This window comes from Leucoraja erinacea, chromosome 14 (genome assembly GCF_028641065.1).
Source record: "Leucoraja erinacea ecotype New England chromosome 14, Leri_hhj_1, whole genome shotgun sequence".
NCBI classification, from domain to species: domain Eukaryota; kingdom Metazoa; phylum Chordata; class Chondrichthyes; order Rajiformes; family Rajidae; genus Leucoraja; species Leucoraja erinaceus.
Window position 1 is genome coordinate 38,029,166 of NC_073390.1, and position 288,358 is coordinate 38,317,523.

The 288,358-nt window shown below is 41.9% G+C and overlaps 3 protein-coding genes across 7 annotated transcripts; 2 read left to right on the plus strand and 1 right to left on the minus strand.

The window, feature by feature from the left end:
* The first annotated feature begins 45,133 nt into the window (after window positions 1-45,133).
* LOC129703593 (cytoplasmic protein NCK1-like) lies at window positions 45,134-188,807 on the plus strand. 4 transcript variants are annotated; one of them, XM_055646186.1, is made up of 5 exons: window positions 45,140-45,425; window positions 110,467-110,516; window positions 141,908-142,151; window positions 185,098-185,810; window positions 186,791-188,807. In XM_055646186.1, exons 3-5 carry the CDS (start codon window positions 141,926-141,928, stop codon window positions 186,983-186,985), a joined length of 1,134 nt encoding a protein of 377 aa, XP_055502161.1. In that variant the 5' UTR covers window positions 45,140-45,425; window positions 110,467-110,516; window positions 141,908-141,925; the 3' UTR covers window positions 186,986-188,807. The 4 variants fall into 4 exon arrangements, with proteins under 4 accessions (XP_055502163.1, XP_055502161.1, XP_055502162.1 ...); XM_055646187.1 differs by lacking the exon at window positions 45,140-45,425 and adding an exon at window positions 83,894-83,995; XM_055646188.1 differs by lacking the exon at window positions 110,467-110,516 and having other exon boundaries at window positions 45,134-45,425.
* Window positions 188,808-236,330: 47,523 nt separating this feature from the next.
* On the minus strand, window positions 236,331-241,319 carry LOC129703797 (uncharacterized). Its single transcript, XM_055646507.1, has 5 exons — window positions 240,809-241,319; window positions 240,374-240,730; window positions 239,636-239,902; window positions 238,860-238,937; window positions 236,331-237,045 (listed from the first exon to the last, which is right to left on the minus strand). Exons 1-5 carry the CDS (start codon window positions 240,831-240,833, stop codon window positions 236,906-236,908), a joined length of 867 nt encoding a protein of 288 aa, XP_055502482.1. The 5' UTR covers window positions 240,834-241,319; the 3' UTR covers window positions 236,331-236,905.
* A 23,742-nt stretch (window positions 241,320-265,061) lies between these two features.
* Window positions 265,062-283,186, plus strand: LOC129703594 (hepatocyte cell adhesion molecule-like). 2 transcript variants are annotated; one of them, XM_055646191.1, is made up of 6 exons: window positions 265,062-266,094; window positions 267,278-267,356; window positions 279,523-279,885; window positions 280,812-281,093; window positions 281,520-281,603; window positions 283,021-283,186. In XM_055646191.1, the coding sequence occupies exons 2-6, from the start codon at window positions 267,308-267,310 to the stop codon at window positions 283,029-283,031; spliced, it is 789 nt and encodes a 262-aa protein (XP_055502166.1). In that variant the 5' UTR covers window positions 265,062-266,094; window positions 267,278-267,307; the 3' UTR covers window positions 283,032-283,186. The 2 variants fall into 2 exon arrangements, with proteins under 2 accessions (XP_055502166.1, XP_055502165.1); XM_055646190.1 differs by lacking the exon at window positions 265,062-266,094 and adding an exon at window positions 266,137-266,615.
* The last annotated feature ends 5,172 nt before the right edge of the window (window positions 283,187-288,358 follow it).

The window sequence follows — 288,358 nt, forward strand, 5'->3', positions numbered from 1 at the left end:
GAAGATAAAATATTTTGTGATGAAGATCAGGGATGAATTGCTATCTTCTTTCATAAGATTCCTTTACAATTATGAAATTCAATAACCTGAGATGTAATGAATTGATCTAAAAAAATGTCCCGAACAATTTTTTTAGGTGACTCTGGTGAGGTATTAAATTGGTGAGGTACGTACTTTTATTCATGAGAAAAATAAGATGCAGGTGGAAATTTGAAGCTCCAAAAATGTGCGATTATCTTAAATGTTGTGTTTTTATTATAGTCTGGCAAGGGGTCTACACAGTTAATGACATTTCCAATGTGTATTTATTTTTAGTTTAGATTTAGAGATACAGTGCAGAAACAGGCCACCATGTCTGCACAGACCAACAATCACCTGTACATTGGTTCTATCCTACATACTATGGACAATTTGCAGGAGCCAATTAACCTACAATCCTTCTATGTCTTTGGAATGTGTGAGGAAACCGGAGCACCCGGAGAAAACCGATGTGGTCACAGGGTGTAAGTACAAACACCGTACAGATAGAAGATCAAACCTGGGTCTCTGGCGCTGTAAGGCTGCAATTCTACAGCTGCGCCACTGTGCTGCCTCATTTTTAAATAAATTCAACAAGGTTTGAGCCGTGAAGGTGGTACTTTTGTTGGATCCTGTGCCGTGTCTGCTGATGGATAATCCCCCAGCCTGATTATAAAGGCTGGGTGATTGAATAAAATGGCATTAGGTTGGGAATGCCAAAATAAATCTAGTGCTGCTTCTGAATGCTATTAGTTTCTGTGGCAATGTATATTTCAGATAAAAATGAGATCAGATTGCCTGCATAGCATAATAGCCACAGAATGTGCATTGTTAAGTTCAGCATATGAATTACAGTCATCAAAGAGAGGTGTCAGTTAGAAAATTGTTCTTACCGAATGGTATTTAGTTCTCATTATCTTCAGGATTGATAAGGGGGGGGGGGGGGGGAGGAGTGGAGAAATTGATCTGAAAAAATGGACAGAAATTTAGATTTAAATAACTTTGTTCAAGATTCTAAATAATAACTATTTGGTTATCCTAAACATGGGGAAGACTGCATAATTCCATCAATATTTTTCGGGATGGAAATAATTTAAATACTTTATATAATAATGATAATGTCATTTGAATAAATAGCACAGAGATTTTATATAACAATAGGTTGGAAAACCCTTAGTAATTTAATAATAAGATTGGTTTGATTGAGCCCTTTTCTAATTGTTTACCTTTCTGCTAATTCTATGATGTGAATTGGTTAGTGAGGTTCATAATTCACATTGCTTCTTTATATTTATAATGCCCTTGGTAACGAACTGTAAAATGACAAGTTTAAATCCATCTCAAGGTGATAGAACTTCCATTTACAAAGCTCAAATCCGAGCCCTGAAGAAAACAGTAGCCTTGTAAATTAACTCTCAAAATTCACTGGTTTGATTTTAACCCTGTTTTGATCAAGTTTTTTCCTTGTACATGGAATTAATCTTTTTTATTTAAAGCATGGAGACTATAAATTCATACCAAAGGCCGTGTCAAGTGTTAATATACATACATCTGTTTTTGGAGTTTAGCTTTTTGTCTATGTTTGCACCAACTCAGCAATCTGGTCCAGATTCTGCCATCCAGCAATGTAAGTCATGGTGGCGCAGTGGTAGAGTTGCTGCCTTACAGCGAATGCAGCGCCGGAGACACGGGTTCAATCCTGAGTATAGGTGCTGTCTGTACAGAGTTTGTACGTTCTCCCTGTGACCTGTGTGGGTTTTCTCCGAGATCTTCGGTTTCCTCCCACACTCAAAAGGCTGAGACAGGTTAATTGGCTTGGAAAATGTAGAAATTGTCCCTAGTGGGTGTAGGATAGTGTTAATGTGTGGGGATCGTTAGTCGGCACAGACCTGATGGGTCGAATGGCCTGTTTCCTTGCTGTATCTCTAAAAGTTCCTGATCAACTCGTCCCTTCCAACTCAAACCACCCCCCTCCCCAAGTACTTTCTCCTGCAACCGAAGGAGATGCAACACCTGTCCCTTTACTTCACACTTCGACTCCATCCGAGTACCCCGACAGTCTTTTCAGGTGAGGCAGAGGTTCACTTGCACTTCCTCCATCCTCATCTACTGTATCCGCTGTTCCAGGTGTCAACTCCTGTACGTCGGCGAGACCAAGCGCAGGGTCGGCGATCGTTTCGCTGAACACCTCCGCTCAGTCCCCTTAACCAACCTGATCTCCCGGTTGCTCAGCACTTTAACTCCCCCTCCCATTCCCAATCTGCCCTTCCTGTCCTGGGCCTCCTCCATTGTCAGAGTGAGGCCCAGCGCAAATTGGAGGAACAGCACATCATAATTCACTTGGGTAGTTTACACCCCAGCGGTATGAACATTGACTTCTCTAAATTCAAATAGCCTTTGCTTTCCCTCTCTCTCCATCCCCTCCCCCTTCCTAGTTCTCCCACTAGTCTTCCTATCTCCGACTACATTCTATCTCTGTCCCACCCACTCCCCTGATATGAGTCTGAAGAAGGGTTTCAACCCGAAACGTCGCTCATTCCTTCTCTTCAGATATGCTGCCTGTCCCGCTGAGTTACTCCAGCATTTTGTGTCTCCCCACCCAGAAAACTATTTTTGCCCTTGAGGGAATCGATGCTTCTTCGATTCATCAACAGAGTGAGGATGGTGGTTGCAGAGAACATGAATTATGATGAGCAAACTACTCAGAAATGCACAGACAACAAACATCATTTTTTATTCTGAGAGAAGTGGAAAATCAAGCAGTTCTTGTTTAACAACTGTTAAATCTTGATTAAGAAAAAAAACCTAACCTCAGCTGTTGTCTTTGAGGGATGGGTTAACATTTATGTTGGGCAAAGGGATGAGGGAAATAACCGAGCAGAAAAGATCTTCTATCAAAAGTAATTTTCTGTCCGGAATGGAAAATATCAGTATATTAAGTGATATTAGAGTATAATTCCACTAAGAGTGAAAAGGCCATATACTGCATATTTCCAAGTTACTGTGCAATGTAACGCAGAGGGGAATGTGCAGCTGCTGCTCTTTCCATGTGCTTGTGCTGTTTGTCATTTGCTGGACGATTTAAAGGATCACAGTCTTGCAAAAAATGGCTCATCTAACTGTTACTTTGTATTTGCATGCAATTTCCAGACAAGCAAGAATACCACGTGTATTATTAATAATTGGCCCTTTCAAATTTGCTTAAACTCATTGGTTTGTCTTTACAAGTGCTTTCAGTGAGCTTGCCATGTTTATATCTGATTGTCATAACTATTACAACATATACATTTTCCTACTTGAAGGTTGGTTTTAGCACTTATTTTTGAGACAAATCCAGGAGACCCGACGGTAAGGAACAACTGACCATGTTACACTATACTCTAATAGCCATTAATTGTACTGGAAAATTATACTGTTTAGCAGTTTGAATTTCAGAGCCAAAAGGTTTCCTCCTTTACAATGTAATGAATCATCAATCAAATGTTCAATATATTCATAGATTTGATCGGATTAATTTTAACATTCCTATTTAAAGAGAAAATTTAGCTCAAACATTTTAAATAGAAAATCAAAACTGGATAAAACTGATAAAAACATATTAACAGTAACAGAGAATGATGACCTTATTGTTTCCAAGCCATCATTTGGCATCATAATTCCTATTGATAATCCTCTGCCTTGAATGATTTGGTTCCTCTACAGGGCTTCTTAAAATCAGACCACCGTGAAAGCAGAAACCAAATCTATGCTGACGATTTTTGAGACAGGTCTAATGCGTAACCATGGTATCATTGCACATTACAAAGTGGGAAATCTTTTAAATTATCTGCTGTAATCGTGAGATGTGTTTTTCATCAAGTGAATTACGTAAGTAGCTTACAATAATTATAAGATTATATTTGGGAAGATTTTTTAAGATAAACAAATATTTAAACTCTGATTGGAAAATGTGAACTTCTGAATAATAGTGCGAGATACTCTTGAAAATACTAAACCTCAAAGATTATACTCAAAGCAACCTCAAAGGTAACTATGAAAGTAAGAAAAATGAAAGTTTACTGTAGAGAATACAGTATCACAATATAGAGAACTATATATACGCACGCATATAGTGAATAACTAGTTGGAAATGAAGATATTAGCATAGCTGGCATTGGTTCAAGCAGACAAGCAAAATAAATCTCTGAATCATTCTATAAATTCTGTTTGCTATAATTAACTAACAATGCCTTTGTGTATGCTGTTGTCTGGTAAATAAAGCTGAAACTATATCTATATACTATTAAAAGTCTTGTCTTGTTAGTCTGTCTGTCTGTGAGATCAAGGATCTATGCCAAAACGGCACACAATAGCGTGAAAATGTTTGCAGAATCTTACTCGGCTTTTTCCCATGGCCGTTAGTATCAAGTTGCTTCACATTTGGAGTTATATTTCACGTTATTGATATTTAAAGTTTTAAAAAAGCCAACTTTGGGAATAATAACTGACCGTGAGAGTAAGACTTTTCTTGCAACTTCGTGGCGATGTCACAATGGGATCTGACAGTCGTCCAATCACAATGGGATCTCATTTACACAAGCTGCCGAGAAGATACCGAAAATGGAAAATGACATCACAATGTGAATTCTCCTGCCAATACAGAAGCTATGAGAGGTGACGGAGTAAGGGATGGGAGGAGAAGAAATCCTTATCACTGTAAAAAACTTGTGTGTGTGTGTGTGTGTGTGTGTGTGTGTGTGTGTGTGTGTGTGTGTGTGTGTGTGTGTGTGTGTGTGTGTGTGTGTGTGTGTGTGTGTGTGTGTGTGTGTGTGTGTGTGTGTGTGTGTGTGTGTGTGTGTGTGTGTGTGTGTGTGTGTGTGTGTGTGTGTGTGTGTGTGTCTACTCACATCTAAAAAAAACGACACGCGAACATGAACATTTTTACACATTCCTGTAGAGTTTTATCCTGTGGAGTCCAAAATTGTCTTATCTGAAAAATTCGTGCCTTATTTCTCGAGTTATTTATGAAAAATGTTCACAAATCTGAAAAGAAACCGAGCGGCTTTGGCTGATGACGTCACAATAGCTCTTTGATGCTATCTGCGCTGCGAGGAAGACCTCCCCCCCACCCTGACTCCCTCTCTCCCCCCCTCTCTCTCTCTCCCCCCCTCTCCCCCCCCCTCTCTCTCTCCCCCCCCCTCTCCTCCTCCCCCCCTCTCCCTCCCCCTCTCTCCCCCCCCCCCCCCCCCCTCTCTCTCCCCCTCTCCCCTCTCTCTCCCCCTCTCTCTCTCTCCCCCCTCTCTCTCTCCCCCCTCTCTCCTCTCTCTCCCCCTCTCTCCCCCTCCCTCCTCCTCTCTCCCCCCCCCTCTCCTCCCCCCCCCTCTCTCCCTCCCCCCCTCCCCCCCCTCCCCCCCTCCCCCCCCCCCTCCCCCCCCCTCTCCCCCCCCCCCCCCTCTCTCCCCCCCCCTCCCCCCCCCTCTCCCCCCCTCTCCCCTCCCCCCCCTCCCCCCCCCCCCCCTCTCCCCCCCTCTCTCCCCCTCCCCCTCTCTCTCCCCCCCCCCCTCTCTCCCCCCCCCCCTCTCTCTCCCCCTCTCTCTCCCCCCCCTCTCTCCCCCCCCCCCTCTCTCCCCCCCTCTCTCTCTCTCTCCCCCCTCTCTCCCTCCCCCCCCCCCTCTCTCCCCCTCCCTCCTTCTCCCCCCCCCCTCTCTCCCCCCCTCTCTCTATGCGTTAGTGGATAGGGTGGGTATGGGGTAAATGCAGCCAATAAATAATATTAACATAATATCAAGGGGGGTGGTTAGTGTGTGTGGGGATAGTTTGTGTGTGTGTGGGGGAGGTGGTTAGTGCATGTGTGACGCCGCAGGCCGGCCACCCACCCCTCCCCCCGCAACCGCGCGTTGAGGGGATGGGACCCGACGGGTCCCACTTAGTTTACTGTTATTTAAACATTGTCTTTCATGGGGGAGTGCGAAAGGGGATAGGTGAGGGAGGGAGTGACTGAGGGTAGGGAAAAGGAGAGGGAAGAAAAGGTACAGAGAGACAATGGGATCAGCAGCTTCAAGGGGAGTAAGGAGAGAGTGAGATTTTTGCCCCCCCCTCCCCACAGGTGGGAAGGATTGATTGGCTCATGGGAGTGCCTACGACAAACCAAAAGTCAAGTGACTGAGGGTAGTAGTGAGTGACTGAGGGTTGTAGGGAGTGACTGAGGGTAGGGGAAAGGAGAGGGAGGGAGAGGTGAAGGAGGGAGTGGAGGATTGAGAGGAGAGAAGAGGGAGGGTGAAGAGGAGGGGGAGGGTGTGTTGGGGGGTGAGGGGAAATGAGCCGTGCCTGTGCATTTGGGGGCTATGAGTGAGTGGTGGAATATTGTGTTGGGCGAATGGGTTATGTTGGGGGGATGGGTGATGGGTGTGATTGGCTCCGGGGGGCGACTGTCTCCGGAGTGAGCGCCGACGCTGTGTTTGAGGACCAGCCCTCCCATGCGACGCTGCGCCCCTCCCCCACATTGGGGGATGGGGCTCAACGGGTCCCACTTGGTCTCGTGACTACTAAAATTCACGTCAAAGATCAAAACTATTGTTATGCTTCTTAGATGCAGTTTGTTGTATTCTGTGCTAATTGCTTTTACAGATCTTATTATTAATTTATAAATTGGAAATAAATCTTTGCAATTGTCAATCTTTGATTTTTTTCCATGTCAGATTTAGAATTCCGTGAGGTCATCACGAATTACTTTGGGCACTGAGACCTACTTGTACAAAAGGTTCTTCTCAACTGAAGAGAAAAATAAACAGATTTTGATCAGGCGATTCACTTTTTTTCCTAAATTCTGATGATTACTCATAGGACAACAGATGTGGAATAGGACATTGTAAATTTAGACATAATTATATTCCCACCACATTTCCTTTGTCCTACATCAGCCATGATCATATTGAATGGCGGTGCAGGCTCGAAGGGCCGAATGGCCTACTCCTGCACCTAATTTCTATGTTTCTATCTATGTTTCTATTAAACCCTATTTCAGTTGTTTAATATCATGAGGCAATGTTGTGTTTAATTGATCTGTAAGATTATTCATCCACCACATCTCTACAGTTTAGCACTAACTTTCATTGTCTACAGGCAAACTCCCAACTCCAGCAGCACAGGAATGATTACATCTCAACGTATACATGTCCCTGCAATCTCCCAGTCTCCCTGTGAGTCATTCACAATACTTCCATTTCAGAGCAGTTAATCCACCCAGCTAAAAGTCTGCTCCATATATCAAGTGGCTCATCGGACATTCTACTTCCAAACAATCTCACATGAAGTTTGCAAATTACGAAGCTGGATGAAGATCCAAATCTAAGACTCATAAATTCTATTAAAAGGGCCTGTCCCACTTTCACGACCTAATTCACAACCTTTTTTACTCATGGGCATTTTTCATCAGGCTAGAAACACACCCCGACCTACTTGATGCCACGAGTACATATGACTAGCATCACAACCTACCTACGACCTACCTACGACCTCATGACGACCATGCTGCGAGTATGAGTCAAGGACACACTCGGCAGAGGTCGTGAATTAGGTTGTGAAAGTTGGACAGGCCCTTTACCCTTCATGGTTCTAAAGGCAGGCTTACATCATGTACTTTTAAATATATAATGGATAAGATAAAGATTGTTGTCATTCAAATGATTAATTCTACAGATTTCTTCTTTTATTAACAATACCTGGAAATTTTCAGCCAAATGTATTACCTTTGTCTATAAGGAATATATTTGATACTAGTCTTCACAAGTGGACACGGACAATAATTGCAAAGTTGCATTTCTTTGGGGAACACCATGGGGAGAGTCTAAAGCCAGGGATCCAACCCATTGGTCTTGCAGGAACATGTTTCCAACACGTATACAGCATGGAACATAATCAGAGGTAGTTCCAAGGTGCTTCAGAGAATGTGATTAAACATAACTTCACATCAAGCCACACATGGAGAGAGAGGCCAGATACACCAGGATTTTTTTCGCTGGAACATAGGAGGTTGCACGTTGACCCTAGCGAGGTTTCACCATTGATAGACACAAAAAGCTGAAGAAATGGGTGATGTTTCGGGTCAAGACCCTTCTTGAGTCATAAGGGAAATGAGCAATATAGACGGTGATGTGGAGAGATAAAGAACAATGAATGAAAGATATGCAAAAAAGTGACGATGATAAAGAAACAGGACATTATTAGCTGTTTGTAGGGTGAAAACGAGAAGCTAGTGCAACTTGGGTGGGGGAGGGATAGAGAGAGAGGGAATGATGGGGCTACCTGAAGTGAGAGAAATCAATATTCATACCACTGGGCTGTAAGCTGCCCAAGCAAAATATGAGATGATGTTCCTCCAATTTGCGTTTAGCCTCACTCTGACAATGGAGGAGACCGTGGACAGAAAGGTCTGTGTAGGAATGGGAAGGAGAATTAAAGTGTCCAGCAACCGGGATATCAGGTTGGTTCAGGTGGGCTGAGCGAAGGTGTTCCGCGAAATGATCGCCCAGTCTGCTGCGTTTGGTCGATCGCCGATCGAGTCAACATCTTGAACAACGGATACTGTAGATGAGGTTAGAGGAGGTGTAAGTGAACCTCTGCCTAACCTGAAAGGACAGTGGGGGTCCCTGGACAGAGTCGAGGAAGGAGGTATAGCAACAGGTGTTGCATCTTCTGTGGTTACAGGGGAAGGTACCTGGGGAAGGGGTGGTTTGGGTGGGAAGGGATGACTTAACCAGGGAGTTGCAGAGGGAATGGTCTCCGCGGAAGGTGGAAAGGGGTGGAGATGGGAAAATGTGATGAGATGGGAAAGATTTGGTAAGGACTGAGGGGCAAGTTGTTCACTCAGTGAGTGATGGAATGAGCTGCCAGAGGAAGTGGTGGAGGCAACTACAATTACAACATTGTAAAAGACACTTGGACAGATAGGAAAGGTTTGGAGGGTTGCAAGCCAGGCATGGACGAGTGAGATTAGCTCAGTTATGCAACTTTCCCGGAGACGCACCCGAGGCTTCAGCAGCGGGCGCAGCGTAGACTTTCGTCGCGGAGCGGGCGAGCCCTCGCCGGGGGTCGCCGGAGGGGAGCGCTTCGTTCGTTGGCCCACGGCAGCTTGAAGCCGGGGTATGCAGAGCTCCAGCTGGCACAGCGTCCACAGCCTGGGATCCCTTGTTGGGGATCCCTGGAGAGGAGCTCTGACCGCCGGCCCTGCGGTCTGCTTCTGGCTGAGGCACGGCGGGAAGTTTAAATCTTCGACCACCGGCCTGCGGCCTTCACCAACCTGAAGCTGCGGTCTCCGGTGGGGAGGCACCGATTCAGGACGTACCTGAACTTTTACCTTGACGAATCATCTGGACGCCCGCCCTCATGGAATACTGATTAATCCTGACTTTCCCCACCCCCCCCTCCCATCTCTAATAGACATTTCACCACCCGCTGCTTAAGAGTTGAAAATCAATTTCAGTAAAGCAAGGTCAATTACTATAGGCAACAGAATAAATGGGGGAAACTGCTCGGAAACAACAAACACTAGACTAGAACTATGAAATCATTGCAAAGGGAAAAACTTATTGCAGCCCCAAGTGAGTTTAACAAGGAGGTTGCAGGCTGCTCTGACTCATTGCATACCAGGAATTTGGAGCTGTGTTCTGGAAACTTAATCTACAATCAAGTACACACTTAGAAGTCCCAAAGGAATGAAAATTGTACAAGGACATTACAAAGTGCATGAATGTGTTTTTCATCTAAGTAATTAGTACTAAAATATTCCCTTCCGTGTTTTCAACTCTATTCTGAATTAATCGACCCCATTAACTGAAATAAAGTGTTAAAATGATGGTCTTATTCATTAGTACATTTATATCATGCTAAAAATAAATCACTAGTCATGTTAAAACTTGATGTGAAACAAGTGCTTAGTCAAAACTAATAGCAACTAATGACTACAGGAGAGCATTGAATAACTTTTAAAATCCTCTGAATTCATTTTGTTAACCGTTGGTCAGCCTCTGACATTTAACTTCTGCTAAAGATTTATTCCAACTGTGTGGAATCACAATTTAAAAAAATCTCATCAGAAAACAAAACTGAGCATGCCCCCCCCCCCCCTCCCCCACCCTCACATCAGTCTGAAGACGGGTCTTGACCCGAAACGTCGCCTATTTCCTTTGCTCCGTAGATGCTGTCTCACCCGCTCAGTTTCTCCAGCATTGTTGTCTAACTATGATTAACAGCAAATTGCTTACGAGGGCCCAACCGATCAGTTTTTGAAGACTTTAGACTTCAGAGATGTTGGATCATTGGATCGAAGGGTCATGGATTGAAGTTGGATCGATTTGTATTCAATGTCCCACCTGAGAGGGAGACAATTAAATCAGCCTGGATCATATCACAGATCAGCGCGATCTTTATATCTCTACATCGGTGAGACCAAGCACAGGCTCAGCAATCGTTTTGCTGAACACTTCCGCTGAACACTTTCCGCTCAGTCTGTCTTAACCAATCTGATTCCCCGGTGGCCCAGCACTTCAGCCCCTTCCCATTCCCAATCTGACCTTTCTATCCTGGGTCTCCTCCATTGTCAGAGTGAGGCCCAGCGCAAATTGGAGGAACAGCGTCTCATAGTTCGCTTGGGTAGCTTACACCCCAGCGGTATGAACATTGACCTCTAACTTCAGACCTCTAACTTGCTTTCTGACTTCTTCTCCTTCCCCTTCCCAGTTCTCCCACTAGTATTACTGTCTCCGCCTACATTCTTTGTCCTGCCCCTCCCCTGACATCAGTCTGAAGAAAGGTCTTGACCCTAAATGGCGCCCATTCCTTCTCTCCGTAGATGCTGCCTCACCCGCTGAGTTACTCCAGCATTTTGCGTCTATCTTCATATAACGGATCCATGCACTAGTTATTTCCAATCAAATGTTCTCCAATTTGCTTTGATTTTGCAGAACTGTGAGTGTGAATTGAAGTTTGTGAGATTGCAATTAAGAGTATCTACACACATTTTTTAAATGCTGTGTAAAATTCTTTTAAAGAGACAATTGAATTTGTTGGTTCAATCCTAGTATTGAATTATTTCAAACTGAATAAAAAGTCTTCTCAAAGCTGGTCTGTGTACTTTTTTAATTAGAAGTATAAGAAAGTTGAACTAATGCAGGACTAATTTCTAGATGTATCAACCTGTGTCATATTTATGGTACTTACTTCTCTCACATGTATGTTTTTAACTTTCAGTCATATGGTGTGGGAAATAACTTGTTCATGGAATAGTTAATTGCAATACACTGAACTGGAAGCTGATTTGAGCACTGCTGCTTAATTAGATCCCCCCATCCTACCACCTCCTCACCCCAGTTGGCTCGACCTGCCCATTATCCTTCACTTTTCATTGCTCTACCTATCATTTACTGGCTTCCTGTCTCACTTCTCCCCTTCTGTTCTTTATATTGCTAGCATTCTTCTCCACTCTCATTCCTGATACAGTATATAGTCTTGACCAAAAATGTAATTACTTGCCTCCCACAGATGTTGTTTGGTCCACTGAGCTCATCCAGCAGTTTGTATTTTACTCCAGGTTCCAACTTCTGCAGCCTCTTGTGTATCCAACAAACCGTTTAATCATTTGTTATATTATTTTTATAACATTTGATCTCACGGTTTATACAAGGGTTAGATCATTACAAGGGCTTGAAAGCAAACTTAAGAAATATCGGAAAAGAGCAGCACGGTGACGCAACATTAACGTTGCTGCCTTACAGCACCAGAGACCTGGGTTCGATCCTGACCACGGGTGCTGTCTGTACGGACTTTGTACGTTCTCCCTGTGACTGTGAGGGTTTTCTCCGGGAGCGCTGGTTTCCTCCCACAATCCAAAGATGTACAGGTTTGTGGATTAATTGGCTTCGGAATAAATTGTAAATTGTCCCTGCCCCACTTAGGAAACCTGAACGGAAACCTCTGGAGACTTTGCGCCCCACCCAAGGTTTCCGTGCGGTTCCCGGAGGTTGCAGGTGGTTGCTGGAGGTTGCAGGTAGTGGAAGCAGGTAAGGAGACTGACAAAAACCTCCGGGAACCTCCGGGAACCGCACGGAAACCTTGGGTGGGGCGCAAAGTCTCCAGACGTTTCCGTTCAGGTTTCCTCAGTGGGACAGGGGCATTAGTGTACAGGGATCGCTGGTCGGCACAAACTTGTTGTGCCAAAGGGCCGGTTTCAATGCTGCATCTCTAAACTAAATTAAACTAAACTAAAAAGATTGCAGCTTGGATTTCCATTGTGGCTTGTGACTAGAGCATTTCACTAAATGGTTTATATTCTGAACTTAATTTTACAATGAATGGTCTCATTACTTATTAGACTGAAAATTTCTCAACCATGCAATTTCATTTTCTTTGTATTTTTAGCAAATTTCGAGGTCTGCACAAAATTGTATCTGTCCCACTGGAATATTTTTGCAGCGATTAATGTTATTATATCATTTTACATCTGTTTTGATGCACATGTACCTTTCAGTTCTATTTTAATATTCCAAATTCCCCCAGTAATGGAAGCTGGTGCCATTTCATATCACTGTAAAAAAACCTCAGAACAGAATGAACTTTTGTGTTCAATGAGCCGTCCTCATGAATTAGATTAAATGTGTTCTCCAGTGTATGCTGTACCAAAGCAAATCCCCAGATGGTGCTACAGTTGTACTTTGTGAGCTATTAACAGTCACAAGCCAAACCTTGCGTGACTGAAAAAATGAAATGGCCAAAAATATCTCAACTCAATTTGACCCAAGTGATGTGTAAGAAGGAACTGCAGATGCTGGTTTAAACCGAAGATAGACACAAAAAGCTGGAGTAACTCAGTGGGACAGGCAGCATCTCTGGAGAGAAGGAATGGGTGACGATTCAGGTCAAGACCCTTCTTCAGACACAAGTGATCTTGATATATATATATATATATATATATATATATATATATATAAAATAGGCAAATATAATGGCAAATATAAGGCAAATAATACACAAGTTTAAAAAATACAGAGGACATTTTTTTAAAATTATTTTTTGCATTATACATTAAATCTTGATATTAAAATCTAAGTTTAGGTTTTGGCAAATGGGGATCATTATTTTTGGGTATCAACAAATGAACTTCAGAACCTTGTATAATCCTGCCCTTTTTGATATCATGTTAATAAGCAGCAAATTATTTCTTGATTTAACCACTTTCAGTGCAAAACAAACCGGGGTTTGAATAAAGAACCAAGTGTGGGTGATTATCATTGGTGTTGCTTTATTATTGTCAAGTATACCAAGGTGCAGTGAAGAACATTATTTTAGGTGCTGTAGTGGCAAATCATACCAATGACACAAAAGGATTAAAAAATTGCCAAAAGACCGCCAATTAGCAGTCATAAAATAACTTTTCTTGTTCAGATATACGCCTATTTAGATTAGTTTAGTTTGGAGATACAGCACGGAAACAGGCCCCTTGGCCCACTGAATCTGTGCTGACCAGTGATCCCCTTACACTAACACTATCCTAAACTCATTAGGGACAATTTACAATTTTTACTCCTATACATTTTTGGAGTGTGGGAGGAAACCGGAGTACCTAGAAAAAACCCACGCAGGTCACGGGGAGAATATACAACCTCCGTACAGACAAGCACCTATAGTCACGATCGAACCTGGCTCTCTGGTGCTGAAAGGCAGCAACATTACCGCTGTGCCACCATACCGCCCTGAGCCCCACAAATGCTTGGTCATAAAATCTACCCCTTCATGGCTACAATGCCATTTCGTTTGTCAAAGGATAAGTATGTTGTTTAACCAAATCTTTTTTTTTGTAGTCATCTCTGCAACATACATCTCAAATTTAAAAAAAACCAAGGAGGCCATTCAGCCCATCATGTCCACGCCAGCTCTCAGGGAAGTAAACCCATTACCTTCTGTCATTGCACTATTACCTTGCAATTTAATTTCTCTCATTCCAGAAATTCCAAAAAACAAAGTTGTAACTGTGGTTTCAATTATTAATTTATCCTGATGCAGTTTCTTCACTTTAAGATATTTATTCATCAAATCGGAACACTTTAGTGATTTATGAAACATAAAGGGCCTGTCCCACTTAGTCAATTTTTTATGCGACTACAGGCGACTAGGCTGTAGCCACATGGTCGCCTGTATGGTCGCGAGTCGTCTCCTCAGTTGCCCAAAGAGTCGTCGCGTCTTTCTGGTCGCCGCTGGATTTTCAACATGTTGAACATTTTTCAGAGACAGTCGGTGACAGTGAGTTTGACGCCAATGAGCGAAGTTTGACTTCTCCTGACATAGGTGCTGTCATAGTTGTTGCCAGGTTAGCGTTGCTTGTCGCCAGATTAATGTAGGTTGTCGCCAGGTGACGTACGTTGTCGACAGTGATCACTTCTTTTTTTTTGTTGGTAAAATAATGATTCCATTTCAGATTTTATGTCGAAGGGGGGTCCAGTCGCCGTTCTCTCGGCGAACTGCTACAACTATGCCAGTCGCCGGCAGTCGCCTATAAATAGCCTAAGTGGGACAGGCCCTTAAGTAAAAATTAGTAAAGGAAGTCAGGCCTCAATTATACAGGTATTTGCACATTTAAATAAACAGACGTCATCCAATGTATTGAAAGTGGAAGATGGGTTCTCCCTCTTTCATTGTACCTTTGGCGAAGGTAATGGTTCTTTAATGATTCATAAGTTCATAAGTCATCAAGAGTGAGTCACCAGATAGAACAATGGAATTCTTATTAGCAACAGCACAACAGAATATGTAAACATAGGAGCAGAATTAGGCCATTCATCCCATCAAGTCTACTCTGCTGTTCAAACATAGCTGATCTATCATTCCATCTCAACCCCATTCTCCTGCCTAATGCCCATAACCTTTGACACCCTTATTAATCAAGTACCTGTCAATCTCCATTTTAAAAACCCAGATTTTATTTGAATTCTTCATCAAAAATAAAATCAGATATATGTCCATGTCAATTCCAGTTGTGTACATATACTAAATGTTTTAAAGACTATCAAATCACTGCCTGTCCCATTCCTGACTTCTTGAGTTTGCTGGTCAGTCGCCCTCAGTGTCTGGGCTTTCATCAGGAAAGGCCACAGGGTACAGTCTTCAGCCAGCCCCAATGATCAGCTCCCAGAATTGCCTGGTGAGGACATGTTATCAAACATAGTGACTGACAAGGTGCTTCAGAGATTGAATTAAGTGAAGTTTGCACATTCACTTACAGAATGCTCTAAAACAAATTTAAAATATAAATATCACAGAAATATTCTGATATGTTGAACTTTCTTAAAATAGCACAATTAAGATCAATTAAATACAATGAAAGAAAATAATTAAGCACAATTAAAGGAAATTACATTGTGTGCAGAGGTTCAATGAAACAATGGTGCTTACATGTGTAAATGCACAGTGAAATTATTTTCTTACACATAGTCCAGTACATTATTCCAATACCTAAGCACATCCTCGACTAGCAAGTGGAAAGAAATAGTCTCCTGAGCCTGCATGCAAGAGTGGGCCGGTGGTCATGTTTTCTATTGGAATCATTGGGCTCTCTGGACCCTAGCACCAGTTCTTTTATCATATTTTCCTGCATTAATGCTGGAAAACCTCTGGAGGTTTGCATTCCATGCGGTTTTCAATGGCACACTGCAAGTGTCCCAAGAGCGGCAATCAGCTGAACAGAAAATGGGAATTCCATCTCCAGTCTGAAGTCCCAAACCTCCAAGCAGTTAATTAGATAAAAGCCAGCAGGTCTGAGTCCAACCGAAAGCTTTTAAGGGGAAGATACACACCATCTATTTTTTAAATCTTTCCTTTTTTCTCAGTGGAATATATTTATATTTTTGAACAGTGCTTGTGGGAAGTGGAGTTCATTGAAACAACTTTTTTTTGTACACGTCTTTGTTTGTACTTGGAGTGGCACAGGTCTGGATTTGAGGCACTTTTCTGGTCCTTGACTTCTGGGACTCAACCATATGGTTGAGGAAACCAGTGAACAGATATTTTGAGGTTGTTTTGTATTTGGTCACTGGAAATCTTTGTGCAAAGGAAGAGTGGAATGTTTTGCTTATTGTCCCTCCACTACCTGCTTCTTTGAACTTTCCAAGAGTCAAGAGGAATTTCACATTGATGCTTGTTGCAACGATGATCTAACTGCAAAACATTAAGTCAGCAGCTCTCCCCACTGACAGACACGTTCCGGTGAATTCATTTCAAATCTGTGGCACCTGCAGTTTTAGTGTAGCATTTTATTAACTCAGAACTGGGTCCTCCTGAAGTGTAAGTCCAACCATGGCTCCTTTGCCCTGTTGAGTAGCTGTCATGTCTGGGCATGATTTTTTTTTAAGTGTAGATTTGTGTCCTTCTGACTCTGAGATTCCAGCACTTACAGTAATTACTTTTTAAGCGCAATTAAAATTAATGGATTGCACCGCAGTGCCTTGCAGGAAGTTCTGCAGAGCACTGCCAGTGAACTGCAGTGTGCAGATATGGATTGGTTGAGGAAGCATCTGATTTCCCATTCTGCACAGATTCCTGTAACCCACTGATCCGTGGAGTAGGGTGACTTCATATCTATCACCACAGCTCTACGCAGCTTATTTGATGATGCCCCATTTAATTGTGTATGATCCTTGAGTTTCACGATTGGGTTTTTTTGCTTTATTTTGATTAAGGTTAATGTTTTCAATTATCTAATGTGCATTGAATGTGGTTTAAAAAGAACATTTATTTTAGAGATACAGCATGGAGACAGATGCTTTGGCCCATCTATACCAAACATCAATCATCTATTTACACTAGTTCTATGATATCCCACTTTCTCATCCATGCTCTGCACACTTGGGGCAATTTACAGATGCCAATGAACCTGCAAACACGCACGTTTACGGAACCGGGGCTGGAGGAAACCCACACAGGCACAGGGAGAACATGCAAACTCCATACAGACAGCACCCAAAGTCAGGATTGAACCCTGGTCTATGGTGCTGTGAGGCTGCAGCACTGTGCCACCCTAATTTATATATTTCATTAAATTGTAATTGTCAAATATAGAATTCATATGTACTTTGTCTGATGACAAAAGGCATTTGGAAGCAGTAGAAATATGCTCCGACAGCAGGAGCTATCACAAGCCTTGGCTTTCACTGACTGCATCTCCGTAGCCACTTGTGGCCTGTTCCAACTACAGAACAGTCCAAGCATAAAGGCTGGCAGGATGTTGAGAGCCATGCAGCTGCCGAAGGTAAGTGCATTCCATGAGAGGCAAATGGAAGGCACAGGCCAGGTCCAGCAATGACCAGGCCCGATGTGTGGTGTTGGGTGTCAGGAGCTCCACCAAAAAATAATTTCTACATCTATTATAAATCGCACAGAACTCCATATTTATAGGCAACATGTAACAACTCATAGGTGTCATTCATATTATATTTGATAACCTTACAATATTTATGAATGATACCAACTGACTCTTATTATTGTACCACCAGTTCTATGATTCATAACCAAACCAAACCCAGAACTTGCAATATAAAGAAAAGTATAAATCTCTTTTATAAAATTATAAACTTGTCGTTTTACAGTCAGTGCAAACATTTTTGTCAATAGATTTACAGACGTATGTAACATTTTGAGTAGATAGGGTGGATGTTCAGATGTTTCTCCCTGGGTGGAAATGTCAAGGACTAGAGGACAGAGCTTCAAGGTGAGGAGGGCAAGGACAAGTACAGGACTGGACAAGAATGTTGGCTGCCAGGAACCCACTGCCAGGGGTGATGTTGGAGGCTGGTACGATACTGGCATTTAAGAGGCTTTTAAATAGGCACATGGTTTTGCAGAAGCTGGAGAGATATGAATTACGTGTGGGCTGAGGAGATTTATTGAATGCATGACATCATGTTCAGCGCAGATATGTTGGGCTGAGTGGCTTGTTCCCATGTGTATACTGTTCTATGTTTTATGTTCTATTGTCATCCCATGAGAAGAAGACATTGCAGTCATATACTAATACAATACACAAAGACTTTAATTAATATTATTCGTACATGGTGTCGATGCACAAATGAGTAATATTAATCAGAGTATTTTCTAAATGCCGGGTGTGTTGTAGGTGAAAGCATATATTTAATAGTTGTGTGGGCCGTGATTGTACCAGTCATTGATATTAGATTAACATTTACTGACTTCAAAATGGATGTTCTGCTTGTCGCTTAAACTTTGTGGTTTGCCTTTGCAAGAAGCAACACCCAGGAACCTGTAAGCTTTACACCTGGTGGTGATTGCTGCTTGAGAGAAGAATAAGACACTGATCTAGTTCATATAATGTTGAGGACTGTCTGCATGCATGTATACATCCTCCCTGCGACTGCATGGCTTTCGCTCAGGGTGTTTCAGTTTTCTCCTACCTCCCAAACATTTGCGGATAGAGCGATTTTCTGCTGTCATTTACTCCAAGTGCAGGAGGGGGCAGGGGTGGGGAGGGTGTGGGGGGGAGGGGGATGGGGGGGTGTTAGAACGGTCAGAAATAAGTTGATGGAGATGAGAGACAATAGCTTCCATGGAAATAAATTCAGAAATGGGATTTATGGGGGTTGTCCTGTCACCCAACATAGATTCCATGGCTGAAGAGCTTCCTGCTGTCATTAGGAAATATGAGGATGTAGCGGCACCTGCGGTCGGAATCCACGTGCACGTGACTCTGGGAGGGGTCGTGTTTCCTTCAGTCATTGAGAGACCACCGTTGTGGCCAATTGGATTTCTGTGGCTTTGTCAAGACCGTCATTTGTTAATCAGATTAAGAATAATTTGATTTGAACAAACCCTCTTTGTCTTGATCTGCCAAATTGGTGACCCCGACGGGTCTAAACGGGGTTAGATGGCAAAGAACATGCAGGATAATTACCTTCCCGCGGGCGATGAGGGCGTTCAGCAATAGACGGTCAACCTCAGGCTGCCCCCGTTTTGGCCAGATCATTCCCAGATATGGTTTGCGCACATGGAGGCGCAATTCCATTTGCATCACGTCGTCATGGATGAGACGAGATACTTGCACGTGGTGGGAACCCTGCCGCAGGAGTCTGCCTCCCGTTTGCTGCCTTACCTGCGAGACCCACCTGCAACGGCCAAGTACGAGGACCTCAAGGCCCTGTTGCTGCACACATCCGGGCTCAGTCATCGTGATCGAGCCACAAGGATCCTTCACATGGATGACATGGGTGATCGAAGACCCTCCGCCCTGATGGCCCGCATGCTGGCCTTGATGGATGGGCACAGCCCCTGCCTGCTTTTCCAACAGGCTTTCCTGGAACAGATGCCCGATGATGTCCGCCTGATGCTCGCCGGCGCCGATTTTAACGATCCTCAACAGCTGGCGGAGAGGGCCGACGAGCAGTGGATGACCAGGAGGTCTGTGCTGTCAACATGTTAGATCATGACAGGCATCTTCACCCTGTTCTGTTGGCTGTAACCCAAGGTTCCTAAAATGTCCACTGTCTTAAATTTTTATCCTTCAGATTTCTCCAAATGTCTGGCAGAATCATCAGGATGCGCCGGATGACAGCCCACAAATGTGTAAAACAGGTATCTGAGGTTTGCAATTACACCTACTGTAATGGCCAGCAACTGTACCAACTTTTGCTGTACAGGTATTGAACAGAATGAATGGGCAACCTGGGTTTGCATATCTGGTTGGAAGTCCACAGGAATACACATATGGCAATGCAAGGTCAATGGGCAACATCAATGCTTGATGTGGCATCACAAAGATGTATTTCAACTGAAATGCATAGGAGTGGGGGGACAGAATGTGGTCCAAGATACCTGAAGTCTGAGAGAAACAGTTGCTTCAGCTCACCATGTCTATGCCAACCATCAATTACCTATCTACACCAACACTTTATCTGGAACTTTCTGAATTCAGGAAAAACATAGAAGACAAGCTGTTGGAAGACAAGAAACGCCCACTTCAAACTGACTGCGCAAAGACAGCCAAAACAAAACAGAGAATTGCTACGAGATGTGAAACTGAACAAGACATTGGCTTGTTGAGTTTACATTGCATTGACATGGCAAATCTGGAGGCCTTCAGGACAAGCCAGACTGTGTCTAGAATAATTATTGTGTACTTTCCTCTGGCCAACATTTCAGGTTAGCAGATTTAGTTGAATTTAATTTAGTTTACTGTCACGTGTACCAAGGCACAGTAAAAAGCAAGGAGCAGATTCTCTTCTCGACATGCACATAGAATAACATACAGACTCTAAAGCATCTTTGGATACTTTCTGGGTGAAGATGGAGAGTGAAGTGAGCTGCTTCATTAACTACACACATCATTGCCTGTGAGAGGCAGATGTCTTTATTGTCTGGAGAAGGGTCTACTCTCCAGAGATGCTGCTTGCCCCGCTGAGTTATTCCAGCATTTTGTGTCTATCTGCCTTTATTCGTGCATGGTTGGCATAGGTTGTGTCACTGATTGATATATAGTGATGCACACAAAGGACTTTCTTTCTATCCTTACACAGTTATTTCCATTGTTAATGGCACAGGACAATTCTGCAATCAAACAGCACCCCTTCAACATCCTATCAATTCATGTCTTTCCATGTGTCAAATTCAAAGGCATCTTGAGATTAGGCAAAGTTTCATAATGATGCAAAATAATTAGACATTAATAATGGAATCTTACAGCATTGCATGTCATCAGCCATACAGCTGAAAACGATTCTGCTTTCACATCCTGCCTCTCCTGCATGGTGCAATATTATGGTTTCGTGAAGAGTAGATGCAGACAACTCATATCCCTACCCAGTGGCAGACTGGGTCTAAAAATATTGGTTGCCAGGAGACAAAGGGGGCCCACCCACAACTACAATGCTATAATTTAACAGGGGCCCACTTGCCATCACTTGCTATCACTTCATCAGGGGCTCACTTGCTATCGGCATGCTGACACCCTGGCTAGTCCGCCACTGTCCCTACCCTCTGATCCCTGCCACCATTACAGAAGAAGGGGGAAGCATAGACTTCGTCTCCTCCTGAAATGTGGGTAGACTTTAGGAATCATGAAGAGAAGCACTTCCTTATTCCTGATCAACACATTTATCCCTCAGCCATTAGGGCTTACTTATTTAATGCACTTCCTTCCTCAATGTGAATTTTTGCCTTGTTTCCCTTGATGCAACCATGACTAAACGTTAAAGATGTATTATAAGACAATAGGGCGTGGGAGCAGGATTGTGGGTGGCACAGTGGCGCAACGGTAGAGTTGAAGCCTTACAGCACCAGAGACCCGGGTTCAATCCTGACACCGGGATCTTGGCTGTACAGAGTTTGCACGTTCTCTCTGGGACCTGCGTGGGTTTTCTCTGTTAGCTCCGGTTTCCTTCCACACTCCAAGACATACAGGGTTGTAGACTAATTGGTTCAGTACAATTGTAAATTGTCCCTATAACGTGCAGGATTATGTTAGTGTACGGGGATCGCTGATCGGCGGAGAGTCATTGCGCCCAAGGGCTGTATCTCTAAACTAAATTTTAAAAAGTAATTAGCCCATTCAGCCCATTGAGTCTATTCCGCCATTCAATCATGACCCTCTCAACCCCATTCTCCTGCCTTCTTCTCATTAGATTGGCTAAAAAACCTTTTGGGCAAATTCTCAGAACACAAAAGGTGTTAATTGAGGTTATGTTTTTAAATAGTATTTTCCCCTCAAAAAGTTTTTTTTTAAACAATAAAGCTGTACAACAAACTGCTCTGTTTAAGATTATATATATTTTAATGTGCACACTTCCTGTGGTCAGTTTACACATATTAGTCACAAGGTTTGACCTAGTAATATTGTGGTGTAAGTTGTCTGAAAGATAGACAAGGCAGGAGCAAAATTAGTTTCTATTTTGCACTAACTGCTCTTGCAGAATGCTTTACTTGGAAACAGATGGAGTTGACTAAAAACATGTTGAGTGCAATTGAGAGTTTCCGATGATGTCATAAACATTAAGCAAACCCAGCTTGGTCGCCTTTAACCATTTGAAACCTTTACTGATTTCTTTATACTTATCATTGCAACACTCATCTGGGAGTAATACGCAGAAATCCCACTGACAATTCATGAATTGAATTCAATTTTAAGATACATAGCTGTTAAAACCTAGTACAGGTAAAAGCTGTCAAATTGATGTAGAAACAAATGAACATTCATATCTTTATGATTGAGTCAACAGTATTGTCTGCAGCACATATTTCTCAATCTCCTGCTCCTTTTTCGGGCTTTGTCAAGGTTATAAAGTTGTGAGCATCATCAGAGCCCTGGTCCAAACAGGAACCAGAGTTCTAGAGCTGAGGTAAGAATGACCGATTTTAATGTCAGGCAGCTTTTGCTTAACGGCGGCATCATAGAAGGAAACATTTCAATTGTTCAAGTCAAACGACACAATGAGGAATATAAATGAAGTAACTCTTTCCAACCCTATGACGTCACTGCAGTTGCTCCTGGAAATGTCGGACCAACCAACATTTACTTTATCAATTACTTTACGCATCAAAAGATCAGTAGTTGGGATGTTTGCTGATGTTAGTTCAAATCCATTAACAATTTCTGCCCAAGTAAAGCAGGTTGTGTCAACATAGAGTAACACCATGACTACTTTCAGACCTGGGCTGGTAAATGGCAAGTTACATTCAAAGCAGAAACATATCCGGCAAGAGAGAAGCTAAGTGCTCACCCTTGAAATCCAGTAATATTAGCATGAAAAAGTCATAGTCATGGAGCACAGCACAGGCACAGGTGCCTCTGTCATCATGTCCATGCAAACCATCAAGTATCGATCTAAACTAATCCCACTTACCTGCATTTGGGCTGTAGCTTGCAATGCTTTGACGATTTAAGTGATTTTTCCAAAAGCTTCCAAAGTCAGCCACCATTAACAACTGTGGGATTAGAGATTGGGTGTACTTTATTGACCTCGACATCCCAAACATTTTCCACATCTACAAGGCAAACTATAATTCAGTCTGAAGAAGGGTTTCGGCCAAAAACGTTGCCTATTCCCTTCGCTCCATAGATGTTGCCACACCCGCTGAGTTTCTCCAGCACTTTTGTCTAGCTTCGATTTTCCAGCATCTGCAGTTCCTTCTTGAATAATTTGTCACTAGTGTGCAGGGTAGTGCAGATATGTGAGTGCTGGTTGGCAACTCAGTGGGCTGAAGGACCTGTTTCCATGCTGTATCCCTAAAGTCTAAAGTAAAAGACTCCCTCTGTCTGTCTGAAACCAATGCCCCTTGTATAGTCTAACATCTAGCCAATTCCACAGCCAGATCTGATGGATGGAACTGAGTCCAGTCATGCAGTCCTAGAACATAGAACGCGCGTGTGTGTGTGTGTGTGAGTGTGTGCGTATGTGTGGGTATGTGTGTGTGCGCATGCACGTGTGAATGTGTGTATGCGTGTGCATGCATTCGTGCATGTGTGCATGCATGTGTGCCCATGAGTGTGTCTGTACGTATGTGAGTGAGAGAACATGATGTTCCTTGGAAGGGAATCTTGGAGCACAGGTGAGGATGCTTGTACTAATCAGGAAACTCACTCCTGGCACTGAATTATGTTGCCAGAACACCCATTAGGTACTTTATCTTCCCATTAACGAATTTCCCAGGACCCTTGTGTGAAGCATTTACTTTAGGCTCAGACAGGAAGTCTCTGCAGAGGGTAGTGAGGGGAGCAGAGAGGATCATTGGCGTCTCGCTACCCTCGGTACAAGAACTGTTCCAGAGCTGCTGCCTGAAAAAAGCACTGAGCATAGCAAAGGACAGGCTGCACCTCCTCCACACACATCTAGATCTCCTGCCATCAGGAAAGAGATACCGTAGCATCAAAGCCCGGACAACCAGACTGCTAAATAGCTTCCTTCCACAGGCTGTGAGGCTGCTAAACAGTCACTCCACCTGATTCTGCTGCTTTTGCACTGACAATTTAATGACTGGCACTGAGTAATAACTCAGGCACTGGCTCTGGCCACTTAAATCAGCTGCCCTGGACATTGTATGACTGTTTTTACTTGTATTTTAATGTTGCTGTTTTACCTGCACTTTTTAAAACTATTTGTACTGTTTTATCAGGAACTGGATTGTTTTTTTTATTGTTTTTTATTTTTATGCGTGAAATGTTTAAGTTTTATGTGCGATGCTCCTGTATTCCCTGGGAAACGTCTTCTCATTTTGCACTGTACAACTGTTGCTTTGCAAGATGACAATAAAGGATGACGATGATGATGATGATGATGATCTCTTCTGTCTGAAAAGCTGGGATATGCTCCCTGCACCATGCCACACCCCTAGGTGCTAACTATGATGCAGCAATAAATCCAGTGTAATGACTTCCAGCACTGTTGTGGAAGTGCTGGCTGCTCTAATATAAAAGCTGGAGCCATGACCTTACCTCACGTCGAGATTCATAGATGTGTGGTATTGTTGCTATGACAAGCGCTTGTTAGACACCAACAGTGAATCAATGTACCATATGGTTATAAACAGTGGCACGGGAACCATGGGCATTAAAGTCACCTTCCATAGACTGAGGCAAACAGACCAGATTCTCCAGTGCAGCTGAAATTCGGCACTCAATTTTATGGCAACAAGAATTCGATTTCTTTCTTTCTTTATTTCAAAATTCTTTACTCTAATCCTTGCTACAGCAAAGTGCCTCCCTACAAAACTCCCAGGTTACAACTTCTGTGTAAAATCATTCTAACTCTCACCACAGGAAATCTGCTGAAATCTTTTTTTTTAAATCACTCTGGGAAAAGAAGACAAAAATAACTGGCAAGCAAACAAAAAGCCTGTGGCTTCTTGGAATCAGGAAGATGATCATATAATAAATATGCTGAGAGATATGCTAACTACAGCTATTTATAATCATGAAAAAAGTCATCTGTGGATAGAGCAAATCATATTGCCTATAAAATTGCCTTTGTTTCCCTATACTTTATTGGCACACTCGGGCACACCCTTACATGTATTTTAAATTTCTCAGAAAAAAACAGGGCAAATAACCTGACAATAGAATCTAGCAGCTGTCCGGCTGTTTGTGTTGCATTTGGTACTCAAACGCTTTGAAGTAAAACGGCACAATTATCAGTATTAAAGATCTCGTTCCAAGGATTCAAGATTTTTGCTGCACAATGTTTTTTTTCCCCATAAGGACGTCGTACTAGTTTTCCATTGTCACCAATTATGTAAGCATTTAAGAATAACAGAAAGAACATTGTTTTTTCCTCTCAAAGCCAGTGAGAGGAAAGGTACAGTTTTCAACGGTCCTGTGATTCATTCGCTGAGCAGACATTGTCCAAGGCCCAGCTTTAAGAGAACTTCTGAGTGCTGTTTAACTACATAAGGCATCCCAATATAATCTGTGCTCTCATGGCCTGAATCTTATTAATGTGCACTTCTTTATGGTTATCATTGAAACAATTAGATGTATACATTTAGGCCAATCTGTCCTGTTACTTACAGTGCACAATGTTTACATATTCTGTTGTGCTGCTGCAAGTAAGAATTTCATTGTTCTGTCTGGGACACATGACAATCAAACTCTCTTGATTCTCAACGTTTTGCACAGCTAAAATCATTAGATTAAACTCAGAACAAGAACCTAAATTAGCAACCTAAAGAAACAACTGACCATACTTCTTCAGAAAACATACATGAAAGATTAATTATTATGATCAATAATTTGTGAGTGTAAATATAAATTGAGCATTTTGGAATTTATTTTCTACATAATTACCCAATGAGAGCTCTTTTATTGTATCATGTAAGAAACACTTAAATAATGATTATACCTTGTGAATACCCCCTTTGAATTGATTACTGAGAGCTTGGCTCTTTGGAAATTAATTGAATCTGCATTTATCTACCCAGCTGCAGCTTGAAGTAGCATAAAGACAGTGTCAGGTGGTCTGTGCCATTTTCTAAGAATCCCAGTTGCACAATCAAACAGCATTGAAAGATGTAGGAAGGAACTGCAGATGCTGGTTTAAACCGAAGATAAACACAAAATGCTGGAGTAATTTAGCGGGACATGAAGCATCTCTGGAGAGGAGGAATGGGTGACGTTTCAGGTCGAGACCCATCTGATTACTCCAGCATTTTGTGTCTAGCATTGAAAGACATTAAAATATGTAAATATCCTCTGCTGATATAAAGAAGCTCTATCACTTTTCCACTTCAGGAAATCGGTAGCATTTGGCAATAATAATGATATCTGACATCAGCAACTACAAAAACTGAGCAAAAGAAAGTACAATATAGATACACATCATAAAGGCATAGACCAAATAAGAATAAAGCAGATAAATCAAAATATTTGCACATTGGTTCGAAGAAACAAAGACTTGCAGTTTATAGTGTCTTTCGTGACTGCAGGATGTCCAAAATTCAATCACAGCCAATTAAATATCTTTGAACGGCAGCCACGTGGGAAATCCAACAGCCAATTTTTCAGTCAGCATATTACCCAAAGCAGCAGTATGATAATGACCAAATAACTGTTTTAATATAATTGGCTGAGAGATGACTATTGATTGAACGATGGGAAGAGCTTGTGGTCTTGTCTTTGAAGTCTTTTCTTCATCTTTGAAAAGATCCCTGGAATATTTTACATTCATTTGAGAGGCAATATAAAAGCTCCATTTCAACAACAAACAACAACAACAATCAGTTTTATTCGTCACTTGCACATAAAGTGCAAGTGAAATGAATTTGTCAGCAGGGGTACAATGATAAAGAACACACAAACACAATAAGCATTTAACACAAACATCCACCACAGCATTAATCACTGTGGTGGAAGGCACAGAAATTGGCCAGTCCTCCATTTTCCCCCGTGGTCGGGACCTCAACCCTCCGCAGCCATCGCTGCGGGCGTCCAGATGGCAAAAGGACAAGGTAAAAGTCAAGGTAAGTCCAGGATCGGCTCTTCCCCGCCGGAGACCGCGGCTTCAGGCTGGTGTAGGCCGCAGGCCGGCGGTCGAAGATTTAAAGTTCGCGCCGCAGCCAGAAGCACCGCAGACCGCAGGGCCGACAGACGAAGCTCCCCTCCAGGGATCCCTGGCGATGGTAAGCCGCCACCGCGCCCGCGGTAGAAGTTGGCCGCGGGCCGGCGGTGGAAACTTCTTCTACTCCCCGGATCCCCAACGTGAGATCCCGGGCTGTAGACGCCGCGCCATCTGGGGCTGTGCAGACCGCGGCTTCAGGCTGCCGGCTGTCACGAGCCAGCGAAACGGAGCATTTGGCTTCCCATCAACAGGATAGTATTTCTGACAGCATTGCATTCCTTCATTGCACCAAGATGTCAGTTTAGAGGACATGTTCTGGAGTCGTACTTGGGCACACAACATTATTTTGTCCATAGTGCTGGTATAATAGAAACATAGAAACATAGAAATTAGGTGCAGGAGTAGGCCATTCGGCCCTTCGAGCCTGCACCGCCATTCAATATGATCATGGCTGATCATCCAACTCAGTATCCCGTACCTGCCTTCTCTCCATACCCTCTGATCCCCTTGGCCACAAGGGCCACATCTAACTCCCTCTTAAATATAGCCAATGAACTGGCCTCAACTACCCTCTGTGGCAGAGAGTTCCAGAGATTCACCACTCTCTGTGTGGTGAATCTTATCCAGACAAAATAACATGTTTGCACAACAAGATGACTGAGGACATTCCTAAACAAAAAGCTGGACATTAATTTCCAAGTAAGCATTGTACTCATTATTTAATTAACAAACATTGTGAATATTAATAGTTACAACTGGGAAGATCACAGTTAACATCACCCATTAATGTTGAGAATCATCACAGCCAGAGACTCTGCTATTGAAATATGTTTCTTTTAATTCATTGACATGCTGGTGGCATGGATGACAAGGACCAATATTTACTCCCCTTTACTGACACAAATCACTTGAAGCACTGTCATTGAGGTAGGAATAATTGCAATATCGAAAAGATCGGCCTGGATGAGTTAAAACATCATCTCATTATTATGATAATCTACAACTGTTTTGGAGGAAACAATGATTGAGAGGCTTTGCAATGCAACAACTCATCATGGGGGAAATGGTTAAATTGCCACTATTTTGAATCCAAGAGTGGAATTTTCTATTGGGATTTTTTATCTTGTATAAAGAAGCCATAGAAAATTGAGGCTTCGTGAATGACAGCAAAAGTTCCAATCTGAATTCCGAGCCGGGAAATGAAGCGGTTTGCAAATTCATATTGGGCAGAAGTATGACCACAAGCAAGTTGCTTCTTCTTCAAAGGGATCTATAAAATGGTTAAATTTCCTTAACAGGTTGGAAATTACCTCCGTTGAACATCCCATCAAGAAAACCCAAACATTTCCTTTAAAAAGCACACCTGCAACAAAGAAAATAAATAAAGAAGAATGCAGTGTGGTTCACTTTCTACATACCATGAAAATATCCACCAATGTTTTTATTTTATTTCCAGTCCAAATAATTAGCTGAACCCTGCCACCATGCCAGTGGTTGGAGGACATTGCCCCTAAAATATTCCCCACATGAAAATTCAGTTGTATTTTCTTCCACTCTTACCATACACAACTCTGCTAATGTTTAAGTGCAGAATGAGCAAATTGGAAGGTCCCTAGGCAAACTTCAAAGAGGGTTTCTCAGAAAATATCACAGCTTGTTTTTTTGTTTTCAGTTATGAGACTTTAGAGACTTGGTTCTATTTTAAGTGACAACTGGAAAACTTTACATTTTGGACAGGAAATCCCAATAGAATTTTCTTTCTTCCTGTTTTGTGAATTTAAATGTAACTGTAAATGACTATTTGAATGCAAAATACTAAAGATTTCATTAGATAAGGTATTTTTTGTTACTGTTTCTGCAAATAGATATCCAGGAACATATTCTGTCATTTCAAGAAGAGCATTCTATTCTTTAAATTACTGTTTGAGCTCATAGACATTGTATGACAGGATACTGCTGAAAGGAAAAGTCTTATAAATATCCCTTCTAGATTTAAAAGTTGTATTGCTAAATCTGATTAATTACAAAAATATGAACATTATCAATTATTGTTTCAACCCAAATCACTCTGGGTTACTTAGTTTTAAATGACTGAATTAAAAAAACATAATTTGTTAGTTAGCCGTCTCAGATAACTAGATAATGATTTTTTTTTTTAAGCATTTTCAATCGTATGTTCTGAAAATAATCATTCTCATTGGTATCCTTTTGTTCAGGATAATCTGCTTACTTTTACAGCCTCATCAAAACCTGGAAACATATGGAATTAGCAGAAACACCTTGTAGTAATTAAATTATCTGGGTCTGACATCAAGCACAATAATTCCTAGATTTTTGCAAAAGATTTTGTAAAGCAATCTGCATTCAAACACCCTGGCTCTTTTACATTGGGTAGGTTATGATAATTTTGGGTGAATGGTACTGAAAACAGTGTGACTTAACAGCCATTCAACCCATAACATTTGTAAATAAAAATAATTGCATGTACTCAACAAAAATGGAGGAATCCTATTGAATTACAAAACAAAAGCAAGCAATTTCACAAGGAAGATTTTGCTGAACGTTTGAGTGAAGGTGTATCATCTATTTGCCTCATTCAGTAGTCAGGATGGGACTGGAATTTTGCAGATTTTAGAAGATCTGATTAAAGCCAAGGCAAACATATTCATGAGACTGAACTGAGAATATTATTGTTTAACAGCCCCCAATTTTTAAAGAGCCACAGTTTCATTCTGTAAAACAGAATATAGTAATATTGCAACGCCCAGAATTGAACAAAGCATCGCTGTCATTGCAATTTGCAAGGTGGAATTGACACAAGCCCTTTTGTGCTGTCCAGGATTTCAGATAATGAAATAATAATCATTCTGTCAGATCATAGTAAATGAAAATGTGAATTTGCTGAAACTTGCAGTATTCGAGAAGAATGCATAACTGCGTTTGAAAAAATAGATAGATAAATACGAGGGAGTGAAGAGTGGAGGGTGTGTTAGTAGGTGAGATGGAATATGGTGCGGAGAAGGCTGATGGGATCGAAAGAACAGGAATAAATGTTCTGAATTGAATTACCTCTTTCTGTGCTGTAAGGTCTATGTGATTCTGCAGCTGCATTTAAGTATACTGTATCCGTATCTGAATCTGCTGTATTTAAAATAATAATAAAGAGCATAGATTTTACCCCCTAATGTGTGAGCTGAATACAACAATAAAGTAAGCTCAGGTCTATCTTTTCAGTGAACGTTTCCAAATCGCCTTCACTTCCACTATTAATAATGTTTTCCTCTATGTCAGTGGGCTTGTTAGTTGATGATTGCCTTGTGTTTAATACAATTCCTATCTCATTCAGTTATTTCAACAACTTGTGCCTTCATCAGCAGGGCCCAGGCAGCCTTCAGGCTGCGGCTGATAAATAACATTCATGATGAATATGTGCCAGGGAATGACCATTCTATATAGGTGCATCTAACAACCTCCCCTTGACATTCAAAGGGGGCGCTATTAAACATAGAAACATAGAAAATAGGTGCTGGAGGAGGCCATTTGGCCCTTCGAGCCAGCACCGCCATTCATTGGGATCATGGCTGATCGTCCCCAATCAATAACCCGTGCCTGCCTTCTTCCCATATCCCTTGATTCCACTAGCCCCTAGAGCTCTATCTGACTCTCTCTTAAATCCATCCAGTGACTTGGCCTCCACTGCCTTCTGTGGCAGGGAATTCCACAAATTCACAACTCTCTGGGTGAAAAAGTTTTTTCTCACCTCAGTCTTAAATGGCTTCCCCTATATTCTAAGTCTGTGACCCCTGGTTCTGGACTCGCCCAACATTGGGAACATTTTTCCTGCATCTAGCTTGTCCAGTCCTTTTATAATCTATATTACTAAAGGTCTGATATTGACCACTTCCTGTTGTTCTGTATATTTTAGAAAAAACACTACCACTCACAGCTGTGATTTCTGGCCATCTTACTCAGAGTCCTCCTCTGCTGTGCAGGACAAGAGGATTTTTTCCATCGATTAAAAAAATAAAAGAGTTATTAGTGTTTAAAAAATGTTGAACTACACCTGAATTTGGTGGCCTTGCACCCTGCTTGAAGTGGTATGAAACTGCATATGAATTTGGTGGCCTTGCACCCTGCTTGAAGTCGTAAGAAGCTGCACTTGAATTTGGTGGCCTTGCACCCTGCTTGAAAAGGTAGGAAACTGCATTTGAATTTGGTGGCCTTGCACCCTGCTTGAAATGGAATTTCAATGAATAGCCGCGAGTCAACTGCCAGCCCACCAGCCGTGAGTGAGCTGCCAGCACATCAGGCTTGAGTGACTGAGCTGCCACCCCAAGAATCCATTTGGCCCACAATGTCCATACTAGTCGTCTGGAAACCAGTCCCTTCAGCCCACAACACACATACTAGCGCTCCAGAACCCCCCTGCCCCCCACCCCACTGGCCACCAATATTGGAATTGACGGAGAGGTGGAATATTGTATTGGGGACCAGCCCTCCCGTGTGAAAATGGGATCCAACTGGTCACACTTAGTTATATGTGTTTCTATAAGATCCCCCTCATCCTTCTAAACTCCAGTGTATTGTTGAATCTCCCACCAGCAATATCCTGCTGGTCACCATTGACCATAAACATTGGATGGGCAACAATATAAAACTGTTGCTTAGGCAGCACATCAAAACCCGGGTATCCTGCAGTGAGTAAATCTCTCAATCCCTCACACTGTTTCCAACGTCAATATAAAATGGAGTAACGTGGCACATTACGGAATACTCCCTCCCACCTTGTCTTGATGAATGCAGTTATAGACATGAAGAAGCTCAGCACCATCAAGGACAAGTACTATGAGTACAATAGACTTACCGCAAGATCCCGTTGTACATCAATGCTCCTAAGGGTACTGCCATTTAAGTTTATGTTTAGATTTAGGTTTATTATTATACAGCGAAAATATTTATTTTTTATTCTATCCTAATCGATCAGATGTACCGTACATAAATACAATCGTCCAACTCAAGTACAATAGAAAGAGCGAAGGGGAAGACACACAGCGCAGAATAGCTTTGTAGCACATTGTAGTGCATCAGTTCCACAGACAAATTCCAACATCAGTGGGGTAGATGTGAATCAGATAATACCCTAGCTTGTGGAAGGACCATTCAGAAGCCTGATAAAAGAGGGGAAGAAACTGTTCCTGGGTCTGGTTTATCCGCACTTTCGCTTTCTCTACCTTCTGCCAGATGGGAGGGGGGAGAAGAAGGAATGACCGATGTAGGACAAGTTTTTGATTATGTAAGCTGCTTTTCCAAGGCAGCGTGCAGTGTAGATGGAGTCAATGTTGGGAAAACTGGTTTGTGTAATGGACTGGGCTATATCTACAACTCTGTGTAATTTCTGGCGGTATTGGGCAGAGCTGTTCCCAAACCAAGTTGTGATGCAACCCGACATATGCTTTCGATGGTGCAACTGTAGAAGTTATAGGTATAGTATAAGTTCAATATAACATCATAAATTTCATCAGCTCCTTGGAAAGTGGAGATGTTTGTGTGTCTTTCTGGCAGTCTCATCAATGTTGGTATACAACAGATTATTGGGAATATTAATGCCAAGGTACCTGAAGTTCTCAACTATTTCCACCTCTGCACCAATGATGTTGATTGGATCATGTATTTGCTGACATTGAGGGTGAGGGTATTGTCCTGACATCATGTCACTAAGTTCTCTATCTCTTTCCTGTACTATGTCTCATCTTTGTTTGTGATTCAGCCCATCACACTAGTGCTACTGCAAACTTTTAGATGGATTTACAGCCGAATTTGGCCGTACATTTGTAATTGTATAGGGACTGTGAACCAATCCTTGTGGGGCACCAGTGTTGGGAACTATTGTGGAGGAGGTGTTGTTATCTATCCTCACTGATTGTGGTCTTGTGGGTCAGTATGCCGATGATCCAATGGCAGAAGGGCTCCTCATACATTTGACCCTGGTTTCTTCGTTTCTTGGATTTCTTGGTCCTCCAAAATATTCCAAATGGAAATTAAACTGGAGGTGATGGAGGGAGGACTTAAGCCAGAAAAGGTTATTGGGAAGAAAGAGCTACTTTAAATTTAGTTGCATCTGGTTGGGTAACTATAGTAGGGTGGAGATTATTCCATGCTTTAATTGTGCGGGGGAAGAACGAATTGCTGTACACATCTGTCTTTGTAGCTGGGATCACAAATTGGATCGAATGCCCTCGTCTGCTCCTAATTGGTTTGGGTTTGGTGTAGGTCTTGTGATCTATGTCAAGCTGACCATTTAACATTTTGTAAAAACAGGTCAAACGGTGAGCTTCACGTCTGTCTTGGAGAGGGTTCCACCCCAGAGAATTCAGAAGTTTGGTGACACTCGCTTCTCTCTCATAGGTGTTAGTAACAAATCGAGCTGCCTGTCTTTGGACACGTTCAATGGAAGAAATGTTTTTATTTGTGTATGGGTCCCATGCTGCAACTGCGTCGTCCAAATGAGGTCTAACAAGGGTGAAGTATCGCTTCTCGTTGACCGAAGTTGAACAATGATGAAAGTTGCGCCTCAGAAAGTTTAGGACACCTGTTGCTTTCACTGTTGCATGATGAGTCTGACCATTCCAATGCAGATCATTCCAAGATACTTGGTTTGCTTGGATTCTTCAAGGGTGGCACCAAGTATATTGTAAGATGTTTCGCCTGGATTCCTCTTTCTGGTGACAAGCATGGTTTCACATTTGGAAGGGTTGAACTGCATGCCCCATTGTTGTAACCACTCAACCATAGAATCGAGATCCTTTTGGAGAGCATCTTCATCATCAGCTGACTTAATTGGATGGTACAGCAAACAATCATCAGCGAATAGTCTGGTTGTACTTGCGACTTTTTCATGGGTGTCATTTATGTAAAGCAAAAATAGATGTGGGCCAAGTACTGTGCCCTGAGGTGTACCACTCAACACTGGATGCCAATTGGAGCTCTTTCCGTTCACACACACACGCTGAAGACGTTTTGTCGGGAAACTGGAAATGCATTGTTTCGTGTTGGAACGAATACCATAGAAGTCAAGCTTCCGAAGCAGTCTCTGGTGTGGGATGCCATCAAATGCTTTAGAAATGTCCAGCACAACTAAATCCGTGATGACGTTACTATCAAGGTGCTTGGCCAGGTCATTTGTCATCAGGATAAGCTGAGACTCACATGATCTATGCCTCCTAAATGCATGTTGGTTGTCAGCAAGAATGTTATGTTTGCTCACGTATCGCATCAGATTACTATCAATTAATTTCTCCAGCAATTTGCAGCAAGTACTTGTTAATGAAACAGGACGATAATTCGCTCGGTTGGTGGTTGAACCCTTCTTAAAAAGAGGAGTGATGTTAGCCTTCCTCCAATCCAGCGGAACATCACCTGAGTCAAGCGATTGTTGGAAAATGAACTGCAAAACTGGAGCCAGTTCTTCGGCTGCGATCTTGAGGGCTTGATTCTGTATCTGATCTGGTCCAATTGCTTTTGTGCTATTGATGTTGAGCAATAACTTCTTGACACCTTCAACCTCAATTTTAATAGCAGGCATATCAGCATACGGGCTGGGCGATAGGACTGAAAATGATGAAGGTTCCACATCTTCCCGGGTGAAAACGTGTTGAAATTGGTTTGCAAGAGCTTCTGCTTTTGCCTGGTCCTCAGTGATCAGACAGTTGTTCACTTTAAGCATCTGGACACCAGCGTTGTCTGTCTGTCTGGATTTCACATATCTCCAAAAAGCCTTGGATTGCTCTCCCTCAAGAATAGAAGAAACATGTTGTCTATGAGCACTCCTAATTGCACGATCGACTTGCTTTCGCACCCTAGTAAAATTGTCCCAGTCCAGTTTTGTACCCCTTTTTTTGGCACGGATATAAAACTTCTCTTTCTTACTGCAGAGACGTTTCAGTTTTGCCAAAAACCAAGGAGGACGCATACATCCCTTAATGAGTTTTTGAGGAACATGATTTGTAACAATATTATTTAAAGAGTTTCTCAGCCACACCCAGTTGTCTTTTACGGATCTTTTATCTGGTTGCAGGTTGAAGAAATCTTTTCCCAGTTTTTTTGCTAAGACTTTAAATTCCTCGCTGTTCACTTTTTTCCAGAGGGAAATTTTATGCGGTGGTTTCGAAGGAACTTTAAGCTTTAAGTGCAGTTTTGCTTGGATAATATAATGATCGCTAATTCCAGCACACGGTGAAACTTCCGAGATTAAATCTGGGTGTGAAGTGAACAATAAATCTAAAGTATTTTCGGTGTCACTTGTCTCACCTGGTAGGGAAAGTGACTTTTTGGGACAGGTGATTTTCCAGAGTAAGGTCAGCTAGGGCTTCCTGGAGAGCCCCTTTTGGTTCGCTTTGTATGCCTCCGTCAGACCAATCTACACCCGGGACATTGAAATCGCCCCCCAGGATGATAAGTGGAGAGCGTGACGAGGCGTTAATTTTGGAGATGTTTGATCCAAGATCTAAAAGAGGCTCCGTTTTCATGTCAGGTGGTCGGTAAAAGCTTCCGATCTGTAACGACTGACCCTCGAGTGTAGCTTGACACCAGATTTGCTCAGAGTCGCTGTCTAAGTCTGTTCTTTCAAAACAAGGAATGGTATTGTTAACTCCGATGAAGACACCGCCTCCATGCGTGTTTCTGTCCTTTCTAAAAATTTGGAGGTGAGGAGGGAAAATCTCAGCAGATTTGATTGATGGGTCCAGCCAAGATTCAGACCCGATAAGGATATCAGGGTTTTCAGTTTCAATAAATGAATTGATCACAGCACATTTTCCTCTTATACTGCGGCAATTTATAATAGCGATTTTGATCCCATGTTCATTGCTGACATCATTGCGATCAATATCTTTGTTGGTACCTCTTAAATTACAACACCTCACTTCTGTCTAGATTAAACTTCACCTGCCATTTTGGGCCATATTTCAAATGATCTGTATCCTGCTGAATCCTTTGACAACCTTATTCACTATCTACAAATCCACCAATTCTTATGTTGTCTTCAAACTTACTGATCATCCCACTTACATTTTTGTCCAAATCAAATGACAGAGGTCCCAGCAATGATCTTTGCACCATTAGTCGCAGACTTCTAGCCAAATTAATATCCCTCCACCACTATCCGTTTTCTATGGCCAAGTCAATTTTGAAGGTAATTGACTAAGTCACCTTAGATCCTATGGATCTGTCTTAACCTTCTAGATCTCTCTTCCATGTGGGACCTTGTTGAAATTATTACTGAATTCAATGTATACGACATTTATTGCCCTACCCTCAACAATCATTTTTGTCACATCCTCAAAAAGCTCGATCAATTTTGTAAGGTATGACCTCCCCTGCTCAAATCCATGCTGACTATCTCTAATATCTACTCGTTTCCAGATGAAAATAAATCTTATCCCTGAGAGTTTTCCCCAATAATTTTCCTACCATTGATGTAAGGCTCACTGGCCTATAATTTCCTGGTTTCACCAAATTGCCCTTCTTAAATAGAGGAACAACATTGGCTTTTCTCCGATCATCTTGAATTTTGCCTGTGGTTTTAATGGATACAAAGATCTCTGAGCAATTTCCTCTCTTGCCTCTCTCAGACCCTGGGGATCCGTTCAACCCGGGGGATTTTTCCACTTTAATATTCTTCTTGGGACCCAACAATTCCTCCTTTTCGATATCAACATGCCTTAGAATATCAAGATACCCCATCCTGATCTCACAATCCTCTATTTCCTTCTCGTTGGTGAATACCAATGTGAAGTACTTGTTTAGTACCTCACCCACTTCCTCTAGTTCTGGGCTCTTGTCCATGTGGTCCTACTCATTCTTCAGATATTCTCTTGTTTATAATGAATGCATAAAATGCGTTGGGATTCCCCTTAATCCAACTTGTGAAGGGCATTTCATGGCCCCTTTTAGCCGTCCTGATTCCCTGTTTTAATTTATTTCCTGCTTCCTTTATATTCTTTAAAGGCCCTGTCTGGTTCTGGTACCCTAAATTATACATCTGCTTCCTTTTTATTTTTGATCAAATTTTAAATATTTCCCAAGTCTCCAGAAAATTGCCATCCTTGTCTTTGTTCCAAATGCTTGGTGCTAAGAACCTACCCCAATAATCTTGCTGAGACACCACCAAGGATTTATTAAGGCTAACCAAACGTTCTTTACTCTGGTACTGGTTTGGTCAGAAGAATCATGGGAGAAACCAGGTAAGAGTAATAGGTTTCCTTCCTTGCAACAATATGTAGATTCAAGTCAAGAATCAAGAATGTTTTATTGTCATATTTCCCAAAATGACACAATGAAAGTCCTACTTGCAGTAGCACAACAGTGTATTGGTTAATAGCCTGGTGGTTGTAAGGAAGAAGCTGCTCCTGAACCTGGACATTTTTCAGGCTCCTATACCTTTTTCCTGATGGCAGGAATGAAATGACAGTGTGGCCAGTGTAGTGTGGGTCTCTGATGTTGCTGGCTGTCCTTTTGAGGCAGTGACTCTTGTAGATCTCTTTGGTGGTGGGGAGTACCCCTGATGGACTGGGCAATGTTCACCACATTTTTAAATCTTCTTTGTTCCTGGGTGTTTGAATTGCCAACCCAGGCTGTGGTGCAACTAGTCAATACTAGCTCTCTACAGTACAACTGTGGAAGTACAAGAGAGTATTTATTGACACACTGAATCTCCTCAACCTTCTAAGGAAGTAGTCAAGAGTCAAGAGTGTTTTATTGTCATGTGTCCCAGATGGGACAATGAAATTCGTACATGCTGCAGCACAACAGAGTATGTGAATATGTAAACATAGTACATAATGGGGGAAAAGAAAAAAAAAAAAAAAAAAAAAAATAAAATATAATGCAAATAACAAGTAATAATATAGTCTTTTGCAGTTTAGAGCTCATAGCTTATTCATTGTTGTGTTTAATAGCCTGATGACTGTAGGGAAGAAGCTGTTCCTGAACCTGGACGTTACAGTTTTCAGGCTCCTGTACCTTCTTCCTGGTGGCAGTGGTGAGATGAGTATGTGGCCAGGATGGTGTGGGTCCTTGATGATTTTGGCTGCCTTTTTGAGGCAACCACTATGATAGATCCCTTCGACGGTGGGGAGGTCAAAGCCGGTGATGGACTGGGCAGTGATCACAACTTTTTGTAGTTTTTTTCGCTCCTGGACGTTCAAGTTGCCGAACCAACCCACGATGCAACCAGTCAGAATGCTCTCCACCGTGCACCTGTAGAAGTTTAGGAGAATCCTTTTCAACATGCCGAATCTCCGTAATCTTCTCAGGAACTAGAGTCGCTGATGTGCCTTCTTCATAATTACAACGATGTGCTGGGTCCAGGAAAGATCTTCGGAAATATGCACGCCTAGGAATTTGAAGTTATTCACCCTCTCCACCATTGTCCCATTGATATGAACAGGGTTATGGGTCCTCATCCTTCCCCTACCAAAGTCCACAATCAGTTCCTTGGTCTTACTGATGTTGAGAGCCAGGTTGTTGTGCTGGCACCATTTGGTCAGTTGGTCGATCTCATTTCTATACTGTGACTCGTCCCCATCTGTGATTCGTCCAACCACAGTGGTGGCGTCGGCGAACTTGATGATGGAGTTCGCATTATGTCTGGCTGTGTATTGATGGGCTTTCCTTATGATTGCCTCAATGTGCTGGGTCCAGGGCAGATCTTCAGAGATACGCATGCCCAGGAATTTGAAGTTTTTGACTCTCTCCACCATTGTCCAGTGGATGAAGACAGGTTTGTGGATCCTAATCCTTCCACTTCCAAAGTCAACAAAGTCATCAGTTCCTTGCTTTTACTGATGTTGAGAGCCAGGTTGTTCTGGTGCTGAGCTCCTCCAGCATTTTGTGTCTATCTTGTTCTGGCACTGTTCCCTCGATTGATCTCCCATCTATATAACAGCACTATGATCATTTTGTACATTGTCAAAATGTATGAAGCTGATTTTGTTTAAAATAGGAAACAAATTTACTAGCACTGCTGGAATTCTGAGGATTGAACACTGGATTATGGTGTGACATATTTTGTGATATTTTGTCAGCTTTTGAGATAGCTACGTCGACAAGTGATCATTATCCTGCCTGTGGATTCAATCGAGTGGAAGGTCTCTCAGATGCTAATTTTATTTTAGCGGGAATGCGAAAACAATGTCACTTTAGGCATTGTCTCTGGGTATGGTAGAGCAAGCAGCTCCTAAAAAACGAGTCACTTCCAGATGCTTGTATTTGCATTCAGCCATTTTCGCGTTAGCTGATCCGTTCAGGAGAACAATCATGGGCATAATTACTCGGGCAACTGGCTGGAGTTGATAGAAGCTGAATGTTGATAGAAGCTGAATATAGGTAAAACTGAATATTGTGCCTTTCTTATCCTCAGATAATATTTACATTTTGCTTTCAGTTAAGACGATCAGACGTTAAGGTAGTAAGGTGCTTTGCGAAGAGTGAGGAATGAATACTTCCATAGTGCTTCCAAAACACTTCGAAGTTTCCTCTTTATGTAACCTCGGAGCGGTAGGTTAGTTGTGTGGAGTGAGCGTTTTCAGTTCAGTTGTAGGTCGAGAACAGGCATCTCGACCAAAGTCCGTGATTGAACACATAATGAAATTCTACACTGTGCAATGTGGAAGTTGTTATTCCAATCAACTTGAATTACGGTTTAGCACACAGGCTGTTAAATTTAGGACACAAAGTGCTGGACATAAAACTCAACCGGTCAGGCAGCATCTCCAGAACGAAGAAGGGCACCAAGCCGACACATTACCTATCCATGTTCTCCAGAGATGAACACAAAATGCTGGAGTAACCCAATAGGTCGGGCAGCATCTCTGGAGAACGCACAGGTGATATTTTGGGTCGAAACCCATCTTAAGAAGTCTGAAGAAGGGTCTCGACCCGAAACGTCACCTGTTCATGCTCTCCAGAGATGCTGTCTGACATGCTGGGTACTCCAGCAGGTTGTGTTCTTATGTGTATTAACCAGCATCTACAGTTCTTTGTTTCTCCAGAGATCCTGTCTGACTCTCTGAGTTACTCCAGCACATTGTGTCCTTTTTTTTATAAACCAACGTCTGCAGTTCCTTGATTCTGCTGTTAAATGTTAATGAATGTTTAGCTTGTTTTTATTCACCCCATCCTTGATCTGCCTACCTTCAGGCAAAGGAAGTAAAAATATTATTCACTGCACCACAGCGCCTAATAAGCGTTCTGTGTGTTTTTGTACTGTTAAATTCCTTAATTAAAAATGCTTATTGTACTACTTTCGAAATGTTTCGTGTTTCTCAAAAAACTGGACTTAACAGAACGAGTTAGCCAGTAGAATGCTAAGCATACTTTCAGTTCTCTGTTTGATTTCCTCAGTACCCCTCTCCATTCTTACTGTGCTTCATCAGTATTGTGTGGGCTCATACCGCCGTTAATGCTACCCGTGGCTTTGTAAGACCGTTTTCTATCGAGATGTGAGGTGCCCAGTTGAGTCCGTCAGAACCAATTAACGATGCAATCTTTTCGAACAAGACCACCAGGTCATGTATGATGGACGCATCTATTCGTTTATTGCATTAGTAGTCAGTCAATCTTAATTATAAGTGGCAGTTTGACCATAGCGCTGCTAACTTCATGATTTAGGTAATTGCTGGGAATTAGCCGTCAGAGAGTACAAGAAATATAAACCAGAGGTCTATGGTATCATTATATTTGATCATTATTTGTCATACTGGGCATTGCATTTGTAAGGCTGAAATCAATTCAGTACTGAATAATTGATGCGGGATATTGCAATACAACATGGCAATACAATGTAAAGTGGATAGGATTAATGTGAGGATAGTGAAAATAGGTGGTTCAAGCTCAGCACGGACTCAATTGGCTAAAGGGCCTGTTTCAAAGCTGTATAATTCCATCACAAAATTCCACTTGAAAATTGGTTTCCAGTTTTTAAGCTGGATATTAAGGAAGGATACTGGTTCGTCAGAACTATACTATGTCGCAAAGGACTGAATTATGCAGACATATTACATAAACTGACATAAAGGTGTGGACGATCAGGCTAATTTCCTCTGTCGAGAGAAACCAAAAGAGATAATCATAGAATTAAACAGTTACTTTGGGATGGGATCGGGTTTGTTTTTAAACACACAGCAAATATTTTAATTTCTTTCTCCCCAATATCCTGGAGATGATGCCACATTTAAAATTTTCAGGATTGAACTGCATAGCTCTATTTTAATTAACTAACATCGTCAAAGGCCAGTAAATCAAGTGAGATGCAGATAATTAGTCATTTTATGGGGTGGTGGAACAAACTTGAGTGGCTAATTGACCTGCTCCCATTCTGAATGTTCTTGTCTCTGCTGAAGAGGCTATGGGTTCTGAATATTGAAGACACCTTAATTGCATATCTGATCATTACCTCTTTGGCACTTTCTTCAAAATTAACCAAGCAACATTGCCTTCATAATCACAATATTGTATGACTAAGATGATTGCCCTTAAACCATCATAATTTATTTTGATAATATTCAGCTCACATAAGTTTTATAATAGAGAAACTAATGTCATTTTTAATTAAATGTTCTAGCTGTGTATTATCCATTATAAATTCCTTTTGTAGTTAAATATATTTTTCAGACTGCCTGGTGGTGGAAACTAAGTGGGGATGGAAATGTGCAACTGTACTGCCCATCTCTGGTGCCCATAATGATCATGGCATGGAAAAAATGAAAACAATTAGGAAGGCAATAAGGTACATATGGGTCAGCATGGGTTTACGAAGGGAAAAGCATGCTTGACTAATCTTCTGGAATTTTTTGAGGATGTAATTTGGAAAATGGACAAGGGAGAGCCAGTAGATGTAGTGTACCTGGACTTTCAGAAAGCATTTGATAATGTCCCACATAGGAGATTAGTGGGCAGAATGAGAGCACATGGTATTAGGGGTAGGGTACTGACATGGATATAAATTTGATTGGCAGACAGGAAACAAAGAGTAGGGATTTAAGAAGGAACTGCAGATGCTGGAAAATCGAAGGCACAAAAAAATACTGGAGAGCAGTAGCATCTTTGGAGTGAAGGTAATAGGCAACGTTTTGGGCCAGCATTTGTGTACCTACTGAAAGTAAGCATGCAGGTACAGCAGGCAGTGAAGAAAGCGAATGGCATGTTGGCCATCATAACAAGAGGAGTTGAGTATAGAAGCAAAGAGGTCCTTCTGCAGTTGTACATGGCCCTAGTGAGACCACACCTGGAGTATCATGTGCAGTTTTGGTTTCCAAATTTGAGGAAGGACATTCTTGCTATTGCGGGAGTGCAGCGTCGGTTCACAAGGTTAATTCCTGGGATGGCGGGACTGTCATATGTTGATAGAATGGAGTGGCTGGGCATGTATACTCTGGAATTTAGAAGGATGAGAGGAAATCTTATTCAAACACTTAAGATTAATAAGGGTTTAGACACGATAGAGGCAAGAACCTTGTTCCCGATTTTGCGGGAGTCCAGAACCAGGGGCCACCCTTTAAGTATAAGGGGTAAGCCATTTAAAACGGAGATGAGGAAAAACTTTTTCACACAGAGGGTTATGAATCTGTGGAATTCCCTGCCTCAGAAGGCAGTGGAGGCCAATTATCTGGATGCTTTCAAGAGAGAGTTAGATAGAGCTCTTAAAGATTTCGGAGTCACAGGATATGGGGAGAAGGCAGGAACGGGGTACTGATTGTGGATGATCAGCCATGATCACAGTGAATGGTGGTACTGGCTCGAATGGCCTACTCCTGCACCTATTGTCTATATGCTTACTTATTGAACTGCAAAGATTGCTTATTAAAAAATGCATTGGTGACAGGTTGCATCAATGATGGGTATATATGGATAGTTAAAAAGCAGCAGTTTGAAACATTAGAAGATAGACACAAAAGGCTGGAGTAACTCAGCGGGACAGGCAGCATCTCTGAAGAAAGGGAATAAGTGACGCTTCGGATCGAGGCTAGGGTTGCCAACTTTCTCACACCCAAATAAGGACCAAAAGGTGAAAATACTGGACAAATTCCCGACGGCAATTCGTTGACGGACTCGGCGTGGCTGGATGAATGATGAGTTGGCCCGGGTGCTGGACTGCACACAAAGCCCAGCCGGCGGGCCAGCTCAGGAGTTTTGGCCCGCGTGACGTCGTGCGCAAAGTCCAGCACCCCATCCAACGATGATCAGCCATGAGAAGGAGGGGTGGTGGTGGTGTCGGCGGAAGCGAAGGTCGGACAGCTGGCCGGGCTGCCGACCGATGGGGCCACGGGCGAGGCGCTGCTGCTGCACTCCATGGGCTGCACTACGTCGGGACGGGTGAGGCGGGGCCAGACATGGTGCTCTGACCCGACAGTCCCCCTGACCCGAGTTGTAGCAGTTAAATACGGGAGGGAACAAACCAATTTAGCCTAAAAAAACGGATGGCCCGGCTAATATGGGCCAGTTGGCAACCCTAGTCGAGACCCTATGATGTAAACCAGCATTTGCAGTGCCTCCTTTTACAGAGGTTGAAACATTATTGTCATACATATGGCACCGTTTTACACACCTTACAAAATGAACACGCCCGAAGTATGGCATATGCTTTATACGGTTGGCAGTGTGTCGACAATTTTGTGCTTGCTAATAGACATTCACGCATCGAAAGGACTTTAGACGATGTGCTTGGCGAGACGTTCGGGAATCTGAACGGTCGCGTCCTTCATTTGATTAAGAGGGCGTTTGCAAGGATCTCCTGGAGGCGAGGTAGACATTGCCATGCACACGTGTGAACAGCAGGACAGGAAACAGACAAGAAACTGCTGACGGCTACATTCATTCGTTCATCGTACAACGTGACAGAAGATGATCGCATCGAAAAACAATCAGCTTAGTTGCGGCTTTTGCAATCTCCACCTATACATCGTCGCACCAAGATCCCTTTCCCCGTACCGTGTCTTTGTTTTATTTTGCCCATAGAGTTGCAAATTACCTTTGTTGCTATCATAACTGGGGGAAAAAGAATCCGCATTTGACATACGAATGTGATATGATGTGGCTTAACCCGCAAGAAATATAAAGCGTTTAACTGCGTTTGGACAGCTGTATTGGCGACCTCGGGGTATGGATCAACAGATGATAACGTCATCTCTCTGAGCAACATGATAAAATCATGACAACATTTGTTAAAATGGGAATTATCGTGATCATTGACAACAATGAAACATTCATTTCCTACAGAAATAATTAGGATATAGGATACTCGGTAAAGGTATGAGGAAGGGTCTCGACCTATTCCTTCTCTTCAGAGATGCTGCCTGTCCCGCTGAGTTACTCCAGTTTTTTGTGTCTATCTTAAGAAGCTTATAGATGCAGATATAAATTCATCTTATCTGCTCTTTGACCGTCACATCACAAACATCCCACTCATGTGCAAAGAATGGTTTCGAATTTTTTTTTACGGTCGTTGTGTTGGACAATGTAATCATGACAATGCATTTTTAAAAAAAGAACAAAGCAAAAGAGTCCAAATATTTAAGATAAACATTGCACTGCAATGTTCTTTAAAGTACATGCCAGAGAAAAGCCCTCCTCCCTCCCATCAGAGCGATGTTGCTAGTATATGGAACTTCTGCACGGCCCATTGTGTTGAGTAGAGACGAGGATGTTCTTATTTCCCGGGACAATGTCACGGACTGTATTTTCACAATTTTGCCTTCCGCGATTGCGGATGACTATCGCAATGACGTCACCGCAAAGTTCGAACTTTCCTCGTTCAGCCTAAAATAAAATCCACCAAAAAAAAAAGCACGATTCGAGGAGTGGAATAATCGCAGAGACGGTCGTGCATGTATTTGAGACGGTGCAAATTCCCTGCAGAGCGAGCGAGGGAGGGAGTGGGCGAGGGGATGATGCCACACACTGAACCATTGTAGCCTGCCTGCACTTTTGTTACAATTGTGGCGAGCGAGCGAGCTCAAGTCCAGGCGAGAAGAGATAAGCTGGCGATGGGCGGGAGCCGCAGCCAGTCAGTGAGGTTGCAGCGCGACAAGCAGCGCAATGGGAAAGGGTGAGGGCGGGACTTCCTCAAGTAAAACTCGCGGTCGTGAGGGCATTCATGCGCACTGAGGCTTTCGCAGAGCTCAGGGAGGCGAGAGGAGAGTTTAACTGGAGAAAGGGAGAAGGAAAAGAAGAAGAAAAAATAAAGGATTCACTTTGTTACTGGTTTGTTAGATTCAGTGGATGTTATCTTATTGGTTTTGGCACCAGGTTTTCAAGACTGCGGGTCTTTTGTTCCCGGTAAGTCCCCCCTAATGTTTTTATTGTTTGAGTCTAATTGTTTGCTGGTCGGAAAGTAGCAGTGAGTGAATGGAACTGATCGCCTCAGTTGGTCACCGCTGCCGGTTAGTCAGTGAGCGGAGGGCCCGGAGAGGGGACGGAGAGGGGCGGCTGGATGTGGAATTGGATCTAGGAGGGTCCACACTTTGGTTGCGGGGCGACGAACGACGGTATCCGTTAACGTATCCGTGCCTGAATCCTCCAACGTTTGGAGAGAAATAGTTACAGACTGAATAGTAGCAGAAAAAGAAACTTTTGTTCACTCTCCCCCTTTCGTATCTCTGTTGAACCACTGAACAAGGTTGTTCTCTGCGTTCAGAACGGTTCGGCCACCTCCCTTCACTATTTCACATTTAACGCGAACCTTTTGTTCTTCTCCACATTGTGGGTTTTTTTTACACACGTCGGAAACTTCATCTTTGTTTAAAAGCCCATTTCCCTTCTGAGAACACGAATATCTGAATTAGCAGCATCCACCCATAGATGGAAAGACAGATATTTCGCCTGTAAATGCACAGAAAACGCGGCTTGAAGCAGCGTTTGAAAATAATCGAAGGAAACTCGGGTCTTGTCAACGCTTTTACAGATCTGGTGGTCGATTGATCAAACAAAAATATTTGAAGTTAGTTTGCTCGCTCCCACTATTTAGGGAGGGGAATGGTCAGAATCATAACTTTTATGGTGCGTCTCCTCCTTTCTTGCATTGTCTCCAGTTCCGCGAGTTACCAAGCAGAAAAACGTTGTTTTAACAACGACAGTTAAATCAACTATTAAATGATAATGTACTATCACGCGAGACCTCATTATCATTCTACCACATTTTCTACATAGAATCACAGCACTTTCTAAAGCGCTCAGGGGTGTTGTGAAATCACCAGAGCCGCTATCCAAAAGCAAATCTTTCTTTCACCTTAACATTCTTTGATTTTTCTTCTCCTTTCCACAACGGATGGGTGTTAATATTCCTCGTGGCACTTTTCGACTCCGTTACTCGTTGTATACATTGGTGGACGATTGCTTCTGTGAAATCGCCATTCTCGTCCTTGTATCGCTCCTGCCAAATTTAGAAATTACTATCATGCAAGTCACAGCCTGGAAACTGGGTTATTCAACCAGCTAATTGCAGGCTTTTCCCTTCTATGCAGGCAAGGAATCTAAATCGAGCATTTGCCTAGTCTCTTTGTGAATCACTTCATCCACCTCCCAAATCTAACCATAAACATTTGCATAGTTTCTGCAGCAACCACGAAAGTAAACTCCACCACCCCTCAAATCTCTGCTGTGGCTCCTGCTCAGATCTCCCTCTTTTGCATATAATCTTTCATCAAATCCTTTAATTTTATACCAGATGTTACAGGACACAGAATGCTTCCATGTATCATTCATGTTTCTACATTTCAAACTGTTTCCTTTCTGCCTATTTCAATGAACCCCCCTCCGTTTTGGAGAAATAAAAACCATTCAGATACAAGAAATCTGAAATAAAAACAAAAAATGATGGAAAGTATTACTTCATGCTCAATGATATTCCAATAAAACATTTATGCTCTAAAACCTCAATGACCTTCTTAAGCTGATTGCCCAGTAAATTACAAACACAACTTCCAAAGCTTGATACAGATTTTTAATTATCTTCAGATTTTTCATGAGATAAGCGTCGATTTCCTATAGCTTTAACTGAATTGGTGAAGCTGTTTGTTGAAACCTCTCTCTTTTCCCAATTGCTGTTTCACGGAACTAGGTATCTCAAATTTTTTTAATACCAATATGCTTCAACTAACTGACATCAATTTTTTTTCCTTTCTCTTATCCCTTTGTATTTTGTTGTTTTTAGTGTGTGTTTCCTCAAAATGAATTTGAGATGTGTAAAGTATGATCATTTTTGGAAATTCTTCTTGGTGACTAAATTATTCTTTCCATGGTAAGAAATTTGGTAACTGGATCTTTAATCGAAGATTCTCAGTTTTTACTTCTATAGCTGTTGCATTAACTGGCCTGTAATTGACATGAGAAGATAAGTAGCAGGAGAGGTAATTCTGTTCCTTAGAACTGTTCAATATGGTCATAACTGATGGAAGTGCTGTAGATGCTGGAATGTTGAGTAAAGGTAGCACGGATATGTATGGTATGCATGTGGGGGGTGGGGGGGGGGGAGAGGAGAGAGGGGGAATTGGGACCAGTGATACTTAAAATTGGATAATTCAATCTGCATACTGTTGGTTTGTAAGGTACCCAAGTGGAATATGAGGTGATGTTCTTCCAGTTTGCATGTGGCCTCGCCATAGTACTGGAGAAGGCCCAGGACAGAAAGATCAGTACGTAAAGGGAGTTAAAATGTTTATTTGTGGGGAGATGCAACAGGTCTTGGGAGACCGAGCTCAAACCTTCGATGAGTTGGTTGCCCAGTCTATGCCCGGTCTTACTGATGTAAAGAAGGCAGCATCAGGAACATCAAATGCAATATACAAGGATGGAAGAGGTATGTGTGAACCTCTGTAATTATGTCTGATATTTTACCTTGGTGTGACACTCCTGCATTATCTCTACATCCTTTGATGTCAACATATACAAATTTATTAGTCTCTGTTTTGAAAATGTTCAGTAATTGAGTTTTCACAGCCATCTTGGATAGAGAATTCCAACGGTTCAGTGTTCTCAGCAGGAAAATGTTTCTTATCTTTGTCCTGAATGGCTGGCCAGGGCTCTCACTTAACTTTTTTTCCCTGTTGCCAGCCGGGCAACCTAGGCAGCTTTTCAGGCTGCCAAATGACAGTTTAGGTGGTCATTTACGACGGCTCACATGACGCGTGCGATCTTCTTTTTTTTTTCTTCTTCGGGTCCGTTGTAATCTCAGATGTCGTTCTGCCAGTATCTGGCGCAGGTCACAGCTGGTCGGGTCGGTTCAGCCAGGTCCTGGGGGCTGCACTGGGGGGCGTCGTCACACTCCAGTAGGTGGGACATTGTCTGTACTGCTCCACAGCTGCATGTGTCTTCTGCCTGGTAGTTCCATGCTTTCATAAGTGCTTTGCACCTCCCCTGCTCCACTCGTAATCTGTTGAGGGTCTTCCAGGTTGGCCATGGGAGGTCGTGCCCGCTGGCGAGGCATTCAGTCGGAGTGATTCCTCTCTCCATCCAGTCGTGGGCTCGTGTGTTGAGCTGGTTCCATTCATCTTTCCAGATGTTGGTCCTTGCTGTTTCTTTGGTTGTCTGGAGAGGTGGGACTGTCTGCAAGAAACTGGCTCTAGATTTCAGTCGGGGTGGAGGTGCTGTGTGTCTGGTATCGATCTCCTGTGCTCTCCGCTCGTCTTGGGCGACGATGGATCCTCTGATATGGGGGGGGGCAATACCAGCTAGGGCGTAGAGGCACGGCACTGGCGTTGTCTTTATGCATCCCGTGATAATGCGGCAGGTGTCATTGAGGGCTGTGTCAACCAGTTTGGTGTGGTGGGAGCGGCTCCAGCTTGAGCACGCGTATTCAGCTGTGGAGAAGCACAGGGCTAGGGCAGTTGCACGGATGGTTGGTGGATCAGCGCCCCACTTTGAGTTTACCAGTTTGCGCAGGGCGTTGTTGCGAGTGTTGACCTTGGCTTTGGTGTTCTGAAGGTGGGTTTTGAAAGAGAGTGTCCTGTCGAGTGTGACTCCGAGGTACACGGGGTGGAAGTGGTTGGAGAGTTGGCCATCCCATGAGACGCTCAGTTGTTTTCCTGCATCTCGATTTTTAAGATGGAAGCTGCATAGTTGGGTTTTTGATGTGTTGGGTTTCAGGTGGTTGTTATTGTAGTAGGTTGTCATCTCTTGGAGGGCGCTTTCCAGGACAGACTCGATCTTCTGGAAGTTCTCCTGTTGGGTGGTGATGCAGAGGTCATCAGCATAGATGAAGCAGTGGCATTGTGGGGGAAGTGGTTGGTCGTTGGTGTAGATGTTGAAGAGGAGGGGGGCCAGTACGCTGCCTTGTGGTAGGCCATTCATTTGGGTTTTCAATTTGCTCTCCTTGTCGTTTAGTTGAACGAAGAAGTGCCTGTTGTTGAGAAGGCTTTTGATGACTTGGCACAGGTCGAGGTCACCGGTCATGTCAAAAAGTTTCCTGATCATGGTGCGGTGCTGGACAGTGTCGTAGGCAGCGGTGAGATCTATGAAAGCTGCTCCGGTGATGAGTTTGCACTCAAAACCGTCCTCAATGTGTTGGGTGAGGTTCAGTAGCTGCCCGGCATAGGAGCGGCCAGGGCAGAAGCCAGCTTGATCTTTAGTAAGCTTGGAGTCTATAAGTGGCATAAGGCGTTGGAGTAGTAGCCTTTCGTAGAGCTTGTAGGTGATGCAGAGGAGGGAAATAGGTCTGTAGCTCTTTGGGGATGATTATCGCGTGCGATAATGTGCTCGGACGAAGTGCGTAGTTACCAGTCGGAAATTATGCACCTATCAAGACATGATATATACCGCAATGACATGCAGCAAAATTATAATACAGTACCTCAACTCTTTTTACACATTGCAATTAATGCAATTTCTATTAGTTCTTTCCACTTCCAATCAAAAATGTGGTTGGATTATGCAAGCATGTTTACTGTGAAGGACCGAAAATTATCATGACATGGCCATAGCATGGGTCGTTATTGCTATTGGCACAGAAACACTCTCGCTTCCCACATAATTTATTAATAACAAAATATACAGGTTGCAAGGAAATTTCTAAAGGCATTTTATGATAATAGCTGTTAAAACCCACTATACCCATCTGACAGGTTAAACATTACACTAACTGACAACAGATGGGCAAAGGACATAACTGCAGCAAATGTTCTTTTGGTAATATGTTTACAAGTGTCAAAACACCACATTACCAGACATTCCGATTAGATATAACCATATAACAATTACAGCACGGAAACAGGCCATCTCGTGCCGATCAATTTTTTTTTCCCTTAGTCCCACCTGCCTGCACTCGTACCATAACCCTCCATTCCCTTCTCATCCATATGCCTATCCAATTTATTTTTAAATGATACCAACGAACCTGCCTCCACCACTTCCACTGGAAGCTCATTCCACACCGCTACTACTCTCTGTGTAAAGAAGTTCCCCCTCATATTACCCCTAAACTTCTGTCCCTTAATTCTGAAGTCATGTCCTCTTGTTTGAATCTTCCCTATTCTCAAAGGGAAAAGCTGATCCACATCAACTCTGTCTATCCCTCTCATCATTTTAAAGACCTCTATCAAGTCCCCTCCCCCCCCCTTAACCTTCTGTGCTCCAGAGAATAAAGACCTAACTTATTCAACCTTTCTCTGTAACTTAGTTGTTGAAACCCAGGCAACATTCTAGTAAATCTCCTCTGTACTCTCTCTATTTTGTTGACATCCTTCCTATAATTGGGCGACCAAAATTGTACACCATACTCCAGATTTGGTCTCACCAATGCTGATGTACGTGTTGTAAACAGCAATGAAGATACCCAGTTTATACACTACAGATTTAAAAAAAAAATAATTGTTTCCATCATTCCCACTTCAGAATTAACGTTAAAATTTCAACTGAAATGTCTCCTGGCCAAATTTGTGATGTTTATGACCGACTGTAGAAGTAAAACCTGGATAAATGCAACGCATAGTTGTCAGTGGTGGTTGAATAGGGGGGGGATCTGTGGATGGGGGGGGGGGGATCAGTACAGGATGAATGGGGGCAGGCAAAAATGCTGGAGAAACTCAGCGGGTGAGGCGGCATCTATGGAGCGAAGGAAATAGGCAAAGTTTCGGGTCAAGACCCTTCTTCAGACTGTTTTCCCCCCCCCCCCCCCCATTCTTCTTGAATGGGGGGGAGTCAGTACAAGATGGATGGGGGAATCAGTAAAAGATGAATGGGAAGATCACTACAGGATGGGGGGGTGGGGATGAGTAAAAGATGAATGGGGAGATCAGTACAGGATGAATGGGGGGTTCAGTACAGGATGAATGGGGGGATCAGTACAGGATGAATGGGGGGGTAGATGGGGAGGGAGCACAGGGGATATCAGTGAGGACTGAATAGATGCGGGAATGGGGATCAGTGCGGGATGGAGAGGAGGGGTCTCAGGATAAGGGGGGTGGAGGGGGACGTTAGAGAGAGAGGGGAGGTGGGGAGGAAGAAAGGTCAGTGCTCATCGGACAACATTGCCCCGCTGCCTTGGCCGTCCCTGTCCACTGCCAAGTGCCGCCACCAAAGGGGGAGGCAATTGGGATCTCCTCACCACCTCCGCCAGCCAACAAGAAGGTGTGGGGCCGAGCGGTGCAGCTGTTTCAGACTAGTAAATTCTTCCTTTGGCCCAGACAGGAAAAGGCAGAGCAAAGATGGCACCAAAGTCGGGCGACTCTTTGTGTGCAGGTCCCAGAGGTGTTCTGCTATCATACGTTATCGCTCCGTTCTTTTAAATCTTTATTTTAACAACAGCACATTTGTAAAATACTCTACCGTTCTATTTTTTCTATTAAAATTGTTGACTTTTTACTGCAATCTGTCCCATCATTCCTGTTAATTGTTAGAAACATAGAAAATAGGTGCAGGAGGAAGCCATTCGGTCCTTCGAGCCAGCACTGCCATTCATTGTGATCATGGCTGATCATCCCCAATCAATAACCCGTGCCTGCCTTCTCCCCATATCCCATGATTCCACTAGCCCCTAGAGCTCTATCTAAATGACAATACATTGTATTGTATTGTAACTCTATAGAAACATAGACTGGCCATATTGCCCTTGCAGACCACATTGGTAACCTGTTTAGTTTCATGACCCAGTATTGATACATTACTTCAGACGTTGATGGCCAAATCATTGAAGTGAATTGAGAAAAGCTATGGCACTTCCACCAATCCCTTTATCGCGCCTTTAGTTGAGGCCTCTGAACTTAAAAATGACCCATTTATTCCTGTCTATGAAGAAGAGTGCTGTTTTAGGCATTTTTTAGTCCCTTTGTACATCAACGCAAGTCTTTAGTTTAGTTTATTGTCATGTGTACCGAGGTACAGTGAAAAGCTTTTGTTGAGTGCTAATTCTGTAATCTGAGTTTACTTTCCTGGGCTGCTGTGATTTTCTTTCCCTGCATCTGAAATGGTTTCTTTCCAGTCAGTGTTTTGTTTTCCCACTGCTTTGCCTGCTGGTCCACTTCTGTATATCCATTAAAATATTGCCTGTCTGAGGATTCATCTCAAAAAATCTATGTTGAATACCTTTAACTGCTCACTACACATGTGATGTTTTGATTATCCTTTGCTAATTGACAACCCTCGCCAAGTGGATGCCCAAGTTTATCGATTTCACTCAAAACATTTTACTGTGCTTAGTTTAATATAACACATCTTGAATTTACTTTTTTTCTTCGCACCATTTGAAATAATTTCCTTCCTTGCATTCACCTGCAACATTCTGTTCCCTTTATGAAACTAATATTTATACCATGTGGAAACGGTCCCTTTTGCCCAATTCATCCATGCCAACTAAAATGCCCCATCTAAGCTAATCCCATTTTCCTGCGTTTGGTCCATATCCCTATACAACCTTTTCTATCCATGTACCTGTCCCTTTTAAATGTTATTTTGTTCCTGCCTCAACCAGCAACACTGGCAGCTCATTCCATATGCTCACCACCTTGTGAGTGAGAACGTTTCCGCTCTGGTTCAGATCAAATCTTTCCCATCTCACCATAAACCTATGACCACTTGTTCTTGATTCTACCCAATCCTGGGTAAAAGCTCTACACACTCGCCCTATCTATTCCCCTTGTGATTCAACACACCTCTATAAAATCACCCCTTGGGCTAATTAATTTGCCATTTAGGCTGGTACTCCATCCCAAAATTTCATGGGATTCTTCCATTACCATTGGAATGTTCTTGTTCTTCAGTTTTTTTTTGAAAAGTTATTATTGTGTTTGTATGTGATTGGCTTTGGGAGTTATCAAGGGTTTCAAACATATTAAGCATTGGTACCTCTCATTTATCCACATTGGATTTTTGCAGAAAAAGTCATTGCTGCAGAGGGGTGGTTGGTGAAAACTCAACTTTATCTTTAATAAAAATCTGCACGCGTTCCCTTTTTCTTCCTTTCTTTTCTAGGGTCTATTTCTTAATTCTTTTCTCTAACCAATGGGTCTCTGTTTTTTTTCTCATTGATCGCTCTTTTACGCAAACACACCTTTCTTTCTCTCACTTTCTCTACTTTCTTTATCTATATCTTTCCTTAAAGCTTAAAAAATGAAGGGGTACAATAAATGTAATAAGATATATCTGGATTGTACTATTGTAATTTACTGTACTTCTAATAAATAAAAATATTTTAAAAAATGTAAAAATCTGCACGTGTTGTGCTCTTGTGCATTTTCCCCCCAATCGTATGTTTTGCTGTATTGCCCCACAGGTGTAAGCTAAAACTAATTGTTGCACCGGAATGTGGTTAACAATTTTTTTTCATGAGGAAACACTGAATGCAAGTGCAGAGACTTGTACAGCTGGGAAGGAGCCCATTCATGCTTTTGTGGGTTCTTTGGTAAAGCCATGCAATTGCATTGTGTAATTCCACGTTTCTAATCTTTCTAGTTTTGCCTTTCAAGTCTTTGCTCATTTTAGTTTTTAAGCTGTGGCTCTGTGGGTGCTCCAACACTTATTCATAGACTGCATTCCAGGTTACGCAGGTGATGCTGTGTATGCTTTAAATATTGTAAAAACTTTTATGGTTCATTTAACAGTCACTTAATCTGTGCATTCTGGTTATCAATTGTAAGCGGGCAGGCTTCCCCTCTTTAGAGTGAAAACTATCTGTCATTTTAAGTGCCTCCCTCGAATGTCCTTTGAACCTTGTCAATGCCAAGGAAAACAGACAAAGCTGCAAGTTATTCTACATAACAAATGCTTCATGTGTCGTATCTTCTGGTATATTTCTTCTGTATTTTTTTTAAGTTAAGTGGTACCCAGAAACCACCAACTGGTATTTTAGAAAAAAAATGTACTGTATTCATCCATAATGCCAAGCATGTCATATGGTTTTGTTTTTTTTAGAAACTGCTTTCTTCTCCTACAAGGCTTTGTGTACCTATATCCCCAAGACTTGCTGCTCTTGCACCAATTTTAAACACATAAATTTAAATTGAGTGTCTGTACATAAATTTGATATGTAGTCTTTCTCCCACGATGGAACAAAAATCAAATACTAGTATAAGATCAGAGGGGCAAAGTTTAGAGGAGATGTGTGCAGGTAGAGCACAAGAAGGCCCGCTATGAACTCCGCAAAGCCATCAAGGATGCCCAGAGACAATGCCGGGACAAACTTGAGTCCCAGTATAATCACTCGGACTCACGGAGATCATGGCATGGTCTGAATAGCAAAGCACGGTCAGGCAACATCATTGGTGATAGTGTGACCCTACTGGATGAACTGAATGCTTTTTATGCCTGCTTCGAGTTGAAGGCCAACAGGGCAGTGACACCTGGCTCTTCAGACTCCAGTATGCCTCTCCACAGGGTGACTAGCAAAAGTTAAATCAGCCTTTCTGGGGGTAAATCCACGAAAAGCAGCTGGACCAGACGGAGTTCCTGGCAGTGTCCTTAGTAGCTGTGTGGACCAGGTAGCAGGAGTGTTAGTGGACATCTTCAACCTCTCTCTGCTCCGTTCTGAAGAACCCATCTGCTTCAAGAAGACCACCATCATCCCTGTGCTGAAGAAAAGCAAGACCTCGTACCTAAACGACTACCATCCAATGGCCTTGACATCCACCATCATGAGATGTTTTGAGAGACTAGTTACGGAACACATTAAATCCAGTCTACCCAGCAGCCTTGACCACTGCAGTTCGCCTTCTGCCACAACAGGTGCATGGACTATGCCATCGTCCTAACCCTAAACTTATCCCTGGAAGACCTTGAGAAGAGAGTGCGTCCGACTCCTATTCATAGACTATAGCTCTGCCTTTAATACCATTATATCATCCAAGCTTATCAGCAAACTTGCAGGACTTGGGGGCAGCACTCATCTCTGCAACTGGATCCTCGACTTCCTGACCAACAGGCCCCAATCAGTGATGAGAGGGGCCAAATCATCCTTCACAATAATCCTCAACATGGGGGCTCCACAAGGATGTGTTCTCAGCCCCCTCCTTGTACACCCATGGCTGTGCAAGTTTTAAATCTTCAAATTCTTCAGAGTCAATATCACCAGCAACTTCTCTTGGACCACTCATATTGAAGCAACGAACAAGAAGGCACACCAACACCTCTACTTCCTTAGGAGTTTGGTATGTCCCCTCCAACTCTCACCCACATCTACAGATGCACCACTGAAAGTATTTTATCAGGGTGCATCACAGCTTGGTTTCGGAACAGATCCATGCAGGACTTTAAGAAATTGCAGCGAATTGTAAATGCAGTCCTGGATATCACACAAAACAACCTCCATTCTATTGATGCCATTTACACCTGCCTGGCCACTCTCTCTTCTCCCCTCTCCCATCAGGCAAAAGGTACAGAAGTGTGAAAATGCACACCACCAGATTCAGGCACAGGTTCTTCCCAGCTGTTATCAGGCAACTGAATCATCCTACCACAACCAGAGAGCAATGCTGAACTACTATCTACCTCTTTGATATCCCTTGGATTATCCTTGATGAGACTTTGCTGGCTTCACCTTGCACTAAACGTTATTCCCTTATGTACCTATACACTGTAAATGGATTGATTGTAATCATGTATTGTCTTTCTGCTGACTGGTAAAGCTTTTCACTACCTCGGTACTCATGACGATAAACTAGACAGAACTAAATACTAAATTAAATAAGTGAATTACATTGTACTTCCCCATTCTTCTTCTCCATTTAAATTAATGGGAAATGTTCCTATGCCCATTTTAAGTTCAGCATGGTTTCTTTGGGCAAGTTCCAGTATGAACTCCTCATGAATTTCAAGAGTTTCTTGCTGTAGTGTTGGATGTTACTGGCAAGGCTCCAGTGAACATCCGTTAGGAAGTTCAGGATTTTGGGTGTTTATGAGGTACTGGCCTCCTTAATGTTTACCTGGGGAAATTTTAGTAGTTCCATGTGGAAAATTCTCGGGAAAATATGGCCCTGGTCTATCCTGACAGTGCAATACAGAGATGCTTGTGCTACTTTGGAAGAGGTTTTACTTTTAGATGATTTTGTAAATTTACTGCCCTGCTATATTCTTAGTTGATCATAAATCTCAAGTCTAGCAGACTTATTCCAGGTATCCTCTCTATTGTTTAATTCAGTCACACAGCATGGAAACGGGCCTTCAGCTCAGCTTTCCTATGATGACCAAGATGCTCCATCTATACTAGTCCCACCTGCCATATCCCTCTTAAACCCTCCCTATACTAAATGTTATAGTACTTGCTTCATCTACTTCCTCTCGCAGCTTGCTCCGTATACCCATTGTCCTTCGTGGAAAAAGTTGTCCCTTGGGTTCCTATTAAATCTTTCCCCTTTCACCTTAAACCTATATCCTCTGGTTATTGACTCCCCTATTCTGGGTAAAAGACTCTGCATCCACCTTATCTATTGCCCTCATGACCTTATGGACCCTGTAGGATCACCCTTTATCTTCCTGTGCTCCAACGAATACAGTCCTAGCTTTTCCAACCTCTCCCTGTAGCTCAGGTCCTCGAGTCCAGGCAACATCCTCGTAAATCATCTCTACACTGAAAATTTATTACCTGATGATCTTTTATTAAAATATCTGGAAGAGTACCTGCTGTCTTTCCTGCATCACATAAGCAGACACTTTTCAGTTTACTTAATTATTAAAATGTTTGGGTTCATGGAGTCTTGGATGGCGTCGTGCATATTGGTCTTTGTTATTTAGTACTCTGTCAGGTGCTGAAAGGGACACTTTGGGGGGCAATCATTTTAACTTAAACCGACTGGAAAAACAAGGCAGCCTCTGGAGAAGATGGTATCTACTAAAGCTCAGACTGGGTGGGGAAGAAACCCCACCTTGCTTGAATTCACATCCTCAATTTTCTCAGTTGTCCAGAGAAGGGCATGCTACTGTACCTTGGAAGTTGGGCCATCTTCGAAAAGTGAGGCAAATCTGATTGTGTTGATCATTGCATAGTCCCTCTGCTGCTTCATTCGAGGAACACCAATAAACAGGTCTTCCTGAGCTGCCTTCAAGTTGCCAAAGCTTCTGCGCAGGTTGCAATGCAGATTTCAAAAATACAATGGATATGATTTTCATATGATCAAGTTGCATCAGTTTTTGCATTTCCTTTTGGGCTCGAGGGAAAACCCTCAACTTTGTCAACTGAAACATATTGCCATGAGCCCATCTCAAATTTGTCTTGCTTCAGTAATGTGTCTCTCTTCTATATTTGCTATTCTAAACAGGAGGTTCACCCTAGACCCATTGCATTGCAGTCCAAGGTCAGGCAAAGATGAATCAAAATCAGAGCTGAAGTCTTAGCATCATGGACATGTAGAAAGTGGCTCCCAGTATTAAGTTCCCAGTGGGCTTTTGATCCCACAGTTGTGTTGGAGTGAGGAAACATGTCTGCATTTCTTGTAGTTTTTGCTCTTCCTATAGGTAAACTATTTTTTGTGAAGAGGCATTTTTGATAGTTATATAATGAGGTAGTGCATATTATGCTTTGTTTGAAGGTCTGAATCTATTTGTAATCTATGAATTTAATGTTTTTAATTTTGATTATGGTGATGAAGCCTGGTTAAGTTTCAGTGCAGTTAATAAAAGGAGTGTTTTATTCATCATATCAGAATTTGGTACATGGTTAGGAAGTGATTGACTTTGGTTACTTGTTGCTCTGTGAAAAATGAAAAGCTATGATTTGTTATAAGGAAAGAGAAAATATCTATAATCTCACCTTAATAAAACCTGTTATAAATAAGCAAATAAAACTAAAGGGAATTTTTGTGTAAGAAGGAAGTCTGAAGAAGGGTCTTGGCCCAAAACATCATCCATTCCTTCTCTCCAGAGTTGCTGCCTGTCCCGCTGAGTTACTCCAACTTTTCGTCTATCATTGGTTTAAAGGAATTTTTTATGATTCTGTAATATTTTACCTATCAATTCCTTTATGTACATAGCTCAATTGCAAGAGGGCTGATCAGTGCAGACCATGACTCAATGAACTGCAGATGCTGGTTTAGAAAAAAGACACAAAGTGCTGGAGTAACTCAGTGTGTGAGGCAGCATATGTGGAGAATGTTTTTGGTCCTGACCCAAAATGTCAAATCGCCTATCAATTCAAACCCGAGCTGTACAGTGATAATCTTTTATGTAAAATGCTGCACTCTTGTGCAAACATCCTACTTTTCACAGTGGAGTGAGGACCTGCTATTACATTTCTGCTGAGATATAAATGTTACACACGTATTTGATTGAGCCTTTGATCGTATAGATGCTATCGCCATTGTCCTGTGTGACACAGTGTGGTCAGGTTTGACGGAAGCAGCGGAAGTATTCGTAGATAATTTACAAAAAAAACTCCTATTGTAATATCTACACTGAGCCACAAGTTTGTACACCTTTTGATTCTTAGTGGGATATCTGTCTTTAAAGATCTGATTCTAATTAAATGGGCTACAATTTCAATGTAGACTTAATTGTAATTTTTGTTTTGCACTTACTGGAGCAAGAGATATTGACCTCTGCTTGCAGGTCCACATTTCCTTTTCTCTGATCAGTGTTTTGAGGGCTGCACTAGTAGCTTTCTGGTATGCTGGTAACAAGATTACTGCACAGATTATCGCATTGCTGGTGGGTTTGGTTTAACGTGTATTTTCAGTTGGGGTTTCAGGAAATCTCAAAGGCTTTGTCAGTAAAAGCTGAATCTCTTCTCTGCATTATGCCTACCAACCCCTCTCGCCCATTTCACAAGAATTAAGAGCATATTATTATCCTCCTACAAAATGTATGCATTTGCTGAATGAGCAAATGTATGGCAGGCACACTATTATGTTGTAGCAAAGGTAATTCTGTCAATAGCAAGAAGGTTTTAAACAAAACAAAAAAAAACTCATAGCTGACAGTCTGAGCAAGAAGTTTTCATTACTGTGGAAGAAGTAATGTTATTATCAGTTAGATTTGATTTTTGCTTATGATTACTGGGACCTGATATTAGAGAGATACAAAGAGAGAGAATGCAGTCTAAATAGCAGCATTGGTTAAGGGAATTCTCAGTGTTGGAATGCAGAACATGCTTCAGGGACCACAAACAGAATCTATTGGAGTGGTTTTGACAAACAATGAGGTTGGTATCTGCTATTTGAATTAGTTGAAAAGCTAATAAATATGCAAATGACCAGACTTTAGCATAATAGGAGATGGAGTAGGCCACTTGATTCTTTAACCTTTTATGCCATTCATCAATTATTATTCTTGTACCTCGGCAGCATTATTCAGCACTGCACCATATCTAAAATTAACAAAAAAAAATCTAATTAATGGAGATACCATAGGTAGACAAAAATGCTGGAGAAACTTAGCGGGTGAGGCAGCATCTATGGAGCCTCACCCTGAGTTTCTCCAGCATTTTTGTCTACCTTAATTTTCCAGCATCTGCAGTTTCTTAAACAATGGGGATACCATGTCTGACATCATCTGTTGGAAGTGAAATGGAGCTAATGTTTACGGGTGCACACCCTTCTGTCTGATTGCCAGCATTTTATTTATTTTAGTTTTTAAATTTCCAGCATCTGCACCACCATTTTAATGACACCATTATTATATCCCTAGATTTCCTTTAATATCCAGACATTTATCAAACTCGGGTGAGCTCAATGGCTGGGCCCACATAACCCTCTGAGTGGAGAAGTGTCTGCACATTCTGCATAAAGAAATTACTCCTCATTTTAGACCGAAACATCAAACTATCTTCTGAGTGGATTTCTTAGCAGTGAATCTTCCCTGCGTCTGTTCTGAGGCCTTCAACAGTTTTAATTATTGAGACATCCTACATTTCGCTGAACTGTAGAGCAACCTACCATCCACAGAACCAGCATAGTGAATCTCAGTTACACTTGCTTTTGGGCAAATACATACTTCCTTTCTTGGGTAAAAAAAATCAGAACTGTACAAAATACTCTACTGCGGTTGCACAATGCCCAATACAATTGCAGTAATCCTTCCTTAGTCTGTAATCAAACATGCCCCCGTTGTATAATTTATTTGTTTGTACCTCCAACTCTCTTGAAAATGCAGATAAACCACGCTAACCTTTCCCCCTCAAGACCCTCTGATTTATAAATGGTATCTACGATGAATTCTAACAGGTTGGTCTAATAAATCTTTCAGAAATTTATGTTGATTCTGCTTGGTCCTATTCTTTTAATGGTGCTTAAATGTCGTTACGATTTTCCGATCCTGCAGTGCCTTTTCCCTACCAAGCCCAGTCGACTCTCTTGTGCCTTGTTCAATTTAAGGATCATAATTTTACAATTGGACTATACCTCTTCCAAAATAATTGCATTGTACTTGAACTTCCTTTGCCTCCTGACAATGTTTTAGCTACCTAGTTATTTCACTTGCATTTTTTCCAACTACCCCATTCCATATTTTTATTTTCTGCCTTAATTTTCTTCTGAAATATCCATGCATTTGCCATGCTAGTTTAAATTATTAAAATATGCAAAAGCAGATATGTACCATTCGATGAGTTCAACTTCCTCCCTATATCAGCACATTTGATTAGTCTGTGTATAGATTAGATCCCCCATAGTTGTTTTATTGGATGGATTTTAAGTACCCAAAGAATAAACGGGATTGTGTTAAAGGAAGTGATGGAGAGGGATTTGAGAGCATTGTGGGGAGAATATTCAGAATTGTTTTTCCTGTATAATTGGAGTTGTTCTTGGACATGAAATGGGTAAAACAAAACAAAAAAAAAAAAAACGCCTGGCCCATGGTCATGGAATGCGTCAAATATGTGTAGAAATGACTTCTGATGCACTGACAACAATGCACAGGCTGTAAGCAGCAACTATGATCCAGCTGGTAACATCGGAGAGTCTTTCCTTACTTGCACCAACTGATTTGTTCTGTCAGTTGAAGGGATCTGGAGGCTGAAACTGCGTATGCAGTGAATGTCAAGTGAATGTGCTGCCTACGTAGTGAATGTCAATGTCAGTTTTTGATGTTGTTTGTTAATGGGGCTGCTCTGTGGCTGACGTAAAACTGAAGGGTCAGATATAAAATATATTGCCCCCCCCCCCCCCCCCCCCCCAAAGACAAACGTGCATCTCACCATTTACTGGCAAAGGGCACGTTATGTTTTAGTGTTGAAATCGCCTTGAACAAGGTTCAGTTACAGGAGTTGCCATTTAAAACTGAGCAATTTCTTCTTGCAGGTGATGAAATTCTAGAATTCTTCACCCCAGAGGCCTGTGGAAGCAGTATCAGTGAAAATATTTCAGGTGGAAGTACATAAATGTTTAAAAAAGGAATTGAGGCTGATCAGACATGATACTGAATGGCAGAGCTGGCTTGAGGGGCCTGGTGAATAATCCTTTTCCAATTTTCTGCTTTTTGTATGCTTAGAAAAGGGAGGTCAAATAGTGACAAAAGACAGAGCATTGAAAATTTGACAAATTCCTGACTGCTATCTTCTGGTGTGAAATTGTGCAAGGTCTAAATTGCACTTGATACCTTTATTCAAAAAAGTAGAACCATAGAAATCTATAACACAGGATAAGATATCCCTATGAGTCAGAATAATTTCCAGACAGTCTACTCTTTGGGTTGCAGTGACCTCTCCTCTATCCTATCCAATGCTGTTATGATATCTCAGCCAATGAACCTAGCAAATGCGGGCCAATCGTTGAGATGTTTTGGTAGGAGGATACCTTTTCAGATATTGCATACATTAACAGCTACTTCAACAATCACAAGTTAATGAAGGAATGATGGCAGATATCTGAAGAAGGGTTTCGACCCGAAACATTGCCTATTTCCTTTGCTCCTTAGATGCTGCCTCACTCGTTGAGTTTCTCCAGCATTTTTGTCTACCTTCGATTTTCCAGCATCTGCAGTTGCAGCATCTTCTTAAACAGATATTTTTGAGTTTGAGTAGTGCATGACTATCCTTTTTAAGAGAGTCAAGTCAAGTCAAGTCGAGTTTATTTGTCACATACACATACGAGATGTGCAGTGAAATGAAAGTGGCAATGCTCGCGGACTTTTGTGCAAAAGACAAAACAACCAAACAACCAAACAAATTATTAACACAATCATAACACACATATTATTTTACATAATTAATAATTTTAGAGAGGTAGTAGCATTGTCTATATAGGTTTTGATTAGGAACAAATTAATTGGACAGTGAGGAAAATTGAAGCTGATGCGATCAGTGGCAGCAATTCATTTTTGATTCAAAATGAATGTACTGAAATGGTCTTTAATTTTGGATGTGACGAATGTAGTCAATAGTACTTCTGGAACCATTTGTTAGTCTTAGTTTCCGTTAATGGCTTGAATTGAGATTTAGAGCACAATATTGACTTTTGTGGGCGGCATATGGTTAGGAGCCAACAGGCAAGATCCTGGAAATTCTCATGGTTTGTCGAGCAGAAATGCCTCTGGACATGCCTATCTCAAGACATTTCACTAACAAAATTCTGAAATCATTTTTTTGTGTCACTAAAGTAGAAACTGCTTTGAGGCAAAAATAGCAATAGCTATATTTGAATGTCGTGTGGAATTGCATCATATGCCACTTCAGTGCATTACCAAATGCATTTGACTTTTACACAGGTGATATGGGGATAGTTGCCCAATTGCTTTGTCAAATAATTGGGGTTTGAGCATTTGTAAAGGATAAAAGGTCGAGACATTTAGACGACCTTTAGCACATTTAACGGCTCTTTGTTAGGGAGATAAAGGCATGTGGTTTGCATAAAGAATTTGCATAAAGGCACTTTAAAGTTTGCTTAAAGAATTAGATCTCTGCAATAGTCAAGAGTGTTTTATTGTCACATGGCCTAGATAGGACAATGACAATCTTACTTTCTGCAGCACAACAGAATATGTAAACATAGTACATAACGGGAGAAAGGAAAAAAACGTTCTGTGAGTGTGTGTATATACACATACCCAATAAATAGTTCAATAATAATAATAGTCTGTTGTAGTTCAGAGCTTATTTGTTGTTGTGTTTAATAGCCTGATGGCTGTAGGGAAGAAGCTGTTCCTGAACCTGGACGTTACAGTTTTCAGGCCCCTGTACCTTCTTCCCAATGGCAGTGGTGAGATGAGTGTGTGGCCAGGATGATGTTGACAGCCTTTTTGAGGCAGCGATTTGGATAGATCCCTTCGATGGTGGGGAGGTCCAAGCCGGTGGTGGACTGGGCAGTTACAACTTTTTGCAGTTAAGGGGCTGTCCCACTGCGGCGACCTAATCCGTGAGTTCTGAAGAGTTTGCCCTCGACTCGTACTCGCAGCATGGTTGACATGAGGTCCTAGGAGGTCTTTAACTCTCCTTCATGCTCGAGAGTAGTCCCCGTCCCCCTCGTACTCGAGGCCTCGGCTAGGTCACGGCGTATTTTTCAACATGCTGAAAAATGCCTGCGAGTAAAAGGTCGCCATGGAAAAAATCAATACTTTTTTTACTCGTAGGTTTAGTCGAAGTAGGTTGTAGTAGGTCGGCATGTTATTTGTAGGTAATCAAGGGTAGTCGAAGGTAATCCAAGGTAGTCATAGACGGTCTTCAACAGTCGAAGCGAGGTAGAAGGAGATCGAAGGAAGTTGTCTTCACTCTCCACAATTCGGTGTCCAATTTTCCCGAAGCTATTCGAAGCTAGTCTTCTACATGGTTGAAGGAGGTCTTCAACATGAAAAAAATTTTCAGACTCGTCAATTAGGTCGCTGCAGTGGGGCAGCCCCTTAGCTTGCTGCCAAATATGTTGTATTTTTGTCTAGGTCCAATTTTTGGCTTTGGTTTTAGCTCTATCGTTGCAATACGATGCATTATTGGGTGATATGGAAATCTCTGCTGATGCTATGCTCATACAAGCACAAAAACACACGTCAAAATGAAGTTTGATTTGTCTGATTTAAAAATAAATGTGGAAAGCTCAATTTATGTGTTCATTCGTATAGATCAGTAAATATGATTTTAAATTGGGTAAACCATGTCCTTGTCACTGTGTCCTTTGTGCAGAGAGTATGACAGGCCTGTCTTTTGGCATTTGTTTATTTAACTCTGCTTCCAGTCTCCAGGTAGCTTTCATCGCCTGTTTAAATCCTGGTTTGTAAATTGCTCCTTTGTCCTTTTGCATTCCACATTATTTTTCCCTGGGAATTCTCCAACTTTTTTTTTACTGTTGCTCATGAATGGACAAATGTATTTACTTTAAAACAAATTTAGCTTAAATATTTTTAAACCCATTGTATCTAACTGATGTTTACTTGTTATTTTGTACAATATCTAAATATTTGTGCTGTTCATTCAATGGCTCAGCTTGAAGGAATGAAAATTACTTGGCTTGATTGATTTTTAATTATCCCACGAGCTAGCCTAGCTTACATCAATTATGGGGGTGGTACTCTGTTAATTTTCTCAAAATTCAGGCATTTAACATCAATTGTCAGACTGGTGGCTGAGTCTGCACTCCATTTTGTTTGAAGTAGCCTTTCAGTAGAGCAGATATTATTGTTTGCACACATTCTGAAGATGCTAACTGCATTTTAAAGATGTTTGTGTCGACAGTTGACATAAATTTGTAGAATCTGACAAAAAATTAAGGCAGTCTTCAATTTGTACATCCCGTGACCCTCATTTTAATCAAATCAAATAATTGGACAAGAGTAATGGGAATTCATTTGTAGTTCTGGTAAAAATAATTTGGGGAGTAACGTTGGAGAATGCACATGTGGAGATGATCAAAAATCCTCAGTTAAACTATTAATTGAACACATTGCTTACTAAATGTAATTTGACAGAGCAACTCACTTTACTGAAAGTAGACAAATGCTGGAGAAACTCAGCGTGCAAGGCAGCATCTATGGAGCGCTTTCATTTTACTGAAAGCCTGCTTGAACAAAAAACAATATTTATTTTATTTAAAGTCAAAGATTAATTTTAGAAGGTACCTATTGAAATATATTTTGAGACTAATATTACAGTCATGATGTTCTTTGTGTAACGTTATGTGAAGCGCCAGAGGGGACGGGCAAGATCTTGAATGAATACTTGTCGTCATCTGTATTCACTAAGGAGAAGAACTTGATAGTTGGGGAATTTGGGGAGGGGATTGATGCATTTCAAGGTAGATTAATTTCCTCAGGCCTGATGAAATTCCAGCCTGCTGTTGGAGAAGAAAGATTACGGCAGTTCTGACAGTCAAATTAAATATTAGCTAGCCCTGGCTGAGATGTCAGATGATTGGAGAACAGTAAATGTGATCAAATTAGTTTGAAGGTGGGTCTGAAGAAGGGTCTCGACCTAAAACATCACCCATTCCTCCTCTCTCTAGATGCTGCCTGTCCCGCTGAGTTACTCCAACAATTTGTATTACGATCGTCAACGACCTGAATGAGTTTTATTGCAGGTTTGAAAATCAGAAATGTAACCCTGGTCCCCCTCCCCAACCAATGATGGTTACAGCCAGACCCCAGTCTGCAAAGAATGGACACTGCATCCTCTCCTTCCCATTCACCACTTCACACCAACTTAAGGCAAGACTCCAGTATGAAAATACTGGAGTTCCCACCGCAACCAATACTTCACACCCACTCGCGGCCAAACCTCAGTCTGCAAAGACTGGGCACATCTACACCCACCCCCCCTCCCCTCCAATCACCACTTCATACCCAATTACCCACACCCTCCTTGCTAAACAACATCACTTCATCAACAATAAAAATAGAGGAGGTGGAGAGGCTTTTCAGAAGACAGAAAAGCTGGAAATCTCCAGGACCTGACAATGTTTCCCCCTCTACTCTCAAGCTCTGTGCCAAACAGCTGGCACCGGTCTACACAGACATTTTTAACCAGTCCCTGCAAACATGTACTATCCCTGCCTGCTTCCAAGTCTCCACTAGTGTCCCTGTACCCAAAAAGGCAAGGATTACTTGTCTTAATGACTACAGGCGTGCCGCACTGACCTCTGTAGTCATGAAGACACTTGAAAGGCTTGTGCTGACAAGCTGAAAAATATCACAAACTCTCTGCTGGACCCTCTGTAGTTTGCATATTGGCCAATAGATCTGTTGATAATGCAGCCAACCTGGGCCTGCACTTCATCCTACAGCACCTAGACTGCCAGGGGACCTATGCGAGGATCCTGTTTGTTGATTTTAACTCTGCATTCAACACCATTGTGCCAGAGCTACTACACTCCAAACTTTCCGAGTTGACTGTGCCTCAACTCCTCTATCAGTGGATCACCAGCTTCCTGACAGACAGGAAGCAGCATGTGAGGCTGGGAAAGCACAACTCAGACCTGCAAACTCTCAGCATAGGAACACCGCAAGGCTGTCTACTCTCTCCTCTTCTCTCTACACCAACGACTGCACCTCCACAGACACCTCTGTCAAGCTTCTCAAGTTTGCAGACGATACAACCCTGATTGCCTGATCCAGGATGGGGAGGAATCTGCCTACAGACAGGAAGTGTCACAGCTGGCGTCCTGGTGCCATTGCAGCAACCAAGAGCTCAATGCTCTTAAGAAAGTGGAATTGATTGTAGACTTTAGGAGAGCTCCCCCTCCCCTCACCCCACTCACCATCAACAACACCACAGTCACATCTGTGGAGTCTTTTAAATTCCTGGGAACCATCATCTCCAAGGACCTTAAGTGGGGGGCTACCATCGACTCCACAGTCAAAAGGGCACAACAGAGGATGTATTTCCTACGGCAGCTGAAGAAGCACAATCTGCCACAGGCAATGATGGTCCAATTCTACACAGCCATCGTAGTCTGTCCTCACCTTCTCCATCATTGTCTGGTTCGGCTCAGCCACCAAGCACGACACCTGGAGGCTACAGCGAATCGTCCGATCAGCTGAGAAGGTTATAGGCTGCAACCTTCCCTCCATTGATGAACTGTACACTGCAAGGGCCAGGAGGCGAGCGGGCAAGATCATCTCTGACCCCTCTTACCCTGGCCACAAACTTTTCGAATCATTTCCCTCTGGAAGGCGACTCCGGACTGTCAAAGCTGCCACAGCCAGACATAAAAACAGTTTTTATCCGCTAGTTGCTCTACTCAACAGCCAAAAATCTGTAGCCTCCCTTTGATCTGGTATTTTGTTGGTTCAATCAATCAATCAATCAATCAATCAACCTTTATTGTCATCTTGCAAGCAACAAGTACAGTGCAAAATGAAAAGACGTTTCCCAGTGAATAGCGGAGCCTCGCACATGAAATTTAAAACACTTCTCACATAATAACACTAAAAAAAAACAATCCAGTCCCTGATGGAACAGAATAAATAGTTAAAATCAGGTAAAAAAACACAATGTTAAAATACAGTAAACCAATCATAAAAAAAAAATGTCCAGGGCCGCTGATTTAAGTGGCCAGTGCCAGTTATTAAAGTGTCCGTGCCAGCCGCAGAGTCAAGTCAAGTGATGATCAATGGTGTTTTATCATTAATGTTTTATTATTAATGTTTAGTGTTTTCTGAGTCATTCGTAACTGTCACTGTATGTCATGTTGTTACTTGTGGGTGGAGCACCAAGGCAAATTCCTTCTATGTGAATACTTGTCCAATAAACTTCCTTACTTATTGTTATATTCCCAAGGATTCAATGAAATTCCTCCTTAACATGAAGTTGAGAGTATGTGGTATACAAGATAATGATGGTTACAGCCGTAAAATCATCGACATGTATGTAATACATAATCGGACAACCAAATGAAGTCGAATAGAGTGATGCAGTACCCTCTGATAATCCACTGTCTTGTTTGACAATCCAAACAATTCGGCATCTGATTTGCCGGGTGATGTTTCCAGTGGTCCCTTTAAATTTGCAGAAGTCACTGGAGAATTTATTATGCTCCTGAACAACATCTTAGAATAAAAAATGTAATTTGAAAGCGTGTTATGGCATTATTAGGAAATGTGTCAAGTAGTCTGCAAAAACTTCCAGTCCTGCACCACAAGTTCGAAGCGTTCTGGATTATTAATTTTAAAGGACCTTCATTCGGAAGGGATGGCAGTGATAAACCAAGTTATTACAGACTGTAGTGGTAGGGAGGTAGGGCAAATGCAATTGACAGGATCAATTCCGACTTGAAATGGCAGTGATTATCAAAGGCAGTCAGCATGGTACAATCTAGTCCAAATAATTAGATTGTATTTTTGAAGAGGTGAGGAAGTGCATTAATGAAGACAGTTGATGTGGTCAATGTGGACTTCAGTAAGGTCTTTCCACTGGTCCCACATGGAAGAGTGGCCCAAAATTTGAATATTTGCACAAAAGATTAATTTCTAAAATATTGTGTATATTTCTTTTGCGGATCTGCTTTGCTTATTAGGAGAACTTCCAACTGCTGCTATGCTTTGTTAGTATAAGTATTTTAAGTAATGACAGGAAGTCGGTAATCAAGAATAAATTATTGGTACTGAACAATTCCTTTCAGGATCTTAATGAACTGAAGGAAAAAGAGTTAACTTTTTTATTCAATACACAAATTCCTCGATGTGAAAAACAAATGATCTTGGCCTTCAAATGCATGGTGATTGAACATCCTCAATTCCTCTGTTTCACAAATCTCAGTGAAGACATTTTATTTCCCGTTCATTTTACTGGGCTGAGCTCTTATTAATTTGTAGAGCTTATACACAAAGAGCTGGTGTAACTCTTTTCTCTTTTCTAAAGCAATTAAATCTTGGTCGTGAATTCCAAAACAACACAGTTTTGGAGATGTCATGTCAGTAAAACATTTGGAGTAAGTATTGATTAAACTCCAACAATAGTGCAATATAAGAGTGCATAGCATTTATGATAGACACAAAAGCTGGAGTAACTCAGCGGGACAGGCAGCATCTCTGGAGAGAAAGAATGGGTGACGTTTCAGGTTGAGACCCTTCTTCATTCCTTCTTTCCAGAGATACTGCGTGTCCCCCTGAGTTACTTCAGCTTTTTGTGTCTATCTTCGGTTTAAACCAGCATCTGCAGTTCCTTCCTACACGTAATATATATGATGCTTTCTGGACCTGCCTATTTATTTTGTTTCACTAGCCAGCACACCAAGGTTTCTTTATGCACTCACTTCTACTAACTCTCCATTTAAAACACCTTTTTCTGATCTTCCTGCCAAAGTGACGTTTCATATCATAACTACATTTTCCCACATTACGCTTTGGCTGCTGTCGGGGAAAGAAAATTACATTCCTCTTGAAGCGCTTGCCTCATTCAATTTTGGATCCACTACAGTCAAAGAGAGTTTTCCAATTTGATCTTCTGTACTCCCCTGGTATAGAGAGGTGTTATTTTGATTAAAAAGTATCTCCCGATGTTGCATTTATAAGGATGTAAAACCATTTCAGGCAACTGTCACAGATGTAGGCAATGAAAGCAGGCAGTAAATCTGATGCCAATTTAAAAGTGCCTAGGTTTAGCTCAAGTTCAGGAAACATGACTCATTGCCAGGTTTGCTTTATTTTGCTAAATCTAGTATCCTTTTCCTGGTAACAGGATTGGGTTGTCATTAACAATGCTGATAAAAGGGCAGTTTGTGAAATGACTACTAATTAGTGTTTTCCATTGAACTCTTTTGAGGTGTGAATGTAAACATTTTCATTCCCGTCACAAGAAGAACTGCATTGTTACAATGATTGTTGACATATTTTATGTTCTCATTTGTTTTTGGTTGTGCATAAGCAAGATGTCTCATGACATTTGTCTCATTCCCTAAAGTGAATCGACTGATAAACAACTTCAATTTATGCATTTCTACTTAAATGGAAATGTATAAAGTAATATATTGATACTACTTTGGATTGGCTGGATTTGGGTTGTTTATAAGCTACTTGGTTCAGGGAGATGATTGTGTGCTACCATCTTGAATTATTAAAATCCTTAAGATGTTCTGATGAAGGGTCTTAACTCGAAACATCACAAATTCATTTTCTCCAGTTTTGCTGCCTGACCCACTGAGTTACTCCTCATGTTGTGTTTTTGGTGTAAACCAGTATTTGCAGGGTTTTTTTAATGGGGAATTCTGCCAATTAAAGTGAAAGGATGGTAATGTGTGTCCAAGTTCATGAGTGGGTATGTTTTATGAGGGGAACTTACTGAGGTTTCTGTGCTCCTTGCCTTTCCACTAGTGGAGTTTGAAGGAGTGGTGCAAGTTCTTGGCGAATTGCTGCAATAAATTTTACATATGGTCATTTCTTTTTGGTCAAATATTTGGTTTATCTTAGTAACATAGAAAATAGGTGCAAGTGTAGGCCATTCAGCCCTTTGAGCCTGCACCGCCATTCAATATGATCATGGCTGATCATCCAACTCGGTACCCTGTACCTGCCTTCTCTCCATACCCCCTGATCCCTTTAGCCACAAGGGCCACATCTAATTCCCTCTTAAATATAGCCAATGAACTGGCCTCAACTACCTTCTGTGGCAGAGAATTCCAGAGATTCACCACTCTCTGTGTGAAAAATGTTTTTCTCATCTCGGTCCTAAAAGATTTCCCCCTTATCCTTAAACTGTGACCCCTTGTTCTGGACTTCCCCAACATCGGGAACAATTTTCCTGCATCTAGCCTGTCCAACCTTAAGAATTTTGTAAGTTTCTATAAGATATCCCCTCAATCTTCTAAATTCTAGCGAGTACAAGCTGAGTCTATCCAGTCTTTCTTCATATGAAAGTCCTGACATCCCAGGAAAGGTCTGGTGAACCTTCTCTGTACTCCCTCTATGGCAGGAATGTCTTTTCTCAGATTAGGAGACCAAAACTGTACACAATACACCAGGTGTGGTACCACCAAGACCTTGTACAACTGCAGTAGAACCTCCCTGTTCCAATACTCTTCTGTGTCCCTCACCATCTTCCTGTCCCGCCTCAAGACCCATCTCTTCACCTCTGCATATCCTTAGTCCCATGTCCCCCTCCCCTTTGCATCTCTGTCTTACTGCTCTATTTTGTTTTATTCTTGACTCACCATGTAAAGCGACGTTGAGTCCTTGAGAAGCGCTATACAAATAAAATATATTATTATTATACTCAAATCCTTTTGCCATGAATCTTGGATAACTTTTATTGTTTTTAGAGGGGTGGGAAATACTCATTTGGGAATGTAGAGTATTGCAGTACACTTGATATTGTAAACAACAGAAACGTTTTGAAAATGGGAAGAGCAGAAAACATATGGCTGGCTTTTTGACACTACAAAGCCGTTCTATTGCCTTGTGGCACACGTCAGGGGTGTGCTATTCTCCGAATGACTCTAGCTCCATCACAGCAAAGAAACTCAACACCAGCCAGAATAAATGATTATCTTAACTGGTCCTTTCAAAGCATTAATTCCTTCGGTAACTGTTATAATTTGGATGCTGTGCGTTTGTTCTACAATATGCACTGCAGTTACTCAGCTTGGTTTCTTTGCTGTCATTTGTAGCCTTGTTATCTTTACCACCAAGAAGGACAAAGATAGCAAGTGCATGATACCATTGTCACTTTTGGGTTCTCCTCCAAATAGCGGCCAATCCTGACTTGAAAAATGTAATGTACGATTTTGACTCTCCTTATCATGCCATTTATGGATGGGTAATAAAATATAGATCTGGTCTATACTATCTGCATGTGGGTTGAAATATATCTGTAAAATGTACCTTGTTGCTGAATAACCAATTAACAACCTGTTCCTTCAGCGATACTATTGCTCTTTGTTTCTAGACTGCAGTATTTTCTGTGGTGATGCTGAGGAATTCAAAAAATAAATTGCTTTAATTGGCAAATATGGATACAAATGCTCTTTCATCCTAGATGCACTGTACTTGCCTCTTGTGTGGTGTGTATGTTGGTTTTGCCCGGGGCTGAATGATGTCTAGGTCTCCTAGCTTTGTTTTACTCCAATGGATTGAAGATCACTGAGGGAGTTGAAGATTGCTGATCTGGCAGATTGTCCTAAGGAATGATGCTGGCGCATATTTTTCCAGGCTTCTGTCCCTTCTGTTCCATTGCTTCCATGGATTTATTTTTGTACTATGGAAATTGGAACTTTATTGTAGCCTGGAACTGTACCACAAACAGAATGGCAGGAAATTGGGAAATTAGCTCATCAGCAATGGAATATCGAATATTGAACATTTATTACATGTCATTTGAACCTCAGTGAGGCTCAAATGAAACTTGGTTTCCACAGCCATACAACCAGAGACAATTCTTACAAGATATACAAACAATTCAATTTACACAAACATCCATCACAGTGTATCTCCTCCTCACTGTGATCGAAGGCAAAGTCTTTTCTCTCCCCTGCACCATTTTCCCCCAATGACAAGGTTGGCCTCACTCCGGGTCGTTCCAACCCCGCGACACGGGCTGGAGAAGTCGCGTTGCGGGAGCACCGGAAAGCGGTCTCTCACCCAGACCCGGGAGCTCCCGATGTCCCAGTCCACCGGACCTGCAGCTGCAGCTAGAGCTTCCGGGGTTGGGCTGCAGCAGCGAGCCACCACCGCTCCCCACGCTCCAAGGACGGCCAGCCCCACGATGGTAAGTCCACAGCTCCGCAGGCTCCGCGACTGAAGCCCCCAGGTTGTTCCGGTTGGAGGCCGCTCCACGGTGCTAGGCCCCAACGACAACGTAGACCCGACAGGAGAAAGGTCGGGTCCTCCCTCGGGTCCTCCCGTGCAGGAAAGAGGTTTTTAACAGTTTCAATATCAAGCTCTGTTCAATTTGGATGGGAGCAAAGTAAGATCAAAGGTCATAAGGGACAGTAGTAGAATTAGTCCATTTGGCCCATCAAGTCTACTCCACCATTCAATCATGGCTGATCTATCTCTCCTCCTAACTCTATTCTCCTGCTCCCCATAACTTCTGACACCTGTACAATGTTTGCCAAAGTAATGCCGAAACATCGTAGAAATGGCTGAACTTGAAATTTAACTGTGCTAATGGATGAAGTTATAGCATGTGCAGTTTTTCTCTGCAAAAACACTGATTTAGCAGAGTGCTTGAGAAGTGAATCTGTCGCAAACATGCAGCGATTTATTGAGGCTTGTAAAGATTAACATGCATAATATTTGCTATTAATTTCTATTTTGCCTGGTTAGGTTTCCTTTAACCGATGTAAAACCCGAGCAAATAGATCAAACCTGTTGTGGCTCAGAATATGGGAACAAAGAACGGCAGATGCTAGATAATACATGAAAGGACACAAAGTACTAGAGTTGGAAGAATCTCAACCCGAAGCATCACCTATCCATGTTCTCCAGAGATGTTGCCTGACCTGCTGAGTTACTCCAGCACTTTGTCCTTTTTCTCTTCTGGTTCAACATCTATTGATAAAAGCAGAAGTGACTTTCAGTCTCTTTCAGTCATTTTGATTCAAGGGTGATTTGGGGAAAACAAGGTAATGTGTTTGTAGGTTGAAGATGCCTGGGTGTGTGGTTTTATTTTGAATTGTAATGCCGAAGTTACACCCCAGCCCGCTCACTGAGCTAAATGAGAAAGGATGTCAACTTGATCCATCATCTAGGCACTGGGAGGGTGGGGTTAGAGGTTCAAGATTGGAGACCAAGCTCTGTATCTTTGCATTTCGAAGCCACTTAGGAATGGGTGTCTGAACAGAAGACGGACACAAAATGGTGGAGTAATTCAGCGGGACAGGCAGCATCTCTGGAGAGAAGGAAATGGGTCGACATCCTTCTTCAGACCAAAGATCTTATAGCGGAGCAAGATGGGTTACTCTCACGCAAACGCGTAGTACGCTCATGGGCGGATTCATGGGTGATTATAGGACCCATTTTAGCGACCAGTCCCCGCTATCTTGTTCCGCCATCTTGCTTCCGGCCAAAGATCGGATCTTTGTTTCCACAGCGGGGAGAAGGAGTGAACGGCCCGGGGCAGCCGGGAGAGGAAGTGTGGGGTACGGGACAGCGGGGAGAGGGAGTGTGGGGCCCGGGGCAGCGGGGAGAGGGAGTGCGCGGCCCGGGGAGAGAGATTGTGCGGCCCGGGGCAGCGGGGAGAGGGGCACAGGAGTGGGGGAGACATTGTAGTGTGGGGGCAGGCGAGGGAGTGCCGGGGGGGGGGGGGGGGGGGGGGGGGGTGGATAAGGCCTAATGTGTGTGAAGTTACGGGGAGGTTTACAATATTTCTTATTTAATGTCCCTTGTCTAGTCTGAAATAAAGTTCATCATTGGATCAGAAAAAATATAATTGTGTGTGTTATATGATTATATACATTTATATCACATTCATGTATGTGTGTTTATAAACATTTTATTCTTTAACAAGAATTAACAGAATTATGAACTAACAGAATTATGAATCTAACCCTATATCACACACAAAATCTTCCCCCGCAATGTCAATTACCCTGCGAGTTGGGTAGGTTCCGGTTACTACAAAATCAACTCAAACACTGCTTGTGAGCCATTTAAAAATAAATGATTTAAAAAACATTAAAAAAGACAATTACCAGTCAAATTTTATTCTTGACAAGAAGTATGAACTGACAGAATTATGAATCTAACCCTATATCACACACACACACAAACTGTTGCCCCGCAACATTGATTACACTGCGAGTTGGGTCGAGTCAGGTAGGTGCCGGTTACTAAAATGGGCGGGGAAAAATGCCCAGGATCCCCTCCGTAGCGTACTACACGTCAGCCCATTGTATTTCGCAGGAGTAGCCCATCTTGGTCTGCTTTAAGATCTTTGCTTCAGACTGAAAGCAGTACGTGGATTCCACAGCCCCTTGCTGCCTCCTTTGTCCTTGGTCAATGTCCTCTTTCCTCTAGGCACCCTGTACCTTCCTCCTCGCCTTGATGTCTATTGGACTGCTTGGTCCTAAGTTACACATTTTTTTAAATGTCCCCTCACTCGTGCCCGAGTGAATCCATGGATAGTGATTGTGAAGTTATGGTATAATTATTAAGCCAACAATGTTCCAAACAGCAGTGCCTCATGGTAACTTGAGTTGACTCAAAAGTCTATAAAGTATTGTGGAATCAAGCCAGGTTCATAGTTTATTTTGGAAAGAACTGCCTGGAGATAAGTTTAATGTGTGGAATTTCCTCAATGTGTTTGAAATCTTAGATCTAAGAGGACTTTGACAAGTACTTGTGAGCACATGCAGATTTCTTTGAGCAGGAAAACTGTAATAAGTAAAATGAACAGGGAGACCAAGAACGTGACTAATTTGTGCGTAACATTCCACGCTAAAATACACATTGGTCCTTCTCAGAGGCTAACTTCAAATTATCTGCGATTGTTTGCGCTTTTTTTCCTTAAGATGCTTTCTGGCAATTGTATGCATTCTTGATGTTTGAGTTGTGTTTTACTGGCTGGGAACAGTTGCAAAGATGAAACACGAAATGACTGGTTCAAATATTTCTGTGGGTGAACACATTCCTGATGTGAATTCTGTTTTGCACAACAAAACAAACATTTAAATCTAATAGCTCCTTTTTGAAATGTGTGTTTTGTTGCAAATATTTAGAATGGAAACATTTGGACAGAAATTGTTTATGTGTATTTTGTTGCTTCTCCGCTCAACATCAAAGCATATGTGTGTTGGCTGCCTCGCGCCAAAACCAAAGTGGTGGATTAGGATGCTTTAATTACACAATCTTTGATTTTTAATAACCCCTTTTCCTACTTTTTTTAAACTGTCATTCCAATTAAGTTACAAGTAGTAACAGGACTGCCACGCATCGTAACAAGAAAGAAACATAAGACTTTAAGGAAAGGAGAAATATGAGATGGGTGCTAAATCATGGAATGATACTGGAACAGTATTTCCTGCAATGTAACTTTCATATTGAGAGGTTTAAGAAACAGTCTAAAGGATGAAAGAGGCAGTGAAAACGCAAGAGTTAAAGAAGATTTGGGATATAGGTCTGAGAATAGATTGCAACAGATTGGGTCAGAAAGATTTAGGAATTTAATTTGTGGAGCATGGGTCTCTTTTCTCCTGGAATAAAGCACAGTGAATGGAACAATGCAATGAAGCAGCCAGGTTAAATTGATTCATGGTCTGTGTGGGCAGAAGAGACTTCATACTGCTTCTCTATACTAAATGTCAGGTGTGACGTAAGGAAATGCGCAGTTACGTTACAAACAGTGGTTATAATGTTTATATCCTGATATTTTAAAATGAATGTATTGCTGTTTAAATGTACTTGGCTTCTGAATTTAAGCTGAGTTTCCAAAATGGGAGATGGTGTGAGGCAATATCAGGTTCAGATTGGGGTGAATCAAACAGTATTATATAGTATTAAACTGGGCAAGTTCCAAAAGATCGGTTTATTTGAACAAATCAGTTTATGTCCTGCCTGAATCTCTTGCTATCTTTGATCATCTAGTGTTCTCCATAATGTTTGGGACAAAGGCAAGTCATTTATTTATTTGCCTCTGTACTCCATAATTTGAGATTTGTAATAGAAAAAAAAATGACATGTGGTTAAAGTGCACATTGTCAGATTTTAATAAAGGCCACTTTTATATATTTTGTTTTCGCCATGTAGAAATTACAGCAGTGTTTATACACAGTCCCCCATTTCAGGGCACCATAATGTTTGGGACACAGCAATGTCATGTAAATGAAAGTAGTCATGTTGAGTATTTTGTTGCATATCTTTTGCATTCAATGACTGCTTGAAGTCTGTGATTAATGGGCATCAAATGTTGCTGGGTGTCTTCTCTGGTGATGCTCTGCCAGGCCTGTATTGCAGCCATCTTTAGCTATTGCTTGTTTTGTGGGTTAGTCCGCTTCAGTTTATCTCTTCAGCATATAAAAGGTATGCTCAATTGTGTTCAGATTGGGTGATTGACTTGGCCACTCAAACATTGACCAATCTTTAGTTTTGAAAATTTCCTTCGTAGCTGTAGCAGTATGTTTGGGATCATTGTCTTGCTGCAGAATGAACCGCCGGTCAATGAGTTTTGAGGCATTTGTTTCAATTTGAGCAGATAGGATGTATCTATACACTTCAGAATTCATTATGCTACTACCATCAGCAGTTGTATCATTAATGAAGGTAAGTGAGCCAGTATCTTCAGCAGCCATAGATGCCCAGGCCATAACATTGTATTGTAGTTGGGATCGAACCCACACAGTATGAACTGCATGCGCTGTAAGTTAGCAACTCTACCGCTGCTCCACCGTGCCACCCTTCTTGAATCATGGATAATGGGAAGAGCGCCCCGATCTTTACCCTGTCATGATCTTGTACATCTATCAAATATCTTCAACCTCATTGCTCCAAGGGGAACAATTCAATTTCTGATCCCAATCTCAGAACAGAGAACCCGCATACCTAAACCATTCTAATGAATCTATGCTGGTTCCTTTCTAAGACTTTTGTAACATCTGCTAGCTATTAAAGCGAGTCCAATTCTGATTGTGGCCTAACCATTTTTTCTACATGTTCAACAGAACCTCACTGCTTTTGTACCCTGGTCATCCATTTCCCCAGATCACATGCACTTTACAAGCCACCATCTGAGCATGGCCTTCTGCTTTCAAGGAAAAGTGCAGAAGCATACATTGTATGTTATTTCACACCTTTTCAAATCTTCCTTTAGTCCATATTGTTATTCTCAATTCATTTTTGTTAAAGTGTATCATTTAGCACATTTCTGCATGAAATGTAATCTGCCACGTGTCTGCTCATTCTGCCAACTTGTGTCACCAGGCTGTCTATTGTTGATCTCATTTCAATTTGACATTATCTCCAGATATGGACATTTTAAATCATTTTAAGATTAACATTATTATGTATAATGTATTTACATGCATATACCCTTCAGTTCCCATTTTCTAGATTTTTGCACCAAGCCCGATCATTTGTTGTCCCTCTGTTTCAAAAAAAATTCGAACCACTACTTGCTCTGCCTCATTAACAATGACCAGTTAAGTAGTATTTTGGGTTACACAAAAAAGCAAACTCAGCGGGTGCAGCAGCATCTATGGAGCGAAGGAAATAGGCAACGTTTCGGGCCGAAACCCTTCTTCAAGGGAATAGGCAACGTTTCGGGCCGAAACGTTGCTGCTGCACCCGCTGAGTTTCTCCAGCTTTTTTGTGTAACCTTCGATTCTCCAGCATCTGAGTTCCCTCTTAAACACAAGTAGTATTTCCTTCCTGATTGGAAATGAGCAAAGTGCAAAAATATCCTTTCCTTGCATTTTTACTATCCTGTTGTAAGTTAGGGTACTGCAGATTTTGTGATTTTCCTTGCTCTTTCCTTCTGAAATGCTTATTGGCAGATGTAATGACTCTGAACTATGTACAGCTGCATTTTAGACAGCTTCAGGAAAGCTTTTCTAAATTGGTCCGTGATCCTAGTTTTAAAAAAAAGGTTTGTAATCTGGTTTGTGTTTTCTCTATTTGTGCTATTTCTGCAGTTGTTTAATCTTTCTCAAACCTGCTCCATCTTATTTCCTGTGCTCCAAGCTAAATATCCTTTTGGATGGTTTATTTATTTTTCTACTGCCGTGTTTAAAAATAGTCTGTCCCTTTGCTCTTGTTAACTTCCTCATGATTTTTTTAAATGTTTGACTCTGAATCATATTTACAGGAGCTGCACTCTATTCATCTTGGACCTTGTATTGGGAAGTGAGCTTGGTCAGATGATTGGAGTTACGGTGGAAGAGCATTTTGGAGTCGGTGATCATTTTTATTCGTATGGCTGTATGGTGACTACACATTTCACTGTACCAATTGGTACATGTGACAACTAAATGTATCTTGTATCTCCATACGCTTTGAGATTGAGTGGATAGAGCCCTGGATGTTGGGGGAAGATGCTTAATTGGGGCAAAGCAGATTACAATGACATTACGCAGGGGCTAGAGCGGGTAGATTGGGGGCAGTTGTTTTTGGGTAAGTCGACAGCTGACATGTGAGAGTTGTTTAAAGGCCAGCTGATCAAAGTGAAAGATCAGCATGTTCCAGTAAGGAGGGAGAAGGACAGCAAGGCAAGGGAACCGTGAATAACCAAGGAGGTTGTCAATTTGATCAGGAAGAAAATGGAAGCATATGTCAGGTTTAAGGTGTCATTAGTTGGGGCTTTTGGGAAATGTAACGAATCGGGAAGAAGGGACAAAAGGGGCCAGGAAATGTCATTGGTAAATCGAATTAAGGAAAATCCCAATGCTTTATTTATGTTGAACATAAGAGGGTGACCAGGGAGAAGGTCAGACTGCAAGGATAACTTGAATGATCTTTGCTTGCTGAAGGGTGTAGGCGAGGTGCTAAATGAGTACCTTGAATCTGTATTCATCAAAGAGCAAGTCTTTGGAGATAGTGAGATTAGTGTGGAGAATATGCATATGGGGGGGGGGCAGTTTGAGATGCAACTTTATAGGACTTTGGTTATGCTGCATTTGGAGTTTTGTGTGCAAGTCTGGTTGCTCTATTACAGGAACGATTTAGAGGTTTTGGAGAGGGTGCAGAAGTGGTTTATCGAGAGCTGCCTGGATTAGAGGGTTTCTGCTGCTAGGAAAGGTTGGGCAGACTTGGATTGTTTCTGGAACCTCAAAGATTGAGGGAAGATGATAGAGATATATAATTATGGGAGACGTAGACAAGGTGGACCGAACCTCTTTCTCTCTTCACAACTTAATTCAATTTTATGCAAGAGTCTTCCTCATTTTGCACAATGTCTGCCACGTGTAACTTTGCAGTAACACCCTTGGATGTTTGGCCTCATTTGTACAGTTAGTAGTAAATTGCACTTTATACTTTATCCATACTTTATTTAACACCTTCTCCAAGCATATTCCATTTGTACCTTCCCTTGTCTCCTTCCTCAAACATTTTTGTAAATTGCTCTTTTAACCAGACTTCCCTGTAATTTTCACGACTTGCATCTCTTCTATAAATATCTGTGGGTGCTACTGAATGTAAAGTATCTTTGAGTGGCAACATCTTCAATTGGATAGAATTATAATCTCAACTTTCTCCTGCCCTCGCAGCATGGACGTTTCAAAGATGTTATCTATTTGATATATGAAAAGCAGACCTAAAGATGTGGCCACAATCTGCATTGTAAGGTTCCAACTAAAAGTGCTGGAATTGTTAAAACAGGTGCACAACCTTTTATCCGGTGTTCCAGAAACCGAAAAGCTCCGAAAACCGGCCATTTTTTTCCAGTGTCGTCTGCGCACCAAAGCTCGCGTTTGGCGCCAAACTTGACCCAAAACGACCCACGGTCAACCCAGGTCTGTACTACTGTAGCGGCTGCCTCCTCCCTGGAGACCGGGAGACGCTTAAACATCTGTAAATCATTGCTTAAATGTTAGTCAGTTAGTTTGGAGGGCTTTTATGTGAAGGGGGGTGAAGGGGTAAACTTTAATTCTTAGTCCCCTACCTGGTCGGAGAGGCGGGGAGCGGTCAATGCCTTACCGGGTCGCCGTGCAGTAAGCTCCGCAGCGCTGTGGCCGTTGGGCTGCGGGCGGCGCCAGTTGTAGCTCCGACCCCGGCAATTACCCTGGCTGCGAGGCGCTCCAAATCCAGCGCGGCCCGCGGTGTGCAAGCAAATGTATCGGGAGTCGGCAGCGTGCAGCGCTGGACCAGCGGGGAGCGGGCAATGCCTTACCGGGTCGCCGTGCGGCAAGCTCCGGAGCGCTGTGGCCGCCGACACACAACATCGCGGAGCGTCGCTGGTTTGGAGCCGCTGGACTAGAGTTGCCAGGGTTAATCCAACCGGCGCCGCCCGGACACGGAGCCCCCAGCTTCCAGCGACGCTCCGCGATGTTGTGTGTCGGCGGCCACAGCGTTCCGGAGCTTACCCGGTAAGGCACTTCCCCGCTGGTATCCCAGCGCTTCGACTCCCGACATTAAGCTGTTACCCGAAGTTCGCTGGATTTGGAGCGCCTCGCAGCCAGGGGTAGAGTTGCTTCGCAGCCTCTTGTTGGCTCCGCGAGGTTGGGAGTCGCCGCCAGGTAGGTAGGGGACTAAAATTAAAGTTTCCCCCTTCACCCCGACTCCACCACCACCACATAAAATCCCTCCAAACTAACTGACTAACATTTATGCAATGAGTCTCCCGGTCACCCGGGAGGAGGCAGTCGCTCCAGACTTTTCAAGCCGCCCGCGCTACCTACCTAATCTACGCTAAAAATCTTCCATTCTGAAATCCGAAAATGTCCGAAATCCGACAAGTGTCTGGTCCCAAGGCTTTCGGATAAAAGGTTGTGCACCTGTACCACTTGTTGCTTTGCAGCTCGTGAGATATTAGTGCAGCAAAAATGATTTTTGCAATAATTTGCTTCAAACAAAATTGATATTTATTCGAGGCAGTAAGCATCTCTTCAAAGACCCTATGGAATTTATATAAACTGCTATTTATAAACATTGTGGGTGGGATATAATTATTAATAAGGCAAATGTGCAAGGAAATATTGATTGTGACTGTCATTAGAATGTCCTACATATAATAAATGTGTTTCTGGACTAATTTAATAACAGGACATTTTGATATTGAATTTATAATGACTTGTTACTAGGCTTTTGAGGTTAATTGTTAGAAGTTCATCTATGTGCAATCGACTTTGTTTGCAGCCTCTTGTTGGCTGAAAGAGAAACTGCTATAGAGCTGAAAAATAATCTACCCCATAACAATATGTTCCAACAACAGGTGAAAGATATCGGCAGCAACATTTAATTAACAATCACCTTTTGAGAAATGATTTTTGCTTTTTGTTATGAAATGTTTATCATAGTCTTTAAGGATAAAAATGTTAATCTAGGGAAAAAGTAATCCAGTAAACCACACCTACAATTATAGCTGTTTTGAGGCCTAATTGGCATGTTTTGTTAAAATACTCAAATTGCATGAGTACATTAAATGGAAACAATGGGTCTGTATAGAATGGCAGCAAATTGCAATTGTATCCGAAAGATATTGTCAAAGAATATGTTCTTTGTTTTCAACAAAAAACGCTTGAGACTTGTGGGGGAAGAGAAAAAGACTGAGTGATAATAAATTGCAGATAACAGACCGTATAGACAGTTTCGCAAGTCTTAACAGCCCCATCTTGACATATTTTGCTTTGGAGTGTTTTGAGCATTTTCAACATTTAAACTCTTTTCCAGAATCTCTTGTATTTGTCTCTTCAATTGTGTTTTTTTGTGCTGCTGCTGCCTCTTCCACATTTTGCTGTCCTGATTCTCTGCCAGCAAGTCCCATTCTTCATATTGCATAAATGTTATGTCACCCAGAGTCCTGCTGACCGATAGCAGTACTTGCCCACCATTATCTGTTCAATCAGAATGGGCACTATTAAAAAGAAAACATTGAAAAGAGTCAACCCTTCTCTCTCTAGCCTTCTCTTGCCTCAAAGCATTTGCTGTTGTCCTCCAGCAACCCTCTTGAATACTCTTCCAAGCTCTGCAGTCTGTGTATAAATTATCTCCTTAAATCCCCCATCTCTCCACTTCTCAACCCCTCCACTTTTAACACCATCCATCGCATTTATATTTTCTTTATGTATCGCATTATATACCAACTTCCAAATGTTTTAATCGGTGTCGAGCGTTATTGCTCAATGGTCTGTTTGGACTAAATTATGTGCTGTTTTATAGGCGCATTTAAATTGAGGTTTCCTGTATTAATTTTCTAAAATGTTTCACTGAAATAAACTTGCTCAGTTTACCCTCTGTTTGGTCTGACCCACATTTCTCTGTTGCGATCCTGTTATTAATTTGATTTCATGATCAAATTCTGCAGGAACAGTGTTTGCATTGGTCAGCCCACTCACTCCCTTGCTGCTTGTAAGGTTAATTCTGCATCCCCATTCACATCATTGCTGCACAAGGCAAGTTGTGAGATTTTGTATTTGGTAGCACATTGTTTCCACGAAGTTGGTGCGATTTGTCCAATTCGCATGAGGAAATTTAATGTCTCCAGCTGCCTACTTGCTATAGCTAATTACATTGGGGAAGTCACAGTATTGGAAGCTACTGCTTGTTGTATCTTTGTTAATCCAAACTATTTAGAGGGAAAAGATTAAAAATGAAGTTGAGTTCTCAAGTCTCTGGTATGTTTACTGATGTGTGGCTAGCTGCTTCCTTCACCAAGGCTTCTGAACAGTAGCAGGCAACAACAGCCTCACTTCCACTTTGAGGTTGGTTGCAACTGTACCCAGAACAATTGAAGATGCAAATTTAAATGTTATTGTATTCCATCAGCCTTAATTTTATGCACCTGTAAAATGCACATGCCAATTTCTTCCTTGCCTCATTATTTTCCCTATCCATAGGTTTTCAATTTAAGGTGGCTCGGCATTTTCAGCAAAAGCTAGTTGTGGGTGTTAAAGCCAGCAGTTGTACCGTTGTTAAAATGTTGGGCTGTATGGTAGCTTCCTGTGCAGAAGGTTCATTGATGTAAAGCGGTGACGTTCTAGCACTTGCTTCTTGAGTAGGTAAGCAGTAATTTTTATTTTTTTATTTGCATGGATTCTGTGAAATGTTTGCCATTTAAGTCTATTGTAATCCATTCTCAATTTGATGTTGAATTATTATTAAGTCTTTTAGAAAAAATAATTTTAAAGAATCACCTGGTTTTGTGTCTTGGGAGTTCCTTTGCACTATAAACGTATTTTCTCCCCCCCCCCCCCCCCAACAACCTTGCTCTTGCTGTTTCGTGTTCTAACACATTGTTTCAGTTGTAAGGTACCTTTGAGCTATTTCATGTGCAATTGCTTTTATAGGAAAGTAACTTTCCTATCTTACATGCCATGGGTAAATTAACGAGTCTCGTAAGCATTCTTCATCGAGCTGTAAATCATTTTTACTGCTGATTCCAAACTACCTCATGGCGGGTGGGCGAGATATCCCAAAATCGATTTATAGCCAAGGGCACTTTTTTTGAAGTGCAGTCACATGTTTTGTAGGCAGCTATCCATTTGAACTTGTTTTTTTTAAAGGCTCTGATTTTGTTTGTATTGATCAAGGGCTAATTGTTGGTCTCGAAATCCAAAGAGCCTTTGTGCTCAAATGTTTTTCGTTATCTCTTCCCAGCTACAGAAATGAAGCATCACTGATTTAATCCTTTGAACAATGATAGTTGTACAACATGGGAACAGTCCCTATGGCCCAACCTGTCCATGCTGACCAACATGCCCCATCTAAGAAAGCACTTTGCCCATATCCTTCTAAACCTTTCCTATCCATATATTTCCAAATGCCTTTTTAAAATTTTATAGTATCTGCCTCAACTACTTCCAACAGCTTGTTCCGTATATATGCCACACTCTGCGTGAAAAAAGTTATCCCTCGGGTTCCTATTAGATCTTTTTCCTCTCACCGTAAGCCAATGCCCTCTAATTATTGATTTTGCCCTAACCTGGGACCAACACCTTTACCTCCTTAAAAGGCTTAGTATGTTCGGCATGTTCCCAACAACCCTTGATAATTTCTACCGATGTGCCTTCGAAAGCATCTTATCGGAAAACATCACAGCAAAGTTTGGGAACAGCTCTGTCCAAGACCACATGAAATTGTGGAATGTTGTGGGCATAGCCAAGACCATCTCATAAACTAGCCTCCCTTCCATTGACTCCCATCTACAGATCACGCTGCCCTGGCAACGCTGCCAACGGAAGCAAGGACCAGTCTCACCCCAGTCAATCCCTCTTCTCCCCTCTCCCATCGGGGAACATGTACAGAAGTTTGAAAATGCTTACCTTCAGATTCAGGAACAGTTTCTTCCCAGCTGTTATCGGGGAAACTCAGCAGTTCTCTTGTCAGCTAGAGTGGGATGCCACTTCCTCCACAAGTCTCAATAGGATCCTCTACAACGATGAAACCAAGCATAGACTTAGCGACCGCTTTGCCGAACACTTGCATTCGGTCCACCAAGGCCTGCTGGATCGCCCCGGTTACGAACCGTTTTAACTCTTGTTCTGATTCCCATACTCTGAGTTCTGCAGCATCCTCTCTCGCTGCTCCCCCTCTGATTCCTCCTGCTCTCTGACTATCTTTCATTCATTGTTATTTATCTCTTTACATCATCATCTATCTCTTGTTTCCCTTTTCCCTGACTAGTCTGAAGAAGGGCTCGACCCAAAACGTCACCCATTCCTTCTCTACAAAGATGTTGACTGTCCTGCCTAGTCTCTCTCCAGTGTTTTGTGTCTATCTTTGATTTACACCAGCATCTGCAGTTCCTTCCTACCCATTCCCATACTAATCTTTGTTCTTTGCAGAGCGAGGTCACATGCAAACTGGAAGAATAACACCTCATATTCCACTTGGGTAGTTTACAGCCCAACAGCATGAGCATCCCCCCCCCCCCCCCCCCCCCCCCCCCCCCCCCACCCCATTTGGACTGGCACAATTTTTACCTTCCCACTCCACTTCTACCTACATTCCTTCATTTAGCATCACAGTTTGCAACTCTTCAAATCCTCTTGTCACACACCTGCCTTTTCAGCTTTGGCCTTTGTCCAACCAGCTGCTGATCACCCCACCTGGATCCATCTATCCGTTGCTAGTCCTTGTTCTGCTCCTTGTATTCCAGCTTTCTTCTTTCTCTCCTGCCTCTCAACACGGCCAATCAATCTGAAGGGTCCCGGCCAAAATATCACCTATCCATGTTCTCCAGCGATGCAGGCTTACTCCTACACTTTGTCCTTTTTTTTGGCGAAACTGCATCTGCAATTCCTTGTTTCTAGGTGTATCTTTGTGTAATTTTCTGCAAGTCTACTGGTAAAAGGTTGTATAAAGGTTGTTGGATAACATTCTTTTGAGGAATGAAAAAGGTTGAAGGATCCTCAGAAGCAGTGTTAATGGTGCAGGAATGAGACCATTCAATTATTTGCGATGTTTGTGACCCGTTGAATGTGATAAATCTAAGCTGTGCCATGTTGGAGAGAAATAGCATGAAACAGTTGTGTAAGATTCTAAAATTGGCCGAATGATGACTAAACTTTGATATATTGGTTGCATGTCACCTGAATGCGGTTTTGTTTTGCTTTTTAAAAATAGGAAACTGTTGTATAAATATCCTGTGGAAGTTTAGTGAATAGTATTTTAACTGTGGGCCTGTTTGAAAACTATGTTGGATATTTTTAATCAACTAGTACCTTGTAGTGAGGGAAGAATTTAACATTTTGAAACCGACAAACATTTAAAAAAAAAGTAACTTTTGGTAATGAATGTTTACATGTCAGGTGCATTCAATCAAAATGTGCCTGAACAGTCAATTAATTTTAACGTGGATTTTGATCTACGATGCATTCAAACAAAAATGTGGATAATTTTCTGCTGATTTTGAATCATTGAGTTTCTATAGGCCTTGGAGTACTGGAGCCCCTTGCAACTATTCCATCATCCATTGTTAACCCTTGCCACTCCATTTGGTTCTATGTCTCTTCTCCATCAGGAAGCTAAACCTTGTTTTTATGAATGGGTGCAGTCCCATTGCCTTCAATGTCAGCACTGAAATAGTTTCTCTTTACCATATTCTTTTCAAAGTCCTAAAAATGTAAATCAAATCAATCCTTAAGTTTCCATCTGAAGGAAGTGATCGAATTTATTGAATGTCTCCATGTATTAAAACTCCATGCCCAACGGTAGAGTTGCTGCCTTAGTGCCAGAGATCCTGACTACGGGTGCTGTCTGTACGGAGTTTGTACGTTCTGCCCGAAATCTTCGGTTTCCTCCCACCCTCCAAGGACATAGGTTAATTGGCTTGATGTAATTGTAAATTGACCCGAATGTGTGTAGGATAGTGTTACTGTCCAGGGACCGCTGGTCGGTGCAGACACTGGGCTCGTGGGCCTGTTTCCGTGCTGTAACTCTAAGACAATGTTTTCTTTCCGTTGCAATTGCTTTGCATGCCTAATATATACTTGTTTATTCTGCAGCGATAAGGGCCTTTCATATTAGTCTTTAATCTTGACTTGGCTAACTTGTTTCCTTTTTTATTCTAGAGCACTAGTTATAAAAGGTAGTAACCCTTGAGGCTTGATTTGTGACAATTTTGAATGACTGGAACATTTACTGTGACCAATGGAATATTTCCCTGCTTGGTCCTTGTTTGTGGCCTTGATGTTACAAATAAACAACATATATGGAGCCTTTGAATGACAGCCCAGTTTCACATTGAAACTGGCAATCAAGAACCTAAATCTCCCTCATCCACTTCCATAAATCAGAAGCCGAGAAACTATTTGTAAAACCACCTGTCATTGCTCCAGCACAAATCCACTTTAGACATCATTTAGAAGATTCTGCCTAAACTACTGAATAGCTAAGCACATTAATCTTCCTGGCTGAGCTGGCTGCCCATGGCTTTGTAAGGAGGATTAACAAGCAAATGTTAGCACATTGACTTGAAACATCAAAGCTATGCAATACTGTATTTTAGTTGTATATTGCCCTCTTGGCACTTGTAGAATTGATTTAGCTGGAATGAGCCTCCCTCAGCTGCACAGAAACATCACATAAATAGTGCAAGGCTCTGGCATACTGATAACAATGGGTCTCTTTTCCTGCATATCTCTCAAAGATTGAGCAAAAGATTAGAACAACACCATGTCTGTTGGGTATTTATTTGCTTCACTTCTCTTAATGGAAATTTAAATGTATGTATTAAAATCATTAAGTTAAATGATTTGCTGCTTGAGTGACAATTAGTTTTGTCAGTAAGTGATAGGAGCAGAATTGGGCCATTCTGCCCATCAAGTCTACTCTATCATTCAATCATGGCTGATCTATCTTTCCCCCTTAACCCCATTGTCCTGACTTCTCCCCCTAACCCCCCGACACTTGCACTAATCAAGAATCGGTTACCGGTGGGTGGAACGACTCGCGTCGCAGCCGTCTGTATTTTTATTTTTTTTTTGTCTCGTTTGAATCTAGTTTTTATTTTATTTTTTGTGTATGTGTGTGGGGGGAGGGGGGTGGGGGAAACTTTAAAAAATCTATCCCCTGCACGGAGAACCCGACCTTTTCTTGTTCGGTCTCCATTGTCGTTGGGGCCGAGCACCATGGGGCGGCCTCCAGCAGGAACGACCTAGGGCTCCAGTCGTGGAGCCTGCGGACCTACTCACCATCGCGGAGCTGGCCGAGTTCGGAGCGGGAGGAGCGGTGGTGGCGTGCTGCTGCGACCTGACCCCGGAGATTCGGAGGCTTACCGCAGGTCTGGCAGACAGGAACACCGGGAGCCCGCGGGTCCCTGCTGGGAGACCGCTTTTCAGGGCTTCCGCAACAGTGACTTCACCCGCCCGAGTTAGAAGAGTACCTGGAGCGGGGCCTTACATCACCGCCCCGCGCGGCTTGGAATGGCTAGCGCCCGCCGGGGGCTCTAACAGCAGGACCCGGAGCGTGGCCTTGCATCACCCGGCGCGGCGTAAATGGCCGCGGGACAATTACCATCGCCCGCCGGGGGCTTTGACTTTGACTCTGACATCGGGAGGGGAATGGGAAGTGCAGGGGAGAGAAGTCTTTGCCTTCCATCACAGCGAGGAGGAGATGCGCTGTGATGGATGTTTGTGTAAATTGTGTTGTGTCTTGGTTCTTTTTTGTGTGTATGACTGCAGAAACAACATTTCGTTTGAACACCAATGGGGTTCAAATTACAAATAAATTTTATTGTATTGAATCTATCTATCTCTGCCATTAAAAAATATCCATTGACAGCCTCCACAGATGTATGTGGCAATAAATTTCACAGATTCACCATCCTCTGACTGAAGAAATTCCTCCCTATTACCTTCCTAAAGGAATGCCTTTTAATTCTGAGGCTATGGCCTTTGGTCCTAGACTCTCCCAGTTGTGGAAATGTTCTCTCCACATCCGTTCCAGCCAGGCCTTTCACTATTCGGTAAGTTTCAATGGGGTCCCACCTCATCCAAAACTCCTTCTATACTCCTCATAAACTGTCATAAACAGAAGTTCTCCAGGGTGGTGCGAGGAAAAATACAAAGCAGCTACCTGCGTTCCCTTCAGGAGATGGGAGAACTACTGAGAAAGAGACTGGACACAGTCTGTCATAGCTAGAGGCCCTTGTTCGATCCCGACTGCTGGTGATGTCTGTATGGAATTTGTACGTTCTCCCCGTGACCTGCGAGGGTTTTTCCCCAGGTGCTCCGGTGTCCTCCCACGCTCCAAAGACGCAAAGGTTTGTAGGGTAACTGGCTCATTAAAAATTGACCTTGGTGTGCAGGATCGTTCTAATCTGTGGGGACCGCTGGTCGGTGTGGACTTGGTGGGCCGAAGTGCCTCGGTCTGCACTACATCTCTAAACTAAAACTAAAATTAACTCTGCAACTCTCACGCCTCTTGATGGTGACAAGAAACCAGAAGATCTTTAAGAAACTCGCATAGGCTCAAAATGAAATTGCTAAGTCCACACAGTCAGCACCTGGTATAAGAATTGAACATGCTTATCTGGTGGGGCAAAGCCACAGCTCTAATAACTAGACAAGGGTTCTGATATGCAAAGCTGTAAGAGTATGAAATTTATCAGAAACCAATTGGTCATTTTTTTTTCTTACTGAAATAATAGTAAACCAACAGAATAACTCTTGTACATGTCGGTTTAGAATCGAAACATACAAAGGTTGGTTCAGTAAAGGGATCAGAATTAATAACATACAAATAGGGGTAGATGGTTTGTCCAATGAGGCTCTTCAGCAGTTCATGAAGATCATGGTTAATGTTATTTTTGGCCTCTACTCTAAACTCGTGCTTCCTGTATCTGTCTTGGTCGTAAATATAATTAATTTGCCAAATTGGATTAGAAGGAGCTAGGAGAATAGAACTCCCAAGTAAGTATTGGATTTGCATGAGCCTTCAAGGCTGCAACTTGCAGTGAGACACAAAGTTGGAATAACTCAGCGAGGCAGGCAGCATCTCTGGAGAGAAGGAACGAGGAGTGATTTTTCAGCTCGAGACCCTTCTGACCTGAAACGTCACCTGTTCCTTCTCTCTAGAGATGCTGCTTGTCCCGCTGAGTTACTCCAACTTTTTGTGTTGATCTTCGGTTTAAACCAGCATCTGCAGCTCCTGCCTACACACTTGCAGGAGTTGTTGTTGGAGTAAAATGTCAAAGCTCAGTATTGATAGGATAGTCTGACATTCCAGTGGGATATCTGTCCCTTTAATTCTATACAGCTCGGACCTGATATAGGATGGTTACTATTGGGGTTTTATGTTATAGAAAATGTGTTTCTTAAAAATGATTTTGCTTGAATGTTTTTATTGGTTTTGTTTTCATGTGTTTTAATTTTCAATTAAAGTACTGTAAATAATTGCATTTATTAGTGGTTCTGAATATTAGAACATTTTGGTTTCCAGCAGTGCCTCTTGAACTTTGAAGCAAGGCTCCATTCCTAGTTTTATCTTCTATCGAATGCTAGCAGTGCATTCTTGTGTATGGGTTCAGTAAAAGCCACATATCTGGTTCCTGAATCAATTGCCTTTGTCATGCCTCATTCACAGAAGCCCTGCCCCCTTACTCTTAACTCTACCTAATTCAATTATTGTTCTTTTAGGTAGACAAAAGTGCTAGAGAAACTCAGCGGGTGAGGCAGCATATATGGAGACCCTTTTAGTATTCTTTTGCACCTCTTGGTTTTGCACTTGAATCGTGCACTGCTTTGTTTTGCAGTTGTGTATTTATTGGTGCATTTATCATTGCTATGTGTATTCTGTTTATTCTGAGAGCTTTGTGTGGTGTACGTGACAATAAGTTAATAAGTGAATCGAATGCTTGACAGACATGAGTGGAGATACTGGAATCTTGAGCAAAAGCCAAACTTCTACTGGGTCAGGCAGCTTTTGTGACTGGAAGTTTCTCTGGCATTGAGGTCTTGCTGTTCGATTCCTGGATGTTGAAGGAGCAGTGAGATCAGTAAATGCAGACAAATAGGGACTGTGGGCAGCAGGCCAAGACTATGACTCCATGCAAATCTAACTGCGGCAGAGATGCCTCGAGATTCACAAGCTGAGCAGGACATGAATTTCAAATCTGTAGGTGACCAAACAACTCATTCTCCACTTAACACGAGAAACTATGCTCACAGAATCTACCCTTACGAAAGCCCTCGTGTGTTTAAGTCAGATGGGTTGACAGTCCTCTTCAGTTTAGTTTATTGCCCCACATACAGAGGTCAGTTAAAAGCTTTTGGTTGCGTGCTAACCAGTCAGTGGGAAGACTATGCAGATTACAATCAAGCCACTCATGTGGCCCATTGCCGTGGAATCCCTTCCCTTATTTTGAGGGATGTCTCCACCACACCCTGTACTTAGAAATACAACGAAATTAGGAGAGCTACTCCTGATCAGTGCAACCAAAACATGTTAAAACAAGATAAAAACACAACCAATTACATCCAATACGTTATTTAACTGCTTGAAATAGTAGATAAATTATATTTATCACACCCAGGTAGAACATTGCACTTTAAAATGTAATAAATACTTTAAAATAATTAACTAATGAGAAATATTAGCTGAGTGGTCTGTTTATAGTGGAATGGATGACAGCATCTCTTCATGTCATGTGGATATTTGAGCAATTTGGATGGCCCAGGGAAAGAAACTGTTCTTGAGTCTGTTTGTCTGGCTTTTGATGCACCTGTACCACCTACCAGAGGGCAGGAGGTTGAACAGGAACTGTCCAGGATGGGAGGGGTCCTTGATTATTTTCCTGGTTCTGCAGAGGCACCGAGAGCTGGAGATGTCTTCCAGGGAAGGCAGAGGGCAGCCGATGATTTTCTGGGCAGTTTTGATCACTCTCTGCAGGGCTCTCCTGTCTGCTGCTGAGCAGCAGGCAAACCACACCGTGATACAATATGCCAGCACACTCTCAATGGTGGAGCGGTAGAAGGCCACCAGTAGCTTCTCCTCTAAACTGTTCTTCCTTAGCACTCTCAGCAGACCGGGAGAGGTCCTCCGCGATGTGCGTTCCCAGGAATTTGAAGGTGGAAACCCTCACGACACAGTCCCCGTTGATGTAGAGCAGGGCATGGTCCGCTCTGTGCCTTCCTCTGTAGTCGATTACCATTTCCTTTGTTTTGCTGATGTTAAGTGCCAGGTTGTTTGCAGAACACCACTCTGACAGATTCAGGATCTCATCTCTGTACGCTGCCTCATCTCCTCCTGATATGAGTCCGATCACCTGCAAATTTAATAATGGAGTTTGTGGAGTGGATGTGAGTGCAGTCATAAGTATATGGAGCGTAGAGGAGTGGACTGAGCACACATGCCTGTGGAGAACCAGTGCTGAGTGTAAGGGTGGAGGAGCAGTGGGAACCAGTCACATTGTTGTTCAGGCAGTGCAGATGTTTGTTGCCTAATATTTGTGTGTTGCAAAGTGAAGTCTTATTCTCAGGCTGTCATTTTAAAAACAGCATCTCTGCATTCTTTGTTCAAAAATAACTCTTGGCCACCAAGGCAATTTCTTTTCTGACGAAATGAATTCCCCATGGGGGAAATGGACCATGTGAGATAGTGATGGCAGGAATGCATTTGCTTTTCGGGTTCGTCAACATGTTGGGAAGATCAGCTGGAAAAAAAAATGGTAAAGATCTTTTAAGAGTACACTTTATTTCAAGGGAATTGTAGCACATGTTACAAAACAGCAATTTTGAATTGCTTCATGAGTAGTTTTTTTTTGTAACTTGATAAATTCTCAGTTTAAGTGTTGAATCTTCACATCCTCCGTCTGTTGAGACTAATGGTTTTTTGGATGATTTCAAGTTTACACTTGTAGGTGTTTTTAGCATGTCTGGGTTGGTGAAAAGTAACTGGTTTGTCTTGGGTGGCCTAGAAATATGAAGACATCTTTAAAGTTTCTCCAATGAATAAATAATAAGATGCGTTGCTGTTTAAACATGAAATAAATAAACCAGCTGTATACAGAAAGTTCTTAATTATTCTGTCAACTTGTAGTGAGAATTTATGGTATTTTTTATTACGTTAAACTACAATGTAAGATGTTGATGTTATTTTTATGATTACAGGTTTTAAGCTTTTAGCAAGACATGCAGTTTTCTGCTGCATTTGTTATATGTTATTGACAGCTGTGGCAGGGTTTACATGGTATCACTTCGTCCAAGGTAAAACAGGGCACATAATTTCCAGATAAGTTCAATGCTTTCTTTATGCATGCCATGAAAGAGAGATGAATGATGCACCTACACAAGCCCTCATAACTCCTGACGTTGTGATCTTGGTCCCTGAATCTCGGAGCATCCTTCAAGAGGGTGAATGTCTGCAAAGCATCCAGCTGAGATGGTGTACCTGGCTGACTGCTGGGGACCTGTGCAGACCAACTCTCTCAAATATTCAAGGACACCATCACCCCCCCCCCCGCCCCCCACAGTCTGATGTTCCCATCCACTTCAATCAGTTTTGTTTGGTGGAAAGAAGAGCAGTGAGCTGCCTCTGACTATGAGGGCTTGTGTAGCACTTTCATCCAGCATAATAAAATGTGTTCATCGAAAGATGCAGCATGGAAAAGGCCCCTTCAGCCACAAGTCACGCTGGGCATTGATCATACATTCACATTTGTTTTGTTGTCCCACTCTCTGCATTGTGGGGGCATTTTACATCCTTGCATGTGTTTGGGATGTGGGAGCAGAGCACCCGGTGGAAACCTATGCTATCACAGGGAGAATGTGCAAACAGACAGCACCCAAGGCCGGATTGAACCTGGCTCTCTAGTGCTTCAGCAGCAACTATACTCGCGTCGTTCCCGCCCTACCTGCTTTAGGAGGCTGAATCAATTCTTGCCTTGGAAAAGACATGGTTCTGCTTCATTTTGTCTATCAGCACATCGGGTTAAAAGCCGATGCTATCTCTGCTCTAGATCATTAGAATAATGCAGAAAATGTGTCGGGCCGCAGTTAAACGACTACAGCTTGGCGTTTAACACATTATTCTCAACTCATCACAACAATCATTACCAAGGCCTCTGTGCCACCCGTTGCAACTGGATCCTTGGCTTCCTCAACAGTAAACCTCAATCTGTGTGGATCGCTAACATTTTTTCCTTGCTGTCCATCAGCACAGGTGCACCGTAAGGTCATGTGCTTAGCCCCCTGCTCTACCCGTTACACCCAGGTCTGGCTAAGGTCAGCTCCAATGCCGTTTAGTTTATCTTGAAGCACTGCTTAAGGAGGTGGCATCTTTCATCAAGGATCCCTACCATCAGGCCATGTCCTCTTCTCATTGCTACTGTCGTGCAGGAGGCACTGAGGTCTTTGGTTTTGGGGACAACTGTTTTTATATAACCATCAGGTCCTTGAGTATATGTGCACAACCATAATACTACATCAGCAAAGGAACACTAATACCCACCTCTTACACTAAATTGACTTGTTTCTAATTGTGCTTTTGCACTAATGTCTTGTTTTGCAGTTTTTGGTGCCTTGTTCAATTTTTATTTTATTTTTTTATTTTTGTGTGCTTAACTGTGCCTATGATGCTGCTGCAAGCAAGATATTCATTTTACCAGTACTTTACTGGACTTGCACAAATGACAATGAACTCAATCTGACAACTTGGAAAAATACATTTTTCCAGCAGTGCAAGAGGGAAGCTTCGGGGTGGGGGGGAGAAGGGAGGCGGCGGTGGCGACAAGAGGGAGGCAACGGTGAATGTGTTTGTCAATGGGCAGTGACCTGATGGGCCACATGGTAGAGTTATGATTACATTTTCAAATTTGACACTATTCTAAAGAAATCGAGAGCAGCACTTTTGTAAATAAGATTTTTAAAGTGGTAATTTCAGATGAAGACTTTGCATGATTGTCAGTTCTAGGGGAGATATTGGATTGAGTTGGACTAAATTACTGAATATAAGGTATGTACACAATGTGCTCTCGCCAACTGAGGCTATTGGTTTGGTTGTGTTCCTTGGTGCTCCAATTGTGACCCAAGCTAGATTAAGTAGTGAAAGGCATAGATGGGGTGTATGTGGAGAGGATATTTCTCCTAGTGGGATAGTCTAGTACCAGAGGTTTTTGGGATCCAAAATCTGTATGACTATATTTCTTGCCCAATATCCATCACCCAACAGGAACTTATCTAAACCTACCATTATTTGTATATTTCTGCTCTACCTTACTTTGCTTTAGTTAAACAAGTTAAGTTTCTCAAACTTAACCTTGTAGCCAATTTTCCCAATTGAGTTATCAATGAAGAACAGAGCAATTCAACATGGGGAGCAGTATGCACATCAGATACTTTGAATATAATTTTTTCCCTCGTTCTGCTGACTGCTCAGCAATATTGCTGCAAGTGAGAATCTATTACAAAAAGTGGTGGTCACTGCCTTGAACATGGGTATCTTCCCACCAAAGGGATCTAAAGGAGGCACTGCCTCAAAAACACTGCCAACAAAGGCCCACACCACCTGGACACACTCTCATTTCACACCTACTATTGAGGTGGTGGCACAGGTGTCTGGAAACTATGACCTCCAGGTTCAATAACAGCTTCTTACCGACAACCATCAGGCTCATGAACACCACAACACTAACTAGCCTATGAACCATGAACAGTTTCACTGAGTGCTTTTCACATTAATATTGGAGTTTTTTTAAATTATTGAATGTGTTGTTTATTATTCTATCTACAAGTACTGTATTTACCTTTGTATCTTTGCATAGGTCTGTTTTTCTGCTGCAAGATATTCATTGCTCCACTGTCGGTACATTTGACAGTAAAACACTCCTGATAAGTGTATTAGACTTATGGACAATTTGGTGAGATTCGAGAAGATGTCAAAAAGATGACCATTTGATACATCTTAATTTAACTAAGTCAGAGCTTCAGCAGGAGAGAGCCAAAGTCGGTTAATATGCTGAGGAGCCATAAATAATTCATTTCTGTGGTGAATAATAGATGGAATAATAGGCACAACTTTGCTTAAAGTTAATAGCTAAGAAATTTAGGTGCAGTCCAAGTGTTACTGAAGGAATAAATGAATGGAATAAGTGGCAAAACTACAAGAGTTAAACAGCACAGCTGAATGATGGCCTAGATATTCAGTCCTAGTGGGAGATGCTAAACATGATATTAGTATGGTACGAATCAGTTCCACTGCCACGAGAAATGAATTTCCAGTCAACTTTGATCTTTAATGAATTGAGGCAAATATCTGCAATTTATGAATTTTATAATTAAACGGCATTTATTCAAAGTCAGATTTCATCTAAATAAAGTTGTTTCCTTCTCATTGATTCCATTAGGAGTATCTTCCAATGACAAAAGGAGTTTACAAATTTGTCCAGTATTTTTTCTGCACAGCCACAGGAGTTCCTGAATGGGTGTGACCAGGCTTCCCTGTCCATAGGGCCAATGCCCAAATACCTCGGAGTAGACATTGAGGGCACAGGAGGCCAGACTCCAGTTTCCCTCTCTTCTCCTACCGGCTTCGCTCCCCGTCACCGGCTCCATCATCCCAGTCGCATGCATTGATTCTGCTCGGCACGCTCCCCCTTCCAGGCTGCGGTCTAACAGCAGCTAAATTGTATTTCAAACAAACATTCCAACTTCGTTAGAACTTGAGGGGCTAGGTTACTATATAATTATGCTTGAGCTTTGCACTCTTTAATTTGGTAAATTGCATGTTGCCTCAATGCAACCAACCTCACACCCACTGCAAGTTTTATTTGGCTCCCCTCTTAACCCAGATGTTTGTATTATTCCTGCCCCAAGGCTTCTGTGTTCCAAGTTGGTCATAATGCCACGTGCTGACTTTTAATGAGATCATCTTGTGAAGTTGATAATTTTCCTTCTAACTATGTGAGACAATGTAACTATTGATGGCTATCACTTTTCTAAAGAAATATGCTTGACGCCGTTTGTTAGATGACAATTTATCTTTGATATGTCCTTATCAGTCACTACATTTGGGGTTAGCTACCAGTTAATTTCTGGCCACAATGACCACATTGATTTGACCTCCTATAACATAACTGTGCTCTTCTTAAATCAATGGGAACCCGAGAGGTAACTTCACGCAAAGGGTGGTAGGTATATGGAGCAAGCTGCCGGAGGTGGTAGTTGGGGCAGGTACTATTGCAACGTTTAAGAACCATTTGGACAGGTATAAGGATGGGGCAGGTTTGGAGGGATATTCACAATTTGCAGGCTGGTGGGACTAGTGTAGATGGGACATGTTGGCCGGTGTGGGCAAGTTGGGCTGTAGGGCCTGTTTCCATGCTGTAAGACTATGGCTCTAAGCTAGGATACTGTCCGATTCACCCCTACCCCACTGAGAACATTGGACTATGTCTATGGAGCTGATGCTCAACAATGTGCTACAATGCGGAGAACTATATTCTGCAGCTCCTTCTGTATGTACCATCCTCTTGTGCGGTAAAGTTGCCCCATGAAACCCTTTTTTAAAATATTAACGGCAAGCAGAATAATTCTTGTTTTTTTTTTTCAGACTTCAGCACACAGCCAGCGATGCTGGATCTCTGGTGATCCAGTCTGCATTTGTGGTGAAAATCAATCCCTATCATAGTTTGTAGATTACTACTTGCTGATCAAAGTCAACATCAGCCTCTGGGATTAGCAAGGCTTGGAAGTTGGCAAAATATTAAGTAAATAAGTTATTATTGACCTTCACAAACAGTAATTCCTTTCTACCAGGAGACCAAAGATAAGAAAACTTGGACTGGTCTGCTTATAAGCAACACTCAAAGTGCATGTCAGTCACTTTCCTACTCTATGTATTTCTTTTCATTGCAGATTTCTTGGCAGATTTTCTTGCAGTGACAAATTAGATACTTTTTTTGTTTTGTGATATTGTTAATTGTACCCACATCTGAAATGCGTTTGTGTGATCTTTTGAGAAGCTTGGATTTATTCCAGATGGAGAGAGAACTGAAATATATCAATAATTATTGAGCAAATTTACAGTGGAGTAAAAGCTCAAATGTTTAGATCTATGGATTTGAGTGAGCCCTTCAATAAATGGCTCTTTAAAAATTGTTCTAGAGCTTGGCAGCTTTCGTGCAAGTTATCCTAGACACACGCAAGCATGCAAAGATCCATTTCCCTGGGCCAAGTTTTTCCCAAGCCATAATTGAGCTGACAGCTGCGCAAGGCTACATTTTTGTATAGTCCCAAACACAAATGCCAAAGGTTTAAAAAAAATTTTTTTTAAAGTGACTGTTTACCCTGGGGATTTGATAATAATAACGAAACCTTGAGATTTTTTTGTCGGAGGCAAAAACTAAGATCATATAGGTTTTTGCGTAAAACCACAGTTTCTAGTTATGTACGTGGGGCAATTTTTTTTTTTTCCTTGGGATATTCTAAACATGCACATTCAAAGTGCAAGCTGATGATTATTTTCCCCCATTATTTCCCCTATTAACTGGGGAGAAAGAATGAGATGAGGAGGAGCAAAGAAGCTCTTTCTCTGGATTATGTTAATGTTACCCAATGTTAATGTTACCCAAGTGTGACATGCACTTCCACTTTGTCCCATTTTTATTTTGAAGGATTTGCCAATGTCAGAATATAGTGAATGGGGCCACTAGCTGGTGAGCCCTTGGACCACATTTCCACAATATTTTCAAATGTGCCACATTAAAACAAAGTTTATGGAGTAAATATACTGGTAAATTCATAAAAAGAAAGATCCATCAATTGAGAACAGTTGAAATGCCTTAGCATGTAGGTACCATGTGTATGTTCAGACCCACAAAGACCTTCACCACTGAGCCTGCTCCTGCTGCTACCATCGGGAGAAGGTGCAGGAATCTGAGAACCATGACCTTCAGGGACAAGGCTAGTTTCTTCCCTTCAAGCATCAGAATCTTGAACCACGTGGCACAACCCAGCCTTAGCCACAATCAACTGAACTTTGTTTTGGTTCCACTATGTACTTCAGCTTGCACTACAATGGTCTGGTTACCTAACATTGCTGATTGGTGTATTGATTGTTGTACAGGTGCACAACCTTTTATCCGAAAGCCTTGGGACCAGACACTTTTCGTAATTCAGAATTTTTCGGCTTTCGGAATGGAAGATTTTTAGCGTAGATTTTAACGGCTGGCGTAGTGGTAGAGTGCTCGGCTCATATCCGCAAGGTCGTGAGTTTGCGCCTCGATCCCGGCAGTTACTCGATCGCGAGTTTGAGTCTTCAATGTAGTTTTTTCTTGCAGAATAGGAGAGAATAGGGAGGGTTAGGCTGGGATCATTCTCTGCGAGATAATCTTAGTGCAGGAGACAAGTGTAGGAGAGGTGTACTGACTGTGTGGGCAGAACTTTGGAAGTGATTGCCCACCATTCCCAAAAGCCGCTGTGTCTCCCTGTCCCTCCAACTCCAGAGGAATCCACTCCCCGATGGGCCACTACGGCGACAAGTGGCACTTCGCCCACAGCCCGAGCTGCGCCCCCTCATCCGCAACCCGGGTTCCTCTGGAGTTGGAGCGGGGCTGGGCTAGAGTTGTTGCTGGCTGTGAGTCTCTGGGATCTCCGTGCTTGCAGTGGGCCTGGGGGTCGGTGTCCCAATGAGGGGGCGCAGCTCGGGCTGTGGGCGAACTGCCACTTGTCGCTGTAGCGGCGCATCGGGGAGCGGCTTCTGGTGGTCCTGACGTCTCTCAGCTCCTGTCCAGGGGGACAGCCGGAGACGTCAGGACCAACAGGAACCCGCTCCCCGATGCGCCGCTACAGCGACAAGTGGCAGTTCGCCCACAGCCCGAGCTGCGCCCCCTCATCCGCAACCCGGGTTCCTCTGGAGTTGGAGCGGGGCTAGGCTAGAGTTGCTGCTGGCTGTGAGTCTCTGGGATCTCTGTGCTTGCAGTCCTGACGTCTCCAGTCACCCCTCTGGACTGGAGCTGAGACTGGGAACTGTACCGCCCTTGCCCCCTCCCTCTGCAACTGCAAACAACTCCACAGTTCCCAGTCTCAGCTCCTGTGGCCGGAGACGTCACATCCCGAGCTGCGCCCCCTCATCCGCAACCTCAAGACCAAGACGCACCTTGCACACCATCAGCTTCGGTCCCTACGGGGAGCGTGTCCCTCTGGAATTGGAACGGGGCTGGGCTGCTGCTGGCTGTGGGTCTCTGGGATCTCCGTGCTTGCAGTGGGCCTTGGGGTCCGTGTCCCGTTGGTCCTGACGTCTCCGGTGATTGGCACTGACTCCGACGTGAAGACAGTGCAAAACCCCCGCGCCGGTGCAATGGGCGGGGAGCTGGAGAGGGGAGGGAAGGGGTCACACACATGGCCTGGAAGCAGAGGGGTGTAGGTGGGGTGAAACTTAAGGGAGCGACAATTTGCTGCTGCCTGCCCGCTGAGTTAAAAAGTTCTCATGCTGTGTATCGTGAGTCTACCGTGGGAACTTTTTAACAGCGGGCAGGCAGCAGCAAATTGTCAATTATTAACCATCCCGCACACTATACCCTCACCTTCTCTTTTATGAATGGGGATTTAGTTCCCCTTTCTTCGAGGACCGACCGGAGGTTCCGCTGTCACCTCTGCGGGCCGCCCTCGGTGAACGTTTTCAAGGACCTTTCTATAAGGACTGAAAAATGTCGCTATTCGGAGGTTTTCGTTATTTGGATCTTCGGATAAAAGGTTGTGCACCTGTATATTTGTTATTCCATTATGGGCCTCGAGCTGCAGCACGTAAGAATTTAATTGTTCTGCTCCTGGTGCATGTGATAATTAAACACTACTGACTTCTCTTGATGTGACACAGTGAATGAGTGTGCTTTTTGCACACTGCAGTGGTAATTGTAATAGTAACTCCAGCTCAAACCATTTTGGCCAGCTGGCATCTCTGACTTTTATTGTTTGAAATGATGCAGATAAATAATTCATGAATCAAGCCATGTTGTACTGTTACTTCTTGTCAGCAGGGAAATTTTCACTGGGGAAATGAAGTTTTATAAATTTAATTTTGATAAAGTCACTTAAAAATAGATAGTTTTGATAAAGTTCTCTTAAAATTATTTTGGTGTCTCCTTTTTAAAGTTCTTGATGTCGAATTATCTTGTTCTGCATTATCATTAACAAATTTGCATTTGTAAATGTTCCAGTTTAAGTGGAGATTTGGGAGCATAAAATCCAAATTTAGCAGGCTGTCTCAATATAGGGAGGTTTCCCGGCAGTCGGGTCACGACCCATGACCCGTACTGTTGCTACGCTACTCCAAATGGATTACACGCAATGAACTGCAGGTAGGCACTTACCATTGTTTCCAGCATAGCGGGCCCATTAAAACCCGCTGAAATTGTCAATTTTTGCGCTTATAAATAATTATGGAAATCGGGATAAGCGTGAGAGACATTTAGCCTACTTCAGAATTCCAAAAGTGAGGAGAAATGACGGTAGATAGATCAAGAGCTGAAGGGACAACAACAGCCAGAGTGCTTGGTGAACATTGGCCATTTGCTCACTGCATTTCATCAACTAAAGCATTATTTGTGTTTTTTCTTGATTCCTTTGGCATCTAAAAAGTTTCAGAAGTGATAAATCTGGTTGTAATTTTTTTAAATCGCCCATGGTTCTCGTGGGTTTTTACATACAAAATGAAAACGCATCTGAAGAAAAATTTACAGCCAGATTGATCACTTCTGAGAATTTTTAGATGACAAAGGAATCAAGAAAAAACACAAATAATGCCTTACTTGATGAAATGCAGTGAGCAAACGCAATAATTCCCAATATTTTCAATGTTTAGCTGCTGTAGTCCCTTCAGTTCTCGCTTCTCTATACCTTCATTTCGCTTCACGTTTGGAATTCTGAAGTTGGGTACATGTCTCTCACACTTACCCCGACTCCCACAATTTTTTTCAGCGCAAAAATTCAACATTTTGGCGGTTTTTAACAGGTAGGAAAGTATGCGTTTCTAGCATTAATAACATATACCGGAAGTGACGGATGTCTTCCACTTGGATTTAGCGGCTCCGTGCGTCGAGCCCTATGACCCAGTGACCTTTCGTGCAATCACCCTATAACATGTCTATCCATTTCCTTCCATCAATGCTGCCTGTCCCACTAAGTTTTTTTTGTTTTTGTCCTAGCTCGGGTTGCGCGAATAGGTTGTTAGAACATGTATGGAAAGTGCAAATCGAATGCTCTTTTGCATTTTTCTCTGCAACATAATTACAGCTTGCCTCCTCCATGAGTCATTTATGACTAGATTCATAATCTGCGGTACTTGGAATCCGTCCGATCTCTAGTTTGGGAAGGATGGTTTAAAAGTAAAGGAAAACAAATCTGAATCATTTCAGATTAACCCTTAAGCAAGTTACACCTATGGTTTTGTTATCAATGAATGGCAAAGCCAATTTAAAAAAAAAATTGCTCTGAACAAATTTAAATAGTGGCATTCTGCATACATGATACAGTGGTTGCAATCTGTGTAATTTACATGAATGTCACTTTTATTCAACAAACTATTTGACGGATAATACAGGATTTTTGAAACTGCAGGCTACTTGCAATGTAAAGGTTCTTTCGAAAGGTCTGAAGCTTTTGTGTTGATATCCATGCATGTATGTCTCCCTCTGGATCCATTCCCATGGTTGTTTGATGTGTTATAGTTTTGTCAGTGTATTGCCTCACTGGAAATACTGTTTGAAAAAAAAATGTTTTGAAGAAACTAAATGGGTCGACCGGCATCAGTGGGTGCAAAGGCATGGTCGACATTTCAGGTCGAAACCCTGCACCACTTGTCAGAAGCTGGACCATTCATTACCACCGACAGCTGCTGCTTGAGCCGCTGAGTTCTCCAACATATTGTTTGTTACTTCAGATTCTAGTCTCTGCAAGGTCTTGGCCCCTTGTTTGAAAGGCTGACTTGGGAAATAGATGCTTAGTGGTCTGTTGACACAACCCATTATTTGAATACCAAATGGTGAATCTCGAAATTTTATTTTTATTTTTGGAATCTTGCACGTTATTTGAAGTTTCTTGCTAAAATGAGCAGTTTATTTGTCTGCCTGCGAGTCATTTCTATGATCTCAAGGGAATTACAAGGGTGAATCTAAAGTTTACAGCTGTATTTAAACTACTAAAGACCGAGTTGGTACTCTTTGGAAACACCAGCTAGGTTAATATTTCTAAGGTTAACCAAAGGTCAAGGTCGTATTCTTGTAAAGCATTCACTGATCAGTATTCTTGCAACCATAGTTTTCATTTAACCACTGTCTTCTATCAAAACATTCCCAAAGCACAAAATATAGTCTGCCGAGGCCAACATATAATTGCGAAGAAATGGTTTTTACTTCATTCAAATCGTATTGAAAAATGTGTAATGACTTGAATATAAAGAAACCAGAAGTTCCCATCAGCTTCTAATGGTTCATGAGACGAGGTTTAGATCTTTTCACCCACAGAATATGACTGTATTTATACTTGCATTAAATATAAATGCAAAGTGGTTCAAAGTCTAAATTTAAGCAAGAAGTCTTCAAAGCAGTAAAGCAATTTTAGTCGCATGAATCTTTCATCAGCTTTACTGCTGTTAATCCAACCACCTTGTACTGTCTAAACACCGTGAATTTTACATTTTGCAAGTCGTACAACACGGGAAGAAAACAGACCTGAATTTTAGAATCTTGAGATCCTCAAACATTTATAGCCAATTTAGTGTTTATCATGTACACGATAACCTGGTGTAGGAAATGGAGCTGCACAGGAAACTCCAAAGAAGTGTGATCATCAGCAGATGTGCATTGATGCTCACTGACTTGGAGCACGTTATAACGAGCGGGCAGATTAGTTTGTGTTGAAATTTTATTCTTGACCTGCAGGATTAGTTGTAGATAGAGGGACACGAGGAGAAAACTCATGTTGCACCCACACGTTGAGTGTGTCCACTTTAATATATTGTGTTGGAAGGAACTGCTGATGCTGGTTTATACCAAAGAGAGACCCAAAATGCTGGTGCAACCGAGTGGACCAGGCAACATCTCTGGAGAAAAGGAATAGGTGATGTTTTGGGTTGGAGTTCTTCTTCAGACTGAAAGATAGACGTTGGGGGAGGAAAGTGGAGGAGAGACAAGTCCAGAACAAAACTGGCCCGGCAACAGATTATCTCAGCAAGGGTGGAGTCCACAATGGCCCATTGTTGGCTGGGGAAGTTGTGCTAACAGGGATACAAGGATGAGGGCCTGCTGGTGCCGGCACATGGCAGCCAGTGTGGAACACGGGGCACAGAAGGAGAGCTTTAGTTGTGGGAAGCGGTGGGTTGACTGTCGGTGCCTGTCATCTGAGTTGGGTCCGAACTGGGAGCGTTGGAACCAGAGTTACAAGCCCTGAGGCACAAGATGGAGGCAGTAGCAAGCAGCAAGGATACACGTGCACAAGATGGAGGTGCATTTGTGTGCAGTTATCAAACTATGAACCCATTGTAATTTTCAAGATATTCAAACATAACCTACATTTTCTTGTCCAATTCTAATTCTTGAGGCATCAATATGCAAGGTCTTGGATTTCAAATTCTGTTCCCTTGACTTGACATTTCTCTTCTGATACCATGTTTGTTGGCTGAAGGACATGATGTGACTGCTGGAAATGCCAATTTTACACCAACAAAAATATTTACTGTTTCCTAATGTTGAATGAGGAAGCTTTTTTCCTTCTGTATTATTGTTAGGGGATGAAACTAGGCAGGGTTTTTAAAAATGTCTTTGTTCCTACCACAAGTGTTGGACTCATGCCAGTAATTAATTCTCCTTCCCTGGCCAATATAATTTTTTTTAAACAAAATGCTTGTAATCTCTGGTGTATTATGGCTGAACTTTATGCTCTCAATTACATGTACAGTGATATTAAGTAAGCTGCTTTTTGTTTATGGAAGAGTGATAAATTTCAATTCCAGTTATTGTTCACAATGTGAACTTTTCTGCACTGGGGAAAACAAATGCAGATTAGGTGACTGGTTTGCGCACCGCCCGTACTTGGCCTGCAGCCCATTGACTGCTGCTTTAATTCTCTATCCCATTCTCGCTGACTTGGTTATCCGTGATTTCCTGTACTGTCATAATGAGCATCGATGCAAGCTTGAGAAATAGCAGTCTAGGCACACTGCTGCCTTCCAGACCTTGCATTCAATTCCTCTACTTCAGATCACCTGCGTTCTCTGCATAGTTTAGTTTAGATTTTCATTCGTTTTGAGATAGTGTGGAAACGGGCCCTTTGGCCCCACGAGTCCGCAGGTGCCAGCGATCCCCGCATATTAACGCTATCCTACACATACCAGGGACATTGTTTACATTTACCAAGCCAATTTACCTCCATACCTGTACATCATTGGAGTGTGGGAGGAAACCGAAGATCTCGGAGAAAATGGTAACGGGTGAACGTACAAACTCCGTAGACAGCACCCATAGTCTGGATCGAACCCAGGTCTGCAGTGCTGTAAGGCAGCAACTCTAGTGCTACGCCACTGTGCCACACCGGCATTGGGACTGACTATTTCTGCTCTAAGTCATCCATCTCTGATATTGCATTTGTATTTTTCCTGTCCTTTTTATTGCAGTCTGAACAGCTGGTTACGTTGTGGAGACCTGTTATTTGCAATATATGGCATTTAGTTTATATTATCACCCTCTAAATGCCCTCATTAACTCAGTTGATCAGAGGACCTCTGCTGTTTATCCCTGTGGCAATCCTAGTTAACGTCACAAATAAGTCCTTTGACCATTTATCGTTTGTTCCACCTTCTCTGAAACTTAAAATTAACTTGTTCTTCTTCCTTTTTCCCCAGTTCTGATAGCGTTCTTGAACTGAAACATTAATTGTTTCTCTTTCCACAGATGCAGTCTGATATATTTGTTCCAATATTTTATTTTTAATCTTCAACAACCTCATCAACATCACTTTCATGTTTCCCCTGTGGTCCTGACACTTGTCCTTCCTCATGTTCATCAATTCATCTTTGATTATTTTGCTACTTCCCTTCACCTAGGACTTATGTAGAGTAGTTAATTAATTAATGGAGAGTTTTTTTCCATGGGGTCATGGCAAGGCCAACATTTATAGCTGATCCCAAAATGACTCTTGAGAATGACTCTTTGTTGCCACCTTGAACTGTAGATCATCTAGTGAGGGAGAGAACCTTTGAGGATTTTGACCCAACAATAATGAAGACCTAGAAACATAGTTAAAAATCAGGGTGGACTTCAAGTAAATGTAGGCCATTGTATTTTCTCCTTTGTATTCAAGCCCCTAGATTACCCAAATAATCGATTTGAAAATCACCCTCATGAGCTTTTAGATTACACCATTGTCTCGGAGTCAAAATAATGCAGCACAAAAACAGAGGCCCTTCGGTCCAACTTGCTCAGGCTGATCATATTGCCTAACTGAGTTCCATTTTATCCGTGCCTGGACCATATCCCTCCAAATCTTTCCTATCCATGTATCTGTCCAAATGTTTTTTAAATGTATTTCACTGCTGAAGACTCATTTAGAAAGGTACATTGATAGGTTAGATTTGGTATCTGGGCTTAAAGCAGGCATTGGACTAGTTTAGATGGGGCATGTTGATCAGCATGGGAAAGTTGGGCCGAAGGGTCTGTTTCCTTGCCGTATGACTCTAAGCTAGGGTATTGTCCGATTCGCCTCTTGCCCACTAAGGGCAGGACTTGGTCTATGGAGCGGATGCGCTACAATGCTGAGAACTATACCCTGCAGCTCTTTCTGTATGCACCATCCTTTGTGTGGTAAAGTTGCCCCTTGGGACCCTTTGTAAATTTTCCCCTTTTCATGAAATTGAAAGTTGCTTTTTGCCATTCTCTGTTCATGCAACATGAACTTGCAATTCCGAAATGAGTGATGAACGCTTGATGCTCAGTTCTCAGAATAATGTACAGTAATCACTGAGGCCAGAACTTTATCTTTTTATTCTGAAATCCAGACCTGAAAAATGAATACATTAAAGTATCTCGAAGGACAATTAAAGTAGCATTAAAAGTATCTCGACTGAACACAAAAGCCCAAAACTTTCAGAGATTGAACCAAAAGTCTGATTAAGAAAAAATTAAGGGGAAAGACTTTGATTCAAGGGATGGTAACCTGAAGCAGATGTCAAGCATGATGGAGGCAGATTTCACCTCCTTGCCCACCAGGCACAATACCTCAGCTGAATGTCAACTTTCTTTCCTGAGATTTGTTTTCATGTGTTTTCTAATTAGCTTTGGGAATGGTGAGACTCGTATGTTGAAGCAGGCCAGCAGTCGTTATGTAGTTGAGCCACATTGAATGGAACAAATGGTATATTTTGTACCGATTTTGGGTGAGAAAAAAAAAATGCTTTTGCTACATCCCACCCCAACCCATTTCTTTGCCCCATGAACATTGCATGTTACATATAAGAATGCGAGGTGATATGACATTTTTTTTTTTTTAATTACTCTACAATGTGGGAAATGGAAATGGAAAATTCTTACTTTGTAAAGAGACTAGATCTAAATAATCCCAATTTCATTTTCCCGTGCATGTTTGTAAATTTTAGTAGGCCTCTTGGCATTTATCTTTTTCAGAAGTTCAGATGCAATCGTTCCCTTTGACATTTGAAAATTCATGTCACTTATTCCAGTGAGATTTTGTTTTGAAAACTTAAACACTTCTCGTCTTGCTGTTAGCAATAGCACAATTTTAAATGCTCCATAACATGAATGTAAGTGAGCTTCAGGTATTCGTGCAGTCTTTTTATTCAGCTGGATTTGGCAGGTCATGCTTGTGTGCCATTTGTTATTGAAGGAACATTGGCTCCCGTCTACCATCAGTGCGTTAAGATAATTACATTGTGCTTTTCGATTGTGCTCATGCACATAAAGATGGTAAAAGTTTACTTTGTTATTCTGCTGGACCAGTGCATAAGTTTATATTAAAGGTCAATGCTGAGAGGTCGTTCAACTTTATAAAATAACTTCATTAAATTTCCTTGAAACATGGTTATTGGTTGACTGCTTTGCACAGTGTGACAAGCACATTTGTTGTCTTTTTCCCAGCGCTGAAAGCAATTTTTGGAAAGCAGCCATCTATTCCAGCAATTTATCCTTGCGATTAGAGAAGTGGGTAAAATTTCACTGCTAATAGGCAAATCATCGAGTTAGACAGCATGGATATAAGGCTTTAGGTCCAATTTGTATCGACCAAGTTGGCATTTTGCGCTAGTCCCATTTGCCTGCATTTGGCCCATGTCCCTCTAAACTGTTATCCATATGTCTTTCCAAATGCCTTTATAAAAATAAAAAATTAAAAAACATTGCTTGAATGTACATGCTAAATGCAAAGATAAACAATATTGAAAAGACATCAATTTTTTTTAAATTCTATTTTACATGGTGGCTGTAACCCAATTGAATATTGATCTAACCTTATGGGTAGACAAAAATGCTGGAGAGACTCAGCGGGTGAGGCAGCATCTATGGTGAGAAGGAATAGGCGACGTTTCGGGTCGAGACCCTTCGGACTGATGTCGGGGGGGTAAAAAAAAAGGAAGAGGCGGAGACAGTAGGCTTGTGGGAGAGCTGGGAAGGGTGAGGGGAAGCAGGGAGAAAGCAAGAACTATCTGAAAATGGAGAAGTCAATGTTCATACCGCTGGGGTGTAAGCTACACAAGCGAAATATGAGATGCTGTTCCTCCAGTTTGCACTGGGCCTCACTCTGGCAATGGAGGAGGCCCATCGCCAAGCCTGCGCTTGGTCCCTTATGGGAGTCACTTTAAATTCAATCTGTTCAATGCATGTGTCAGCCTCTGTTAATGATGACTCCCCCTGGATTTGAGGGAATTTGGATGAGGATATCCCTTTCATCCATGTAATATAAATATTTGTATGGCAATGATGCCCAGCAGTTGAGATAGCCTACAGACTGGTCACAAGTTTAGTTATTAATTCCACCAAGGTGTTAATTTCCCAAAATGTATGGTGTAAAGAAGTTGATTTGGGATGGAACTGTGGAAAAGCTTCTTCAAACAGAACAGTCGTCCTTGTTTAGCTACCAGGTATTTTAGATTTACGCAATCACTTCAAACTATCCAGTTTAAATAGGTTCTACATCTCAAATTAGAAAACAATTGATCCAAGGATATTTGCTGTAGAATGCTTAAGTTTAGGGAGAATAGCTCCTGAGCAATATTTTTCACACATTTCGCAACATGAATTAAGTGCTTAGGATTTTGGGAACAAATTGGAAAATAAAAAATTTACTGCTGAAGAACTTTCTGAGACTCGTATTGAGAATAGAAACATAGAAAATGGGTGCAAGAGTAGGCCATTCGGCCCTTCGAGCTTGCACCGCCATTCAATATGATCATGGCTGATCACCCAGTAGGCTTGTGGAAACAACATAATGTGCAAACAACATAAATTGCACAGACTGGGAACAGGATCGAACGTGGATCTCTCGAGCTGTGGTGCAGTGGTGACTGCTGTGCCACCGTGCTGCCTTTATTATAACTGATAATGTTGACTAAGAACTGTGCGGCACAGTGGGGCTGTGGTAGAGTTGTTGCCTTAGAGTTGCAGAGACCTGGATTAGATCCTGACTACGGGTGCTTGCTTGTACGTTCTCCCCGTGACCTGTGTTGGTTTTCCACAGCAGCTCCAGTTTCCTCCCACACTCAATATGTACAGGTTTGTATGTTGAAGATAGACATAAAATGCTGGAGTAACTCAGCTGGACAGGCAGCGTCTCTGGAGAGAAGAAATGGGTGCCGTTTTGGGTCGAGACCATTCTTCAGACTTGTATGTTAATGGGTTTGTAAAATGGTAAATTGCCCCTAGTATATCCTGGACAGTGTTAATGTTTGGGGATTATTGGTCGGTACGGACTCAGTGGGCCAAAGCATCTGTTTCTATGCTGCATCGCTAAACTAAACTAAAACTGTAAGCGAAAAGCCTGGTGATAATGCAATACATGTAAATGTTTTTTGTTTTTTTGCTTAATTTCAGCTCGTCATTGAACAAGATACTCTGAGGCTGGCTGTTTTAATGTGGCACAGGTAGATTTTTCTTTTCTGTTTACTGGGCAGTATTGTAACTTTAAAAATAATTGATTTGGCTATAAATTGATTGCCCTCGATGTATAATTTTCATTGCAAATGGGAATAAGGTCTCTGCGAAGGTTTCATTTCATGGGTTCAAATGTGATTAAAATGCTTAATTTAAATCTTTAGTCTTAATGTTGAAATGTTTAATAGTATTGAAAAGGATCTAACAAAGGGTCTGGGCAGAGAAATTGAAAGCTCGACTGATCTCGGTTCAATAGTATCATATCCTGGAAAAGTAGCAATGCTGTTTTAAGGCCATTGTAGTCTTTTCTCGGGTGCGATGACCAGAACTATAAACAATGCCTCAGATGTGGTCTAACCAAGGCTTTGTTATAAGGATGGCTAAACTTCATCTCTTTTGTATTCTAACCTCAAAGGCTAGCATTCCACTGGCCTTTTTGATTTTTCTTTTGTAACTAATCCAAATCTTTGTCGACTTTTGTTCCGAGCTTTTGGCACTAGAAAAATGCTCTGTATTTCTGTTCAGCCCAGAGTGCTTGATCGTAGCCCTGATCTGGGTTGAAATTACCCTGCTTCTACGTTTAACTATTTACCCAATCAATCAATGTCTTTTTGCGATTTCATGGTTGCATCTAATTCTGGAACATAACGATTTGACGGTGCTGATAAATGATGTTCGTTTGTTTTGTAAATGATAGATAGCACTGACAAAACGCAGGTTCTCGAGGGGTAAGCAGTGCACTTGTTAGAGGCAAAAGTAGTTATGAAATTGAGTGCAGCAGCATTTTGAGTTTAACAATGGGTATAGCACACACTAAAGAGTGAAGAAACTTGTATAAATTAATGGTTAGGCCACCATCCAAGTCACAACATGACACTAATCATTAAAAACGATAGTGTACGTCGATCAAAATAATACAAAGTTACAGAGTAACTAATAAAAGGGGAAACCTCTGCTGGGACCAGTTATTCTACAGCATAGAAAAGTAAGAGGGGGACAAAATTGGTGGTCAACAAATATTTTCTAGATTTTGTGTCCATTCATTATTGTCCATTTCAAATGTTCATGATACAAATACAGAGGGATCATTGTTTGCTTTGAATGGAAGCACGATTAATTTAGAAGCACAGGGTGAGACCAGACCAACTAGGTTTGTTTAATTGTTTTATCAAACCAATCATGTCAATATGTCAGCTCTATAGTGTTACCTGTAGCATCACCAATGCCGTTGTTCAACTGTCCTCGGTCTTGTTTGTTGGAGATCCTTTCGCTATCATGTTTATTGTGCTAAAGCTCATTGTCAACACTGTGCTTATGTCACAATGTTACTAAACAGGTGAGAAGCTTGCGAATCTCAAGGGCATTGTTTATTGCACTGTAAATATTTTCATTTGGGATTATTGAACAATTACTAACTTCCTCTTGTGAAGCTCAATATTTTGACGGTATTTAACTGTTGATGTCTCTGAATTCATGCAAGAATATGCATTGACATGCGTCATAAAAGAGGGCTATTGTTATTAAACAACATTAACACTTTTTTGAAGAGGCTTTTAGCTAAACAATTGTCTGTTGAATACAAACTAGTAAGCAACAGAGGAGAAGATCCCTTAGCTGACTCAATATAACCAATGCAGTAGTACTGGAAGAGGAAATTCATCCTCTGACAATTAGAAGTGGTCTTTGGAAGTTGCATTTACACATTATAAAAGGTTTCTAATAATATTTAACAGATTTTTTTTAAATCCTCATTTTGTTCATATTGTTGCTTTTTTATGCATCTAGGTTTCCTTGGGGAAATTACAAAAGGCTTGTCTGGTTGGGAATATGTGTTCTGCACAAATGTCCATCCCCTTCTTCCCCTGAGCAGCTTGTTGAATGCATATGTAGAAACGGCGGCATGGTGGTGCAGCGGTAGAGTTGCTGCCTTGGAGCGCCAGAGACCTGGGTTCGATACTGACCACGGGTGCTATCTGTACGGAGTTTGTAAGTTCTCCCCGTGACCTGCTTGTGATTTCTCAGAGATGCCCATATAAGCGAGTTCGGTATTCCGCAAAATCAAGAAATCATTGGATTTGTCAAAGGTCATTCACCATAAAGAAAAAGCGAATGAAGCGCTGGCTGAAGAAACAGTGTATAAATTCTTATCTTTATTCATAATTTATGTGTAAAATTATATTTAATCTGAGGAACGGAGGTGCCGTGTGGTCACATTATAGGACAATTAATGTATTCCAGACTGGACCACAAAGATGATAGTGTCTGTCAAGTTTCATTATCCTGCAAACTTCAAGGCAATGGAATTCTTCAACTCCAGCCAGGCCAACCGACAGCCCCGGGCCGGTGACACCAGCGGCCCCAGGCCCACAGCCAGCGCGGAGAAAAAGCGGCAACCTCGCTCCCCGATGGGCCGGGGACTGCCAGCCAAACACCACCCCCCACCAGTCCCGGGCCCAATGTCACTCACTCACAAAAGCATGAAGCAATAAAAAAGACAAAATCTTAGCATTTAACAAAGGAACAATAAATACAACTATTTCTTAATTTGAAAGCAGTATTTACATACCTAGAAGAATCAAAGCTGGAAAAAAACGGAAGAAATGAAGGTGTATGTACAGAGCTCCACTGCTTTCCAGCAATGTTTATGCATAGTGACCTTTGACCTGGGCATGCGCAGTCTGAATACCGAACTCGCTTATTAGTGCAGAGACCACACGTAAATTGAAGGAATCGTGTGTCATACTTCACTTGGATGGCTTACAACTCAGCGGTTTGAACATTGAGCTCTTTAACTACTATTTACTACTATTACACTACTCCCGCCGCCCTCCCTCCCTTCTTCCTTGTTTTACTAATTCCACAGTTCTCGAGATCGTTTCTCCCAAGAACGCCTTCCTGAGCCAATAATGGACCTGCCAGGCACTGTCCTGCCTGAGGTCATTTATGACTGGACCTGTCATAATGTCATATATAGCTCTCCTTTCCCTTTCCCGTGACTTTCAGTCTGAAGAGGGTCTCGACCCGAAACCTTTCCCAAAGCTTTCTCTCCAGAGATTCTGCCTGTCCTGCTGGTTACTCCAACATTTTGTGGCTATCTTCAGTTTAAACAAGCATCTGCATTTCCTTCCTCCACATGCTCCTGGTCTTTTTTTTCACCTCAGCTCTTCACTCCTTCACCACCCCTTATTTTCAGACTGAAGAATGGCCCCGACCCAAACGTCACCCATCCTTTATCTCCAGAGATGCTGTGTGACCCGCTGAGTTACTCCAGCACTTTGTCCCTGCACAGACAGACATCCTCATTATCTGACAAGAAGTCATTCTTACTATCCCATCCTCATTTACTTGCTAGGTTCCCTTAAATACATTTGCTTTTCACATCAACTGTTGTATTTGTCAATGGTTCTCTTTTCAAACAGCTCTGATTTTCAATAATTTTTCTGATTTAATGCAACCAAAAGTATTTTATTCCAGTCAGTACTTTGGCAAACCCCGAGGTTGTGAAAGGCTTAATGGAATTCATGCTTTCCACAATGGATTTTTTTTCACAAAAGTTGGTGAAATTACATGAATCACTGGGGTATAATGGCAGCAAATACATATCAAGTTGATTTGGAATTTCCCAAATAACACGAAGTCTGCACAACAATCTTGGGTTATCAGTTGGCTTGGTGTACTTTTTTAGTCTCTAACTCTCATAGTTAAAAAAATAATATGTCTTGTTCAGTTCTAATAATTGTTGCTATTATTCAACTAACAGTCACTTTCATTCAAGAAAGATGTTATTTATTTTGCCCACAAGCCAAACCTCGAATCTCTTCAATCTTTCTCCGCCAGGTGATCCATGCCTTTGGTCACACCTGGGCAGTTCATTTCGGAACTGGAAAGGTTCTCCTGCATCGTTCCTCCTTTCACCTGGAGGAAACGTGTCTGCCAATCACTTGGAAGAAAATTCTTCCCCAGTACCATGAATTGAACGAAAGAAACATAACTTCACTTTATAAGATGCATTTTCAGTGTAAATAGGTAATTAATTTTGAACTGGGTTATATTTCAGTGTAGCAACTAGATACTTCAAAAGGTTTTGTTTCCACAAGCTCATGACAGAACCATGAAACTCAGTTGCCCAACATGTGAATTTTGTCATGGGCAGCTAAACCGTGATCTTCCAATATGTAAATTCATTCAATTGAACTAAATTGCATAGTTTCCATCCCGACGATTAGTGCGATGAGGTACCTACCGCCTGAACAGGGTCTGCCTACTGCACTCTAAAATAACTGAAGAAGCATTGTGGAAACTGCGTGGCTTTTAGAAGCGATTAAACCTGGTGTATGCAGTGGCAGATGAGAAGATAACCTGCCAGAATGCATCTATTATGCTAACTGTTATCAGTGAAGTGATCTTTTTAGTTCAAGGGCTAAACTTTCTTTGACAATCTAAGAGTAGTTAAGGTGCTGTCCCACTGTGGCGACCTAATCCGCGAATTCTGGCGAGTTTGTCCTCGACATACTCGCAGCATGGTCGACACGAGGTCGTGGGAGGTATTTGTAACTCTCCTTCATGCTTGAGAGTAGTCCCCGTGTACTCGAGGCCTCAGCTAGGTCACGGTGTATTTTTTAACATATTGAAAAATGCCCGCGAGTAAAAAACGGCCTCCATCGAAAAAATTGGCCTTTTTTTCCCCTCGTAGGTTTAGTCGTAGTAGGTCGGCATGTTAGTCGTAGGTAATCGAGGGTAGTCGAAGGTAGTTGTAGATAGTGTTCAGCATAGTCGAAGGGAGATGGAAGGAGGTCGGCTTCACTCTCCACTATTCGGTGTCCAATTTTCCCGAAGTTAGTCATAGCTAGTCTTCAACATAGTCGGAGGAGGTCTTCTACATAGTCGAAGGAGGTCTTCAACATGACATTTTTTTTCAAACTCTCCTAAACTCTTCTAAACTCGCCAATTATGTCACCCAAGTGGGACAGCCGCTTTACTGTTTCCTCGCACTCTGATATACTTCAAGTTCATAGCCAATGAATAACTGCCTGACCTGTATTCGCTTTCTTTTTGCTTGGAAGTCTCCACTTTCAAAAAATTACATTGTACAGTTCATGGGGGTGGGGGGCACTCAGCAGGGCCGGTTCAGAGCAGAGCATCTGGGGATGAAGCTGTTCCTGAGTCTGGAGGTGCGGGCGTAGAATGCCATGTAACGTCTGCCGGAAGGTAGGAGTTCGAACAGACTATTACAAGGGTGTGAGGAGTCTTTGTGGATGCTGACGGCCTTCCTGAGGCACCGTGTGTAGTAGATGCCCTCCAAGGCTGGTAGCTGTATCCCAATAATCTTCGGCGCCCTGTGGACGACGCGCTGATGAGCTCTCCTCTTCGCCTCCGTGCAGCTGAGATACCACACAGAGATGCCATGTGTTAGTATGCTCTCTGTGGTGCTGCGGTAGAAGGTTGTCAGCAGCTGTTGGGGCAGACCAGTCTTTTTCAATGTTCTTAGGAAGAACAGTCGTTGCTGTGCCTTCTTGCGGTGTTGGTGGACCATGTGAGGTCCTCCGAAATGTGTGTGCCCAGACGCTCTCTCCACACTGTCCCCATAGATAGAGATTGAGGTGTGAGGGCAGTGGTAAATCTACTGCCTTGCACATTAATATAATGGAGTTTTTTATATACAGTAGGTCATACCCAGCGGCTTGTTTACATTGACCATGTACTGTTTTATTTCTGCATTGCACTAGGCATAGTTGAATCAAATAATGATTACGATGAAAGAAAGACTCAGAGTCGGGCAGCATCTCTGAAGAACATGGATTGGTGACACTTTGTTATCCGGAGAGCCCACCTGACCACCGAGTTACTCCAGTATTGGTGCCTTTCTTTGCAATAAACCAGCATCTGGATTTCCTTGTTATATAATTTGATGGAGTTATCAGGCATCATCCTTTAACACTTGCCCTCATTTATCCCACATTTATTTGACTGCTTTGTCCTTCCGTTGCCAAATGTAGACAGTACATATAAAGTAAAAGCTGTTCAATGTTTTTTTTTGTGTCTTAAGCTTTGCCCATCTGCACCTTCCTGTTCTAAATTATCAACAGTTGGAACATTTACATTTTCTAAGCTCTACTTTGTAAAACCTCGTGAGGCAATCTCATTGAGATGTACACATTTTTTCAGCAGCTTCATGGGGTAGGTGCAAGGATGGCATTTCCCATGTTCAGAACAAGGAATGCAGAATCTGAGCAAAGGTTTTGTTGTTCGGGACTGAGATGAGAAAACATTTCTACATCAAGAGACTGGTGAATATTTGAAATTCCCAGAGGGCTGAGGCAGCATGGTCATTGAATATGTTGAAGACTTTTGATAAGCTTTTTGAATTTTAAGGGAAAGAGGGATATGGGTTTTGTGCAGGAAAGTAATATTGTAATAAAAGCACAGGCACCATAATTTTTAGTGGAAATGGGTAAAATAACCTGTTCTTGGCTCGGCCTGCTCTCATTCACTTGCTTCTCTGAGCCTTTAATTCCTGTCCTCATTTACTTGTCTTGTCTCTCTGCCCTTCCCCCATATTTAAATTTTAAAACCTTTGTCACTTAACCTGATTGCTTTGTACTGTCTGCAACTGAATGCAGCTTTTAATCATGTGCACTGTGCCTGGAATGTAAAAGTTCATCAACTCTTAACGCATCATGTATTCAGAATGAAGGTACACAAAAATGCTGGAGAAACTCAGCGGGTGCAGCAACATCTATGGAGCGAAGGAAATGGGCGACGTTTCGGGCCGAAACCCTTCTTCAGACTGTATTCAGAATGGTTTAGTGAAGTCTTGAACCAGTCAAGGCAACACACACCTGCAACAGCAGCCGGAAGCTTGTGAACTGCACACAGTGGGAGCATCTGAGTAACAGGAAGGGCACCAACAGAAATATTCAACTACACGCTTGTTACATTATAATGAAAGTGAATGTTAATTTGTTAGATGATTCTCTGTGAAATCAGGTCAGTGCATTTTGCAGTGTTTTCAAACCAACCTGTGCATCAAGCCTAATTTCACAACTTTTTGCTGAGAGTCACTGGTAGTTTCAGTTTGGAGGTAAATCGTGGAAACTGGCTCTTCGACCCACTGTCCACACCGATCAATCATCAACCACACATTAGTTCTATTCCACCTACTAGGGCCAATTTACAGAAGACAATTAACTTACAAACCTACATGTCTTTAGAATGGTGGAGGAACCCCACAAGTTGCAGGGGGAACTACAAACTACATACAGGCAGCACCTGTAGTCAGGCTCGAACCCTGCTCTCAGGCACTGAGGCAGCAATTCTACTGCTGCGTCACTACTACCTTCTGCTGTGCAACTGTGCTGTTATTTACAGGTTACGAAAGCTTCATTAAAACCACTCACGATTGTTGTGCAATAGATTAGGCTTGTGGAAATTGCAACAAATTAAGCCAATTGGATAATTGTGTGTTGTGCAAAATTTGACACGGGATGAGATTAACTTTCAAAACTGGGTAACGGTAATAATAGTATTTAATGTCTTTGGTGTTTTAAATTGTATTTACTTAGTCCAGGCTAGGATCTCGGAGTCAAATCAAGAATGTTTAATTATCATATGAACTAAAAGGGAAAATGAATTTCATACTTGCAGCAGCATAAGAGGTTTATAAACACAGCACCTAATTGATAACATAAGAAAGCACACAAAGTTCAATATATAAAAATAAACAATAGTTCAAAGCCCAAAGTTCCTAGTACAACACAGATGGTTCATAGTTCAAAGTTTAGTTGGTACCTGACTGGTTAATAACATGATGGTTATTGGGAAGAAGCTGTTCCTGAATCTGGAGGTCATCTGCTATACTTTCTGCAGGAATGAAATGAGAGTGTGGCCAGGGTCATCATTGATAATGCTCACTGCCTTTCTAAGGCAGTGCCTTTTATATATCCCTTTGATGGTGGTGAGGTCTGTACCCGTGATACTAGGCTGTGTCCACCCCTATTTGTAAATTTCTCTGCTCCTGAAGAATGTATTTGCATGTATTCCCAGATGAATATTTTCTTTTCCGCGGTATTGTTGCCTTTTCCAAATAAATGGAGAATTGTTCTCTTGACTTAATAATAAAAAATATTCAATCTTTTACATTAATATGCTGATGAACATTCCATTTGTATGGCTGAAGGGATTACATTGTTAAACCCATCTAGCCTTGCATTTTCTTTGACAATTTCCCTTTAATTATGTTGGAGTCTTGTGGTCATTATGTATTATGATATTGATCTTTAGATGTTAATTATTCATTCCCTTTCCTTGGTGTTGTTGAGCTTTACCAAAATATTGCATTCATGCACAATTTTGAAAGAGCTTAGTGTCATAATAGGATCGTAATCTATTCCAAACTTTGGCTGTTGTCACCAACATCATCGAGGAAAAAAAAGTAGTATCACTGGATTCTTAATGCATGTATTCTTTCCCTGCAGTTGTAGAATGGTAGTGAGGGAAGAATGGGGATAGGACAATCATCTACTCTTTTTGCATTCCCAGGATAAAAAGGAATCTTAAAATACCTGTTGCTCGTTACAACATGAGGCTTGCTCAATTTTATGACTGTCAATAACATGAACTAAAATAACCACGATGATATAATAAGAAATGACAGCGCAGCACATTCAACCAGCAATCTGAAGAATACTGCTTTATATGTTGGACCTGGATTTTCAAAAGATATTTCCAGTTCTAATAATAACCAGATACCAAAGAGAATAGCTGTGCTTTATTAAATAGCAAAAACACTGGTTTGAGAAGGACTAAATGGTGCCAATTATGTAATCCTGCCCTGGGTGATTCCTAAATATCGTGAACAAAAATGCCGTGTATGAATAAAACAATGAAAAGATAGTGCCAGTGCTTATTTGCAAAGAGAAATAATATTGAACGTGCATTCTGCTTGATTAAATGGACATTATAAAATCACTCTATTTATAGGTTGTTTCACCTTGCTTCAGGGACATTATGTTTATCTCAAAGTTCTCAGATCCAACTTCATCTTTAACTCTTTGTGAATTAACTCTCTTCTGGATCAGGATTCCATTTTGCACCATGTTTAGCATGCAGAGACTGACTGTTCTGGAGAGAACCTATCCATCAAATTCAGAGATGTTTTTATAAACTAACGAACAGGGGAAGCTTTGTTAAGATTTTTATTTTACAGATACAATGCGGAAACAGGACCATCGGCCCATAGCGCCCATGCCGACCAGTGTTCCCCGTGCACTAGTACAATCCACCTCACTTGTGAAAAGGTTAAATGCTTTTAAATATATAAAAGATACATAGTGGAATACTTGACTTGGTTGTAGCTTGTATTTCGTCTCGAGCAGGCCTGCTCCAGTGGATTAATTAGAGGGATGGACAAGCCCAGGCTTGTTTCAGGTTGGTGTATTGAGACAATGATCGGTGCCATTGAAATGTGTCTACCAATTGACAAGCTCAGATTCGTCGTGTAGTGATGTGTATTGACCTCTTTGGAATGTGATTAACTCCTGTGACCATGAATAACCTCTTTGGGATATGATTAAGTGACACACTGTGCCAAGCTTTGTTCATTGAAGTGGTGGCGTGGGGAAGTTGAGTGTAGCTTACTTGACTGGCGCAACCCTGTCGCTTCCGCCGGCAGATGATCAGTAAAGCTTGAGTTGGACTACCTAACGTTTTTTCGAGTTGTCTGTTTATTAAGAAGTGAACCTTATCAGGAGGAGCAATTTACCATTTTATAGAAGCCAATTAACCTACAAACCTGATTTTTGGCTACAATTTACCAAACTTGAAATAGATATTCCAATATTTGAACAGGTATTGTTTGTGGAACTTTGTGGTTCGTTCACTCGTGTGTCAGACGACGATCTGCTATCGTTTTGCCACAGCCAGCGCCACATCTTTGCCTCTGCGGAGATCGTCCGCAGTGCATGCCTCTCCGCCGCAAGTCAGTAGGTGGGCCATTGTTTGTATCTCTCTACAGTTGCACTTGTCAGAGTCCGAGAAGCCCCACTTCTTCAGGCTAAGTCCGCAACGTCCCACAGCATCTGAGATGCGGCTTTGATCCTGAACTCTGTTGGTGTCTTTATGGAGTTTGCACGTTCTACTGTGACTTCGTGGGTGTTCCAGTTTCCTTTCCACATCCCAAAGACATGCAGGTGTTTAGATTAATTGGCCTCCATAAAATTGCCCCTAATGTACAGGAGGAGGTTGAGAAAGTGAAATGTACAACTAATGTGAACAGGTGATCGATTGCAGGTGTGGTCTCGGAGGGCCGAGGGGCCTGTTTCCATGCCGCATGTTTTAAACTAATCTTAAACCCTAGTTAAAATATATGCAGGTAATGTTTGCCTGACCTTTGCACTGAGCAGGTAGGAGGAGAAGCACTAAACAAATTGGTGCATGGAATGAGAAGGTTCCCCATTTGTTTTTCTCAATATTCACAATCACAAAATGGAATCAATGGAAAAAATAGATTGTCGAAACTTGAATAACAGACATCAATGAGCTAGAGGAAATGCTCAAGTAAGTATGGAAAGGACTACAGAATTAATGTTTCAAGTTAAAGACTCTTCCTCTTTGATTTCAAAGATTAACCCTGCCCTTTTTCATAGAAGCTCCCAGACCTGCTGGGTTTCCGGCACTTTATATTTTGTCAGATTAACACGTCACAGTTTTTCATTTAAACGCGTTTTGCCAATTATTGACTTTAACAACAATAGGTTCCTAAATAAGGAACTGACATTGCCATGGAATTGTCTCAAACGTGTTCTTCTTGTATTTGTTGTTAAATGATTTATAGTCGTACTCTGCTAACAGTTTTCACTATTTGTGGTTGGAGAGCTTGTGGTATGGAAATGTCAGTCCCATTGTTCATTCTAATGCCATTCATTGTTCTATGTTCCAAGTTTCTGACAATGCCGTACATGAACAAACCCTTTTGCCCACACTGTCTGTGTCTTAAACATTAATCTCCCCTGCCTGTGTGTGTGATCCATGTCCATCCCTTCCTTGCTTATTCATGTGCCTATCTAAAAGCCTCAAGTATCCCTGTTATTCTCCTCGCCTTAAATCGTGCTTCTCGTCTTAAATAAAGATCGCAGCAGAGTTCTTGGCAACTTGTTTTCTGCCCAAATGTAACAATATTATGTTCACATTAGAGGGATTGATGGACAGTTTACTTTTCCCCTTCTCCATTGAATCGGCATGCATGCAGTTTGATTCCAAATTAGGTATTGTCCAAAAGATTGAAATTTTCCATGAGAAATTAGCTTTTTGATTTTACATGAAAAAGTGCAGTGGAAAATGTTGTTCAGTGAGGCTGCAATGTAGTTTCTTATCTGATTTGTGTTTTGCCAATATTTCATACTGATGTGAGAAGTTTTGTTTAATTTTCCACCATTAGATTCATGGTCTCTTTTTTTAGTTTGCAGAAAATGCTTTGGCAGTACAGATAGTTAAGGGTGGCATTTGGAAAGAAATAATGCACAGATTGATATATCACATCAATTTCTTATACTTCCCAAAACGGAGTAGTGGAGACTTTGGGCGTTGTTGTGGAGGAAATAATATTTTTCTGACATGCGAGTCCGAGCCTCCATGTTCCGATAACTGTGAACGAAAATGATGGCATGATTAGGGCATCTTTGATGATCCAGATTATCGAGGGTAGACACTAAGCTGGAGTAACTCAGCAGGTCAGACAGCTATTCTGGAGAAAAGGAATAGGTGACGCTTCGGGTCGAAACGTCATCTATTTTTGTGTCTACCTCCAGATTTGGCAACAAGTTCTTCCCAGCTATAATCACACAACTGAACTATCCTCTCCCCATTTTGAGTGTGGTCTTATCCTCCCACTGACTGACCTCATTGGAGATCTTTAATAGGACTTAATTGGATTTTAATGCATTTTTACCCTGTATCAGTACCCTGTGGACAGCTTGATTGTAATCATGTGAAGTCTTTTCGTTAACTGGTTAGCATGCAACAAAAAACAGTTTCCTGTACTTTGGTACATATGACAATAATAAACTAAGCTAAACATTTATGGAAAGAGAAATGGGCAATGATTTGGGGTGAATAATTTTTGGGGGGGTTTTAGATAGAATGAGAGTATCAAGTAGTCCAATACTAGTTGGGAACAGACTGCTGTGGTCTGGAGAAGGCAAAGATCTGGAATGCGCATCGATAAAGCACAGTGCGATGAATGTAGTTGATGATCTCTGGGCACAGGTAGTTGTACATGAGATAGAGTATCAATAACTGAAAAATGATTGGATAAAGGATGCAAGCAGACATTAAGTTTCCTGGAAAAGATAACAAATAAGAGAAGGTGACACTCTTGATTTGGAATATAGAGCTGCTGAGTGGATATTGATACTTGGCATAATAAATCATTGAATAATAAATCCTTGAATAATGTTAAAAAAAAAATCAACAGGGAATTTATGAAAATGTGTAAGATCTGTTCAGCCACGATATTTGAGACGTATTATCTTCATATTGGATGGGGTAATAAAATAGAAGACAAAAAAGAGGTATGCTCAAGATAAATTGATCAGTCCTTTTATGCTGGCCACTGGTATCACTGGAGAATGAAATGGATTAAGATTTGTTAATGCCAATCGTGTTTTACTAGCCTTTTGATTTTGGAGATAGAGTTGAAGGGAATGCAATAAATTCCTTTTAATGAATAGTTGGTTCCACTCAAAACAAATCTTTATTTGATTTGAATTTTAGAGTCGATGATAACATGGATAAGAAAGTAAAACAATGTGTTGAGATAATTTGTTATTCAAGGTGGCAGATTAGTGTCAGTGAAGCTCCCAGTTGCACCACCATCATAAAATATGTGCGATTGTGGGGAAGAAAGCTTTATTGTTTGCAAATGATATCAAACTAGGAAACAAACTTGAAGAAGGTAGAAATGAACTGCAGGGGGCGTAGTCAGCATATAGGGCAATCGTTTGAGAGGTAAAATTGAATAAAGCAGTGTGAAGTGATACATTTTCTGAGGGGATGAGAGCAAAAATAGTCAAATTATGGTTCTAAGGGATATGCAGATATAAAAGGCACCAGTATGTATCTTCATAAATGTAACCCAAGTGTATAAAGGTTGTGGTGTCTGTCTTATAGCACTGTCTGGCGATTTATTGAACTAGTGCATTCACTTATGGGCAGCACAACACAACATTCATTTTTAAGGCTTCGAGGTACAGAAAATATTTAATGGAATGCTTCCAGGATAAACGGACTCGGCTACTAAGTGGGACGGGAGAAGTAGTTGTTGGAATAAAAAGGTTAGATTCAATAGAGTGGTGCACAAAGGTGCAATTGTTTTAAGTTGGCTTTAGGTCAATGTCCCTATTGGTGGATGATTCAAATATTACATATTATATTATATCTGGACACAGATTTAACATGATGGGCAAAAAATACAAGGGAATGTGAAGTTGTTCCAATCCTAAACTCCGTGCCAGCAAGAGTTGCAACAACAAACGTCTATAAGAACGTTCAAAAGGGAAGTAATTGGCTGGGCCAAAGTGAAGGAACAAGGTAACAGAACTGACTGAAAGAGCTGGTGCAAACTAATTGAGCTGGCTGCCCTTTTTCAGTGCCATAAAATGTCTTTGTCATTTATTTTGCCATGTTGGCTCTTCATAGTACAGGTGCACAACCTTTTATCCGTAGTTCCGGAAACCGAAAAACTCCGAAAACCGGCCATTTTTACCAGGATGTCGTCTGCACACCAAAGCTCGCGTTTGGCGCCAAACTTGACCCGACACGACCCACGGTCAACCCAGGTCTGTATTACTGTAGCGGTGCCTCCTCCCCGAGACTGGGGAGACACTTAAACATCTGTAAATCATTGCTTAAATGTTAGTCAGTTATTTTGGAGGGCTTCTAAGTGAGTGGGGGGGGGGGTGGGGGTGAAGGGGGAAACTTTAATTCTTAGTCCCCTACCTAGTCGGAGAGGCGGGGAGCGGTCAATGCCTTACCGGGTCGACGTGCAGTAAGCTCCGCAGCGCTGTGGCCGCCAACTCCCAGCTGGGGCTGCGGGCGTCCGGCCGCGCCAACTCTACCCCTGGCTGCGCGGTGCTCCAAATCCAGCGCGGCCCGCGGCCGGACGCCCGCAGTCCCAGCACCGTGATGTTGTGTGTCGGCAGCCACAGCGCTCCGGAGCTTACCGCACGGCGACCCTGTAAGGCATTGCCCGCTCCCCGCTGGTATCCCAGCGCTGCAACGCCGCGACTCCCAACATCGCGGAGCTGGGGCTGCGGGCGTCTGGCCACGCTGGATTTGGAGCGCCGCGCAGCCAGGAGTAGAGTTGCCGGGGTCGGAGCTCCAACCGGCGCCGCCGGACGCCCAAAGCCCCCAGCTGCTAAGTTGGTTTTGCACAGCGCTGCGGAGCTTACTGCACGGCGACCCGGTAAGGCATTGACCACTCCCCGCCTTCCGACCAGGTAGGGGACTTAGAATTAAAGTTTCCCCCTTCACCCCACCCCCCCCCCCCACCACCCACATAACATCCCTCCAAACTAAGTGACTAACATTTATGCATATTGATTCATTGGGGAGGAGGCAGCCGCTCCAGACTTTTCAAGCCGCCCGCGCTACCTACCTGATCTACACTAAAAATCTTCCATTCAGAAATCGGAAAATGTCCGAAATCCGACAAGTGTCTTGTCCCAAGGCTTTCGGATAAAAGGTGCACCTGTACTGTAAAACTAAAAGGGTTGTCACACTTGGGCGACCTAATCCGCGAGTTCTGGCGAGTTTGCCCTCGACTCATACTTGCAGCATGGTCGACACGAGGTCGTAGGAGGTCTTTGTAACTCTCCTTCATGCTCTAGAGTAGGCCCCGTGTACTCGAGAACTCAGCTAAGTCGCGGAGTATTTTTCAACATGTTGAAAAATGCCCGCGAGTAAAAAAAGGTCGCCATGGAAAAAATCTCTACTTTTTTTACTCGTGGGACAGGCCCTTTGTCTGTTATGCAATTCAGAAACTCTCAATAGTTCAGCATCTGGCTCCTTTATTACTAACTATCAGCCATTTTCTGTGCTCCTGATCACAAAGTGAACTGCTAATATTTGTTTTGCACAATGTCTGCATACACAACAGTTTAAATGATTTTAGATAAATTCCGCACTCATCTTGTCACAGATAGCTTCCCAAGTCACCTCTAGCATATTGATTCATTAAATATTGTATTTAAGTTTATTGCTTTACTGAAGCCAGACAGTATTGAAATATTATGAATGTTTTTTTTTTCACGCAGAGAGTGGTGAATCTCTGGAACTCTCTGCCACAGAGGGTAGTTGAGGCCACTTCATTGGCTATATTTAAGAGGGAGTTAGATGTGGCCCTTGTGGCTAAGGGGATCAGGGGGTATGGAGAGAAGGCAGGTACGGGATACTGAGTTGGATGATCAGCCATGATCATATTGAATGGCGATGCAGGCTCGAAGGGCCGAATGGCCTACTCCTGCACCTAATTTCTATGTTTCTATGTTCAGTATAGTTCATATTTACTGTATTTAAAGTAAAAATAAAATAGCATTTGGTTATTAATAGGAGCAATGTCTGATGGACTGGATAATCTGCTAATTTAGTGCCACCCGAAATCGGAGTGCTGAATTGTCAGTTTTATTGTATTTGTGTGTTACGATAAGAATACCCTCTACCGTAAGAAATCCAAAATATTTTTTTATTACTTCATATAGAAATATTTCTCTGCTAGTTTTTTCTTGCATATTCGTGCAAAATCTACTGAAAAATTGAAGGTAATTGTTGCAAGTATTGTTAGTTCAAGTAACAAAGCTGCCTTGGGTTAACAATGCTGATTTGCCGAAATACCGCATTGTCACTAGACAGGAAAAACTGCCAGTTTCAGATCGGACATGAGCATCCTGTATAAAACCAACCAAGCAGCTTGCTCTATTCAAAGCTGTAACAAGCATTTATAACAGAATTACATAAGACAATTGTTCAGAATTTTTGAATTGCATTAGTTCTATCCAAACGCACACCATAATATCCAATCTAAGACCCAACAAAGTTATTACTTTTTATACTGGTTCTTTAAATTGTAATCCCAGTCTGACCTAAACAGCCTGAGTTGTAATGTGCAATCTTGTACTTAAATTTCTATTTTTACTTCTGCAAATCACTTGGTTGAATATCACATATCTGTTGATATTCTGAAGCTGATTTGATTACAAACTTTATCGATCATACTTCAAATCTGGTCTTATTACACATTATTTCCTTTGGAACAGTCTTGAGGTGTGGTAAATTGTTGGTGTATGTGTGCAAACAGGGCGCTAAACTGGAGCACTTATTTCCATGGACTGAATTATTGTTGATTGTGGTAGTCTAATGCTAGACTGCTGTGATTCATATTTTCTTGCGTCTGAATGCATAATACTCTGCTAATTTAGCTCAAGTTCCCTAGCTGTGGCCAAACCACCTTCTCATGACATAAAATAGCTTGTACATGAAAATTTAACTGTCTGGTTGCCTTGTGTGAAGTAATGATTTTGTGAATTAATCTTGTTACTCTGTGAAAAAAGCTTGAAAGATTTGTAGAATAAAATACCGCTCTCCTATTTAGTGGGATAAACTGATTTAAATTCCACTACTGCTCTCAGTTTCACAAGTTTCTTGTGATATAAAATGAAATGCATGAAGGCTTATCTATCTTAATCAACAGTCTTCAATTCATTTTTACCCCCCTTTATCCAATCAAGATCAAGATTCAATTTAATTGTCATTTGGACCCCTTGAGGTCCAAACGAAATGCCGTTTCTGCAGCCATACATTACAAACAAATAGACCCAAGACGCAACATAATTTACATAAACATCCATCACATCGCTGTGATGGAAGGCCAAAAAAAATTGTCTCTCCACTGCACTCTCCCCCCCCGATGTCAAAGTCAAAGCCCCCGGATGGTGATTGTCCCGCGGCCATTAAAGCCACGCCGGGTGGTGCGAGGTCGCACACCAGGTTCTTGATGTTAGAGCCCCCGGCGTGCGCTCGCAGAGTCCCGCGGCCATTCCAAGCCGCGCGGGGCGGTGATGTCAGGCCCCGCTCCAGGAGCTCTTCAACCCCGCAACTCGGGCGGGAGAAGTCGCCGTTGCAGGAGCCCTGAAAAGCGGTCTCCCTCCAGGGACCCGCGGGCTCCCGGTGCCGCCGTCCACCAGACCCGCAGTTGCAGCCTCCGAATCTCCGGAGGTCGGGCCGCAGCAGCAGTAGCGCTCCACCACCGCTCCACCCGCTCCGGACTCGGCCAGCTCCGCGACGGTGACGGTGAGTCGTCGGCACCAGAGTCCCCGGTCTTCTCCTGTTGGAGGCCGCTCCTCGTTGCAGCCCCAACGACAACGGAGACCCGACAGAAAAGGTCGGGTCTCCCGTGCAGGGAGAGATTTAAAAGTTACCCCCTCCCTCCCACCCCACCCCACCCCCCCCCACACACACACACCCCAACAACAAATAACAAAAACTACATAGAAACATAGACAAAAAATAATAAAAATGCGGACGGGCTGCAGAGGCCGCTGCAGACGAGAGTCGCGCCGCCTACCGGACAATGACTCCAATGCTGTCTTCAGCATTTAGTCACCCCTCCAGATAATTTCAGATATGCATGAAAGCATAGACATTTCCTTTCATGCTAATCCTGCACAAAAATTAAATAATAAATTGTCAACCATTAAGTCACCAAATGGCTACTTCTCAATGTTGTTAGTTGCTTGCTGAAGTTGTCCAGCTGGCCAATATTCTGCTGCCAAAACAGTTTTGACTTGGTTTCACAAGCTCTGAATTGAAGACACTAGAAATAAACTTGGCACTAGCACAGAAATGTTGCAGATCCAAATTTGGTTGGTTGAAAGAGGACCTATCTGCAATTTGATTTATATTGTAATATATTGTCTCAGAATTACTTGTTAAAATTTGACACTCAATTTAATGTGAGCCCATCATTTTGGCTCTTGCAAAAGAAAATATAGAAAGCCGGCTTAATAGTATAAAATGCTATGGGATTTACACTGGCTTTTTCCCTTGCCAATGTTACTGCCTACCATATTGGCCAGCAGTCATCTGCAAATGTCCATTAAATGTGGAAGAATTATTATGCTCATTTAATTTTATTTTTAAAATTGTGTCTCAGCTCCTGACCCATCATGTGATGAATTGAGTCATTATTTCCTGGCACTGGCAGTTGGCTGGATCCTTTCAGCAGTGCTGTGCTAAAGGGTTTATTCAGGTCATTGCTGCTTCTTTATTCTTGTTTACAAGTGGTGAGTATCTGTAGGTTTGGTGCACTTCTCTTGAATTGCAACTTCAGCCATCAGCAACTGGATATTTCATTGATGTCCTGGATAGTCCTCTCGGTTTGTCTCTGGGGCAGAGCAGGGCTCCTGTCACCAATGATGACACTCAGCAGACCTTTGTACTCAAGTAGCTTTTCCACAGCTCAGGTAGAGCTATTGAAACACATTCCCAACTGCATGTCTAAATTTGGCATTGAGCGCTGCATTTTGCTTCACTTTTTTACCAAGAGGGGCAGACTCTGACTGCCACTTAAACAAGAAAGAGATGCACTGGAGGTAGTTTTAAATAAATGGACTATCTCTTGTTTAGTTGCAGGAATTCCTCACAGAACAGTTCATCTATAAGAGAAAAATACAAAATACTAGAAATACATAACAGGCCCATTGCATTTGAGTTAAAAGGAACAAATATTATTTCCAATAGGACTACCAACAGTCCAAAATATAGTTTTATTTTAGATTATATAGTTATATTTTAGAGGGGAAATTGCTTATTCGACATGGCATTTATATGTGGTTCATAATTGCCTTGATTTTCCTGGCGTGCACCGAGTTCAAGGTCACAAATCCAATTCCGGGATTTTGTAGTTAGCAAAGTGAGGTCTGTGGGGCACAATGGGCAAAGATGAAATGGCAAGAAAGGATTATGATGCAATTAAAGGTGGCAGGGTGAGTTAACAAAAGAAGCAGAAGATGAATTTAGAAGAACAGAAAATGCAAATGGGATTTTCATTGCCTGTAATTGCTTCTTTCCAAACTGAAGGAAGCAACCACAAATTTTGTGATTGACAAATTTTCAAACAATCAAGAGTGTGTGTGAACTATTTCAGTTTTCCTAACACAACAGTCTGAATGACAATAAAGGCTACTTTGACTTTGACTTTGACTATTGTCCTTATCACTGTTGTCCATTGCTTTCTTTGTCCTTGTCCTCAGTTCATTGGGGAAAATTAGCACCACCAACACAATATGCAGAACATACTGTTTAAGAAGGAACTGCAGATGCTGGAGAATCGAAGGTTACAGAAAAAAGCTGGAGAAACTCAGCGGGTGCAGCAGCATCTATGGAGCGAAGGAAATAGGCAACGTTTCGGGCCGAAACCCTTCTTCAGTCTGAAGAAGGGTTTCGGCCCGAAACGTTGCCTATTTCCTTCGCTCCATTGATGCTGCTGCACCCGCTGAGTTTCTCCAGCTTTTTTGTGTAACCATGCAGAACATACTGTCAGGTTGCTAATTAAAATTGGCGATGCTGAGGTAAATGTTTTGGCCATTGAGGACCCACCCCGAATCAGAGTCTGGTAGTCGACAATGTGCTTAGGCTATCTTTTAATTTGTCATCTTTACAGCAATCTTGCAAGAGATTGCACGTTCTTATTTTCAGTTAGTGACCGCACTGGGTAAACATGGAGCTGGAGAATCGAGAACCAGTGGACATGGGTTTAAGGTGAAGATGGAAAGATTTAATGAGAAAAAGACGGATAACATTTTTACACAAAGGGTGGTGGGTATATGGAACAAGTTGCGGAGGAGATAGCTGAGGCAGGTACGATTGCAATTTTTAAGAAACATTCAGCCCCGGTACATGGATAAGGTAGGTTTAGAGGTATATAGGCCAAAAGCATGCGTGGAACTAGTTTAGATGGGGCATGTTGGTTGGCATGGGCTTGGTGGGCTGAAGAATCTCTTTCCACGCTGTTTGACTCTTGGACTCCAAGAAACCAAATCTGCAGTTCATTTTTTCATTTAATCCCCGATGGATTGAGATTTGGTCTATGTGCTTTGCATTTAACTTTGTGTTGTAGCAGTGTCAAGTATTATCTCAGTCCCTGGGAAATTTTAGATATTTTAACCTTGAGTTTAGATTTTCCCTATTGATGTGTTGGACACATGCTGTCCTGTTGGTAATGCCAAAGTCAAATCTCCACAAAAGCTCAAACTAGTAAAGAAAATCAAATGTAAGCAACTACGCTTGTTTGTAAAATGGAAAAATGCCCAAGAACTGGAGTTAATTCCTAGTGGGACCATGCCTAATTTAGCACATTTGGAAATGCTCAGCTCTGCTGCAATCAGGAGGCATTGGCCTTAAAGACACACCAGGCAGCATCAACACATGGCTCCAATTCGCATCACTGAGGAAGGAAGTGCGCAGTGTGCTATCATTAAGTATGCAGCTCGTACTGGAAAATGTCAGACATACTTGGGTGAATTGCGCACGGAAAGACCCGGCCAATTTCGATTTTTACCCAGAGATGATTGCTAATGCGATCAGTCTCTGTTAAATTTTCTGTTTTGTGTGATTTGAGCATGCATTTAATTCCTATTTAATCCAGGCGAGAGTTCTAATAATATTGGAAAGAAATAATATTTAATCTTGCTGATGAAGTCCTTCATAATATGATCACCAGTTTGTGCATGAACCAACACGCTCAGTAGCTAGCTATTCATTTTTCTTGAATTTAGAGTTCATTCATTAAATTACCAAATTAATGATACTGACAGAGACTGTCATCTCGACGTTTAAAATGTTTTAATTTGATTGTTCCACAAATAATTTTTAATAATGCAACTAATTATTGCTGTGAAATGGAGTACGACATTAAGTTAATACTCTACATGGCCACACATGTTGCTTATTGATAAGAACCGTGTGCGTACCTCACCACTGGCGTTTAAGCATAATCTGAGAAACAAAAAGAAAATCCGTCTAATTTGTAATTTCACAGGGCCTGTTTTGGCAACGAAGGGATTAGATTTGGTCAGAGAGGTTGTCTGTCTGACTGCCTTCTGAGTTTGTAATGTGGTGGGTACATTTTTTATTTCAAGCAACCTTGAAGGCCAGCATTAAGACGACAAAAACGTGGATGAAAAGTTAATTGCTGATAGTTTATGCTGATATGTGAAGGTATTTAGAGAAATTGGATATAGGAATTTTTTTTGTTGCAAATCTGCACTTCAAATATTTGCAATTTTCCCTCAACTTGCATAGGTAAGAAAAGTAAGTTAAACAATCTAGTGAAAATAATGCTGTTATGGTTTTGCAAATCATTTTAGAAAATGAAAAATATCTGCTACTGATTTTTTTTTATTCATAGTCTATGCATACCATTATTCTATCATAGAGCACCATGATTAATACATGACCTATTGCAGTCTGAATTTTAATGACTTTAAGTCTATAAACTTGTACTTTTAAGATAATAACATGCAAAATACCTGCTTCCAGCTACACTGCAGAGTATTTGGAGTATTTTTTGCTCATATTTCGGGCATCAAGTATTTTGCATCTGTGTCAAAGTTTTTGTTTTTAAGTCTTGTTGCAGTGTGGCAGATTTATTTGCAATTAATCTCTCCTACATGGAGTAATCTGTGGCATCGGGGAGGCATTTGATCAAAATATGATCAGATTAAGATTTGTCGTCCTCCACTGCATAAGTAGAACAAGAGGGCAGCAAAGTGCACTGTTTTTCAATGAACAACATTGGACAAGGAACAAAAGTGAGTTATTAGAGGTTAATCTTGTGTTTTACATTGGCCAATCCTAATGCAAAATGGAAATGTTGGTTATCTGAAACTGTTGAAATCAATCCCAAATTCTAAGAGTTGGGGCGTACCGAGTCAGAAAACGAAAGGCTGTTCTTTGAGCTAGCAATACAGGAGCTTAATGATCGAGATTAGAATGGGATTGGAGTGGACTGTAGATTGGAGAGGACAGAAGCAGCAGTTATGGATAGGAACGGTTTGAGAGATTTGGGCCAAATGCAGACAAATGGGACAAGTCCAGAACAGCAACAGGGTTGGCATGGAGATGGGCCAATGGGCCTATTTTCATGCTGTATAGCTCTGACCATGGTTGCATAATAAGTGCACATGCTGACAATCAAGGTAAAGAGAAATTTAAGTTTTGATTCCTAATGATTTTTTTAAAAGTGGAACATTAAGAGGTCTGCCAGTTAAGACTGGGGATTAGGCAAGATGTATAGTTCTTTTGGAATATTCCAGCATATCCAGAAGAATTTTAACCTATCTTGTTGAAACATGTAAAATCCTGTGAGATGATCTGATGGCATTCCCCCAGTAGTGAAGTGCAGCACCAAGTAGCACAGGCTTGGGATAAGAAGTCTGCCAGTTAAGACTGGGGTAAGAAATTTGGTGAGTGTGAAATCTTGGAATACAATTTGAAGCGCATGTAAGCCTGAGATCCATATTTTGAAAACCACAGAATCAAAAGGTTGTGGAGAGTGTATGGAATAATGAAATCAATATCAAAGATCAGAACTTCCATAATCTTATTTGATGGAAGGATAGGATGGACAAATTGTTTGATTTACTCCTTTTTTCATTGAGTGGGTTTTGGAGTACAGGTAGCCAGGGCAACTGTCAAGCATTGCAGAGGTATTGTAGTGGGTGTCATTTAGATTAGATATTTTTCAGTGATGTAGCAGGGATAGAAACTAGACTTGGAGAAATTCAGATATACTGTTCTGGCATGGATTTGGAGGTTTGAAGGGATTTGGAGAAATTGCAGGTGAAGTGGTAGTTTCCCAGTCAATGTGTTCAGAGGTTGGTATTTTGAAGAGCCCAATCAAAAGGGAGAAAGGAGCAATTGATAAGATAAAGTCACATTTTACCTATCACTGACTGCAAGTAGGATGCATGAGAGAGAAATGTTCACGTCAAATGCAGTAATAAAAGCTAAAGCTAGGGTTGTGTGGGGATGGAAAGCACAGTATGGACCCTCATTCCTGAACAGATGTTGTTTAATGTCCTGTACATTTCCAGTATTTTGGGTTGATCAATTCTTAATTTTATCATAGCCTTGCAAAATGTTCATTTATATTTTTAATAGATTTGAATAACATGTTTAATTCTGGAAATTGTAAGTGGAGTTGCTTTCATGGGATTTCTTTACCCAGATAAGGATGGTGGTGCAAGACTTGCCACAGAGCACAGTGCAGTGCATATTATAACAAACTGTCCATTGACACAGCACAATATTAAATGATAATGCATTATCAAAAAGCTATTGATCACGAGAAAAAAAGCATAGCTGTGAACCATGATAAACACAGGTCACATTGAAACTGCAACATTTTCTCTTGGCAAGAATAATGTGATTTTCCCCCCCCCCCCCCCCCCCCCCCCCCCCCCCCCCCCAGAGAATGCAGTGGGTGTGAGATATTAGTGCACAGATTGCATGGATAAAAGTAATCCCCCTACCCTGACAGCTGTAATGGAGTCGGGAATCATCTCATCAATTCCACTTTGACAGAATATAGATCTCACAATATACAGTTGTTTGTAATTATTTAGCTGACGGAGCCTTCAATATCCACCTCTTGCAGTGCTCTATTGGTCAGACTTCAGTAATACAATGAGCTTGCAGTGTACGATAAAATTTAGAAATACCGAATGTCAATTTAAAATCTTAAGTTTCCATTTCCATCTTTATTGCTTGGACTGTAGGCTTGAGTCACTGCATTTTGTTTTTTGAAAAGCCAGACCATTTGATCTTTATTTTTCACTGCATCTATAACATTTTATTTTCCATGTATTTAACTACATAGACAATAGGTGCAGGAGTATGTCGTTCGGCCCTTCGAGCCAGCACCGCCATTCAATGTGATCATGGCTGATCATCCCCAATCAGTACCCCATTCCTGCCTTCTCCCCATATCCCCTGACTCCGCTATTTTTAAGTCCTATCTAGCTCTCTCTTGAAAGCATCCAGAGAACCCGCCTCCACTGCCCTCTGAGGCAGAGAATTCTACAGACTCGCCACTCTCTGAGAAAAAGTGTTTCCTCGTCTCCGTTCTAAATGGCTTACTCCTTATTCTTAAATTGTGGCCCCTGGTTCTGGACTCCCCCAACATCGGGAACATGTTTCCTGCCTCTAGCATGTCCAAACCCTTAACAATCTTATATGTTTCAATGAGATCCCCTCTACTTGTGGTATAATTGTGTGTTCTTCCCTGCCAGCTTTTAGCGATGTTCCATTTCTGTATATGTTACTCATCTGTATACTGTAGTTTTTTTTGGCAATTGTAAATATACTCTGTAGTTGGTATCATATTGTTCAATGGGAACAGTATGCTGCAGTTTGTCTTAAAGCAACCACATTCATTTTGAGGACGAGAAATTGCAGATGTGGTGAGCTAGAATGTAAATGGAGAACTAGAAGAACTCGGATGCAAAACTGGAGTAACTCATCAGGTCAGGCAGTATCTCCGGGGAAGGGGGATGACGTTTTGGTTTGAGACCCTTTAAACTGAGAGTCAGGGGAGATGGAACTGAAAGATACGATAAAGTACATGGAGCAAATTAATGCAGCGAGAGAGGGTGTTGCAGAACTCTCGTTGGAGAGAGGAAGAGAGCTACTTCCTAGAGAACAATACCCGGAGGTGACCTGCTCTCTCTGACACTTCTGCACTTCCTCCACTAGAAGAACTCAGCCGGTCAAACAGCATAGCAACATAGAAGGTCCAGAACCAGGGCCACAGTCTTGGAATAAAGGGGTGGCCATTTAAGACTGAGGTGAGAAGAAACATTTTCACCCAGTGAGTTGTGAATTCGTGGAATTCCCTGCCACAGAGGGCAGTGGAGGCCAAATCACTGGATGGATTTAACAGAGAGTTAGATAGAACTCTACGGGCTGGTGGAATCGAGGGACATGGGGAGAAGGCAGGCACGGGTTATTGATTGGGGCTGATCAGCCATGATCACAATGAATGGCGGTGCTGGCTCGAAGAGCTGAATGGCCTCCCCTGCACATATTTCTATGTTTCTATGAAAATAGGTGCAGGAGTAGGCTATTCGGCCCTTTGAGCCAGCACCGCCGTTCAATATGATCCTGGCTGATCATCCAAAATCAGTACCCCGTTCTGGCTTTTCCCCCATATCCCTTGATTCCCTTAACCCTGAGAACTAAATCTAACTTTCTCCTGAACACACCCAGTGAATTAGCCTCCACTGCCTTCTGTGGCAGAGAATTTCACAGATTCACAACTCTCTGGGTGAAAAGGTTTTTCCTCTTCTCAGTCCTAAATGGCTTACTACTTATTCTTAAACTGTGACCCCCTGGTTCTGAACTCCAACATCGGGACCATTTTTCTTGCAGTTTTGGACTCCCCCAGCATCGGCAACATTTTTCCTGCATCTACCCTGTCCAATCCTCTAAGAATTTTACGTGTTTCTATATGATCCCCTCTTATCCTAAATTCCAGTGAAAACAAGCCCAGTCGACCCATTCTTTCACCATACGTCAGGAATTGACCTGGTGAACCTACGCTGCACTCCCTCAATAGCAGTAATGTCGTTTCCTCAAATTAGGAGACCAAAATTGCATACAATACGCCAGGTGCGGTCTCACCAGGGCCCTGTAATACTGCAGTAGGACCTTGCTCCTAAACTCAAATCCTCTCGCAATGAAGGCCATCATGCTATTGGCTTTCTTCACTGCCTGCTTACGGAGCACCTCCCTCTCGTTGCACCTCCCTTCTCCTAATCTGACACCATTCAGATAATAATCTGACCCTGTTCTTGCCACCAAAATGGATGACCTCACAGCCACATTATACTCCATCAGCCATGCTTCTGCCCACTCACCCAACCTATCCAAGTCACCCTAAAGCCTCATAGTATCCTCCTCGCAGCTCACACTGCCACCCAGCTTTGTGTCATCCGCAAACTTAGAGATGTTGCATTTAATTCCCTCATCTAAATCGTTAATATATATTGTAAACGACTGTAGTCCCAGCACCAAGCCTTGCAACACCCCACTAATCACTGCCTGTCATTCTGAAAAGGACCCGTTAATCCTACTCTTTACTTCCTGTCTGCCAACCATCTCTCTATCCATATCAATACCCTACCCTCAATACCATGTGCTTTAATTTTGCACACTAATCTCTTGTGTGGGACCTTGCCAAAGGCTCTTTGAAAGTCCAGATACACCCCATCCACTGGCTCTCCCTTATCCATTATACTTGTTACTTCCTCAAAATATTCCAAAAGATTAGTCAAGCATGATTTTCCCTTCATAAATCCATGTTGACTTTGACTGATCCTGTCACTGTTTTCCAGATGCGTTCACATCTTTAATAATCGACTACAGCATCCTCCCCACTACTGATGTAAGGCTAACTGGTCTATAATTCCCTGCTTTCTCTCTCTCTCTCCTTTCTTAAAAAGTGGAGAGACATTGGCTACCCTCCAGCCCACATGAACTGATTTCTAGGGCCACCTACTTGAGTACTCTGGGATGCAGACCATCAGGCCCTGGGGATGTATCTGCCTTCAGTCCAAACAGTTTACCTAACACAATTTTCTGACTAATGTGGATTCCCTTCAGTTCCTCTCTCCCACTAGATCCTTGGTCTCCTAGTATTTCCGGGTGATTGTTTGTGTCTTCCTTAGTGAAGACAGAACCAAAAGTACTCATTTAACTATTCTGCCATTTCCTTGTTTCCCAATATAAATTCGCCTGACTCTGACTGGACCTACATTCATCTTCACTCATCCTTTCCTTTTTACATACCTAAAGAAGCTTTTAGTCAGTTTTTATATTCCCCACAAGCTTTCTTTCATATTCTTTTTCCCCCCACTTAATTAACCCCTTAGTCCTCTATTGTTTGACGCTTCTTCTGGCCAATTTATATGCCTCTTCCTCGGCTTTAACACTGTCCTTGACTTCCCTCGTCAGCCACTATTGAGCTGCCTTCGCCTTTATTTTTTCGCTGGACAGGGATGAACTATTTCTGGAATTCATCCATGTGGTCTTTAAATCTTTGTCATTTCATCTTCACTGTCAACCCTTTAAGTATAATTTGTCAGTCTATTCTAGCCAATTCCCATCTCATACCTTCAAAGTCTCCTTTCTTCAAGTTCAGGACCCTAGTCTCTGAATTAATGTAACTCTCCATCTACCATATTATGGTCACTGTTGCCCAAGGGGCCTTGCACAACAAGATCACTAACTAATCCTTCCTCATTACATAATACCCAGTCTAGGATGTTCTGCCCTCTAGTCGGTTCCTCTAGTTGGTTTAAAAACCCATCCTGTATGCATTCCATGAAAACCTCCTCAGCACTGCTACCAATTTGATTGCCCAATCTATATGTAGACTAAAGTCACCGATGATAACCACTGTACCTTTGCTGCACGCGTCCCTAATTTCATGCCGGATGCTATCCCTAACCTCCCCACTCTTGTTTGCTGGTCTGTTTTCCACTCCAACAAGCATTTTCTGCCCATGGCCATTTCGCAGTTCCACCCTTACTGATTCTACAGCATCCAAGCTAATTTTTCTCCTTGCTATTGCATTAATCTCCTCTTTAACCAGCAATGCCACCCCACCTCCTCTTCCTTTCCATCAATCCTTCCTGAATACTGAATGTTTAGCTTGCAGCCTTGGTCACCCTGGAGCCATGTCCCCATAATTCCAACTATATCATATCCCTAAGCTACGAACTGCACATTCAATTCAACCACCTTATTTTGAATGCTCCTTGCATTAAGGCACAAAGCTTTTCGGTTAGTTTTTCTTATCTACCTTCTACCTTTTGCTTCTGTCCTCCTTTTGTGGCCCTCGTCTCCTTGCATTGGATCCCCCCCCCCCCCCCCCCCCCCCCCCCCCCCCCCCCCCCGCCCTGTTAGTTTAAACATGACCTTTCCTGCACTCTCTTTCCCGTTAGCTGCATGGATACGCGTCCACGTTGTTGACTCCACCCACCAACTTTTTGGATTATGGAGCATCTATAAATGTTTTCCTGTTTTGGGTCAGAGGCCTTTTGCCTTCACAGATGCTGTGTGACCTACTGGGTTCATGCTGCATGTTAATTTGGCATAATTCAGAACCTTTTCTTTTGTAAAAGATTATCAGTAGCCGTGCCCTGTTTTTTTTGGCACTTCCCATTATTTTTACTGTTGCTCTTTCCCTTCTATGGTTTACAGCGAAGTGGTGACCACACTTGAATGATTTACACGAGGATTCTTTATTCAGGTTTAAAACTTTTTTTTTAATGTCACTTTTCTTGATTGTGTTCAAGCTTTCAAAGAGCGTCAAGAGAATTTGCAGTTCATAATGGGAATTTATTTGTGCTGAACCAGTATTGAAATTTGAGGTCAAGCATTTTTACACTTGCGGAAAAAAAAGCATTCCTCAATGTAAATTCATTGCACAATTTCCAGTCACTTAATTGTCAACAGTATTGACAATTATCGACTTATTGCATTAGCCAGTATCTTGTCAAAAGTACTGGAGAGAATACTGCTAACAAAGCTAGAAATGTATGTCCTTACTACTGACAATCAGTTTGGGTTCAAAAGAAAACATGGAACTGACCAGTGTATCTATGCTCTTAAATAGATTGTGTTCAGGTACACAAGCCTGAATTCATCTGTATTCCTTTGTTTTATTGATGCGTCCAAGGCATTTGATAGAATTAATCATGAACAATTGTTCGTAAAATTGCTAGATGGAGGTGCCCCTAAATTTTTTGTGAGAATTTTAGTGTTTTGGTGTGCCCATCAAACGTTTCAGGTTAAATGGGACAATGTTGTATCTGCTCCATTCTGTGTTAGTAACGGAGTGCGGCAAGGAGGAATTTTGTCTCCTATTTTATTTAATGTTTATATGGATGAATTATCAAATCAGTTAAATAGGCTAAAAACTGGCTGTCTTGTGGGCAACACTATTGTTAATCATCTTATGTATGCAGACGACCTGGTCCTGCTCTGTCCATATAGTACTGGGCTGCAGCAGATGTTGAAGGTGTGCTCTCAGTGTGGCCTTGATTATGACATAAAGTATAACGCTAAGAAAAGCCGCATAATGATAGTTAGAAACGCTGAGGACAGGAAATCAACTTTTCCGACCTTTTATTTGTCAGACAGTCCTCTAACTGTGTGTGAGGAAATTAAATACCTAGGTCCTGTCATATCCGATGACTGGACGGATGACAAAGACCTTTACCGACAGCGCTGTAAAATTTATTTCCAAGCTAACATACTTATAAGGAAGTTTTCTATGTGCTCTGACTCTGAAGTGTTCCTTGTTCAGAACCTATATCACACCGTTATATACTGCTCAATTGTGGTCTAACTATAAGAAAAAGAGTATGCAGAGGCTCAAGGTAGCATACAATGATGTAATGAGGTTGCTACTTCGTGTCCCTAGGTGGCATAGTGCCAGTCAATTGTTTGTGTCCACTAGAGTGCCAACCTGTGAGGCACTCTTAAGACGGCTGATGTTTAGTTTTATGTGTCGCCTGGACAAGTCCGAGAACCACATAATTGAAGCCTTAGTCAGCCCTCTGAAAAGCTGCTATAGATTCACTTCTAGGCTAAGATGGCATTGGTGCAATAGCTTGTATATCTTATAGGCAAATATGCAATTTTTTATGTATTTTTTGTATCTCCTTATACTGTATGATGTGTTATATGGACCTGTGTCTGAAATAAAGCTTTATTATTAACTTGCTTGGGGATGGTAGACAAAAATGCTGGAGAAACTCAGCGGGTGAGACAGCATCTATGGAGAGAAGATATAGGTGGTGTTTCGGGTCGAGACCCTTCTTCAGACCTGAAACGTTGCCCATTCCTTCTCTCCATAGATGCTGCCTCACCTGCTGAGTTTCTCCAGCATTTTTGTCTGCCTTCGATTTTTCCAGCATCTGCAGTTCTTTCTTAATAATTTGCTTGGATTTGTCATCATGTCTGGGAGAAAAAATATTTCTGCTGGCAAATGAAGCAGGCTTTATTTGTATTGTCGGTGAGTTGAAGATATAATTGAGGAATTTTGTGGGTATCTTGAGTGTTTCATGGTGGAAGCATTAAAATTCCCGTTTCCCATGAGTGCCTATGAAACCTGGGGAGCTCACAGAAATTGTGAGATTCTTAATCAATGAGTAGGCTCTTCCTTTAATTCTCCATCTCATTTCTAATTAGACATCTACCTTTGGCCTTGTATATCATTTGTTCAAGGAATAGTATTTTATTTTCCAACTTGCACATGGCAGCCCTTAGAACATCATTGATTTCAACAGGTTCTTCCATCTTGCATGAGAATTGACCAGTGCTCATTAGATACCAACAACCTATAACAATAACTCTGTTCTCTCTTCACAAAATGCTTAATTGATGGATATTTCCTGCACTTTAAAAACCATTTCTGCTGTTGGGCTCTGCATTCCGCACTGCCACCATTTTAATTCTCTCCACTCTGATCCTTATTGCGCCATCTTCTCCGGGGAGAACTGCTAGCCTTCTCTACTGGTACCAATGCATTTGGTGCCTCATGGTCTCCAATCTGTCACAGGATACTATCTATACTGTCTTTGGTCTTGCATGTAGTCTCTCTCATGGTAATGTCAATCTTTGCATTGTGGCAAAATGAAACAATCAATTAATGATTATTACAGACATTTGTTTTGAGATGGTGTTTGGAGATAAAATAGCAGCTTGGATTCCATTTAATTTCTTTGGAATAGCTCCAGGGAATCACACACTCAAAAAGAGAATTAAGGCTTCAGTTGTAAAACTTCTGTTCACAATGGTACTTATTAAATTGTAGTTTTTGAATTGCTTGTGTTTCTTGTGCTATAAATCTTCTGATTCGGGGGCAAGAGTGTGAGCACATAGATAAGGCTGTCAATGTTCAAAATATTCATGGCTCAAACGAGAAGTCACTGCTGTGGTGTATTAAGAATTGAGTGAATGGGAAATAATGCCTGGTTGTTGTGACTTGATTTTTTTCATCATATCCGCAAAGTTTATTCTTGAAGGCATTGTTTTTTTTCTACAAGAAAATGTATCTAATGGGATATTAACTTGACAAAATGTATATAATCGTTATTTTTAGTTTATTCATACTTGAGGTTTTATCAGATTGTTTTAAAAAAAACCAAAACAACCATGTAAACAAGTTCATTTCGTTGAACAATATTTGACTTTCATGCCAAAAAACATTTGGCTTTTATGCAGTACTTTGTTAACATTTTAAAATATCTCTTTAACTTAGTGCTGATCCCACGGGAAGATGACGGAAGAGGTGATAGTAATTGCCAAGTTTGACTATGTGGCCCAGCAGGAGCAAGAGCTGGACATAAAGAAGAACGAGCGATTGTGGCTGTTGGATGACTCCAAATCATGGTGGCGAGTTCGCAACTCCACAAACAAAACTGGCTTCGTACCTTCAAATTATGTGGAAAGGAAAAACAGTGCCAGGAAAGCTTCTATTGTGAAAAACCTGAAGGATACATTGGGTAAGTTACTTGTTCAAAATGCATGCTTCATGATTGTAACATTTATTTTTTCATATTACTATTCGAGACCTGATAAGAACTGTGTCTTTATTGAAGATTTATCACAGACAGCATACAACATCAATTGTGACGGTCAACAGACTTCATTCTGAGGAAAAAACATTGCAGCACTCGGTTCATTGGAAGCCTTTAGTGGGTATTACAATGATTAAACTAGGCAGATCGTTGTATAGCATATAATGAAGATATTATCCTGCTGCATTAATGTTCATGTAATCGCCAGTTGTTTAACAATTTTTCAAATACACTTGTATTTGCAACAGTTGGTGCTGCTGTCTCACAGCTCCAGTGGCCTGCACTGGTTAAATATTATTATTGACCATTTGATAAGTGTAAAATTTCACATTCTAGCAGGTACGTTTCTCATAAGTAGAACATGTTATACCTCTTATTAATAGTGTGTTTATTAATAGGGTATTAAATTATTAAAACATTAGCTTAGAGCCTTTTTCGTAACAGAACTGATAATTGTAGAAACAAAGTCTTTTTGGAAATTAATTTTGCCTCAAAGCATGGTGTCGATGCGCTTTGCGAATTGTAAATATTTATTTCCGATTTGATTGTTATACAGTGTGAATCGCCAGTTGTATATTGAAATGAATTCTCAAGCTATTAGTTAAATCTGTTGATCATTGCTAGTAAATAATTGAAGGTGGTTCAAGGATCTGTGAAGTGTTTTGAGGAATCACTGTAAAGATCAGCTTTATCTTTCACGTTACTATGATTTAGTTATGATCAATCATGTTTGCTCGCCATCAAGTGAGAAATGGAAGTAAAATAATGTAAATCAGAAATAACAAGTATCACTTACCCCACCAAGCAGAGACCAGAGACTAATGGGAAAGTACTTGTGGCTGCGTGGGTTTTGTTTTTTCTATAGCAGGCCAGCCCTTTCTATAGGTACTTTGAAGGATTAGTACAGAGAAGCATCTGTTACTTTCCCTTTTTTTCCTTCCTCAATGAGTACAAATTCCAAACACAAATTTTGAAATTTAATGTTTCTAGTTCAGAATTTTCATTCTGAATTGCTATAGGAAGGCTAGTGTTAAATGACACGGTTGCCTTTAGAACCTCCGAGCTAACTCCACAATTACACACAGATTATACCAGATAGGAACACTAATGTCTCTTAAAGAGAAACCTCATTTAATCCTGGATGTGACAGAGATAAATGAAAGAGATCAACATCAGACAGGTTTAGGCTGAAATAGCAAAAGACAGTTTGTATGATGGATGGTTCCGCATGAGGAAGCTTGTCTATCGATGCAAAGACAAAGAATAGGCTGGTGTAACCTGAAGCAGTAACCAGATAGGGATGTGAGGTTAGTGGTAAGCATGTTGAATTTACCACCAGCCGTCAAATTATTACTTTCTCTCTTGTGTTTAAATGAAGGAAGTTCATGTAAGACTGAGGATGACAGCGCAATGGCAATAGAGAATGTGGTCCAAATACATTTTTATGTATTGTGGTAGACGGAAAAAAATAGCTTTGTACCATATATTTTAAATGAATATACCTATAGTTTTGATGGAATGTAGAATAATAAGCTTTTTTTTTTTTTAAACTGGCGTTTACCAAAATTGTGTGACAAGCAAATAAATTAGGAACTGTCTGGCTTATGGTAGTATCCCATCAAGAAGTTGTTTTAAGGACAATAGTCTCTGGAGCCAATATTGAAATTTTACCTGTCATTGGTTTCTTGCACAAACGATCCAATCCTAATTTTCACATTTTGGTGTGTTTTGCATACTTTTGTTCTGGATTTCTAAAGTTGTAGTGAGAACCAGTTTGATAAAAGTGTTAATGCTACTTTTCTCAGTGTCCATATGTTCATGTTCTTACCCCATGATTGTGAGCGTGGGCTTGGTGGATCAAAGCCTTCCATGCTGTATAACTCCACTGGTAAAGACACTCAAAATCATTGTCCAATTCTCTTGCCGCTTATTAATTGCACATTCATTGTACATTCTGGAAGTCACATTACAATTTTTTTTTTCAGTTAAGTGGATCGAATGGCTATAGTGCAAGTTACATTTTCAATTGAACTAGACTAGTTTTGGGTATGATTTTTGTGCCACTAGGCATGTGACTGACCAACAATGAGAACAGTCTTGACAATGCTATTATCGACAGAGGAATAGTATTACAGGATAATATTTTTGCATTATTGTGCACTAAGTTTGGAAGTATAAATAGTATTATTTTCAAAGAAGTAATTAATCCTCCCAATACCTAATTTTGCTGATGTTGGCCATTATTTCTGTTGCCCTACAACTGATCAATATGTCATCTCAACGACTCAAAACAGAAACACTTTCTTCTTTCAATCATTTTTAAGAAAATCCTTTTTAGTTCAGCAAATGGAGATCAGTTCTGTTTCATTGAGTAATACAGAATTTCTTTGCATTGATTAACAGGCAGATTCGATCCCATTCCTCTTCTCTGTGTAAGTGAAAACATTAACCACTTACTAATGAAAGCAATCTTGATGTAACACCTTGTGACCTTGAATGAAATGGCTATGAGCTGCTTGCATCATTGCATTCTCTGAGTTCTGGAGTGGGACTGGCATTTAACTTTATATTCCTGGCCAAATCTTGACATTAAAAGTATTGGTTATAAACACAACCATGCGGCATTCAGGCACAGCAGGTAGAGCTGCTGCATCGCAGCACGGGTGACTCTGGTTCGATCCTGACCTCGGGTGCTGTATGTGTGGAGGATGCATGTTCTCTCTGACTTGCATGAGTTTTCCACAAGATCTTCGGTTTCATCCCACACTCAGGATGTACAGAGGTTTGTAGGTTAATTGGCTTGGTATAAATGTAAAGTTGTCATTAGTGTGTGTAGGGTAGTGTTAATGTGTGGGGATCGCAGGTCAGTGGGACAAAGGGCCTGTTTCCGTTCTGTATTTCTAAACTAAACTAAGCAGATCAGAAATGCAATTAAAAGGACAACGGGCTGGCTTTTGTAACATTTAAAAAGATTTGAGACTCTACTCAATGTTTTAAAGACTCATTCCTTTTCTATGACCTTTGTTGCTGGATTAGTGAAGAGGACTGTATATATGCTGGCTTAATGTTTACTACTTTCACCAGTATGACACGGATCATGTATCTGAGTCTTGACAAATGTTATTGAAGATAGTGAGATTCATGTTTCCCTATTGCCTATCCAGTCAGCCCTATAGAGTGGCCTAATCACTGACTTATGTCCACGCACCTATATTACGTTGGAAGTCTAATAAGCCAGAGGGGAGGTTGAACTGGTGTAGTTGCCGATGCAGAACTGAATATCTTGAGACATCGCCTTCTGAGTATGACTGGATACATATGTCATAAGTAGTGATGTAGTAGTGGTAATGTTTGAGATAAGTAGCTGTGGAAATACTGGTATTGGTTCATTATTAACTCTTGCACAAAGTTGCAGTGAAATACTGTTGTGTGCTATCCAGGCAAATCATACCATGCCCGTGTATATTAGATAGTGCAGATGTAAAAAAAAAAAGTGCAAGAGCCACAATGAGGTAGATTGGGAATTCATCTTTAGAATATACTCGGCATAAACCCTAGATTCTTGCGAAATCTTACGACGCCAGTTCAAATGGGTGAAATAAAACTTGTTTACTATGACCTGGTCACTCTCAGCTAATGATTGGTCTTTCTCTTGTGCTGGGGAGTAATTCGAAAGAGGTCTTGAGTGCAGAAGGGATACAAAATATGCTCTGGCTCTGAGACTTGAATGTCTGCTACATGGTGGATTTACTATTGGCGAGTCCTGTGCAACATGACCGCCACAATGGACCTGCAGCAGCCAGTGAGAGCCTATACGAGGAAGAAATTCTCTTTCAGTTCATCCTACTAACCCATCAGTTACTTCCACCAATATTTTATGAATAGATAAACTTGCATCAGAAGCCCACAACATGTGTAAATTCACTGGGGCCTCCCTCCACACTGTTGTGAACCATGCCACTATTCTAAATGGAGAAGATTCAAAACCTGGGCATCCATCATTTGCTGTTGACTACATCAGCAGCCATTGAACTGTAGTCCATCATTGTCTGTAACTTTGATTGTATCTCCCACTCTGCCGTTATTACTAAATCAATATTGGAATATGAGTATAATTTGTGCTCAAGGACATGTCAGAGAAAATTCTGTAGGTACCTGATAATTATTTGCGAACATGAGGTCGCAGAACCAATTGTGTGTTAAACAGCAGAGATGCCATATTGTAAGAAATACAAATGGATTGAGCCAAAGCTTTTTGGAGACAACTTGTCATAAATGATAGACTGTAAATGGCGATAAAACAGTGATTTTCAACTGGGTGTTATTTGAGTTATCCATCTTGTCGTTCTTCAACATCACAAGCTATTCATCATTCAAGTTAATTTGCACCATGTAAAACCAAGAAGTGGTTGAATAGATGCAGCAAAAAGCCAGTGATTCACAGCATCTGTCCTCTGGTAGTAAATGCATGCACTCAAACAAGTCAAACGTCAAACCTTACCCTTCAAATAGAGCTAAGGAAATAGGCAACTTTTCGGGCCGAAACCCTTCTTCAGACTGATCGGGGGTTGGGGGGCGGGGAGAAGAAAGGAAAAAGGAGGAGGAGCCCGAAGGCTAGGGGATGGGAGGAGACAGCAGGAGGGCTGAGGAAGGGGAGGAGATAGCAAAGACTAACAGAATTGGGAGAATTCAATGTTCATGCCCCCGGGATGCAGACTCCCCAAGCGGAATATGAGTTGCTGTTCCTCCAATTTCCGGTGCTGCTCGCTCTGGCCATGGAGGAGACCCAGGATAGAGAGGTCGGAGACGGAGTGGGAGGGGGAGTTGAAGTGCTGAGCCACCGGGAGGACAGGTTGGTTATTGCGGACCGAGCGGAGGTGTTCGGCGAAACGATCGCCCAACCTCCGCTTGGTCTCACCGATATAGATCTGCTGACATCTAGAGCAGCGGATGCAATAGATGAGGTTGGAGGAGATGCAGGTAAACCTCTGTCGCACCTGGAACGACTGCTTGGGTCCTTGAATGGAGTCGAGGGGGGAGGTAAAGGGACAAGTGTTGCATCTCTTGCGGTTGCAAGGGAAAGTGCCCGGGGAGGGGGTGGTACGGGAGGGAAGGAAGAATTGACAAGGGAGTTATGAAGGGAGCGATCTTTGCGGAAGGCAGATATGGGGGAGATGGGAAGATGTGGCGAGTGGTGGGGTCACGTTGGAGGTGGTGAAGCTGACGGAGGATTACTTGTTGTATGTGACAGCTGGTGGGATGAAAGGTGAGGACTAGGGGGACTGCCCTTGTTGCGAGTGGGGGGGATGGTGAGAGAGAGCAGTGTTGCGGGGTATGGAAGAGACCCTGGTGCGAGCCTCATCTATGTGGAGGAGGGGAACCCCAGTTCCCTGAAGAATGAGGACATTTCAGATGCCCTGGTGTGGAACACCTCATCCTGGGAGCAGATGCGGCGACCATTTCGCCAAACACCTCCGCTCGGTCCGCAATAACCAACCTGGTGGCTCAGCACTTCAACTCCCCCTCCCACTCCGTATCCGACCTCTCTGCCTGGGTCTCCTCCACGGCCAGAGCGAGCAACACCGGAAATTGGAGGAACAGCACCTCATATTCCACTTGGGGAGTCTGCATCCTGGGGGCATGAACATTGAATTCTCCCAATTCTGTTAGTCCTTGCTGTCTCCTCCCCTTCCTCTGCCCTCCTGCTGTCTCCTCCCATCCCCCACCCGCTGCCTTCGGGCTCCTCCTCCTTTTTCCTTGCTGTCTCTTCGATAGCCCCCCCCATCAGTCTGAAGAAGGTTTTTGGTCCGAAACGTTGCCTATAAACGCTACATAGATGCTGCTGCACCCGCTGAGTTTCTCCAGCTTTTTTGTGTACCTTCGATTTTCCAGCAACTGCAGTTCCTTCTTAAACTCTTCAAATAGAGTTTTAGCACTTGCACTTCAAATCACCTGACGTTCCGTCACTGGAAGGCCAAGGATTGATGCAATGGAATATCATTAAGTTCCCCTCCAAGTCGTATAGCATACTGCCTTGAAATTATTTTCTCATTCCTTTACCTATTTCTGGATGCAAATTTTGAAATTCATTTCCTGAAGTACTTTGAGATCACCTTTTCGTCGATGGAATTGAGTGGTTCAAGAAAGTGGCAGCATTCAACATGTGCATTTGGGAATTTGTACTAAATGCCAACCTGTTCTGCCAACCAACAATGCCACACCTCGTGAGTTAATGGAAATAAACTGGCCTGCTTGGAAGCAAACAATTTTCTAATGGATTTGCAATGCAGAAAATAAAATCCTTTCATTTCCTTGCCTGTCATTTTTACTTTATTTCTACATTGAACGTAACATTATCAAATAAATAAAAGCAATTTTTTTGACATTGTAAAGAAATGTTACTGCAGGGCAACAAGCAAACCCTGCAGATCCTGTAAATCTGCTGCAAAACAGAAAATGTTGGAAACGGGGAGGAAATCTGGCAACCTGCAGAATGAAAACGTTTCAAGTCAATTAGCCTTCATCAGAATTGGAAAAGTGAGAAAACTAAAATATTACACTAGATTCGGTGCTAGAATTATAATGAAACCCAGCTTGGTTTTATATAACAAATTAAAGACAATCTTCCTGCATATTGGTGAGTATAGTTATAGTTTTGAGCTGAAAAGTGCTGAAAGAACAAGAATTATTTGGATTGTGGTTGAAAAATGTTGAGTTTAATATCTGAAGTAAAATGTTTTAATCAAATATATATGTATATGTGTGTGTATATATATATATATATATATATATATAATGCTAATAAAGTAAATATGATATTAGAAATATCATTTTCCCATTGATTGGCTTTGTCTTTCTGGAAAAAATGTTTCTGCATGTCCAAATCTATTTGATGGCAAAAAGATGTGCTGGGGATATTCAGCGGTCAGGCAGCATCTGTGGAGAGACTGTTTGGGTTGGGACTCTTCTAACGATATTGGCTAGGTTTTAGTCATGATGACATCTATTATTGATATTGGTTATGACAATATTTTATAGAAATGGACTTTCACTTCAAAATGGTGACATTTGCAAAAATGCAAATCTTTTCAATGTTAAAGGTTCATAAATATTGAAGCAAATGAGGTAGGACTGTTTAGTGTTTCAAGCAAGTGAGAAGATTGTTAATGTGGTTAGGGTTTTCCCTTTTGCTTTATGCTCTTTGTTGATTTCAGGGCTGCCCGCTCTCACGCATTGAGCTTGAGAATCATGTATTTGGCCAAATTCTCACGCTCTCACGCTGATCACAAATTTCTCACTGTCTTTCGTGAGAAATTTTGTGATCAACGAAAATTTCAAAACTCATATCAAGTGCATGGGCCGTGGGTGTTGGAGAGCCAGTGCTGAAGGAGGGATGGAAGCAGAAGCAGCAGCGTGGACATTTGTGGACGGGGAGCCGGGGCTGGCGAGTGTTTGCCAGACTGGCGAGTGTTTGCCGGGCTCGTGAGTCGTTCGCTGCAACTCCGGTCATGGAGCCACCTCAGGGCTGTCGGAGGCTTGCACTCCAGCCATGGAGCAGCCTCAGGGGTGTCGGAGGCGTTGCGCCGCTGCTGTGAGAATCTCTGTGCCGAATTCGCCCTGGTGACCGGCATGGGCCAGGCTGCAGCTTGGTGCATTCTCGAGGACAACCAATGGCTGCTGGAAGTAGGTACCAAGCACTGGGTAGAAACGTGGAAGATAGTGGCCTTTAAATGGGGGTGCCTGCTTGCCTGTGAGATTTTCACTTGCTGTAACTGCAGGAAAAATGGTCCCGATGTTGGAGTTCAGAACCAGGGGGTCTCGGTTTAAGAATAAAGGGTAGGCCAGTTAGGACTGAGATGAGGACAAACTTTCTTCGCGCAGAGAGATGTGAATCTGTGGAATTCTCTGCCACAGAAGGCAGTGGAGGCCAATTCACTGGATGTTTTCAAGAGAGAGTTACATTTAGCTCTTGTGAAATCAAGGGAAATGGGGGGGGAAACAGGAGGGTACTGATTTTAGATCAACAGCCATGATCATATTAAATGGCAGTGCTGGCTCGAAGGGCCGAATGGCCTATTCCTGCACCTATTCTATGTTTCTATGCTTGAGTATATAAAACTCAACAACTTGATTTTGAAGCATTGATGCATGGTGGGGGTATAATGTAGTCAAGAATGATACATTGTGAAAACTGGCCCTTCGGCGCAACTTGCCCACACCCGCCAACATGTATCTGCTTTTGGTCCACATCCCTCCAAACCAGTCTTATTCATGTATCAGTCTAACTGTTTCTTAAATGTTGGGATAATCCCTGCCTCAACTACCTCCTCTGGCAGCTTGTTCCATACACCCTTCACCCCTTGTGTGAAAAAAGTTACCCCTTAAAAAGTTATCTCTTAAAAATACTTTAAACAAAAAACATTGTAATCATACTTCTACAATGCACTAAAACATGACTTTAATACATCAAATTTCAAAAAGTCCCTACCAAATACCAACCTCCAAATACGCTCTGAACTATATAGACTTGAGGGTGTTGATTTGTCTCTGCACTATTATTATGTATTTAGTTTAGAGATACAGTGCAGAACCATGGCCTTCAACCCACTGAGTTCATGCCAACCAACGTTCACTAACACTGTCCCACACACACTAGGGACAATTTACAATTTTACCAAGCCAATCAACAAATCTGTACATCTTTGGAGTGTGGGAGGAAACCGGAGTTCCCGGAGGAAAGTCGCGCAGGTCACGGGGAGAACGTACAAACTCTGCACTGCACACATTGTCAGGATCAAACCCGGGTCTTTGGCGCTGTTAGGCAGCAACTATACTGCTGTGTGTGTTGTAAGAAATTAACAATTTCTTTGTTCCATTTAGGATATATGACAACAAACCACTCTTGACATGTGACAAACCACCCCTATCCAACGTGTGAATATATATTTAAGTAGTTGTCTGCTGCTTCAACCTGAAGTCAATGTCCTTTCTTTTCCTCAAATACAGTCTCTGGTAACATTGAGCAATTATTTTTACATTCTTCCACTTGAGTTTCCTGGATACGACCCACCCCACAACTGAACCTATAGGGTACTCGTTACCTTGCCTTCGCAATCCAACCCTTAACTATAAGAAATAAAGCTGCTACTCTGTCACAACGTCTCCGTAGAGCGCTATGCCCGCTAGCACACATTCAACACTAGAGGGCATAGCTGTCAAGTGAAAGGAGGAAAATAATGGAGATGTGCAGTGCAAGTTTGTTTTTAGTCACTCGTCAGGGGCTGGAACACGTTATCAGGGGTGGTGGTAGAAGTAGATACAATTGTGTTGTTTAAGAGGCTTTTAGATAGGCACATGGAAGTGCAGGAATAGAGGGATATGGATCGTGTACAGTTGATGTGATCAGTTTAACTTTGTGTCGTGTTCAGCGCAAACATTGTGGGCTGAGGGGCCTATTCCTGTGCTGTGCGGTTCAATGTTCTATCTTTTGCGGTGTCTTTAACTTAAGTGACAAGCTCATCAATCAGACAAACGTCTTGCTGTGAAACCTACCATAACTTGTGTGACATTTCTGGTTGCCCTATTCCATTTGAAAATCTCACCCCAGTAAATAAGAAGGCTGATGCGGCTAACCTTGGGTTTACTGACAGCCATGATGCTAGACCTTGTGGCTTCTGATCGCTGCCTGACTAGATTGGAATGTGTTTTATGTCGGCATTCTTCAACCCCGCCTTCCATGTGTGATTAAGTAATTGTGGGTTCAAGTTGCAGTGTTGCTCAGAGTCATTGAGCCTGTAATCCAGGCTGACAATTTATTATGTGCATTTCTGAGGGACCACTGTGCTATCAATAATTCCCTTGTTGGAAATTGGCTGTTAAAGCGAGGCATTATGCTGCTCTCAATGGTTGTAAATATCTGTGATTTTGAATAATAACACAGCAGTTTCAATATATATCCTTTACTGGCCAAAATCCCATTGTTATTGGTGTGTGTAAATTGGCTGCAGCATTTGTGATGTTAGTAATATCTGCTTATCAGAAAATACGTTTGAAGTGCGTTCTTCAAGTGGTCATACAATCTGGAGGTAGTGAAAGTTATGGTATAATGCAATTTATATTTGTTTTGTGGTTAAGTTTGGTATCTGTTGGATAGTAACTTGTGCTCCAGAAAATTCACCAGTAAGAGTTAATGCCTTTGGAAACAAAAGCTGAACAGAAAATATTCAGTTTCTGGTAATGCACTTGACATCCGTGAGTTGTCCATGATTCAGTTACTGTGATTTAGATACAACAACTAGTAACCCCTTGTCCTTTATACAGCCTGAATTTCCGATACCAACCTTTTTGCTAGGGAAGCTCATTTTATTCTGAGAGGTTGTGTTACTGTGATTTTCTCCGGCTGCTGATCAAGAAACATTATGCAAAATGTACAATCAAAATCAAAAGGTTGCTTACATCAAGTTTGGTGTTCATGAGAATCCATTTCCTGCTATTCTTCTTGGTTGACCTTTACTAATGTATATTTTCTTATCTGACTGTTTTGCTCTCTATCTTAGCATTTCATGAGTGACTTGATAGATTTTTCTTTAAATGTTCATTGTTCAAAACTGATGATTTCTCTTTAGCATTAACAATGTGGTACTTCAAAATAAATGTAGCAGAATAGATTTGAAAAGGCAGAGAAACAATGTTTTGGTTTCATCTATTCACCTTGCCTGCAAAAGAACACCATTTTCTTGAGCTGGATTGGACAATATAAGCAAATGGTAGATAGACACAGTGGGAATTACTCAGTGGGTCAGGCATCATCTCTGGAGAAAAAGAATAGGTGACGTTTCGGGTCGAGACCTTTCAGGCTGAGATTTGGGAAAGGGAAACGAGAGATATAGATAGTGATATAGAGAGATGTAGCATGAATGAATTAAATATAAAAAGCACATGCTGCTTTTTGCATATATTTCATTCATTTGTTCAGTATCTCCCTAAAATCACCATCTATATCTCTTAATTTCCATTATCCCTTGCTCCCCTGACCCAAGAAGGGTCTTGACCCGAAACGTCACCTATTCCTTTCCTCCAGAGATGCTGCCTGACCCACTGAGTAATTCCAGCTTTTGGTGTCTAACCAGTTTAAACCAACACCTGCCGTTCAATTCAATTTAGTTTTATGTGTCATATCTAGGTTAACGCAGACAAGACAACGGGTCACCTCAACAATAATATTACAAGGATAAAATAAGATAAAAATGACATTGGTAAGGTAAAAAGACAATAATAAAATAATCAACATATGTGATGTGAAATGTGTTTTTGAGTTCAGAAGCCTGATGGTAAATACTGTTCTTAAGTCTGGTGGTATGTGCAGTCATGCTCCTGTATCGTCTGCCTGACTGTAACAAGGAGACCAGTCTGCGTGCTGGGTGGCTGTGGTCATTGATGATACTGTTTGGCTTCCGCAGGCACCGCCAGTGGAAAATGTCCTGAATGGCTGGGAGACAGTTGCCAGGGATGTGCTGTGCCATCTTCACCATTCTGTAGTGGTTTGCGGCTGTGGGCAGAACGGTTCCCGTACCTCCCTACACATAAACTAATGGAATATTGGTTGTCAATGTTAAATTGCCCTCTCCCCTCCCTGATCCTGAACCTCCCGCTGCCTTAGAGGCAGAAGATCACCAAAGACAGCTCCCATCCTGCGTTTGGACTGTTCGACCTGCTGCCCTCTGGAAGGCGCTATAGGTGCATCAAATCCAGGACAAACAGACTCGGGAATAGCTGCTTCCCGAGAATTATATCTACCATAAATTCAAATCCACACATGCACTGACTACACCGCCCAACACGGACTTCCATCTGTATATATGTATATATGTATGTAGCGCCGTAGAATTTGTGCACCTATTCCCCCCCCCCCCCATCTCCCTTCTGGTTGTAAAATTGTGTTCAGTTTCACTGTACATGTATAGTGACAATAAATGGCATATCATATCATATCAAGATGATTAAATGTAAGGGGGGGGGGGCAATGGGAATTATGCTTCAACAACAATTAAACCTCCAATGCAGTACCATGAGCAGCATTGGCCTTGGAATGAGTACAATGCAATTTTACCAGAACAATACTCGGCAAACTCAATGGTTCAATTTCAAGGAGGATTTGCACAGACCAGGTTTTGCTTTCATGGAATTTCAAAGATTGTATCACAAACATCTTCATCAAATCTCAGTAAAAGGAAACCGTTTACTATTTATTTACCCTATTTCAACTAGTTGAGGAGTCAAGGATAAGATATGAATTACAATTGTGATTTAAAAAAAAAACCAACTGCATCTTTAAGTGTGAAGTTGGGAAACACTAACACAAAAAATGATAGAAAATGTATCTGAACAACAGCTGATTTGAGCTTCATTGTTAGTCTTAAATAATAATTTTTGTCAGTCAATGGTTGAGGAATATGGAACAAAAACAATGACATGGACTTGGGTTGTAGATTCATTGCAATTTATTTACTTTTCAATGGAAAAACCTCGCAATAAATTGACATGTTCCACCCTTTCCAGGAGGTAGTATTGTTCACATCTCTGCATGCACCTAAACATTTCAACGTTCCAAAATGGTACTTTAAATGTTCCCTTCTCAACTGCTCCTTTAAAATATTGATCATTTAGCATGCAGTCCAGTGAATAATGTAGCTACCAATCGAAAGTAAGATGATTTGCCACAGACGAGGAATAAAAGTATTTCCTGGACACGGTGATTCATCTGTTTACTAGATGAAAATTGTCTATTGTCTATGAACAAGTCAGACCAGACAATACAAGATTCAATGTTTCGAGACTGGAAGTGAACCAGTCTACAAAAGTCCCAATAATGTCAGTACAATTGAGTAATTAATTGAGGGATTGCAGCAACACTGGACGAGTTAGTTTTGCAAATACTTGTTTTTAGTAGTCTTGATGTTTTGACACTTTAATAGAAAAATCTGTCGCACAATTTGAAGTAACTGATAACATAACCTGTTTACTAGCTAAACAAATGTCACTATTGTACAGCTTTTTCAAGCAACATTTTTAAGGTTGGTAGTTGGGAGACCAAGTGTGATTGAACAATATTGAATAGAATAAAATCTTTGCTGAATTATGTAATGGAGGGTTTTATTTTGGAAGGAAATTAATTGGAAGCAAAAAAGAGGAAATGGAAGTTGAAAGATTGCAGCAGTTTCTTCTGGTCACAGATTCTGTTGGAATCATTCCTGTAACTTTTCTGAAGTGATGTAATCACTGTTACCATAACGACATGATTCATTTGTAAGACTGGTTTTGTGAGGCTTCAAATTCTTTACAATGAGTGGTTGTGAGTTATCTAAAATCCTGTGGATTGATTTGCTGCCTGGTCACATGCTCTGGAATTGGGGTGTGTCTAGGCTGATGATTGTGGAATGATTGCTGAGTTTCATTTGTGCTTCATTTACCCGAGTTGAACGCGAGCAAGTATGGAATCGGTTAATATTATCAAACAACTTTTCAGTAAGTCATTTTTTCTTTGATAAATTGATAACCAATTGTCCACTGTTCAGTCAATTTAGTGAAACTCAAGTTGAAATGAGTCGACACAGCAAGTGTTACATTTTACTGAGTTTTCAGGATTCTGATCAGTGATCTAGATTTTCATGGCAAATGTTGTGGTTAAAATCTTTCTCCAAGAGACTTTATTGTGGCGCACAAATCTGCAAACTGAATTTATAAATGTTGCTACAGCCAAATAATTACTTTTGCCTTTATCTGATGTTCATTGTAGAAGTGACAACTCATTTGAAAATGGTGGGTTGCTATTTCTAAAAATACTTTTCAACTTCATGTCAGTACTGAAGTTGCAGGACTGTAACATTCACAGCCTCAAATACATAGCTGGAGCCTTGAAATTATATAGATCCAACTTCTCCAATCTTTTGATTTTGACTACAAACTCTCTTCGCTTATTTAAACCTGATATTTTAAGAAAGCAAACTTTAAAAAAGCTGACTTGGCGTTGGCACAAGACTGCATCTGGGAAATGTACAATGGAATTATTTGATACTTTTTGGATGTCCGTATTCTTTACCCAAATGTCATGAAAAACAACTTGAGATTTGTAGTTTAATTTATTTACATAAAAACAGAAAACCATGGAAAAATAGGTGCCGGACAAGGCCATTCAGCCCTTCGAGCCAGCACCACCATTCAATATGATCACGGCTGATCAACTAAAATCAGTACCCCGTTCCTGCTTTTTCCCCAGATCCCTTGATTCCTTTAGCCCTAAGAGCTAAATCTAACTTTCTTTTGAAAACATCCAATGAAATGGCCTCCACTGCCTTCTGTGGCAGAGAATTCCACAGATTTGTAACTCTGGGTGAAGAAGTTTTTCCTCATCTCAGTCCTAAATGGCCTACTTGTTATTCTTAAACCGTGACCCCTGGTTCTGGAATCTCCCAACATCAGAAACAAATTTCCTGCATCTAGCCTGTCCAATCATTTAAGAATTGTATATGTTTCTATAAGATCTGAGATCATGGAATTGAACCAGGGGCAGAATAAAGTCTTTTGAGCCGAAATAAAGTAACCAGGTTTATTATCCTGCCAACTCTGCATTTATCTACTGATTAAGTGAACAGTACTAACCAAATTTTAATCATGCCAATCTCCAAAACTTGGGTATGCTCTCCTGAACATTTAGTGCCTCTTTCTCATTGCTGTGCCTTTTAATCTCCTTGCATGGTTTGTAGCCAAATTGTGTTTATTTAGTCTCCTGCAAAGCAATTTAGAACATTTTATAAGTACAGTATTAAAGGTGCAGTACAAACTCTGTTTTATCATCTGAGTCAACTGGGATGGGGAGGTAAAACTGGCTCCAAGCCAGGGATACCTGTGAATGCCTGTATAAATATTCTGAGTTGCCATGCTCTTGTGGAAAAAAAAAACCCACATTCTATTGATAATTGCTGTTTAGTTACAAGTTGAATAAGGGGGAGAGGTAGCAGAAACATTGATCTTTATATTAACAAGGTTCTTGGAGTTCTTGTCTCTATGAATTTAAGCCAAGACTAATTATTTGTTGTTTCCATTTCTTGGCGGTAGTCGGCCATTTTGAGAGACTGGGCGGCTGACAGGTGGTTATGATTGAAGACAGACACAAAAAACAGAGTAACTCAGTGGGTCAGCCAGCATCTCAGGAAAAAAGGAATGGGTGACGTTTTGGGTCGAGATACTTATCCAGACCAAGCAGGGTCTCAACCCAAATTGTCACCTAAATGATACCAGCATCTGCAGTTTCTTCCTACACAGGTGGTTATGATTATCATTTGAAACAACGGGTACAAGCAGTAGGGGATGGGGCACATTAGTTTGGTTATTGAAGGCCAAGGGAGGAGATTGCAAGGGCATTGACAAATATTTTTGTACCTTCTCTAGCTACAGGCAATAGCCTGGGGGACTGAAGAGCAGCCAATGTTGTTAATTTGTTTAAGGGTAGAAAGAATCTAGACTATTTTTGTGATAAAGATTTACACTAATTTGGTAGAGAATGGGATAACTAGGGTCCATAAACATGGCTTAGTCTTCAGCTGATTGACTAAGCTTTTCGAGGTGGTGACAACGAGACTGATGAGGGTATTCAATAGATGTTGTCCACATGGATTTTAGTAAGGCATTCAATAAAGTGTCTGTCAGCTGATCCAGAAAATTAAGATGAGATCCACGGTGCTGAAAATTGGACATGGTTACCGTAAAGATAAGTTAGATTTGGGTTTGAATATTTTAATATGATTACATCCCATCTGGCCTAAATTTGTAATTTTGAGGAACTTGCCCACCACCATCTCCTTCATGTCTTGAGAGACATGAAGGAGATGGCAAGAGATGGGATGATGGAAAGAGCAAAGGCAGCAGGTGGGGGTTGGGAGTGAAAACTAGAGGAAAATAATTCCACTCCCATTTTGAATCCTAACATAACTGTGTTAATAAATATGAAATGAAGCCACCTTATCAGATTATCCATGGCTTGTGTTGATTATCTGAATATGACTGATGGCTGCACTCCTTGGGCCAGGAAGTGCTGGTAATCTCCTTATTTTACATAGCCCACTGCGGAAAATGTACATTTGTTAGTATTGAACCTACTTATGAAAGTTAAATAGTGCATCTTGGTCCCTGTTTACAAAGGCAGAGAATGCATTCTGGAGAATGCGGTGAATTGGAATATCACATTTTGTATGTGTATTTGTTTCGTGAATACATTGTCATTCAAAAGTCGTCTTTCTCTATACTAGCATGTTTATAGTAATGTGAACAATGTACAAGGGAGGATGTTGTGCAAGCTCTTCCTCGTGTGCTGACTTGCTTCAAATTACAGGCCTGTCAGTTTAAGAAGGTGAAACAGCACAGTCTTTCGTCATTTTGAGCTGAAAACCTGTTCACTGTTACAGAGAGATATATAGCTGTATAGATCAATATAATTTTGACTTACTAAACCAATAAACCAGAAGTGAAACTCAATTCAGTGAAGAGGTCCCTTGGCAATCAACAGAATTCAAAATAAGACTCCCTGATTTTAATTATAAAGTAATGATACAAATTACTCATTGAAGTGAAGGGTGTTGGTTGCAAACAGTCATCACTTTTACCATTGGGTTACAACTTGTGCGGCGTATCCATCATTAGCAACAGGAGTTGGTGTATTGAATTGGTTGCAGTTATTGTGCCAGATATATTGTTGTACAGTTGCTTGTCTCCCTGCATTGATCTGTATTTCATTGATTTACTTTTCCGTTTAACTTTCAACATAGCAGGGAAAGTTACACCCCAATGTTTCTCTGGAACAAAATATTAGCAAAAACATGCTGATTACGTTCTTGGTTTTACATATTTTTCATTCCGATAAAATGCAATTCAATAAATATCAGCACCAAATCTCAATAAATAAAGGTCCTGACCCAAATCACACTTGTCCATTTCCCTCCTAGATGCTATCTACTACTGAGTTCCTCTAGCAGTTTTTCTTATTCAGGATTTCAGAGTCTGTTCCTTTTGTGTCTCCATCTTACAGCAAATCAGGGTTTATCAGCATGTATTCCAGGATATAATAATAAAAAATTGGTGCGAACATAACCATTACCTTTCATGATCAAGGAATAAGGGCTATTAGCAATAAATTTTGAGGCAAAGAAATGAAACCAAATAATATGTTAATTATGTCAAAGCACTTTGAATTTACATATTCAAAACAACAAAGTTGTGACCACTGCCCAGTCCATCACCGGTTCTGACCTCCCCACCATCGAAGGGATTTATCGCAGTCGCTGTCTGAAAGGCAGCTAACATCCGAGACCTACACCATCCTGGCCTCACACTCATCTCATCACTGCCATCGGGAAGAAGGTACAGAAGCCTGAAAACTAACGTTCGGGTTCAGGAACAGCTCCTTCCCTACAGTCATCGCGTAATTAAACACGACAACGTATAAGCTCTGAACTACAACAGACTTATTATTATTGCACTATAATTGTTTGTTTATTGTGTGTGTGTGTATATAAACTGAACTTGTTTTCCCTCTCATTTATGTACTATGTTTATGTTTACATATTCTGTTGTGCTGCAGCAAGTAAGAATTTCATTGTTCTGTCTGGGACATACGACAATAAAACACACTTGACTTGACTTTTAAAAATGAATCTTTAGTGCTCTTATGCTCTCCCATACCTATTTTGGCTTCCTTTGTGTCCAGTCTGTACCACATAGCTTAAAAGTGCATAATTTCCTGTAAACTGATTGAACTTTATGTAACATCAGAAGTACAAACAGAAAATATTTTAGTTATCAGCTATTATTGATTATTTGCATAAAAGCTTTTTTAGATTATCAACACTGTATCAGGACTTCATACGATCTGCACATATTTAAAAATCACGAGACAGTATCCGGGGATTCTGTTGTGGTGACAGATTGGGAACAGAAACCGTAGAATATTACAGTCAGCATTGGTAGTCTTGAGTATTTTGCAGAGTGCACAACTTAGGGTTTTGGCAAATGCTCTTTGGACATGAGAAATTGTTCAGTGTAGGTTAGTAGATGAACACTGGTTTATTTCATAATTCATGAGATGTCATTTGAGAAATAAAAATGCTAAAAATGGATGATTCATTTGTGACTAAAGAAAATTAGAACTAATGTTATATTGAAAGAAATACATCAAACAACGTGGAGATCATTGATAGGCCAGAACATTGGAAACATTTCAGAAATCAACAGCTGGTGACTAAATTAAGGGAGTTGGTTTAATAAAAAAATGTATTGGAAGAACTTCAAGCACAGAAAAAAGGAAAATAACAAACATTGTTCCCTTTGAGGATTAGACTGTTAAAATGAATGGCTACTGAGATGGGGTAGTGGAAGCATTGGTTGTGATCATTCAGCATCATCTTGATTCTCAAAGGTCCCAGCAGATTGTAAATATGGCATAACCCTATTCAAGAAAGGAGGTGGACGCAAGTGGGAAAATGTTGGCCTGTTAACCTAATGTGCTTATAAAAATTCTAAAATCCATTTAAGTTGCTAATAGTTTATTTGTCCATAAATCATAATACCATCAAAGAGAATCTGAGGTTTAATCAAGAGGAGTGGCATTTGACACATTAGTGTTCCTCGAGGAAGTAATGAGTAAAGTACATAAAGGGAAAACTGTTGATAGAATATATTTTGATTGCCAGGCACTGGAGAAGGTGGCACATGAAAGACAGATAGAAATGCAGACATCAGAGAAAATTAAATAAATAATAAATTAGTATTGAGCTAAACCAGAGACTGAATATTTCTAGTAATCACAGTAAAAAGGTGTTTTGAAAGGAAATTGTGCCATCAGTGCAGGTTTCTTGGTCCTTCCATTGGCTGATGGTGTTATTACTGTGTTTGGCGAGTGGTTACAGTAGGATTAGCAATTAGACTCTCAAGCCCACAAAATGAGCACTCCCAGTCTGGATCAAGCGTTGATCAGAAAACTAAATCTTGCCCAAATTCTGATTTGCTGACTTTCACCATAAAACTGTGCCCTCAGGTCTTTGACATTTCCACTCTGGGAAAATGGATCTGACAGTCTATCCTATCTACCCCCTTCATAATTTTATATATTTCTATAAGATTTCCCTTCAAAATTGCGATGATCCAGAGAAAGCAGTCCGGTCTATACAACCTCTCCTTATACAGTGCCCTCCATAATGTTTGGGACAAAATTTATTTATTTATTTGCCTCTGTACGACACAATTTGAGATTGTAATAGGAAAAAAAAAAATCACATGTGGTTAAAGTGCACATTGTCAGATTTTAATAATGGCCATTTTTAACATTTTGGTTTCACCATGTAGAAATTACAGCAGCGTTTATACATAGTCCCCCCCCCCCCCCCCCCCCCCCCCCCCCCCCCCCATTTCAGGGCATTTGGGACACAGCAATGTCATGTAAATGAAAGTAGTCGTGTTGAGTATTTTGTTGCATATCTTTTGCATACAATCACTGCTTGATGTCTGCGATTCATGGACATCACCAGTTGCTGGGTGTCTTCTCTGGTGATGCTCTGCCAGGCCTGTATTGCCAGCCATTTTTAGCTCAGAGTCCAATTTAATTGTCATTTGGAAATGCCGTTTTTGCAGCCATACATTACACACAAATAGACCCCAGCATAAACAATCCATCACATAACTGTGATGGAAGGCCAAAAAAACTTATCTCTCTCACTGCACTCCCCCCCCCCCCCCCCCCCCCCCCCCCCCCCCCCCGATGTCAAATTCAAAGCCCCCGGCTGGCGATGGCATTGTCCCGTGGCCATTGAAGCCACGCCGGGTGGAGCGAGGTCGCCCACCGGGTCTTGGTGTTGGAGCCCCCGGTGTGCGCTCGTAAAGTCCCGCAGCCGTTCCAGCCGCGCGGGGCAATGGTGTTAGGCCCCGCTCCAGGAGTTCTTCGACCCCGCAACACGGGCGGGAGAATTCGCCGTTGCAGCAGCCCGAAAAGCGGTCTCACAAGCTTATGCTTGTTTTGGGAGCTAGTCTCCTTCAGTTTTCTCTTCAGCATATAAAAGGCATGCTCAATTGGGTTCAGATCGGGTGATTGACTTGGCCACTCAAGATTTGACCATTTTTTAGCTTTGACAAAAACTCCTTTGTTTTTGCAGCGGTATGTTTGAGATCATTGTCTTGCTGTAGAATGAATCGCCGGCCATTGAGTTTTGAGGCATTTGTTTGAACTTGAGCAGATAGGATGTGTCTATACACTTCAGAATTCATTATGCTGTGGCAACTGCAGTTGTTTAAAGTGTTTTATAAATAAAGTTATTATTATTATTATTATTATTATGCTACTACCATCAGCAGTTGTATCATCAATGAAGATAAGTGAGCCAGTACCTCCAGCAGCCATCCATGCCATACACCCCCACCACCGTGTTTCACAGATTAGGTGGTAAGCTTTGGATCTTGGGCAGTTCCTTTTCTCCTCCATGCTTTGCTCTTCCCATCACTCTGATATAAGTTAATCATCATCTCATCTGTCCACAAGACCTTTTTCCAGAACTGCAGTTGCTCTTTTAAATACTTCTTGGCAAACTGTAACCTAGCCATCCTATTTTTACAGCTAACTAGTGGTTTGCATCTTGCAATGTAGCCTCTGTATTTCTCTTCATGAAGTATTCTGCAGACAGTGGGCATTGACACCTGACTCCACATCTGACTCCTGAAGAGTGTTTCTGATCTGTCGGACAGGTGTTTGGGGATTTTTCTTTATTGTAGAGAAAATTCTTCTGTCATCAGCTGTGGAGGTCTTCCTTGGCCTGCCAGTCCTTTTGCGATTAATAAGCTCACCAGTGCTCTCTTTCTTCTTAATGATGTTCCAAACAGTTGATTTTGGTAAGCCTAAAGTTTAGCTGATGTCTCTAACAGTTTTATTCTTGTTTCTCAGTCCCATAACAGCTTCTTTGACTTTCATTGGCACAACTTTGGTGCTCATGTTGATAAAAAGCAAAAAAAGTTTCCAAAGGTGATGGAAAGACTGGGGGAAAGACTAGGTTCTGAGAGCTCTCTTATACCTGCATTAAGGAGGCACCTGAGCAATTACAAACACCTGTGATGCCATGTATCCCAAACATGGTGCCCTGAAATGGGGGGACAATGTACAGTGGCTTGCAAAAGTTTTCATACCCCTTGAACTTTTCCACATTTTGTCACGTTACAACCACAAACGTAAATGGATTTTATTGGGATTTTATGTGATAGACCAACACAAAGTGGCACATAATTGGGAAGTGGAAGGAAAATGATACATGGTTCTCAAATTTTTTTACAAATTATAAACTGAAAAGTGTGGCGTGCAAAAGTATTCAGCCCCCTTTACTCAGATACCCCTAAATAAAATCCAGTGCAACCAATTGCCTTCAGAAGTCGCCTAATTAGTAAATAGAGTCCACTTGCGTGTAATCTAATCTCAGTATGAATATAGCTGTTCTGTGAAGGCCCCGGAGGTTTGTTAGAGAACATTAGTGAACAAACAGCATCATGAAGCCCAAGTAACACACCAGACAGGTCAGGGATAAAGTTGTGGACAAGTTTAAAGCATGTTAAAGACAAGGTTATAAAAAAAATATCCCAAGCTTTGAACATCTCACGGAGCACTGTTCAATCCATCATCCGAAAATGGAAAGAGTATGGCACAACTGCAAACCTACCAAGACATGGACGTCCACCTAAACTGACAGGCCGGGCAAGGAGAGCATTGATCAGAGAAGCAGCCAAGAGGCCCATGGTAACTCTGGAGGAGCTGCAGAGATTCACAGCTCAGATGGGAGAATCTGTCCATAGGGCAATTATTAGTCGTGCACTCCACAAATTGGGCATTTATGGAAGAGTTTGCCACAAGCCATGTGGGGGGGTCAGCAAACATGTGGAGGAAGGTGCTCAGGTCAGATGATACCAAAATTGAAGTTTTTGGCCTAAATGCAAAACGCTATGTGTGGCGGAAAACTAACACTGCACATCACCCTGAACACACCATTCCCACTGTGAAACATGGTGGTGGCAGCATCATGCTGTGGGGATGCTTTTCTTCAGCAGGGACAGGGAAGCTGGTCAGAGTTGATGGGAAGATAGATGGAGCCAAATACAGGGCAATCTTGGAAGAAAACCTGTTAGTCTGCAAAAGACTTGAGACTGGGGCAGAGGTTCACCTTCCAGCAGGACAACGACCCTATACATACAACCAGAGCTACAATGGAATGGTTTAGATCAAAGCATATTCATGTGTTAGAATGGCCCAGTCAAAGTCCAGACCTAAATCCAATTGAGAATCTCTGGCAAGACTTGAAAATTGCTGTTCTCTGACACTCTCCATCCAATCTGACTGAGTTTGAGCTATTTTGCAAAGAAGAATGGGCAAAAATTTCAGTCTCTAGATGTGCAAAGCTGGTAGAGACATACCCCAAAAGACTTGCAGCTGTAATTGCAGCGAAAGGTGGTTCTACAAAGTATTGACTCGGGGGGCTGAATATTTTTGCACGCCACACTTTTCAGTTTTTTATTTGTAAAAAAATTTGAAAACCATGTATAATTTTTCTTCCACCACAATTATGCACCACTTTGTGTTGGTCTATCACATAAAATCCCAATAAAATACATTTACGTTTGTGGTTGTAACGTGACAAAATGAGGAAAAGTTCAAGGGGTATGAAAACTTTTACAAGCCACTGTATAAACACTGCTGTAATTTCTACATGGTGAAACCAAAATGTGTCAAAATGGCCTTAAATAAAATCTGACAATGTCCACTTTAACCACATGTGGTCTTTTCTATTACAAATCTCAAATTTTGGAGTACAGTGGTAAATAAATAAATGATGGGTCTTTGTCCCAAACATTTATGGAGGGCACTGTTGCTAATAGTGTCCCTGTTTATTTTGGCCTGTTCACACATGGCACAACTCTTCTGTAGTGCGTTTTTGAGGAATTCCGTGCCGAGTTTAATCAAGGAGAGTGGTGATTGCCATTTATTTGCCACAGAGCAGCTTTTCAGTACGATTGAATAATTGACCTTGTAATCTCCAAGATAGTAAAATAATACTTTTACCAAAATATAAACTGGATATTTTACATGGGGCTGCAGCAACCACGCAGGATGAAATGCTTTGGTGCATGATGCCTTGACCATTTACAAAGTGCCAACGTTGATTCCTTAATCGTAGAGCGTAACTAATCTGATAGCCATGCAATTTCCATTCAGTGTCCGTTGAATGCTAATTACACCCCTTGTGGCATGCAGGAAACTTTAATACACTTTTCAATGAATTCTCGTAAGCATGAATGTTTTGTGATGGGTTGAATGCGTTTTAATTGTTTCTGTTGTACTGTTGCGTGGAATCTAACTATGAGCATTTGCCTTTTTCTGTAAGCCCTGTTGAAAAAAGCCCACAACAATGTTTATTGTCATATCCCATGTGTGTGTTTCCAATACCCAGCTCGGTATCATCCCCATCTCTATTGATCTTGTCATCATGTTTTAATTCTTACACGGTTCGCTCAACAAAGAGCACGAGATGCTCAAGAATTGTGACCAGGGAAAAATTGGAAAGATCAAACCTAAGGCTTTTGGTTCTCTCTACAATTCTCTCCTCTCAGCCTTCACTGCTCTATGGAAACAAACCCAACCCATCCAATCTTTCCTCACAGCTGATGCAGCCCTTCCTGCAATATCCTGGTGAATTTCCTTTTCATCCCTCCAGTGCCCTTTCTATAATTGAGATCTTGTGTTTTAATGAGAATGAATGTGATAATTTGGCACGAGCTTTGAGAACACATTGCCCCCAGTTATTGAATGTTTGAAACGTTAGTTATAATCCTAATGTATGACATGTTTATGCATATACAGTATGTGATGAAATGACCTGCTGCAAATGGTGATGGCTGAGGCTTGTTAAAGACCCTTTTATATTTACCCACAAACAAAGTTATTTGAATTAAATTCCAAAGTGACATTTTTAGACATCAAAGGTTATTGAAAATGGGTGTTAATCTTGTCTTCATGGAGGATTTCAAGTTTTGTTTGGGGGAGGGGGGGAGATGAAAGTGTTGTGATTCATAATAAACATATAACAGATTTATATAAGAAGATATAACTGCATGTGCAGTTCTTTCCTATTTATCTCTTGTTACTTCCGGTGGTGCTGGTGCCAGCAGCCTCCACCTACAGCCCGGTATCCTTTTTGTTTTTTTGTTTATTTAGTTATGTTAAAAGTGTGTTTTTTTGTGTTTTTTGGTGTTTTTATGTGGGGGAAGAGGGCACGGTGCGGGGGATACCGTACTTCAGCCGCTTCCTGGTGAGGACGTGACTATTATTCGAGTCGCGTCCTCCCCCCCCCCCCCCCACAGCGGCCTACCTACCTGGATTGGCGCGGCCTTTCCTGCCGGGATCGACCGGAGCTCCAGCAGCGGCGGGACAGCGCTGGAACATCGCGGGGCTGGGGATGCCTTACCGGAGGTCGCCGTCTGGAGCCCGGAGTGCTGGACCTGCTGCACCAACATCATGGAGCTGCGGTTTGCGGAGCTCCCAACGCGGGCGGCGCTGATGGACAGCGCGGGGTCCTGCGACTCTGCCCAGCTCGGCCTGTGGACTCAGGAGCTGCAGACTCCGGCAGCGGGAGGCGGCTGATCAGAAGGTCCGGGCCGCTGAGGAGGAGGATGCTCACCGTCGGGGTTCGGCGTCAGCGTTCCACCAGCCCGGCGTGAGGGCCTGAACATCGGGCCACCCGGGGCGGCGACTGCGGGTGCTCGGAAGGCCCCGACCACGGATGGACACGGAGGGGAGGCTGGCTGGACTATGGTGCCTTCCTCACCTGGGTGCCATTTATGTTATGTTGTGTTGTGGACTTTCTGTGTTTGTGCTTTTTTAAAATTTTTAATTCAATTTCAATTTTATTTTTAATATGTTTTATTATTTATTTATTATTTATTTTTATTATTTTTCTTGTGATTTTTTTTAACGATACTGCCTGTACGGGAAATTCATTTCGTTGTCTCAAAGTGAGGCAATGACAATAAAATTTGAATACAAGAATACAAGATTTTTATGGTTGCTATCATATACAAACATAGAAAATAGGTGCAGGAGTCGGCCGTTCGGCCCGTTGAGCCGGCACCACCATTCAATATGATCATCCAGAATCAGTATCGCATTCCTGCTTTTCTCCCCATATCCCTTGATTCCATTTTTCCTATCTCAGTCCTAAATAGCTTGCCCCTTATTCTTAAATTGTGACCCCTGGTTCTGGACTTTCCCACATGGGAACATTTTTCCTGCATCTATCCCTTAAGAATTTTATGTGTTTCTATAAGATCCCCTTTAATCCTAAATTCCAGTGAATACAAGCCCAGTCGACCCATTTGTTGATCATATGTCAGTCCTGCCATCCTGGGAATTAACCTGGTGAACTACGCTGCACTCCCTCAATAGCAAGAATGTTCTTCATCAAATTAGGAGATCAAAACTGCACACAATACTCCCCAGGTATGGTCTCATCAGGATCCTGTATAACTGTAGTAGGACCTCCTTGCTCCTAAACTCTCATCCTCTCGCATTAAAGGCCATCATGCCATTGGCTTTCCACTGCCTGCTGTACCTGCATGCTTACTTTCAGTGACTGATGTACAAGTACACGCAGGTCTCGTTGCACATCTCCTTTTCCTAATCTGACACCATTCATATAATAATCTGTCGCCTTGTTCTTGCAACCAAAGTGGGTAACCTCACATTATATTGCATCTGCCCACTCACCCAATTTATCCAAGGTCACCCTGCAGCCACATAGCATCCTCCTCGCAGCTCACTCTTTCACCCGGCTTTGTGTCATCCGCAAACTTGGAGATGTTACATTTAATTCCCTCGTCTAAATCGTTAATATATTATAAATAACTGGGGTCCCAGCACTGAACCTTGCAGCACCCCACTAGTCACTTGGATTTTGCTGTGGGTCAGACATAAATTTTGCAAAGCTTTCCATGAAGTACTAGCCGATTGGAATGGCATCTTCAGAGGAAATGGGGCCAAAATTTTGAGATGACTTGCAAAGCAACTATGCAATTAATTTGGAATAGACCGGAAATAATATACTGACTGCAAACTGACTGTTTACATTTTCAAGATAAACCATAAGTTTTAGTTCCTTAAGACACCCAGAGAAATCCACTTTTTTTTCCCCCACAAAGTTTGATACTGGGGACTTTTATAGTTGAAACGAGATTTTCTAACTAAAATTGCAACATTCAGAATATGAAAAAATGTGTGTGGTCATAAGTGCTGACAGTGGGAAGTTTGGCCTACTTTTTCCAGTAAATGTGTTTTTGAAAAGTTCTTTGGGGAAATTAATATAAAAAGATTGTCGTGTAGATTTGGATGACATGAGAAGTTTGTGAAGGAATATTTATTTGATCTATGAACCGGCCAAAACTATTGTGCTCTGTTAATTTGTGAGTGACTCGAGCCTTTGTATCTCATTTAGAATTTAATTCAACTTTAAGAACTTGTGTGAGAACTTTGCGAAAGTTTATAATAAAAGCAAAAGATGTTGGAGAAATGCGTGTTAATTTCAGCACCTTCATTTTCACATCCATTGAACTATTTATTTCATAAAGCACAGTCGAAGGCTGAATGTTACCGTAAGCCAATGCATTGGTCCCTTAGAAATCTACGCTCGCCTGCCTGTAACTAGTATTAAATGCTTTGTTCACTTTTTTTAATCCCCGTTGGTAAATTCCACCAGATGTATTATAGAAACATAGAAAATAGGTGCAGGCGGAGGCCCTTCAAGCCAGCACCGCCATTCATTGTGATCATGGCTGATCGTCCCCTGTCAATAACCCGTGCCTGCCTTCTCCCCATATCCCTTGATTCCACTAGCCCCTAGAGCTCCATCTAACTTTCTTAAATCCATCCAGTGACTTGGTCTCCACTGCCCTCTGTGGCAGGGAATTCCATAAATTCACAACTCTCTGGGTGAAAAAGTTTTTTCTTACCTCAGTCTTAAATGGCTTCCCCCTTTATTCTAAGACTGTGGCCCCTGGTTCTGGACTCGCCCAACATTGGGAACATTGTCTGAAGAAGGGTTTTGGCCCGAAACGTTGTCTATTTCCTTCGCTTCATAGATGCTGCTGCACCCGCTGAGTTTCTCCAGCTTTTTTGTTTACCTTCGATTTTCCAGCATCTGCAGTCCCTTCTTAAACACATTAGGAAAATTTTTCCTGCATCTAGCTTGTCCATATTTCCTGCGATTGCAGGGGAAAATACCTGGGGTGGGGATGAGGGAACCTAGGAGTTGCGGAGGGAGCAGCCTCTGGAAGGCGGAAAGGGTGAGGATGGGAAGATTTGACTGGTGGAGGGATCACATTGGAGGTGACAAATGTCAGAGGATGGTGTGATGAAAGGTGAGGACTCTATCCTTGTTCTGTTTTGGGGGTGGGAGAGGCACGAGAGCAGAACTATGGGACGTGGGTCAAATGACTCGACTTGTTAGAGTGATAAATTCTTATCTGGACTTTTAAGTACAATATGTAAATACCATTGAAAACTGAGTTCAACTAATCAAAGTGCCCATTTTGTGTCGTGTCCTAATTAGCAAGATAAACTAAGATTTAGATGAAGCCTACATTTGTTGAATGTTTTTAATTCTCTCATTTTATGCAAAATATTCAGTGTGGTGGAAATGATTTGGTATAAGTAGTGAGTCAAATATATAGCAAAGCAGCGCTCTGAAACTGAAGTAAAAACTTGTGTTTGTAAGCCATCTGTTAAATAACCATTTTTGGAATATCAATGTTCCACATTTATAAATATTGAATCTGCCAGATCTTTCCATCTGGCCAGCTTTTGATTTATTACTGTCACTTCCATTAATGCAGTGGATGAAACAAGCTCTGTTCACTCTTTCCTTCCTGGAAGATGTGCTGCCTTTGTTTGTTGTGTGTGCTGAGGAAAAATAAGAGGAAAGAGTGAGAATGACTGACTTAAGGCTTTGCTGAAGTCATCGATTGGCAAGTTCTTAGTGATTTAATGAAGTCACCTCCTTGGTTGGAGGTTATTATTCATGGTTTTGCATTCTGCCAACCCACCCTTTCGGCCAAATTCGTCTCTGAGATGCACTTGACAAATTTGTGGCTAATTAGCAAGCACAAATTCTATGGCATGTATAAGTAAAAATGACCCCACTGGCTCCAAATATCTTCTGATGTGGTTCCTTTCAAAAATTGAACAGCTTGGCAGAGTGACCAAAATAATTGAATCTTCCGAGCACACAACTTGGACGACATTTGTACAATATTACTGCAGTTGCAAGTGACCTTATTCCCAGTCCTTGCATAATTTATTTTGATTGGTAAGTATTTTTAAAATAATTCACTGAACACTTTTTACAAAATAGTTGCCAGTTGAAAGTTGTGAAATTGACTTGGGGAATATTGATCTTTGGTCTTCATATAAGAACATATAACAGTACAACAAAGCAGGAGCCCCTTCGGCCAACAATGTTTGTGCCGAATATCATGCCATATCCCTCCGTATGTGTGTGTGTGTCTCTTTAATTCCATGATTTTGTAATATAGATGATGAAAGTAATTACGCTTTGGAGCCCAACTTATTCTGTGCTCTGGGCAATGTCTGTCATGCAGAAATGTGTATAAAACTTTTTTCGTGACATATGGAAATGCACAAAGATTCAGTGTATTCGTCTCCCAGTCATGTCATTACTTGTTTCATCAGAAGCCTTGGAATATGTTGTCATTTTAACAGCTAACAAAGTAAGTCTTTGTTTCATCCCCCCCCCCCCCCCCCCCCCCCCCCCCCCATCCATGAACAGATTATTCCCCATTGTATGTTTGTATCTCTTGGTGGTGTTTATTTGGCTGATTAATGGTACTTTAATTGTCACATGTACTGAGGTACAGTGAAATTCATTTTTGTATACAATTCAGTACAAGTAACACCATACATAAGCATCTAGATGCATCTTAGATAAGCATAATAGATATGGTACAGGTGTATAGTAGTAGAAGCACACTGAGATGGTATACAGAGTAGCAGATTTGGCACCATTTTCAAATCCCAGTAGATGTAGGGGCAGAATTCTTATTCCGACCATTGTCCTGGGGACATTACAAGGTCAAATTTGAGCCGGCAGAGCCCCCCAACCACACCTCGCTCGTAGCTGTGCCCTCTGGCAAAATGGATAATTCAGCAAGCCTCTGGAACCAAGGGTGCTGGAAAATCGGTGGTAGACCTATAATAAGTCAATCTAAAGTGAAAGACTAAATCTACTAGGCATTAATCCATTTAGCTGTATATAAATAATCCCATGCCACAATATGAACAAATGTCTTCTCCAAACAGTTTTATTCGGCACTATGTTTGTGGGTTCTTTCACGTATTGGTCCGACAGATGTTCCCAGGACAATGTTTGTGATCTGTTCAGAAACAAGTGACCATTTTGCATTTAACATGCTCTATGGATGTGGCAGGTACTATACAAGTGCAAGCTATGATTTTGCTATTTCTCCTACCGTTCCCTCATGTTCAATGCTGATTGATAATATTTCAACTGTAAAATATTTTGATAGTCAGCCTAAATCTTGATCCAGAATCTGGAAAGGTGGTGAGTTATGACTAGTCTCCCATGCTTTTTCCTTCCTACTCCCTGTGATGTTCAAAACAAATATAAACTATTTGCGATTCAGTCATATTCTTGGCAGTGTACTCAAGCAGCACACTGTATTTTGTCTCCAGACCTTCTTTAGGCTTCTCTGTAGCACAAGTAGCCTTCTGTTGCGTGTTAAGCGAGCAGACTTTGAAAAACAAATCATCCTGCAATAGTTTCTGTATTAATTAGTGTTTGCTGAAATTTGAGTAAAATGCCGGTGACCATTTCAAGTTTTTTGAAATCCAAAATTGTCATCGGTTCCGCCAATCAACAAAGCTTTTGAACTTTTTAAAGAGAATGAAAACATTTAAAAAAGCACTGTAAAATGATGCCACAAAACTGATTCATTCTTCAAGAAGCATGTGAACATAGCAATAGGAGTAAGTAAGAAGCACTGTTTTCAGGCTCCTATAACACTTTCATGATGGCAGGATTGAAATAAGAGTTTGGCTAGGATGGCGTTCGTCTGACCCAAAATTAATAAAAAATAACACTGAATTTTCTAGTGTCATGATAACTATTTCGAAGGCTAGCTTTTTAATTTGAGATTCATTTGAAGTAAAATTCCAAGATGCTACTGTGGAATTTGAACTCTGCAAATATCAAATATTAATTAACATTTTCTTAATATAGCAATCAACTATGTGGAAAATCCCTTGTTTCCAAGACCCATGGGTGAATTAAATTCTTGCTTTTGCTCCAATTTGGCCTACTTTATCTATTTGTATTGAAATTCCCCCAACAGGAAAGATGTGATTACTGTATCTGCTTTATCAAATTTTATCATTGTAAATGTCAAATTAGATTATCCTTCAATTTCCTAGATTGAGGTCAATACAACACAAGTCTCATTATTTTACTCCCTATACTCAAGTTATTTTGTTTTGTTTTGCTTTGAATCAAGAGATATGGAGAAAGCAGAATAGGGTACTGATTTAGGATGATCGGCCATGATCATAGTGAATGGCGATGCTGGCTCAAAGAGCCATATGGCCTACTCCTGCACCTATTTTCTATGTTTTCACCATGGTCAAGATATTCTTCCCGAGTTATAGTGCAAAATCTCGTAGGTATTGGCATTAGCTTTCTCTAGCCACCCAAACAATTCTCATTAAATGTTTTTACAATAATGGATTAAAAACAAGACACATTTATAAATAATAAGTGGTGTACAGAATATTTTAGTGTTGGATGCTTGCAATAATTCCATTGATAAAGCAGCTTTTAACGCATCACTTCTCGTCAATCATGGAAATGGAGTATAATGTCTGGTGGCATTTGGGCAGGTGACCAAAAACGTGGTCATTTTGTTTTAAGTTGCAATTGATGCAGAAAATGCTGGAAATGCATTGTAGGCAAGTTGTGTAATGAAACAGAATTAACGCTTTTCATCAGAACGGGAAACTGATGCAAAAGATTTAAATCAAGAGTTGGAAATTTGAAAAGGTGAAGTGGAGGGAAGATTTGTGAGGATGGAATGCGGAAGTAGATAGTACAAGCAAGTGATAAAGGACAAATGGCCATTACAGAATTACAGGTGCACAACCTTTTATCCGAAAGCCTTGGGACCAGACACTTGTCGGATTTCGGACATTTTCGGATTTCAGAATGGAAGATTTTTAGCGTAGATTAGGTAGGTAGCGCGGGCGGCTTGAAAAGTCTGGAGCAGCTGCCTCCTCCCCGGAGACCGGGAGAATCATTGCATAAATGTTAGTCAGTTAGTTTGGAGGGATTTTATGTGGTGGTGGTGGTGTAGGGGTGAAGGGGGAAACTTTAATTCTTAGTCCCCTACCTAGTCGGCGACTCCCAACCTCGCGGAGCTGGGGGCTCCGTCCGGCCGCGGGCGGCGCCGGTTGGAGCTCCGACCCCGGCAACTCTACCCCTGGCTGCGAGGCGCTCCAAATCCAGCGCGGCCCGCGGCCGGACGTCCCAGCTCCGAGAATGTCGGGAGTCAGCGGCGTCGCGAGCAATGCCTTACCGGGTCGCCGTGCGGCAAGCTCCGGAGCGCTGTGGCCGCCTTCTTCCAACATTTGCGGAGCGTCGCTGGATTTGGAGCCGCGGAGCTGGGGGCTCCGTCCGGCCGCGGGCGGCGCCGGTTGGAGCTCCGACCCCGGCAACTCTACCCCTGGCTGCGCGGCTCCAAATCCAGCGACGCTCCGCGATGTTGTGTGTCGGCGGCCACAGCGCTACGGAGCTTGCCGCCCGGCGACCCGGTAAGGCATTGCTCGCGACGCCGCCGACTCCCGACATTCTCGGAGCTGGGACGTCCGGCCGCGGGCCGCGCTGGATTTGGAGCGCCTCGCAGCCAGGGGTAGAGTTGCCGGGGTCGGAGCTACAACCGGCGCCGCCCGCGGCCAGACCGGCCTCAGCGCTGCGGAGCTTACTGCACAGCGACCCGGTAAGGCATTGACCGCTCCCCGCTTCTCCGACCAGGTAGGGGACTAAGAATTAAAGTTTACCCCCTTCACCCCCCTTCACATAAAAGCCCTCCAAACTAACTGACTAACATTTAAGCAATGATTTACAGATGTTTAAGCGTCTCCCGGTCTCCAGGGAGGAGGCAGCCACTACAGTAGTACAGACCTGGGTTGACCGTGGGTCATTTTGGGTCAAGTTTGGCGCCAAACGCGAGCTTTGGTGCGCAGACGACATCTGGAAAAAATGGCCGGTTTTCGGAGCTTTTCGGTTTCTGGAACACCGGATAAAAGGTTGTGCACCTGTATTACCAATTTAATTAAAGTAGTGGTTAAGATCAGACACTGTTGATCTTGAGATTGAGATCAGGAACTGTAAAATGAGATGGACACAAAGTGCTGGAATAATTCAGCAGGTCAGGCAGCATCACTGGAGAAAAAGGATGGGTGATGTTTCTGACACAAAACATTACTACTCATTTTTCTCCACGGTTGCTACCTAGCCAGCTGAATTACTCCAGCACTTTGTATCTGTCTTCTCTACAAACCAGCACCTGCAGTTCCTTCCTACACACTAAAATTCGACTAGAAACTGTAAAATTTAAGACAAGAGCATTTAGTTGTCATGTGCATTGGGAACAGAATAATAAAATTCTTACTTGCTTCAACTTTACAGGCACATTAAAACAACAGCTAATAAATATACAAGCAATAATGCAAATGATCAGTTGTACTAGGTAATCTGCCTACAATCGTACAAGCTGAAGTACATAGTACGAGCTATTTTTAAAAGTCCACAGTAATTCATTACTAAGTAGGTTTGTGAAGTTGTTAGGGTTGTGCAATGTTGTTCAAGAGCTTGATGATTGATGAGGGGGAAAAAAACAATTCTTGAACCTGGAGGTAATGGTCCTGCAACACCTCCGAAATGGTCGCAGCGAGATGAGAGCGTGGGGATGGTGCTGTGTGGTTCTTTGAAATTATCTGCCTAATATCAAGTAAATCAGGTAAAGGTGTTGAAGGGCTTTCTTCATTATTGCATTGATGTGGTATCATTGACAAATTTAAACTGGCATTGGAGCTGAGCCTGGCTCCAGTCTTGGGTACAGAAAGTGTGGAGCACATAGCCTTGAGGTGCCCCTGTGTAGATGGTCAGTGAGGAGGAAATGCTCTTGCCATTTTGAACTAATTGAAGCCTGTCAATGAGGTACAGGCTCTAGTTGCATAAGGAAGAGACTGGAGGATCCAATGGCATTCCTCAAGTTTCCATTGAGATTCATTAGAGCAGCATGTGAAGTCAAAGAGAATTATTAAGGATATTAAAGCTTACTGAAGAACATGTTTGCAGAACAAAAGTAGACATTTCACAATGCCGTTGCCAAGCCTTTGTCTCCTCACTATAAAGAAGACTGCACTGTGAGCATCATGTACGTCAAATAGTAATACAAATTCATATTTTTAATCTGGACAAAGTTATTTTGGGATTCTGGTGAGTGGGAAAAGATGAACTCAAAGGGCAAGTATTGCATCTCCTACACTAACATGGTTAGGTATTTTGCGATTGGGGACTGAGTGTGCACAATGGTAATGCAGAAATATTTTGCAATACTAAGAGTTAGATCAGTTTGGTTGTAACATTTGGAGCTGTGGAACTCTGTTGTAGTTCTGGGTCGGTGGGAACATGGAGAAAGGGTATAAAAGCAGGTCCATTGTGTCGAGCTGAAAAGTGGAAATAAAGCATTGAAAGTGCTATGATGTGGATGAGAACAATGTATTTAAATGGAGGAACTGGAGTAGCCACATGGGAATACAACTCGAGCAGAATAAACACAATCGCAAAATGGAAACATGTAATAGAGAGGGAAATGTAGGAGCAAGAGAAGGAAAATAGAAAACATGGTGAGCAAGACAAAGATAAAATCTCATTGGAGGGATGATCAGATATTAAATCTGTCTTAAATCTGGAATTTCAGAGTAGGAATCCTGGAACTTGGGACTGATTGAAAACCAAGTTAACTAAGTATTGTCCTTGTGGTCAACTCCAACTCACTAAAGGCCTGATAAAAATGAATTAACTGAAGTTCGAACCTGACACAACCATCAACATCCACTATGTTTCTGGTAATCTAATACTCCTAAGGATCCAGCTGTTGACAAAATGCTGTCAAAGATTATCATGTGATGCAGATAACCTGCCAAACCTAGTCGGTGAATTATCAAACTATTATTGAATCAGGAGCTCCATGCCTCCAGTTTAATGTACATGTGGCAGCTGAGGTTACTTATGCCTCACAGCATTGCAGATCTCCATCGTACTTTCTCCTACTAAATTATGGGAGTCGTTAAAAGTGCATCCAAATCCTACTTTGATCATGTGACCTATTTCTAACTTGTATACGTGTGCCTTAATCTGATGCTTACCAGACTTTGGAACATTTTTAGTTTGTAACGTATTTGGATCTTCCTTTGGCCTGCTCGCTCACTGATTGACAGGCTTCTGACAGCTGCAAAGCAAACTTGAAGTTTGGCAAAAATACAAATTGGTTTACATTGTTTGTTGAAGCCCCCAGCACATCCTCTGCCTATTACCATATCAGCCTGCTTGTCAATGCACTGTTTTCTTTCTTGTTTATAACATTATGAGATTTAACATTGTGTCAGAATTTATACTCTTGTCAAGACCTTCCTGAAGGTGTGTTGCGGTATCCCAGGTTTGGTTTAACGAGGACTTTAAAACACCTCCTCCATGAGCTATTGTAAACCTCTAATCATTGGTGCACAACTTCCAGGGACTCTAACTTCTGATCAGATTGCTACCAGACAACAAGCCAATAATCATTTAAAATGCATGGAAATATGATATGGTTTTGTGTAATTGACTTGAAATAATTTTAACTATTTAAAATATGTATCAACCTGGTCTTACACCCAAACTAATACTCGAAAGTGATTTAAAAAATGTATTAATTTCCTCCAATCTCATTGGGGGCTCTGGGGTGAGTTTGATTGAGCCTCATGAATTGGATGTCGTGCACCAATGCTCTGGAGACAGTCCACCTGCACAAAATAATTGCAGACGTAATTTGAATTGCAATTTTTCCACTCTAAATATTGCTAACAATGCTTTGATTTGATTTCAGTGAATGATGGAAACTCATGACAGTTCAGGTAAGTTTTACCAAGTAATACTGAAACAATGATAGCACTGTCTCAACAATTTGAGTTCATTTGGTTTCAAAATTCAGCAAAATACTTTGGAACTTCATAATTAATCCAATTTTTAGTTGAAAAGTCCAGGGTGTTTTATTTTTATTGATTTGCAACTTGGTTCTGCAGAAGTAGAAATGAGAATGGCCTATTGTCTAAAGATAACTTTAATGCATTGCTACAACTGTAGTTTATTGGAATCAGGAATTTGTGCATGTTTGTGCGAAAATGTGCTTTCCTTAAGAAAAACTGGTCCAGAATTCCAGTTTTTATTTAATGGTTCCATTTTCTTTGACTCAAATTGAAGATTGTCTTGAGCCCCTGGAGGTACTGTATTTTGGTGGGGGGGGGGGGGGGAGGGGGGGGGTTATGGGGCCAGTTAAGGAGCAACTTAGTTTCTGAATGAAGTCAAGAAGCATTGGCAGTCGTGTGGCAAAGATTTACAGTAAAACTTCATGGAAGACCACACCAAGGGGCCATTTACATGTCGTAATCAGTAATTCAAGATTGCACAAAGTTCACCATTTTGCCACCCAGTACAACCTTCACGTCGGTGAGTGTAATTCTGGGAGTGAGTGCTTTCCTGTATACTCTACAGTACTCTGATCTCATTGCGAGCAACTACTTGCAAGCATGTTACTATCCTCTAACTCCATCAGATACTGATTTACCTCCATTGCTGTCAATAGACAATAGGTGCAGGAGTAGGCTATTTGGCCCTTCAAGCCAGCACCGCCATTCAATGTGATCATGGCTGATCATCCCCAATCAGTACCCCGTCCCTGGCTTCTCCCCATATCCCCTGACTCAGCTATCTTCAAGAGCCCTATCTAGCTCTCTCTTGAAAGTATCCAGAGAACCGGCCTCCACAGCCCTTTGAGGCAGAGAATTCCACAGACTCACCACTCTCTGTGTGAAAAAGCGTTTCCTCATCTACGTTCTAATTGGCTTATCCCTTATTCTTAAACTGTGGCCCCTTGTTCTGGACTCCCCCAACATCGGGAACATGTTTCCTGCCTCTCGCGTGTCCAAACCGTTAATAATCTTATATGTTTCAATAAGATCCCCTCTCATAATTCTAAATTCCAGAGTACACAAGACCAGCCGCTCCATTCTCTCAGCATATGACAGTCCCGCCATCCTGGGAATTAATCTTGTGAACCTACGCTGCACTCCCTCAATAGCAAGAATGTCCTTCCTCAAATTTGGAGACCAAAACTGCCCACAATATTCCAGGCGTGGTCTCATCAGGGCCCTGTACAACTGCAGAAGGACCTCTTTGCTCCTATATTCAACTCCTCTTGCTATGAAGGCCAACATGCCATTCGCTTTCTTCACTGCCTGCTGTAGCTGTATGATTACTTTCATTGACTGATGAACAAGGACCCCCAGATCCTTGTCAATGCCAATACCTTGAGCTAATGATATCTTCATAATGTATGGAGCTGCTATTGCAATGAAAGACCACCGCAGACAGTGAGTAACCATACCTGGATTGCACCTTTGTAAATGTTTCAGGGGATATTTCTGGACTAGCCTAGCTACAGAACAAATTTTTGCCTATTAATATTGGCACCATTGCGTGATAATGGCACCAACTGAACGAATATTTGTGCGTTCTGCAGTGATAGCGTATACTATTATCTGCAGCTTCGGGTAGGATTCGTTCTTCAGCGATAATGTGATTGTTTTCCTGACCAGTAATATTAATGTTCAATTTCTAAGCATCAATGTGGAAAGAACGGTTTTAGGCCATTATTATCTGGCAGGATATTTCTACAGTGCACACTGCTAACATCGCATTCACAGTCTCCAGTCGAAAGAAATCACATTTCTATGTATTTTTGTCATAGTTCTGTCTCATTGATATAAATCCTGCTTTGTTTCTGGTGTCAACGTTTTGCTTCAGAGAATAAAATGTGCAGGATGATTCGGTAGTCATTGCCTCACCAGCAGTTATGCTGAGTGCACTGGTTGTGGCAAGAAATTTCAATGTTTCATTTCTCATCAATGACACTATGTTCTTTTTAACACCACCTGCCTTTAGCCATCTGTCCATTTTATGCCATCAAGTCCCGACATATATAGTTATAATATGACGCATTCAACTGAAAGAAATCTTGACTCATTTCTGTGCCAAACTAGATAGTTGCTGGGCAACTGAAGCCAAACTGTGAATGGAGATGAAAGTTCCCTGTAACCTTGGTACACTGGTTCGGATTGGTACATATTGAAGTAAATTTAACTACAGAACTTTATATAATTTATACTCCCATGGGTTGAAAGCTGAGTTTTTATTAGCATGTATTAAACAATGTATTGAACAAATAAAATCTACTGCAGTGGTTATTGTGCTTCGACACATGAAAGATCTTGCATGTCCCATCGGGAGGGGGTTGGATGGGTGTAGCACTCGTTGACATAGTTGTGGAGACATTTGCTTCCTGCCACTTTTACATTGGACACTGAGTTCAGAGTTTTTTGCAATGATTTTTCATGTCAAAACTGGTGGCAATTGCAATACATCAAAATTGAGAGGTTTCATTTTTAGGGCACACCTTTAAAAATAAGAAATGTTAAAAATGTTTGGATTGGGCAACTAACACCAAATGTCCATGTTCGTTGATTGATATAAGTAACCAATTCAGATGTTAAATTTAATGTAAAAGACAATAAAAGACCTTTGAAACCTTTGTTGACCTGCACCGATCGCTAATACTGCATATTCCATGGCTATTCAAGGATCTGTGGGGGGGAAAGAAAAATCCAATCTTCCAAATATTACTTCCAAATAAATGCCTTTATTCTGGATCATGCGGCAAATGGGAAGCCTTTATTTATTGCTGTAATCTTTAACATTAAATACCTCCTTCTGTTCATCTTGCATATATTATGCTAGCAAAAACAGCCTGAGTTTTTCAAGTCTTACATTTTTATGCCAAGTGATTTCCTGGTGAACTTGTATTAATATTTTTGAGAATGTTAACTGTTCAACCAAATCCTCATCACAGTCCAAACACTGTTTTCCAATAGGAAATGCTCTTATCCATGTTCATGAATGCTTGTCTTCTAAACATATATGTTCTGCATAGAAATAGTACACACATATATAAAATCATTCTCCATTTGTCTTGATATCTTCAATAATTTTGACAATTTATTCTTATTCCTTGATTTGTATGATCAGTCGGAATAAAGGTAACTTGTCTCCTTTAATGTGCAGTTTTAAATTTAACTTGCTGTCGGTTGTGTGCAATGCATTCATATCTGGTTATTATCATGCATGTTAGGTTTTTAATAGTCACTGCAGCTGAGGTAACTCCCAGGAAGCAGGAGCATGCTAAAATCAATGTTTATTTTTGGGGCCTGTGTTTCCACTGTACAGAAGATAGGTTTGTTGCACAGTGGTGCGGCGGTAGAGTTGCTGCCTTGCAGTGCCAAAGTCCCGGGTTCGATCCTGACTACGGGTGCTGCCTGTAGTGAGTTTATATATTCTCCCCGTGACCATGTGGGTTTTCTCAGAGATCTTCAGTTTCCTCCCACACTCCAAAGATGTACAGGTTTTTAGGTTAATTGGCTTGCCAATATATGTAAAATTGCCCCTCGCGTGTGTAGGATACCGTCAGTGTACAGAGGTTGCTGGTTGATGCGGACTCTGGCCGAAGAGCCTGTTTCTGCGCTGTATCTCTAAACTAAACAAATATCCAATTATTCCATAGTATTCTATATCAAAATTGTATAGTGCTCTAAAAAGAAGCATTGGAATGAGCTAATGTCTGCATGGCCAGATTGGTGAAACATTTGATAACTAAATGAATAGTATAATCTATGTAATGTTTTAGATGTGTGGTCAGGCTCCTTTTGAGATTTTGTAGCTAATTCTTGTGTGACTGTTGTTATTTGGAATTTTCTGTGTAAGTCGGAAGGCATATTAAATGAGTTTTTTCAGAACCATTACATATTTAAAATATTGGTTTCAAATTATATTTCAGTTGTAGATGTTGAAATGATAGTAAATGTAGTCAGGACTCATTAAATGATTTGTCTATGATTTACAGTATGCTATATTTGTTCTCTATTGTGTATGATATGGATTTTGACTTCTGGCGAAGTTCTCGGGGATCCCCTTTTTGCAGGCTCAAGCACTGTGATCCAGGCTCCAAGTATTCATCAGTGCAAAATTGGAATGATATGTTGCATGGCCTTTGAAATAATGGGCACACTTCAGCCAATCAAAAACATCACCATATTCCTTCACCTCTCCTCGCCTGTTTTTCCTTGGAGACTTACTGGTCCTAACCTCTATCTTCCCCTCACTCCTTCCAATTTCTGACCACCTACTCTGGTTACCCTACCCTACCTCTCTAGTTTAAACCCTCCTGCAACTGATTTTAATTACTGTATTTGGATTTACCTTTTTGGAAGCACTTTCAATGCCTTCATATTGCCGTGACCATAATTGTCGGTGAGAATCGGTAATCAAATCACTTTACATATGTGCAAGGGACAGTTATTCAATGCAAAATTGGGTTGAATTTACTTAATAGTCTCAAACATATCGAGAAGTTCAACCAAGGGAAAACAAATGTACATGTGACATTTTATTGTTCAAATGGCTTGCAACTTGGGTCCTGGTCGCTTTCGTGTTACATTTGTATCCTGTTACTGCTTGATTTCAGATTTGAAGGAAATAAAATGCTATTTCTGCCTTTATTTTGAGTGTCTCTAAGCAAAGGACATCATTCCAAATTAAATGTCCAAACAGAACATACAGCTTGAACTTGCATCTAGCAAAGCTGACCTTTTGATATGTAACACTAATCTTTTGCTTGCCTCTGGCTGATATGACTCATTTCGTTGTTAAGCAGGGTGTATCCTCCATTTCAATCATCACCTCTCAATCAACTTTTCCATTGTCGACACTGCAGAATACAAATGTGAAGATGTTGGTTTCAAAAGTTATCTATTATTACTGAAAATATTAGATTTTGTATAAATGAAAAATGTGGTTCCAATGCTATTTCTGAAGCAATAGATAGTGGCTAAAAAGTAGTGATGAACTAGAGTAACTTGGTAATAATTTTAAATGCAGTTCAATTAATGCTGCAAAGCAGCCAAATTAAGATAATTTGCAAGTAGCCCAGTAGATATGCTGGAGTGTTAATATCTTAATTAGATGATTCATTGTGAATCATTCTAATGAATAAAAGGCATTATTGTGCCATTCATAATTAGATTGAAGGAAGGATTTTTCATTTTTAATTTCATTCTTATTCTTATGCCACTTCTGTTGGGTCTATGTATTTTTATTTTTTCACTCATGTCCTGTTACATATTGAATTCATGAGGTATTTCATGTTGTATATTTTACATTATTCAAATGTCTTTATTTGCGAGAGTCTTGTTGGTTTCATATTTTTTATTTCACATGTTACAGCCCCGTGTAAAGATAGCAAGAGTAAATTGTGCTTGATCCTTTATTCTCCTTATTTGACCAATTTCCATCAATTGTGCTGCTCTGTGAGTAATAAAAAAAATAACTGAAGCAAAGGTTTTGTAGTCTCAACTCACTGGTTCCAACTACCGAAGATTCTGATTCTCCTTTGAGCATTTTTGCACATGTCTGTTAGCCGTTTTATAGGCTTAATTGGAATGGGTGAGATGCAAAAGGAAGGTTGAAATGTGTGTGCTTTCATTCGTAATGAGAAGCTGCAAAATGAGTTGGTACAAGGCCAATGCACAAAGTACAGATTCCATTCAAATTAAAAGTAGTAGTTTTTATTTTACATTTGTGAATTGTAGATGTAGTGCAAGGCAGATGAAACTAGAAACAGAAGGTGATACTGAAGAAGGGTCTCGACCCGAAACGTCACCTATTCCTTCTCCCTATAGATGCTGCCTCACCCGCTGAGTTTCTCTAGCATTTTTGTCTACCTGTGATACTGGACACGCTGTCTTAATTGGAACGTTAATGCTGGAAGAAGTGGGCAGAATTTTAAATGTTACTCAATTACTGAGTTGTTGGCAACTCTGGCAATTTGGACATTAATAAAATGATCACACGCTCTTCACCTAGAAGAGGAAGGACTGAGAATTGTAGCAGGGTTGTTTTTGATCTGGATGAACGCACATACAACTACCACATTGTGAATGTAAATTGACTCTGCCATAAATTAATATGGGACTTGGCTGTGTATGTATTGTTTCTCTTGATAATGATTAAGTTTATTAAGCTATGCAAAGCAGAATTGGTATTAAATGCACAAAAATAGTGAGGTTAAAAATGGGCACAAATCAGTTAAAATGGCGTTAATGAAGTTTTCATGTTGATAAATGTGTTTTTAAAAATCACCATGCCATAGTAGATTTTTCTGGTTTCATGCCAATAGAAATTTAAATTTGTCCAAGACCAATTTATGTTTGGAGAGAAATAAAGCTAATGTCTGAGCCCCATTTTAGCCATGTCATCAAATTTGGTCAAATTGGTTCCATATATTTTTCCATTTAATGATATTTGCGATATTGCAGTACATGGATATGCTGCTGTCCACATCCTTGAACTTTGCCAATTTGGACAAGTTTTTCTATTTGGAAACTATTATAAATGGGGCAGGTTTCAACAATTGTTCATTAGAAGATCTCAGGAACGATGTCAAAATGTGGCCTTGTGCAACCAAGGACAAATATTTCGCATTAACTTGGAGATTTGGTTGTACAAGTAAATTAAAGAAGCAATGATACCTTGACTGGTCAATGTACCTTTTAAGCTTAGAACAGAAATATTTTCCCTCACACCAGTGTCTTTTGAATCGGTCTCCATTTTTCTTATAGTTTTATTTTCCCAGTAGATTGGGTGGTCAACAACTGATGAGGCTTATTATGTTGAACTAAAATTTTCTTCACAGCTTGGTTATTTTCAGAGAGATGGCTGGTATATGCAAGATACTACAATAACCGACAAGGTAGATCATTTAAGGAATTTACAAATGGCAACTGATTCCGTCAGCCAGCACAGATGCTCCCCGGTTTACGATGCTTTGACTTACGATATTTCGACTTTACGATCGGCAAACGTTCGGCAATGGCAGTGAGCCGCACGTCACGTCCGGTCACGTGATCGCAACGTATTAAATGCGTTTTCGACTAGCGATATTTTTGATTTATGATGGGTTTATCGGAACGTAGGTCAAGGAGCAGCTGTATTAAAAATAGTGTAATTGGCTTTGAAAGTTCTGTGGTAAAGATTTTCTATACAGCTTTTCCTCGGGGGGGGGGGGGGGGGGGGGGGGAGAGGAGGATTGGTAGTTTGGTAGTTGACAGTTAGGATGGTCAGCTGGTCATTTGTACATGGTCCACAAAACAGTGTTCATCAAATATTGTTTAGAATCCGTTCTGTGTTCACACCATAGCTGAACAGTCATGGTTGATGTATTACTTGATTTTATTCATTTATGGGTTCGGTTTCTTAACCAGTGCAATAATGCTTTATTCCTTTTTGTTTTAAAGGAATTGGAAAAGTGAAACGGAAACCAAGCATTCGAGACACAGCGTCCAATGCAGATACTGATGGTTATGCTGACAATGGCGAACGCCTCTATGACTTGAATGCTCCTGCTTATGTGAAATTCAACTACACAGCAGAGAGAGATGATGAGCTTTCCTTGGTTAAAGGGACCAAAGTTACCGTCATGGAAAAATGCAGCGATGGATGGTGGAGAGGTGGTTACAATGGACAAAGTGGTTGGTTTCCTTCAAATTATGTTATGGAGGAACCAGAGGGCACTACTGTCGAACCTGTGGGCTCATTAACAGAGAGACTAGCGGTTGTAATCAATGCACACAATGCTAAAGTTTTGCATGTGGTGCAGGCTCTGTATCCATTCAGCTCTTCAAATGAGGAGGAGCTTAATTTCGAGAAGGGCGAGGTGATGGATGTAATTGAGAAACCAGAAAATGATCCAGAATGGTGGAAGTGCAGGAAAGCTGATGGTCAAGTAGGGCTGGTACCGAAGAACTATGTGAATATTGTCCCAACATCACCACCAGTCAACAGTATTGGTCCAACGCCACCTCAATGTGACTACATAGGAGCAGCAACTACTGGCAGGTTTGCCGGTAGCCCCTGGTATTATGGAAAAATTACAAGGCATCAAGGAGAAATGGCTCTGAATGAACGAGGCGTCGATGGAGATTTTATAATTCGAGACAGCGAGTCATCAGTAAGTAATGGATTCGCTATTTTTGAATTCTGACCTTGGTCCAAATTGCAGTGTCCAATAATCCTAATATAGTCTGTGGCATTAATATTCTTTATTTACCATGGATTGTGATATGAAATTGATTACAAAGAGTATAGTTTGGTTCCCAGGTTTCTGTATTGTTTGATGAATGGATTTATTGGAATCTTACCATAATACACTAAAATACCAATATGGAAAATATACTTTGTAATTTAAGCACATTGCAACTTTTCTTTTCCTATTCCCAACTTGGAATATACTGGTAATAGTATTGGGACTCTGTTTCCTCTCCGTGAATTGAACCATAACAACAAAATGGTTGCTGTCCATGGTATGGACAATTTGAGCAGAGATATTTAGGTTTGTTTTCCATTAAAGTATGCAATAAACGCAAATTGGAGGAACAGCATCTCAGATTTTGCTTGGGCAGCTTAAAGGGGTATGAATATTGATTTCTCTAAATTCAAGTAACCCATGCATTCCCTCTCTCTCCATCCCTCCCCACTAAGTCGCACCAGCATTTCGTTCTCACCTAGCAAACAGTGGTCTGTTTCCTTTATCAATGTTACTTTTTTGCATATCTTTCATTTATTTGTTCTATATCTCTCTAAATCATCGTCTATATCTCGTTTCCCTTTCCCGCGACTTTCAGTTTGAAGAAAGGTCTCGACCCGAAACGGCATCCATTCTCTCCAGTGACGCTGCCTGTCCCGCTGAGTTACTCCAGCATTTATGTCTATCTTAAGTGAAAATAGGAATTTTTGGACTGTGATATTATGAACAATTATTTCCTCTCTTGATCTGCATGTAAGAATTTCATTATTCTATCTGGGACATATGACAACTCTTGATTCTCTAATGTGATTATGCAGTCTGCAGTGTGTAGTACAAGATAGGAGCCAATTATCAAAATGAATATTTAAAAGCCTAATCAAGTTTGCTTTTCACTTCTTTCACAGCCCAATGACTTCTCTGTGTCCTTGAAGGCCCAAAATAAAAATAAGCACTTCAAGGTGCAGTTGAAGCAAGGCCTCTACTGCATTGGACAACGAAAGTTTGACAGCATGGAAGATTTAGTGGAACATTACAAAAAGGCGCCAATTTTCACAAGTGACCTTGGAGATAAATTGTTTTTGGTTAAGCCTTTATCTTAATGGAGAAGGGAAAGATACAATGAACCGGATTGTTCTTGCAGTTAATTAAAAAAACTAAACAACGGAGGCAAGGAAAATCAACAATTGAGATTTGACGGCAATAATGACCTAAAACAGATCAGCTTTTATATTTTTCAATTTTAACGATTGTCCCAGTTGGATCGTACTGCTGTTTAATTTTCAATAGCTTTTATTGTCTGTAAATTTTTTTGTGCCTTGCTTTGGTAGAATTGCTTCTTGTGAATATACTGCCTACACTTGTCATTTTATCAACGGTTGCTTCCAATTTCTCCAGTGATCTTAAATCTTTTTGTATTCCACCTGCTAAATGGCAGTAAGATGTTTAATTCACATTGCAGACCTTTGATTATTTCTGCGCTTTAGAACTTTGACTAGATTGTAATGTGTTTTGAGATGTGAGCTTTTGTGCGTTGTGCAGTTGGAAAACTCACTTGCCTTTTCTCAATTATTTACAAGTCATATCAATCAGCTGTGGTTTAATTGGGTTGGAATTATTTTAGGTGCAAGCTGCATCAAAATAAATGCTATAAAATGTGGACATACCAGATTTTGCCTTACAATATTTCAAGCCAAAGGCTGGGTATAACTATAATGACTGGTTATAGTTAAATCACACTTTGGTAGGTCCTGCATTGGCGTGTGGCTTCAAACATACCTTTTAAATGTTTAAAATTTCTACGTATCTTCTAGGTTGTTTGCAACAGGACTGCTTTGAATTGTTCTGCCATGGTTGATTACAGGCTTAATTTCAAAGTTTTCTTTTATAATTCAGGATGCAGGTTTGGGATAGTAAGGTTACACAATGTATTGTGCTATTAATTCTGTCATAGTTGTAGGCAATAATTCCTTTTACGAGATATTCCACTGTCACTGATTATAGCAATTTTTTGTTTGTCACAAATGTGTGCATTTGCTTTACTATAGATCCCTGCACCTATAATTGAAAATAGGCCACTATATGTTGTGCATCCTGGTAAATGCAGGTAAACTGTTGTATTGTAAGGAGAGGTGAACACAGGCAATTACTCAGACATGAATAAGATAACACGTAACTTGTGTACTACACAGATCACTTTATAGCATCACTCGAAAAGCTGTGTCGGAGTTGTCAGAAATTTGAATGATTATTTATCTTTAATTTATATTTTAAGGTCATCCCATGGTTATCAGATTCATTCAAAGCAGCAATATGTATTTGTACTGTTTTAAGGTGTCATTAATGCAGGAAGTTATACCCAAGTATCGAGGAGAAAAATGTTGTAGTTTGTCCTGTGTAAAGTAAAGACCAGAGGTCAGAATCGTGTGGGAAATAGAAATAAAAAGAAATGATATAGCAGCATATGCTCACGCTAATTTCTAATCGAATTCAGTGCTTCTCTGATAAAGATAATTCAAGGAAACCCCTAATGAGAGATGTTGGATCATATTTTTATATATTGAATTTTAGTCAACCCAAAGGGTTCTGAGCCCTGGTCCTTTGATGTTCATTAATGTTGTAATCCTGTAGAATAAAAAAGTTGTTAAGTATAAACTGGTGTTTGGGTATATAAACTCAAAACCAATCGCATATTGTTTCTAATCCACTGTTTTTGTATTGAAATTATCATATGCATATATCCCTCTTTAGTGTTGAAAATAACTGTAAAGAAAGCATAAGATACTGTGAAGTCAATTTTTTTTTTTTTTTTTTTTTTTTGCTGTTTAGTGCAGCAAATATCCTACATGCTTTTAGCAACTTATTTCCAAGTATGATTTGTGTTCGGTTATTATAAAATCCAATAAAGTTTCTAAGTCATCTCCTAATATTATAGATCCTGATGCTTTCTTGAATTTGTATCAAAATTTTGTAAAACGTTGTAGCAAAACCGCCCGGGAATGGCTGTCGTTCCCAGGTCGGCTCGCCTGCCCCACACTCCAAAGATGTGCGGGTTTGTTGGTTAAGTGCTTCGGTAAATTGTAAATTGGCCCAAGTGTGTCGGATGGTGCTAGTGTATGGGTTGATTGCTGGTCAGCGCAGACACAGTGGGCCAAAGGACCTGCATTTCCCAGGTCGCTTCTGCGCCTAGTTCAGTTCGACTGCCCCGGGACTGGCTGTAGCGCCCACGTCGGCTGGCAGGTCTGGCTGTAGCGCCCAGGTCGCCTGCATGCCCTTGGGACTAGCGCACTTCCCAGGATACGAAAACGAAAACTCGCCCCCCTTCTAGAGCTGCCCACGGCTGGAGCTGGAGCTGCTTTGGGACCGGCTGCGGGCTCCGTGCGTGTGGCCCCGCAGCATGTCCACTTCGGCCAGCATGCCCTTCTGGATCATCGTGGTGATGATGGTGGTGGGGAGCAGCACTGCCCTGCACATCGCCCGGGCCGCCTTCAGCATCCTCATAGCGCCGGCTTCCGTCAGACCGCCCACAAGCTTGCTGCAACACCGGCTGGCCGACAGCCCGACCGACCACTCATGCACCCACCGGAGGCCCAGCACAACTCTCACCTCCCACAGGAGGCCCGGCCCGATCAACCGCTCTCACCACACACCGGTGGCCTGGCCCAACTCTCACCACCAACCGACGGCCCGTTCCAGCTCTCACCACCCACCGGAGGCCTGACCCAACTTTCACCACCCACCGGCGACCCGACAACTCGACCGATCCCCCACAGCATTCATCGGCCTACCAACAAGCACGACCAACAGACTGACCGATGGACTGACCAACTGACTGAGCCTAATCCTAACCCTAGCTCTACATTTTTATTTAACAGTTCACATCATAACTTGATAAAGATAAATCAATTGAAAAACAAAATGATCAGCAAGGTGAGCATCTATCTATTATTATATAAAACTCTGTGGCTGTCCGTCCGGCTGCCTTTCTGCCTTTTGATTCGTTGACGGCTGCTCCTTCCTATCAGCTTCCAACACACTTCAATACAAAGTTGCAAGACAGGAACACTCTGAACTTTTCACCTCAATGGGATATCACACCAAGTGCTTCAACAGGAGGGGGAGGGTCAACTGGTATTGCAATTGGAACTGCTGCAGCAGGCAGGGGAGGTGCAATTGGATTTTTTTTTTAATCCACTGCTGAGGGAGGCAGGGGAGTGCTGGAATCTTACATTTGGGAACGGCTTCAGTTCCGATGGAGGAGACGGGTGCATGGTGGAATATTGGATTGGGGGAGCAGACCCAACGGGTGTGCACTTGGTCTAGTTACCTTTATTCCTTGGAAACCTTGCTTTTGCTATTGATGTAATTAGGAGGCAGCCATGATCCCAGGGTCCTCGCTGCCTCGACCATAAAACTAAGCGCGGGATTGGTCAATTTGCGTCCGACCTCAATGTCAAACATGCATTGATTGGGCAATTACCACAGAAAATTTGAGGTGTTTCTCATATTTCTTAAAAATGTGCAGGTTTTGGTCTTGACGAGTTTCAGGTATGATTTATATAATGTTTTTACACTGTGTTAAAAATTCAGCTGGTTCGGTGAGTTGAGTCACGAACCTGAACGAAAAAGCTCCTCGGCCCACGGCCTAAAAGGAAAATGAATAGTTAAATATGGGAATGCAAGGCCTGGCAGTATAGTGGATTAAGACCCAATAGTGAATCAAGACATGACAAATTGAGGAAAAGTAGAAATGAATGACTGGCTGGATTGTTTATTAAAGGAGCTGCTGCAGGTTTTCACTGTCAAATAGCATCCTGTGCCAATTTTGTTTGATATCTGATTAAATGTGTGCAGGTTTGCCAGACTTTCAGTGCTGTCATTGTTTGTTGCATGTGACAGGAAACAACTTGTGAACAGAAGCACACAGAACCATGCCTAATAGTAGGTATGTTACAAAACCTACCTGAATCGTCATTGGGAATCTGCCCTCAGCCATGTCGGCGATTTTGGCGCTGTTTGGAGGGGGCGGGTTTAAAACGCGATTTTTACTAGGCTGTACTAATCGCACATGTTCAGCCTAGTAAATCATTAACGAAAAATCGCTGCAAGACCCGGTCGCAAAAGGTATTATTAGTTTTATAGGCCTCGATAATATAGTTATAATAGTTTTTAAATTACTCTCTGATTTCGCAACCTCTCGCAGCCCCAGGGTTTTATAAAGCAAACAATTAAAGGTATGTACCTTATTTTTACATTAAATGGGGCATATATATAACCCTGAATATCAAGTTATCTATAACGAATAGTTCATTTTGGGCTTTTTATATCCCGCAGTATTTTTCTCGGCATTTGAGGGCACTAATCCAGCGCTATGTCAACGTTCTAAACCAGCGCGTTCCACATGAACCCACTAGAAAGCCGATTTAAATGGGCATTTATTTACAGCAATTGAACACTAAATTCCTTCCATTTGGCCTATAAATTAATGTAAATTAGATATAAAAATCATGTTATATTGTGAATTATTTGTGAATAATCTTTGGACACTTAGGCTATTTAAAAATGTTAATCTTTCCTTAAGAAATGGGCGTTTGACTATCCAAGATCACAGCTTTTTTGTAATGTCCATTGAAAATCAATAGGGAACAAGATGCTAATTTCCGAGTATGAAAATGGTCATAACTTTTTTAATACTTGAGATATGAAAGTGAATTTGGTGTCAAATTAAACTTATTGTTATGCTTTATCTGATGGGATAAATTGCAGACTTGATTTTTTAAATCTCAAAATTTTGTAACATTGCTACTAATAGTAGGAAAAAATAAATAACAATCCATGCTTAAATAACAGAGAAGCAATCTTGATCAGTCTCTTTTCTACACTATTCAATAAAGACCAATGAGATTTGGCTCCACAATGGAAGATAATGACCAGAAAATCCAAGCAATTGCCAGGATTTTAATCACAGGTGTGCTAAACCTGCTATTGAACTGGGTCGTCTGCAGAATTGTGCATATCTACAATTTATTTGAAGCGCGTGATTAAGCAGTAAAAATATTTGGACATTTCTGATTTCCTGGCTAATAATGTTAACAAAGGAATGTGACTTATTTTCTATGTACCCTTATTTCAGAATTCCAGTACCTGCAGTATTGCTCTATTTAATCGTGGATTTATTAGAATTCAGTGAGGGGATTTGGTTGTTATTTCATTTACAGTTCCTGAATTTGTTAACATTTTATTAATTTGTATAATTTATAGCTTTTTTTAATTACAATATTGTTTATTTTCGCAGCGGTGATTGAATCTGGTATGAATTTGTAATATGTCACCGCAGGGCGGCTTTGAAAGTATGTGCGGAATTCAATAACAGCAGCAAAACTATGAAACATCTTTACTGATAAAGCCTTTGTTCTATCTGTTGACTCACAAATAAGTATGGCTTATTTATATTTAGCAAAGGTTCTCACTTTAAATAGTAACCTGGGTGATCATATGGTTTTTTTATTGACAGGTGAATTAATAGATTCAATTTTACAGATTCTTGAAATGCTTTATAACCTTCCAGAACAATGGAGAACATTATAGAATGTCCCATCCTCCTGTAATCTATCAACGTAGCCCTCTGATCCTTTATTGTATATTCATCAGGTTTCTCCTTTGAAAACATCCAGGCAATTCATCTCAATTACCTCCAAAGATAGTTTCATTTTCTCATCACCCTCTGTGTACATTTAGCATCTGAATCCCCTGTTCTAAGGTGAAAATCGTAACGATAACATTTAGGTTTGCTCTCTTCTACACTCGATGTGAGTTCATTAAAACATTTCAATTTTCAAAGCATTACCTTTTCACCTTGTGGTGGTATCATGATTGTAAATCTCTTCTGTGCCATCTCCTATATCTCTATCCTTTCTGGAAATGCTGACTGGAGCTTTTTCCTGCACTCTGTGTAGTCTAACCCAAGCTTGCTGCAGGTTTTCCATAACAAAGGTATTTGTTTAAAATACTTTCCAGTTTAGAATGAAGTAATTTGCTTCATTGCTCTCATTTGATCCTTGCTGTTCTTTATCACACTTACAATTTGTGTATTGTCCTCGGATCCTCTTGCTCCTGTAATATTCCAATTTCCTGAATAATATATGACATCCTCACTTTTACCTGTGTTGAAACTCATTTGCTAATTGAATTAATTCAGCAAATTTATTGCAAGTAATTTTTTTGCAATTACTGTCACAACTATCCTTGCCATTGGCCATCTCTCTGAATGTTAACATTATCAAATGTATTAACTTACTCCAAATGTTTAAATGTTAATAGATATTATGAACAATGGCAATCCTCGCATTGGTCCTTTGGGGAACGTCGCTTCCTGTTTTGTGCCTTCCAGAATATCCGCCCTTTACCCTGCTTCCTGTTTATCAGTGACCTCCTTTTAATTGGCCTTCTCCACCTTACTGATTTATCATGTGCTACCATATCAAAGGCCGCATTATCTTTGTCGGCTCACTCTAACCATTTTGTTTCTTTAGAAATCAATTATTGAAGTTGTGGTTTCAAGATGTTTTTACTGTATTATTCCTTTGTTGGGATTCCATTATGTTTCAACTACTGATGTTTAGTTGACTTGACATCTTATCTCTCTGCTTAAATATAGTCCCCTGGCATTATAATCTGTTCCTTTTTGTAATGCATTACCAAATATATGTAACAGTAACTGCTGTCATTTTGTAGATTACTTTTAAATTTGTGAATGCAGTATGTCTGGCAAGGATTTTGTCCGAGTTTGATTACTCGGTATTTTAACGATATTTTAAATGCAGTTCTGTCATTATCTGACATCTTCTCATGTCAAGCTGCATTCACCTCCAGCTCAAAGCTGAAGCAAAAATAATGATATTGTACTCATCCTATTCCTCTTCCATATTTATTTTGTTTTATCATGACCCTTTTGGAAGTGTTGTACCCATTCTATCCTTATTTTAACCCTGTAGGCCCAAAAAATAGTCTTAATCTCTAATAATTCTTTAATTTATTTTAATTGATCTTGTTGGCTTTCTAACTTTTTTGCTCGTGTCTTGATGTTCTCCCATGTTATGCTTTGCTCTGGTGTGCTCCTTAGATGGTCCCTTGGGATCAAAGAGGACTTGCTTCCACTGCAGTCCTGTTGGCTTCAGGTTTACTGGTGAACCTCACGTGGAACCGACAGACCCTGCCACAAATGGAGGAGGTGCCCAAAGGAAGGATGGTGAGTCCTTTGGAACTTGCTAGCTTCCTCCGTGTGGACTTCAAGTCTCCAGTGCCATCCCAAATGCTCATATTTCTTGTGTGCTTTGCTGCAAACAAGTAAGCCACCAGGTCAATCTTGTGTGCACTTATTTCTCAGACTTTCTTCACATACCCATCAACTTCCTGATTCTATTACCACCCCCACACACTCGTATAATTTACAAAGCCAATTAACCTACCAACCACCATCACTTTGGATTATGAGGGTAAACCAGAGCATGCAGTGGGAAGCCCAAACCGTAACTGCAAGCGTATGTAAATTACACAGGAATTTACATATAGGATTGAACATGCGTCACTTTTTTTTCAATATTTTGACAAATTTGTATTTAATCGTCTTTTGTGTTTATAACATTTTTTAATTATTTGCATCAATTTCAATAGCATTTAGAAGATACTGGACTTCTAAAACATTTTAAGGTTCAAGTCCATTATGTCTTGCTTTGTTATCCCAGTACTTAGTGTATGTCACAATTTTTCCCTTGCATATTATTCATGCAACAGATCTGTCTTGCATATTGCAAATTGCATTCTGCTTGAGGAGCTCAGTGAATCAGGGATAATTTGTGGTGGAAAACGGGCAGACTGTCAGAAACAGTCAGGACCTTTAAGACTGATGCGGAAATATCTGGTAGAGAATGTGAGGGGTGGATTGTTGCAAGAAGTAGCAACTGATGGGAGACTAATTGGTAGATAAATCAAGTGGCAGATAGTAACCAATGCTGACGTTAAAAAGCGGAGAAGATAAAAGATTGCAGCGTGGAACCTGATGTGAAAGGAAGATGCGGAGTGCAATAATGAACCAGAGGGAGTGATGATGGGTGGAAGGGAATGGGGGTGGGAGCAGAAAATGGAGTACACAGACGTAGGGAGGGGTAGGCACTGAACAGATAGAGCAGGGGAAAGGAATTGGGTGATAGAAGTGGGTGAGTGAAAAGAAAGGTTGCATGGGGTTGAGGGGGGATTGGGCGGTGTGGTGGGAGGTTGCAGTTTATAATGATGCATTTAAAATATCATTAAAACTGAAAATCTGAGAATTCAGTGTTCATACCATTGAATTGTCGGCTACCCAAGCGAAATATGGGGTGCTGTTTTCACAATTTGTGTGGCTTCACTCTGGCAATGGCGATGAGAAGTGTTAAGCAAAGCAAATTGCTTGGTCTTGCTGACATATTCCTTGCACGTCTGCTTTTCTTTTGTACTGTCTTGCCGAATGTGTAGTGTAATTTAGTATGATATGTTTTTGTGTGTTGTCTGAGTCTCTGCCTGTGTTGCTGTTGCAAACAATTTTTCATTGTACCTGTACCTACTTGTGTAAATTACAATAAACATGACTTGACCTACCTGCTAACCTTTTTGATTTGGAAGAGAACCAAGGTCCCTTTGTAATTCATTCATCTGCAATCTTTCTCCATTATGAAACACTTTTGCTTTCCATCCCATTAGTTTATGCAGTACTTTTTTATTAATGCTTATGTGTCTCAGCATATCATAGAAACATAGAAGATAGGTGCAGGAGTAGGCCATTCATCCCTTTGAGCCAGCACCGCCATTCAATATGACCATGGCTGATCATCTAATCAGTACCCCATTCCTGCTTTTTCCCCATATTCCTTGATTCCTTTAGCCCTAAAAGCTAAATCTAACTCTCTCTTGAAAACATCCTGTGAATTGGCCCACACTGCTTTCTGTGGCAGAAAATTCCACATATTCAGAACTCTCTGGGTGAAAACGTTTTTTGTCATCTCAGTCCTAAATGGCCTGCCCCTTATTCTTAAACTGTTACCCCTGGTTCTGGACATTTTCCTGCATCTAGCGTGTCCAATCCTTTCAGAATTTTATATGTTTCTATAAGAATAGTCACCTATTCATGTTCTCCAGAGTTGCTGCCTGACCTGCTGAGTTAATGCCCCTGTCACACTTAGGAAACCTGAACGGAAACCTCTGGAGACTTTGCGCCCCACCTAAGGTTTCCGTGCGGTTCCCGGAGGTTTTTGTCAGTCTCCCTACCTGCTTCCACTACCTGCAACCTCCGGCAACCAGCTGCAACCTCCGGGAACCGCACGGAAACCTTGGGTGGGGTGCAAAGTCTCCAGAGGTTTCCCTTCAGGTTTCCTAGTGGGCCAGCACTTTGTGTCCTTTTGAGTTTAAAATTCAAGGCTGAGCAACATGGAAAGCGAATGTCCAACACCTCAGTTACAACGAGATGAAGTGCCCTACCGGCCAACAGCCGAAGAATGAAATACTGTCATTTTGTTATATTCTATAAATAGATACCAAATAGTATTCATCTGTAGAGCGAGACAAATTTGTTTACTCTTTTGTTAGTTGGAACTGTGATTAAAAGTTGCATTATAATAATTTCACCTCTGATGCATCCAAAGTAAGTTAATCACTTGACATGTTAATGTGCCGGGGAGTCACTCTGAAATTATAAACTGCCAGGAAATTATGTGCTTACAAAAGAAATATCGTATCAGAACACAAACAATACTCTGTAGAAGATCCTTAATATGACACCTGTGGTGATCTGCAATGTAAGCAGCTATCTAATTGTTCTATGCAGGATGAAACTGCAGATGCTGGTTTAAACGGGAGATAGACACAAAATGCTGGAGTAACTCAGAGGGACAGGCAGCGTCTCTGGAGAGAAGGAATTGGTGAAGTTTTGGGTTGAGACCCATCAGACCCGAAACGCCAACCATTCCATCTAATTGTTCTAACTACACCTTTAAAGCCATATGACACCATTGGACTCCTTCAATCTACATTTATTGCTCTTCATTGATTTTGTTGTTTTTATTGGCATGTGTACCAAGATAGTAGAAATACTTTTTTTTAATCTGTGTAATGTTTCGACAGATGATACCATATGCAATACCTCATCTGATGCAACAGAAAAAGTAAGAATAGGGCAGAATATAGTGTCATAGGTGCAGTGAAAGTGCAGACAGGAAATAGTGCAAGGGTTGCAATGAGGTGGATTGCAAGATTTAAGAATTCATACTTCATATAAGAAGTCTGTTCAGGAGTCTGATACATAGAAAATAGGTGCAGGACTAGGCCATTCGGCCCTTCGAGCCTGCACCGCCATTCAATCTGATCATGGCTGATCATCCAACTCGGTATCCCGTACCTGCCTTCTCTCCATACCCCCTGATCGCTTTAGCCACAAGGGCCACATCTAACTCCCTTTTAAATATAGCCAATGAACTGGCCTCAACTACCCTCTGTGGCAGAGAGTTCCAGAGATTTGCCACTCTCTGTGTGAAAAATGTTTTTCTCCATCTCGGTCTGATATTAACAGAGAAGAAGCTGTTCTTGAGTTACGATTCCTCAGATGTTTTGTGCAGCTTCTTCCTTGAACAGACAAAATATTTGATCAATGCATCACTGCCATGTTATTATTCTTCAATATATTAGCTCCTGTCTCGGCCTGTAAGAACCTACATTAATATACAATGTTTTTTCTTATTACAAATTATGGATGCTTTCACAGTCTGTTTTCAGATTTCACATTAGATTACTCTGATATTTTATTTTTCCTTATCAATATCTTTGTCCTCTTTTGCTGAATTTTAAAGCTTTTCCAATTCCTAGGCACATTTTGTCAACCTTATGCACTTTATTTGATTTCATATTGCATTTAATTCATTTTGATTAGCCGTGGTTTGATCTTCTGTCAATTGATTTTTGAAACCTTAAATGTCTTTTATTTTAATATAACACCTCCGAATTAATTCTCGTTTGTGGTCAAAAAGAAATTAGTTGGTAGGGTGTCTATGTGATGGTATCCAATGCATGAGCCAGCTTCCAAACCAGGATTATTTTTTTAATGTATCAAGAATGAGCCTTTTGCAACTAAACTGCTGAACAAATAGCTTTTGTCAGATAATGTTTTTGAGGAAGGAAGTCTGCAAACAACTTTTCCTTGCAATAGGATATTAACAATTATACAGGATGTTAAAGTATTCTGAGACATTCCCTACTGAGTAAGTGGAATATGTCGAAATTGCACCGCACTTCAAAGAATAACAGCACCAAATTGATGTGATTGACCAATGTTTGCAAATCAAGGTTTCCACATACCGCCTGCAGTATTTTAGGACTATTATGTCAGAGTTGCAGTAATACAATATTTGGCCATTGAATAACCTCAATGCAGAGAGTAGGGCCCGTGTATACTGGCTGCGTGCACCATTAATATGATATATTGTTCGAACAACAACATTTATTTAATGGGTGACAGTTGCATTGTCAAAATGTAGGAAATGTGAATGCAAAAGAAGTTTCAGGCTGGAATGGAAACATGATTTTGCACACCATTAAAGATGGCAGACTACTCTGCCTTTTCCAACAGTGCCCACTCATTGCACAGTGATCAGCCTACAACTTCATCACAAAACAAGTTGAGAATTTGACTGAATTCTGCACTCTGTATCTTTCCCATCGCTCTAGCTATTGTACTTGTTGGTTTGATTGTATTTATGTGTCGTATTATTTGAGTTGGTTGTTTTGCATGCAAAACAAAGCTTTGTCTGAAGAAGGGTTTCGGCCCGAAACGTTGCCTATTTCCTTCGCTCCATAGATGCTGCTGCACCCGCTGAGTTTCTCCAGCTTTTTTGTGTAACCAAAGCTTTTCATTATATCTGGGCATATGTGACAATCATGCACCTAAGCTTTTCTGGATCCTCATCAATAAAGATAACCATGTTATTAGCATGTTTAAAAAGGAAATGCATATGTGCGTGTGGTAAAGACGACATTAGTTTTGTAATTTCATGGAGTGTTTCTTGCACAAATTTCCATACACATGAAGTGGCTACACAATGACATAACTTTAGCAACTGCTAAAGCAAATTGCTATTTAACAAATAGAATACAGAACAATTGAGATAACTCATAAGCATTCAGCCTCATCTTCAACACATTCACAAGCATCGAGAATAACCACAACCAGTAGCATTGGTTCATAATGTGTCCATTGGATTTAGTGGAGTTAATATAAACAAACTTCAACATGACTAAAGGAATGGACTTGACTGCATGTTAGAAAATGCTGCTGTATCATTGCATGACCTTTTCATTGGTGGATGAAAGTTTTGCATTGGACACCAGGACCAAAGGTTACCAGAATTACCCTATTACACGTCAACATCTAAAAAAGTTCCTCTGCACTGCCATGGCAACATATCAACCAGATATCCAAAGAGTGATTGCAGACTCAGTGCCTCTCATAATTCGCCTGGAATGCGCTACACATGAGGAATAAATTGGGTAAATGCATAGTCTCTAACCCAGAGTAGGGGAATTGAGGACTAGAGGAGGTAGGTTCAAGGTGAAGGGGAAAAGATTTAATAGAGATCTGAGGGATTACTTTTTCCCCACAAAGGGTGGTGAGTGTATGGAACAAGCTGACAGATGATGTAGTTGAGGCTGGGACTATCCCAACATTTAAGAAACGGACAGGTACATGGATAGGACAGGTTTGGAGGGATATGGACCAAGTGCAGGAAGGTGAGACTAGTGCAGCTGGGACATGTTGGACAGTGTGGGCAAGTTGGGCCGAAAGGCCTGTTTCCACACTGTATCACTTTATGATTCTATGACATGGATTGTGTGTTTTGTAACGTTAGGAATAAACGCACACACTGTCGTGAGTGTTCTGCTACTCTCTGGTGAATGCACGTCTGAGCATTCTGGTTCGGGGTTCTGTCAAGAAAGGAATGATCGGTTCCTACAGTTCTATAGAACTTCCAGTCTACTGAACATCTCACAGTGCAGTACACCAGTTTGCTATTGTTATAAATGTAGTGCAAGACTCTTAACCAAATAGAGCAGTTTTTTAAAATGCAAACATAAACAAAATAAAATCTCCAATTGCATAGTAGTCCCACTTAAAATTATTCTGAGCATCTAATCAGAAATTGTTCAATATATACTGAATTGAATAGTCTTGGTGCTTTTGATTTGTGCCTAGCAAGTTAACCTACATCATCACCTTTATACTAAAGAGGTCTGTTGCAGAACATGGTTTGATTGAGATTTCCAAGACTTGAGGGTTTCTCCTTGCTTCCTTAGAATGGCTCCAGGCCAACACTGCTCAAATTATAATACACATTGGTCGCTCCAGGCTAAGTTTCTAGCTATACTATGCAACAATTCAGCTGAAGGATTTTAAAAAAATTATATTCAAGGACCTGAGCTATTGGAAAATAGACAATCTTGGACTTCCTTCCATGGAGTTAAGGGGTGAACTTGCAGATGTGTAAAAATCATGAGGGGAATGCACGGTGTATATTACCAATGATAGGGCAATCATGGAGCAAGCTACCAGAGGAGGAAGTTGAGGCGGGTACTATAACAGCATTTGAAAGGCACTTAGACAGGTACATGGATAGGAAAGGTTTAGAGGGATCAGGGCCAAATGTAGGCAAATGGGATTATCTTAGATGGGGCATTGTGGTCTGTATGGTTGGGTTTGCCTGAAGGGTCTGTTTACTTTCTGAATGATAGTCTTTAAAAATTATATTAAAACTCTTGCATGTTTCTAAGCAATGAATAGTTCTTGCTGCCTTTTATAGGTACTGATCTGTTGTAGAACTTTTCTTCAGGACAATTAATGTGTACATTTTCAGCACAAAGAGACTGCTGGGATTCAAGCCAGTTGAACACCAATTTTTTTTCAGGGCTAACAAACGATGAGTAATATGCAGCATTGTCATTGTTGCCCACATTGCCCATTAGCCTGCTACACAGTCTGTTCCTTGCCTTATAAAACAGAGCGCTGCCTCAATGGTTGAATATTACAAATTCTCTCAGTTATTTGCAGAGGGTGGAAGGACCAACATTGGGTCATTATTCCGGTTTGTGTAGTATGCATTCTTATTCCAAAAGCCGCATTGTTATATTTTGTTGTATCCACTGTTTTATAGTCCTTTTTTCAAGTTTTGCAATACAGTTCATTTCAGGATGAGAAATCACTGCTATTTCATTCCTTATTATGCTGCATAGTGGTCTCACCAAAGTTTGATTTTCTTTAAAACCTCCCAACCAAATTTAAATAAAGCAAGACAACTTCATTCTTAAAGTTAGTTTGGAGATACAGCGCGGAAACGGGCCCTTTAGCCCACAGAGTCCGCGCCGACCAGTGATCCACGTACACTAGCAATATCCTATATGCTAAGGACTATTTACAATTTTACTAAAACCTATTAGTCCACAAACCTGTATGTCTTTAGACTGTGGGAGGAAACTGGAGAAAACCTACACGGTCATGGGGAGAACCTACAAACTCCGTACAGAGAGGACGAGTAGTCCAGATCGAACCCGGGTCTCTGGCGCTGTGAGGCCGCAACTACTGCTGTGTCACTATGCTGTCCCAGTGTACTGTATTTCATAAAAAGACTCATTAGCAATAAAGGAAGCAGAATATAACAATTAGTCTTTTTATGAAATACAGTACACCGGGACGGCATGTTATATTCTGCTTCCTTTATTGCTAATATTAGACATCCGCAATATCTGCAGCTCGTATAAATTCTCATTTCATCAAATAAATAAATAAATGTATCCAACTGCACAATAAAATCTAAAATAATAACTAAAAATGCACAGATCAGACTGCAATTCCAAAGCACAGGAACGCAAGATGCTGCCGAGAGCAGTGGACTCAGCCTGGTCTATCACAGGCATAGCCCTCCCCATCTTCCAAAGCATTTACGTGAGGTGCTACCTCAAGAAGGCATAGATGGTCAGAACTTTTTCCCAGTGGTGAAACGTCAAAGGCTAGAGGGCATAACAAGGTAAGAGGGACAAAGTTTAAAGAAAATGTATGGAGAAAGTTTTTTTTGCACAGTGGGTGGTGGTGGAGATGTATATGATATGTATTTAAGAGACTTTGAGATGATTGCATGGATATGCAATGAATGCCGGGATATGGATCATATCTCCAATAACTCCTACCAACGTCTATTGATGCATTACTGAAAGCATCCTTTCAGGATGTATCAGAATAGTTTAGCAACACTCTCCCCAATACTGCAAGAATGTTGTGGATGAAGCTCAGCGCATCTCACAAACTGGCCTCTCTTTCTTCTCCTCCACCTCTCCCCGCTCACCACTACACTTTTTATTTACTCTCATAATTCAGCAATTGAGATTTATGTTTCCCAAACTATTAGAATTTAATGAAGAGGAGAGCAAGCACATTGTGCACAATAGCTGCCTTGTGTGTCTATTTCTTTATGTTGTTGAGAAGCATTTTAATTTGATGAAACAAATCACATTCTCACATTTTGCATGTTTGTAACACTACAGATTATCTACCAGTCTGCCTGTTTGCACTTGGCCAAGATATTTTAATCATCTGTGATCCAATACAAAAGCTCTGGACTGTGGTGGAATTCTCTGCATCTGAATCCAAGTTGCTGACTTGGTGCAAACCATTTTAATTTGACAATGTCGATTTTTTTTTGATTTTTTATAATAATAATTTTTTGTCTGTACCCATTTTCATTTGAATTTCAAACAATTCTCTATGTTACGAATCTATTGACCCAGACAACAATATGGAATGCTTCATCTTAACATTAAGGAATATCGTTTTTTGAATGGAGACCTTGTCAAACACATCTTATGCATTGGTGACCAGAGCAAAATAGTGATGGAATGGGCTGGCAGCTGGGAACAGGGGAATCATATTGTCAATTGAGAGGGATACATTTTAGTTTTCAAAATGCATAGCAATTTTTTTGGTTACCTTAAGAAATTAACTTTATTCACAATGTTTAGGCAGTATCAGTTGGAAAAGATGCATTTGAAGCTGTTCAAATAACTGGTCCTACAATGCATTCAGCAGATGGTTGGGCGATCAGGGTTAATTTTAATCCACAATTCCTTCTGATTCTACACTACCAATACCATCACTTACGTAATGAGGTGGTGTTCACAGATTTCTTGTTAGTTTTCATTGCTGCAAAGTGTGGTTAAAATCGTAAGTATAAATCTGGTTGGGATTCAAAATCTGCTGGGGTTATTGGAATGTGTTTCATTATGTTGATTAGTTTGGTCTTCCATTTCTGCTCTCTGAAATCACGAGAAAGCACAGTTTAGGAATAACCAGCTCCTGCTTGCCAAGCTCTCCTCGAGTCTGCAATGCACTCGCTCTCAGGAAATGTAAAGAGCGGTGCTTGACTAAGTGAGTGTGAACATTGGCATAAGATAATTTTAAATCTTATTGAAGAAAGGTCTCTGTTCATTGTTAGGTTCGTGAGCTATCAAAGTACTGCAATAATGATAATGTTTTAGCAGTTCTCATGAGAAGCATTTATTGTATAATGGAGAACATTTAAAAATGGAGGTATCCCTTCATATATGGAAGCTTGATTTAAAACGTTTGTTTTAACTCAATAGTTAATAGGACATAACTTTGATTTAAAAATCTATTTCTGCTATAACATCTGCCTGTACCCATAAAAATACATTGAACCAAAATATCCATAAAGGCATTTTGTATAACCTTTGTGAATGAAGTAGAGCATAGAACAATACAAGAGGAGAACAGGCCCTTTGGCCCACAATGTCTGTGCCGAACATGATGCCAAGACCTTCTATTATCTATTTGCACTTAATACATATTCCTAATTTCCTGCATATCCATATGCCGATATTGGTATAAAAGGAAAACAGAAGTCCTATTGGATTTCCCTACAACCTCTGACATTTAAGAGAAGACAATCCAAGTCTGTCCACCCTCTCTCTGTAGCTAATGCACCCTAATCCAGGCATCATTCTGGTAAACCTCTACACCCTTTCCAAAGTCTGCAATGGGGTGACCAGAACTGCACACAATACTCCAAATGTGGCCTAATTTAAATGTGATGCAGCTACATCATGACATCCTGTCTCTTATACTCAATGCCCCGACCTATGAATGTAAGCATTACATATGCTGCCTTTACCACTATCTACTTGTGTTGCCACTTTCAGGGGTTTATGAACTTGAACCCCAAGATCCCTCCCTATATTGATCCTCTTAAAGGTCATGTCATTAATTATATATTTTCCCCTTACATTTGACCTCCCAAAGTGCAACTCCTCACTCTCTTGCTTGGATTAAACTACATCTGTCATTTCTCTGCCCTTTTCTGTATCTGATCTATATTCTGCAGTGTATCTTGACAGCCTTCCTCACAATCCATGACCCCACCAACTTTGGTGTCATCTGCAAACTTACTTACCAACCTGTCTGCGTTTGTGTCCTAGTCTATATGTCACAAACAGCAGAGGGGCCCAACACATATCCTGGCTGAACTCCACCAGTCACTGACCTCCAGCCTGAATAGTGTTCATTCACCACATTCCTCTGTCTTCAGTAAACCAGTTCTGAATTCATATGACCAACTCAATGTTAATCCCATGCATTCTTATCTACTCAATCAGTCTACCATGGAAGACTTTATCAAATGCCTTACTAAAATCCATGCAGACAGCATCCACTGCCCTATCCTTATCGATCACCTTTGTCACCATCTAATAAAATCACGATCCAGTTAGTAAGACATGACCTGCTATGTATTAAGCCATGCTAACTGTCTATAATTAACCCATAAATCCCAGCCTTAAGAATCCTCTGCAATAGCTTCTGTACAACTGATGTGAGGCTCTTCAGCCTATAATTCCCTGGATTCTACTTAAATAAAGGAACAACATTAGCTACTTTCCAGTCCTTTGGGACCTCTGCTGTGTCTGGAGAGGATGCAAAGATCTTTGTCAAGGCTCGTGCAGTCTCTGCTCTTGCCTCTCTTAATGACCTGTGATGGATTCCATCAAGTTTTGGGGATGATCAGCCATGATCACATTGAATGGCGGTGCTGGCTCGAAGGGCTGGATGGCCTCCTCCTGCACCTATTGTCTATTGTCTTGGGGATTTATCCACATTAATGCTCTTAATCTGCCCCAGCAACACCACCTCCTTAATCTCAAACTGTCTCCTCATATTAATATGCTCCACACAAGTCTCTTGTGTCCTCCATGTCTTCCTCCTTGGTGAAAACAAATGCAAAGTATTTGTTTTGTACCTTGCCTGCAGCCCCAGACTCTAAGCCTAAATTCCCTCCTTTATTCTTGAGTGGTCGTACTTTCTCCCTGCATACCCTCTGGTTTTTAATATGGGTATAAAGAGCTTTTGGATTGAAGAAGGGTCTCGACCCGAAATGTCGCCTATTCCTTCATTCCATAGATGCTGCCTCACCCGCTGAGTTTCTCCAGCATTTTTGTCTACCTTTGGATTTTCTTTAATCTGTTTTCCTTTTATTTAATCTTCAAAGCCCTTTTCATTGCCCAATTGAGTTATTTCCTCTTTTATATTCCCCAAAGACTCAGTCTTAAAGCTTACATGCGCATCCTTTTTCTTTTTTGACCAAACTTACAACCTCTTTGCTCATCCAACGTTCCCTTACTTTGCCCTCCTTATCTCTCCTCCTCACTAGAACAGGTTGGTTCCAAACTTCGATCAATTGCTCTTTAATTGTTCCCAGTTTACCCTCCAAAACTTCTACCGAATAAATTCGTAGTTTACCTTACTCCATTATAATGCTTTCCTGCAAGGTCCAGCCTTATCTCTATTCAAATGCCTGTTATTAAATGTCCCACCTTATGTGGAAAATAACCTTTTCAATCAAAGCCAATTCTTACTCTCAGCTCTCCTGCCTATTCTTTCAAAAATGCTTTCTCCCCTCTCAATATGGCTGCTCACCAGCTTTGAAAATAAAACCTCTTCTCACACAGTCTGCACCTTCCCTTCTTTTTATTGGCTGTGGTGTCTCTTCCTGAGTCAATCAAGCATCTGCTTTTGAAATGTCCCATAGATAGTTGTAGATGCTGGGAAATCTCAGTACAATCCAGGATGGTTATCTAAGAGAAGGCACGCACATACCAAAGAATATCTGAGGCACCACGGTGGCGTGGCAGTGAAGTTGCTGCCTTGCAGCACCAGAGACCCGGGTTCAATCGTGACTACCAGTGCTGTCTGTATGGAGTTTGTACATTCTCCCCATGACCTGCGTGGGTTTTCTTCAGGTGCTCCGGTTTCCCCCCCATACTCCAAAGACATACAGCTTTGGAGGCTAATTGGCTTGTTTTCCCTCGTGTGTGTGTGTAGGATGGTGTTAGTGCGTGGGAATCGCTGGTCCGCATGGACTCAGTGGTCTGAAGTCCGTTTCGTGTTATATCTCTAAACAAAATTAAAATAAATGTTTAATTAAGAAAAGTTAATCGACAACTTTCCCCATGAAATGCCCTTGCTGTGAACATTACTTTTAAGAAAACTGCATTTGATGACATTTTCACCTGGTATATTAGAACCAATGTAAAGATATAATTGATATCCAAACTCAGTCTTATCTCTTGGTAAGATAATCTAGAAAATGGAGGATGGGTTAAGTGACCATCTAACATGCATAGTGTTTAAGAGGGAACTGCACATGCATAGTTAACTTGCATTGAAGATTCGCATTACCAAAAAAACAGTGCAACCAGAACAGGTGACACAAGAGTGTGAGCACTTTAAATAAAAGAGCACCAACACAGTCATTATAGAGAAATGATCCCATCTGATTTATGGTTTATGATTAGAAGGACTTTGGAAGATATTTAAATAGCGAGACAGCATTAGCTGGATAATTAATCGCTAAGGTGAGCAAAATATTTTAGTAGATTTAACCCTAACTTCAGTCCCTTAAATTCTCAAGTCATGTCCCTTCGGAAGATATTGAAAATAGCGAAACGAACCATTCGCTAAGGTGAAGGCAAATTATAATCATCGACAGAGCGGATGCAATTACAAAAGAGCAATGTAGGAATACATTTCAGCATTTGAAATTACACAATAACCTATTTATTTTTATAGATTAGTGTTGCCCTTATCTATATCATTGCTGCATAGTTCAAACATTGTAATCCTTTGATTTAATATCTCTCGATTTTTGAAGTTTTTCTGTTTTTGCCACATCACAATGCACGTCTTTGGTTACACTTGTAATATCTATATAATATATATATAATATAATATAATAAAACACTAATATCAAAATCTGGTCTGCTCACTATAGACCATCTCTGACACTGGGTTTCTAATCTGTGTGTCAGCTTTCTGGGTTCAAAGTGCTCGTGAGATTTCTGCTGTGGTATAAGAAAGAGGAACAGAGTGGATCACTTTGTCCTTTGTGTCTAGTCTGCCGTTTATCCAGTTCTACCCCAACGCTATTTTCCTGCATTCCCTGCAACTCTTGATCTCCTTGTCTATAAATTCATCAATTGCTGTCTGAAAAAGAACTGATTAGTTTATAGAAATTAAGACCATTACAGAAGCTGTAATCTCTCCTTATCCAGCCCATGTAGTCTCCCATCGTGAGCAGTCAGGGGATCAATGGCCGTCGCGGTGGGCAAAGGGGCCTGTTTCTGCACTGTATCTCTAAACTAAACTAAAGCAGCATCTCCGATCTTGACTTTTGGATTGCATGACAACTTTTTAGATATGCTACCATCCAGGCTTCTGCTTGAAAAATTCCCATTTACTGAAGCTTTGGAACAATTTTATTAAAGCTGGAACAATTGCTATCAATCCCATCCTCCCTTTTATATGCCAGAACAGGTTATTTATTGCCCATTCATAGTGCAAACTCCATCATCAAGTTCGCTGACGACACCACTGTTGTGGAACATATCACTGATGGGGGATGAGTCAGAGTATCGAAGAGAGATCGAGCAACTGTCCATATTGTGCCAGCACAATAACCTGGCCCTCAATACCAGCAAAACCAAGGAACTGATTGTGGACTTTGAAAGGAGTAGGATGGGGACCCATAGTCCCGTTTATATCAATGGGTCGATGGTTGAAAGGGTCATGAGCTTCAAATTCCGGGGTGTGCACATCTCTGAAGATCTACTTCCTCTACTTCCTGAGAAGATTACGGAGAGCCGGTTTGTCAATGAGGACTCTCTCTAACATCTACAGGTGTACAGTAGAGAGCATCCTGACCGGTTGCATTGTGGCTTGGTTCGGAAACTTGAGCGCCCTGGAACGCAAAAGACTACAAAAAGTAGTAAACACTGCCCAGTCCATCATCGGCTCTGACCTCCCTTCCATCAAGGGGATCTATCGCAGTCGCTGCCTCAAAAAGGCTGGCAGTATCATCAAGGACCCACACCATCCTGGCCACACACTCATCTCCCCACTACCTTCAGGTAGAAGGTACAGGAGCCTGAAGACTGCAACAACCAGGTTCAGGAACAGGTTCAGGAATTCCCCACAGCCATCAGGCTATTAAACTTGGCTCTGACAAAACTCTGAACAATAATAGCCCATTATCTGTTTATTTGCACTTTGTCAGTTTATTTATTCATGTGTGTATATATTTATATAATGGTATATGGACACACTGATCTGTTATGTAGCCATGCCTACTATGTTCTGTTGTGCTGAAGCAAAGCAAGAATGTCATTGTCCTATCAGGGACACATGACTATAAACTCTCTTGAATCTTGAATCTTCATTTGTTCTTATATGTGAAAGTTAACTCAATCAAGAATTATGGCCACCTTCTTGCCTTAGATGTAATAATTAAACAGCTCTCCCTGTAAATGGATGGTAAATTGAAAGATACATTGAAATACTGCCTAGGTAAGTTGCAAGTAGGCAGAGTATATTGGTGGTATATCAGAGAGGGGGCATACTGAAGTAGGCACAAATGGTTGCCACTATAGTCAGTCAGCAGGTCACGAGATCACTTGCTTGCAGTGAACTGACAGCAGGCTCTGGTCTTATGGTTTAAAGGCGGCTGAGAAAACATCGATGGCACACCTGCCCTCTGCAGGCTGACCACACAATATGCTGCCTGTAACCCATGTTCTGCCTTTCAATCTGCAAGCTTGGACTGTGAAGCCAAGTTAAATAAGTTTCGCTCTTGAGTCAGTTGTTCCAATAAAAGGGCCAGGATATAATACTGTGGCTGTGTAGCAGGACGTCCACAGACCTGAGATGGAAAGCTCTGATGCTGGAGGAGACTTGTTTTTGTTCTTGCCCAGTGATATAATGTTTCCCACTGCAGAGTGCATCAGCTTTTTAATCCTTCTAATCATGGTCTCTATGCTACAAACATTGTTTCATGTATGTCCAATGCTTATTCAAAGAATTGCCCATGTTTATAAAGATAATAATGATGATTCCATTCTCATTTAGACCCACTGCTAAAAATAGCTTTCCTTAGAATGGAATGTTAGGAATACGCGGACTATTTACTTTGTCTTACAATGTTGCCCAGAGCTCAGCAGCACTACATATTTCAAAGATCAGTAACCTTAAAGTGGTAGCAATGCTCCAAAGAAATTTGGAGCAGCACAGTGGTGCAACGGTAGAATTGCTGCCTTACAGCATCAGAGACCCGTGTTCACTCCTGTCTACGGGGGCTGTCTATACAGAGTTTGTGCGTTCTCCCCCCTGTGACCGTGTGGGCTTTCTCCGGGTGATCCGGTTTCCTCACTTACTCTAAAGACGTACATGCTTGTAGGTTATAGGGGGGTTGCACGGAAGGTCACTGGGTCATAGGGCTCGACGCACGGAGCAGCTAAATCCAAGTGGAAGACATCCGTCACTTCCGGTATATGTTAATGCTAGAAACGCGTACTTTCCTACCTGTTAAAAACTGCCAAAATTTTGAACTTTTGCGCTGAAAAAAATTACGGGGTAAGTGTGAGAGACATGTATCCAATTTCAGAATTCCAAACGTGAAGCGAAATGAAGGTATAGAGAAGCAAGAACTGAAGGGACTACAGCAGCTAAAGTGCTCGGTGAACATTGAAAATATTGGGAATTATTGCGTTTGCTCACTGCATTTCATTTGTGTTTTTTCTTGATTTCTTTGGTATCTAAAAATTCTCAGAAGTGATAAATCTGGCTGTAAATTTTTCTTCAGATGCGTTTTCATTTTGTATGTAAAAACCCACGAGAACCATGGGCGATTTAAAAAAAATTACAGCCAGATTTATCACTTCTGAAACTTTTTAGATGCCAAAGGAATCAAGAACAAACACAAATAATGCCTTAGTTGATGAAATGCAGTGAGCAAACGGCCAATGTTCGTCAAGCACTCTGGCTGTTGTTGTCCCTTCAGCTCTCGTTTCTATCTACCGTCATTTCTCCTCACTTTTGGAATTCTGAAGTAGGCTAAATGTCTCTCACGCTTATCCCGATTTCCATAATTATTTACAGCGCAAAAATTGACAATTTCAGCGGGTTTTAACGGGCCCGCTACGCTGGAAACAATGGTAAGTGCCTACCTGCAGTTCATCGCGTGTAATCCATTTGGAGTAGCGTAGCAACAGTACGGGTCATGGGTCGTGACCCGACTGCCGTGAAACCTCCCTATATGACCGGTAAAAAATGTAATTGTCCCTAATGGTGCTCGTGTAAGAGGTGATAGCTAGTTGGCGTGGACTCTGTGGGCCGAAGAGCCTGTTTCCGTGCTGTATCTCAAAACTAAACAAGTTTTTAAAAAAATTGGTGGAAGTCATCAATCTTTGAAGAAATCTTTGAGCCGGCTGCAGTGAAGGCATTGCATGTCGTTTTCTGGATTGAAATGAGTGAAGCAGCTATTTTCTACAGGGCTGAGATGAGTGCAGTAGCTATTATGATACAATGTTTATATTTGGGAGAGCCACTTAACCAAGTTCTAAATGCAAAGGAATTAATCCCTGATGGAATTCTGAAGGAAGTTCTGAGCACCTTTAATGGATATTATGGTTATATGGAAAATCACTGCCACTGGGATTATATTTGAACCCTTCAATCTGGTTTTATCCTAGGAAAACATGCCTGCCGTGTTGTATGTGAATGAAAAATCTTCAATCAATATGCAGTACTCTATACTGAGAAAGGTCCAGAAAATGTGCAATGGGATTTTCGCTTTTAAGAATTTGAACAGAGATGCAAAATGATTTCATGTTTTTTTAGTCTATTGAAGAAAGGGCGTAACTTCCAAATTCATGTGCAATGATGATAAGTTTGTAATTCAGGAATTTACTCCTGGATGGGTACATTGGTATTTAATTACTGTAAAAACAAAGTGCTGAAGGAACTCTGTGGCAGCATCAGTGGAAGGAATGGACAAGCAATGGATGTCACACTCTCCATGTGTATAAGTTTCATCCAGTTCATTGGTGTTTGGGCGTGTCACCACAACATTACACGTGAAGAAATGTTGCTATTATGTGAAGATTAAAATATCAAATTCTTGTTTTTGCTTGGATACAAGGTAACTAAAACATTGGCAAACCAGCGATGCCTTTATTGACACGTGGATATCGTTAAGAAACCTGGGAATTTTGCACTTGTGGAATTTAGATATTTACAATCGAAATCGAAACGGGTATGGGACATCTGTTCCTTGATTTAGTAAGATCACAGCTGATCTTTTCCCTCAATAACATCTTCCTACTCAAAATGCCAATCCTTTACTGCCCTTGATATCTCAAAATAATCTAATTTCCCTGGGAAATTTAGATTTTTTTAAAATTTAAAAATAGACTTTATTCTGTTAATAAATCTGTACAATACCTGTACATGCAAAAAAACTCCATCTGATATTCACGGAGGCTATACAAAAATTAAATCTACTGAATTCACTCCCCTAACTCAATTTTGCCCCACTCCCTTGCTACTCATGTGGCCCACTGGTGTGAAATCCCTTCCTTATTTTGAGGGGTGTCTCCACCACACCCTGCCCACCCCCCTACCCCCCCATGTCCAGCAGCGGGAGGACCTTAGACCGTTGCCCCCCCCCCCACAGAGTCTTGACATTGGCTGCACTGAGCTTCAGTGCGTCCCTCAGCACCTACCCCTGTTTATTGACCTTGTGTCAGTAATGAGGATCTTTCTTAAATCACAGTTCTCTGTGTCCGCTGGTGTTGTTAAAGCAACAATGAAGGAATGATGAAGGCTGATTAAATCAGGCTAGTGCCGAACCTGCTAACCTAGTCCGGCTGAACAATAAATGGTGTTGGTGGTCTTGGGGGCTCCTGCAGCACAATAATGCACAATTTAACATTGCTGCTTCATGGCCTCTCACCTCCAGGAATCTGAGTTCAATCCTGACTTCAACCACAGCCTCAGTGGAGCTTCTTCTCTGAGACTACATGAATTTCCCTGTGTATTTTGGTTTCTTCCCACGGTACAAAGATGTGTTGTGTGGGAGGTTAATTGGTTGAAGTAAATTGGCCTTGCCTTGTGTGGATGGGTCTTGAGTGAATCGTAGGGGTTGGTGGAGTTGTTAGGGATGCAAGGCAATCAGTGGGATTGGTTCTTGATGTTCAGTGGGGACATGTTGAGCCTTTTTCTCTGCTGTATTATTGTAATACCCTGTCTCTGATCCATTCTTCAGGCTCGGTTGGGTTCATGTCCAACGGTGCCCTCTGCAGGATGCTGAAGGTTTAGAACGCCAACAAAAAGAAATAGAAATAACTTGACATCTCATGTTGGATTTATCCGCTATGTGTGGCACAAATTACTTGCGATTTTTCAACTTGCTGACCTGATCATGGAGCGTGCAGGCATGGCTGGCTTCATTTTCAGAGGAACTGCAAATGGTGCTGACTTTGTGTAATCATCTATGAAAATGCACAGTTGTAGTGGTGGAGAAATACGATTGTTGAGTAGCTGAATCAGTGGAGTAAGATACAATCGATGTTTTAAGTCAATAACCTTCATCAGTTCAGGTGAAAAGTCGGATAATCAATTATTAGTAAGTAAATGCCACTTGATTAAGTTCCACATATTGATTACATTTTACCAATGATTACAAGCGAGCCTCTATGAGAGAGATTGCATGATGTTTTATTTTTGTGGACTGTACATACCTAGGCAATTTGTCGCGATCAGATGGATGGGGAAACGTTTTAGCTGTAGAAGAACAGATTAGTTCGAGAAATAAAAAAAGAAACAAATAAACTCAACAGGTTTGGCACAATCTGTGGAAGGAGACAGAGTTAACTTTCTAACATAGTCTCCAACCTGAAAGGTTAAATATCTGAAAGGTCTCGACCCGAAACATCACCCATTCCTTCTCTCCAGAAATGTTGCATGACCCGCTGAGTTACTCCAGCATTTTGTGTCTATCTTTTGTTTAAACCAGCATCTGCAGTTCCTTCCTATTGGTTAAATGTTTTTCTTTCCACAGATAGAAACATAGAAACATAGAAATTAGGTGCAGGAGTAGGCCATTCGGCCCTTCGAGCCTGCACCGCCATTCAATATGATCATGGCTGATCATCCAACTCAGTATCCCGTACCTGCCTTCTCTCCATACCCCCTGATCCCCTTAGCCACAAGGGCCGCATCTAACTCCCTCTTAAATATAGCCAATGAACTGGCCTCAACTACCCTCTGTGGCAGAGAGTTCCAGAGATTCACCACTCTCTGTGTGAAAAAAGTTCTTCTCATCTCGGTTTTAAAGGATTTCCCCCTTATCCTTAAGCTGTGACCCCTTGTCCTGGACTTCCCCAACATCGGGAACAATCTTCCTGCATCTAGCCTGTCCAACCCCTTAAGAATTTTGTAATGTTGCCTGACCTGCTGATGCATTTAGCATTTTCTGTTTAGCCCTGCAATGAATGTAGCTGGTATTAGTGTGCGGTCTCCAGTATCACAGGATCTATTCAGCATAAAAGGATTCAAAGTAACACTAGCAAATTTGCAAATGACACAAAGCTGGGTGGCAGTGTGAACTGTGAGGAGGTTGCTATGAGGATGCTGGGTGATTTGGACAGGTTGGGTGAGTGGGCGGATGCATGGCAGATGCAGTTTAATGTGGATAAATGTGAGGTTTTGGGGGCAAAAACAGGAAGGCAGATTATTATCTGAATGGTGTCAAGTTGGGAAAAGGGGAAATACAAAGAGATCTAGGGGGTCTTTGTTAAGCACTCACTGAAAGTAAGCATGCAGGTACAGCAAGCAGTGAAGAAAGCTAATGGCATGTTGGCCTTCATAACAAGAGGAGTTATAGGGGAATAGGAGCAAAGAGGTCCTTCTGCTGTTGTACAGGGCCCTAGTGAGCCCACACCTGGATTATTGTGTGCAGTTTTGATCTCCAAATTTGAGGACGGATATTCTTGCTATTGAGGGAATACTGCATAGGTTCACGAGGTTAATTCCCGGGATGGCAGGATTGTCATATGCTGATAGAATGGAGCGGCTGGGCTTGTATACTCTGGATTTAGAAGGATGAGAGGGTATCTTATTGAAACATAAGATTGTTAAGGGATTGGACACGCTAGAGGCAGGAAACATGTTCCTGATGTTGGGGGAGTCCAGAACCTGGGACCACAGTTTCAGAATAAGGGGTAGATCCATTTAGAATGGAGATGAGGAAAAACTTTTTTTACACAGAGTTGTGAATCTGTGGAATTCTCTACCTCAGAAGGCTGTGGAGGCCAATTCTCTGGGTGCTTTCACGAGAGAGTTAGATGGAGCTGTTAAAGATAACGGAGTCGGGGGATATGGGGAGCAGGAACGGGGTACTGAATGTGGATGATCAGCCATGATCACTGTGAATGGCAGAGCTGGCTCGAAGGGCTGAATGGTCTACTCCTGCACCTATTGTCTATTATCTATATCATGTCAAATGGATCAATATGACTGTTGGGTGATATTTGTGATGGACACATTTCTAATAATTTACAAACATTAATTTGCAAAATTATAGTTGTTTCTATATCATTCACTGATGTCAGTGGCAGGTTTAGGAAAGGGATGTGGAAAAATTGCACTGCTGGACAAAACTCGGATACGTGGATCAGAATTATTGCCAGTGTCTCATTTTATGGTATTTTCTAGCCTTTTCACTTTACATTCTTTCAGCACATTCTATCTCAACGTTATATAAAAATGCCTATGATTTGAAATCTAGGCAATGTTTTATTGGAACTTAGAAATTATTCTAGGGACATTCAATGTCGAGTGAGTACTCCAATGTCGGTACACCTCACAAATAAGTACTCCTGTTTGAGTACGGATGGGGGTGACAGCCTACCCGGGGGTAGCGACAGCGGACGGGCCTCCAGCACAGAGACCGGCCATGTTGCTCCAAAAGGTAGGGAAAAAAAGAGGGCAATAGTAATTGGGGACTCTATTGTTAGGGGGTCGGATAGGCGATTCTGTGGACGCAGTCGGGAGACCAGGATGGTGGTCTGCCTCCCTGGTGCCAAGGTCTCGGACGTGTCTCAACGCATCCAAGATATCCTTAAATCAGAGGGAGAGGAGCCTGAGGTCGTGGTACATATAGGTACCAATGACATGGGTAAAAAAAGGGAAGAGGTCCTGAAGGGAGGATTTAGGGAGTTGGGAGGAGAGTTAAGGAAAAGGACCAAAAAGGTAACAATCGCAGGATTACTGCCTGTGCCACGCGACAGTGAGAGTAGGAATGGAGCGAGGTGGAGGATAAATGCGTGGCTGAAAGACTGGTGCAGAGGGCAGGGATTCAAGTTCCTGGATCTTTGGGACTTCTTTTGGGGAAGGTGGGACCTGTACATAAAGGATGGGTTGCACTTGAACCCAAGGGGTACCAATATCCTAGCGGGGAAATTTGCAAAGGCAGCTGGGGAGACTTTAAACTAGAATGGTTGGGGCGAGGGACTCAAATAGCGAAAGGTAGTAGACAGAATGGGAAGCAGAAATGGGAAGCACTCGGACACAAGAGGAGAAAGAAAAAAAAGGAAATAAACAGAGAATAAGAGACGGGGGTTTTCTTAAATGTGCATATTTTAATGCTAGGAGCATTGTAAGAAAGGTGGATGAGCTTAGAGTCTGGATAGACACCTGGAAGTATGATGTTGTGGCGATCAGTGAAACGTGGTTGCAGGAGGGCTGTGATTGGAAACTAAATATTCCAGGATTTCGTTGCTTCAGGTGTGATAGAATTGGAGGGGCAAGAGGTGGAGGTGTTGCATTGCTAGTCAGGGAAGATATTACAGCAGTGCTTTGGCAGGATAGATTGGAGGGCTCATCTAGGGAGGCTATTTGGGTGGAATTGAGAAGTGGGAAAGGTGTAGCAACACTTATAGGGGTGTATTATAGACCGCCAAACGGGGAACGAGAATTGGAAGAGCAAATATGTAAGGAGATAGCAGATATTAGTAGTAAGCACAAGGTAGTGATTGTGGGAGATTTCAACTTTCCACACATAGACTGGGAAACACATTCTGTAAATGGGCTGGATGGGTTGGAGTTTGTAAAATGTGTGCAGGATAGTTTTTTGCAGCAATACATAGAGATACCTACTAGAGGAGGGGCAGTGCTGGACCTCCTGTTAGGAAATGAGACGGGACAGGTGGCAGAGGTATGCGTTGGGGAGCACTTCGGGTCCAGTGATCACAATACCATTAGTTTCAATATAATTATGGAGAGGGTCAGAACTGGACCTAGGGTTGAGATTTTTGATTGGAGAAAGGCTAACTTTGATGCGATGCGAGATGATTTAAAAGGAGTGAACTGGGACATTTTGTTTTATGGGAAAGATGTAGAAGAGAAATGGAGGACATTTAAAGGGGAAATTTTAAGAGTACAGAATCTTTATGTTCCTGTTCGGTTGAAAGGAAACAGTAAAAATTGGAAAGAGCCCTGGTTTTCAAGTGAAATTGGACATCTTGTTCGGAAAAAGAGGGAGATCTACAATAATTATAGGCAGCATGAAGTAAATGAGGTGCTTGAGGAGTATAAGGAATGTAAAAAGAATCTTAAGAAAGAAATTAGAAAAGCTAAAAGAAGATATGAGGTTGCTTTGGCAAGTAAGGTGCAAGTAAATCCAAATGGTTTCTACAGCTATATTAATAGCAAAAGGATAACGAGGGATAAAATTGGTCCATTGGAGAGACAGAGTGGACAGCTATCTGCAGAGCCAAAAGAGATGGGGGAGATATTGAACAATTTTTTTTCTTCGGTATTCACCAAGGAGAAGGATATTGAATTATGTGAGGTAAGGGAAACTAGTAGAGTAGCTATGGATACTATGAGGTTCAAAGTAAAAGAAGTACTGACACTTTTGAAAAATATAAAAGTGGATAAGTCTCCAGGTCCTGACAGGATATTCCCTAGGACATTGAGGGAAGTTAGTGTAGAAATAGCCGGGGCTATGACAGAAATATTTCAAATGTCATTAGAAACGGGAATAGTCCCCGAGGATTGGCGTACTGCGCATGTTGTTCCATTGTTTAAAAAGGGTTCTAAGAGTAAACCTAGCAATTATAGACCTGTTAGTTTGACTTCAGTGGTGGGCAAATTAATGGAAAAGATACTTAGAGATAATATATATAAGCATCTAGATAAACAGGGTCTGATTAGGAACAGTCAACATGGATTTGTGCCTGGAAGGTCATGTTTGACTAATCTTCTTGATTTTTTTTGAAGAGGTTACTAGGGAAATTGACGAGGGTAAAGCAGTGGATGTTGTCTATATGGACTTTAGTAAGGCCTTTGACAAGGTTCCTCATGGAAGGTTGGTTAAGAAGGTTCAACTGTTGGGTATAAATGCAGGAATAGCAAGATGGATTTAACAGTGGCTGAATGGGAGAAGCCAGAGGGTAATGGTGGATGGCTGTTTATCGGGTTGGAGGCAGGTGACTAGTGGGGTGCCTCAGGGATCTGTGTTGGGTCCTTTGTTGTTTGTCATGTACATCAATGATCTGGATGAAGGTGTGGTAAATTGGATTAGTAAGTATGCAGATGATACCAAGATAGGGGGTGTTGTGGATAATGAAGAGGATTTCCAAAGTCTACAGAGTGATTTAGGCCATTTGGAAAAATGGGCTGTAAGATGGCAGATGGAGTTTAATGCTGATAAATGTGAGGTGCTACACCTTGGCAGGACAAATCAAAATAGGACGTACATGGTAAATGGTAGGGAATTGAAGAATACAGTTGAACAGAGGGATCTGGGTATAACCGTGCATAGTTCCTTGAAGGTGGAATCTCATATAGATAGGGTGGTAAAGAAAGCTTTTGGTATGCTAGCCTTTATAAATCAGAGCATTGAGTATAGAAGCTGGGATGTAATGTTAAAATTGTACAAGGCATTGGTGAGACCAAATCTGGAGTATGGTGTACAATTTTGGTCGCCCAATTATAGGAAGGATGTCAACAAAATAGAGAGAGTACAGAGGAGATTTACTAGAATGTTGCCTGGGTTTCAACAACTAAGTTACAGAGATAGGTTGAATAAGTTAGGTCTTTATTCTCTGGAGCGCAGAAGGTTAAGGGGGGACCTGATAGAGGTCTTTAAAATGATGAGAGGGATAGACAGAGTTGATGTGGACAAACTTTTCCCTTTGAGAATAGGGAAGATTCAAACAAGAGGACATGACTTCAGAATTAAGGGACAGAAGTTTAGGGGTAATATGAGGGGGAACTTCTTTACGCAGAGAGTGGTCGCGGTGTGGAATGAGCTCCCAGTGGAAGTGGTGGAGGCAGGTTCATTGGTATCATTTAAAAATAAATTGGATAGGCATATGGATGAGAAGGGAATGGAGGGTTATGGTATGAGTGCAGGCAGGTGGGACTAAGGGGGAAAAAAAGTTGTTCGGCACGGACTTGTAGGGCCGAGATGGCCTTATTTCCGTGCTGTAATTGTTATATGTTATATGGTTATATGGTTATAATGTCGTTTAAGTTACTGATGCCTTAGGAGCATTAGAATATTGCAAAAGATGTTGCCGTAAACATCTGATAAATTCATGTATGTCAGCTGTAATCTCTCCCCTCCTTTCTGAGGTTCCCATCTGATTTAAGATGGTCATTATCATCCTGGTGCCATGGAGAAGCTAGGCAGTGAGCCTTATTGACTTTCATCAACATCCATCATCTGAAGTGCTTTGAGAAGCTGGTCATGGCACACATTGACTCCAGTCTTCCAGATGGTCTTGAACCACTGCAGTTCACCTACCGTCACAACAGATTTACGGCAGATACAACCTCCTTGGTCCCACACTCATCACAGGAACATCTGAATAACAACAACACCTATGCCAGACTCCTACTTATTGACTATGGCTCTGCATTCAACACCATAACCCCAAACAAACTCCTTGATCTAGAAGTCGGCACCAACCACTGCAACTGGGTCCTGAATTTCCTGACCCAAAGACAACAATCAGTGAGGATAGGCACCTAAACATACTCCACAATAATTCTCAACACCAATGGCCCACAAAGATGCATTTGCAGCTTCTTAATGTACTTCCTATTCACTCATGATTGCGTTGCCAAATTCTGTCCCAACTCCATTTAATAATTTGCAGATGACAGCACTGTAGTGGGCTGGATCTCAAACAATGATGAATCAACATACAGGAAGATAGAGAGCTTAGTAACATGGTGTCAAGACAGAAACCTCCCCCTCATTGTCAGCAAGACAAAGGAGCTAGTTATTGACCAGAAAACGAGGTGGTATGCATGCCCCCAGCCAGTATGAATGATGCTGAAGTGGAGATGTTGAGGGTTTCAGATCCCGTCCAACATGACTCCATTTACACTTCCTGCTGCCTTGCCAAGCATGAAGGACTATTTTCACCCAGTCCATTCCCTCCCCGACAAAAGCTTGAAAGTTTGTCCCTCCAGATTCAAAAACAGATTCATCCCCGTTGCTATAAGACTATTGAACATTCCTCTCATAAATTAGGGTGTAGTCCCGATCTCCCAATCAGACCATTGCAGACCTTGCACTTTTTAAACAGCACTTCCCGTGTATCTAGAATGCTGTAACGCTATATTCTGTGCTCTGGTATTTTTCTCTTAGCACGACCTGTAGCACTTGCCAGTGGTTTCATTGTTCTCATGTATAGTATGATTTTACTGGATTGTGTGCAAACAGTTGTTTTTACCATATCTCAGTGCACGTGGCAATAATAAACCAATACCAATATTTATGAATGTGATATTTACAGTTGATTTTCTTCTATTTAGCTCTGAGTCAACGAATTGATGATAATTCTCAGAATAATCCAATGGCTTTATCTTCCTTTTTGACGATGGCATGCTTATTTTTATTGATTTTTTACATTATGGGAAGGATGATATGAAAACTCGAGTTATTTTTCTTCTTGAGTCTTTGAAACTTATGGGCCTGTCCCACTTAGGTGATTTTTTTGGTGACTGCTGGCAACTGTCATAATCGTAGCAGGTCGCCGAAAAACTGATGACTGGACCCCCCTGGACAATGTGTACGACAATGTCCACAACAACCTACCACCTAGTGGACATCAAGCTGTGGCAAGCTACCAACAACAGGCGACCCATTAGTACGTCCACCTACGACAACCTACGTCCACCCGCAACAAGCTATGACAAGGTACCACTCTGTCAGTGACAACTGAAGAAAACTTAAGGCAATTCAGTCGCTGGTACCTGTCGCAGGTTGATGTAGGTAGTCGCCAATGGAATTCACCGAACTCAGCACCGGCAACTACCTACGACACCTGGCAACAACCTACATCATCCTGGCGACAGCACCTACAGCATGCTACATCAGGCTACGCCCATTGGCATGAAGACAATGGTCGCCGAAAAGTTTTGAAAATTACAAAATTCTGCAGCGACCAGAAAGACTCTACGACTTTGGGCGACTGAGGAGATGATACAGGCGACACCCTGGCGACCACGTGGGGACAGCCTAGTCTCCTAAAAAACTGTAGCCGTATGGTACAATATTGACACAGGAAGCTGAGCAGCAGTCTTTTTTATCTGCTTATATACCCTGTAGTTGCGCACGGTGGCTAGGTTGAAAGGAATGTGCATGAAACCAAAGCCAAACAAAGATATCAAATTAAATTGCGATCTCACATGTAGTGATGACAACACTGGCTACTTATGTTTGCAGCCAAAATGTAATATATTTGTGTTGGGGAATATAATTCCCTGCCAAAAATATATTCTATCTTTCTGGAAACTACTACACCACATCATTTAAATAATAGACCCAGCCATGACATCAAAATGAGACATCCACTTACTGCGTACACTTTTAACAGAGACAAAAGAATCAGTTCATTGTTGCTTTGTAGACACCAATGCTTTTATCTAACAAATGGATGAGCACAAGTGCTATTAATCAACAACTTTAAACTCAACTTTCAATTTATTTAAGCTAATGGCAATTTTGTAAATTACCCTATCACAGAATGATAAAATATATAATAGGAAATACTATAAAATTAGATTATCATTATTTTATTCACAAAGGTTCTCACTTTATCAGCTGCTTAAGCATGAAGGATGAAAGGAGATCTCATTGAAACTTTAGAATAATAAAAGGTCTGGATAGAGTGGATGTGACGAGGATGTTTTCACTAGTGGGAGAGTCTAGGACCAGAGGGCACAGCCTCAGAATGAAAGGGTGTGCATTTAGAAAGGAGATGAGGAGTACTTTCAAAATGGAGATGAGGAGAATTAATTTAGTCAAGGGGTGGTGAATCTGAAGAATTAATTGCCACAGACGAATATGGAGGCCAAGGCATTGGGTATTTTTAAAGCGGAGATTGACATGTTCGTGATTAGTAAGGGTGTCAAAGGTTATGGGGGGGGGGAGGCTGGAAAATGTAGTTGAGAGGGATCGGTAGATTAGCCATGATTGAATGGCAGAGTAGACTCAATGGGCCGAATGGCCTAAATCTGCTCCTATGACTTAGGGATTTATGAACTGTTATACTGCTCGTGAAAATTTCAGAGAAAGGTCTCGCTGTAAATTTTAAAATGGTTTATGTTATTTTGCCTTTATATTGTAGTTAGTGCATTAATGTAGTAAAGTGACTTCTGCCCTGTGCAGATGAATTATATTCCTTCTTACAAGGTAATTGCAAGCAGAACAAACCAGCTTCAGTGAACCCATGGTGGTGTTGCCATGTCAGAGAGGAACCACAGTGTGGCACCAGAGAAACCTTTGGCTTGCAGGAAAAATCCATATGCAGCAAACAATCCACTTGCTGTAATTGACATGACTTTTTTCCTTTAGAACTAAGGGAAAGGCAATTCTAATGCTATCATCTAATCCCATCATATCTCACCCATCAACGTGACTCTGATGTGAGCATTTCTTCAGCGATTTAAAGGGACCACTGAATGACCTTTTATTAAGTGATCAAGAGTGTTTTATGGTCATATGTCCCAGATAGAATAATGCAATTCTTACTTGCAGCAGCACAACAGAATATGTAAACATGGTACATTGTAAACAATATAATAAATGAGAAAAAAAAATCAGTGTGCACACACACATGCACACGCATGCGTACACATACAAAACAAACAAACAGTACAATAGTAGTCTATGAATTTCAGAGCTTATTTGAGGTTGTAGTGTTTCATAGCTGAAGTGGGCGTATATGCGCATGTGCGCATGTGCGGAGCTCTTCTAGAGTGTGCGCATGCGCAGGACATTTCCGGAGTGTGCGCATGTGCGAAGTATTTCGGGAGGGAAAAGCCTGCGGAATCAGCCATGTTTGTCAGACGTTTCTGAGTTTATGTATTAAAGAAATAAGTTGCTTAAAGCATAAATAAAGTTAAGTTAATTATGAGTAGTGTAAGTTTCATTTATCTCGCAACTATTGCCTAATAGCTGTAGGGAAGAAGCTGTTCCTGAACCTGGGTATTACAGTTTTCAGGCTCCTGTACCTTCTTCCTGATGCCAAGGCTGAAATGAGTGTGTGACCAGTGTGTGGGTCTCTGATGACGTTGGTTGCCTTTTTGAGGCCACGACTCTGGTAAATCCCTTCGATGGTAGGGAAGTCAGAACCCGTGATGGACTGGGCAGTGTTCACAACTTTTTGCAGTCTTCTTCGCTCCTGAGAATTCAACTTGCCGAACCAGGCCATGATGCAACCAGTCAATATGCTCTCTACTGTACACCTGTAGAAGTTCAAGAGAATCCTCTCTGACATACCGAATCTCTGCAATCATCTCAGAAAGTAGGATGTGCTTTCTTTATAACTGGATTAGTGTGCTGCACCCAGGAAAGATCTTCAGAAATATGCACCCCCAGGAATTTGAAGCTTTTGACTTCCTCCACCATTGCCCCGTTGATATAGACAGGTTTATGGGTCCTCATTCTTCCTCTTCCAAAGTCCACAATCAGATCCTTACTGACATTGAGAGCCAGGTTGTTGTACTGGCACCATTTGGTTTGTTGATTGATCTCACATCTGTACTCCAACTCATCACCATCTGTAATTCTTCCAACAACGGTGGTGTCGTTGGCGAAGTTGAGGATGGAGTTCGCACTGTGTCCCACTGCAGAGTCATGAGTATAGTGTGAACTGAACACTCAGCATTGAGGTGCTCCCGTACTAATTGTTACTGAGGAAGAAGTGTTTTTGCCAATTCAAACAGACTGTGGTCCGTTGATGAGGAAGTCGAGGACCAAGTTCCGTGAACTTAGTAACCAGCTTGGAGGGGATGATAGTATTGAATGCCGAGCTGTAATTTATAAACAACAAGCTGCCGTAAGTGTTTTTATTGTCCAAGTGGTCCAATGCAGAGTGGAGAGCCAGTGAGATCACATCCTCCGTTGACCTGTTGTGACAGTAGGCAAACTGTAGTGGGTCGAGATTCTTGTTGAGGTAGGAGTTGATATGCGCCATAACCAACCTCTCAAAGCACTTCATCACCATGGACATTAGTGCCTCCGATCGATAGTCATTGAGACATGTCACCTTACTCTTCTTGGGTACCGATATTATTGATGCCCTCTTAAAGCAGGTGGAAACCTCAGACCTCAGTAATGAGAGGTTAAAATGTCCGTAAAAACTCCAGCCAGTTCTGCGCAGGTTTTGAGAACATGACCAGGTTTTCCATCAGGTCCAGGTGCTTTCAGAGGGTTCACCCCGACCCCCGAAGAATCTTCTGACGTTGGCCTCTGTGACTGTGATTGTAATACCATCAGGCCGTATGGGGGCTCGGGAAGGCGCATCATGTAATCCCTATCAAAGCGTGCGTAGAACGCATTGAGTTGGGCAGGGAGTGGTCTTTCGCTGTTGCTTGAGCTGCCTTCTGATTTTGCCTTATAGGAGGTGATAACATTCAAGCTCTGCCACAGTTGCCGAACATCTGCCTCATCCTCCAGCTTAGAGTGAAAATACCTTTTGGCCTTTTTGATTGCCTTGTCAAGGTTGTATCTAGACTTCTTGTACCCCCCTGTGTCACAGGGTGTGCAAGATATTGAGGTTCTTTTGTAAGTTTGCTTGAATTTTGGAATTCTAGCATCTGCAAAGATTGTAAACTATTTATGACTGCTATTAAAATTTAAAGGTTGTTATCTGGTGTTCTGTAGTCATTTTTGTGTTTCCCACACATAAAAGAAAAAACCCACTTCCTCTTTAACTGTTACTGCAGGCCCATCCCATGCAAAGTTTCACTGCGCTGGGGGAATCTGTTTCATTCTGTTCATTTGTGCCAGCCATTGTCAATGAAGGGTGGCTTTGGTGATGTTACCATTGATCATTTTGGAACTATTTATAACTCCAAATCTGCACCAATCTGTTTACTTTCTAAAGGAATTATCTATGACCATCCCAACAATGTATGGTACAGGACCTTAATACTACAAAGAGTATACAATGCAGAGCTACTCAAATTATACTGGGGACTGAAAACTATTTTCACAAGTTCACAAGTTATAGGAGTAGAATTAGGCCATTTGGCCCATCGAGTCTACTCCACCATTCAATTATGGCTGATCTCTGTCTTCTAGTTTCACTTTCCTGCCTTCTCCCCATTACCCCTGACACCCATCCTAATCAAGAATTTGTCTGTCTCTGCCTTAAAAATATCAACTGACGGCCTCCACAGCCCTCTGTGGCAATGAGTTCCACAGATTAATTACCCACTGACTAAAGAAGTTCCTCCTCACCTTTCTAAAAGAGCACTCTCTAATTCTTAGGATATGGCCTCTGGTCCTAGACTATCTCACCAGTAGAAACATCCTTTCCACATCCACTCTATCCATGCCTTTCAATATTCTGTAAGTTTCAATGAGGTCCCCTTCAACCTTCTAAACTCCGCTGAGTAGAGGCCCAGTGCTGTCCAATGCTTATCATATGCTAAATCATTCATTCCAGGAATCATTCTTGTAAACCTCCTCTAGACCCTCTCCAGAGCCAGCACATCCTTCCTCCGAAATGGGGCCCAAAGGATATAAAGTCATTCAATATGTTGAAGTAATTTTAGAAAGGATATTGATATTGAAGTAATTGACACTGCACTCAATCAGAAATCCTAAATGGAGATATAGTGGGTTTTTTTAAATAATCATTGCTTTTGACAAAATGACTTAAAAACATATTACCTCTATTGGGGTGTCCACTATGTAGCATCTCAGCTTAACATTGTCACTGAAAAGAAATTAGGATGTTTATTTGCAAAGAAAGTCATTGAATAATGCCTCTTACTTTTTAAGATCATATTTTTCAAGACATTTTTCTTGGAGTATTTATGCACTGAGACGTGACTTGGCATGTTGTAAAAACATTAATTATTAAACCGTAGATTTTCAAGCAGGGTGTTTGGAACTTAATTGTCAGGAGAAGCGATAGAGAAAGCTTGATTTAAAGTATTGTGTGATGTGCGTAAAAGTTGTAACAGAAAGATCCATGCAATAGTGAAGCCATGCTAGGAAACGTAGACCATTATTAATATGTTGCAATTTTATTTTCGTTTGACCATCTCACCATTATTGAATAATGTGTCTTGTTCTTTAAGTCAAACATGAACTTTGGTGCCTTGTACTTTGACAGCTTTTTATCCTTTCCTATTTTGTGTCATTACTTAGGTGGGAATCAGACAGTTTCCACGTCAGGACTGGAGTCAGGCAGGGTTGCCCTCTCTCCCCTGTCTTGCTCGTCTGTTGTATTAAACCTTTTGCCAAGTCCATCAGGAAGGACGCAAGCATTAGAGGAGGGACGTTGCCAGGCAGTGGGGCCAATCAGGTCAAAACCTCCCTGTACATGGACGATGTTGCCGTCTTTTGCTCAGATCCAGGGTCGGTCTACAGATTGATCAGCATCTGCGACCAGTTTGAGTCGGCCATGGGAGCCAGGGTGAACCGCAGGAAGAGCGAGAACATGCTCTTTGGCAACTGCCCCGACCGATCTTCCATCCCCTTCACCATCAAGCCTGACTTCTTGAAGGTGCTGGGGATCTGGTTCGGGGAGGCTGAGGCGTGTGACAAGAATTGGCTGTAACGGATAGCCAAGGTGGGGAAGAAACTGGAGCTGTGGAAGCAACGGGGAAAAATTTGGTCATCATGTGTGAGGTGCTCTTGGGGCTGCTGTACTTGGCGCAAGTGTGGCCTGTCCCTCCCTCCTATGCCACAGGGATCACCCGGGCCGTCTTCCAGTTCATCTGGGGGTCGAGGATGGACCGGGTGCGACGGGCCACAATGTACAAGTCGGCAGACAACGGGGGTAAAAGCGTGCCCAACGTCGCCCTCATCCTGATGGCCACCTTTGTGTGCGGCTGCATCAGGCGGAGTGTAGAGCCAAGGCACGTGGGCACCATGTGTCACTACCTGCTGAGGTTCTACCTGTCCCCGGTGTTGCGAAGGATGGGCCTGGCGCAGATGCCACGCAATGTGCCAGTCAGCTGGACATTGCTAAAGCTATTGACAACCTCTCAGATGCTCAGAAGCTGTACCTCATACTGAATCACTTTAAACTGGGTCCAACATACAAATATTGTGCCTTCCATAAGAATGGATGCTGGCGAAGATTTAACCCTGACTAGTTACGAGCATACCCCTGGCATGTATATAGCGATCATGTGGATGGCGTCTTTTGCCTACCTTGTGCCTTGTTTGTGAACAACAGGAAATCATTTGTCGTCAAGTCAAGGTAAGTCAAGTCTATTTATCACATACACATACAAGATGTGCAGTAAAATGAAAGTGGCAATGCCTGCGGATTGTGCAAAACAACGGAACGGGTGCTCCTGAATGTATATTGCCATTTACCACTACCTCTGGCCTTCGTTGGCCTTGCCCTGTAAACCAACCCTGGTTCCGCAAATCCTGTCATGCCACCCCCCTTTTTGAGAAGCTTCGTACGGGCCTGAATCTAACCCTCAAAGGAGAAATTATGAAGTACATTTTGCATTGCTGCAGCGAGCATTAAGCAAATCACTAAATGCACTCTGTATTGGCTGCTGGATTTAATGATTTTATGAGATTTAACTTCAAGATTTCATGAGGCCTTGAGGTTGGAACTTTACATAATGTCGGCCTATGTCAGATGCACAGTGATTGCCCAAGTACAAAACCACCATATTTGCATTTTCCCACAGCTACAAGCCTTCTTTGTCATCACTTCACTTAACTCATAAGATTTGCCATATAGTCTAGCTGGTAGTTTCACAGATTCCATCTATCTATCTATAAACAATCTCAACATCTTCATGGGGCTACCACTTTTATGACAATGCGTATTTGCTGAAGTCTAATAGGGTACACAAAAGGCTGATGATATGTCTGTTCAATCAGAAGCAGACCAGAACTGCCTGCAATACTACAAATGCGGCCTAACAAAAGCCCTATGGAGCTGCATCATTACTTCTTGATTCTTATATTCAATGCCCCAAGGTTTGATGGTAAGCAACAGAGACAGAGTCCCCCTGTCCTTACCGTCCACCCCAACAGCCGTCACATACAACATGTAATCCTCCAAAATTTCCACCACCTCGAAAGGGATCCCATCACCAGCCACATTTCCCCATCTCCTCCCCTTTCCGCCTTCCGCAAAATTTGGTCATCATGTGTGAGGTGTTCTTGGGGCTGCTGTACTTGGCACAAGTGTAACCTGTCCCTCCCTCCTACGCCACAGCAATCACCCGGGCCGTCTTCCAGTTCATCTGGGGGTCGAGGATGGACTGGGTGCGACGGGCCACAACGTACAAGTCGGCAGACAACGGGGGTAAAAGCGTGCCCAATGTCGCCCTCGCCCTGATGGCCACCTTTGTGTGTGGCTGCATCAGGCGGAGTGTAGAGCCAAGGCACGTGGGCACCAAGTGATACTACCTGCAGAGGTTCTACCTGTCCCCGGTGTTGCGAAGGATGGGCCTGGCGCAGATGCCACGCAATGTGCCAGTCAGCTGGACATTGCCGCACCATTTGTCGTCTGCAGAAAGGTTCTTCCGGACCAACACCTTTGACCACAAGTCCATCGGGCAGTGATCAGCATGGAATGTCCTGCAGGCACTGCAGGGAAAGGACTCGATGGATCCGGTGGCGTGGTTCCCAGAGCAGACTGCCCAGCTTGTCTGGCAAAATGCCTCATCGCCAGAACTCACCAACAAGCACCAAGACCTGGCTTGGCTGGCGGTGAGGGGAGACCTCCAGTCAGATCCTTCCTGCACTGTCGGAACCTCACTCCCAGCGCACGCTGCCTTCGGGATGACTGCTATGGAGAGGAGACGGTTGCCCACCTCTTTGCAGAGTGTGGATTCGCAAAGAGAGTCTGGAGAGGTTTGCAAGGGTCCTGTCACGGTTTATTCCGAACAGAGGACTCTGTGATTTACGGACTGTTCCCAGGGACGCATTCAGAGACTGAATTCGAGTGCTACTGGACGGTCATCAACTTGGTAAACGACGCTCTTTGGTCAGCCCGAGCATTGTTGACCACCTAACAGAGCGAGATGTACGTTGGGGAATGTTACTGACTGGCCCGCTGCAGACTGCAGGAGTACGTGCAGAGGGACGCACTGAAGCTCGGTGCAGCCAATGCCAAGGCTCGGTGGGGGAGGACCACTGTCTAGGTTCTTTCCGCTGCTGGACATGGGGGGCAGGGTGTGGTGGAGACGCCCCTCAAAATAAGGGAAGGGATTCCACGCCAGTGGGGCACATGAGTGGCAAGGGTGGGGGATAAAATTGTGATTTGGGAAAACTATTGTATGTACGTATAGCCTCTGAGATTGTCGGATGGAGTTTTGTAAGGATCATGTATTGTATATATTTATTTAAAAGTCCACTTTGAAATTTAAAAAAAATTACTTACAACACTGGGGTGGGAGATTGCAACCTTCACGTGGTCCACCCTGTTTCGACTAATGCAATTAACCTGACGTGCACAAACAAAAGATCAAATAGAACAAGTTGACCAACAACTTTAGGATGTGCACGCCATACTCAAGAAGAAGGCTCACAACACTAAATAGATTAAATAAAAAATTGGTTAGTGGTGCCTTATTTTATAAATGCATGGTATGACATCAAATTTTTTATATCAAATATTATTCTAATGGCAAGCGCTTCTGTTTTACCTAGACTTTTCTACTTGAAGATAACTAAATCTCTTTTAAAGTTCCTGAAAAGAAATGGGAATTAATTAGCAGTAAGGAAAGTCCCCATAGCTTTCAGTGCCTTGTACAGAAAAAAAAAATCAGCAGGATGTGGTTTTTAGTGTCCTTTATTTGTCATGTTGAAATATATTTAGACTAAAACCAATGCTTATATTTTTTGTGTAATCTCATGGCCGTCCGAAGGGAGGGTGCGCTGGGTGCGGCGACCCCCCCCCCCCCCCTTTCCCCCCAGAGTAAGAAACAAATCCCCATCATTTTTTTTAAATCGGAGCACAATCAGCATTTCCACTTTGTGGGAAATCGCCCGAAATTCTGGCTCCGGCCACTGGGTGAGAAACAAATGCGCCCATCCGCGCCTGCGCAGTTGGGGAAGGGACGCAAAATGGCGCCGTTTACCCGCGCGTGCGCAGTGGGCCAGGGCGGGATCATTTGAACTTCACCCATTGAGCTCGATGCCTCGCGTCTACTCCAGGTAAGTAGTGGTGGATGGATGGATGGAGGGGAGGGAGGGAGGGAGGGGGGCGGTGCTGTGTCTGTCCGCCCCGGTCCAGCGTTGCAAACCGCGGCGTCGGAGCCTCGCCATTGGCCAGCCTGGAGACCTTCCACCCGTCGCCGGGCGGGAGCGGCTGTGACCTCAACACCAGGCGCCACTGCGGCGGAGCCCACTCCCCTCGCCTCCACCCACCGCGGCCCAAACCTTCTTCCGCCACCGCTGGACCCACGCTCATCCCCGCCACCCCCGCTCCAACCATCTCTCTCCCCCCCCTCTCTCTCCCCCCCACCCTCTCTCTCTCTCTCCTCCCCACCCCCCCCCTCCCTGCCCCCCCCCCTCCCTGTTCCTCCCCCTCACCCCCCTCTCTCTATCTGCCCTCACTCTCTACATGCCCCCCCCCCTCCCTCCCTAGACACGCCAGTGAATAGGTGGCTATGTGTCAGTAGTTGGGGCGGTTATGGGGTAATAGGAGCAAATTAATAACATTAATATATTGACAAGGGGGGGTAGTTAGTGCGTGTGCGGGAGGGTAGTTAGTGTGTGGGGGTGGTCAATGTGTATGACCCCCTCCCCCCCCCCCCCCCCGCAACCGCACTCTGGGGAAACAGGCCCGACGGGTCTGCACTTGGTCTAGTCTCTCCTTCATTCTGCCACAACCAATGAAGAAGCTGCTAAAGCTATTGACAACCTCTCAGATGCTCAGAAGCTGTACCTCATACTGAATCACTTTAAACTGGGTCCAACATACAAATATTGTGCCTTCCATAAGAATGGATGCTGGCGAAGATTTAACCCTGACTAGTTACGAGCATACCCCTGGCATGTATATAGCGATCATGTGGATGGCGTCTTTTGCCTACCTTGTGCCTTGTTTGTGAACAACAGGAAATCATTTGTCGTCAAGTCAAGGTAAGTCAAGTCTATTTATCACATACACATACAAGATGTGCAGTAAAATGAAAGTGGCAATGCCTGCGGATTGTGCAAAACAACGGAACGGGTGCTCCTGAATGTATATTGCCATTTACCACTACCTCTGGCCTTCGTTGGCCTTGCCCTGTAAACCAACCCTGGTTCCGCAAATCCTGTCATGCCACCCCCCTTTTTGAGAAGCTTCGTACGGGCCTGAATCTAACCCTCAAAGGAGAAATTATGAAGTACATTTTGCATTGCTGCAGCGAGCATTAAGCAAATCACTAAATGCACTCTGTATTGGCTGCTGGATTTAATGATTTTATGAGATTTAACTTCAAGATTTCATGAGGTCTTGAGGTTGGAACTTTACATAATGTCGGCCTATGTCAGATGCACAGTGATTGCCCAAGTACAAAACCACCATATTTGCATTTTCCCACAGCTTCTTTGTCATCACTTCACTTAACTCATAAGATTTGTCATATAGTCTAGCTGGTAGTTTCACAGATTCCATCTATCTATCTATAAACAATCTCAACATCTTCATGGGGCTACCACTTTTATGACAATTCTTATTTGCTGAAGTCTAATAGGGTACACAAAAGGCTGATGATATGTCTGTTCAATCAGAAGCAGGCCAGAACTGCCTGCAATACTACAAATGCGGCCTAACAAAAGCCCTATGGAGCTGCATCATTACTTCTTGATTCTTATATTCAATGCCCCAAGGTTTGATGGTAAGCAACAGAGACAGAGTCCCCCTGTCCTTACCTTCCACCCCAACAGCCGTCACATACAACATGTAATCCTCCGAAATTTCCACCACCTCCAACGGGATCCCATCACCAGCCACGTTTCCCCATCTCCACCCCTTTCCGCCTTCCGCAAAGACCGTTCCCTCTGCAACTCCCTGGTTAACATCCCTTCCCACCCAAACCACCCCCTCCCCAGATATCTTCCCCTGCAACAGCAGAAGATGCAACACCTGTGGCTCTACCTCGTCCCTTGACTCTGTCCAGGGACCCCGACAGTCCTTTCGGGTTAGGCAGAGGTTCACTTGCACCTCCTCCAACCTCATCTCCTGTATCCGTTGTTCAAGATGGGGACTCTATGTACATCGCCAAGACCAAACGGAGACTGGGTGATCGTATCGCAGAACACCTTCACTCAGCCAGCCTGAACCTACCAGGACACTTTAATTCTCCTACCCATTCCTACACAGACATTTCTGCCCTAGGTCTCCTCCATTGTTAGCGTGAGTCTAAACACAAATTGGAGGAACAGCAGCTCATATTTTGCTTGGGCAGCTTACAGCCCAGTGGTATGAAGAAGGGTCTCAACTCGAAACGTTCTTTCCAGAGATGCTGCCTGTCCCCTCCCCCACCCAAGTTGCATTAGCTTCTCATTTTCACCCTACAAACAGCTAACAATGGCCTTTCATTCATTGGTTACACAGAAAAGCTGGAGAAACTCAGCGGGTGCAGCAGCATCTATGGAGCGAAGGCCTTTCATTCATTGTTCTTTATCTCTCCACAGATCACTGCAGCACTGCAGAACTTCCCACTAAACACAAATTAAGTGTCCACTTAAGAAAACCAGAGTGTGTCCAATGAAAGCACCACTAGTGGTGCAATATCACAAATTATTGTCCTTTGGGATTTTCCAAATATTTTGCCTTTTCCATTCAGTAAAACTTTGTTGAAAAATAATCACAGATAGACTTCTTTCTTTAATTATCTGCTGTAATAGGAACATATTAAAGTTATTAATATTGGGTCCTTTGTTGTTTGTCATGTACATCAATGATCTAGATGAAGGTGTGGTAAATTGGATTAGTAAGTATGCAGATGATACCAAGATAGGGGGTGTTGTGGATAATGAAGAGGATTTCCAAAGTCTACAGAGTGATTTAGGCCATTTGGAAAAATGGGCTGAAAGATGGCAGATGGAGTTTAATGCTGATAAATGTGAGATGCTACACCTTGGCAGGACAAATCAAAATAGGACGTACATGGTAAATGGTAGGGAATTGAAGAATACAGTTGAACAGAGGGATCTGGGAATAACCGTGCATAGTTCCTTGAAGGTGGAATTTCATATAGATAGGGTGGTAAAGAAAGCTTTTGGTATGCTAGCCTTTAAAAATCAGAGCATTGAGTATAGAAGTTGGGATGTAATGTTAAAATTGTACAAGGCATTGGTGAGACCAAATCTGGAGTATGGTGTACAATTTTGGTCGCCCAATTATAGGAAGGATGTCAACAAAATAGAGAGAGTACAGAGGAGATTTACTAGAATGTTGCCTGGGTTTCAACAACTAAGTTACAGAGATAGGTTGAATAAGTTAGGTCTTTATTCTCTGGAGCGCAGAAGGTTAAGGGGGGACTTGATAGAGGTCTTTAAAATGATGAGAGGGATAGACAGAGTTGATGTGGACAAGCTTTTCCCTTTGAGAATAGGGAAGATTCAAACAAGAGGACATGACTTCAGAATTGAGGGACAGAAGTTTAGGGGTAATATGAGGGGGAACTTCTTTACTCAGAGAGTGGTAGTGGTGTGGAATGAGCTTCCAGTGGAAGTGGTGGAGGCAGGTTCGTTGGTATCATTTAAAAATAAATTGGATAGGCATATGGATGAGAAGGGAATGGAGGGTTATGGTATGAGTGCAGGCAGGTGGGACTAAGGGAAAAAAAGTTGTTCGGCACGGACTTGTAGGGTCGAGATGGCCTGTTTCCGTGCCGTGCCATGGTTATTAAGGTTATTCTGACCACAGCAGAGAATTATAGAGCAACCTCAGGACACCAGCGCTGTTTGATGGTGGACGTGCTGAATATTTTTTTTACCAAACCACAGCTTTGCAAATATTTGTTGCCATCAAGATACTGGGGACAAATTAAGTCTGTGAATTTAATTTTGGTTTAGTTTAGTTTAGAGATACAGCGTGGAAAAAGGACCATTGGCCCACCGAGTCCACGCCGACAGCGATCCCCGCCCACTAGCGACAATTTAAAAAAAAAACATTTACCAAGCTAATTAACCTACAAACCTGTCCGTCTTTGGAATGTGGAAAGAAACTGAAGATGTTGGAGAAAACCCACACAGGTCAAGGGGAGAACATACAAACTCCGTACAGAAAGCACTCACAGTCGGAATCGAACACAGGTCTCCGGTGCTGCATTAGCTGTAAAGCAGCAACTCTATCACTGTGTCACCATGCCACCCATAATAATATGTCAACTGCGGGTGACAACTTGTTATTCAGTGTAATCTTGCACATTTTAGTTATGAGAATTTGTGTTTTGTACTCTTTTACTAAATTCTATAGATCATCATCTTAATCAATTTGATTAAAATTTATAAGCAGAGTGAAAATAACTTGTGTACAAAGAATACAGAGGGTGGCATAGTGGACGAGTTGGGGCATACAACACCAGAGACCTGGGTTTAATCCTGACTACGGGTGCTGACTGCAGTTTGCATGTTCTACCTGTGACCACATGGGTTTTCTCCAGGTGCTCAAGTTTTTCCTCCCACATTTCAAAGACGCGCAGGTTTGTAGGTTAATTGGCTTCTGTAAATTGTCCTTAGTGTGTGTAGGATAGAACTAATGTGATCACTGGTCAGCTCTGATTCGGTGGGCCGAAGGGCCTGTTTGCACGCTGTATCTCTAAACAAAACTCATCATTAATTGGAATATCTGTACACTTCTTGATTTCAGGGCTTGTTATACTTTGCTTTTTAGCTATACAGATATATGGCAGGCTGCCATAAAATAGGATGTTTTTCTAAAACATTGCAAATACACTCTTGTCGAAAGCTAACTCAAATGATTGTGCAATTAACCAACATGGGTTAAGTAAGATTATAGAGTGAAAGACAGCGAATCATACAGGAAATGAATCATATTTGCCTCAACAAAGCTCAAAAACCTGAGAGAGGCACCACTTCGATGGAAAAGCCCAGCAGACTTTAATATATTTATTTGCACTGTATTTGCAATGTTTTGCAAAAACATGAAATTTTACAACAGCCTTCCATCCTGCCATTTGTACAGCTAATATGCAAAACATATCAAAACGTTGAAATCTGAAGTGTACAGATATTTCAGGTAAAAATCTTTGTGAGAAACTGAAAATTCTGATGAGTGCTTTTCTACAATTTACAACTGGCAACATGCCAAAAAATGCAGAATAAATCAAACAAACTTACTAGGCCAGGTTGGATTTGAAGCCAGCTACTGGATAGGACAGGCACAAAAAGCTGGAGTAACTCAGCAGGTCAGACAGCATCTCTGGATAAAATAGGTGACAATTTGGGTCCAGACCCTTCTTCAGTCTCTCTCTGGAGAATACAGCATCATGCAATTTCCTTCCCTCCAGAGTTGCTGCCTGTCCCGCTGAGTTACTCCAGCATTTTGTTTCCACCCTAAATCAAAACACTTCTGAATGAATGTACATTTTTGAAGTACACTCTTAATTTGAGATAGTTAAACTATATTATTAAAACAGATTTTTAAATATTAAATTGTCATTTCCTGTCACAATGATCTTTACACCTATGCTTTCATTCAAGTTGATTATTGAATTTTACCAAATCTCATAGTAGCCAAAGAAAAATGTTGCGACTGCCTCGGGCACCATGAAGACATTGGCTTGTCTAAGTGCTTTGGTTTGGTTTGGCTTTGACCTTGGCTAAATGCTCAAACCCCAAGCATAAAAAGGGGTTTGCTCAAACCATTTTAACTTCCCTTCCCACACTGACCTTTTGGCCTTGGCCTCCTCCATTGCCAGTGAGATTAAAATGTCACCCTACCCATTTTCTCATCCTTCATATGCTCATCTCCCATCCCCAGCCCCATATTTCATTTTTTCCTCTTCCCTCTCCTGCTTCCATGTTCTTCAGCTTCACATTTTAATCCTCCTTTCCTTATCTGACACCCTTTTGCCTCCTTTCTCCTCTAACCTCCGTGACCTACCAAACCCACTCCACTTACCCTCACCTTGCCAGCCTTGTCCCCACTCAAATCTCTCCAATGAAGAGAGGTTTGTGACCTTGGGCAAGGGGTTTGTGGACACATTTGATGGGGTAGTGAGAGTTCCGAGAGAAGGTAACTGTTTAGTGGCCTCTATGCCTGGTCATAATATGCATGTATGCAAGCAACAATTGTGGTTTCTGGTCTAACCTTCCAGCTATCTTTTGAGCACAAAGGTTGGCTGTTAAACAAGCTCAGGTCTTGTAGTCACCGCCAGCTAATCGGTGTTGCTTGCCTTTAGCAGAATCTGTTGCTTTGCATTATGCATTCATGACCACAATCAATTCTACTGGAGAAACTGACCTGAACACAGTCGTAGATTCAATGGTTTATATTTCTGCAGAGTTTAGTTCCTGTGACTACGCATCAGCCTCTGCTGTTTATATTTAGGAATTCAAACCAGAGAAGAGAAAGAGACAAGCCTGCATTTGGCTCTGTCTGTTTAGTAGCATACAATAAATACATCAGAAAAAGGAAAGTAGCCGGCTTTAATTATGGAATTGCAACAGCAGAATTGACAAATTTATGATTTGCAGCAAAATGTCTTTTTTATTACAGTTGTAATTTACAGCTGTGTTCTCAGCCCATCTTTATCTGTGGAGGGACATGGGCAGTCGCCACTTTGTGTGGGGGTCCTTTATACATCTCCAGATGTAGGATCCTGACCTAAAACATCGACTGTCCATTTCCCTTTGCGGATGCTGTTTGACCCGCTGAGTTCTTCCAGTAGTTTGTTTCTTGCTGCAGAGTATGGGAATGGGCCCCTGGTGAGCATGTACAGAGCTTGGCGATGGTAAGTTTAAAAGGTGTACGAGACCGGCCCTGGTGGGTTAACATGGGATGTGGGCAACATCACCAGTGAGTCAGATTCGGAACCATCTGGATTTCCCAATGATCGATAACAGATTATTGGAATTTTACTGTCGTTCATAAACATATTCTTCTGCGGAATGGTTGGGCATTCCTGCTGGGTTCAGTGAGGTAATGTATGTAGGTTCAATCAGTTCATCTGTGAAGACATCTGTTGGTTCAATACGTTCCCGAGTCTCTCTACCTACTAAGGCAAACAAAGAAGTATTGTTCATGCTGATATGATTCTTATTTTTCTCTTGAACTGTTATATTTCAATGAGGGCAGGAGCATAAAGTCATAGAACTAATGTCATGGAAACAACCCCTTTGGTTAACTCATCTATGCTGACCATGTTGCCGAACCCAGCTATGCCCAATTGCCTGTTTCTGGCACAATTCCCTCCAATCCTTTCCTATCCATGTACTAAGTATCTTTTTAAACGTAATTGTACCCATCTCTATCACTTGCCCGGGTAACATGTTTCATAACTGCACCATCCTCTGTGTGGAAAGTTGTCCGTCAGGTCCATTTTATGTCTTTCCCCTCTTACATTAACCAATGCACTCGACTATTAGACTTCCTTACCTGAGTGAAAAGACTGGTTATTCTCTTTAGCAATGCTCCTCATGATTTTATAAACCTTTTATAACCTTTTATAAACCTATAAGAGCAAAAGGACGTAGCAGAGGAAGTGGCGAATGGCAAGGGAAATACCTCAGATAAATAGATAATTGCATGAAGCTCTTTTACATAGAGAGTAAAAATTTAAAGTGTTACATAAAATGTAACACTTTAAACTTCAGTTCATTTAGTTTTCGTCTATTGCCAATGTTTTAAAAGGAAGGTACATCCAGAATCCAAACTGTCATGCATGGTTTGCAATTTGTTAAAATATAAAGTTCTGTATATTTTGTACGTACGCATGTACCTTCACATTGCCATAAGTGAGCCAATGCAATTCAATAAACTTCTTATTTTAAGCTTCATTTTTGTCTTTACATTAGAGATACAGAACAGGAGAAACAAAATCCTCGCAGCCACTACCTTGCACCCACCGCATCCCGACGTCTCAGCGCGTGGTGACGCGACCAGCGTCGTCGTCCGTCAGGCGCCACGTAGACGTCGCTACCAAGGGCCCGTGCGCGCGACGTCGCGCATCACGACGGCCTATTTTCATATGACGCGTAAATGTTGCGCCAAGTGAGATAGGCCATTTGGACACCAGCGGTAAGAGCATACAGGTTTGTAGTTTCTGTATTGGTTTTAGTATACCAGTGTCCAAATTATCCCATAGTGTGTGCGTAAATTCCCTATATCATAGTGTTAATGTGCGAGGATCACTGGTCGGCAACTTCTTCGCTATCATGTGCTGGGGCAGCAGGGCAAAGGCCGCGGTCGGCAACAGAATCAACAAGCTCAGGCTCATCAGGAAGGCTGGCTCCATCCTGGGAGTGAGTTGGTTTCATTGGAGGTGGACGTGGAGAGGAGGATGCCCTTCAAACTGCAGAGCATCTTGGACAATACAGCTCACCCCCTCCATGACACACTGGTCAACCAGAGGAGCATCTTCAGCAATATACTGTTTCCACCAAGATGCAACACAGAACACCACAGACAATCCTTTTTTCCTGTGGCTCTCAAACTGTACCCTCAATTCCTCCCCCTTCTGTCATGGGGTAGACTGACTCCCCTCCCCATCCCCTCGCTCCCCCTGCTCCCCAATCTTTGCACATCACCAATCGTGGACATTCCACTCATCACTTTAATTTCATGTTTCACGTATCTTGTTGTGTTTTATGACCATTGGCAGACCAATTTCCCTCTTGGGATAAATAAAGTTCTATCGTATCGTATCGTATCATATTGTTACCTTTCTCTACCCTAATCGTGCCAGGAAACTGGAGAATGCATTTTTGAAGCATTCTAAGAGATGATCTATTGCCTCAGCTGAGACATGAGAAATCTGCTGCTGAAATATCATAAAAACACAATTTGATTAAATAGTTGTTATTACTTTACCTGCTTTTATAGAAATGAATAACACAGCAATGAGTACCACTGCTATAAGGCCGATTGAAATCATCCATAGCAAGTTACCTAATGTGAAAAAATAAATTTATTAATTTCATAGCATTAATAGTGAGCTTGTTTAAATGACACTGGAACACGTGGATAAACAAGAAATATCTGTAAAAACTTGAAATAATTAAATTAATTTAAATGGGTGTTTAATAACTTCCAAAATGTTACCAAATCACATTTGTGTTTTAAACTAATTTCTTCTTTGAAAAGATTCCATGCCATCAGACCTCCAGACTGTGGGGAGAAGTCGATCAGTGAGACTCAAAGAAGTAACCTTTCGCTTTATTTCAGGATGTTGGCGCAGCATGTCCAGCATTTATTGTCCCTCCCTAAATGTTCATGAACCGATGCAGTTTCTTGGGGGCAAGGTTTTTTACACCTAGAGTGGTGGGTGCCTGAAACACACTGGCAGGGATGATGGTGGAGGCAGATATGATAGTGGCGTTCAAGTGCTTCCAGATAGGCACATGGGTATGCAGGGAATAGAGCGATATGGATCTGTGAAGGTCCTCCCTCAATAACGTTGGGGAGATATTTCTGGTATTTAGACCCAGTGCTGATGAATGTATTTTGTGGACTCAATGGGCCGAATGGCCTCATTCCATGCTGGGTCTCTACTATTCTAAACTAATCTCAGCAATGCTTAATTGAAGGGAAACGTATATACTGTGATAAAGTTTTAAATAAAGATTTAGTTTTATCAGCTCTCTCACCTTTATGACATATATTTGGTGTCACTGCGTCACTAGTTGCATTGCTGACCGCATTCTTTGCTTGACATATGTACACATGTTGTTCCGCTTCAATGCTCCTATTGATCACTAGGTTTGATCCACTGTATGTACCGTCAGAGGCTCCGTGTATGGATTTTTTTCTCCAAAGAAATGTGACGTTAGTTCCAGAAGAGACAGAGCAGTTCAGAATTATATTCAGAGATGAACAGTCAGAAATAATATTCGCAGCAAGCTGGGTAATTCGTTCTAAAACAGAGATGAGATTAATATGGATAGAGAATTAATTGGTTTTCCTAAATAAACATATATTTAGTTTTATGTTTTCAGTATTGGAAGTTTTTTTTAATTCATGAGAATTGAATTGGCTGCTTTAAATGTATAAAAATAAAAATAATTAAAACCACTTTGCAATAATTGTAGCTGAGTGATTAACACTCAACACTAGTTAGAACAATGTGCACTTTCCAACATGAAACAGAGTGATCTATCCTCTACAAAATGATATTTTGAATGCATTGCAAAGGTTAATGATAAAAGCATTAAGCAGAAGTTATGGCAAGTTGCAAACATAGAATTGGTGAATTATGCTTGCTTACTAATTGACATTAATAGACCTCACTGCATATCATGGATTATCTCTTAACCTCAGTTATGATTACTGAAATAGAGTTTTCAATAAATACGTGGACAGATTAATTGTCCCCAATCAGTACTTACCAAACACAGACAAATCAAAAACATGTTTTTGAGCGTCATATGTATCTATGTTGAGCAAGGAGATTGTTATGGTATATATTTTACTGTCACTGATCTGAACATTATCCAACATCAAGGAACCGTTCATGTTCCATCGCACTCTGCCTTCATACATGGGTTGTATGAACTCAGGTTTTACTGAAGTGTTGACTGTCCATTTTGCAATGGAAATGTCTGGAGTGCTGGCAAGTTCTACGATATTGTTATCTTCTTCGTGGAGATTTACACAGAACATGATCTGTTCTCCCACTGTGGCGACAGTCCTTGTATTGGGCGAGGCCAGTACTATTCCCTCACAAAGAGTAAACAGGTGGCAAACTGGAAAAAAGACAAATTCATAAGTATGATTTGTATGTTATGCTAAAATGTTCCATTATAATGTCATAATGTTGTTACCTCGAACATAGCTCCAGATTTTCATTATGAATGGTTGACATCTGAACCTCAGTAGTCGTGGAGATTTCCGATGTGTAACTCTTCATAAATGGAGTTTTCTTTTTGTTAGTTCATAATCATGTTTGTTCCTCTTGCTCTGCAATCATAGAAGTATCGAAACATGGAAAAGTTGGATCAGGAGTGGGCAACTCTGTCCTTCGACACTACTTCACTAAGATCATAACTGATCCACTAACTCAATATCATATTGCTGCACTCCCTTTATACACCCTTGATGCCTATTGTGTCAAGACATCTACCTCCCTCTGAAATATATTCAGTAACGTCCTCTGTTTCATGACACTTTGAGTGAAGACGATTTTCCTCATCTCAGGCCTAAATGTCCTAGCTCATGTCCTGGGGCTGTGAACCTTGACCTAGACCAGCCCAGACATCCTCCCAGCATCCAGCATGTTGTGTCCTGTCAGAATTATGTATCTTCAGTGAGATCTCCCCTTATTATATTAAAATTCAGTGAATGGAGGCTAACTAGATTTAATCTGTTATATTCTCTCCATTGCAAGCATCCCCTTTCATTCGGTAAAAAATACCACCACTACACGTGATAAAAATGTAGAAACAAAGAACTGCTGAAACCGTTTAAAACACAAAAGGGCACAAAGTGCTGGAGTAACTCATTTGGCCGGGCAGCATCCCTGGAGAAAATCGATGGGTAACATCTTGGGTTGAGACCCTTCTGCCTAATTGCAGGGGGAGTGAGGAGAAAGCTGGAAAGGGGGATAGGCAGGACATGGCGTGGCAGGTAGAGGGGGGGGGGGGGGGGGGGGGGGGGGGGGGGTGGGGGGGAGGGACTGATAGGCAAATGGCACAAAGGCCAGAAATAAGAAGTAGAAAGGAGAGTTTGAGACGGGTTTGAAGAGCCAGAGGGAGGAGTGTTGCAGGGGGGAGGGGGGGGTGAAATTGGTAGGAGTCCATGTGGGCAGGCAGGTTCATTAAGAGGAGAGGAGGGGCATTGTTTTGAGGGGTGGGGTCTGTGAGAGGTACTGTAGCAACGTTACAAAATTTGGAGATTTTAAAAATCAAGTCTGCAATTTATCTCATCAGATAAAGCATAAAAAGGTTTAATTTGACAACTAATTCACTTTCATGTCTTCAGTATTAAAACAAGATATGGCCATTTTCATACTCGCAAATTAGCATCTTGTTCCCTATTGCTTTTCCATTGACTTAACACAAAAGCTGTGATCGAGGACAGTCAAAAGCCCATAACTTTCTTAAAAATCAAGAGAGCTGAATGACATTTTTAGTTATTATAGATTGAAGCATTCTGAAAAAAGTATAAAATATCTTACTTGGATGACCTGAAATTAAAGCATATAATTAGTTAATTACTTAATTGTAGTTAATTACAAAATTGACCATTGTGACGGAAATAGTAATAAACATCCATACTGCCTTAAAAATTCAAAATTGTGATATTCTCAAGATCAGAACTTTAATATTATTGTATTATATGCTGTAAATCCGTAACAGATAGGTAAATAAATTACAATTTCTAGCAATAGACCAAGTCTTTACGGAGAAGATCAGTTGCTAGCTGGTACATTGGCATATCATAATCAGTAGCATCATCATACTCCTCAGATTATAACCAATAAGCAACTCTGTACACCTTTTTCCTCAACTTTTCAATTTTGTAAACTACAAGTTTTTGCTCTTCAAACATGACATGCCTTTCTGCCCACTACTTTCCCATTAAGGATGTCCTGTAGATTCCATTTCTTAAGAAAAGGATATTTTTTTTAAATAGCCTAAGTATCCAAATAACAAGGAATTTAATGTTTAATTCCCATGAATTAATCTAGAAATATGCACTCAATATAATCAAAATTATTATATTTTTGCACAATACATGGGACTAAAATTGATATTTAGTATAAAAATATTGACATGGGTAGACAATAACAAAAAAAATATAGACGATTTAGATGCTCTTATGACATGATCATATGACATGATAAGATGCTCTTGTGACATGACATGACATGATATTAATGATTTGGACGAGGGAATTGAATGCAACATCTCCAAGTTTGCAAATGACACGGAGCTGGGGGGCAGTGTTAGCTGTGAGGAGGATGCTAGGAGGCTGCAAGGTGACTTGGATAGATTGGGTGAGTGGGCAAATGCATGGCTATAAACGTGAGGTTATCCACTTTGGTGGCAAAAACAGGAAAGTAGACTATAACTGAATGGTGGCCAATTAGGAAAAGGGGAGATGCAACGAGACCTGGGTGTCATGGTACACCAGTCATTGAAAGTAGCCATGCAGGTGCAGCAGGCAGTGAAGAAAGCGAATGGTATGTTAGCATTCATAGCAAAATGATTTGAGTATAGGAGCAGGGAGGTGCTACTGCAGTTGTACAGGGTCTTGGTGAGACCACACCTGGAGTATTACGTACAGTTTTGGTCTCCTAATCTGAGGAAAGACATTCTTGCCATAGAGGGAGTACAGAGAAGGTTCACCAGACTGATTCCTCAGATGTCAGGACTTTCATGTGAAGAAAGGTTGGATAGACTCGGTTTGTACTTGCTAAAATTTAGAAGATTGAGAGGGGATCTTATAGAAACATACAAAGTTCTCAAATCACATTTTCGCATCGTAAAATTTGATTAAAGCCATCCCAAGAGACAAATTTATATGTAAAATAAATGACTTACATTTTGTTTCATCTCGTTCATGCGGTCCGTCATGTTGTAGGCGTTGAGGGCGTTAGAATCACTTTTTATTTTTATGTAATTATTAAATTGACTCATGATTAAATAAATTAAAAAATTGGGAACGGAAGTCCGATCGATTGTTCTTCAGCAGCTCAGCAGCACGAGGAAGTCCGCCTCCGATAAGCAGGAGAAAACGGCATTTTAATCCTGCCTACCAACCCCCCCCCCCCCCCCCCCCCCCCCCCAAAGGCGCCAAAGTCGTGCACCAGGCCAGTGGCAGAACTGCAGCGTCGCTGAAGGTAAGTTTTGTAACATCGCTAGGTACCGCACAGTAATCCTGGTAGCAGACAATTCTTGAATTATTGAAAACTACATTTCATGCAACATGAAAAATTGGTCAACATTGGCTTTTGCTTATTTGTAAGTGAAGGGGCTCAATAGAATTTTAATTTAAAGTAAAGCCGTATGGAACAAGGGACAAATGTTTACACGATGGACGTTTGGAAAGCCTCTTGACCATGTCAAGTCAAGTCAAGTCAAGTTTATTTGTCACATACACATACGAGATGTGCAGTGAAATGAAAGTGGCAATGCTCGCGGAACAACAAAACAACCAAACAAATTATAAACACAATCATAACACACATATTATTTTACATAATAAATAATAGAAGGAAAAACGTTCTGTACAGTTAGTCCCTGGTGAGAAAGGCGTTTACAGTCCGAATTGCCTCTGGGAAGAAGCTCCTTCTCAACCTCTCCGTTCTCACTGCATGGCAACGGAGGCGTTTGCCTGACCGTAGCGGCTGGAACAGTCCGTTGCAGGGGTGGAAGAGGTCTCTCATGATTTTGTTTGCTCTGGAGTTGCACCTCCTGTTGTATAGTTCCTGCAGGGAGGTGAGTGAAGTTCCCATAGTGCGTTCGGCCGAACGCACTACTCTCTGCAGAGCCTTCTTGTCCTTGGCAGAGCAATTCCCGAACCAGATGGTAATGTTCCCGGACAAGATGCTTTCCACCGCCGCTGCGTAGAAGCACTGGAGGATCCTCGGAGACACTCTGAATTTCCTCAATTGCCTGAGGTGGTAAAGGCGCTGCCTTGCCTTACTCACCAGTGCTGAGGCGTGTGATGACCATGTCATATCCTCAGAGATGTGGACTCCCAGATATTTAAAACAGTTCACCCTATCCACAGGATCCCCATTTATACTCAATGGAGTGTACGTCCTCGGATGATGTGCCCTCCTAAAGTCCATGATCAGCTCCTTCGTTTTTTTGATGTTCAAGAGGAGGCTTGAACATGTCTGTAGTCAACCTGAAGCTGCATAATTAGCAGCCAGAGATGCACAAGTTGTTTATATTTGTATATTTTTCTAGAATTACACAAAGAATTTGACAATGGGTCTTCCCTCAAGTGCCCCCAAGTGAGACAAATGGCATCAGGTACTTGGCAAGTGCTTGCAATGAGACGGGGATGGTTGAGGGAGCCTATTGTATCCTGTTAAGATTTTAATGATCAGTGCTGCTGATTGTGACATTAACGGAATGTTTAGCAAACCACTGTAGTTATTTTGAGCACCGCAATTGCTGCTAAATTCCCCTTACACGCTAGGCTGAAAAAATAATTTTAGTACAGGGTAGTTTAAAAAAATTATCAGCAGCAGTTCAACAGTATCCATCCAACTGTCCCTGACTATCAATGCTCAGTCCTGTACTGTCAACATTGATGAATAGGTTTAGTGAAACAGTTACATACGTCAACACACTTGTTACCAGCACAAGAAAGGATGTTCTGCGGTGAGTAATTCACCCAGTACATCCCCCAAACCAAATCTAAAATTTACGCACTCTTTGACTACACCACTTTGTTAGTCTAGGGGTTCTATCTTTGCACATCTCACTTTTTCTCTTTCTTGCTTTTTCTCCTTTCTTTTCTTCTAACTATAGCTAGAAGTTAATATTGAAGCTGTACAATAACTGTATTATTTTATATGCCGTTGGTTCTATTTTTGTACATTTGCTTCTAATAAATAAAAATATTTAAAAAAGTAATAATAAAAAAAGAAAATGGGAACTTTGATTGTGAAAAGTTAAAGATGGAAAAGCTGATGGGAACACTAGAAGAGAAAACGGAACCCTGGAGGAAATAAGAAAGGGACCAATGGACCATGAAATGAAGAGCAACGTTCCACTCCAATGAGTACATTGGAGTGCATGGTTCTTGGTTAGATTTTCTCCTTGTCTTTTTACTTTAGTTTAGAGATGCAGTGTGGAAACAGGCGCTTCAGCTCAGACTCCACTCTGACCTGTGATCCAAAAGTATGGATCCGTTGCCATCTGGGTGAATGGCAGAGCTGGCTTGAGGGGGTGAGACACCTATTTCAATGCTCCTTATAAACATCGGTGGATAGGAATGTTGCAGGAGTGATCGAAGTAAAGCATAAAAACTAATAAACATAATGGAATTTACTTGATTAAATTTGAATGTTAGGCAATACTTACAAAGAACTTTTGCCTAAGGTATAAATTATTTTTGGTGGCATATTTTACGTGTCGGCTAGTTTTAAGGTGTGTACTACACTCATGGATCAAACATTTTCCTTTAAATATAATGCTGATGCAATCATTTCCATTTTGATCCGAAATATATGTACGAGAGCTAAAGAGAGAAAATGCTGTTTGCTTATTTATTTTTGAGTTTTATACAAAGGAAAGAGACATTTGAGATTATCTATATAATAAAGTCTCATCTTGACCACTTCCTGTTTGCGCTGTTGTTTGATTTTAGAAAAAACACTACCATATATGGCTGTGATTCTTTGACCATCTTACTCAGAGTCCTCCTCCGCTGATCAGGCCCTGAGGATTTTTCCCATCAATGAAAAATAAAAGAGTTATTAGTGTTTAAAAAATCTTGAGATTCTCTCCCCTGTCAATCACCGTGATGAAGGCCATGCTCCTTCTGGGGGGAACTTCTTTACGCAGGGGGGGGGGGGGGGGGGGGGGGGGGGAGGACTATAAAACTCGTAAGTCTGGACGTGGCTCAGTCACTGCAAGATGGCGAGGGAGAGGCCACGACTCTCAGTCTGAGCTGGGAATCTACACAATACTGAGTGTCTACTGAACAGAGTGCCCTTTATGTGGTTTTATGTGAATTTATGTGGTTTTATGTGGTCTAGAAAGCAGTCCCTTTGGCCCACAACACCCATACTAATGCTCCAGAAAGTTCCCCCTTCCCCACTGGCCAGAAATTATTGGAAAAGAGGAAGTGTCATAAGAGGAATCGTGTTGGAAGGAAGTGCAGATTATAGTTTAAATCGAAGATAGAAACAAAAAGCTGGAGTAACTCAGCAGGTCAGACAGCATATCTGGAACAAAAGAATATTGACCTTTCGAGTCAAGATACCTTCTTCAGACATGTCGTTAACTGGCTAACAGTTTCCTGCTTTGTTCCACCTCCTTTCTTGAATATGTTCATGCCATTTGCAGTGTTACAATTTACTGGGACCTCAGAGAATAAAGAGGATGCTGTACAAAGGAATAGGTGACGTTTCGGGTCGGGTCTGAAGAAGGAACTTGACCCAAAATGTCAACTATTCCTTTTCACCAGCAATGCTGTCTGACTTGCTGAATTACTCCAGCTTTTTGTGTCTATCATAAGAGGAATAGATTGGGTAGACCCATAGAGTCTCTTGCCTAGAAAAGAAGAATTGAGAACCAGAGGACATAGGTTTAAGGTGAGAGGGTGAAAGATATAATAGGAACATGAGGGGTAACTTGCTCACACAAAGAGTGGTGGGTGTATGGAACGAGCTGCCAGAGGAGGTAGTTGCGGCTGGCACTATCGCAATATTTAAGAAACATTTAGACAGGTTTCGAGGAATATGGGCCAAACACAGGCAGGTGGGACGGGTAAATGGGACATGTTGGTTGGTGTGGGCAAGTTGGGCTGAAGGGCTTTTTTCCAGCCTGTATGACTCAGCATTTTCTGTTAATGATAAAGTCCTTTAAAAGTGCCTGCATGGTAAGCCGCTCTGGAAGATGAGATCACAAAGTATCCAAGATGTTGGATACAAAATTGGCTTCATAGAAGGAAGCAGAGGGTGATGGTGGAAAAGCGTTTTTGGACTGGAGGCCTATGGTAAGTGGTGTGCTGCAATGTCGGTGCTGGACCCATTGCTGCTTGTGGTTTACATCAACAATTTGGATGAGAAGGTGCAAGGTATGATTCAAAAACAAGAGGACATACATTTAAGGTGAGAGGGGCAAGATTTAACACAGCCCTGAGTGTCAACTTTCAATCAGAGGATGGTGGGAATGTGGAATGAGCTGCCTGAGGAGGTAGTTGAGGTAGGTACTATAACGGCATTTAAAGGGCACTTGGTCAGGTACAGGGATAGGAAAAGTTTAGAGGGATATGGGCCAAACACGGGTAAGTGGGACTAGCTTAAATGGGGCATCTTGTTCAGCGTGGATGAGTTATGCCAAGGGTCTGTTTCCATGCTGTATGACACTATGGGCCAAACTCACTGTTTGGATATCCAATCCAATCCTACACATCGCTGTATTCCATGGGGGTTGGATTGGTCAGCCAGGCCAAACTCAAAACATTGACAAAGCTTCCACGTGATTTTGCATTGAGGCAGCAAGGGAGGAGATATACGTTTTCTTGCGTGACCAGGACCTAGCAAATGAGCTGAAGATTTGATATAATTTTACACTGTCTCCATCAGTATCAGTCAGGGTGTCACACAACTGATCACCATGTGAAACTGAAATGAGGTGAAAATAACAAAGAGGAGTCAGGCCAAAGCGAGTTTTGTCAACATTAAGAGTAAAGTGAGCAGTAAATTTGATCATGACTCCTCGCATTGATATTTGGAAACAGTGAAAATGTGTTATTTTAAACAGTTCAAAGCTCTCTATCCAGTCGAAAAAATACCACAATAAAATAGCATAAATTATCAAGAATTATTGTACATTTTTTCACAAAATAAAATTGATAATTGATTCTTCAATTTTCCGAATGATTGGCCCACCTCCATTAAAGGATTATTTTCAACATCCTCTCAGCTACAAACCTCACCTTACATTGCCACCGATAAACATCTGATTTCCTTTTGACTGAGACCAGGTCTTGCATTTAATATCATGAAGGTCAATTGTGGTTGTAGCTGACATTAACAAATGGACAAAAACATGTGTCAGTGCATTTATTTATACTTTAGTGAGTTTTATATTTTTATTGCAAAGAGCTGGCCAGCTAAATTGAATTTAGAATTTTTTTAAATAATTTTTTTTAGAATTTTGCTTTGATCTGAATTGTTATAGAAACATAGAAAATAGGTGCAAGAGGAAGCCATTCGGCCCTTTGAGCCAGCAACGCCACAGCATATATTAGAGACGGATAAGACAACTCTCCCTTAGAATCTGATTCACCATTTAATAATGCCGTGACTGGTTTGATTTGAATTTCTCAAATTTCTCTCCCGCATTAAAAATATTCACAGACAGCGTAGCTACCTTTGGAGTTCCAAACACTCTCAAACTGATGAGAGAGAGATTCCTTAATTTTAAGCAGCATCTTATCCATTAGTGCAGCACCCCAACTATTATGCTAAAATATAATGAAGATTAATAAAAAGTCTGAAGAAGGCTCCCGGCACTAAAAGCCACATCCATTTTCTCCAGAGTTGCTGCCTGACCCACTGAGTTACTGCAGCATTTTGTGCCTATCAATTATTATGCTGATGGGGTAACAAGAAACATTTCCATCAGAGGGTGGTAGGGCTTCTGACATTCACGATTTAAGGAGTGATTGTGGTAGGGATACTTAGATGTGGTGCTACGCTGAAGACCAAGAGTTGGAAATCCCAATAAGGCTTTTACTACATATGTAGGAAGGAACTGTAGATGCTGGTTTAAACTGAAGATAGACACAAAAGGCTGGAGTAACTCACTGGGTCAGACAGCATTTCCGGAGAAAAGGAATATGCGACATTTCGGATCAAGACCCTTCGTTAAGGCTTTTACTCATTTTTGTTGGCCAGCATTGGAACAAAGATTTCCTTCTATGCTTCACATTTCTGTGCATTAAGATTCTTGCTTTTATTTTTGTTAATCACATACTTTTATCAAGGTTTGCGATATAATTTTAGAAACAGGCAGATATCAGAAAGTAAGATTAAACACAAATCTTGAAAGGTGAGAGGAAGAATGCAGACATTTTATTTAATGCTCACTTGCAGGTCAAAACAGAATAAATTAATTACGTTTTTAGATGATAAAATAAATGCAAAATACCTGTAAAACTGCTCCTGAGAATACACTGTTTTCAGCAAATTAACCAATGCTATAAATAGATGTATATCCAGAATTATATAATTTACAACAGATTTATTTAATGTCCTTGGATCAATAAAAATCACATTTGTACTGTTGGCCAAATCTCGAGACTTAGCAACCTGGAAATAAATAGGTATAGCCTGTGTTTAAAAATATACTTTTCTGTAAAAAGGAAGTGAAGCTTTTTACAGCCAACTTGTGTCACGGCTTCGACCCAACACTTTCCTCTTAGTTCCAGTGGACCGGGTTTAATCCTGACCTCATTTTGTGACCATGTAGGTTTTATTTGGATGCTCCAGTTTACTCTCACAGTAAAAATTAATGTTGGAGATTATGTCTAATTCTAACACAAATTAGAGATTTGACATAATATAGATCTGTTCTGCACTGCAGCATAACATTATTTAATTACTCTTTCCTCGAATTGGTGAATTAAATTATTAATAGTGGACTGTTTTTGCTAACCTTTGTTAAAATGTCCCTTTGCTGATATAGCCTGTAAAACGTCCATCAATTCAACATTCAGTAACACACTTTATTGTAAATTGTTAATGATATAATTTTTCAGTCATGAAGCACGATAGTAGCCCATTCACGTCTGGTATCCAACAGTTTAGCTAGATCTTTCCGTGCCTAGAATGTCTCGAACATTCGAAGTTCTTTGCTAATGTGGAAGAGTAAACTCACAATCATGAAAACTGCAGATGTTGGACATTGAAACAAAAACTGAAAATGCTGTAAAAACTCAGCCGTTCAGTCAGCATCCGTGGAAAGAAAAACAGCCCACATTTCACATTGAACACCCTTCATAGACACTCACTAAAATCACTTTTCTTTCATTTTTACAGATCATTTTAGATCTGGAATAATATTCAAAATGTATTTATAGTTTAACTTGCGAAATGTTGCCCAAGGAATATTGAACGAAGGGGTGTTTCATTTTTTTTGCTGAGGGAAGATGTATTTATAGCTGTACTGCTGAAGTTCAGTACAGCCGCTCTGATGGGAAAGATATGAAAATGAAGGTCACAGTCTTCCAACTCAGCGGTGGATTGCATGAATTTTGTTACAAACATTTGAAACCGTTTGGAATCTGTAGCAAGCAATCAAAGGGTGGGACAAAGGAATTTTTGACTACGGACTTATGTCTTCTGATTGAGCTAAATTGGCTGTTCAAGCTACAACACATTTCATGGACCAAGATTTTATAGACACAAAAATCTGTAGTAGCTCAGCAGGACAGGCAGCATCTCTGGAGAGAAGGAGTGGGTGACGTTTCGGGTCGAGAAGGACCTTCTCTGCAGAGATCCTGCCTGTCCCGCTGAGTTACTCCAGCTTTTTGTGTCTATCTTCTGTTTAAACTAGCATCTGCTGTTCCTTTTACATATATGGACCAAGATAATTGTATTACGTTGCTGAACTGTGTACTACAGTTGCCTTGGTCTGTATAATTTGCAAATTATTGTTCCAGGTGCAAAATTCTGCTTAATTCATGTTTTAAACCAAATTTGAACATTTAAATAAGCAAATGTTTACATATTTCAGATAAACCGTATGACAATTTTGCCAATAACTTTAATTTAAATCATATATTATAAAAGTACATTTTCCAAATGATCAGACTGCAAGGTACAACAAGACAATTTGTTAACAATTTTGTGTTTACCTGATGTTGATTGTCAGGATGTTAAATGTCCGTCCCTATTGGAAGTTACTCCACTATTTGTTGAGCAAAATAATTGCTCTTCCAGAACCCAACCTCACAGTTGCTTGTGCCTGCTGTGAGAAACAGAAGCAGTAACGCACTTTTGAATGTGTGACTTTTATCGACTTTGTTGATCCATTTCCTGCTGTAGCTATTGGTATAAAAAAAGCACAGGCTACCATCTCCTCCTTGAATATATTACATGCCAGTGTGAGACAGTTAGAACCTTTCCCGTGGGGGGGGGGGGGGGGGGGGGGGGGGGGGGGGGGGGGGAAATGTTCAACACTAGAGAGCATAGCTACAAGGTGAATGGGAGGAGGATTTTTACAGAGATGGTGGTGGAGGAGGCCTGGCTCGCATTGGAGGCAGATTTTTTTTTAATTTTTTTTTTAAATTAGTACAATAAGTTACAGTAATGCACACCACATATATCTTATTACATTTGTTGTACCCCTTCATTTTTTGAGCTTTAAGAGAGATAGAAATAAAAGAAGTAAGGAAAGTGAGAAAGAGTCGTGATAGTGCAAGAAAGTGTTGGGAAAAGAAAGCCCATTAGAAAGAGAGTTAGAGAAGTAAGTTAAGAAATAGGCCCTAGAAAAGAAAGAAAAAAAGAGAAACAATCGCTCTATTATAAAAAAAACTCCGCAAAAAGGGATATACCAACCATATTTTTCATCCCCCGTTACCAGATCCTGCCGCCATTTATTTTTAAAATTACTGTTGCACCTTATGCTTGTAGTTGGTCCATAAATGCAGGCCACGTCTTTTGGAAGTGGTCTGCTTTGCCTGCGAGGAGGAGTTCCATATCTTCCATGTGTAATGTTTCGAACATGTTTGAAATCCACATTTTTATTGTTGGTATAGGAGCGTTTTTCCAGAATTTGAGTATGAGCTTTTTTCCCGTTATTAACCCGTAATTAAATAAATTATTTTGAAACACGTTTAGTTCAGGGCTACCTTCCATTATTCCAAAGATAATCCATTCTGTTTTTGGTATCAGTTTTATTTTAAATAGTTTTGTGAAAATTTCAAATATTTCGTTCCAGAATTTTTGGATTTTTATACAAAAAACAAAAGAGTGCGCTATGGTAGCTTCTTGAGACTGACATTTATCTCAAATGGGTGAGACGTTAGGAAAATGTTTATTTATTTTGGTTTTTGAATAGTATAGTCTATGTAATGTTTTGAATTGAATTAGAGTGTGTCTTACGTTGATCGAGCATTTATGCACATATAGTAAGTGTTTATCCCAGCTCTCTTTTGAAATTTTTATAGTTAGTTCTTGTTCCCAGTCTCTTCTAATACCGTCAGTTGTAGGTATTTCTATGTTTAAAATAGTGTTATATAAGTATGATATTAAGTTTGCTGATTCGGCCTTTTTCATTCCTTCGTCCAATAAGTCTGGAGGCATATTATGAGTCTTTTGTGTATTTTTTCAGATAGTCACATATTTGAAGATATTTAAAATATTGATTATTTCTCAAATTATATTTCAGTTGTAATTGTTGAAATGATAGTAATTTTCCAAATTCATACAAGTCTCCGAGCGTTTTGATTCCTATTCTTTTCCATTGTGTAAATGATTTATCTATAGTAGAGGGTTTAAACGACGGATTATTGACTATTGGCGATAAAAGAGATAGATTTCTTAATTTTAGATTCTGTTTTATTTGTTTCCAAGTTCTAATTGTGATATGTATAATTGGATTTGTATTGTAATTTTTGTTATTTAGATTCATTGGTGAAAGGAGAGTTGCTCCTATATTGCACGGAGAGCAGTCCTCTCTCTCCATTAAAATCCAGTCCAACTGCTGGGTAGAGTTGTCCAGCAGGTGAATCATATTTTTAGGCAGATATGATAATAACATTTAAGAAGTTTCTAGATAGGAACATGGATATACCATGTACCCTAAGACCATATCCTTGGCATGGCTTTGGCAGGGTGCTCTTTAAAAGGGCATCAATTATACCGGTGCCCAAGAAGAGTAAGGTGACGTGCCTCAATGACTATCGACCAGTTGCACTAACGCCAGTGGTGATGAAGTGCTTTGAGAGGTTGATCATGGAGCAAATCAACTCCTACCTCGACAAAAACCTGGACCCACTGCAGTTCGCGTACCGCCACAACAGGTCAACGGTGGATGCGATCTCGCTGGCCCTCAACTCCGCACTGGACCACTTGGACAACAAAAACTCGTATGTCAGGTTGCTATTCATTGATTACAGCTCGGCATTTAACACAATCATCCCCTCCAAACTGGTTACCAAACTCGCAGAACTGGGTCTCTGTGCATCCCTCTGTAACTGGATCCTCGACTTCCTCATCCACAGATCACAGTCTGTTCGTATTGGTGGAAATGTGTCAGCCTCGATAACAATCAGCACGGGAGCACCTCAAGGCTGCGTGCTCAGCCCTCTGCTGTACTCACTCTAAACCCATGACTGCGTAGCGAACCACAATGAGAACTCCATCATCAAGTTCGCTGACAACACCACTATTGTGGGGCGTATCACTGATGGGGATGAGTCAGAATACAGAAGAGAGATCGAGCAACTGTCCATATGGTGCCAGCGCAATAACCTGGCCCTCAACACCAGCAAAACCAAGGAACTGATTGTGGACTTTGGAAGGAGTAGGAGGGGGACCCACAGCCCCATTTTTATCAATGGGTCGATGGTTGAAAGGGTCAAGAACTTAAAATTCCTGGGCGTGCACATCTCTGAAGATCTTTCCTGGTCTGAGAACACTAACGCAATTATTAAAAAAGCTCATCAGCGCCTTTACTTCCTGAGAAGATTACGGAGAGTCGGTTTGTCAAGGAAGACTCTCTCTAACTTCTACAGGTGCACAGTCGAGAGCATACTGACCGGTTGCATCGTGGCTTGGTTCGGCAATTTGAGCACCCTGGAGTGGAAAAGACTACAAAAAGTAGTAAACACTGCCCAGTCCATCATCGGCTCTGACCTTCCTTCCATCGAGGGGATTTATCGCAGTCGCTGCCTCAAAAAGGCTGGCAGTATCATCAAAGACCCACACCATCCTGGCCACACACTCATCTCCCTGCTACCTTCAGGTAGAAGGTGCAGGAGCCTGAAGACTGCAACAACCAGGTTCAGGAATAGCTACTTCCCCCCAGCCATCAGGCTATTAAACCTGGCTCGGACAAAACTATGATTACTAATAACCACTTTCTGTTATACAATACAATACAATACAATACAATACAATACAATTTATTTGTCATTTGAACCCCTTGAGGTTCAAACGAAATGATGTTTCTGCAGTCATACACACAAAAAAGACCCAAGACACAACACAATTTACACAAACATCCATCACAGCGCATCTCCTCCTCGCTGTGATAGAAGGCAAAGGCTTGTCCCTCCCCTGCACTCCCCATTCCCCTCCCGATGTCAGAGTCAAAGTCAAAGTCAAAGCCCCCGGCGGGCGATGGTAATTGTCCCGCGGCCATTAACGCCGCGCCGGGTGATGCAAGGCCATGCTCCGGGTCTTGTTGTTGGAGCCCCCGGCGGGCGCTAGCAAAGTCCTGCAGCCATTCCAAGCCGCGCGGGGCGGTGATGTAAGGCCCCGCTCCAGGTACTCTTCAACCCCGCAACTCGGGCGGGTGAAGTCACCGTTGCGGAAGCCCCGAAAAGCGGTCTTCCAGCAGGGACCCGCGGGCTCCCGGTGTACTGTCCGCCAGACCTGCGGTTGGAGCCTCCGAATCTCCGGGGTCGGGTCGCAGCCGAGCGCCACCACCGCTCCTCCCGCTCCGAACTCGGCCAGCTCCGCGATGGTGAGTAGGTCCGCAGGCTCCGCGACTGGAGCCCCAGGTCGTTCCTGCCGGAGGCCGCTCCACGGTGCTCGGCCCCAACGACAACGGAGACCCGACAGAGAAAAGGTCGGGTTCTCCGTGCAGGGGATAGATTTTTAAAAGTTTCCCCCACCCCCCGCCCCCCACACACATACCCATACATACACAAAAAAAAACTACATTCAAACGAGACAAAAAATAATAAAAAGACAGACGGACTGCAGAGGCCGCTGCGACGTGAGTCGCGCCGCCCACCGGAATTTGTACTTTGCACTTTACCAGTTTATTTATTCATGTGTGCATATATTTATATCATGGTATATGGACACATTTATCTGTTTTGTAGTAAATGCCTGCTATTTTCTGTGTGCTTAAGCAAAGCAAGAATTTCATTGTCCTATACAGGGACACATGACAATAAACTCACTTGAACAATAAACTTACTTGAACTTGAACTTGAACTTATACGGTTTTGAATGGTTTTAAATGTCTCTGATAAAACTTTCAGCATTCTAATCTAAATAAATACATTTAATTAAAACACTTGAACCTACTAGCAAATAATGAAAAACGTTCAACATACCTCAGGATGCGCAACCCAATTCAAATGAATGGGGTCACTATTCCTTTGACAACTTTTCCTTGTGTAAAACTGAGGGAGCAGGTGCAAGATGCACCCAATCTCTCTCTTCAGATTATCATATCAGCCCAGCATATGACTTCTAGATGATCTAATTCTTTCCCCTTTCACCATGCATACCATTCATTCTCAGAATCGCCTAGACCCAAATGACTGATAATTAACATTGTTCTTCCGATCAACCAACTGTGTTGGTTATATTACGGCACCGGTTTTGACAGAGTAGTATTTTTGAGGTTAAGTTGAATTACTTCCCCTTGTTTAAACTAGCAGTGATTTTATCAGTGGGGTTTAACCACAATTGATTTTAAATACTGTTCAATCTTAATTAAAAGATGACTAAAGATTATTAACATGTAGATTGTCTAACTTGCTCTTTATGTAAACCTGCTGGGTACAAATAGGCTGCTGCTTTCCCCCACTCTATATCAATGCTAAGCTTTAAATTTACTTCCATTCCTTGTAAAATAGTACACTCCAACGTTGCAAAACTCTCGATATCAGTGCAAGGCAATCTCATCGACCATTCAACATATCCACTCATGCTGGGCTGCAGTTATTAACTGAACATATGTTGTCCCGTAAGTTGCAGAACAAATAATTCATTTTAGACATGTCAGTTTGATTTCATTATACTGTTTGTCCAATTGACTTGTTATATATCTGATTTGAAAATCAAAATATGAAAAGGGCAGTAGAGGAAGACTAATGACACACATGATAATTGAAACTGCTGCCTTATTGTTTACATTTTATTATCGCATGTACTGAGGTATAGTACAATGAAAAGCTTTGCTTTGTATGCTATCCAAATGGATCAGATAAATCATACATAGATGCAATCAGTTCAAACTCAAGCAAAGGGGACGACACAGATTGGAGAATCTACAGGTAGTTCTTAGCATTGTAGCACATTGTACATCTTTGTGCAAATTAATTGAATGGAGCATACACTCAAATTTGACAGAGCAGCAGCCCCCGGTCCCACACCTGCTCGAACCCCAGTCCAGGGACTGAAGCTGGGATAGCGTCCTTCACCGCCCTTCGCAGTCGGTAGGACTCTGCCTTGTAGACGTCCATGTTTCCTGATGCCAAGCCCGAGCTAGCTGTGTAGCACAGGACTTGAGTACTCACCCCGAGATGCCATCGGGGCCTGCAGCTTTTCTCGTGTTCACCCGTGTCAGTGCCCTCCTCACATCGTGCTCGGACAGCGAGAATGTGTGCATATTCCTCCCTTCAGCTTCGGTAGCCAGCCCGCTGTCGGTATTGTCGATAGTCGGCAGACCTGGAGTGGTGTTGTCCCTCTCGAAACGAGCGTAGAAGGAATTCAGGTCGTCAGCTAGGGAGGTGCCGGCACTTGCGGGTGAGGGAGGGGTGCTTCGGTAGTTGGTTACAATCCGTAGCCCCTGCCACAGGCATCTGGTGTCCTGCTGCTCCATCTGTAACTCCATCTTGTCCCTGTACCTTCTCTTTGCGTCCTTCACCGCCCTTCGCAGTCGGTAGGACTCTGCCTTGTAGACATCCATGTTTCCTGATGCCAAGCCCGAGTTGTAGGCAGCGGTACGAGCATTCAAGGCCACACGAACAGACCTGTCTACCCACGGTTTTTGGTTCGGAAAGGTGCTTACCCTTACCGTGGGGACGATGTTGTCGGTTATTGTTGCGATGAAGTCCATGACTGCTTCCGCGAACTCACTGACGTCACTGGAACTTGCTTCGAACATATTCCAGTCGACATCACTCAGTGCATCTTGCAGCATGGCCTCTGACTGGTCAGACCATCGCTTTACGTCCCTCGTCTCTACCGCTTCCCGAACTATCTTCTGTTTATACTCCGGCAACAGGAAAATAGCAGCGTGGTCAGATTTTCCTAGGGGAGGTAGTGAAACGGCCTTGTAGCCTTTCCTGAACGGTGTGTAGCAGTGGTCCAAAGTTCTCTCCCCCCTGGTGGCACACGTGATGTGTTGGTAGTAGTTCGGCATGACCTTCTTGAGATTTGATTTATTAAAATCTCCAGCCACCACCATAGCCGCATCCGGGTACTTGTTTTGATGTCGACATAGCACATCGTGTAGGGCCGATAGTGCCATGTCGGTGTCCGCCTGCGGTGGAATGTAGACGGCTGTGACGATCACTGAGCTGAACTCCCGGGGAAGGTAGAATGGGCGGCATGAGATTGTCAGGTGCTCCAGGTCCGGCGAGCAGGAACGGGAAAGCATCTTGATATTTCCAGGGTTGCACCAGTTGTTATTGGTCATGAAGCAGACTCCTCCACCCTTGGATTTCCCAGATATAAACGGTCAAGTTCTTTAAGAGCGGATGGTCGTAGCAGAAGAAATGGTGAATGACAAAGGAAATCAGATAAATTTATCAGATAAACTGTTAATTGCATGAATTATCATGAATTGAATGAATAGGCCATAAAATTGAACACTTTAAACTTTAGTTTATTGAGTTTTCGTCTATTGTTAAAGATTTAAGAGGAAGGCTGATTCCAGAATCCAAACTGTCATACGTAGTTTGCAATTTGTTAATATATAAGGTTATGTACCTTTGCATGTACCTTCACATTGCCATAAGTGAACTAATGCAGTTCAATAAACTTCTTATTTTAAGCTTTATTTTATTTTATTTTATTTTAATTCATAAAGATTCTTAACTGTTTAAGATTCTTAGCCTTTACTTTAGAGATGCAGCACAGAAACAAGCCCTTTCACCCACCGAGTCAGTGCTGACCAGCCAGTAAACTAGTACTAGGGGTGGCACGGTGGTGCAGCGGTAGAGTTGGTTCTATCTGTATTGAGTTTGTACGTTCTGCCTGTGACCGCCTGCGTTTTTCTCCAAGATCTTTGGTTTCCTCCTGCGCTCCAAAGACATACAGGTTTGTAGTTTAATTGACTTAGTATAAGTTTAAATTATCCACAGTGTGTGTAGCATAGTGTTAACATGCAGGGATCACTGATCGGTGCGGACTCGGTGGGCCGAAGGGCCTGTTACCGCGCTGTATCTCCAAACTAAACTAGGGGCAATTTTACAACTTAGCAAAGCCAATTAACCTACAAACCTGTACGTCCTTGGACTGTGGGAGGAAATCGGAGAACCCATGTGATCACAGGGAGAAGTTAGAAACTCCATGCAGACAGCACCCATAGTCAGCATTGAGCCCGGTCTCTGGCATTGTGTGGCAGCAATGATACGGGCCACTGGGCCGCCTAAAGAATATTTGTGAAACATTTCTCTGGCAATTTGTTCCCACCTCCTTCCAGGTGAAAAGCTTTTGCCAAATCTGCATACATTAGTAATGGACTTTAGAAGGAGAGGAACACCCCTGTCTCCTGTCTCCATCGAAGGTGTGGATGTGCAGTTTACCAAGGAGTACAAGTACCTTAGAGTTTACCTGGAAAATTAACTGGAATGGTGCAGGAACGCTGAGGCACTATATAAGGGACAGAGCCGCCTGTACTTTCTGAGGAGGCTCCGCTCTTTCAATGTCTAGAGTAAGATGCTGCAGATGTTCTATAAATCGGTGGTGGCCAGTGCCATCTTCTTTGCTGTCATGTGCTGGGGCAGCAGGGCAAAGGCCGTTGATGCCAACAGAATCAACAAGCTCAACAGGAAGGTTGTCTCCAACATGGGAGTAAGTTGGTTTCATTGGAGGTTGGTCTTGGAAGGGACCCCCCCCCCCCCCCCCCCCCCCCCCCCCTCCCCTCCCTCCCCAATCCTTGCAATTTCCCTAGTGGGATTAATAAAGTTCTATCGTATCGTATCATATCAAATCGTTACCTTTCCCTACCCTAATCGTGCCAGGAATCTGGAGAATGCATTTCTGAAGCATTCCAAGAGATGATCTATTGCCTCAAAAGAGCTGAGACTTGAGAAATCTGCTGCTGAAACATCATAAAAACACAATTTGATTAAATAACTGATATTATATTACCTGTTTTTATAGAAATGAATGAAACCACAGCAATAAGTACCATTGGTATAAGACTGATTTTAATCATCCATAGCAAGTTACCTAAAGTGAAAACTTGAATTTATTAATTTCATAGCATGAATAGTAAGCTTGTTTAAATAACACTTTGGAGTACAGGTGGATAAACAAGAATTATCTACCAATTATCTGTAAATACTTGAAATAATTAAATTAATTTAAATGGGTGTTTAATAACTTACAAATGCATTTTGATTTATTTGATCAAAATGTTACCAAATCACATTGGTGATTGAAACTATTTGCTTTGTTACTTCAGCTTTTTTTGTCTATCTTTGGTTTAAACTAACATCTGCAGTTCCCTCCCACACCCTCTAGGGACTATACACCAATAATTATATTCAATTCAATTCAACTTTAATGAATGTACAATGATCCCGTGACAATCTGGCAAAGTATTCTTCATTATGCCGGAGGCTATCCTGAAATAAAATGTAAAAATTGTTTTGCCGATTATGAGATATGATAAAGTTCACATATCAGTGCTTAAACAATAAGCAACGTGATATGTACAGAAGCATGTGAGTGAATCACACATCTAACTGTTAGATTCAGCCAAAGAACACTTTCGGGGCACAAGGGTGGCATGGTGGCGCAGCGGTAGAGTTGCTGACTTACAGCACCAGGGTCCTGGGTTCAATGCTGGCTACGGGTCTGACTACTTGTCTGTACATTGTTTGTACGTTCTCCCGGTGACCTGCGTTGGTTTTCTCCGGGATCTCCGGTTTCCTCACACACACCAAAGATGTACACGTTTGTAGGTTAATTGGCTTGGTATAATTGTAAATTGTCCCTAGTATGTGTAGGATAGTGTTAACGTACAGGGGTCGCTGGTCAGTGCGGACTCAGCGGGCCGAAGGGCCTGTTTCAGCACTGTACCTCTAAACTAAACACTGTAGGATAAAACTGCGGTTGCTGGTTTAAATTGAAAGGTAGACACAAAATGCTGGAGTAACTCTGCGGGACAGGCAGCATCTCTGGAGAGAAGGAATGGGTGACGTTTCGGTGAGTTACTCCAGCATTTAGTGTCTACCCAAAATCGAAACATTTCTGAATAAATGTACATTTTTGAAGTACACTCTTAATTTAAAATAGTCAAACAATTTAATATTAAATATTTTTTAATATTAAATTGATATTTCCTGTCACTATGATCTTTACACCTCAGCTTTCATTCAAGCTGATATTTGAAATTTACCAAATCTCATAGTAACCAAAGAAAAATGTTGCAACTGCCTCTGGCAACATGAACACCTTGGCTTGGCTAAATGCTTTGGTTTGGCTTTGACCTTAGCTGAATGCTCAAACTCCAAGCATAAAAAACGTTTGCTCAAACCATTTTAACTTCATTTCCCACACTGACCTTTTGTCTTTGGCCCCCTCCATTGCCAGAGTGAAGTTACATGCAAACTGGTAAAATATCTCACATTAAAGATAGACACAAATTGCACAAACTGCCACCTTTTATTTTTGTCTCGTTAAATGTATGTTTTTGATTCTAGTTTTTATTCTATTTTTATCTTTGTATATGTGGGGGGTTGGGGAAATCGTTTAATCTCTTCCCTGTGCGGGGACCCGACTTTTTCCCTGTCCGGTCTCCGATGTCATTGGGCCTAACATCGTGGAGCCGGCGGCGGCCTTCAACCGGAACCAACCTGAGGGCTCCAGTCACGATGCCTGCGGACTCGCCATCGCAGAGCTGGCCGACTTTGGAATGGCGCGCGGCTACGACCCGACGTCGGAGCTTCGGAGGCTCCGGCCGCAGGCCCGGTGGACAGGAACATCGGGAGCTCGCAGGTCCCCGGCGACGGGAGGACGGTCTCCGTTGGTGAGGCTCCGTTGGTGAGGCTCCGACGTCGTGGTGAGCTGTTGGTGAGGATCCGACGCCACGGTTGGAGACGCTGGACCGGGTGCCCCCCCCCGGGCCCAGAGAAATGGGCACTCCCTTATCCCGCAACCCAGTTTTTTTCCGATTTTCTTTATTTTCCGATTTTATTTTTCCCTCGGATTTTTTCTTACTCTGGGGGTAAAAAGGGGGTGCGCACCCCCCTTCAGACGGCCATGTTACATTTATAAAATGATTCTTGTTTGTCTAATTTACATGTTAATTTACTTAAGAAGCTCCTCAACTTCTCAGAGTACCTTTCCTTGGCAGCTCCGATTCCTCTTCTCAGCTCTTTATCGATTAGGCTATTGGCATCGGCTTGATGCATATTTGACCCCCCCGATCTCGAAATGGAAATGTTACATCTGTATATAATGATCCCATTAAAATGTATATTTGTCACAAACTATGGAATTCATAGTTTTCAGTATTATTATCAAGGAAAAGAAAGCAGTTCCAATTGTTTGATATTGTTTAAAATTATACATATGGAGGAGAAAATATAATAGCTCTAAAACCTACCTTAATTTTGCAATCTCACTAAAGATAATCCTCCTTTCCCTCTTTCCTCCCCATCTCTCTCTCCTCTCTCTCCCCCTCCCATATCCCCCCTCTTTCTGGCGGGGGGGACGAAGATGAAGGTGGCGTGGGCCCAGAGGGGGTCAGCGAGGGTGGCGTGGGCCCATTGGGGGTCAGCGGCGGTGGCGTGGGCCCAGTGGGGGTGGAGTGGGTCCAGCAGGGGTGGCGTGGGCCCAGCGGGGGTGGAGTGGGCCCAGCAGGGGTGGCGTGGGGCCCAGCGGGGGGTCAGCGGGGGTGGCATGGACCCAGCGGGGGTGGCTTGGGCCCAGTGGGGGTGGCGTGGGCCCAGTGGGGGTGGCTTGGGCCCAGTAGGGGTATCTTGAGCCCACCGGGGATGGCATGGGCCCAGCGGGGGTGGTGTGGCCCAGCAGGGGTGGTGTGGGCCCAGCGCGGGTGGCTTGGGTCCAGTGGGGGTCAGCGAGGGTGGCGTGGGCCCATTGTGGGTCAGCGGCGGGTGGTGTGGGCCCAGTGGGGGTCCGCGGAGGTGTGTGGGCCCAGCTGGGGGGTGGCGTGGGCCCAGCGGGGGTGGAGTGGGCCCAGCAGGGGTGGTGTGGGCCCAGCGGGGGGTCAGCGGGGGGTGGCATGGGCCCAGCGGGGGTGGCTTGGGCCCAGTGGGGGTGGCGTGGGCACAGTGGGGGTGGCTTGGGCCCAGTGGCGGTGGTGTGGGCCCAGCAGGGGTGGTGTGGGCCCAGTGGGGGTCAGCGGTGGGGTGAGCCCAGCAGCGGTGGTGTGGGCCCACTGGTGTTCAGCGGGGGTGGTGTGGGCCCAGCAGGGGTGGTGTGGGCCCAGCAGGGGTGGTGTGGGCCCAGCGGGGGTGGTGTGGGCCCAGCAGGGGTGGCGTGGGCCCAGCGGAGGTCAGCGGGGGGTGGCATGGGCCCAGCGGCGGGTTCCTTGGGCCCAGTGGGGGGGGGTGGTTTGGGCCCCAGGGGGGGTGGTGTGGGCCCAGCGGGGGTGGTGTGGGCCAAGCGGGGGTGGCGTGGGCCCAGCGGGGGTCAGCGGGGGTGGCATGGGCCCAGCAGGAGGTGGCCAAGCGGGGGTGGCGTGGGCCCAGCGGGGGTGGCATGGGCCCAGTGGGGGTGGCATGGGCCCAGCTGGGGTGGTGTGGGCCCAGCGGGGGTGGTGTGGGCCCAGCGGGGGTGGTGTTGGCCCAGCAGGGGTCAGCAGCGGTGGTGTGGAACCAGCGGGGGTGGAGTGGGTCCAGCGGGGGGGTGGTGTGGGCCCAGCGGGGGGTGGTGTGGGCCAAGCGGGGGGGTGGCGTGGGCCCAGCGGGGGTCAGCGGGGGTGGCATGGGCCCAGCGGGGGTGGCGTGGGCCCAGCGGGGGTGGCATGGGCCCAGCAGGGGTGGCATGGGCCCAGTTGGGGTGGCTTGGGCCCAGCGGGGGTGGCTTGGGCCCAGCGGGTGTGGCTTGGGCCCAGCGGGGGTGGTGGGGGTCAGCGTGGGTGGCTTGGGCCCAGCGGGGGCGGCTTGGGCCCAGTGGGGGTGGCTTGGGCCCAGCGGGGGTGGCGTGGGCCCAGCGGGGGTGGTGTCGGCCCAGGGGGGGGAGGCTTGGGCCCAGTGGGGGTGGCTTGGGCCCAGTGGGGGTGGCGTAGGCGCAGCAGGGGTCAATGGGGCGGCGGGGGGCAGCGGGGGTGGCGAGGGCCCAGCGGGGGTGGCATGGGGGGAAGATGGCTTGGGCCCCGATGGCAGGGGGAGGCGAGGGGAGCGGGCCCTGCCGCAAAAGCGGATGGTGTTGGGGTCACAGCCGCTGGGTGCATATTCAGCCACTACCACCCGGCGACGGGAGGACGGTCTCCGTTGGTGAGGCTCCGTTGGTGATGCTCCGACGTCGCGGTGAGCCATTGGTGAGGATCCGACGCCACGGTTGGAGACGCTGGACCGGGTCATAAGATACCAGAATAAAAGGCCCTGTGTTTAAAGATTTCAATTTCCTGCAGGAGTATTATCTGGGGATCATGATTACAATATTTGACCCTTGGCCAATCCAGCATCTGGGGGCTGATGTCTCACAGCACTCTGGTCATCTGGTTAGTTTTAAATCATTAAATATAGTTGTAAGATATTACAGCTTCAGCATGTAGATAGAAACAAGCACATGTGATATATTCAATGTCTGATCAGTCTCGTGAATATGTGTGAGTATGCGCAGTGTGCATTTGAAAAATAAAGACGCACACTGGCAACAGCGTGTACCTGTGCTTGTTTCTATCTACATGCTGAAGCCGTAATATCTTACAACCATATTTAATGATTTAAAACTAACCAGATGAAGAATGGGGGTAGGACTTGACAAGCATAGGCTGCTTCCTATCCCTTTTCGAACAAGTCTAATGTGTATTATGTTGAAATTGGCTTTTGATTTTTTAAATTTATGTATGTACATATATGTTATGTGTATATGTGTATATGTATATATATGTATATGTATGTATGTGTGTATGTATTTATGTATATATATATATGTATATATATAATTTTCCTTTTATTTATTCATTTTCATCTTTTCTTTTCTTCTTTTTTTTTTAATCGTTCGAAATAAAGGTATCATTCATTCAAATAAAGATATCATTCATTCATATCTGGCATTATACCCTATACCGTTTATCGTATCTGTACACTGTGGACAGCTTGATTGTAATCATGCCTTTTCACTAATTGGATAGCATTAAACAAAAAGCTTTTCACTGTATCACAATACACAGTAAAAATAATAATCTAAACTAACTCAGCAGGTCAGGCAGCATCCCTGGAGAACATGAAAAGGTAACATTTGGGATCAGTGCCCTTCTTCAGACTGGTCGTGGGGGCTGGGGGGAGGTAAAGAAAACCAGAAGAGAGGAGAGAAGGGAAATAACAAAGTTTGGCAGGGAAGAGGTGAGCTCAGCCTGGGCGGTATTGGAAGGCAGATAGTTAGACAGAGATGAAAAAAGGTGTGGTGAATTGTGAAACCAAGGGAAGGAATGTAGGTGGAGGGGAAGGGGATAAATTGGTGCAAGCCCAGATTGAGGGGCTGTTAGAGGTCATCGAAACGTTGAGGTCATTGTTCATACTGTTGGGCTGTAAGTTGCCCATGCAGCATAAGAGGTTATTTATTTATGTATTTATAATATGAGCATTGAGAAATAGGGGGTCGAAGGAGCCAGCCACGGTGTCCTTCGACACGGTCGCAGCCATTGGTGGTGGGTGGCTACTGGGCGGAAGGCTGGCTACTCCGACCCGGGCTCTCTCTCACCTCTCTCTCCCGTTATGTGATCTCCCTGAGCCAGGAAGTTCCCGCCCCTCACACCCAAAGCTTTGCTATAGGATCTTTGCCCTGAACCGCACAGCGCATTGCATAAATAAATAAACATGTCAAGGTTTATTAAATAAACGTTATTTGATGCGGCCCTCCTGACAATGGGATCCACCCCTTATGCACAACACGGTTGCCGACCAGTGTCCGAGTCGGTCACGCCCGGTTTTAAACTTACCGCTACTGAAAGAAACACTGGAAACTCCCGAGAGCTTAGCCAATCACCGAAGCAAGACATCGCAGCAATTATTATTACCCAGTAGCGACAAGTGCTGGAACAACTCAACAGGTCAGATCAAAGATCTATAGAGCGATGTGAGTATGCAGGCGATATTTCTGGCTGGGACCCTCCAGTGTAGCCGTGACCGCTGTTTAGAAGCAGGGCGTTTTGAGAAACAAACGAAGTGAACCATAACGTAGCGGAAGCAGCGAGAGATTTCCTGGTTTATCAGCGAGTGCATCTATTCACTGTAAAACAAACATGCTGGAGAAACCCAGTGGGTGAGGGCAGGATCTATGGAGCGAAGGAAATTGGCGATGTTTCGGATTGAGGCCCTTCAGGTTACAAAAATGTCAATGTGATGAAATACAATGCGGTTGGGGTTTCAGTGTAGAATATAATTTGAGAACTTGCCAGTCGATTATTTAATCGCTTACATTGTCGTATATCATAGACTGAGATGCTAACTTTTTCTCTCTGGGCAGCAGAAGGTTTGCCTGGATGGTATTGTGAAATACACACACAGTGCATCCACACACAGTGCTGACGGTATTCACTCCCCTTCATCTAGTTGTGTCCTAAGATTATGTTCAGCGTAAGAAGCTTTCCTTTCACGGTAAGATGTTACTCGTGTGTCTCCGGCACTTTGCCTGCATTGATCACCGTGGATAAATAACCGATAGTTGTTAACCCGTACAAGAATCGGGGCGATGCGGTGGAGGTGAGCCTGGTCCCTGCCCATCCTCGGGAAGCAAAGAAAAGACCGCACCAGGAAAGGAGAACCCAGATTGCCATTAAATGTACAGAGATTGCCTCAACGCATGCTTATACTTGGAAAAAAACACGACTTTGATACTGTTTTGATAACACTATCGTAATGTCTAAACACGATAACTATCGTTTTGATAACTATATCAGGCAGGTCACACTGAAACGGGGGGGGGAGGGGGGGTCACGGTGGCGCAGCGGCAGAGTTGCTCCCGTAGCGACGGAAATTCGGGTTCGATCCCGACTACGCGTGCTGTCTATACGGACCTGTCTCCCCGTGACCTTCAGTGGCCTGCCACACTCCAAAGTTTTGTAGGTTAATTGATTGGTAAAATGTATAAATTGTCCCGAGTGGGTGTGGGGTAGTGTTAATGTGCGGGGCGGACATTTATTTCGCGCTTTCTCTAAAAAAATGAACGCAAACTAGCAGAACTGACGCAACAGGCTGTCTCTGTCGTCCTATAGTTGTATTATTTATTTTAATATAGTTTTCTTTTAATACCGCTAAAGAAGGTGAACGGCACGAGTCGCAGCGGTACCATGGAAATCTCAGTGCCATCGAACTTCAACATCCTTAAACTACCTTATGGTAAGAATAACACTGTGACTTACTTTATATATATTTTTTATGAGAAGCATGTATAGGGTGATTTCACGAAAGGTCACTGGAGCGTAGATCCTGACCCACGTGACCGCAAATTTTAACTGGAGGACACTCGTCACTTCCAGTACATGTTAGTGAATGGGAAAACACGCACTTTCACACCCGTTAAAAACATCGAAAACGGCCAGTTTTTGAGCTGCAATTTACTGTGCCAGTCGGGGTGACCGTGAGGCACAGCTACCTAAATTTACAGTCCAAAAGAAAGATAGAAACTAAGGTAAATTCAAGAGGGAGCTGAAGGTGCAAAAACAGCGGAAGTGCTCAGCGGACATTTGTCGTGGAGATTTAAAGATCCAAAATATCGGGAATTATCGCGTTTGCTCGCTGCATTTCATCAAAAGTAAGGCATTATTGACTTTTTTATCTTTATTCATTTGTTATATGAAAAGTTTTAAAAGTGAAAAATCCGTCAGTAAAATTGCAAAATCGCCCATGGTTCTCAGGTGGGATTTAACATGCAAAATGAAAACGCTTCTGAAGCTACATTTACCATTGATTAGGGTGTAGCTCGGATTTCTGCTGTAGTTCCTGAAATGAGAGAAAAATGCCACCCATAAACCTCTCTCTGCCTTTACATTTCACTCCTCTTTCAAATCTGCTCTATTCATCTACATGCATTTTTCTTCTTCACTTTTTAGTCATAGAATGATGCAGCGTGGAAATAGGTCCTTCAGCCCAACTTGCCCACACCGCCCATCTAAACTAGTCCCACACACATGCGTTTGGCCCATATCCATCTAAATCTATCCTATCCATGTACGTGCCCAAATGTCTCTTAAACATTAGGATAGTCCCAGCCTTAACTACCTCCTCTGGCAGCTCGTTACATACACCCAGCACCCTTTGTGTGAAAAAGCTACCTCTCAGGTTCCTGTTAATTTCTGAAATATTGGTCATAGATTTGGTGCAAAAATGCTCCAAAATAAGGCTCAGAATGCATCAGAGAGCATCTAAAACCCCTGAGCTTCCAGGGCCCTTAAGCGGGCCCTGGACCTCAGCACCGAGGGACTTCACGTTTCATGCTCGTGATGTGCGCAGCGCACATTATTTCACATTAAGTTTTTTGTAATCCTTTCATGCCACCCCCCTTTTTGGAAAGCTTCGTACGGGCCTGAAGGTAGAAAAAGGTGAGAAAAAGTAATAGAGAGAGAGAGAGAGAGAAGAAGAAGAGAGAAAAAGGGAGACGCAGAGAGAAACTACCAATGACAAGATTATGGAGATAGATCCGGGAAATATTGAGTGTAACTATTCATCCAATCCCAAACTCAGGTTTCAACCCTGATTCGGTGTTAAACCAATTTACCTTTTCAAATATTCAACAAATGGAGACCATATTCTAACAAAAAGTTCTGGTTTGTCAATTAAGACAAGTCATATTTTTTCCAAATACAAGGTCTCAGTCATTTCTGTAACCCACATTTTAACTGTGGGGGTTGCTGTTTTTTTCCAAAAATTCAGTATTAATTTTTTTGCAGTTATTAGACTGTAATCAAGAAATTGTTTCTTTGACGTCGTAAAGTTTGTAGCATGTTCTGATAATCCTAATATTATTAATTTTGGCTCTGGGTCTAGTTGGGTATTGATAACTTCACAAATAATTTTTTAAATGTCCATTCAAAAATTTTGGATTTTTATACAAGTTACAAAGGTATGCGTTAAATTGGCTTCTTGAAATTGCCATCTATCACAGAGAGGGGAAATATTTGGAAAAATCCTATTTAATTTTACCTTCGAATAATGTAGTCTGTATAATATTTTGAATTGTATCAAGGAGTGTTTAGCGAACAGTGATTTATGTATTGTAAACTTTCATCCCATGTGTCTTTTATTATGGAATGAGCCAACTCGTCTTCCCATGCTCGTCTATATGATTCTGAAGACGGACCCTCAGTATCTAAGAGGATATTGTAAATATAAGATAGTAATTTATGTGTGTTGGGATGTCTATTCAAACATTCATCAGGGGTTTCTGGACCCCTAAGTCTGTAGTCTGGCGTATGTAGTTTTACATAGTCTCTAAGTTGCAGATATCTAAAAAAATGATTAGGGTGTAGCTCGGATTTCTGCTGTAGTTCCTGAAATGAGAGAAAAATGCCATTTTGGTAAAGGTCTCCCACCGTTTTAATTCCAGAGGTTTTCCATTGAACAAATCCTCTATCTAAAACAGACGGTTTAAAAGAAGGGTTATTTGCAATTAGGCTTACATAAATACAATAATTCCCTTATAATATAAATAAATAACCACTTATGCTGCATGGGCAGCTTACAGCCCGACAGTATGAACAATGACCTCAAAGTTTTGATGACCTCTAACAACCAAAGATCCTATAGCGGAGCAAGATAGACCACTCCTGCTAAATGCAATGGGCTGACGTGTAGTACGCAACGGAGTAGTAAGCCTTTATTTCGTCCATTTCAGTAACCCGACCCGACTTTGTAAATCCCTCTCGGCTTTGTGGGGGAACAGTTTGTGTGTGTGTGATATAGGGTTAGATTCATCATTCTGTTCATTCATAATTCTGTTAAATTTTGTTAAAGATTAATATGTTAACAAATTATGATTCTGTTAATTGTCCTTTTTAATGTTTTTTTAAAAACTTCTTTTTTAAATGGCTCATAGAAACATAGAAAATAGGCGCAGGAGGAGGCCATTCGGCCCTTTGAGCCAACACCGCCATTCATTGTGATCATGGCTGATCGTCCCCAATCAATAACCCGTGCCTGCCTTCTCCCCATATCCCTTGATTCCACTAGCCCCTAGAGCTCTATCTAACTTTCTCTTAAATCCATCCAGTGACTTGGCCTCCACTGCCCTCTGTGGCAGGGAATTCCACAAATTCACAACTCTGGGTGAAAACGTTTTTTCTCACCTCAGTCTTAAATGACTTCCCCTTTATTCTAAGTGTGGCCCCTGGTTCTGGACCTGCCCTGCATTGGGAACATTTTTCCTGCATCTAGCTTGTCCAATCCTTTTATAATTTTATATGTTTCAATAAGATCCCCCTTCATCATTCTAAACTCCAATGAATACAAGCCTAGTCTTTTCAATCTTTCCTCGTATGATAGTCCCGCCATACCCGGGATCAATCTCGTGAACCTACGCTGCACTGCCTCAATCACATGGATGTCCTTCCTGAAATTTGGAGACCAAAACTGGACTCAATACTCCAGATGTCGCCTCACCAGAGCCCTATACAACTGCAGAAGAACCTCTTTACTCCTATACTGAAATCCTCTTGTTATGAAGGCCAACATTTCATTAGCTTTCTTCACTTCCTGTGGAAGGAACATGGGCATCTTTTTGCTTTTATTGTGGCAGAGAGGCAGAACGAAAATGAGGAGATTATTTTTACCCAAGATGCTTGATTTTTACGAGGATGTTTCCGAAACCGGCTTCTGTCTCCGTACTAGTATCTTTGCTCCGCTATGGAAATGGGGTACTACGTCGAGTGGGCTATCTTGCTCGCTATAGGATCTTTGCTAACCCCTTCAACGTGGGCATGCACCAATTTATCCCCTCCCCCTACATTCCTTCCCCTGGCTTCACAATACACCACTCCTTTTTTTAAATCTCTGTCGAACTATCTGCCCTTATTTCGATTAATTCAAACCGGGGGTGGGGAACCTTTTCACGTTGGAAGGCCACATTAAGTTAGCTGTAATCTAGTAAGGCCACATCCAAGAAACTTCAATTAGATATACTTCAAAATTCTAAAGTTAACTAACCTTTTAATGACTTTGTTGAGACTGCTTTTTTTGGGAAAGCATTTGAATATTTGGTTGCAACATGGAGGTACGCAGTTTCAGCTGATCTTCTAGATGGGTATCCGTCATTTATGACCTTAAGGGCATCTTAAGGTAAGAGAACGTAGATGTGCAGCAATAAGTGGTTGAAAAGTAAGAAAGCATTTTTCGTGCATGTTGCCGAAGACGTGGGTATTCTATTGAATTTTTCCATATTTCAATCGGATCTTTCTCAGCGTCAAATTAGGACTTTAAAATGTCATCTTCTGAGAGCTCAATCAATTCCATCTGTAGTTCTTTAGGGGCCTTGGAGACATCAAGTGGGTGAGGTTGAAATGCTAATTTGAATGCTAAAAAATGCTAATTTTGTTAAATCTTCTTTTACTCTTTGGTATTTTAAATACGTTCATTTTAAGATTAAAATAAAAATAATAAAAGACAAACAAAAACATATTAATAAAAATAAAAGGATTGTTCTACAAAATTTGGATTCATTCAAAAGGCCGCACTTAATGGCCTAGAAGGCCGCAGGTTCCCCACCCCTGATTCAAACCCTCCAGATCTCCTTCCCTTGCATTGATCCTGACCCCCTCAACCTTCCATTGTATGTGTGTCTCTCTATTACCGAGCCTATTACTAGTGGTCAGAGGATCTGGGGTGACACAGGAACTGAAGGAAATCCACATTAGGCAGGAAATAGTGTTGGGTAGACTGATGGGACAAGGCTGATAAATTCTCAGGGCCTGATGGTCTGCATCCCAGGGTACTTAAGGAAGTGGCTCTAGAAATCGTGGATGCATTGGTGATAATTTTCCAATGTTCTATAGATTCAGGAACAGTTCCTGTAGATTAGAGGGTAGCTAATGTTATCCCACTTTATAAGAAAGGCGGAAGAAAGAAAAAAGGTAATTATAGACCAGTTAGCCTGACATCGGTGGTGGGGAAGATGCTGGAGTCAATCATAAAAGATGAATTAGCTGCACATTTGGATAGCAGTAACAGGTTTGGTCCGAGTCAGCATGGATTTACGAAGGGAAATCATGCTTGACTAATTTTGTGGAATTTTTTGAGGATGTAACTGGGAAAATGGACAAGGGAGAGCCTTTGGATGTAGCGTACCTGGACTTTCAGAAAGCATTTGATAAGGTCCCACATAGGAAATTAGTGGGCAAAATTAGGCCATATGGTATTGGGGGTAGAGTGCTAACATGGATAGAAAATTGGTTGGCAGACAGGAAACAAAGAGTAGTGATTAACGGGTCCCTTTCAGAATGGCAGGCAGTGACTAGGCTCAGTGTTGGAATCGCAGCTATTTACAATATACATCAATGATTTAGATGAAGGGATTCAAAGTAACATTAGCAAATTTGCAGATGACACAAAGTTGGGTCGCAGTGTGAACTATGAGGAGGATGCTATGAGAATGCAGGGTGACTTGGACAGGCTGGGTGAGTGGGCAGATGCAGTTTAATGTGGATAAATGTAAAGTTATCCACTTTGGTAGCAAAAACAGGAAGGCAGATTATAATCTAAATGGTGTCAAATTGGGAAAAGGGTGTTCAGTCAATGAAAGTAAGCATGCAGGCAGTGAAGAAAGCGAATGGCGTGTTGGCTTTCATAACAAGAGGATTAGAGTATAGGAGCAAAGAGGTCCTTCTGCAGTTGTACAGAGCCCTAGTGAGTCCACACCTGGAATATTGTGTGCAATTTTGCTGAACATTTGAAGAAGGACATTCTTGCTGAGAGAATGGAGCTGCTGGGCTTGTATACTCTGGAGTTTAGAAGGATTCTTATTGAACCATATAAAATTATTAAGGGTTTGGACACAGTAGAGGCAGGCAACATGTTGCCGATGTTGGGGGAGCCCAGAACCAGGGGCCACAGTTTAAGAATAAGGGGTAAGCCATTTAGAACGGAGATGAGGAAACACTTTTTCACAGAGAGAGTTGTGAGTCTGTGGAATTCTCTGCCTCAGAGCGCAGTGGAGGCCGGTTCTCTGGATGCTTTCAAGAGAGAGCTAGATAGGGCTCTTAAAGATAGTGGAGTCAGGGGATATGGGGAGAAGGCAGGAACGGGGCACTGATTGGGGACGATCAGCCATGATCATGTTGAATGGCGGTGCTGTCTCAAGGTGCAGAATGGCCTACTCCTGCACTTATTGTCTATTGTCTATTGTTGCCAAAACCCAGATTTGTGTATGGGTTTTACACATAGCGCTATGGGTCACAGACTGTTTGGGAAAAGAATTAATCGGAAGGGTGTGATTTTCGATCAGGACGTTTGTATCATTCAGTCAGTGAACTGTAAATGTAGATGTGGACGCCATGACGGTAATCGTGTGCACATTAAGATGGCGCGAAAAATTACCCATGACATACTAGGGCATTGTTCTTTGGTCGGGGCTTCACGGGCGCTTGCGCGCGTTGCGTACCAAGTGGCATGGTGGACGCGAAGCTGTTGTGAGTCAAAGGATGAGATGTGACAAGACTAGAAAGAATGGGGATTAAAAATACCCACCCAGCCCCATCCCTCTTCGCTCCCACCCCCCCCCCCCCCCCCCCCCCCCCCCCCCCCCCCCCCCCCCCCCCCCCCCCCCCCCCCCACCGCCCCCCCCCCCCCCCCCTCCACCCAATGGCAGGCCTGGCAGCAGTAGGCCACGGAACGCTTCCCTTCCCACCGGCCACGGCCCGTCCCCCTCCCCCGTCTACAGAACGCTCCCGCTGGCTCCCACCTGAAGCGTCCCTGTCCCCAGCTGCAGGACTAGCCCAAGAATCCATTCGACCCACAATGTCCATACTAGCCCTCTGGAAACCAGTCCCTTCAGCCCACAACACCTATACTAGCCCTCCAGAAAGCCCCTGCCCCCACTGGTCACAGCCTGACGCTGTCCTCCTCCCCAACTGCAGAATGCTCTTCCGGCCCCCGACAGCCTCCGCATGAAGCCGAACCCCTTCCCCCGGCTGCAGAATGCAACAAGAGACGCAACAAGAAAGAATGGACTGAATAAATCTCCTCTTTAACATTTAAATTGTTGTTATATTTTAAATGAGTTATTCACATTTTAAACTTCCCTTTTTAACTTGCCATGCCCATCAGCTGCACCTGCGCAGTAATACCTGCGTGTCCTATGTCACAATGCGAACCCAATGGGACGGAATGGCTGCGCCGCCGGAGAGCCGCAAAGAGTGGATGGGGGAGGTTTGAGTGGGGGATGGAGTGAGTGCATGGGGGGGGGGGGGGGGGGGGAGGGCAGGGTGGAGGGTGTGAGGGGAGGAGGGAGGATCAGGGGCATCACCACGGGAACCCGTCAGCTGCGTCTGCGCAGTTGGGAGCTATGCGAGAGAGGTGGAATATTGGAATTGGTGGAGAGGTGGAATATTGAGTTGGGGGACCAGCCCTCCTGTGTGTTTTTTTTTTTTTTTTTTTTATTTTATTTTTATTAGAAGTACGGTAAATTACAATTCTACACAACACATATATCTTGATACATTTTTTGTACCGCTTCATTTTTTTTTTTTTTTAGAGCTTTAAGAAAAAGGTAGAAGTTAGGAAAGTAAAGAAAGTGCAAGAGAGTCGTGCAGTGCAAGAGTGTAAGGAAAAGAAAGCCCCTTAGGAAAGAAGTTAGAGAAGGAAGTAAAGTGAGAAAATAGACCCTAGAAAAGAGAGAAAGAGAAAGTAGAAACAATCGCTCTATTATAACATTAAACTCCGCAGAAAGGGGACTACCAACCAAGTCTGTTTTTGTTATTTTACCTCCCGTTACCAGGTCCTGATTCCGCTTATTTATATATTTGTTTTTTTTTTTAGGTTACTATTGCACCTCATGCTTGTAATAGGTCCAGAAACATAGACCACGTCTTTTGAAATTGGTCTGCTTTACCTGCTAGGAGGAATCTCATCTCTTCCAGATGTAATGTTTCAAACATATTTGATATCCACATTTTTATTGTTGGTGTCGGCGCATTTTTCCAGAATTTAAGTATAAGCTTTTTTCCCATTATTAGCCCGTAATTAGATAAATTCTTCTTAAACACGTTTAATTCAGGGTTATCTTCCGATATTCCGAAGATAATCCATTCAGGTTTTTGGTACCAGTTTTATTTTGATCAATTTTGAAAAAATATCAAATATTTCATACCAGAATTTTTGGATTTTTGTACAAAAAACAAAAGAGTGCGCTATGGTAGCTTCTTGACATAGGCAATTATCACAGATTGGTGAAACATTAGGGAAGATTTTATTTAATTTAGTTTTTGAATAATATAATCTATGTAATGTTTTAAATTGGATGAGCGTATGCCGTACGTTGATCGAACATTTATGCACCTGTAGTAAATGATTATCCCAGGTCTCTTTTGAGATTTTTATAGCTAATTCTTGTTCCCAATCTTTTCTAATTCCATCTGTTGTGGGTATTTCTATGTTTAAAATGATATTATATAAGTACGATATTAAATTAGCTGATTCCGCCTTGGTCTTCATTGCTTCATCCAATAAGTCGGAAGACATATTATGATAGTCTTTTGTGTGTTTTTTTCAGATAATCACAAATTTGAAGATATTTAAAATATTGGTTATTTTTCAAATTATATTTCAGTTGTAGTTGTTGAAATGATAGTAAATTCCCTAATTCATACAGATCTTCGAGCGTTTTAATTCCCATTCTTTCCCATTGTATAAATGATTTGTCTATGATTGATGGTTTAAACGATGGATTATTGACTATTGGTATTAAAAGAGATAGGTTTCTTAATTTTAAAGTCTGTTTTATTTGTTTCCATGTTCTTATTGTGTTATGTATAATTGGATTTTTATTATAATTTTTATTATTCAAATTTGTTGGTGAGAGGATGGTCGCTCCTATATTACTCGGGGAGCAGTCCCCTTTTTCCATTACCATCCAGTCCGCCTGCTGTGCAGAATTGTCCAGCAGGTGAATCATATTTTTAATATTTACTGCCCAGTTATAATACATAAAATTAGGGAGCGCTAGACCCCCCAGCTCTTTTCGTTTATTAAGGTGTGCTATTTGTATTCTATGGGATTTATAATCCCATATAAAATTTGTAATGTCTGAGTCCAATTTTTTGAAAAACTTTTTTGGGAGGTATATAGGTATTGATTGAAATAGGTATAGAATTTGTGGTAAGAAAACCATTTTAATAGCATTTATTCTGCCTATTAAGGACATCGGAAGTGTTTTCCAGAATTTAATCAGATTATTCAATTTCTTGAGTAAAGGATTATAATTGGCTTTAAACATATCCTGGTAATTTCTAGTAATTTCAATTCCCAAATATTTGAATTTTTCTGTGGCGATTTTAAAGGGAAATTTCCGAAGCTGAGTCTTTTGGTTTTATCGACATAATTTCACTTTTGTTCCAATTTATTCTATATCCTGAAAAGGATCCAAAGTCCTCTATTAGGTTTAATATGTTTGGTATACTAATTTGTGGTTTTGTGATGTACAGTAGTACATCATCGGCATATAGGGATATTTTATTCTTTGAGTATTTTGTATTATAACCATAAATATCCGGATGTGTTCTTATTTTTTCAGCAAGGGGTTCAATTATCAAAGCAAATAACAGCGGTGATAATGAGCATCCTTGTCTATTGCCCCTTGATAGTTCAAATTTTGAGGATAAGATATTATTAGTTAATATTCTAGCCGTAGGTTTGTTATATAATAGTTTTATCCATGCGATAAAGTTTTCTCCCAATTGGAATTTTTGCAATACTTTAATCATATAATCCCATTCTACTTGATCAAACGCTTTTTCTGCGTCCAGTGAGATAATAGATAACTCTTGGTCGTGAGGTTTATGTGAGTGCATTATGTTAAGCAAACGTCTCAAATTATTAAATGAATGTCTCTTAGGTATAAATCCTGTTTGATCTCCATTTATTAATCTACTAACGTACCTGCTTAATCTACTGGCTAGTGTTTTCGCTATTATTTTTTGATCCGTATTTAACAAAGCAATAGCTCTATATGAGCCGGGTTCTTCTATGTTTTTATCTTTTTTAAGTATTAATGTGATCGTTGATTCTGCTAATGTTTCGGGTAAGCTTTGCTCTTTAAAAGCGTGTGTATACATTTTCTGTAATCGTGGGGTAACTATATCATAAAAGGCTTTATAGAATTCACTACTGAATCCGTCTGGTCCTGGTGTTTTACCATTCTTTAGTGTTTTTATTGTGTCTTCTATCTCCTTAGAAGTAATTATTGCTCCCAGTTCCTCTTGTTCCCTCAATTCTAATTTTGGAAGGTTACAATCTTCCAGAAATTCTGAAATTTTATTATTATCTATTGACGTTTTAGATGTATATAAATTTTCGTAGAATTGAGCAAATCTTTTATTGATATCCTTGGGTAGTGTTAATAATTCCCCACTATCTGAGTAGACTCTTTGATGATCAGAAGCCTTGCCAAGGTTGAGGCCGGCCCCTGATGTTATCAGTCACTCTTTATCAGTTGTGGTTGTCGTGAGGGTTTTTATTCCACCCCCAAGGCCTTTATTGGCATCCTGGACTACAGCAGTGATCCATTTCTTAGAATTGCTTGTAAGATGGAAATGAACCAAAGCCTTTCGCCAGGATCACATACACAGCTGTGAGAGTGGAATCAACATTGCAAAAATAACGGTTTAATTTAACTGTATATAGCCATTAACCCAATTTAACACAAGCATCCACTAAGTGGAATCAACATTGCTCACTGTGACGACGGTCTGATGTTCGGGCCCTCTCATCGGGATGATCGAAACTCTTCTGTCTGTCTGTCTTTGTTTGTCTCATAGCAATCAGTGTGACATTTGTTGTCGGTTTCTTAATTTACTCTTCGTGTATTTCATTTTTGAGAAGAATTGCTCGCACATGTAAGTACTGCCGAACATTGATGCCATTTTTTTCGCGTGATCTTCCAAGTTAGTGTACATACCAGTTTCAAGAAGATATTTCTTGTAGAACTGTAGTAGAAACATGTACAAACACTGCAAGCTGAGCGGTATCTGTACTCTCTGTAATCTGTAATCTTTGGTATCTGTACTCTCATCGAGTGCTAATGAAAAGAACTGGAAATCTTTGCAATAGTCCTTTAAACAGTGTTTCACATCCACTGACATTTCTTCTATTCGTCATGCAATTGTTCTTGCAGCCTGACATTTAAAAATAAAATCTTTTTCTCGGGACACAGAATGTCCACAACGGCCATCAAACATTCTTTCACGAAATCTCTGTCAGTGAAGGGCTTCATTTTTTCTGCTATAAACTTAGAAACCATGAAGCTAGCACGCGTGTTCCTTTCTGATTCTACAATTTGTTTCTTGAACATCAGACTTTGATTTGCTAGGCTCCATCTAAGGTTCTGAACCTCATGCTTCCTTGCTTGCCCACTAATTTCACAGAATGTCAGGTGTTTTGATTCATAGTGCTGCCTGATGTTGAGCTCCTTGTTGGCACTAACATGTGCAGGGCAGATAAGGCATGTGGGCATGCCGAACTGCTGTATAAATAAGTACTTATCTGTCCAAGTGTCTTGGAAGACTCGGCACTCAGCATCCACCTTCCTGCGTTTTGTAGCCATTGCTAAGCGTAGTTTTGACGCGCTCACTGTCTGCGCTTGTTCTAGGTCCGCCTTTTGCTGATAAAATAAATTAGTGCCACAGCGCCCACCAATCCAACAATGTGCAGGGGGAAAAAAATACGTCTGCTGGCCGACCCCTGCTCTAAACAATGAGTGAGCGAATGAGTGTTCGGTGCTCTATGCTCTGCTCTAACCATTCACTGTGGCTGTGCGGATGAGGATGGTGGTGGGGAGAGAAGGCAGATGGGAATGTTTCCACCAGCCGAACATGCCTACAGACATGAAGCAACTGATAAATTAATTCCTGCTGTTCTCTTAAATGCTTTGTTTTGGATGTCGGACACATGAAGTGGGGCGTCGGCAGTGGTGAGGCCTCGGTGGCGGTGAAGCCTCGCGGGTCGATCCATGGTTGACAGTCGATGAAAGTGTGGGGGGGCCGCCATGAGGGGGAGAACAATGGGGACCTAGCGTGGGGAGGGAGAGAACAAAAGGAGGATCCAGCGTGCTTTGTCAATGCCATAGGTGGTCGCTATTTGTATACATTGGGTATCCAAGCAAAGAATTTCTCTGTGCCTAGTCACATGTGACAATAAAGTATTCTATTCCATTGAAACAATAATTTGCATGTTAAAGCAGTGTCTTATGGTAAGGACAACTTTACATTAACATCCAGTTAATCTCTTGCAGTGACAAGCACTGAGAATCCTAGATTTCCAGCCTCTGCAGTATTTTGCAATTGAATTTATGCTTGTTTTCCAGCATTATATTTGATCGTGGCATGTGGAGAAGCATTAATTTCCAGACATGAAACCATCACTAATACCACTACGGGAGAAGATGTAATGTTTCCCATTGAGCACCAAGGCAAAGATGAGCAGTACATTGTTAATTTTAGGTTAAAATATCCATGGAACATAAAGATTTTAACATGGCATTCCAATGATCCGGGAAAGCTGCATTTTGTGCACTCATTATACGAACAAAGAGTTACAATCAAACATGGTTCAGTGGTGCTGAATGATGTACAAGTCAATGACAGTGGAGAGTATCAAATGCGAATTGACTACTATGGATCCAAATTGAAAAATCATGATCAAAGCACTTTTGGAATTCAAGTATTTAGTAAGTGTTCATTCCTTTTACTTTTTATAATTTTTGCACCTTTAGAAAAGTCAGCTTTTTCATGCAAAATTGACATCATATTAAAAGTGTGATCTTGAACTTGTGTGTGTGTGTGTGTCTATGTTGTTGTCTTCACATTTTCGCAAAAACACTACGTGGTAACGATTACATTTTTATATATTCCGATTGACTTCTTTCCCCTCGAGGCCAGGAACACCTTATCAGAACATTTTATGCTTTATTTCTCGACATATTCTCGACATTACTGATTAAAAGTCTAAAAAGGTCAAAAGACTTTCAAATTGAAACATCCAGCTTCAACTGATGACGTCACAATGGCGCAGCTAGCAGAGATCAGCCTCAATGAAGATTTCATCCTATATTTGACACATTATTCGCAATTAAAGCTTTAAATATGCCAACTTTCACAATTTTTACATATTCTGATTCACATTTTTCTCCTCCAGGCAGAGATCACATTCACTGAACATTTTTTGATTTATTTCTCGACATTACTGATTAAAGTTTAAAAAAAAATCAAAATACCTTGAATTTTAAACCGACCAGCTTCAACTGATGATGTCACAATGGCAGCTTCAACTGATGATGTCACAATGGATAGACGTGTAGGGGGAGGGTGAATTGTTATTGCAACACACAGGGCACTTCTGAGGGAGGCAAGGGGGGTGCTGGAATCTTATGTTTGGGAACGGCTTGAGTTGAAGGACCACGCCTCCCGTGGGGGCTACGGGTAGGGAACAGGTGCGTTGGGGGAGCAGACACAACGGGTCTGCACTTGGTCTAGTAAAACATAAAAATCTGCAGGTGTGTAATAATGAATCAGGTTTTGCCAAAACAACACCACAATAAATCAAATAATTGCAAATGCATTTAAAAATCCACTTACATAAGTATCTGTATTTCAGATCCAGTTTCTAAACCTATGGCGAAGACATTTATACATGCTCAGAAAGCGTCTAATATCACTTTGAGTTGCCTTGTCTCCAATGAAAAGAGAGCCACGATTTACTGGGAAAAGATATCACTGTCTGGAAGCGTCATCGAGACCTATGTTCAGACAATACTGGTGATAGGCTGTGCTACGGAAGAAGAACAATACAAATACCGATGCATCGTAAAGAATCCAGTCAGTAATGCGTCCAGCAATGAAGTATCTGTCAACCAATGTAACGTCGGAAATTGGAATGGTGAGAAATTAGACATTGATCTTTCTCACAGTAGTAGCACTTTACCTCCACAGGAATTCGGCTGAAATTGAGAAGTAATGATGTTCTAATCTTTGAATTCCTTATAACCATAAACAATACTGCAAACCACCCGACAGCCCTGTTTATATGATGACATATTTTATATTTAAAGCTCCCAATATAAAATTAAAATGTATATTTGGCCAGAATTAAATTAAACAAAATAATTTGATTGGTCATTCTTTTATAATCCTTTTCACGTACAACATTTTTAACTGCTCCATCATTATGATTTGAATCAATAGTCAGTCCTTCCCTATGCACTGGGCATCATGTAAATCTAAGTTTTAAAACCAGACTGTATGATTTACGTGACCATGAGAAGCTCATCTATTTATTTCATTAACTTTTATAAACATTTTTCAGGTAAAAGAAATTATCTCATGATCCTGGTCCCTCTGGCTATGATGGTTACATTGGTTTTATACCTTAAACTACTTTGTAAAAGAGGTGAGTGTTGCTACATAGTGTATACGTTTATTTATAAATGACATAAGTGATGAGAAAATGTACTGGCTGATTGACATGTGATCCTGCTAAGACAATGATCTGCTGGAGGAACTCCAAGGTTGAGGCGTGTCTGTGGGGGGGGGGGGGGGGGGGGGGAGGAGGGTGGGTCAGAAGGTCATAAGTGATAGGAGCAGAATTAAGTCATTCAACCCATCAAGTCCACTCTGCCATTTAATTACGGCTGATCTGTCTCCCTCCTAACCCCATTCTCCTGCCTTCTCCCCATAACCCCAAACACCCGTATTAATCAAAAATCTATCTCTGCCGTAAAAATATACATTGACGTCCTTCACAGCCTTCTGTGGCAATGAATTCCACAGATTCACCACCCTCTAACTAAAGAAATTCCTCCTGATATCCTCTCCGCATCCACTTTCACTATTCAGTGCATTTCACTAAGGTTCCCCCTCATTCTTCTAAACTGCAGCAAGTACAGGCCCACTGCCATCAAATGCTCATCATATGTTAACCCACTCATTCCTGGGATCATTCTTGTAAACCTCCGGACCCTCTCCAGAGCCAGCACATCCTTCCTCAGATATGGTGCCCATAATTGCTCAATCTCTCCCTATAGCTCAGGGGATCAAGTCCTGGCAACATCTTCGTAAACCTTTTCTGCACTCATACCAGCTTAACAACATCCTTCCAATAGCATGGTGATGAAAAGTGACCACCATACTCCAAATGCAGCCTCACCAATGTCTTGTGCAACTGTATAATAGCATCCTGACAACTAACGTACGTGTTGGAACCAAAATGAGCATGGCCATTTTTTAGAGCCGCCTCTTGTTATCGATGGAATTGCCCGCGGCATCTCTCAAAGAAATGAAATACGTTTTGACAGACTGAGGGATTGAAATGGAGAAATCTGGCATATTGTCTATAAGATATGATATGGAGGGGAACTGTGTCAATTGTTGCTTGGGAGAGTGCTCTCAATGTTGACAGACTTCCCAGGCATTTATGAGGAAGACTTTACAAGAAAGACAGGCCTGGGTATGGCTTTATTGAGTTTGAATTCACTGTGGAGGGTGATGCTGGGTGACCTATATAGTTTAAAGAGTTTAGAGTAAAAAAAGTTTAATTAATTTTAAATAAATCCGATATATTGTAAAAACAAAACAAAGCCGAAATTCCATGGTGCAACCCAGGCATTTTGCAGTTCTGAGTTTAGTTGGAGTTCGTAGTGTTCAATAGCCCAGTGATTGTCGGAAAGAAGCATTTCAGAACCTGGACTTCCTGATCCCGAATCTAGCATCGCAGCAGTTTTGTAAGATTTTTGAAATGGTTTATCAATGTTACAAAAACTGTGAATAATGCAGTACTTTTATCTTAACATCAGTGTCCTATTTTCTAGGTTCCAAATGACTGATCCAGTTGCACATACCATGGAATTTGTGACCATCTCTTAACAGTCCAAAATCTAGCACTATAAAGTAATGCACTTGAAGCTTTTTGCACAGATAACTTATTTTCTTAACTGTGATGCACATTCCTTCAGAATAAACTTTCAAAAATGCCAGATGTTGATTATTTATTTCATCTGAATGTGAATGAGGCACTTGGAGGCAGCTTGAACTCTTCAATCTGTTCTGCCATTCAATAGAATCTTGGCCGATCTGATTGAGTCCTCAGTTCTGTGTTCCCACTTTCTGTTTGTTTGCATTCTTCGAAACTCCATAGTTACAAGTTAAAATAATTTCTGCAAGGTATGAGACATGTGCTTGATAATTGCCCGTTTCTAAGCTTCCTCCCAGTCTAGTTTCAGTAAAAACATTGAATCAAACACTTGAAACAGCTAAATTTTATTTTATCAAAAGCGCGTTACAGATCACACAGCGGGTTCGATCCTTACGCCTGCCTGTTCAAGCCCTCTAGGCCTCGCTCAGACAGAGGCACTCCAGAAGGGTACGCGGTCCTGAGCGCTCTTCTAGAAGATCGACGCTGAGCCTCGTAATCACGGACTTTTATATGTCCCAGGATCTCGAGGGACCGAACCACATGGAGGTGGACTCTTAATCACCCAATTACAGATATCGATTAACCCCCATACATAACAGGTATTTCCCTAACCCAATGATACAACAGTTCAATACATTGTATTCACAACGGACTTTGAGATTAAGTCAACTTGGAAACATTTACCCTGATAACAGAAAACTCAGACAAGGCTCAACACCCCATCCAAGCAACTCTTAGCGAAGTCAGACTCTGCAACATTATTTACAACAATTTACAAGGTGTATGTCAGGTTTGCAGCTATCCAATCCATTCTATGCATTTTAACGTCAAGCTCGAGCCCCTCCGGCGGCAGCCGCTGCACCTCCCCGTGGGATTTAAATAGAAAAATATGCTTCTGGGACCCTTCTGGGATTAGGGGCTTTGAAGTTTAAACTTCATTAGTTTCACAGTGGATCCGCTCCTGCATATAATGATGGTAAATATCAATGAATTCCACCACAAAATCATTATCCTGCAGTTGGCCCTTCTTAGATCTTCAAAATCATGGCACAGACTTTACAAAATGGGAAATGACAACCATCAACACATGTTAGTTGTGTGTGTGGTGCAGCGATGCGACAGTTAATGGTGCAATCCCTGGTTTCAGTGCTGTCTGTGTGGAGATTACACGTTCTCCCTGTGACTGCATGGGTTTCCAGTTTCCATCTGGAGGGTTTGAATCGGGTGGTGGGGAACCTGCGGCCTTCTAGGCCATTAAGTGCGGCCTTTTGAATGAATCCAAATTTTGTAGAACAAATCCTTTTTTTTTTGTTAATATGTTTTTGTTCGTCTTTTATTATTTTAATTTTAATCTTAAAATGAACGTATTTAAAATACCAAAGAGTAAAAGAAGATTCAACGAAATTAGCATTTTTTAGCATTCAAATTAGCATTTCAACCTCACCTAGTTGATGTCTCCAAGGCTCCTAAAGAACTACAGATGGAATTGATTGAGCCGAAATATGGATCTCAATAGACGGGACAACCGATGCTGTGGGGCCATATGTTGCCAGTGTGGTCATTGGTACACTGGCGACAGGTCAACCATCAAAGTAGTATTTCTTGACATCGGAAGTATTGGAGAAGTCAAAGAGCACAACTATTGCTCAGTTGTTTACATCTTCACTTGCTGTACTTTGTACTTGAAGTTCCTGGCAATGTAGGTGAAGACATACAAGGAAAATATGAGAGAGTGATTTTAGCTAACAGAGATCTTGAAGAAATACAAAACATAGCTAAATTTCTCAAAAAGTAGTTGTAATGCACAAGATATCAACATGAATGTAGAGGTTGTAGCTTGTTTCAGGTATGCACCAGTGACCTTAGCTGGGGTAGAAATAGGTTTTTCACAACTGAAGCATATTCTGTCTGACAGACGGCATAGTTTAACACCAGATAATTGTTTAAAAATGCTAGTAATTATGTGCAACCAGGCAACTTTGGTCATTTAATGAGGTATACCTTTATAATTATCATTTTTAACCATATTTTGATGGTGGAAAAAATGCCTTCTTTGTCAATAAATGCCTTTTTCATGCCTTTTTTGTAATTTTATTTTGCCTTTTTGCCTGCCTATTTCAGAGATTTTTAGTGCCTAAACATCCTGGCTCTACTCATCATCAACGGTGTGCAACAACAGTGTTATTCGCTAGAGTTGGAGTGCACCACTGCAGCACATAACCTCCCCTCACACAGCCCTTTGTGCAAGCTGTGTCCAATATTGTGTGGCAGTGGATTGCTATGAGTGGGAGGCCACATCACTCAGGCAAAGCTGGGAGCAGAGGAAACCAATCCAATAATCATCCCAGGACGTCATCATCTGGCTACCCTACTTGTGGGTCATTGCATGAAGCTGTGAAACATAAAGGTAGACACTTCACTGAGGGTGCTGTGAGACAGGCTGGTTACTGGTTGGTTGGAGTGAAGAGGTGCATCAGTGGTTTCCTCTTCAGGTGCGTCATCTGCAGGAAACTCCACGGTAAGAATGAGCACCAGCAGATGGCTGACCTTCCAGCCGAATGACTACAAGTGGCACCACCCTTCACTTACGTGGGTGTCGACGTGTTTGGCCCTTTGGAGGTGGCGTCACGCCGGACCAGAGGAGGACACAGCAACAGCAAAAGATGGGCTGTGTTGTTCCCCTGCATGTGTACCAGAGCTGTGCACATCGAAGTGATAGAGAGCATGGATGCTAGCGGCTTTATCAATGCCATGAAGAGTTTTTTTTCCATCAGAGGGCCAGCAAAGCAGATACGATCAGACTGCGGCACTAACTTTGTTGGTGCCAGTCATGAGCTGAAGATGGGTGATTCAAGCACCAGCTCCGACAACGTTGAGAAATACCTCCAGGATCAGAAGTGTACATGGGTATTCAATCCGCCCATTCCTCCTACATGGGTGGTGCGTGGGAGCGGATGATTGGTATCGCCCGTCGTATCATCGACTACATGCTCCTCCAGAATGGAGTAGCCCGCCTCACACATGAGGTCTTAACGACATTTATGGCAGAGATCACAGCCGTGATTAATGCAAGACCCCTCATCCCTGTGTCCTCGGACTGGAGTCACCTTTCATTCTGACTCCAGCTACACTCTTGACTCAGATGACAGGCAGTTCCCCTTCCTCCTCCTGGTGACTTTGGGAAAGGAGTTCTTCTCAACGAAGAGTGGAAGCGTGTTCAGAGCCTAGCGGAAACCGTTTGGAGCAGATAGCGTCAGGAGTATCTTGTTACTCTGCAAAGCCGACGCAAGTGGTGGGACACAAGGCAAAATCTGAAAGAAGGAGACATCGGCCTCCTGAAGGACTAACAAGCCAGAAGAAATGAGTGGCCCATGGCAATCATCTCAAAGACTTTTCCAAGTCAGGATGGGAAGGTTCGGAGAGTGGAAGTCAGAATATTCAAGGATGGAGGCCAGAAGCTCTACATCCGCCCAATCACTGAAGTGGTCCTCCTCCTGTCTCCCGAGGACTCTGGGGTTAAATGGGAGATTTACGTGGGTCTGGGAGGCCCCAGGCAGGGAGTGTACTGGACTGTATTTTGTTTAAATGCAATAGTGCCACCTGCTGGATGTTCTGGTACAGCAGCTTTAAGTTTCATTTCCTGTTAGACCGGAAGTTGTCATCAAACAAGGAAGTCCAGCTCAGAAAGGGTACCTCATGGTGTTTAGACAGTTTAATTTGCAGTGTGTTTAATCCATTGTAATCCTTCCCCACAGAATTTGTTAGACGCAATGCCTTTTCATAGTTGAATACAGTAAAGCATCAAATGACAGCCCGTCTCTATTGGTCTTTATTGGATTAATTGCAGGGCTGCCAACATTGGGTGAGAGTTGGGAGTGAGACATTGCGAGAGACCAATCCCGAGGGAGTATAGCGACCGGGAGGGGGGAGGAGAGTGTCCCCCTCTCATTGGTACGGAACATTTGCATTTTTCAGCTTGAAATTGTGCAATATGGTGCATACTGTAGCGAGTCTTTTAACCTACACCTGAATGCAATATATATGCTTTAAATTGGATTGGAGCATTTTTGAAAGGGGGCTTACCATGGCACCTCCGAGCCTGACATCATTTGCTGCCGGCCTTGTTTGGTCCCGGTCTTTTCTCGCCTCCAGCCCCCCCTAACTTTCAGTCTGAAGAAGGGCCCCCACCCGAAACGCCAACTGCCGGTTTTCCCGGAGATGCTACCTGACACGTTGAGGTAATCTGCTGCTATCTTTGACGTTTCCTTGCTGTATCTCCAAACTAAACTGTGCATCTAAATTTTAATCGGAGTACGTTTGGAAAAGGCTAACCCAGGGATGGGGAACCTGCGGCTTTCTTGGCCATTAAGTGCGGCCTTTTGAATGAATCCAAATTTTGTAGAACAAATCCTTTTATTTTTATTAATATGTTTTTGTTCGTCTTTTATTATTTTTATTTTAATCTTAAAATTAACGTATTTAAAATACCAAAGAGTAAAAGAAGATTCAACAAAATTAGCATTTTTTAGCATTCAAATTAGCATTTCAACCTCACCTAGTTGATGTCTCCAAGGCTCCTAAAGAACTACAGATGGAATTGATCTCAGAAGATGACATTCTCAGGAGAGCTCTCAGAAGATGACATTTTAAAGTCCTTGTTTGACACTGAGAAAGATCCGAATGAACTATGGAAAAATTCAATAGAATTGTTGTTTAGCTTGCCGGATAGCTGGATAAGGACATTCAGCGAGTTCAGTATGGCTACCAACAAGATTTTAATTGCACCTTTACCTCACTGTACGTGCATATGACAATAAACCCACTCTCCCAAACCCCTATCACTACTCAAACCAAAGAATGCCTCCTCACACACTTCTTTATTAAATTTCAAAATAGACTCTATTCGAGAAATATATACAATACAGGATCCTTACAAAACTCCATCCAACATTCTCGGAGGCTGTACATGCATTCAATACAGTTTCCCAAATCACAATTTTACCCCACACCCTTGCCATATATGTGGCCCACTGGCGTGGAATCTCTTCCCTTATTTTGAGAGGCGTCTCCACCACACCCTGCCACATGTCCAGCAGCAGAAGGACCCTAGACTTTGGTCCTCCCCCACAGAGCCTTGGCGTTGGCTGCACCGAGCTTCAGTGTGTCCCTCAGCACGTACTCCTGCAGTCTGCAGCGGGCCAGTTGGCAACATTCCCCCGCGGACATCTCGCATT

What these genes read in the sequence shown, in the direction of transcription:
- LOC129703797 (XM_055646507.1), bottom strand. Translation starts at nt 240,833, where the DNA reads ATGAAAATCTGGAGCTATGTTCGAG. An exon ending in AATCTGGAGCTATGTTCGAG is followed by an intron (nt 240,731 to 240,808) that starts GTAACAACATTA and finishes TCTTTTTTCCAG; the next exon opens with TTTGCCACCTGTTTACTCTT. An exon ending in ACCAAATATATGTCATAAAG is followed by an intron (nt 238,938 to 239,635) that starts GTGAGAGAGCTG and finishes TTTTCACATTAG; the next exon opens with GTAACTTGCTATGGATGATT.
- LOC129703594 (XM_055646190.1), top strand. Translation starts at nt 266,586, where the DNA reads ATGTTCAGCGTAAGAAGCTTTCCTTTCACG. An exon ending in TTTTGGAATTCAAGTATTTA is followed by an intron (nt 279,886 to 280,811) that starts GTAAGTGTTCAT and finishes TCTGTATTTCAG; the next exon opens with ATCCAGTTTCTAAACCTATG. An exon ending in TAACGTCGGAAATTGGAATG is followed by an intron (nt 281,094 to 281,519) that starts GTGAGAAATTAG and finishes AACATTTTTCAG; the next exon opens with GTAAAAGAAATTATCTCATG.
- LOC129703593 (XM_055646188.1), top strand. Translation starts at nt 141,926, where the DNA reads ATGACGGAAGAGGTGATAGTAATTGCCAAGTTTGACTATGTGGCCCAG. An exon ending in AAACCTGAAGGATACATTGG is followed by an intron (nt 142,152 to 185,097) that starts GTAAGTTACTTG and finishes TTTGTTTTAAAG; the next exon opens with GAATTGGAAAAGTGAAACGG. An exon ending in TTCGAGACAGCGAGTCATCA is followed by an intron (nt 185,811 to 186,790) that starts GTAAGTAATGGA and finishes CTTCTTTCACAG; the next exon opens with CCCAATGACTTCTCTGTGTC.